Raw genomic sequence first — 237,768 nt, 5'->3', positions numbered from 1 at the left:
AATAAAGTTCTTTAGTTTGGGTCTGGAAGGCTAAATGTCATAAAATGGTGGTTCCGTGGCTCAAATGCAGAATAAATAATGGACCTTGATATGAAAAATCTTGAAAACCACTGATTTAAGGTATATTTAGAACGGATAAAAAATATGCGATTAATTTGCGATTAATCACAGTTAACTATGGACAATCATGCGATTAATCAGATTAAATATTTTAATCGATTGACAGCCCTAATAATAATACATTGTCTAATTTGTCTTGTTTCCTTAAAGGTGCTGTAAGTGTTTTCTTTTGATGTGTTGTTCTGATAGCAATCATTGTTATAAAATATTTAATAACTGGTATCCATGTATCTCCAGCTCATACAGGATAAACTAGAACTGCACTCTGTCGAGTGCATACTTGCTTGTTGCACACTAGTAGGCCATAAATGGCCTACTAGTGCGCAAGCAGAGTGCGCAAGTACTTTCGACCGCTACAAACTGTAAAATCTCAGTAATGACTACTTGTGCCTGATACGGCAGTGGTGCCAGATTACATACATGTATACATAGGAGCATTACCTTTAATCCTCCCAACACTAAAACATATCGTCATTACGTCACCATCGAAAACCAATTACACTCTGGCATTGGATCCTTTAATCCAATCATTGAGAGCTAGTTATACATATACTATGTATATGGATATGTAATTTGTAAGTTGATTAGCGGTATAATGTGGTTACTTTGCGCCGTACACACCGTCTCAGCCGTCCCGCCAATTTTGATGCGTATGCACCGTCCCAGCAAATTGTGCCTGATACGGCAGTGGTGCCAGATTACATACATGTATAACTAGCTCTCAATGATGACGTAATAAAGATGTGGATTAAAGGACCCAATGTTTTCGATGGTTATGTAATGACGATATGTTTTAGTGTTGGGAGGATTAAAGGTAATGCTCCTATGTATACATGTATGTAATCTGGCACCACTGCCGTATCAGGCACAATTTGCTGGGACGGTGCATACGCATCAAAATTGGCGGGACAGCTGGGACGGTGCATACGAGTCCCGGGCGAAACTAGTACTGTACTTGTGCGCTCTGCTTGCGCAAGTAACAAGTGAAATTGGAAGTGATGACACACAAATAAGTGAGCAGACAAAATTGGAACTGGAACAGTGAAACTGAAGCTGATATATGAATAGGTGATTCCCTGAAATTAGCAGCCCACCCAAGAGTGTATTTTCTGTTCATTAAGAGATATTAAGAGTTGGAGAGACAACCTTTGTTAGTGGACAAACACTATAGACCATATTCATACATAGATCTTGTCATTAAGTTAACTAGAGCAGTGCCCGTTGGGCTTTTGTGCTGGTTCTGGACAACAGGCGATCCAACAGACTCGACACGGGCACTGCACTCCCTGTGGTGGTGTGGAACGTGTGTCAAATTTGTAGTCAGTGGGGCGAACGGTTTTCAATTTATGTGGATTACATACGTATGTAGAACCACATGAACCCATAGGGTCCCTGTAAGAATCATACCGGTAACGGTTATAGGTGATCACTTGTCAAAAATAGGCAAACATTCAGCAAAAGCATGTACAGCACCCCAGGAGTGAGAATGGGGAGGGAGGAACCTTTATCACATAGGTGGTGTGAAATAATTAATTGAACATTTAATATGTTAGCACTGAAGAGTAGGCCTACCTACCATAGAATAGGCTACCATATCAGTATTGAAGTACTCAGTTACTAGTGTAGGCATGGGTGTGGTTACGTTTAGGGTAAGGATTTGAGGTGGCGTCAGTAGTATACTCAGGTGAAGTGTCTGGAAGTGTCTGGTGTGTGGTTTTTTAATGTTGTACGGGTCACTGTGTGCCTTTGTTGTCTTGTATTGTGTATTGTATTGTATTGTATTGTATCTGTATGCTGCAGAGCGGGTCCTTGGGGTCCAAGACAAATTTCTTCCTCGGGAGACAAAATAAAGAAACCTTGAACCTTGAACTTGTCTTAAAAAGTGAATTCCATGCTGCACTGGCATCTTTGTGGCCCTTATGACCACACTCAATCAGTGATGTGATGTTACAACAGGTATTTTCCATCAGGTGTCGTTTAATATTTTATTATTCAAGATTGAGGACTTTTATCGTTACATCTTATATACACAGAGTAAAATTATTTGGTTTTTGTTCCTGTTACGACCTTATATGGGGTCTTGGCTCCAAAGGAGTAACATATGTGGCTATCAATGATCACAAACCTGGGTTACAAAAAAGTGTACATTTATTGACGGGGGTACAAAAGGGAAAATAAAATAAATGGCAGCACACCCTTACCAAGCGTCCCTCTTCAGAACACAAGCGAATGGTTTACAAAAGACAGCCTATAGTGGTCTGCACTTCAAACAATCAGTAGATATGGCGCACAGAGCCTACAGCCTACAAACAGGATCAGCACAGGTGATGGATGCCTGCGGTAACAAGACTGACGCGGAGCTTCTCCCAGCCTTTTATGCTGGCTGCTGGCTGATTGAGAATGAGGCCCAGGTGCCACTCCTCCAATCTCCACTCCACCCTCCAATCACCATGCAGCACTGAAAAACACACAAATCAAACCAACAGTACACTAAGGCCACATAGGGCCGTAACAGTTCCTCAACACTGTATAGCAAATAACAACAATAACTAAAGTTATTTAACTGGGATGGGTTGAGCTATGTAATGTATCATCAGTCATCAGGAACCAAGGAAGCTGTGGTGGAAAATAACATCTACAACAAACGGTGCAACCTTTAGCCTTTGTGGCACCTCCTATTCAGCAGAAGTGAACATACTTTTGGAGGTATGCTCTACAGAGGCCCCTCAACATGCATTTTCGGTTGATATCGTATTCTTAGTAAGAAACAGGTCCCTAGTGTCAGTATGGAAGTGTCATTGTCACGTGACATGACACCCGAGATTATTACCACTGAAATTGGTGGGGAAGAAAATGACATGTTCTTCTGCCACAAGCAGTGATATTTGTAACATATGGCACATCCTCTGGTTATAGTCTATCTAAGTGAAATTGCGTTTTGGCTCTGCGCTGTTTAGAGACCCATCAATGTGTGATTCAAATTTGAGGTCGATTAGACCCATTAATGATTTGGGGCATCAAACTACTGTAGATGTTCAGGCCGGAAAATAAATCCTGTTTCAAGTGGCCTACACATAGGCATGTTACAGCCATGTGCATGTTACTCCACAGAGAAGAAGATTGTGTGCGCATCTCTTGCCTGTATTTAGGGCATGCTGGATGTCAAGGCATCAAGGCGAACATCAAAGAGCAGGAAGAAACATTTGCCTAATGAAGACCAGTGGGTTGAAACGTTGCATTTGTTTTGCCATAATAAAGTAAGTCTCTTTGGAGCTCTAGAAACAAGTGTGCAGATATTTCTTCCTCCTCTTTGTACTACTACTGTATAATAGGGGGACGGGAGGGATGGGGGTTCACAGGGGTTATGACTGCCTGTCAAGTAGGTTGTTTTCGTGCAGACTGAGAACCTTGGGTTGTCCTGGACAGTCAGCTCTCATTCAAAGCACACATTACAGCGGTCACCCGAACAGTAGGCTTACACTCTATAACATTTGACGAATCAGACCCTTCGATCCTCACCCAGGAGTCAGCCCAGCTCCTTATCCAGACATCAGTCTTATCAAAACTTCATGATCATTGTAACTCCCTCCTTACTGGCCTACCGGCATGCGCACTTAAGCCAATTGATCCAAAATGCCGCAGCTCGCCTGGTCTTCAACCAGCCAAAGATTTCACATGTCTCCACTTCTCCAATCCCTCCATTGGCTCCCGGTCGCCGCCCGCACAGAGTACAAAAATCTAATGGTAGCCTTCAAAGCAACCAAAGGTATGACACCCCCATATCTTGCAAGTCTGATCGAACCCTACAAACCCTCCCGCAAGCTCAGATCAACCGACGCAGGGAGGCTGGAACTGGGACAACCGACAACGCTCCACACGTCCCAAACTCTTCTCCCTTCTGGCTCCAAAACTATATGGAATTACTTCCCATAGCAATCATAACTGCAGAGTGCAGACTCACTCCCAAACTTCCGCCATAGTCTGAAAATCCACCTCTTCAGACTCCATTTTAGCCCATAGCACTTGCCGTAGCACTTGCCCTAGCCTCGACAACCTACATGCATATGCATAGGCTCAAGTTATGTAACTTAAATAGCATTTTATGTAGACATAGCACTCTGTATACACATATAGTTTCATTATATTGATATTCCAATGTTAGGTTCTTAGTTTACGTATGATTCATGATGATTATTTTTATGTATTTGATGTATTACCATTCTTGTTTACTGTAAATCGCTCTGGATTAAGAGCATATCTTCTAAATGCCTAAATTGTAAAAAAAAATTGTGTTCCTGTTCCTGTTTTTTATTTAATTTTTTATGTAGGCTACCATGTTTAGTTTAGTTTAGTCGTGATTAGTTTAGTCTTTCAGTTTCTGTTTTTCTGGTTTCTGCGGCTGTTAATCTGTCCTGTGACATTTGTATGCTGTTGATGGGCCTTTATGTGAAATGTGAATACAAAAATATCTCTGGATCTTCTGGCAAAAGAGTTTAACGGACAACTTTAGTTTTTTTCAACCAAGGTTCATGTTTTAGGTTGTTATTAGAGAAAGTAAAAGATGATCATTTATTTTCATTTACTGCTTTCTTTAGTTTTAGCGATTTTCGAGATTCTTTGACATTTAATAGATCCCGTGATCTTTTGTGGCCAGATGAAATTTCCTGGGGTCTAGGACTATAGCAAATAATAATAAAGACATCGCCATCAAAGAAAAAAAAAACTTGTTCAAATGCCCCACACCCTGTCAAAACACTCTCTTTCTCTAATAAAGACCTACAATATAAAGAACCTTGGTTGAAGAAAACAATAACAGTCATAAGGGAATTTAAGTGATTCTGGGTGGACACTGATGTATCATAATAATATGATACCCATAAGGTCCCTGCAAGCCTGCAAAGTTTGCACTTGGTTTGAAATAGGCTCTGTTGCAGGAGCCTGGCCTCAGCAGTATAGTGTGCATAGAAAGCCTATCGGTGCAATTATATGTAAAGACGTGAGTCACGTGACTTGGCCTGTTATAGTGCCACCTTGAGGCTGATTTGAAAAAGTGGCATTCTACCTCAGCCTAGTGGGAATATGCATGCACAGTTTCACCGCAATCGGACACTGCGTTGATGAGTTGTGGGATTTTGTACAAAACTGGAAATTTTTCAAGTGGCATTTCTTCCGCGGTCTAGTGGGAATGTGTGTGCAAAAGTTCACGGAAATCACACAATGGGTTCATGATTAACTTTGGAAGCCAATCTTAGCCAATCAGGATGGAGTCTGAAAAATCTGAAAGACCTGTTTCGTTGAATGGCTATAAATGTGTTTTGCAAAAAGCGGCCTCCTGGTGGCGCTATAACAGGCCAATGGGAAAACTTTGGGGCAGAGGTTCAGCTCTGGCATCCAGGGAGTGTGTGTGCAGAGAGGGTGGCTGCGATCAAGGCAACGGTGCCAGAGATTAGCTGTCCACAGACGGACACACGGACAGACGGACGGAGTGCAAAACATACTCTCCCCATGCCTTCGGCTGGTGGAGACAAACATTCATGTTTAGTGTCGGGTTTGTTTTGCTACTACTATGGAATTAATTTAGTCTGCCATAGCATTGTTTTCTGTTTATTAAATAGCTGGAGAGACAGGGAGTTTATAGAAGAGAATATGTGTGGAGTGTTGCCCACAGTGTTTTAGCTGATCTAAGTGGGAAGAGTTTCTGAGAGTCCTAAACTCTAACACTGGCCTCATGAAGGTTAATAATTACCATATGGTTTGCACTACAACAGCCAGTCCAGGTGCTAGTGTTCACATATAGAAAAGTGTAGCCTACTCCTCAGTCAGAAGTTAGAACACAGATCCCCACAGGGCTGGTTGCCTACCCAGAGGCCAGAGCTGTGTTGAACTTGCGACCTGTTATAGTGCTACCATTAGGCAGATATAATAAAATAGGGTGTCAATTTTTCATTGTCTTGGTGGGGATGTGTGTGCAAATTGTTACGGCACTCAGATGCAGCACTCTTTTGTAGCATTTTGTGCAAAACGGGCCACTTCCGCAGCTAATTGTAGCCAATTGGAATGGAATATAAGAAATCTTGATCACATGTGTACCAATGATGTTTGGACAAACCTGCAGGAATAGTAGCAAAAATTTGTTCAAGGCCGATGTGAAGAATTTGGGGTGGAGGTTCTTCCTTGGCCTCCTGGGAATGTCTGTTATGGTAAACCTTTTTGCAATGTTATCCAACATTTTACTGTTTTTATTAGGCATTTTTTGTATATGACAACTTCAGAATATCATTGACAATGATAATGAGTTATTCAGTTATATAAAATGAAAGATAATGACAGGTAATGTAAATTCCACATACAATACATAATAAAAGATATATAAATGTGATAAACATGAAAAAACAAAAAACAGTTAAACAATGACTAATGTGAACAGACAAACAAAACAAAGACAACAGGACAGACACTCTTGCTCTCAAACTTTCCCAACACGTTGTTGTAAATTAACTGAATTACAGACATTTCTTTTTAAATGAGAAAAAAAAAATAAAAAAAAAAAAAAACTCAGTTCCTTTTTTTTCTTTTCTTTTCTTTCCAAATTTCTATTATGTTATCTATTGTGTAGGAGGGGTTAGCGTGCACCTATTGAAATGATCAATGAAGGGTTGCCATGTCTGGTAAAATCTATCTTCACTCCCTCTCAATTCAAACTTTATCTTTTCCAATTGCAAGTAGTGCATAACATCTTTCATAAGTGTAGTGCGAGTGGGAACCTGTGCTCTTTTCCAATTCAACAGTATCAGTCTGCGAGCCAGTAGAGTCACATATTTTACCATGTTATTTTGGAAAGTAGACAGTTTGACCCCGGGCCCCCTGACCCCCAGAACTGCTGTCAGTGGATCCGGGTCAAAAGGTCAATGTTATCCAACATTTACTGTATTCCCAACACCTTCTAATAGCATTATCTTATCCACCTTTTGGCAGCTGATTTATACTATACAGCAAGATATGTTTTTGAGAGCTTCATCCTCAATTTGTGGATAACTTTGTCCTACTTCACGAATATGATTCATTCAAATCTAACAAGAAGAAAGCTACTCCCTTTCCCTTCCTATTTCAGATTACTCCCATTTCAGTCTACCCTAGTAACTTGCAACACATAAATTATAAATGGAAATGAGGAATACATTTCTAACTTGGATTAATAATACAAACACAAACACCATATTCATAAATATGGTCCTGGAGCCTCTTGCAGCATATGTGATAAACCTTTACACACTCTCCTCAAACACTCTCCAAGACATCCCAGCTTTCCAAATAGGCAGATAATGTGTCAACACATACATACTGTACATACGCATGCATGCACGCACCACGGCACGCACACAGAGAACTGCACAAAAACACACTGGCTCTCACAAATACAGATGACTTACATGCATACACAATCACACAGACTTCTACCAAGCCAGGCTCTTGTTGTCTGCCAACTCTCCCACTCTTGTAGCAGTCTGGTTGTGTGTTATTGTTCCCTTGTTATTGTCTCCACCAGGCCGAAGGCATGGGGAGAGAGTATGTTTTGCACTCCGTCCGTCCGTCCGTCCGTCCGTCCGTCCGTCCGTCCGTGTGTGTGTGTGTGTGTGTGTGTGTGTGTGTGTGTGTGTGTCCGTTAGCAGCTAATCTCGGCCACCGTTAACCCGGTCCATGCCAAATTTTGCACACACACTCCCTGGATGCCAACGATGAACCTCTGCCCCAAACCTTCCACAACGGCCTGTTATAGCGCCACCAGGAGGCCGCTTTGTGCAAAACAAGTTTTTGCACAGCACACCTACAGATTTTGTCCAAACATCACGCAAATTGGTACACAGTCTCTCTAGAGCCATTCAACCAAACCGGTCTTTCAGATTTCTCACACTCCATCCTGATTGGTTAAGATTGACTTCCAAAGTTCACAGGAGTGCTCAGTTTCAAACAAAATGCTGCAAATCATGAACACATCGCGTGATTTCCGTGAAATTGTGCACCCACATTCCCACTAGGCCGAGGACAAAATGCCACATGAACAATTTCAACTCAACCTCAAGGTGGCGCTATAACTGGCCGAAAAGTGTTTTTACCTCTAACTGCACGGATCTGTGGATAACCTGGTGGAGACCTGTGCCCAGAAGGGCACTTTTTCTAGTTATCACTTGCTTTCAGCCATGCTCAGACACACACACACACACACACACGCACGCACACCACCACGCACACAAAGACACGCACACAGACACACACACACACACACACACACACACACACACACACACACACACGCCCAGGGTGTCCTGTGTTCTGTGCCGTGAAGCGTTCATACTTTTATATTATTACACAGCTACTCCAGATAATTGTTACCGTGTTCTTTTCAGAGCTTAGGATCTAGAGACAGATTTCCATTAATTTCCCCATAAAAGATTGTGGATTTCTTTTCCCCTCACTCCATTAGTCTCAATTGAGACCCGGAGAAACAGTGGTGCAGATAGTATTGATCTCTCTCTCTCTCTTTCTCTCTCTTTCTCTCTCTCTCTCTCCCTCTCTGTCATTCTCACGCACTCACGCGCACACACACACACACACACACACACACACACACACACACACACACACACACACACACACACACACACACACACACACACACACACACACACACACACACACACACACACACACACACACACACACACACACACACAGTGTCCACACAAGTCCATCATGAACAGAAACTTTAACCTGTTACCGTAACCATAGAAACAGAGGCCATCTGGCCGTGCATCGTTGGAGCTGCTCTTCTATATTGTTAGGATAATCACAGTGTATCACTTTGGAACAGTCAATTCTAATGACGGACACCTCAATCTGTCGGTAAACACTGGCCGCAGGCTTCAAGGGGGTCGATGACTTATTATAGCACAAACTCGTTTTAAACCTTTCTCTTTTGTTTGGGTTCAATATCACATTTAAGCAGTCCAACTGATGCCCTATCTATCTAGAGGAACAAATGCAACTGCAGGCTGTGCTCATATTTATATAATTGGCCTGAATATAAGACAAGATACGTTTTTTTCCAATGGAAATGTCCTAAAAAATCACACCTGTGTGAAGTAAGTGGTGCAACTCTGTGTGGGGGTCCCCGGGGGGTCCCCGGAAGTTCCAGACCCACAGGAACGCACCCAGGGTGCCGGCCCGGTTCTGGCAAGCCGCCTCGCATCCGAAACGGTAGAAAAATGACAAAGTCACCATGTGGGGGTCCCTGTACTGTACTGTACTGTACTGTACTGTACTGTACTGTACTGTACTGTACTGTACTGTACTGTACTGTACTGTACTGTACTGTACTGTACTGGCACACCCAAAATCATCATATATACAGTTAATATGTGCGTGTGTTTCTGTGTGTGTTAGGTTGCGCACAAATGGTGAAAAACAACCATGCTGTTTTCGTGCTCAGACCCAGGCACCCACCCACACATCCACACACATAGCTCCGTAAGGGAGTGGTTGCACCACTCAAAAACGGGGTCGTATTATAATCGGGGACTATTTTGACATTCAATGTTTCCACAAATGAGTCTTGAAAAATCGTCTTATAATCAGAATCGTCTTATATTCATGACAATACAGGTAATATTAAGGTGTCGAAGCTGTGTGGTGGTCGATAATGAATCAATAAAAATAAATACAAATTGTATTCCACTGAGTATTGTATTTGAAAACTTTAATTGCAAGTTACTTTGTAGATTTAGGTTATGATTACAAAACAATTAAGCCCTATTTTATACTTTTGTATATTTAAAAAACTGTAGCCTACTTAAGTATATTTTCATGCCAATACTTTTTCTGAAATCAAAATTTTAATACAGTATACTATTACTTGTAACAGATTATTTCTAAATTGTGGTATGGGCAATGGTGAAAAATCAATTAGGAAAAATCTGAGTACTTCATCCACCTCTGTTCCCGTGATCTCAGATTTCGCACTCCCTCTAGTACCTCTCTTTCTTTCTCCCTCTCTTTCTCTCTCTCTCTTCCATCTCTCACCACCTTCGTGTCTCACATTCACTGTCATTTCAATCATCTATTACTCTCTTTTCCGAGCTTTCCTATCCCCCCTCTCTTTCTCTGCTATTCTGACTCCACACTCGGTTTCCTCCCCTCCTTTACAACCCCTCACCCCCCCTCCACTCTCCCCGCTTCTCCTGTGCTGAGGTCATGTAAAATGTATGAGAGGTACTGTAGTGCGCTATATTATCAGGCGAGGCCATTATGACCCATCACAATCGTATTGCTGAACCAAGCACCCATAATACATCATATCTCACTCTACACTATGGTACACACACACACACACACACACACACACACACACACACACACACACACACACACGTACGCATGCACGCATGCATGCATGCACACACACACACGCATAACAATTCACATAAGAGAGCAGGTGTACACGCAAACACGTGTGTACAAACTGTACATATACTGATACTGTACATACACATGCACACAAACAGATGGTGGATACAGAATATCTATGCAGTCGCTGCAGGTCTTCTACACAATGCTGTGGCCCTTCTTACTTCCTTCAGCTTCCACCAGAGCAGTGTATTCACATTCCTCAAATGGTTCCTATCTGTCTTGGTTTACAGTTCCCCCCTCATCTTGACAACTCCCATAATGAAAATCAGCATTGAGACGGGCCGAAGACACCAGCATTTGAATGATGATGTAGCCTTTATACAGATCAACACTCAACCCTGAGTTATCACTCCAAACACAGAACAACAGGCCACTCAGCACAGCAAGTAAAATAATTGGGTTCATGCTTTTGAAGCACTTCATCAGGTGAGCCGGCTGTTTGACGTTTCTGCTAAGTTCCCTGAGCTAATGCTTTATCTATATGGTGTGGGATCTTATTTCATGAATTTTGTATGCTTTTGTATGATTGTATGTTTTGGATATTAATAATCTGATTTATATTTTATGTGTTTCTTTTGATTTAGTGCTGATCACACACCCAGTGACCCCATGAGAACAAGAGACAGAGAAAAAAAACCGGGGTGACAGAGAGAGAACAGTTTATCTTGTAATTTATTGTCACCCACATTGGAATTAAAATAAAGAGAGAACTAGAAAAATTCTCCAGATCCCCACCATGAGGCCAGCTAAGTTGAAACATTTGCCTACTATAGTGTGCATGCAATGTTTCACATCTATCTATCCAGCGGTGCCTGACATTATAGGTTCAAGGTTCAAGGTTGTTTATTAGTGTCTTTGAAGGGCAAAAGGTTTTACAGCAGGTCATAAGGCTTGAAACACATACATCAATCGAACCAAACGTATTGCTACTGGTCGCAAGCGTGCATCTTCAGAAGAAAAATAAAGAGGTGGGGGGGATAGGGGGTATGGGAGGGGGGTAAGAAGACTTGGGTGGGGGGATTGGGGAGGGAGTGTGGTGTGGGTGACGGGGGCTTGGGGCATTAGCTGTTTACATATGGACAGACAGACAGACAGACTTACATCAGTGAAAACATAATCCCTCGCCTTCGGTTGTTCCACGGCCTGGCAGGGTTAATGATCTGATGGATGGATGGAGAGAGTTATGGAGCATAGATGTAACAGTGGCTAAATGATAAACGTTTGAGAGGTTGTGGCGGCAGCAGCAGCAGCAGCAGCAACTGTATGAAGTATCGAAGCATTAAATTAGCAACAGGCAACCATAGAGTATGAAGCATTGAAACACTAATCTAGCAGAAGCTGCAACTGAAAACAAGCATTGAAGCAGCACAGGTAAACAGTTAGCCCCTTTCGGGACCCTACATAAAGCTTTTCTGAAATTTTGATGAGTTTTATGTTGGGTCCCTGTTCAGAACTATATTTTCGTATGGGAATTCCAGTACGCGGATGTAGAAATTCTCTCTAAAATAGGATCTGCGCCAAGTGACGGCATTATTTTCCTTGAGTTATTCTGAATTCGGTAACTTTAAGTAGCTATACATCCCGCTGCGAATATCTCCTGTGGCGCGGAAGCCGTTAAGTATTTTTAATCTTTGTTTGACCGATTTGGTCGCTTTATTTCTTCTTGTTTGTTTACCGTTTATTGTACCGCCTCCCGGTGTGCGGTTGGCTTGTGCGGCTACGTCCCTGCCTCTGATCTGCTCTGTCATAGCTATAGCGCCACTAGCTAGCCAGATAGGCGGTACAATGAGGTGTCAATAAACAAGGAAGGAAGAGATTAATCCAAGCTTCCAAATCGGGCAAACATAGATTAAAAATACTTAACGGCTTCCGCGCCACAGGAGATATTCGCAGCGGCATGTATGGGTACTTATACTAAACATATTCAGAAAGCCTCACAAGGAAAAACGTCGTCACAGAGCGCGGCCAGGAGCTAAACATGTTGTTTATGTTTAAGAATGGCTGTGTACCAGGTGGCATGGTAGTAGTGCAACAGGACCCCATGGACTGGGTCGAACAAAATGTCAGAAACTTCAGTACCATTGGGTTCTGCTTGGAGGGCTAGTAAACAGTATGAATGATTGCAGCAGGAGCAGTGCGAAGCACTGACACACTGACGTAGCAGCAGCTAGGATCTGTGCATAACTGTACTTATGGTGGAGAATCTGTTTCCTGTTGCGGTTCATTTTCAGTTTTCACATAATAGTATTGTTTGATTGGCCAATTAGCATATTTCAACAGGAAACATATGAAAGTGTAATTTCCAGTTCAGTGCCACACAATACTCCCTACAGGCTACAGCCCTATAGCCTGGCGCAGCCAGACCTCATCCGCCCCTATTGCATATGCATATGCCCCGAGGCAGTGCAGCGCACTGGTATATTAGTATCACAACGCGAGGCTACTACAGCCCTGAACGCCTCCTGGACCACTATAGAACCCTTCGTAAAGGTGCCTGTATATTGGGATTGTATTCCGCTGGGCAGAAGGATGATGTCAAAAGCAGAAAGGGTGCCTGCCACACGTTTTTCCCCTTTTTTACTTTCTTTAACTGTATACTGTATATGATGATTAGCTAATTTCATAGAAGTGTATATTTATATGTCTTTAAATGTTCTGATGAATTGATAATGGAGGACCCTGATGGCTTTTTCTGGTTCTATCCTCGTAGCAGGTCTGATTTGGTGTAACGCGGTGTGTTGTGGACTAGTGGTGTAACACACCCCTCCCCCCCTGGAACACAGGGGGGAGGGGACAGTGTGACAGGCAAGGGTCATGCAAGTCTCAGAAAAACAACAAGAGCAGCCAAACTCAGACAAAGATATGGCCTACAAGTGTAGCAGGCAGAAAGTCCAGTCACAAGTAGCTCCATATCGGACCTCATTCCCTCCGCTCATAGAGTATAAGGTATAGGTGGCGGTGGCTCAGGGGTAGAGTGGCTGGATGGAAACCGCAAGGTTACCAGCTCGAACCCGGGCTCCCCCAGGGTTAGTGTGGAAGTGTCCTTGAGCAAGACACTGAACCCCTAATTGAAGCTTTGTTTGTGTTTTTACTTATTTTACGAGCTTATATGAGTTTATTTGTGATTTCTCTGGTTTATTCTGATTCTTGTACTCTTATTTGTGTCTCTTCAACATTTTCTAATTCTGTAAAGTACTTGTGCTCTATAAATACATTTGGATTGGGTACAGGGAGACAAATCCAAATCCTAAATAGGGCCACAGGCAGAAATCCAAAACAAAGAAACAACCGAAACCAGAAACTGGTAACTGAGATGAGACTCACCAGCACACACAACATGAAATGCAGAATCTGAAATGGGCCTCGATCAGGCAAACAGAAACCGACGGAAGGCTCTCACACTGACATAAGAGTTAGAATTAAATTTAACATGGTATGAATAGCCTCTGTTACGGGTTTCTAGAAGGTGGCTTACCTTACCTGTCTCCTGTTCCAGTTGATTTTCCCATAGCATCGATTTTGATTGATCTTTGATTGGTTCGGCTGCAGGTTTGAACCAGAAAAACATATAACACACTAGAGTTAATTAGTGAACTCCTACATAGTATATATCCACGTTTTTCCCAGCCAACGCTGGGGCTCCTTGTGTGTGTGCTTTACTTCCTTTAGGCCGTGTTGCCATGTCTGCTTATTATAAGCGACCCGACCTTTGACTTGTTTTTTTCTGTAAAGGCACTATTGGTGCCTTTTTTTATTAAAATGTTAAACAAATATTCAAAATACTTCAATTTATTCTCAATGTGTTTTTAAATAACGGATGTACAACCTCACAATGTGTCGCTGTGAGCTTGTAGATCAGCTATATTCATTTCATTTGTGCTTGTTTTCATAGACCTGACCACTTGTTTCTCTTGCAAAACTGGCAACACAGCAAGAGAAAGAGGAACTTATGCACACACAAACGCAAAGACTTATGGGCTATATGAAAAATGTGAATAGGACTCAGGACTGATCTGAGGAGTAAACGTGTGTGATTTATTAGCGCCACCATCTGGTCTATGTGGGTGAATGGTCTTGCTTAGTTGCCAGGGGCCATAGGAACCCAACTGACATGTGGTAGCACTGGGTCCTATAAAAAATGGTAAATTTATATATAGCGCCTTTATCCAAGGCGCTTTACATAGATTGTGCATTACATTCATAAACACATTGCGGCGGAAGCCATGCAAGGTACCAACCAGCACATCGGGAGCAATTTGGGGTTCAGTGTCTTGCCCAAGGAAACTTCGACATGTAGACAGGAGGAGCCGGGATTCGAACTGCCGACCCATGGACCATTGGACGACCTGCTCTACCTCCTGAGCCACAGTCGCCACACGGTCCTATGGTCTATTGGTCTCTGAGCTGCACATAATTGTAGTGGAGAAAAATAGCCAGATACTTCAGCAGAGACAGAAACACAGTCAAGAGAGCTGTATTGGCAAAGAAACACTCAGATCAAAAATGTTTAGTCTCACTCTGCCCTTGACCACCTATTCCATTATTAATTTCCCCTCTGAGCAGAAAGAGTGAGTGTGTGAGAGAGCGAGCAAGAGCTTTTAAATGGAAATATCGACCTCTCAGACGATCAACACCTCATCTTGACTCTTTTTTGCACCATCCCCACTTTTCTACACTCTCCTTCTCCACTGGCTAAATAGAAGTGTATGTTAATAAATATTTCAATCAAACTCTGTTTATGCGTCCTCCGTCTTCTCTGCTTACTCTCGATTCTCATCACGGTGTGTGTGAGATTACCAACTTGGTTCAGTCCCAACTTCTGGATGTAGAAGTGTATAAATGTGTGCCCATCACCAATGGGGATAGTGAGCAGTTGGGATAAAGATAGATAGCTTGTTCCCATGTACCTTTACTCACCATTACTATGGTAACACAGCATACACTCCGCAACACCAACCCACCCATCGGCTATGTGTGTATGTCGAATACTGTATGCTCATGCTCATGCATAGCACACACACACACACACACACACACACACACACACACACACACACACACACACACACACGTAGCCAAGTAAATCTTATCACTCTCCTGCACCATGCAACTCACTACTGCAATCAACTCCCTGGGTTATATAATGTGGGGCATAGCAGAAAAATACTTTTTCTATCAGGGGAAGACTATGTCTCAAGTAAGCTAATTTATGCTGACATTTACAGGCCACAAATAGTCCATTAAAACATTATCCTACTACCTATTTAAATACAGACACATGCTAACAAATATTTATGACCTTATGTTGGCCCACAGTCCTAATTTCTGGACATTATTGACATTGGTAGGTTGACAGGATATTGTCATTTGTTTTACACTCCAGCACCCGACAACTAGAGCCTGAATCATCTTTTATAGTGATGTGTCTATTTGCTCTTATTCAAGGTGACCGGTTCCCTTCGACTGTGAGGTTTTAGAGAGCAACTGTTTCCATCTCAGTTGTAGCAGAAGCTGTTTTTGTTTTTCTCTGTTCCTTTGGTGTCTTCTATTTCTTACATGAACAAGGAATTAAATTCTTGAATCGGAGCACATTTACTTTTTTCTTTTTGAGAAAGCTGATTCAATTCTTTTAAGAGTTTTTTTTGATTAATTTAGATTTTGTGTGTGCTTTTTGCCTTTAGTGATAGACTTTTACAGTATTACGACAGGAATAGGGAGAGAGATGGGGTGAGGACATGCGGCAAAGGTCGTCTGGATCGGGACTCGAACCCGTGACACGTCGTCAGGCTGGATTACCAGCCTATAGGTGCCAGGACCGCTCCACCACATCCCAGACCCAGGATTCAATTCTTGGCTAGCAGGTGTAAATGTGGCATCATAGAAGGTTGTCTTAAACAATAAGGAAATTACCAATTTATTAAACTACAAATGATGAAGCCCAATTGTCACAATGCTGTATGGAAATTAATGCCTTTACTTAATTCCAAAGTTTTAAAAAAGTTTTAAAATACCTGCCATGGCTGAATACGGTATACCAGTTGTATAATTGCAACAGGGCCCTATAGGGGAGCTGTACGTTTCAAGTTCATTAGTGAATTAGCCAAATTTATATTTCCATGAAACATTTAGTTGATTTTCATCAAGTGACATTTTCATGCAATAAAGTAATAATAATAATAATAATAATAAAACTTTATTTGTATAGCACCTTTCATGACATGAAATGCAGCTCAAAGTGCTTTACAGACAATGGAGAATAAAAGAAAAGCAAGGCAACGACATTAAAAAACAAGCAGTAATGCAATACAGTGAGAACATGAATAACAAAACAAAAAAATATATCAATTAAAAGCAATGTTGTAGAAGTGGGTCTTGAGCTGAGCTTTAAAAATGTCTACAGAGGCTGCCTGACGAAGGTACAGTGGGAGCTTGTTCCATGCCGACGGCCCGTAGAAGCAAAAAGCTGCTTCCCCGTATTTTTTAGTTGCCATTTTTTTAGGCAACGCGAGCAGGCCAGCAGTGGAAGACCTTAGGGGGCGGTTTGGGACATATTTAGGCAGTCAGTCATGTAGGTAGGAAGGTGTGAGACCATTGAGAGCTTTATAGACAAGTAAAATAATTTTAAAATCAATCCTAAAAACAACCGGAGGAGTATCCAACCAAGGCCAAACAAATGTTGAAAGCATTGCAAAGACAACATTCCTCCTTGGTAGAGGAATATTGACACATTCACACGCATATGATTTGTGTAACTGCATGCATTACTATTGATAGAAGGATTGGACAGGGAGGCCATTCATTTATTTTAAGATGATTTTATTTGAAGAATTCAAATGAAACAATGCATTCTTTTCACGTGCGCTGAATCGTAAAATAAATGACTGACCAAACCAACACAAATAATGTGTTGAAAGTTAAATGTGAATTTATTCAGGGTAAATGTACAGAGTTGGGTATAGAACTCAAATAAAGCCAAATTACAAACATACATTCTTCCCAGACTGGGGTAAGTCCATGCAAACAGAGTCAAGCAGCGTTCAGTCAAACTCCTAAATTGCCTATTAAAGGAAAAGAAACACAACATTTGTATGTAATCAACAACAATTTCAGTGAAATGGGGAGAGCATACCACCTGAGCATGTTTGTCCAACGAGGAGAGTCATAGTCATAGTCAAAGCCTGATCAGCAGTCAGCACCAACTCAGCACAGCTGTCTACACAGCTAATCAGTCAGAGGTGTTACAGTATCACATCAAGCTGATTGTCTCCACCAGGCCGAAGGCATGTGGGGAGAGTATGTTTTGCACTCCGTCCGTCCGTGTGTCCGTCCGTCCGTCCGTCCGTGTGTGTGTCCGTCCGTCCGTGTGTCCGTGAGCAGCTAATCTCGGCCACCGTTAACCCGGTCGATGCCAAATTTTGCACACACACTCCCTGGATGCCAACGATGAACCTCTGCCCCAAACTTTCCAGAACGGCCTGTTATAGCGCCACCAGGAGGCCGCTTTGTGCAAAACAAGTTTTTGCACAGGACACCTACAGATTTTGTCCAAACATCACGCAAATTGGTACACAGTCTCTCTAGAGCCATTCAACGAAACCGGTCTTTCACATTTCTCACACTCCATCCTGATTGGTTAAGATTGGCTTCCAAAGTTCACAGGAGTGCTCAGTTTCAAACAAAATGCTGCAAATCATGAACACATCGCGTCATTTCCGTGAAATTGTGCACCCACATTCCCACTAGGCCCAGGACAAAATGCCACATCAACAATTTCAACTCAGCCTCAAGGTGGCGCTATAACTGGCCGAAAAGTGTTTTTACCTCTAACTGCACGGATCTGTGGATAACTTTGTATGCCAACTCCCTAGAGGCAAAGGAAAAACCTTTGCCTGGAATTTTTCACATCTGCTCTTTATAGCGCCACCAGGAGGCCGACATATGTAAAACACATTTTCTATTATTACTCCTTCAGATTTTATCCAAATTTCACGCAAATCGGTACACATGATCTCCATAGTCATGTGATCAAGGCAGGTTTGTTTGATTTCTCATATTCCATCCTGATTGGCCACGATTGGCTCCTACAGTTTTCAGGAGTAGCCCGCTTTGTACAAATCGCCACAACTCCTCAACGCAGCGTCCGATTGCGATGAAACTGTGCACGCATATTCCCACTAGGCTGAGGAAGAAATCCTGGTGGAGACCTGTGCGCAGAAGGGCACTTTTTCTAGTTCTCTCTGTGTTACTGTCCAAGGTGCTGAACTCTGTCTCCATAGCTGGCTCATATGCTGGGGTCCAGTGTAATGCGACTCTTGGGATTGTGTTGATGTCCATTCTGAGCACATGGCCAATCCAGGTCCACCTGCGTTTATTGATTATACTGTGCATGTTGTCTTGTTGTGTGATGTTGAGGAGGTTATTGTTTGAGATGGTCTTGGCAAGTTGGGCCAGAATATGTGCAGGATCTTTCGCAGGCATGATGTGTGGAAAGTGGATAGTTTATGAGAGTACGCAGCTTTGGTAAATCCGTAATTTTGTTTTTGTGCTGTATTGCTTTGATTTCCAGATTTGCTTAAGTCTTATGAAGGTTGTGTATGCTTTGTTGATCCGGTTTTGAATGTCCTTACTAGCTCCCCCATCGTGGTGAATGATGCTTCCAAGGTGTGAAGTGATTTGTATTCTCCAATACCTGTTGTATATGTGTGTGTATGTGTCGAGGTCTTCAATGGTGGAATGCAGGGTCCATCGTATCCCTCTTGCCTTGTCTTCTGTCATGACCCATTCTAAAGAGTTCTGCGTTTTGGTAAGTAACGAAGTAAATTTACTTAAGTACTGTACTTAAGTAGCCTACAATTTTGAGGTATTTCCAATTTCCAGTACTTTTACTTCTACTCCACTACATTTTAGAGGCAAATATTGTACTTTACTCAATGCGTTGCGATGCGACGCGTTGTTGTAATTGTTGTAAATGAATGCATCTGTGAGGCATGCAGTGGCGGAGAGTAATAGAAAGAGGGACCTGGTAAAGAGGGGAAGTGAAGGGAGTGGAGGGAGAACAGGAGAGAGAACGGGGCTAAAGCCTGATATACTGTATGGCTTCATTGTATGACAAGCTCACATTACTGTGAGCTTGTAGATCTGCTATTATTTCTGTCATACAACGTAGCATAAATTAAGCATAAGACGATGATGTCTTACTTTATCTGTATACATTAACAATTCATCTTTATGTAAAAACGTAAAGATTCAATAAGAAATGTTATTTAAAAAAAAAAGCATAATATAAGACGATGATAAGAGATGGTGAGAAATGCGTCATTTTACTCCTAGAGCAGACACAATGGGAGAGTGATGATTTGTAGGCGTAGGAACCTTTTTTATGGATTGGGTTTCTTTTACTGGCCATTTATTTCTACCTCACACAGACATAAGAAAGGGATGTTATTGGTTTTATGATGTTTTCAGCATTATGTATATTATCATTGTTTGCACAGAAACATGTAGGGACAGAAGGATTGAGTATTGTTGATGAGAAACAATCTCTGTCTCTCTCTGCATCTCGCACGCACGCACGCACGCACGCACGCACGCACGCACGCGCACACACGCTATAAGTAGTGAACATGTATAGGTAAAAAGTAAAAACATGTACTCCCACCAAGCCTAATCCCTGGATGCTCTCGACTCGACACATCCACATGGGATTCGTGCTATTGTTCTTTTTTTGTCTGAATATGTCTCGTACTTTTCACAGATTTATCGCCAAATCAAGATGCCATTGTCCAGATCTCAGTAAATCACAGTCACTTTCTCTCTCTCTCTTTCTGTGGAATGTGTGCTTGGAGATGCTATACAATGCATGTTTCTGCCAATGCCGAACCAGGGCTCAATTACATTAGAATAACTTCCTCCACATGTATAGTCTTCTAGGCACATTGTACTTACCATGTCCTTTGTGAATTTGAAAGACTTCCTCTTAATGTTCAACTCTCCAGTCTCACTAAGCACCTGCTCCTGTTCCGTAATGAATCTCTAATCACACACAGCAAGGTAGGCCTACTCTATAACTAGCTTAGCATTCCTTTTGTATGTCTTGCCAATGGCCCAAAGTGGGCAACATGCATGGCACTTCAGATCATAGCATGCAGCAGTTGTCGCACCCTGTCAATCTCTATCCAGGCGTAAGAGGTTTTGGTCTGCAGCAGGCTATACCTTGGACACAACAACTTTAGTAAGGTCCTAGGACATAGTAGGACAGCGTTATTGATTACTACCTTATCAACCGCATCTTCAATCCTTCATGGTGGAGTCTGGACCATTATGTTTAGATCAGTGACACTGTGGTATTTATAGGGTGGTCCTTCTCAGTCAAATGTACGATGTGCTCAGCCATGTTTAGTTTAGTTTATTTATTTAGCACATACTGTAGTTATACAAAGAAAATAGACAATACATATCAATGAGTAAAAATATACTGTGCGAGGAAATGAAGAAGCCATGGGCTGGCTTATTTGGAACAGCTGTGCACTAAAAAAATTAAAACACAGACTGTACAAAAAGGGGAATAAACAATACAACAACATAAACACAAAAGAAAAGATAATACATCAAACTAAATCATGTAAACTACAGCGAGCCATGGTGAACTCTCTAATAGGGAGAGAAAAAGTTGGCAATCTGAGTAACAGCAAACAGATGCTTTCCCTGATTAAACTTAGTTGTTTGAAATGAAGGAAGATTAACTGAGCCGCGGTTTCAGGTCTCAGATACTGCAGCATGGCCTATTCCCTCCTGGCCCAATAGATGTCTGAAACATAAGGTGGAAGGAGATGGGGTGCGTGAGGTCATTTCCTGTGGTGGGCGACTTGGCGTTGTATTTCACAAAAAGGTCGGTAACCACTTCTTGAGTAAAGTTATCCATCTCAGTTACGATGTCCTCCATCTCAGCCTTTCCTTGTTCCTTGGAGGTGGGCATTGAGGAGATGGTCCACATGCCCTGGCGTCTTCAGCACAGGCTCTTCAGAACATGAGGAGATGGTCCACATGCCCTGGCGTCTTCAGCACAGGCTCTTCAGAACATGCTAGTGTACCATGAAGTGTTAACATAATAGTCAAAATGGCCATGCACTCAATCCTAAATGAACTCCTAAACGAGGAGATCCTGCACAAAACTCTTTTTTGATCAAGCTTTGTGATCACTTTTAATGCCATTTTTCCCACTGGATCATTCTGATCAAAAAGCTCAGGGACTTACTGAGGTCATCATTAGATCCAAATAGTATGGATTCTGTTTTTCCCAGATGTAGTGCAGTTTGTTATCGGAAAGGAGAGAACACAATTATTACCGAGATCAGTGCTGCAGGACTCAAGGACTCAAGGAACAAATTGCAGTTACAAGTTAATAAACTTGATTTCATGTCATTAACGTATGACTGTACTGTATGCACTATATGCTTATCACATAAAGAGTCCCTCTTCAAATGATCTTGCATCTTGGTTCAGTCATCCTTTGGGCTACATGGACAATGGACTTTAGTCTACATCAGGGGCACCTTCCTCTTTCACTACTTTACACATCATAAACCCCTATTATTTAACTGAAAGCCTGAGCATTGTTAGAACCTCTTCAATACTGCCATATAGGGTTGTAACAATATAGTAACTGTATAGAAATATCGACTTTAATAAAATAAAATAAAAATAGAATATCGATATGTAAATTTAAATTGTAAACAGCAAATATCGTATCTTATCGTTTGACTTTGTATCGTATCGTTTCGCAATGGAAATAATCTGTATCAAATCGTTTTGCAATGTAAACAATTGAATCACTCAATTGTCAATCAATTGTCCATATGTGTTCAAAAACAATGTCCATCTATTTGCCAGATCATCACAGTGATTACTTATTTATATCCATATTTTCCATAATAATAAATCTTTGCTTTAAAAGAACCTGCACTATCCACAAGTTTCACACAAATTTAATGTATTTGCTAAATAGTTACTGTATCGATTTCAAATCATTGAAACGTATCGTATCATCATAATGAACCAATATCGTCCATGTATCGTATCGTCAACCATGTATTGTGATACTTATCTTATCGTTGTTAAAATGTCTCGTTACACACCCCTACATGCTATATCATTCAGAGAGGTCTAAAGACCTTTATACTTCTATCTCTTTAAAAGTCCCTTTCTATATGTGGCGGTGACCTTCAGGCACAAGCCAGCCTATACTCTGGGACCTCACAGCATGTATTCCCAATCCCAACATGCAAGTTGGGGGAATGCATTATGCATGCCCAGAGTGATGAAATATATATAAGGTGGGGGGGGGGGGGGGGGTTCATGCAGGCAGGCACAGGATGCAGGCACACATGTTGAGACATCTGTGTGTGTGTGTGTGTGTGTGTGTGTGTGTGTGTGTGTGTGTGTGTGTGTGTGTGTGTGTGTGTGTGTGTGTGTGTGTGTGTGTGTGTGTGTGTGTGTGTGTGTGTGTGTGTGTACACAAACAGAGGTATATAGATCATCATGGGCACACTAGTATAGGCACTAGGCAGTGATTGATTAGGACGTCATCATGTGTACTGTCACGCATGCTCAGCCTCAAGACAACTATAGTTTCTCATACACCCCCCCCCCCCCCCCCATCGAGCTGAGAGGGAGCTATCCGTATACGTCAGTGCTGATAAAGCCAAAGCGTAAACAAACAGAGTTACGTCTAATTATAATGGCAACATTCGAATATGCACGTCCCACGGTCGAGACGCGCTACTCGTGGAGGCTGTCGAGAGTCTCGAACAACAAGATAACATCTGCCTGCAGTCAAACCGTCTCTCTCTCTCTCTCTCTCTCTCTCTCTCTCTCTCTCTCTCTACCTCGGAGAGCGTCCTGACCTGACTGTCGCATATGAGGAGGATAGACGAATGAGAAATGAGTGGTGAACTGGTGACTGCAACCAGCGTGTCTTTCTGCCCTTTAACAGGCATAGCAGGTGCTCCCTATAATGGCCGAGGCTCGGAGAGAGTCAAGTTGACTGCAGCTGGGCGTGGGAATCTTTAGTTGGGAGAAAGCAGGTGAGCCGGTGGGCCATCTGCATAGCCCGACTTTTTATTTATTTTATATATATATATATATATATATATATATATATAGATATATATATAGATATATATATAGATATGTAAATATGTATATTTGTATTATTAGGCCTATTATATATTTTGCGAATTTAGTGATTTGCGCCTCTCGCCGATCGATCCACGGGCGCAGCATGTGCCATGTGCACGAGTACGCGCTTTTGTTCCATTCATGAAAGCGATAGGCTACTATACAGGTTTCGCGTGTTTGGGTTATTGACTATATGTTATTGCTTGCTTGGTCTGGTGAAATATGCACTGAAATGCGGACGCTGATGTGTCCCCCGTCGCCGATCAATGATCACAGCATTAAGGCTGGTCTTTAAACGTCTTATACTATCTATAGAGCAAACAACATTGCCAGTGTGTGTGTGTGTGTGTGTGTGTGTGTGTGTGTGTGTGTGTGTGTGTGTGTGTGGCGCGCGTCATGGCATGGGGGCGCGTCAGCGAGGGACGAAGATAACCTTGACATGACACACACGGGAGCAATAAAAGGATGACGCAAGCGCCGCACGCGCCACTCACGAAAAAGCTACTTCCCGATCTGTTATAGGCTACCTATTTATGTCACGGACATACACGCACCGTGCGTGACGCACTCACACACAGTCACACACCTATTCACACAACCTCGACCACTGACCACATAAAATGACGCGGTTATTGTCTGCTCCTGAGTCCTGTCAGTCGGACTCTCAAGATGCCACAGGAATATTTGATAAATAGGACACCGACTGCTCATCTGGACAACACAATTACCAACCAAGAGGCACATTATTGCCATCGCATAAAAGGCATTAGGCAACAGGAATTAGGCTACGAGCATATAGGTAATGTATACATCATTAATTACTCCTATGGAACATAGCTAAATACATGCTACGTTTTTTTTTTAAATCTATGTTATCAAAGTGTCATGTTCCATAGAAAACGCATTGATTCACATCACAGCAGCAGCAGCAGCAGATGTGCCTGACTTGGTGTGCTGATTTACGGACGGTGTGTGTGAGCTTATAAGGTGTGAAACAGGCTTTTGTGAGAGCTGCAACAGTGGCAACAGCATTGCAGAGGCAGGCTGCAGCTGTACATTTACAACAATGGACTTTGAGACCAAAAGGGGACAGAGGGGACTTAATCTTACTTCAGCAGGACATGATCAGATTTGTTGGACATGCCAATTATGGGAAGGAAGCATGACAGATTATTTCCACAAATCAGTGTGGCTGTTTGCTTTACTTTTGTCAAATTCTCATCCCATGAGGTCTCCTTCAGTAAATGGCAAATCCATAAACCTTTTTTTAACTTTACATTATATTGACTGATTGATTGATTGATTGAATACTTTATTGGCAGACATGTAATCAGTAGCCCTACAGGGTATAAAACACAAGTCCAATAGGATCGCCGAAAAAAGTTATTGAGGTCTTGTTTCCATTCAGGTCCTGGGTATTCAATTCATAATCATGACATGACAAAAATTCAAATCATCATAAAAGGTAAAAATAACAAACAAAAATCACACCTGTGTGAAGTGAGGGACGCTCTTATGATTAGGTGATGTAATGATGATGCATGTAAAACAAACGGTGTCAAAATAAACATTACATTATCTTTATTATTAATGGGATTTAATGTTTGTGTTAGGGACAAAACAAACGTTAAACCTATAGCGCCCCTCAAAAATGTACAGCTTTTTGTGATTATTCAGGGAAGGGGGTTTGCTGGGTGTGCTTGTTCCATTTCACATTCCCATGGGAACTGCCCAGAGCAGCCCCTTAACCCATTTTAGGCGGGAACCCCTTTTGGTGTTAGCATTACGTTATGCTTTAGCTATTTAAAAATAGCAGATCTACATGCTCATAGCGCGCCACCGAGTGGCGCGCTACGAGCTTGTATAGGTCTGCTATTTTTGAAAAATCTAAGAACGACATTTTTAGAATCTGATCTCAGGTCAGAATGGGTTAAAGTCTTCTGCTGCTGGCCACCGTGCTTATTATCACAAAATAAAATCAATCAAAGCTTATTATCGCAGAATAAAAAAAACAAAGCTTATTATCACCAAACAAAATCAATCAATTGTGGTGCTGGATTACGTGCCTTATGCTCAAAGGCACCTCAACTGTAGTTATACTGAAATAAGAGGAGAGCGTTTTCAAACCGGCAACTTTCCAGCATTAGCCTGCAGCCTAACCGTATCCGTATTCGGGGCATGTCATAATATGCTGAACATTTCACGAGAATAGCAGATCTACAAACTCTTGTATAGATATTGAGCTGATCGATGATGATCGATGGAGTTGTATTTATAGATTATATTGATTGGCTGTATTCAGTAAAGAGATTTAGTGAGATTGGAGGGGGAAAAAGGAGAGGGCCTGGGGAATATGGTCAACAAAGTGTAATATTATAGGATTTAAGAGGTTCAATTCACACTTCTGCACCCACAAGGCTATAGACATATGCTGAAGCTGACCTGTTTATTAAAGGATAAATGGTATAAGTGACAGGTAGTTAAAGGCAGCAGCAGACTCAGACTGCATACACTATACTATACTCATAGTTTGTGACATTGGCACATTTGTGCTGATAAGTGGAAATATTCCCTATGTAGAAAGAAGTCAGTCAGAAGTGACATGACTGCACCACACATACAACAGACTGACTGCACCACACATACAACAGACTGACTGCACCACACATACAACAGAGACTGACTGCACCACACATACAACAGACTGACTGCACCACACATACAACAGACTGTGTGACATGACGGCACCACACATACAACAGACTGACTGCACCACACATACAACAGACTGACTGCACCACACATACAACAGACTGACTGCACCACACATACAACAGACTGACTGCACCACACATACAACAGACTGACTGCACCACACGTACAACAGACTGACTGCACCACACATACAACAGACTGACTGCACCACACATACAACAGACTGACTGCACCACACATACAACAGACTGACTGCACCACACATACAACAGACTGACTGCACCACACATACAACAGACTGACTGCACCACACATACAACAGACTGACTGCACCACACATACAACAGACTGACTGCACCACACATACAACAGACTGACTGCACCACACATACAACAGACTGACTGCACCACACGTACAACAGACTGACTGCACCACACATACAACAGACTGACTGCACCACACATACAACAGAGACTGACTGCACCACACATACAACAGAGACTGACTGCACCACACATACAACAGACTGACTGCACCACACATACAACAGACTGACTGCACCACACATACAACAGACTGACTGCACCACACATACAACAGACTGACTGCACCACACATACAACAGACTGTGTGACATGACTGCACCACACATACAACAGACTGACTGCACCACACATACAACAGACTGACTGCACCACACATACAACAGACTGACTGCACCACACATACAACAGACTGACTGCACCACACATACAACAGACTGACTGCACCACACATACAACAGACTGACTGCACCACACATACAACAGAGACTGACTGCACCACACATACAACAGACTGACTGCACCACACATACAACAGACTGACTGCACCACACATACAACAGACTGACTGCACCACACATACAACAGACTGACTGCACCACACATACAACAGACTGACTGCACCACACATACAACAGACTGACTGCACCACACAACAGACTGACTGCACCACACATACAACAGACTGACTGCACCACACATACAACAGAGACTGACTGCACCACACATACAACAGACTGACTGCACCACACATACAACAGACTGACTGCACCACACATACAACAGAGACTGACTGCACCACACATACAACAGACTGACTGCACCACACATACAACAGACTGACTGCACCACACATACAACAGACTGACTGCACCACACATACAACAGACTGACTGCACCACACATACAACAGACTGACTGCACCACACATACAACAGACTGACTGCACCACACATACAACAGACTGACTGCACCACACATACAACAGACTGACTGCACCACACATACAACAGACTGACTGCACCACACATACAACAGACTGACTGCACCACACATACAACAGACTGACTGCACCACACATACAACAGACTGACTGCACCACACATACAACAGACTGTGTGGGTATTTTGTGCTGAAACCGACTGCCAGTTATTTTCCCTTCCAGACCTAAAAAACTAAAGTGTGATGGGGCCCCAGATCTTTGGGGACATGTTGATGTTCTCATGTCCGTGAAAAATGAAATACATTTATTACAAGATGTATTTATATCAGCAAGTGTTGTCATTTACTGCCCTAAAAAAAACATTAAAGTCCATAAACTTGGCTGGCACGAATTGCATCATAATTTACCCTAAACAAATATTAAAGTACATATACTTGGCATGAATTACATAATTTACCCTAAACAAACACTAAAGTCTATAGACTTTGCTGGGGATGGGGAATTTATAATTAGGCTCTAAACAAACATTAAAAGTCCATAGACTCGGCTGGCCTAATTTAGGAAAACCATGCATTGGAGAAAAAATAATATCAATTACAATTTATTCACCCAATTTTCCCTTTTCCTGCATCATTCGGCTCAGGTTTTTGCTAATTTCTCAAGATATTTCAGTAGACCTACATGAAAAAAAAAAAAAAAAAACGCTAGGCTATATTTATATACACATACTGTACGTACACTGACAAAGAAAAGGAAAACATGGCACTCGATGTCAAAAAGGTTGCCGACCCCATACAGTGTGTGCAAGTCTGTGTGTAGGCTACTGTAACTGTAGGCCTACTGACTGAGCAGTTGATGCTCAGTCTCTGTCTCTGTAAATGTTAATTTTAGCAATTCAGTTGTTAGTTTTTTCTCAATAACAGCGTCTCACATCTTCCCACATATCATAAGTTAGGTTGGAAAGATTTGAAATACAGACTGTGCATGTATTCATGTGTTAGCAACATCATGATTTCTGTGTTACTAGGTGTATATCGCTATATAGTCCAAGTAACATCAGCTCAGTCATTATCAAGCTTTCCATGTCTATGTTAAAATGACCTTCACGCAGGGTTACCGATGGAGGTTGGCAATACCTGTTAAATGCCATGTGGCTTGCTGCCTCATCTCTCTCTCTCTCTGTCTCTATCTCTCTCTCTCTCTCTCTGAACATTTTCAAGTGCCATTTCTTCCTCTGCCTAGTGGGAATGTGTGTGCAACTGTGCAACATTTCACGGAAATCACACAGTGTGCATGATTTGTGGCATTTTGTATGAAATGGAGCACACCTGCAAACTTTGGAAGGAAGCTTAGCCAATCAGGCTGGAGTTTGAAAAATCTGAAAGACCCGTTTTGTTTAATGGCTCTAGAGAGACTATTATGTGTACTAATTTGCGTGATGTTTGGACAAGATCTGTAGGTGTACTGTCAAAAAAATTGTTTTACAAAAAGCGGCCTCCTGGCGCTATAACAGGCCAATGTGAAATATTTGGGGCAGAGGTTTAGCTCTGACATCAAGGGTGTGTGCGCATAAGTGCCAGTGTACTGCGATCAAGCCCATGGTGCCAGAGATTAGCTGTCCACAGATGGACACTCACACACACACACACACACACACACACACACACACACACACACACACACACACACACACACACACACACACACACACACACAGACACATGGATGGATGGACGGACGGAGTGCAAAACATACTCTCCCCATGCCTTCGGCTGGTGGAGACAACAAACATTTCAACAAACAATGGTCACTCACCAATTCAACATCAACAGCTCATCAAGCTCAGTTCAACAGCTCAGTCTGGAGTGGGATATGGAGGTCTAAAACCATGATCAAATGTTGACCAGTGTTAGTCATTTTAATGTATAATCATGAAAAGTAAAATGGTAAAATGTTTGTAGAAGGGTTACTGACTGAGACAAAGTTCTGAGTTTATACTAGGGTGTGGTGGTGGTGCTGATGATTGCCAATTCCAAACTGGTGTGAGTGAGTGAGTGAGTGAGTGAGTGAGTGATTGAGTGATTGGTGTGGATGATGAGCTGCGGATGGATGTAGCTGCGTATAGAATCGTGACCAATACAAACAGTTATTGCGAACGCAGTGATTGCGAACGCAATGAGCACTAACTATGAGACCCTGCAGATCATGTCTGTCTGTCTGTGTGTCTGTGTGTCTGTCCCGCTGTTACACCACCCGCCCGCCACCAGAGGGCGCAGCTGTATCACACAAAACACACACACGCACGCACGCACGCATGCACTCACTCACACACACACACACACACACACACACACACACACACACACACACACACACACACACACACACACACACACACACACACACACACACACACACACACACCCAACTTAACTTAAAAAAAACTTAACTTAAAATGAAATGAAAAAGAAAAAACTTAACTTAAAAAAAAACTTTAAAAACACTTAACTTCAAAAAACTTAACTTAAAAAAAAAATCTTAAAAACTTAAAAAAACACAAAAAAACGTAACTTAAAAAAAACGTTAAAAACACTTAACTTCAAAAAACTTAACTTAAAAATAAAATCTTAAAAAAACACAAAAAAGAGAACTTTAAAAAGAAAACCTTAAAAAAGTAATGTATTCTAATTGTTGTTATTGCCATTTACGAGCTGCGTTCGCTTCCCGCGTTTGCGCGTCTTACTTGTAATCATGGGTTACACAGGACCTTCTAGCTGTGAGGCGACAGCGCTACTGACTGCGCCACCGCCCACCGGTGCCCCCAACTCTGTAGGATTTGATGTTTGGTAGTTTGGCAACAACATGTGGCGACTGGTGGTCACATTGTGTGTGTTTTAATAATACATTCACAAAATGTCTACGTGGGTGAGTGAGTGTGTCACCAGCGTATCTCGAGAATAACCTGACTGATCAACATGATGCCATATAGGCCTTAAGTCATAGAATGGCCTGGCTGCTTTCATTTCCTCTCCACATTTCACATGGCAGGAATGTAGGGGGGCAGACTCTCACAAATAAAAATAGTATTTAATGAAGCAGTCACACAACACATTTATGTGGAATGGTTATTGTGAAAGATATTACACAATATAAAAATAACCTTTTGATTTAAAATCCTACACAGAATGATTTAAATATATGCTGTATTTATGTCACTCAGTGACCTTCTCTCTCTTCCTCCCCCAGGTCTTTGTCTACTATACCATGGAGTCCACCCACCTGCTCAGCGGCTCTAAGAAGAGAGTCAAGATCCACCCTCACACCGTCACAGCCAAGTACGCCACACACACCGCGTACTCCCCCCAGCCCGGCATACACACACATTTCCCCCAGCCCGGGGATGAGGGCTACGATGATGCTCCCTCCTTTGAGGACTTTGGCTCCTTCCTGGAGGAGACCTCGGACCGGAAGCAACTGACAGAGGGCAGGAGGTGGCCGCGGACTCTGTTTGGCTCAAGAGACAAAGGCAAAGACACGCCCCTCAAACCACAGGCCACGGGGGCGGGGGGAGGAGACGGGGGCGACGGGGGTCCGAAAGTACCTGGGAGGGGCGTCGGAGAGCAGCTGGCTAGCTTTGGGGAAGCGTCTGTCTCCGCCTCCCGCCTAACCTGGGTGGGGCTGCTCGGTGCGGCGCTGGCTCACGGCTGTCTCATTGTTCTTACCCGTCTGGCCTCGGAGCGCTTCGGCCTCGGACCCCTGTTCCTGCTGCTGGTGCGCTCCGTTGTCCAGCTGGTCTCTGTGGCCGTACCACTGCAGAGGGGGGAGAACCCCTTTGGCCCAGAGGGCTACCGTCTACGTCTGCTCTGCTATGGCGTCGCTTACTCCGTCTCCCTCTGCTGCTCTTACTCCTCGCTAACCTTCGTCTCCTCGGGAGACGCCACGGCAACCTGGCGCCTGGCGACTACGGCGCTGTCGGCCATTCTGGCCTTCCTGCTCCTGGAGGAGAGGCTGGGATTGGCTGATGGCATCACCATAGCAGCAGGCCTGTGCGGCCTGGGTCTAGTGCTGCTTCCTACGGCAGATGAGAACGAGGCAGGCTTTTCGCCGAGTGACCCAGCAGTGTTCTGGAGGAGCGCGTTTGGGTGGTCCCTGTCAGCCCTGGCTGGGCTGTGGATGGCCCTGGCCCTGGTTGGCTATCGCTCCCTAAAGGAACGCGTTGGGGTCGGTACCGCTCTGTTTACTGTCAGCTGGACTGGTTCTCTGCTGGCCCCAGCCTCCTTGGTCCTGCTCCAAGAGGGCTGGTCCTGGCCCTCCAGTGCCCCCGCCTGGGGACTGGTGCTGGGGCTGGCTGCCTGCTCGGTATCGGCCTTCCTGGGAATGACCCACGCCCTCACTCGGCTCCATCCTGCACTGGTGTCCACTTCTCAGAGTGTGGAGATACCCGTCGCTATGCTGCTGCAGCTGTTCCTGCTCCCATCAGCTCCCTCTGCCCCTGAGGTCGTCGGGAACGTGATGGTGGTACTGAGTGTAGGTTGGCTGGTGGCGATGAAGCTCCTTCCCTCTCGCGGGGGTGGGCGGAAACAAAGAGAGGAGTATGAGGAGATTCTGGACTCACCCATCAAATAGACAATTCTTGTTCGTTGAAGTGCTCTCCCTATCCCTGCCCCCTCTTTGTGAACACGGTTGGTGTGAGACTGTTAACCTCTTATCCACTTATTGACCACAAAAGACAATCCAAAAAGTGGCATTATTGTGTTTGTGTCTGTGACAGTGACCATGTGAAGTGATATTAAAAATCTCCATTGTGTACACAAAGATTTCTGTCTGAGCCGAGGCCTTACACATCTAATCATTGAGACCTCACAACTCCTTCTGTGGGCATGTTTACTGGCAGCATTTCACAGACGTGTAATGACATTAACTTGCCCAGCCAGCTGAAGGTCGGCCAATGATTGGTACTATCAATCTGGCCACTGCCTGCTATATACTGTAGTTCCAGACTAAAATAACGGGAGTACGGAATGGGGTTGATTGAATAGTAAAGGAAGAGGGATGAAGAAAGGAGAAAGAAATAAAAATAGACTGTGGCTGGTGGTAGCTGCTCTGTGCCTGACCAGCTGGTAGGGAGCTGCTCTGATGTAAGTCAGTGTGAGTTCAGTCATTAGGTCTAGTAAATGCCTGTCAAGGCAACAGAAAGTGGCATTCTCCTCTTCTCTGTCCTCTTCCACAAGGCTATGCCTCACTGTCATCCTCTGGGAATTCTTTCTCTCAACCCAACCGCTCATCATTTCTTTGTGTTTAAACTTTTGTTCTCTTCCATTCTGTCTCTTGCAGTTAAGGCCACAATATTGAAAATCAATGAATGTTTTAGTTTTTTCAATTGCTGAAAACTCCTTGCAATAGACAGAATAGATAACCTATAGAAAGCAGCTTTGTGGAGAGCTCTTGTTGTAGACTCAGGAAGACCTGGGGATATGAGATTCTCTGGATGCTCTACAGTACATTGTAACAGTACTCTGTGACATTTCAGAAACAGTCTGAGTGAGAAAACAGGCCACTTCGGATCTGGCCTACAGTCCTCCACCCAGCTGTAGATTTATGTGGAAAAATACACACACGTGCACACACACACACACACACACACACACACATGCATGCACACATAATGAGCAGGCACAGACATACATTCATGCTACGGTCATAAACCGTTACTTGGTGAAAATTACATGAGATGGCAGAGAACCCGCACGCGCGCACACATGCACACATACATACATACATACATATACACACACACACACACACACACACACACACACACACACACACACACACACACACACACACACACACACACACACACACACACACACACACACACACACACACACACACACACACACACACACACACACACACACACACACACACACACACACACACAAACAAACAAACACTCTCTCTCTTTCTCACTCTCTTTCTGTGTGGTTGCATCAACCTATGCCAAATCAAATTATTAAGATAATAAAAATGAATGATGTGAATGATGATTGATTTGGGACCACAGGGTGGTTATTTACATCTTTAAGTGACGCTGGAACTCCATTACACTGCACAGATGGAGAGTACCTGCAGTCAACACTTGCCACCCCATGTGGCTCATAATTGTGTGTGTGTGTGTGTGTGTGTGTGTGTGTGTGTGTGTGTGTGTGTGTGTGTGTGTGTGTTGTGCTCCATTGTGCATCCGGCTCTGCACTCTGATCATTTTGGCATACCTGCCCCTATTCTTATAAAGACTGTGTGAACCTGCTGTGAGAGGATGTGGTGTGTGTGTGTGTGTGTGTGTGTGTGTGTGTGTGTGTGTGTGTGTGTGTGTGTGTGTTTACCTGGTATCCAATTTTCTTTGAAGCATGCGTTCTCCTTGTTGACTAGGGTTCATGGCATTTACTCTCATTTCGCACATGTTAGTCGTTCTGGATGAATTAGAGAATGTCTAAATAAACATAAACAGCTAAATCGTAATTGTAATTGTTGCGTGTGCGACGGTAGGAGTGGCAGACTGCAGAATAATATGTCTGCCAGGGTTTCATAAGTCAGTGTGTAAGTACTTCATAAGTCAGCAAGTGTGAATAATGTGGTTGTTGAGAGGCAGACATTAATAAAATGTGTGGCACACTTTGCTTTCAAATGTCCACACCTATGGTGACTGACCACTACATTTATACATGCATATTGACACTGGTTGTAATTGAGTCACATGCACTTACTTAAACTGTTCTTACCCGTCTGGCCTCGGGGAGCGCGCGCACGCACACACACACACACACACACACACACACACACACACACACACACACACACACACACACACACACAAACACACACACACACACACACACACACACATAGATCACCCTACGATTACACAATACTGATAATGAGTTAATGGCTGTGTGGGAGGAGGGAGGGAGCGCGTCCATGTGACTAACTAGGCTGTTGCTCTTTATTGATATCTTTATTCATTAAGCCGGCATTTATTCTGGTATTCACTTTTTTTATTAAACATACACAAAACCAAACTCCAGAAACAATAATGTATAAAAACAATGAACAGTCCAAAGATGACAGTGAACACACAGTCATTACTCCAGCCTCCATTTCTCTGTCAGCCATCCCTCCTTCTCTTGGCTCTTTCCTCTGTCTCTCTCCTCTTCCTCCCACTGTTCTGTCCCTCCTCCGTCAGTCCACTCAGCTGCACCTGCACTTTCTGAAGCTCAGTTGCCATGGCAACCAGGGCCCTCTCCATTTTGGCCATGTCCAGCGGTGACGTCACTTCCTGTCCCTTCAGGCCAAACGGGGGCAGCTTCAGGCCCGAGCCAACTCCCACCCCTGTCCCCACAGGTCTGGGCGGTCCTGTCACCTCTCCCTTTATCGACAACGCTTCCTCCAGCCTCTTCAGCCTGGCGCTCTGTTCGTGGCTACCGTGCAGGAGCTGGTGGAAGGTAGCGTTCATCCTTCTCTCTCTCTCCTCTCCCTCGGCCCTCAGCTTCTCCAGGCCTCGCTGAAGCCGCAGGCTCGCCTGCTCTGCCTGCCCGCGGCACACCGACGCCAGCGTGGCTACGCACGGCGGGCAGGTCCCCTGGGCCAGCCTGTCCACTTGGGTCCTGAGTGAGGCCGTCTGTCCGCAGCACTGCTCCAGTGACTCCAGCAGCATGTTCTGCCTCATGTGGGAGTCCTCCAAGGCGATGAACAGCTTGTCCCAGCGCGTCAGGTTATCACTCTGGCATTCAGGGTGGGCTTGGGACTCCCCTTGAGGACAGACATTGGAGGAAAATGTCAGTAAAACAGTACAGTGAAAAGAGGAAAAGGTCATCACATGTACGGAGATGAGAGGAATTCTATTTGACATTAGCCATATACTGTACTGTATAACGATAATGTATTCAACGTATTTGATGTGTTACATAGGTTTACATGATCAGCCAGGCAGGCAAGGCAGAACACGCAACAAGATTCCAATACGCTGAGCAAAATCTACCTTCCTAAACTCAATAACCTTTACATAAGCAAGCAAGTCAATTACATACAACTGAAAATAAAACGTTAGGTATGATTTATGTCCTGTATCTGCTGTTAATTATAACTATGTTGGAAATAGAATAAGTAGGAGTTGAGAGAAAAGGAAAAACTCACCCTCTTGTGGTTCTTTGGTTATCTCATTGTTATAGTCATCCAAATAGTTCACGTCATACTCAATGCCATTTGCACAGACTGATGTGCTCACGTAGCAGAACACACTCAGCACACGCCAAACCCTGAACACACACATATTTGATCACTAGTTTATGTGTGCGTGTTGGTTGCACGTGTGTTATCCCTGCAAATGATCTGTGTAAGAATGGAATTGAAAAAGTTATCCCGAGTCATTCAGAACTCTTTCTAATCTAATGTTCCTGTCCTGTGTGCCTTCTCTATGCAGGCTCTTCTTCCTGTCCCTTACTCCTTCTGTCCTTTAGTCACCCCTGGTGCCTACAGTATGTAAAGTTCACAACACTGAGGCAACTGTTGCTGGTGCTGACTTATAAACCCAGCAGCACCGACCAAGGGAGGGCAGGGGGAAGGAGCGACAAATGAGGGAGGGAGGGAGGGACGGAGGGAGGGAGGGAATGAGTTGGGGGTACTGAGACATTTGGGTGACTAATGCTCCAGTGGAGGTGTAGCTTGTCAAATCCAGCCCGACTGTGCCCTACTCTGAACTAGGGTTGGGGTGGAGAGGCTGGTGTCCCTAGGTACAGGAATATGGGGAAAATTAGGGTGAACAGGAGAAGGGGTTGTAGTTTGGTTAATGGCATATGGTAGGAGAATGACAGAGAAAGATAGAGCCAGTGATTGGAAGAAGAGCCTGCCTTAACAGAAAACACTGACATACTGTTTTTGTTAAAATATATATTTTTTAAACACAACACCTACAACTAAAGGCAGCATGGGCTTATAGGATGGTGTCAAACTGTGATCTCCCACCAGAGACATACTGTATAGAACAGGACGTGTCAATCTACATGTCTCATTTATTTCTGTCCATCTACCTGCTCCTCCCTTCTGCTGTACAGTGCTTCTTCAACTGTCAATCATTTTCCTGCTTCGTCAGGAGGATGTGTCAGCAGCGATGCCGTGTATCAAAAAGTTGTATTACAGCATCTGGAACTTTCTTTCTTTCTTTTTTTTTAAATGATTCAGTTATTTTTTTAACCTCTTGGGTCTACATTCGTTACTAAGCAACACTCTGCAAAATTGCTCACTAGCTCATTGTACTTCGTTGCCTGGCAACATTGCAATATGTTGTACATTCTTGAAGAAGGGATTCTGAATAATTGAGTCCTCGTGACTCATACAAATGGCATAAATGTTATGAATAGACAGCTCTGATCTACAGGTGCGGGGTCAACTAGCAGACACAGTACGTGTCAAGGTCCCAGGAAAGAGCTGTGACCCCTCCAAACAGACACTTTGTCTGTCATTATGTCTCTAAAGTCTGTTTGTCAGTCCAAAGGGATAGGGTGTGAAGCTGCCACCACCGGTGGCAGATTTACAGCAGGAAAAGCAGTGGTGGACAGTAACAGAGTACTGTACTTAAAGCTGCTATAAGCAATAATATGTCAAACTTTTAATTATTATTCTTTGTATTCAGACAGATTTGCCTGTGTACTTCCTGATTGGTTAGTCATTTTGACATTTCAATTTTTGAATACAGATTGTGGCCCCTATATGTGTCACAGAGACTACATTTTTTTCAGTGCCAAAAGTCGATATTGTGTGGCCCAATTCCATCAAACTAAGAAACAGGCATCCAATGCTTAAGTTACGGCTTCTGTATCTAAGCAACAATAGCAATTAATATGTATCAAAGAAGACTGCAGTACAGATGTGAAGGTTTGTGTATGAGTGTGCATGCGTGACAAAAACAGGTGGGAGTCTCACAACTTTTCATCTGTGCCCGACCTAGATTTTGTTTTCTCTTTCTTCTCCGTATAGGTCATCTGTCTACAGTATGTAGGTCATCATATGTCTCCACAATAGTCAACTACTTTATCAGCCAGACTGTCTTTACCATGCCCGCCTGCACACCACACCTATGTCTGCTGTATGACAGAGAGAAAGCTATTAAGAGAGAGAGAGAGAGAGAGAGAGAGAGAGAGAGAGAGAGAGAGAGAGAGAGAGAGAGAGAGAGAGAGTTATTTGCTTATGGCAATGTTAGTTGGTCCATCCATCTGTATATGTCCACCACTCCAAACACCATACATATCTCTCACAGTCTAGAATGCCATGGATTTTGCTGTGCACCTTCATGCTCCCTAGAGGATGGCCTCCACTGATTTTGGTGACCCTATGGCCTTTCCTCTAGTCGAGTGCTGCCCATAATAGGTAAACATGTGTCTAGCACACAAAATATAGCAAAATCGAATGGGAAGATTATCACGAAATTTGAAACATCATGCTCCCTGATGGATAAACCATAAACATTTGAGTGACCCCATGACCTTTCCTCTAGTGACAGGCTCCAGCCAAAATGTCCAGTAGGTTGAAAAGAGCAACATGGTCTTAACAGGGCTTTAAGACTCATCTTCCTGTTTCTGTAAGAAAACAGAGATGGAGGAATCTACAGAAATCCAGAAATAATTATTCAACAAGAAATGAAAAGACAGAATGGGTGTTGCCCGTGCTAAAATTAGGATATAAAACATCACGTTTTAAACAGAACTTTACTGGTCAATGAAGTGCATGCCAACAATAACAACAGAGGGTACAGTTGACACCAAGCCACTTAATGAAAGTTGTGTGGGTTTACTGGGGTGTTCCCTATTTTGTCTCTGTAAGAGGAGGAAACCCGGGCAATATAACGTTACTCAAGCACGCCTTGAAGAATTATAACTCTTGTAAAGTTGATTACCATGCATGTGCATGCTGCTTAAAATAATATCTAATAATTATAACAAGATCATGTTAGCTAATGATTTTTTAACTGTTCAAGGTGTTGGTAGAATACCATTGCATACAGTATGAAGCACATTCCAGTATAGACAATCATGAAACTTCTTTCATGCACAAAACAACACTATACCACCATACACTATACCATAGGTTTTCAACAGGTGGTCTGTGGACCACTGGTGGTCCGTGGAGGTATTGCATGTGGTCCCTGACCATGCATTTAGTAATGTAGGATTTGTTGATTTGTTTTAAATGTTCTTTCCACTAGTTGTGTTAGAATCTCAAGAAGGGGGAAGTGCACCGGATTGTCTGGTTGAGTCATTATTATTAGGACATTCTACCAGTAGTAGTCAACGGTTGAGAAACAGTGGGATGTATACACATGGGATGCATAGCAAGTGTTAACTTACAAAAGCACTAATCTTAGCCCATATCCCCACCCAACACAGTGGTCCCCGGGTTGATTCTAAGTCAGAGTGGTGGTCCCTGGTTCACAATCAGTTGAAAACCCCTGCACTATACAATCTATACCTGCAGTGAGAAAAAGGTGTTATAGATTTGTACTCAACAGGTAAAGGAAAATAACTCTAATCATCTATTCAGCAAGGGGTTTAGGTTTAGTTTAGGTCGCACCTACGCTGGCTCACCAAACTGTTGAATGTTGATGTTTCTGAGCCAAACTAATTTAGAAACCAACCCTAGGTGTAGACTAATTTACCTTCACTTTTAAATACTATGCACAATTTTGAAATGGGTGAAGTGGGTGGGTCCTTGGGTAGCATTATGATGTTCAGTGACATCATAGAAGGTATGTTTGTTTGGGTGAATTTCTTACGGGTTTAGTGATATTGGGACCAGTGAAAAAAACCCATACACCGACAATGGGCAGTTCTTTTTTCACTGGACCATTCTCACGTGTCCCAGGAATTGGGACTTCTCCAAAGGACAAGTTCCCAAATCCATTATTATTATTTTTATGTATTGCTGTACTTTAATATATTTTGATGAGAAATATTTTGTATCACACAAAATATACATGGGTTTAGTGATGGTTTGACAAAAGTTGAGTTTAGTGTTCTAGGGTTAGACTGCCTTTCTGTTAGCAGAGGAAACTCTTGAGACCCTGAGCAGAGAATTACCTGGGGCCCTTCAAGCCATCTTGAATGAGCCTTTGGGAGGGAGGGAGGAAGGGAGGGAGGAAATGAGTTGGGGGTACTGAGACATTTGGGTGACTATAATGCTCCAGTGGAGGTGTAGCTTGTCAAATCCAGCCTGACTGTGCCCTACTCTGAACTAGGGTTGGGGTGGAGAGGCTGGTGTCCCTCGGGATAGGTATTAGTTACAGGAATATGGGGCAAATTAGGGTGAACAGGAGATGGGGTGAGGGCCACCTTACTGCTCGGGGCCACAGTCCATTATTATACATAATATTATTATTCATAAAATGAACCTCTGTATTTGAGGTTCCGTTTCAGAAAATCAAGGCTAGGTTCTGGAACAGTGGGTGTGTCAACTGGTCCAATTCCTAGAGGAACGAGGGGTCACATGGAGGCCCGTTCAGAGATCCAGCTCTCTAAATGGGGTGCGATGTCACGTGAGTTGAGCACAGTTTGAGGGTGCTAAACAGACTGTAGCCAGGCTACATTGGATTTTCCTCCCGATCTCATGTCTGTAATGCACTCAACTTGGCAAGACAGCAACTTAACCCACCCTTTGTCTATACACCACTACCAACGGACAATAAAATAAAAGCTTAGTTATCATGCCAGGGACTACTGTGTTGATGGACATAGCACACAATGACATTCCACACATACAGGAAACTGTAAAATAAATGAAAAATGTAGGACCACTTTACATTTGGGGAATATCAGAGGAAGAAACTGTCTGGAGCAGGATATATATGAGATATTCATCCTGTTTGTCTGAGTTATAGATGAAGAGACAGAGCTGTAGGCAGAAAAATATTTATGCAGTAAGTAACAGCTCTTCCTGTGGGCAGTCTGGTACCTATAGCTTGAGCTTAGAAAATGTTGGATTTCTATCATTAAAAGAGATTGAAGTGAAACTAACGAACACAGAATAAACTGCACACAAGTGCATATACATGAAGATAGGATCTCTCTCTCTCTCTCACTCTCTCTCTCACACACACACACACACACACACACACACACACACAACTATCCCTATCCCTTCCCTTCCCAACTAAATATTTTATATTGTTGTAACCCCCAACTCCAAAAATATTCTTAACACATCGCTGTGAGCTTGTAGATCAGCTTTAAATAGTTAATGTAAAATATATGTTTAAAAGTGGTTAAAATGGATTTTGATCGTTTGCTGGAGACCCCCTGTAACAACACTCAAGGACCCCTGGGGGTCCCCGGACTCACTGCTTTATGTGTTGGCTCTAATTGCTTCTTTATGAGAATAGTGATTGGTGAGCTGATTGGCAAATAGCAGTAAGCAGGGTTAAGAAATTAACACACAAACACACATACACATGGTATGCATTTGTTGTGTACAAGGGGCGTATAAAGTATCATATCACTTGCTGATCATGCTGATGATACTGTTAATGATGACAGTAAAAAATAGTGTAATTATAAAACAATCAACAGCCAAATCCAAACCACACAACTCCTTATGTACGTGGTTTGTTGTACTTTGAGAAACACCATCCATGCCATGGCCCAGAAGAACCAACCAACTTCTCAGGCCAGGCTAGCTAAAGCGTTTGTGCCACATGCTTCTTATACTCGATGGCGTTCCAAAGTCATGCACTGAAAATGACAGATCTACATGCTCAGAACGCGTCACAGGTGCACACACAAAACATATAAATGTCATTGCACAGTGGTTGAAGTGATGACATTTTGTGGCATCTTTGGTCTCGGGGGGGGAGGGGTGGGTGGGATTGTTTGTTTTTGTTTTTGTGTTCTTTGCTTTTGCTGTTGTGTGTTGTTTTATGTGTGTTTTGTTTGCTTTAAGTCTTTCATGTTGTTAACGTGTCTTGTGATTTTTGTCTTAAAATAAAAAACATTTGATAACAAAAAACAAAACATATAAATGACCCTTGAGTTTTGCATGACTCTAAAAATGTTGACAATGAAACTGAACTTGCATATCTTTAACACGGGGGGAAAAAAGAGAGGTTCCAAAATGTTTTGTTTCTGAAATTTATTCTGAATTTATTTCCACATATTCACGTGACGTTCATATGTATGAATCACACTCTTACAGTACAACCCGGGCCTTGTACTGGCATCAGCCCAACACACAACATATATGACATATGATTTATATTCACAACTTAAGAACTAGCAGCAACCTAAACATACAGTGCATACGTAGCTATAAAAACACATGCTGGGACAAAAGAATGTAGGTGGTGATTACGTCACCAACTCCGCCCAGTGGTGTTTGTCTGTCTGTGTGTGTGTGTGTGTGTGTGTGTGTGTGTGTGTGTGTGTGTGTGTGTGTGTGTAGTGTACTTGTATTGCTATCACACACACACAAACACACACACTATAAATGTGTTTATACGTTTCCATCCAGGCTCCCTGGAGCAGAGCAGGGTTGCCCTCATGCAGAGAATTAAAAACATATGGGCATGGAAACATCGACAAATTTCAGCAGTTGTTTTGGCAGGGCAAAGTGTAAATGGCAATGGATATATGATTTGAATTAATTGTGGGCACAGTAAAAGTGTGAATTTATTTGTACCACTGAGTTTGCACAAATGTAACAAAATGGACCCGTTTGTGTGTGGTGTGTGTGGGTAGGTGAAGTTGCACCTGTGCAAGTGAACAACACTTGCATGTGTGATCACTTCAGTAATGACTGCCCTGCCTTACAAAGTGCTTGTAATGTGACAGCTCATTTCTGCCATTTACTATCATATAAAGACCCTGTTCAACTTGGTCCCCCTAACGCCTTCCTGCCCCCCCCCCACACACACACACTGACAGCATGTTACATATGGGAAATGACTTCAACTTGTAGAGAGAGCAATGACAGTCTCACTCTCACACACACACACTCTCTCACACCCTCAGCTCCATCTCTGCCTACAGAATCACACACACACACACACACACACACACGCACACACACGCACAGCACAGCACAGCACAGCACAGTACAGCACAGCACAGCACAGCACAGCACAGAGGTTGATTGGTTCTCACATTAAACACCCATTATGTTCATAAACATTTGGTTTTACTGTCACACTGATTCACATCTTATTATAACTACTGCCACTAGAGGATGCAAAAGTCAACATTTGACAGCATGAGGATTATAAATAATACTGACTATAGAGCGTTGCAGTCCCGCCCCCTACCAGGTACCAGGAAATGATTCCCCGTTCATTTTCCTCATAGACATTTCAAAAAGTATTTATTTAAAGACCTTTTAAGCCTCGTACAAAGCCAACTCGAGTTGTGACAAATCATGACAACAAACACAATTATCGGGCCGAACAAATAATTAGAAAGAAGAAGAAAACAGCAGGTGACAACACTTTTTTTCTTTTTTTAATATATTTTTTTATCCCACGATTTTGTAACCCATTTTTCACCCCTGTGTCAATCATCTAATGTGATCCTGGGCTCTACACACCCTCCACCAACCTAGTGGACAAGGGGAGAGCAACGGACTTGAACTCATGCTTCCTTCATGCCTGAGTGTCCAAGTTGCTCCTTTACACCTGACGGGGGGGAGTTTCCCTGGTTGGACGTAGCGCGTGGAAGGAACACGTTATTCCAACCAGTTCCTTTCCCCTCCATCAGGCGCCCCGGCTGGCCAGGGGGAGGCAGTTTAGTGACCAGGATTACTGCATGTTTTTTGTGAGGGTACCTACCCTAGGGGACACAGGGAGAACATGCAAACTCCACACAGAAAGGCCCTTTCGCCAACCCTGCCTTCGGGTATGGGCACTGATGACGCGGAGGAGGAAACACGCCGCCAGCACCCACAGCGTCCCGAGCGGGAATCGAACCCAGGACCAACACTTTACAACACTTTTTTGTGTTTTTGGTCATGATTTGTCACAACTCGAGTTGGCTTTTTCCGTGGCGTAATAGTCTTCAAATAAATACTTTTTGAAATGTCTATGGGAAAAATGAATGAGGAATTAACTTCTGGTCCTAGCGTCGTCATGAAAGGGGGCGGGACTGCGACGCTCTATTAGCACTAGATTGTGTTTAAAAAACGACTACTACCATGGCTTCACATACTTTTCCACATGAAATAAACAACATTATTTCACCTTACTAAATGTACTAATTAAAGTAGTTATTGCCTTCTAAAATGTATCTAAGAACACATGGCAGGGCCCATGGCAGGGCCCATGTGAGGGCAACAATAAATATTGCGGGTCAATCGACCACGACTGGTCGAGAGAATACAATGTGGCTGACATGGAGACTGATCCATTTTCTACTGAAGCTCAAACTCACTGCCTGATAAAGGCGGCTTGATGTTCTCTAGGTTGGTAGCCTGTGATTCACCATTCCTTTCATCACTTAGAAAGGGCTCACTCACTGTGTCATTGGGCTCACGAGCCATTTCTCTGGATGTTGGAGGCTCATCAACCGTTGAGACTGAGCTCACCGTTCGATTAACGATTGATTGCAAGCTCACTGGTCCTTCAGGTGTCAAAGGCTTGCCTGAAATGTCATTATTTGCTTGGGGCTCACTGGCAGTTTCATTTGTCAAAGGAGTTGTAGATACTTGACCAATTGATGTTGAGGGCTCATTAAAAGTCCCCTAGGGCACCAAGAGGGGTGTATCGGTTCCACTGATTGCCAGAGACTCACTAGCTGTTTGACTGGATGGCAAGGGTTTCCCAACCATTTCATTTACTGTTACAGACTGGCCATCTGTGTTAGAGGTTGTCTGGAGATCACTATCCATCTCACTGGTAGCTTGCAGATCAGTAGCCATTACACCGGCAATTGGACAAATCAGTTCACTGGAGGTGAGCTTGATAGTCATATCATTTTGTGCCACAGACTGGCTATAGGTTTCTTTGGTCGTTGGAGATTCATTTGCACTTTCCTCGCTGATCATGTGTGGACTGGCTGTTTCATTAAATGTTGGGCATCGGCCCGTTATCGTTTCTGTTGAATGTTTGGTGGCAGAAGATTGGCTGACTTCTCCACTGGTTAGCAAGGACTCTGGGCACTTAGTTAGCTGTCGGTTACTTGAGGAATTGTTGTTGCCGTTGTTGTCGTTTGCCTTGTCAGGTTGTTGTGTGGGAAGAGATGACTCCGTGCTGCATGGCTTTTCATTTCCAGGCATGATATCAGCTGGCTCATTAAAGCCTGGAGGTTGGTGGATTATTACAGGTACAGGAGTCTTCAGGTTCATCTCTGAGGGCCCATTGGCTACATTTTTGCTGCTGGTTGATGGCTGATTTATTCCATTGCTGGTTGCTGTCTGCCAATTATTGGAGCAGAAGACAGCAGGAATACTGCAAGGCAAGGCAGAAGGGCTATCGTTATGTATATTTATTACACGGCTTGATTGAATGCTTGATTCTCATTGGTCAATCGCTGAAATCAGTGTGTTATTCCTTGATAATGAACGCTCTATAACAGATGGCTCCCTAATCAAAGAGCTAAACATTGCTCTTGAAGAATGTTTTTTGAAAACATTTGAAGCGAATACTTTTTTTGTAACCAAGGAAATACCTTGTTTTGTTGTTACTTTTGGGTCAATTGATAAATGTATTAAAGTAGCCTGGTAATAAGCGGGATAATGTATGACGCGACGGTAGTCGTTTAGAAATAATGCCCCTCAGGATGATTAAACACCTCAACTTCGTCTCAGTGTTTAGACATCCTGGCGGGGTCATTATTTCTCAACAGCTACCGCTGTGTCATACATTATCTCTTGCATATCAATAACGTTTTGTTTAGGGAATCATCTGCAGTGGTGTCACAGACATACCGACCTGGACAGCTGTCTCTGGAGCTCCTGGGCATGTTGGTAACACTGGTCATAGTAACAGGACTGAGCCTCCACAAAGTCAATAAGACTCCCCATATGGTTGGTCTGTCATTCATGCACGCACACGCGCACACACACACACACACACGCACACGCACACGCACACGCACACACACACACAGAAAGCTGTGTTAATTGCGACAGTTAACTATGGACATCACGTGACATCAGCTCTCATATATGGTGCCCAGGTCATCGTTACATCACGTGACATCATCAGGGATGGATATAAAGTAAATGCGACCTGCTGTCGCAGTTAAGCCCATATATGGAGATCCCTGATGTCATCAATATTGGTCAGCAACTCATCTGACCTCAAACCCTTAGATCTCCATATATGGATAATTGGATATGTCAAAACCTGTTCTGACATTCCATATGCTGATCCTTCCCCATCCATCATTCCTCTTCGATGTTTCCCTTTTGACTTATACCTGTGCATTCAAACTCTAGACGGGCCTGCCCCAAAGTTATTATTAGTGCCCCCGGCAGCCAGCGAAAACTAGAGTTCTCAACAGGCCGAAAATTAAGGCCCGGCCCTACCTGGGCCCTCAAAACCTGTACACTCAAGAGAATGTCCCCGCTACCATGCTTAGATCTCCATATACCGTATGGAGCTAACCTGTTCTGACATTCCATATGTTGAACTGACCTCATCAAACCCTGTACACTCAAGACATGCTCCATATATGGGAAGTGCATAATTCATTCCATGTTGATCTGACTACCCATGCCAAAGCGCCAGCGCTCGCCCAGCAGTCTGCCGTCAACGAGGCGGATGCGTGCACGCGACCACGCCCTTTGGGGTGAGGTCAATTCTCGTCCTCAGGCGTCTTACTGGTAAATCTGTGAGGTGTGTGTGTGTGTGTGTGTGTGTGCGCGTGCATGCATGTGCTCTATGAATATGAGTGCCAAAGACCTACAATGTGCTGTAAAAGCAGGACAGCTGTGGTCACAGGGTAACAGACCTGTTGGGCTCTGGTTGCAGGGCAGTCTTTGTGGCCACGAGGCCACTTGTTCATCCTGGGAAACAGATTGACCTGGTGGCTGATAAGACTGTCCATGGTCAAATCACAAAAGGCATAAGCTAAACATGTGAAATGTAACCACTTGAACGTTTCTTTCACTATATTACACGCCTTGGTTGAATGCTTGATTCTGATTGGTCAATCGGTGAATTCAGTGGTGTGTTATTTCTTGATAATGTCCGCTCCGCTAATAAGAGACAGCTGTTTAATCAATGCTTCAGAGCACCTGGCTGCGCTGCTTGGATTTAATGCTGTATCCAACATCCAGACAGCTATGTAAACAAACACGCAATGTCATTTACAGCTAAACATTGCTCTCAAGAATGTTTTTGAAAACATTTGAAGCGAGAAATTGACAATGCAGTAACTACAAAAATATTCTATTTGATCAAAACTCAGTTCCTTGTTTTCTCAGGCGACTGCTGGAGCTGGGCAGACAGCCAGCGCGACACTTATGGAATACTTTCATTACCGCAAGCAAGGACAATTTATTAATGTATTGATAAAGTAGCCGTGTAATAAGCGGGATAAGGATTGATGCGGCGGTAATTGGATGATTAAACACCTCGACTTCGTCTCTGTGTTTAAACATCGTCTGTCATTATTTCTCAACAAGTACCACTAACAACTATCCCTTGTTTAAAACACTTCTGTCATTTTTTATTTTTTTTTGTCAAATATGTTTTTATTGAACAGATTATAAATTATTACAAACATTATGATATGAAATACTTTTTTTATGAAACAAAATGAAAGAAAAAATAAACAAGACAAAAAAGAGAAAGAAATCCCTTAACCCTCCCACCCATACTGCTCAGTGACACTGCATACTATAATAAGATGATAGAAAGCTCATGGAAAACATCTAAAAAGAAAATGGCGTACAGTCAACCATATCAATGGTATCCTGTCTATTAATCGTTTCTACTCAGGTAATGGACAAGGGGCAGCCAAACCTTATCAAACTGTCTCTCCCTGTTTCTCAGGAAATACCTTATTCTCTCAAGATGAAGTGTACTAGTCATTTCATTTAACCAGTGCTTAAATGCAGGAGCCTCCTCCTTCTTCCAGTGTGTCAGAATTAGTTTTTTCGCTGTAATCAGACCATATGAGAAGAGTTGTTTCTGTGCTCTCGTCAACATAGGCATGGATTCTGACAAACCCAGAATTATTAGTACAGGATCGGGTCAATATGAATACTCAAAATATCAGAGAGCGTCTCAAATATCTTAATCCAATATCTTTGTATCCGAGGGCAAAGGGCGAAGCTATGAAGAAGATTTGCATCTATTGTATTACATTTGTCACAATGCGAAGAAATATCTGGGTATATGTTATGTAATTTTAATTTAGAATAATGGAGTCTATGTATGACTCTAAACTGGATAAGGCAATGTCTGGAATTGATAGAGCACGCATTAATTTCTTCAAGGCTGTCTTCCCAGGCCCAGGCCGTAGCGTAACGGTCTGGGCACCGGACTGGTGATCCAGTCGCGGTGTGCCGCGGGTTCGACTCCCGGACCCGACACGGCCTTTACCGCATGTCATCCCCCCATCTCTCTCCCGTTTCCTGTCAGCCTACTTTCTATCCCTTAAAAAATCAATAAAGGCGCAAGCCGCAAAAAAATATCTTTAAAAAAAAAAAAAAAAAAAAAAAAAGGCTGTCTTCCCAGAGCTCGTCTGAAATTGAAGTCCCCAGCTCATTTTCCCATGCCAGCTTAATAGCTGATGTAGTAGGTAGGTTTGCCACTTGAAATGATTAATAAAGATGTGACACCCTCACGTCTGGTACTGTATTATTAAGAAGGAACCTATCTAGGGATGCACTTCTGTCATTTTAACATTTGGACACAGCTTTTGTGTCCAGACAGCAGTTTCTTGATTCAATATTTAGATATTTGATATTTGATCAGACACACCCCCTCCTATATAAGCACATTCACAAATCACAATACAGTAGGAAGTAGGAACACACACGACGATGATGTAATCCTGTCTCTACAACAAGTGATCTATCAAGAAGAAATATACATGCAGCATTGTTAAAGGACCACTTCATCACTTCTCAACCTATATTCATATAATTGGTCCTCACTACTCAGTCTGTCTCATAGGAGGGCTGATATTACAAGATATATATTTCGATTTTTATTATCTTGAGAGCGATGGCTTCCATTTTTGCAATTTTTCAGGAATAAAAAGCCTGCTGTTTCTATTAGGTTGGATTCCCCATCGATGATGTCACTGGTGGACGGGATTCTGAACTGCCCACAGCCCTCCTATGAGACACCGACTGAGTAGGAACAAATTGTGCTATGTTAGCATGATTATTACTAGTGAGGACCAATTATATGAAGGTAGGGGTTGAGATTTGAGATCCCTAATGAAAAGGATAAAGAACCTTATCTTATAAAGAAGAACCTAATCTTTATTTAAAGCATCCTAAATGTTTGGAATGGGATTGGATAAAATGATGCCCTTGCTGTGTAGCAGTGTTTTACTTCACCTGAGGATGAACTGACTGCTCTTGTGTTGGCAGGGTAAAGGAGGGGTTCTCTCAACTGAGACTTGTCCAAAAATGGCTTGTTGTTTAAACATGGAGCCTATGCAGCGATTCGCCGTTAGGTGTGTTCAGTTTAGTAAACTGTGACTATAAAACAGACACTGAATTGCCTAACGGAACCCAACCCTACAATGACACCCACACTGTAAATTAAAGTTGCCATTAAATTAACACTTTTACAGTATGGTGTTGCATGAGTGTGTGTTTTTTATACACACATGAGTGTTACTTATTCCTTCCAAAAGCCGTCTGGTGATCTCCGATTGTCTCTCAAACAGACTCTGACAGATCCTCAGCTCCATCTCTGCCTACAGAAAAGCACACGCACGCACACGCACATACACGCACACATGCGCACACGCGCACTTAATGCTGTGTTCAAACACTTTCTTCTCAGTGTGAACAAACTTCCTTAATTAAGATGAACTCACCTGAGAGATCTCCTGAGCCCACACCTGATGGTATAAAATTGACACACAATTACACAAAATTCATTATCCAATAAGCAAGATTCAATATATATGTGTGTGAGAGGTGAGAAAGAGAGAGAGAAAGAGGGAGAGAGAGAGAGAGAGAGAGAGAGAGAGAGAGAGAGAGAGAGAGAGAGAGAGGGGACGAACCTTGAGCCACTTGACCCGAAGGAAGCTAAACATGTAGGAGACTTGACCCACATAGTCATCTGCTAATGGGTTGCGAGTGGAATTCAGATTCTGACATTCAGAGAGAGAGAGAGAGAGAGAGAGAGAGAGAGAGAGAATAAAACCTAAAAAGATGCTGAAGCATATGGACAACTGAGCACAGTGACCTTCATGCGACTGTGTTATAATGAGTACAATAATACAAGAGTAATATGGTTTTATCCAATAAAGAATGCGTTAATGAAAACATGTTGGGGATGCGGGTCTATTGATACATGGTCATGGTAACTCACTGTGGCCTCTGCCTCCGCCTCGTGGGCTTTCCTGAGCCTGCTCTTCGCTATGTCCAAATCCAAACGCGTATTCACTAGCAGCCTGCGCTCATCCTATGCACGCATACAGACACACAATTTATAACCAAACTACGCACACATATCAGCAGGATACAGGACTTTACTGTGGACGAACAGTATAAGCAAGGTAACATTAAAGATTACCCAAATGACAGAAGTACAGAAAGTGTGAGAGAGCAACAAATGCAGAGTGAGCGGCAGAGAGAGTTGCAAAAGGGAGCCTCCTCGCTGCACTTTGTGGTATAACAGTTTGTGTGATTGATTGATTGAAGTATTTGCTAACAGTATGCTAAATGAGTACATTTCAAACTCAATATATTACATACATAATTACTGTGGACGACACCATAAAGCATTACACTTGTTTACAACAGAGTCCACCATTTTCAATTCATCAGTACAAATATACACTTCTATATAAAAAAAACAGGAAATTCTCATATAAGGAGGTAAACAGGGAAAAAAAAAGTGCCCTTCTGGGCACAGGTCTCCACCAGGATAGGAATGTAGGACATTGCAGCTTGCCTTCATCTGGTGGTTGGATAAAAGGGCAACAAAAGTAAATTATCCACAGATCCGTGCAGTTAGAGGTAAAAACACTTTTCGGCCAGTTATAGCGCCACCTTGAGGCTGAGTTAAAATTGTTCATGTGGCATTTTGTCCTCGGCCTAGTGGGAATGTGGGTGCACAATTTCACGGAAATCACACGATGTGTTCATGATTTGCAGCATTTTGTTTGAAACTGAGCACTCCTGTGAACTTTGGAAGCCAATCTTAACCAATCAGGATGGAGAAATCTGAAAGACCCGTTTCGTTGAATGGCTCTAGAGAGACTGTGTACCAATTTGCGTGATGTTTGGACAAAATCTGTAGGTGTACTGTGCAAAAACTTGTTTTGCACAAAGCGGCCTCCTGGTGGCGCTATAACAGGCCGTTCTGGAAAGTTTGGGGCAGAGGTTCATCGTTGGCATCCAGGGAGTGTGTGTGCAAAATTTGGCAATCGACCGGGTTAACGGTGGCCGAGATTAGCTGCTCACGGACACACACACGGACACACACACGGACGGACGGACACACGGACACACGGACGGACGGACACACGGACGGAAAAACATACTCTCCCCCCATGCCTTCGGCCTGGTGGAGACAAAAACATATACAGTAAGGGGGACTTCGGCTTTTACGGGGGGCAGTTTCGAATTGCAGGCGTCATAGGTGACCTTTGAGAGCGGTTTTGAAGGAGTCAAGGGATTCACATGTCTTAACTGTTAGTCCCCTTAAAATCCCAATTTGATAATAACTTGCTGAGATTTCTATTTGATCCAAAGAGAATGGATTCAGTTTTCCTCAAATAATTAAAAACAGTAAATCAGGGGTCCTCTGTTGGAGTACATTGACAGATGTAATGTAGCCTTCTTCTATGGTCAAATATACACTACACTTCATCTTGTATTGTGTGGCCTGACAGGCTGACAATATTGAACAGACATAGTGTAGTACTGTAGGTCTAGGGGCCAGATTCAGCAAGCAATTTACACTCATACTTTGAGCGTACCGACATTTCCGACCATTTCCACGTTATAGAATTATTTTTTCTTTTTTTGTTGTCCCCAACATTGGTCAACACAAAAAATGATATTATACTGTATATATATATAGCTGAAATCGATGCATGCATATTCTATGGTTCACAAACATGACGGTCTGACAGAGATAGACTAGGGCTAATTATATAAACAAAATAGAAGTCCACATTATTGAATGGCATCGGCGAGTTTTCAAGTCGGTTAGTTAGTTAGGTTTTAAGCCAGCTCTCCAGCGCTCTCCTCATCATGCCTTAATGTCACTGCCGTCGCTGGGCATTTTTTTGTGCTATTAATAGGCTACTATATTGATCTTAATCTAAAAGACAGACTCCCCTCATTAATCAATGGAGCCTCTGCAAAGCTAAAAAGTTAAAAAGAGGCGAATTGTTCAATAGAAAGAAATGTCTTTTAAGTTTTATAATATAATTGCCAAGTATAGCCTTGGAATTGCATTTTAAATGAGAGTAGGCTGAGTAGTTTATAGACCAATTATTTGTTTGGGACTGTGCCCACGTGACTGTTTCATGATGTAATCAATTCCCAACAGATCTCCAAACCTGTTGTTTTGGGGAGCGCTGGTTTCAGTTCATTCAATCTCTCGTGTGTTGGCTAGACGAGGTGCACCCTAGGAGACATTTATACTTCATTGCCCAACAGTATTTTTTTTTTTTAAGATATTTTTTTGCGGCTTACGCCTTTATTGATTTTTTAAGGGATAGAAAGTAGGCTGACAGGAAACGGGAGAGAGATGGGGGGATGACATGCGGTAAAGGCCGTGTCGGGTCCGGGAGTCGAACCCGCGGCACACCGCGACTGGTTCACCAGTCCGGTGCCCAGACCGTTACGCTACGGCCTGGGCCTGCCCAACAGTATTGCGCACAGATATACAAGCTCTCATCTCATCGCGGATGTGACTGTTGTGAGTGTAGAGGTCTGCGTGCGTGACACCATCGCGGGACGGAGTATAAATTATACTTGATGGGCTGCAGGTGAGCGTGCAGCCGTGCACAACAGGCTCTGCTGCCGTGATCATGAGCGCACCTCCCGTTCTTATGACAGCAACTGGATTTTTATTCTTCACACACACAACAGAAACCAAGGATTATAAATTTCAAGGGCGAGAGATCACAATAAAAATCCTAATCATTCTTCCTCCACACTGGGAGAAAAACAGCATCTGAAAGTTTGATGGGGCATTTTTACACGTGAGTTCAGTTAGAACTTTTCCATTGCATCTTATGAGAGGCAGGGTTCTTCTGCAGCCGGCATGCGCGTGCATGCTGGTGCTTATCAGTCATCAGTGTGACGTCGTCTGTTAAGGCGTTAAAGGCGTCTATACTTTGTAACGTTCAGCCAGTTGACATTGTGAGAGATTCGCTTACCAAAATAAGCTGATCTACAAGTTCATGCGGTGCGGTGCATCACGGTTCACGGAGCATATGATGACTTTTTTCACCCAAGGTATTTCCTGTTGCCTTATATGGCGTGAAATGGGTGTGGATGTTCTATTACACCAGGCAACACCAGGCAAAACGCTTGGGAAAGAGGCGAAATGAGCTACACCCGCGATACGCACAAATGAAGCCATTACAGCCCCTTCGGTGAATGACACGTGAGATTGAGCATACGGATTATATATACACTTATTTACGCACTTCATTTACACGTGGTCGTGAATTTCATTTGTAAATCTGGTCCTAGATGTTTTAAGTCAATGTAGTCTTGTCAGGCTGAAACCTTGCCCAAATTTGAATTCATCCATAATAGATATGTCATAGACCAGTGGTTCTCAAAGCGGAACACCCAGAGAGCCTAGAGGGGGTTTCAGAGGGTCCCGGCCCACCCAGTCAAATGATTGATAGATGGGAACCAAATTTAGTTAGGTTAGGTTTTTAAATGAACACTAACCCTAACTCAGAGATACCACCTGGAAAATGGCATCAAATGGGGGTCTATGGCTTCTCCCTTGTGTGAGAGAGAAAGAGAGAGATTCAAGAGGTTCATTTATTACCTGGATGACTCTATATTCGCCCTCAGTGAAACTACGGAGAGGTGTCAGGAAGTGGATGCAGGTGCTTTGGGCAAACTTCCGCTCTGCCTCTCCCATCTGCTTCTGAGCTTCTCCACATCTGAGCAGTGCCGTCCCTAAACACAAGTGTAAAGGTGAAATGAAGAAATTAATAAAGAAATAAAGAAAACATTTTCTGAGGAACAGTTGGAGCCCAGCCTAGGACTGAAACGGTGAACAATAGTTAACGATCCAAACAAAGGAGGCCCACACAGCATCAAACCGATGTGTAAAATAACTTCTATTGACTGTGATCCCAATGAGTGGATCCATAAGGATCAAGCATGAGAAATGTAATAATGAAAAACATTAAAAACTAAACTAAACAAAAACATCACAATGTCTTCATGCATTCATTCTGTTGTTGGATTTACTTTATTTATTTTTTATAAAGCACTATACTCTATATCTGTGGACCACCAGTGTTCCTTGAGGGGGTTCCAGGTGGTCCCCAGCTAAATGATGGAAAGTTGGTAACCAAATGGACCCTTACAGATCTTTAACTTTAATGTTTACATTGCCAAAGCTTGTCAAAATAATAAAAACAGTTGAGTCACAATGGTTTAGAATAGATATGATAAAGAAAATAAAGGGAGGCTCTGCACGATCAAATATGTGCAAAATCTATATTTTTATTTTCTTTGGATAGCAAGCTTTCTGTCTATTGACCTTCTACAGGCATAAATGAAGCAGTGAATAGGACAGAATATACAGTAGGTTCATCACATGATTGGTAAATGTGTCAAACATTTCAGGAAAAAAAGCCTCATGGGAGTTGTAGTCCAACCATTTAGTATACTACTACATAACACCCACAGGACACTTGTGTCCACTGAGACAGGAAACACCAAGGATTTTTCTTTTTAGAATTATTTACAGAGAGCAAAACAAAAAGAAGACTAAAGGCACTACAATGTAGACATCAGACACATCATAAAGCAAGGAGCAAATGGAATATAATTTTGTGTTTGTTTCTGCTGTTTGATATCATCTCCTATTCTGATCTCCTTCCCCCATACCCCCGCTTCTTCCCTCTCTTTATTCCAAACAATAACGACACGATGAGTACGGTGCACAAAAACTAATTTCACCCACTTCTTCACTTCTGTAAACTTGTGATGTGAAAAGTGATTCTGAATCTATTGTTATTTGTTCGTTCCCTTTTTTTTCTCCTCACTGAAATGTTCAACACAGGACACATTTATCAATCAAGTGAATGAAGCTATATATTGTTGTCACGTAGCCAGTGCGGGGACATTCAGACCCAAATGACCCCACCCCCCTATGCATGTAGCCTATATCTATATATACCATAAGGTGTGTTGGACCCCATCTCCATCCCTGCCTGGGTCATGTGGTCTCCAAGCGTCTCAATTTCTCGAGGTCGCAGTGGGATGCTCCAGTCCAGATGCCCGTACACTTTGTCCTCTAACCGTGCTCCTGTGGATCCGCGGTCAAACAGAGGTCATACACTGGCTAATCAAAGGGTCAAATGTACCCACTGTTGTTCGTAGAATGATATTGTGGTCATTGTTGTTCGTCGTCTCATGTTAAAATAAATGTAAATGATGATTATCATAAGAAGAGAATACAAAAGGCAGGCTTACAGACAAATTAATCATGTTTGACTCTCAATCTAGGGCAGCATGTATCAAACCCTCATCTAGCAGACATGCCTCTGGGTGGTTCACCTCATTTAACCTACAGACCACTAAACTCTCATTGATTCATTATATTGGGTCACTTTACTTGCTGGGTAAATAAAATCGTCTGGGTTTCCGAGGCTACTTACTGGGTTGATGTAGGCAACAAAACAACATATTCAGTCATCATCTGATGTCAGCCTATATAATCATTGATTATAAGGGGGGGAAATATCTAGGAAGTAGGATATTAAAGTGAGATGAGATTCCCTCACCGGGTCTGGGCTCTAGTAAAATCTCAGTCTGGGAGATGATCTGGTCCGTCCAGGTCTTGGTGGATTCAGCCCGGGACAGCAGCACCTCCAACCCACTGCCCAACTCGGTTTTCTCCGCCTGGCCCAGCGTCTCACCAGTGTACTGGTTAAAGATGGGAGCATAATATGTTGATTGATTGATTGATTTAAATATTTATTAACAGTTTGCAGAATTACAATACATTTCAAGCACAAACTCAATACAAAGACTGTTAACTGTGAGTGGACGACCCAATTAAGCATTACACTTGTTTACAAGAGGGTCCACCTTGTTCAATTCATCAAATATAGTCAAAGTAGAATATACATAGCCTAGACAGTCTTTGTATTGAGTTTGTGCTTAAAATGTACTGTAAATTCTACAAACTGTTAATAAATATTTCAATCAATCAATCAATAGACTAGCCTATACTACAGCAACCGCTGCCAATATAAACACGTGGAGATCAGTCATCAGTATAAAACAGTGAATGTGCCAGAGAAGCTGTAGAGATAACTAGAATTGTTCACCTGGACTGCGCGGTTGATAAACTGCCCCGCGTCTACAGCCAGACTCGTCAAATCCATGTCTCCAAGGTCGCGGTTGGTCAGACGAGTGTCTGGTCTGGATGCCCTCCAATGACTTCACCACGATTCCGTATACAGCACATTACCAGGGCAGGCCATGATGATGCCACACGTGTTGCTCTTCAAGGCCTACCGTGCGGACGCCAGCGCCATCCTTCGCATCACAAGGACAAGACGTGTCTTTGCCGCAGAGATCTGTCCTCCGTTTCGTTTATAGAGTTACAGATTGCCGGTTGTTTACCTCCCGGTAGATTTGCGCTCGGTCGCGGCTTACACCCGTCCCGTCCCGTGCGTCACGGCGCAGGACCGCGTACAATCGAGTGGCGTCACTCGAGCCGCCGCATTCGAAAGGCGACGGGAAGTCTCTGGCTGTGTTAAATATACTTAGCCTAATAATAACAGCTGGATAAAAAAATAATAATCACCAAATCCTGTGGAAACCGCCCCAAAAGGCGCACAAAACACGTACCGCATTCATCCCCATTCTCTTTCACAAACTAGACCGTTCCCAGTCGCACAAATCTAGCCGAACTTTCACCATCACTACACCCTCGTTTGTTATCCGAATGCCATCATGAACATCAGCCAAACGTTGATAAAAAGAAGCACAGTGACGATCAAAAATACTGAAACTCGTTGAGTATCTGAACTCATGACGAAATGCAACAAAGACGATTCACACAAAACAAACACATCTCCTCTCTCCCCCTATCTTCCACTCACATGATTATCCTCTCCATTATCCTCTTAACGTTCTTACAGGTCTTTTACATAGCAGCAGGCTGACAGTAAGCTGCAGGTCTAGCCTACAGACAGACAGACATTTGCAAAACCATCAACAAAATAAAAATCAGACCAGTCTGCAACAGTTGGTACTCGGAATGACGATAAACATTTCACAGAATATATACCACTTTGAATTAAAACAATCGGTTGTGCTTCCACTCGGCACCAATACAAATGAAATCACCAGTCCGCACTGGACTACCCAGCTAGCAAGTCATGGCGCCGGGCGGAGGACACGATTATTTAGAGAAAGAATAAGGGGTTTCTTTCTATTGCAACGACAAGAGTTGGCTTCGTACGACGCTTAAAAGGTCTTTAAATAAATACGTTTTGAAATGTCTATTTGAAAAATGCATTGGGATTCATTCCCTGGGCCACTCGTCGTTCTGAAAGGGGGTGGGACTGCGACGCTCTATACCGCTGCACCTTGTCAGTGCGGAGAGCGCTCTCCGTGGTGCTGAAACCTTTTTTTAAATGTATTATTTCAGGAATTTCCAGAATTGTAACGTGTGAGAGATGGGATCTGTCACGGGGCAGCCCCTGCCCTTAGACAATATCAAGGACCTTGCAAATAGACCAGTTAAGTCAACTTGATCAATTGACAAACAGCTGGACTGGAAGTAGCCTAAACGGTTTTATATATATTGTACACATGACATTTTTAGTAATTAACACAATGGTTGAAAGAGTTTTAAATGTTTATTTGTATTTATTGACACTGAATGTCATGTTCCATTTCAGAACATAACGAAAGAAGTAAAAGCCCCTTCAACTTTACTCTGCCTCTGACCGTCTCTTCAAGTCAAGTGTTAGCTGTCTGTTTATTTGTGTACCCTCCACACACATTGAGAACAGAACACTGAAGTTGCATTGGTATGTCTGTCACCCGTCTCCCCTCTGCAGTGCTGGCACTCCTCTTTAGATTGGAGGGTGTATAAGGAGTGTTTGTTCCTGTCTGTATTATGTTTGGTCTTGTTTATGTTAGGTTCTCTAAATTAATTGGACCTGTGAAATAGTTGAGTGTTTGTATATCTTGTATTCCTTTAATGTATATAGTAATGTGGAAGAATTACTCATATAGTTAGAGGATGGTTTGCCCATGCCTGTTTAAGAGCAGGATATACAGCGGCGGCGCTGCCTCGACAGCTGCATTCCATGCTGCGAGTTTCAGAGATTCAAATGCATATTCTGTAATGGTATAATATAATCACAAATCCAAGAACTGTAGGCTACTGAACTGATGTTGAACTAAGAAGAGAAACACTGAGGAAACAAGGCAGGTGTTTTGTATGTCTGGTAGGCAGACATGTCGCGCGTAATTGTAGAACGCAGGGCATTCACTGTGAAGAGTGTGGGCGCAGACACCACAAAACAGTTTGCAATCAAGCAGCCAGTCAATATACAGCACATGATAGACGCGCCGACCACGGCAACGACAGACAGGCTGACCACAGTGTTGCAGATGCAGTTAGTGTAGCAAGCAACTCTGACAATAGTATACAGTATTACTGCAGACAGCTACCATTTGGATAGATGCACCAACGCAAAGCCAAGTAGCCAGGTGCCTATTAGATGGGGGTAGCACCCGCAGTTTCATTAAAGAGGATATTTCCAGAGCACTTAACCTGCCAGTTATATAGGTAAAGAAACGTTGAATATGTATTGTTTGGTTCAAAAACACCCCAGAGAATTACCTGCAGGAAAGTGAAGGCTCGTTTGAGAAATATTAAGAACAATCAAAGCATTGATGTCCATTTTGAAACACCCAAGTTGAGCTCTTCTATGATTAAAGCGCCAAACGGAAAGATAAGGAGGGACTTGGAAGCAAAAGGAATGCCCATAGCAGATGTACCCATCATAGGGATGGATGCAGTGGAATTAGGAGTCCTAATTGGCGGAGACCAATATTGGAAAATGGTCACAGGAAAAAATGGAGAGACTGAATGAAGGACTGGTTGCACTGGAAAGTTTGGATGGCTGGTGCAAGGAGAAGTCACCACGCTAAATATCATAACTGAAGTTGTGGACATTGAAGTGATGCACATCAGGTCGGAGAGGAACAGGCACTGTCAGATTAGTTACGCAACTTTTGAGAAATCGAATCCCTTGGAATCCACATGAAAGAAATGCAGTCTGAGAAGGAAGAAATGGCAGTGTATCCCAAGCCGTGCATATCCACGGATATCCCAAACCGTGGATATCCACGGCTTCCCAAGCTGTGCGGCTTCCGTGCATATCCACGGCTTCCCAAGCCGTGCATGCCTATTCCCACTATAGGCTGAGGAAGAAATGCCACTTGACAGTTTTCAAATCAGCCTCATGGTGGCGCTCACAGGCCAAGTTGCGTCTCACACACACACACACACACACCCAAACAAACATGTTTAAATTACTCCTAAACATTTTGCCAAACATCATGCACACACTCTCCTATCCTCCTGGTGGAGACCTAGCCTGGCTAATAAGCCAGACCGAATCAGCCGTTGGCAAAATAAAATTGCCTGCCGGCGGATTACGGTCTGGAGAGGCTCAATTGTACGCCCATTTCCTACACCAGAGAACTGGGGCGGCCAATCGGGACACGGTATGCAATATGGGTGGGCTTTGGTACAGTGACTTTCAATGCTTGAGACCTTTGACTGACAGTAGCTCTGACCAATTGCGTCAAAGAGAAAATGTTTGAACCCCGCCCCCCCCGGGAAACAAGATCCATGCACAGCCTCTCCAGACTCAAATACCACACGACAGTGTGATTTGAGTCTGGCTTATTAGCCAGGCTAGTGGAGACCTGTGCCCAGAAGGGCACTTTTGACCCATGACCATATAATGTATTTGGAGTCTTGAATGAGATGTGCTGTGAGTTTGCATATCTTCTATTTTCCAGCATAGGACCGTTGCACATGAAGTGAAGTATAAACAAGGCTTTAGGATTTATAAGTCGTTTTTAGAATCCTCCTCAGGTCTAAATGTGTTAAAACTTAAATGTGATATTTTTCAGATTGAAATAGTGAAAGGATCAGGAGTCCTCTGCAACAGGGCCTCCAACAGCACCACTCCAACCCAAATGGTGCGATTGCTGCTGATCGGCGTGTTCCCTATTGAGGAACTCCTGGAGATTACCCATAGAGCTATAAAGGAGATCTTACCCCGTTCTCCCCTATTTCATTTCATTCTCTTTCAAAACTAGACCGTTCCCAAATTGACAGACACAGGTTTGCAAAACCATCAAAAAACAGATTTGTTTTAATACAAAAAACAAATCCACAGTAGTGAAACAAATATCTTCCTTCAGGACATGAAACCAGACTGTGGTCAGTCAGTAACAAAACAAGAAAAGCAGCATTACTGTACAGTACAATACAATGAATGTTAAGTTTAACCTTTTGGATAATTTATATCAGCTGGGTGGAGGTTTGATGATCCATCAGAAATATTCAGACCTTGGTTCTGGCACTGGTTAAAAAAACTATACATTTCGATCTGGTGTGCGTGAATGTACACAATGGTTACAAGTAGGGCCCCCAGCCCAGGTACATCTGACAGAGGAGGTTGTCATCTGTGGATTCCTGTATGAGGTAGTGGACGTGTCCCTCTATGGACAGAGGCAAGCCAAGCACTTTGTTCCTGCTCTTTATCACACCCTGGAGACGTTGCTCAATGTCACACACATGAGTCTTTGCCTGGCGGTAACGAGGAAAGAGATAACGAAGTAAATAACATTGCTGGGTACAAAATATAAATTGTTGTAACAGGATAGCTATTTCCTCATTGCCCTTCATTATGGAGAGGTAGCGTTAAGGTCTATTCATACAACATGACGTCACTGAGCTGCGATGAAGAGAAGACCACTGCAGACCTTAGATTTTACGTAAAAACAAACAACAAAGAAAGAGACTAAATAGAATAGGAAAGGAACAGAAAAGGACCAGAAAGGAATAGAATAGAGGCAGATGGGCAGTAACAATGGACAATGGACGAATTTGAGGAATTGTTGGCCATGGAGGTTAGGAGATATGAGCAATGAGCATCGCTACAATCACCGTGATGGACTATGAGCACCACCATCAAAACCACCGTTTTGGGCTACTAAATCTGGAGTAGCCTTTATGTGACTCTTCCCACGTTAGATGAATGTAATGGGTACTGTACGTTATGCACGTTAGATGAATGTAATGGGTACTGTACGTTATGCATGTTAGATGAATGTAATGGGTACTGTACGTTATGCATGTTAGATGAATGTAATGGGTACTGTACGTTATGCATGTTAGATGAATGTAATGGGTACTGTACGTTATGCATGTTAGATGAATGTAATGGGTACTGTACGTTATGCATGTTAGATGAATGTAATGGGTACTGTACGTTATGCATGTTAGATGAATGTAATGGGTACTGTACGTTATGCACGTTAGATGAATGTAATGGGTACTGTACGTTATGCATGTTAGATGAATGTAATGGGTACTGTACATTATGCATGTTAGATGAATGTAATGGGTACTGTACGTTATGCATGTTAGATGAATGTAATGGGTACTGTACGTTATGCATGTTAGATGAATGTAATGGGTACTGTACGTTATGCACGTTAGATGAATGTAATGGGTACTGTACGTTATGCATGTTAGATGAATGTAATGGGTACTGTACGTTATGCACGTTAGATGAATGTAATGGGTACTGTACGTTATGCACGTTAGATGAATGTAATGGTTACTGTACGTTATGCATGTTAGATGAATGTAATGGGTACTGTACGTTATGCATGTTAGATGAATGTAATGGGTACTGTACGTTATGCATGTTAGATGAATGTAATGGGTACTGTACGTTATGCACGTTAGATGAATGTAATGGTTACTGTACGTTATGCATGTTAGATGAATGTAATGGGTACTGTACGTTATGCATGTTAGATGAATGTAATGGGTACTGTACGTTATGCATGTTAGATGAATGTAATGGGTACTGTACGTTATGCATGTTAGATGAATGTAATGGGTACTGTACGTTATGCATGTTAGATGAATGTAATGGGTACTGTACGTTATGCACGTTAGATGAATGTAATGGGTACTGTACGTTATGCATGTTAGATGAATGTAATGGGTACTGTACGTTATGCACGTTAGATGAATGTAATGGTTACTGTACGTTATGCACGTTAGATGAATGTAATGGGTACTGTACGTTATGCATGTTAGATGAATGTAATGGGTACTGTACGTTATGCACGTTAGATGAATGTAATGGGTACTGTACGTTATGCATGTTAGATGAATGTAATGGGTACTGTACGTTATGCATGTTAGATGAATGTAATGGGTACTGTACGTTATGCATGTTAGATGAATGTAATGGGTACTGTACGTTATGCATGTTAGATGAATGTAATGGTTACTGTACGTTATGCATGTTAGATGAATGTAATGGGTACTGTACGTTATGCACGTTAGATGAATGTAATGGTTACTGTACGTTATGCATGTTAGATGAATGTAATGGGTACTGTACGTTATGCATGTTAGATGAATGTAATGGGTACTGTACGTTATGCATGTTAGATGAATGTAATGGGTACTGTACGTTATGCATGTTAGATGAATGTAATGGGTACTGTACGTTATGCATGTTAGATGAATGTAATGGGTACTGTACGTTATGCACGTTAGATGAATGTAATGGGTACTGTACGTTATGCATGTTAGATGAATGTAATGGGTACTGTACGTTATGCATGTTAGATGAATGTAATGGGTACTGTACGTTATGCATGTTAGATGAATGTAATGGGTACTGTACGTTATGCACGTTAGATGAATGTAATGGGTACTGTACGTTATGCACGTTAGATGAATGTAATGGGTACTGTACGTTATGCATGTTAGATGAATGTAATGGGTACTGTACGTTATGCATGTTAGATGAATGTAATGGGTACTGTACATTATGCATGTTAGATGAATGTAATGGGTACTGTACGTTATGCATGTTAGATGAATGTAATGGGTACTGTACGTTATGCACGTTAGATGAATGTAATGGGTACTGTACGTTATGCATGTTAGATGAATGTAATGGGTACTGTACGTTATGCACGTTAGATGAATGTAATGGGTACTGTACGTTATGCATGTTAGATGAATGTAATGGGTACTGTACGTTATGCATGTTAGATGAATGTAATGGGTACTGTACGTTATGCATGTTAGATGAATGTAATGGGTACTGTACATTATGCATGTTAGATGAATGTAATGGGTACTGTACGTTATGCATGTTAGATGAATGTAATGGGTACTGTACGTTATGCATGTTAGATGAATGTAATGGGTACTGTACGTTATGCACGTTAGATGAATGTAATGGTTACTGTACGTTATGCATGTTAGATGAATGTAATGGGTACTGTACGTTATGCATGTTAGATGAATGTAATGGGTACTGTACGTTATGCATGTTAGATGAATGTAATGGGTACTGTACGTTATGCATGTTAGATGAATGTAATGGGTACTGTACGTTATGCACGTTAGATGAATGTAATGGGTACTGTACGTTATGCATGTTAGATGAATGTAATGGGTACTGTACGTTATGCATGTTAGATGAATGTAATGGGTACTGTACGTTATGCACGTTAGATGAATGTAATGGGTACTGTACGTTATGCATGTTAGATGAATGTAATGGGTACTGTACATTATGCACGTTAGATGAATGTAATGGGTACTGTACGTTATGCATGTTAGATGAATGTAATGGGTACTGTACGTTATGCACGTTAGATGAATGTAATGGGTACTGTACGTTATGCACGTTAGATGATGTAATGGGTACTGTACGTATGCATGTTAGATGAATGTAATGGGTACTGTACGTTATGCATGTTAGATGAATGTAATGGGTACTGTACGTTATGCATGTTAGATGAATGTAATGGGTACTGTACGTTATGCATGTTAGATGAATGTAATGGGTACTGTACGTTATGCACGGTTAGATAATGAAAGGTACAGTCGTTATGCACGTTATGAATGTAATGGGTACTGTACTTATGCATGTTTAGATGAATGTAATGGGTACTGGTACGTTATTCACGCATATAGATAATGTAATGGTAACTGGCATGTTAGTATGCTGTAATGGGTACTGTAATTATGCATGTTAGATGAATTGTAATGGGTAACTGTAGTTATGCATGTTAGATGAATGTAAAGGTACTGTACATAGATCGCGTGTGTTAGGATGAAATGTAATGGGTTACTGTACGTTAATGCATGTTAGATGAATGTAATGGGTACTGTACGTTATGCACTGTTAGATGAATGTAATGGGTACTGTACGTTATGCATGTTAGATGAATGTAATGGGTACTGTACGTTATGCATGTTAGATGAATGTAATGGGTACTGAACGTTATGCATGTTAGATGAATGTAATGGGTACTGTACGTTATGCATGTTAGATGAATGTAATGGGTACTGTACGTTATGCATGTTAGATGAATGTAATGGGTACTGTACGTTATGCATGTTAGATGAATGTAATGGGTACTGTACGTTATGCATGTTAGATGAATGTAATGGGTACTGTACGTTATGCATGTTAGATGAATGTAATGGGTACTGTACGTTATGCATGTTAGATGAAGTAATGGGTACTGTACGTATGCATGTTAGATGAATGTAATGGGTACTGTACGTTATGCATGTTAGATGAATGTAATGGGTACTGTACGTTATGCATGTTAGATGAATGTAATGGGTACTGTACGTTATGCACGTTTAGATGAATGTAATGGGTACTGTACGTTATGCATGTTAGATGAATGTAATGGGTACTGTACGTTATGCATGTTAGATGAATGTAATGGGTACTGTACGTTATGCATGTTAGATGAATGTAATGGGGTACTGTACATTATGCATGTTAGATGAATGTAATGGGTACTGTACGTTATGCATGTTAGATGAATGTAATGGGTACTGTACGTTATGCATGTTAGATGAATGTAATGGGTACTGTACGTTATGCATGTTAGATGAATGTAATGGGTACTGTACGTTATGCATGTTAGATGAATGTAATGGGTACTGTACGTTATGCATGTTAGATGAATGTAATGGGTACTGTACGTTATGCATGTTAGATGAATGTAATGGGTACTGTACGTTATGCATGTTAGATGAATGTAATGGGTACTGTACGTTATGCATGTTAGATGAATGTAATGGGTACTGTACGTTATGCATGTTAGATGAATGTAATGGGTACTGTACGTTATGCATGTTAGATGAATGTAATGGGTACTGTACGTTATGCATGTTAGATGAATGTAATGGGTACTGTACGTTATGCATGTTAGATGAATGTAATGGGTACTGTACGTTATGCATGTTAGATGAATGTAATGGTACTGTACGTATGCATGTTAGATGAATGTAATGGGTACTGTACGTTATGCATGTTAGATGAATGTAATGGGTACTGTACGTTATGCATGTTAGATGAATGTAATGGGTACTGTACGTTATGCATGTTAGATGAATGTAATGGGTACTGTACGTTATGCATGTTAGATGAATGTAATGGGTACTGTACGTTATGCATGTTAGATGAATGTAATGGGTACTGTACGTTATGCATGTTAGATGAATGTAATGGGTACTGTACGTTATGCATGTTAGATGAATGTAATGGTACTGTACGTTATGCATGTTAGATGAATGTAATGGGTACTGTACGTTATGCATGTTAGATGAATGTAATGGGTACTGTACGTTATGCATGTTAGATGAATGTAATGGGTACTGTACGTTATGCATGTTAGATGAATGTAATGGGTACTGTACGTTATGCATGTTAGATGAATGTAATGGTACTGTACGTTATGCATGTTAGATGAATGTAATGGGTACTGTACGTTATGCATGTTAGATGAATGTAATGGGTACTGTACGTTATGCATGTTAGATGAATGTAATGGGTACTGTACGTTATGCATGTTAGATGAATGTAATGGGTACTGTACGTTATGCATGTTAGATGAATGTAATGGGTACTGTACGTTATGCATGTTAGATGAATGTAATGGGTACTGTACGTTATGCATGTTAGATGAATGTAATGGGTACTGTACGTTATGCATGTTAGATGAATGTAATGGGTACTGTACGTTATGCATGTTAGATGAATGTAATGGGTACTGTACGTTATGCATGTTAGATGAATGTAATGGGTACTGTACGTTATGCATGTTAGATGAATGTAATGGGTACTGTACGTTATGCATGTTAGATGAATGTAATGGGTACTGTACGTTATGCATGTTAGATGAATGTAATGGGTACTGTACGTTATGCATGTTAGATGAATGTAATGGGTACTGTACGTTATGCATGTTAGATGAATGTAATGGGTACTGTACGTTATGCATGTTAGATGAATGTAATGGGTACTGTACGTTATGCATGTTAGATGAATGTAATGGTTACTGTACTATGCATGTTAGATGAATGTAATGGGTACTGTACGTTATGCATGTTAGATGAATGTAATGGGTACTGTACGTTATGCTGTTAGATGAATGTAATGGGTACTGTACGTTATGCTGTTAGATGAATGTAATGGGTACTGTACGTTATGCATGTTAGATGAATGTAATGGGTACTGTACGTTATGCATGTTAGATGAATGTAATGGGTACTGTACGTTATGCATGTTAGATGAATGTAATGGGTACTGTACGTTATGCATGTTAGATGAATGTAATGGGTACTGTACGTTATGCATGTTAGATGAATGTAATGGGTACTGTACGTTATGCATGTTAGATGAATGTAATGGGTACTGTACGTTATGCATGTTAGATGAATGTAATGGGTACTGTACATTATGCATGTTAGATGAATGTAATGGGTACTGTACGTTATGCATGTAGATGAATGTAATGGGTACTGTACGTTATGCATGTTAGATGAATGTAATGGGTACTGTACGTTATGCATGTTAGATGAATGTAATGGGTACTGTACGTTATGCATGTTAGATGAATGTAATGGGTACTGTACGTTATGCATGTTAGATGAATGTAATGGGTACTGTACGTTATGCATGTTAGATGAATGTAATGGGTACTGTACGTTATGCATGTTAGATGAATGTAATGGGTACTGTACGTTATGCATGTTAGATGAATGTAATGGGTACTGTACGTTATGCATGTTAGATGAATGTAATGGGTACTGTACGTTATGCATGTTAGATGAATGTAATGGGTACTGTACGTTATGCATGTTAGATGAATGTAATGGGTACTGTACATTATGCATGTTAGATGAATGTAATGGGTACTGTACGTTATGCACGTTAGATGAATGTAATGGGTACTGTACGTTATGCATGTTAGATGAATGTAATGGGTACTGTACGTTATGCATGTTAGATGAATGTAATGGGTACTGTACGTTATGCACGTTAGATGAATGTAATGGGTACTGTACGTTATGCATGTTAGATGAATGTAATGGGTACTGTACGTTATGCAAGTTAGATGAATGTAATGGGTACTGTACGTTATGCACGTTAGATGAATGTAATGGGTACTGTACGTTATGCATGTTAGATGAATGTAATGGGTACTGTACGTTATGCATGTTAGATGAATGTAATGGGTACTGTACGTTATGCATGTTAGATGAATGTAATGGGTACTGTACGTTATGCATGTTAGATGAATGTAATGGGTACTGTACGTTATGCATGTTAGATGAATGTAATGGGTACTGTACGTTATGCATGTTAGATGAATGTAATGGGTACTGTACGTTATGCATGTTAGATGAATGTAATGGGTACTGTACGTTATGCACGTTAGATGAATGTAATGGGTACTGTACGTTATGCACGTTAGATGAATGTAATGGGTACTGTACGTTATGCACGTTAGATGAATGTAATGGGTACTGTACGTTATGCATGTTAGATGAATGTAATGGGTACTGTACGTTATGCATGTTAGATGAATGTAATGGGTACTGTACGTTATGCATGTTAGATGAATGTAATGGGTACTGTACGTTATGCATGTTAGATGAATGTAATGGGTACTGTACGTTATGCATGTTAGATGAATGTAATGGGTACTGTACGTTATGCATGTTAGATGAATGTAATGGGTACTGTACGTTATGCATGTTAGATGAATGTAATGGGTACTGTACGTTATGCATGTTAGATGAATGTAATGGGTACTGTACGTTATGCATGTTAGATGAATGTAATGGGTACTGTACGTTATGCACGTTAGATGAATGTAATGGTTACTGTACGTTATGCATGTTAGATGAATGTAATGGGTACTGTACATTATGCATGTTAGATGAATGTAATGGGTACTGTACGTTATGCATGTTAGATGAATGTAATGGGTACTGTACGTTATGCATGTTAGATGAATGTAATGGTTACTGTACGTTATGCATGTTAGATGATGTAATGGGTACTGTACGTTATGCATGTTAGATGAATGTAATGGGTACTGTACGTTATGCATGTTAGATGAATGTAATGGGTACTGTACGTTATGCATGTTAGATGAAGTAATGGGTACTGTACGTTATGCATGTTAGATGAATGTAATGGGTACTGTACGTTATGCATGTTAGATGAATGTAATGGGTACTGTACGTTATGCATGTTAGATGAATGTAATGGGTACTGTACGTTATGCATGTTAGATGAATGTAATGGGTACTGTACGTTATGCATGTTAGATGAATGTAATGGGTACTGTACGTTATGCATGTTAGATGAATGTAATGGGTACTGTACGTTATGCACGTTAGATGAATGTAATGGGTACTGTACGTTATGCATGTTAGATGAATGTAATGGGTACTGTACGTTATGCATGTTAGATGAATGTAATGGGTACTGTACGTTATGCACGTTAGATGAATGTAATGGGTACTGTACGTTATGCACGTTAGATGAATGTAATGGGTACTGTACGTTATGCACGTTAGATGAATGTAATGGTTACTGTACGTTATGCATGTTAGATGAATGTAATGGGTACTGTACGTTATGCATGTTAGATGAATGTAATGGGTACTGTACGTTATGCATGTTAGATGAATGTAATGGGTACTGTACGTTATGCATGTTAGATGAATGTAATGGGTACTGTACGTTATGCATGTTAGATGAATGTAATGGGTACTGTACGTTATGCACGTTAGATGAATGTAATGGGTACTGTACGTTATGCATGTTAGATGAATGTAATGGGTACTGTACGTTATGCATGTTAGATGAATGTAATGGGTACTGTACGTTATGCATGTTAGATGAATGTAATGGGTACTGTACGTTATGCATGTTAGATGAATGTAATGGGTACTGTACGTTATGCATGTTAGATGAATGTAATGGGTACTGTACGTTATGCACGTTAGATGAATGTAATGGGTACTGTACGTTATGCATGTTAGATGAATGTAATGGGTACTGTACGTTATGCACGTTAGATGAATGTAATGGGTACTGTACGTTATGCATGTTAGATGAATGTAATGGGTACTGTACGTTATGCATGTTAGATGAATGTAATGGGTACTGTACGTTATGCATGTTAGATGAATGTAATGGGTACTGTACGTTATGCATGTTAGATGAATGTAATGGGTACTGTACGTTATGCATGTTAGATGAATGTAATGGGTACTGTACATTATGCATGTTAGATGAATGTAATGGGTACTGTACGTTATGCACGTTAGATGAATGTAATGGGTACTGTACGTTATGCATGTTAGATGAATGTAATGGGTACTGTACGTTATGCATGTTAGATGAATGTAATGGGTACTGTACGTTATGCATGTTAGATGAATGTAATGGGTACTGTACGTTATGCATGTTAGATGAATGTAATGGGTACTGTACGTTATGCACGTTAGATGAATGTAATGGGTACTGTACATTATGCATGTTAGATGAATGTAATGGGTACTGTACGTTATGCATGTTAGATGAATGTAATGGGTACTGTACGTTATGCATGTTAGATGAATGTAATGGGTACTGTACGTTATGCATGTTAGATGAATGTAATGGGTACTGTACGTTATGCACGTTAGATGAATGTAATGGGTACTGTACATTATGCATGTTAGATGAATGTAATGGGTACTGTACGTTATGCATGTTAGATGAATGTAATGGTTACTGTACGTTATGCATGTTAGATGAATGTAATGGGTACTGTACATTATGCATGTTAGATGAATGTAATGGGTACTGTACATTATGCATGTTAGATGAATGTAATGGGTACTGTACGTTATGCATGTTAGATGAATGTAATGGGTACTGTACATTATGCATGTTAGATGAATGTAATGGGTACTGTACGTTATGCATGTTAGATGAATGTAATGGGTACTGTACGTTATGCATGTTAGATGAATGTAATGGGTACTGTACGTTATGCATGTTAGATGAATGTAATGGGTACTGTACGTTATGCACGTTAGATGAATGTAATGGGTACTGTACGTTATGCATGTTAGATGAATGTAATGGGTACTGTACGTTATGCATGTTAGATGAATGTAATGGGTACTGTACGTTATGCATGTTAGATGAATGTAATGGGTACTGTACGTTATGCACGTTAGATGAATGTAATGGGTACTGTACATTATGCATGTTAGATGAATGTAATGGGTACTGTACGTTATGCATGTTAGATGAATGTAATGGGTACTGTACATTATGCATGTTAGATGAATGTAATGGGTACTGTACGTTATGCATGTTAGATGAATGTAATGGGTACTGTACGTTATGCATGTTAGATGAATGTAATGGGTACTGTACGTTATGCATGTTAGATGAATGTAATGGGTACTGTACGTTTTCATTCACACTCCAGCTGCGGGAGAACATTGCTGGAAATCAGTCAAGGGATTTGTGAAATGTGGTGGCACAAAATAAAAAAGGAACGACTGAAAGATTACTCACACACAACAGTGAGGGAGAGAGGAATAGGGGAAGAGAGTGAGAATGGGGAGAGAGAGAAATCACCTTCTCATTGAGTATCTCTCCGGTCTCGTTAGCTTGGCTTTTAGACGGGCCTTTTTCCTGTTTGCTCCACTCCACCAGAGGGTCATGAAGAAAGGTCTTTAGGACACTGGTAGAAACACAATAATTTGTCCAAGTGTAAGGCAAAGCAGCTTGCAACATCCTGTTCAATCTCCTCCATTAAAGGCAGTTTCTGTACCCATGATTTTTCTCTGGTGTTGGTAATATGACAGACTGAAGTGTATGACCAATGTTGACTGTGAATAAGTTCATGTGCTTGTACATTTAGGGATTGTTTGGATTCAAGCACAGAGACGCATGTTGTTTCGAGTGTGTACCCTTGGGAATATATTTTAGGGTTATCTCGACATCCGATCACGTGATCAGAAATCAGTCCCGTCAGTGCCTTGAGGGAAGGAGAGACAGAGAGAGCCACTACGGTACTACGGTACTCGAGATTGGGACATCCCTAATATATTTTATAAATGTGGACTCAAATAAAGAAATTGAAATTTGTGTACAGTACAGTGTGACTGTACCTCATTAGTGGCTCTCTCTGGTCCCTCATCAGTCTAATTGTGACCTCACAGGCCTGTCTGAAGAGGCCCTCGGTGCCCATAGGGCCCATGGCATGAACCATGTTCTGTGTCAGACGGAAAGGAACCACCTCGGGGACGTCGAATGTCTCCCCCTGGCGGTGGAGAGAGAAAGAGACAGGATGAAAAGGCAACATAAATAAACAAAAGACTCATCAGTATTAATTTATTCATGTTTGTAACTCCAATACAAATAGTGTACAAATGTAACCATTTGTGAATTAACAGTCTAGATGATATCTTCACACATCATATTTATAACTATTTAAACACATTCTCTCTCTCACACACACACACACACACACACACAGTATGGTAGTGTATTTCATCCAACCTTGTTGAAGAGGCAGTTGAAGTCAACGTGAACACACTCCCCGGTGAAGGAGTCAAACAGGATGTTCTCTCCGTGGCGATCGCCCAGGCCGAGGATGTAGCCCACCATGGACATCACAGCAGTGGACCGACAGTACGCAGAGCGACTGCTGTACCTGTCCGTGTGCGCGTATTGTGTACACACACACACACACACACACACACACACACACACACACACACACACACACACACACACACACACACACACACACACACACACACACACACACACACACACACACACACACACACACACACACACACACACAGTCATCTAAGTCATCTACTGACAACATTAGTTGCCCAATATCATTGCACTTATTCTAACCCCAAACAATATATTTGTCACAATATAGATTACATCTAAATAGTAAATGTACAATTATATGTTCTGAACCTTGATCATGAATTGGTTCAGTTTTCAAAGATTATGAACAAGTCCAGTATACAGTAGTATAACTGCACAAGTGACATGCATTATCATCATAATCAGTCCACCTGGCGGTGGGTCATACCAAGACGTTGGGTCGGGGAAGGTTCGGAGGAACCACTCATGGAAGACAGGGGGGTGTCGAGGACACAGCACCTCCTTGTGGATGCGGAGTTTCTCATCAAAGGGAGCCGTCTTGGGAAGAATCAGCTTCCTCAGCTCCTTACCGGACAGGTTCACGCCTGGTATGCACACACACGAACGCATGCACATGCACGCACGCACAGTCACACACACACAGTAACATCTTCATAACCACTTAACCACTCTTGACTTAGTAAACAGAATATGAATTGTCTCTGTTCTCTTCTATTTTATCATTCTACACAAAGTTTCCCCCAGAATAGGATACTAGGGTTAATTCAAGTGGTTAATTTATGGATAAATTAAGACCCAATTAAATGGGTACTGGTAGTTAGAAATGGTTTGTAATGGGAGTGTCACGTTGCAAAAGTTGATACCAAATGGAGCATTAAGGGTATGGCCGGTGGGGTGCATATGTTGGTTAGACATACTAACGGTCCGACAGGCTTTAGTCCGACAACACCGGTTGTTGCCGGTTACAACTAACCCGTGGCTCCCGACATGCGTGGCAGGTTAAAACTAACTAATGATGAAACAGTAGCATCAGATCATTGCATCATCTATTTACAATTTAAGCATGTAGTAGACACCCGACTTATAGTAAGCAAGGTTAACAGTACCGAAGGTAATACATAAAATTCATAGAAATAGTATCTAGGATCATAGGGAAACCAAGAACCTATCATCAGTCAACCAGGCTAGTAAGATCATTGGAGACAAACAATTGCAACTTCAGGACATATACTACCAAAAAGGCAATTCAGATTTACAATGATTCTACCCACCCACTTCGCCCTGAATTTGACTTGTTACTATCAGGCAGGAGGCTTAGAGTGCCATTAGCAAAAACGAAGGGTTAGAAGACGTTGTTTGTGCCAACTGCAGTGGACATTTTAAATAAGAAAATGTTTAAATAGCTCCTCCACCTAACGATCACTGTTGCTGCGCTAAGGAAATGAATTTGATTCTAGAAACCTGGCATCTGCCTAAGATTAAGATGTGTTTAAAGAATCCTACTTTCATAGCCCTGCCAAAAGCTGCGTAGGCCTGAAATGCTTCATGCATGCATGAACACATGTGTGTGTACCTCTCTCCTTGTACAGCTTGGTGAGGATGTGTCTCAGGCCAGCAGTGTTGTTGACCCATTCAATGATGCCACACTCCTCATTCAGAGGAATCACGGCGTACGTGCGGATGTGGAGCTCCCTCCTCCTCGACTCAGCATCTTTACGCAGGCACTACACACACACACACACACACACACAAATAACTTAACATTTTACAGTCCTCCTCCATTTTGGTTGTACACTCTCCGAGTTACACACGGACAAAGAAACAATGAAGATTTGACTGTGTATATGTGCATACACTATACTATCTCCTACAAGTACACACACACCTTATTTATAAGACAATTAAACTCCATGAGTCGGCAGTCCTTTCTCAGGTCGTCTTTGGGTTTACACATCATGGTGTAGCTTCTTCCATCCGTCCCCTTCAAACTGATCTTTTTAGGTTTCTGTAAGGAGGCCAGGATCTCCACCTTGACACACACACACACACACACACACACACACACACACACACACACACACACACACACACACACACACACACACACACACACACACACACACACACACACACACACACACACACACACACACACACACACACACACACACACACACACACACACACACACACACACACACACACACACGTCTGACTTCTGATTTCACTTTGTTTCATGATGGCGTCAGTAAAATAAAATACCGTAACACACTGAGCACTATAATGATAAATATATTGGTCACCATTGTATTTTTTATATTTGGTGTGAACTCTGCCATGCACTTGACTTGCGATTTTTAAAACTATATTTTTGTAGTTATAGTTTGTGGCGATTAGGGGTGCGTCGCCGCTCTCACCCACTGTTCAGTCACGTGAGTATACCGTTGCCCAGCCACACACTTCTATAAATGACATGACATCACGCTACCTGCTGAATAGGTAGTGTAGTCCTGTTCTGTACTTTAGCTACATAGAAATGTCTATTTGTATGTCTCTAAATGTTTGTACGTCTTTAAATGTTTTGATGAATTGAACAATGTGGACCCTGTTGTAAACAAGTGTAATGCTTAATTGGGTCGTCCACTCACAGTTGACAGTCTTTGTATTGAGTTTGTGCTTAAAATGTACTGTAAATTCTACAAACTGTTAATAAATATTTCAATCAATCAATCAAAGTGTTGGCCTCGCGTCAGAGCTCCAGGCTGTTTTTGTTTAATGCCGCACGTGTTTGTTTTGTTTGTATCCCCGTAAAGTTTGTTTCGTTTGTCGCACGAGGACAAGGCACTGTTGGAGGGTCACACGGAGAGGATACATCTCTCTATGGATCTTTGGGATCGTCATAAGGAAACCTTCGGAGCCGTGGGGATTTAACCACCAACAGTGGTTAAATCCACAGTGATTTAACCACCAACAGTGGTTAAATCCACAGTGATTTAACCACCAACAGTGGTTAAATCAACAGTGGTTAATCCACAGGGATTTAACCACCAACAGTGAGTGGTTAAATCCAGTGAAACAGCCTTATGTAGTGATTAGGCTATTGGCTAACTCAGTGGTTCCTAAAGTGGGGTCCAGAGACCCCCAGGGGTCATTGAGGGAGTTCCAGGGGGTCCCCAGCTAAATGATAGTTTGGAACCAAATTGACTCTTACATGGGTCTGTAACTCTGAGAGTGTAGAAATGGGTACACATGACAAACTGGGGGTCCTTGAAATTAAACGGCTTGAGAATCACTGCTAGAACATAAAAATCTTCTCTTATGGGGGTCCCTGTCATATCTTTTCAAATGGGGGTCTGCGGGCTAATTAGTGTCAATTTGGGGGTCCTTGACATGAACAGGTTTGGGAACCACTGGGCTAACTAACATTTTGTCAGGTGAAACACCTGGTTGGCACCAAGGGGCCAGTGAGGCACTCCAACGTTGAAGCGCTGGGCCCTAGTGGTAAGAGGAAGGACTGCAGGCGGACCCGTGGATTCATGACGAGGAAACCCCGTGCAGCTGGGCTTTAACATTGAGCGCTCGGTTGCACTTCCGCATTTGGGCACCAAAATGTGGTGCCCAAATGCTGAATCGGCGAAAAAAGGCGGAAGTAGACGGTCTTTCCGGGTGCTTCAAAACGCCACTGAGCAACTTCCACTGACATGAATAGCGGAGGGGGCAGAGCTTCGCGCCAGATCAGTCTCTATCCTTTTAATACTCTATGGTTGGCACCCTGGGCCATTTGTCTATTTGGCCAAAACATTACAAGTTATAGTACTATAGTGTGTGAACGGCCCTTAACACAATGCATCTTGATTCCAGACTTGTCACTAAAGGCTTGAGATTTGTCTTAAGACAAAAAAGCAACTCTGATAGTACAGCTTTAACTTGTTGCTTAATACATGCATACATATTAAATGTTTCTAAACATACTTTATATATATATCTAAATAAATATTTGTTGAGAATTTATATAATTTCACAGCGTTTCACTTTCTCGCTCGCCCGTACCGAATCTTCAAAGCCAGCAAGGTAGGCCCAGTGCCCAGGAAAGGCGTCATGCTGAGTGTTGGCTCCCCCAGTAGAGGGCAGTGTAGGAATGAGGACAGACTGCAGTGGGATTAGTATCTGGCTGAAGTTGGGCTCCTCCACCATGCGCTTCAGCTGCTTGAAGTGAACGCTCATACTGAGAGTGGTGGTGTTCCCATCCACCTGCATTGGGGAGATGCTTTTATTGTTAGTAGAAACGCATACATCCATGCTTTTATAGTCACAAATATATTTATACATAAGCATAGAGGCAATAAACACAAATACTTGAAATACATACATGCAGGCTATTATGGTAAGTGGTGTATACAGTATGAGTTAAATTGATATTTACTGTGCAGGTTTTTCCCCATAGAGGTGTTCAAATAGGCCTACTGCTTCTTAGTGAACTGGACCCGAGTTGGCTCTGTACTTTTTTACATCTATACAAAATCTCTTCCGCCCCAGAATATGGATGCTGGGGTTAAAGTGGTTAAATCAGTTATCTATGTATTGTGCAACTAAGTTGTTAAGTTAGGATGTGGCTAAGGATGTGCACCTGCAACTGCTAGACAAAACGAGCTGCTGTTATTCCTACAAGGATGTCAGTATTAAATCCAATAATAAATAATACAAATGGAAAAAAAACTACCTTCTGGCCTTGACAGCCCATACATCCAAACAGAGCAGTCCTATCTGATTGCATTGAATCATAAATGACAATAAACTCAATTTGCCACTAGATTGGCCACTCACTTTATGCATGTGCATACCCTCTATACCTGTATGTATTGCTTCCAGCTTTATATATTTATACATAAGGAATATTATGTATTTGTTTCATGGTTGTTTGTGCAGTATGTTGTGTATCATTCTATGTCACTAGGTGGACCACAATGGAAATAAGCTACGGAATGTTTGTGTATAGTCCACGTTGGCGTTTTCCTAATTCATAACTGTTGTAATTTTTTAAACTGCCAATAAAGTATTCTATCTATCTATGTATCTATCCAACTACCCCAAGGACTCCTGGTAACAAACGAGAGGGTGATATCAGACAGACAACCTGGTGGGGGTTGATGATAACAGATGGCTGATAAAGTGAGAAATGACAAATCGGTGCAAGATAAGTGCCATGACTGCCATCATGGGCTGAACCATCACCACGTGAGACTTACAATATAATATTTAATCTTGATAATAATAAAATATCGACTGTAGTACCACAGGGTACAGATCAGCAGTTTTAAAGTTACAAGCCAAGAGGAACATGCTGGACTCTATGGAATCTAAATGACTGAAAGTTGTGGTGACTGTGTGTGTGTGTGTGCGCGCATCTACCGTCTTGTTGCAGAGTTCCAGCAGCTTGTCAGTCAGCCTGTTGGCATCTCCAATAAACTTCCCCAGAGGTTGTTTAAGACTGACAGCCTTCTTCAAAATCTCATTACAGCGATTCTTACGCATGTGGTAGGATGACTGACACACACACACACACACACACACACACACACACACACACACACACACACACACACACACACACACACACACACACACACACACACACACACACACACACACACACACACACACACACACACACACACACACACACACACACACAGTTCAAATGAATAAATAGATTACATTGATATATTTACAACACAGTTACCGAAGTTATAAAATTATCAAATCAGTGACAGCACTGAAATGCAATTTGTCTCTCACACAGCACTCAACACACCCACCTTGGAAACAGCCGTCATTAGCCAGATGGACTGCTGAGGGTACGCCAGGAAGACCTTGGCCACGATGGCCATGAGAACCTTGAAGACTTCGTCACTGGAGTGACACACCCTGGAGATGAGCTGGGAGAAGGCTGTGAGGAACTGGTAGGGTGCTAGGCTGTCACAGTGCTCACTCATCACTGTGTTGATCTTACTCATGTCCATACGGAGCTGCCTGTCTGCTCGCCCCACTACACCACCACAGAGACACAACCAATGACTTTGTTGGTGTGTATTTAAAAGCAACAAACTCTTAATACGATTATGAAATGAAACGGTGGTGTATGTGTTCTTTTTTGGTTAAAACAAAACATTTTTGCCCTCCTATGCCCAGCTTTGTCCGTTTGTGTGAACACAAACTTTGGCTGACATGGTGATGATTTGATTGGCTGAGCAAAGTACATAGAGGATAAAAGTGAAGACGCCAAAAGTGATTGGCCGGAATAACACGTGTGATGATTTGATTGTCTGAGTACGGAATGTGATGTATGATGATAAGAGCGCCCCTCACTTCACACGGGTGTGATTTTTAATTAAAAAGTTAAAGCTCTATTCTGATACTGTAGCAATCATTGCTATAGTGTTTACTTCGTTCCGTAACGGGGGTCTGTCTCCTCATCTCACCAGCTCTTTAATAAATGAAAAATGCATTTTCAGGTGGGTCACCAGGAGAGACCCCATTTATCAGCTTCAGTTTTATACTATGTCGGTTCCAAATGTATGGATTTCTCCCCCAATTGGATGAAATTGTTATTGTGACATGAAAAAATATTTTCCTTTTACTCTTTATCTTTATACTGATAAAATCAAGGAAATTGTCAGTTACTGTACAGCTACCAAAACTTCCTTTTTGGTTCTAAAAGCGCTTTGAAATGCTTGTCTGAGCTGTCAACAGCGTTAATGAGAAGAATGACCGACTTCGTAACATTTGCTGGCATGAAGAGAGACTGGTAGCTTTTGTTAGTGTTCCCTGAGACTACGTATTTGTATCATGATTTGAAACTAACACGCCCTGTTAAGACATGTGTACCTTCACTGTGCTGTACACTCACTTTTCTCACACTCATAGACCTTAGCTCCAAAGTCCAGCCAGAGGGAAAGCATGCGGGGCATAGCCTGGTAGATATACTGGTTCCCAAATTGCAGAGCTCTGGAAGCAGAAGAGATGTGGTTAGTGGCTCATAAATTAGCAGCTAATTACAAAATAAATTAGTATATGGTACAGTAATGTTAAATGATAGTTTGTTATTACTGTAGCTGTTAACAGCCTATGCCCTTAAACCCTTTTATTTTGTTGAGTGGTGTCCATCAGGAGTCCATTCTTGACCCCTGCTTTATTTTCCTAGTCTATACCAAATGCAAAAATATCCCAACCAGCTCACACACAACTCAACCTATTTTCACAGAATGTGCACCTATTATCGCAAATTGTTTGCTGCTATTTGTTGCTATTGTCCATCATGGTACCACAAAATAATAGAGTAGTACTGGATTTACAACTAGGTGGCAAAAAACAAAATGGTCCTCACTTTCCAAAGAATGTAACGATGTATCGGATGAGGTTTCCTTGCTTCTCTATTTTATTGTCAGTGACCATGGGCATGAGCTTGTCATAGTACTTGGCCAGGTAGAAGTTTCCATCCTCCCACTCTGGTAGCAGGTGGGTCACATCCTAAAAATAAATAAAAAGCATACTATACATAATGCATACTTGATGTATTTCTCTTTAACCAGCCCTTGTTTTTCTGTCTTTTTAATGCACAAAGTCTACTCTTTTAGATAAGTATATGTAAATCAAGAGTATCATTATTATGTACAGTAATACATGGGATGTGTTCTATCTTGGTACCTTATAGGCCTTCATGATGGCATTGGACTCAAAGTTGGCCGTCTCCTCCATGAAGCGTCCCACCAGCAGCATGGCCTTGCCTTTGGTCTGCAGGGTACGAGGGTCCGACAGGGGCTGGTCGTCTGGGAAACACTGTGTCACACCCTTCTGGAGGACAATCAGAGCCTGGTGCACGTCTCCCTGAAGACGGAGAGACATGGCATGAATTGTACAGTGTACACTTCCAATCCATGTTGTTTTGGTGCGTGCGTGCATTGACTCGTATCAGACAATCTGTTCGTGATCCAACCATTCCGATGTCATGTGAAACAGCTATTAAAAGCTTTCTTTCTTTGCTCAATGATTTACTTTAGTCAGTATATATGTGAATTGTACAAATGAAAAATGAAATAAAAAATGAAAGTTCTTTCTTTTCTTTAAAGGAATAGTTCACCCAAAAAAGGGATTATTTTCTATCATTTACACAATTTACAATTTAGGCAATTAGCAGATGCTCTTAATCTAGAGCAATTTACACCAGGTAATACATCAAATGCATAGAAATAGTCATCGTGTCATAACTTGTTCCTTCCACACGCTATGTACAGGTCTTTAAAATGCATTGCACTGCGACACATTTGAGCTTGTAGATCAGCTACCTTTGACTATATGCATTGTTTCCCTCTGGATTGAGTTTGAAATATAGTGGCCCTCGCCATCATCAAAGTTTCCCACCCCTGCCCTATCCAATGTTTTGTTTTGTAGCCTACTGCTGATGTTGGCAAATGGCAATAATAGCACAGTAAAGATGATAATAATCCAATATGATGTGTGCAGTTCTTTATAGATCTAGCCTCTTCATCCTGGCGCCGGGCCTGGCTATGTCCAATCAGGGAAACTCCCCCCTGTCAGGTGTAAAGGAGAAACTTGGACACTCAGGCATGAAGGAAGCATGAGTTCAAGTCTGTTGCTCTCCCCATGTCCGCCATATATGGGGACTAGGTTGGCGGAGGGTGTGTAGCGCCCAGGATCACATTAGATAATTGACACAGGGGTGAAAAATGGGTTAAGAAATCCTTGATCAAGGATGGAAGTAAGTAAACTAAGAACCTAACATCCATCTAACAGTATAATATCTTTACAATTAAGCTTTAAGTATATGCAACCCATGAAGCCTTGAATTCATGGAGATCTTTGTTTTTGAAACATTCCTAAGCCAATAATTTGAAGAGGGGCTGTGTTTCTGGTAGGAGACTCAAAGGCGACTCTTTGAGTCTCCTTATACTGGAAACACAACCGGTCATCCATATTTTGGTCATGTAGGCAAAAATAGGCAAAATGTAGAATAATGGCCATATTTTCGCCAGTGCCTTACCCCTAATCCGTCAACTTAAATTTTAATAGTTCAAATAGCCACGTGTCGATGTAGACTGGCTAATTGAACATTTTTGAGATTTTTTCAAAACAGTAAAAGAAGGCAAACAAGTTTAGGGAAAATAGGGCCCTAAAGAGTCAGACAGTAGATAGGCTATTTTGTCTATTTTTGGATATAGGGCTAAGTGATTAACATCCACGTCAATTTAATGACCATAAAGCAAATAAATCCTGACCCTCAGCTCAAGTGTGTGTAGTCGTGTACCTTGGACCAGAGCCACTTGGCTTTCTCTGTGAGCAGCTCAGCCCGGTGTGTGTTTTCTGCGTTCAGCAGAGCATTGTAGGCTGTCTGGTGGTGTCCTGCCTTCCTGGCCACACGGGCGCTTTGGAGCCAGCACTCCCCCACCTGCTCCTGACATGCTGGCCTGAGGGCCACACAAAGATACGGCCCGAGTTGGATTTATCATTTATGGCTACATTAGTGTGGGCTACTGATCAAAATTGCTTTGAACTGGATGAATACAGTATACTCACCTCTGAATGGTAGTGACCAATGTAAAATGTGGAGGTGCAAGTACTGCCTGGCTTGTTTAGATTGTTCACATATGACCAATTATGAAACTTTGATAACGTAATTCCAGTGAATCATCCCTTCGGGGCAACAGTATGATCATTCCCACCAAGTTTCATGACAATCCCCTCACTTTTTCTTTATCTTGATATGACATTTTTTGTTAATCATCTACATACTGATCATTCCAAGTTGAATGAAAATCCCCCATCCGTTACAAACGTTTTTTGTGCAAAGGCACAGGCGCGCACGCACGCTCACGCACACACACACACACGTGCACATGTAAAGTACTTCCTTACCTTGATCCGAGGCTGAGCAGGGCTCGACGCAGGGCCAGGATTGGTTCCTTGGCCCTGAAGGAATTCTGGGTCATCTCCAGTCGTTCTGACCAATGGAGAGACAGTGGGATGAGGCTGGGTGCAGAGTCATTGCTCTGCTTCAGCAGCTCAGTGAATGCATGCTCCAACTCACTCAGCATGTGAAGCCTGCACATGTACACACACACACACACACAAACATACACACAGACACAGACACAGACACACACACACACACACACACACACACACACACACACACACACACACACACACACACACACACACACACACACACAAGGATATGCTTAACTTAACAGGCAAATAAACAATGGACAATTACTGTACTTTCCATCAGTGCAAAATAACTTAATGCATTATAATGTACAAAATGTTTTATGTAAATAAAATGTGATCTATTCCAATAAAACTCACTTGCGCGCACACACACACACACACACACACACACACACACACACACACACACACACACACACACACACACACACACACACACACACACACACACCTGACAATGTGCTCGTATCCCCTCTGGTAGGTCCCGCACTCATAGCTGGCAGCAGACAGAGGGACCACCTGCTCCTTCCTGACCAGCTTCAGCTTCTCATAGAAGGCCTCGGCAGGCTGCTGTTTAGCAGCCAGCAGCATCTGGCCCAGGCGCACTCCCCACGTACTGGACTGCTCATCTGAACGTGACCATACAACACATGACAATGAGACCTTCAAAGCCCAAATGCTAATTTATACTTCGTTGCACGACCCTTTCAAGAAGAAACGCCTTAACAGGAGCCCTTGTACAAGGTTTCTTTGACTATGCATGCACCTCTTGGTACCACAGCACCTCAAAGGCCCTTAAGACAAGGCTCCAGACCTCCCAAAACAAACTGGTCAGGCTCCTACTTGGCTTCACCCCCGAACCCCTGCCCACTTTGACAGGCTGGAATGGCTTAGGGTCAACGACAGAGTACAGCATCTTGCAATGGGTCTGGTCCACAAGATTCGATACACCACCAAGATACCCATGTACCTGTCTAAATACTTCCTTAATGTTAACGAAGTCCACACCCACAACACCAGAGGGAGTGCAACGAACCATGTACAACCCAGATTCGGCACAAACAAGGGACTAAATTATTTTCATGCTAAGAGAGAGGAATATTATATTATCTGCGCTGAGTAAATAGACTGAATAGATTTCATTTGAGGCTGTAAAGAGTGTAATTACCTGAACCCAAGTAATCTTCCAGCAGGTCCCATTTACTGAGCTTCCAGGCAGCCTCCACTCTGTAGGCATTCAGGTCGGACTTCCACTGGGGCCTAAACACGTACACATGTGATTAAATTCAACTGAGTCTTTTGTAATACACAGTAAAATCCTCAGCCTTAAATTTGAACTCTGAGAGTTTACACACTCAGAGTATGGATACGTTAACACTTTACTGTTTAACATTGAATATTATATTGTTGCATGTACTGTCCATGTAGCCATCCAGGATCGTGGTGATTCACCTTTGATTCTGTATTTGTTTTTTACCAGCTGCTTGGAAAGTAAGATATTTCTATTCTATTTTCTCTCGGGATGGCTTTGACGACCAAAGCCAGTTTGTCTGTGTGTGTGTGTGTGTGTGTGTGTGTGTGTGTGTGTGTGTGTGTGTCACCTGTTGGTTAGTACTCCATTAACCTGGGTGATAACAGTGGATAGCTGTCCCAGACCAAGCATGGAACTCATCACGCCATGATAGTGACCAATCTACATACAAATAGAAAGAGAAGGGTGGGAAAATACAATGTCAGAAAACTACTGTCCATCATTACACTTTGTATTCCACTGATAATTTGTACTGTAAGATGTGGAAATGTTTTTGTTGCCGAGATGGACAGAACTGTGTATGCCTGCTTATATGCACACACGTCCAGACAGTGGTGGAAAGTAACCAAGTGCATTTACTGTACGTAAGTGCTGTACTTTTTTGGTATTTGCACTTTAGATTATTTACAATTTCCATTACTTTTACTTCTACTCCACAAAATGTCAGAGGCAAATATTGTACTTTTACTACATTTATACTGTATTTACTAGTTACTTTACTAGTTTCTTCGATTACTATTACAAAACATACATTAAAGGCAGAGTATCACGCTGGCATCTACGTTGTCTGAGTTTAATTATGACAAAGTTGTGATACTATTCGCAACTACAAAGCTCTATACAGCCTTTCAATGCTGTGTGAAGTCGGGGCGGGCTAGTGGCCACTGCTATGAAAAATCCCTCCCACTGCGTCGGAGAGGGCCGAGCCAAATCGATAGTATCTCCCCTACGTCATCCCATTAGATCCCATATTAAAAGCCCCTTGGGATTGCACTATTTTAGCGTCTTCATAATGAAATAAATAAATAACCTTTTTGATTACCATGACCAATGACATGTCTGCTATACACTCGAGATTTTTTTGTAAATAATGCACCGGCCATTTTCTTCGTATCGATACGGAAACAGAGCTTGTACTGGCTTGGGGGCGTGTCCATCGCAACCAGGCTGTTCCAGCCAGCGGACTCACGGCGGATCAGCTTGCCCACGATGAGTGCTGTTCTCTGGGTATAACTAGTGAAATGACTCTTATGGAGGGTTTTTTTTCTCCGCATCTGACCTCTCTATTCTTGTGTTTGTGTGTGGCTGGAACAACAGTGACACTAGATCGCTTCCGAGACAGAAGCAGACGTGTGTTTGTATGGATGGATGGATTGATTATAGTAGGCTCAGAATTAGATAATTCCGAGCAGAATAATTCATACAAAAATAAAAATGGAGGCCCAGGCCGTAGCGTAACGGTCTGGGCACCGGACTGGTAATCCAGTCGCAGTGTGCCGCGGGTTCGACTCCCGGACCCGACACGGCCTTTACTGCATGTCATCCCCCCATCTCTCTCCCGTTTCCTGTCAGCCTACTGTCTGTCCCTTCAAAAATCAATAAAAGGCGTAAGCCGCAAAAAAAAATCTTAAAAAAAAAAAGAAAAAAAATGGAGAACCCTGATGTAGTCTTAGTGCTTTTACTGGTTTTAACCTTAGAGTAGTTTCTGTGAATAAAAATGTCAATCAATCTTGACTTGAACATTGTCCATAGCAAACGGAGCTTAATATTATCACATAATATTTCTTATGTCATCGACATGGTAAAATGGCGCCATCTACTGGATAACTATACTTTAGAAGACTAAAGGTCATTACACACTGGCGAATTAGCGACGCGATGCGAATAAGCGATCTGAAAATGCGAAATATTGCATGTTGCAGTTCGCCTGCGAATCTCTGCAAAATACGACACCAGAGCGAACAAATAAAAGCGAAAACGGTCGCATTTTCGCACATTCGCACATTCGCCACTGATGTGGAAGCTTGCATGGACTTCAATTGTTTTTTTTAAATGCGAATTATTCGCACGAATATATCGCGTCGCTAATTCGCCAGTGTGTAATGACCTTTACTTTGGACTTCAACTGCAACTGTGCCAAAACATTATTTTTGCATTTGTTTGTTTAACTGTATGTAATGTGTTTTATTTTCGTTTTATTTTTAGTTTTGTCATTATTATTATTTATTTATTTTTGTTCTGTATTTATTGTTGTCAACACATTTCGTTATAAGATTTTGTTTGTATTTGTGCTGCCATGGGGATGTGGGGGGGGAAATATATGTCAATTGTTTTGAAAATACTTCTTTGTACTGTAAAGAAAATCAATAACCATATTATGTTTAAAAATATATATAATTTACTTGCTTCCCACCCTTTAACCACTTCAGCCCTATATACATTTCGGCCATTTGAAAATAGCCAATCTACAAGCCTGCAATGTGTCACGAATCACGATGCAACACATTGTGAGCTTGTAGATCTGCGATTTTCAAAATATTTGTATACATTGGAATACTTGAAACGGGACATTCTGCATACTGCACCTGATCCGACTCCAGCTGAATGGCTCGGTCGTAGCAGGCTGTGGCGTCCCGGAGCAGGCCGATGCTCTCGTGTTCCAGAATCTGTTCCCGTAGCGATGGCTCCTCCCTCCTCAGTGCGTTGACGCCGCGCACTCCGTCAGGTTCGTGCATCGCCGCATACAGCGTCTATCAACATGGTCGTAATCATTCAGCTATGGTCGTAATCATTCAGCTATGGTCGCAATCATTCAGCTATGGTCGCAATCATTCAGCTATGGTCGCAATCATTCAGCTATGGTCGCAATCATTCAGCTATGGTCGTAATCATTCAGCTATGGTCGCAATCATTCAGCTATGGTCGCAATCATTCAGCTATGGTCGTAATCATTCAGCTATGGTCGCAATCATTCAGCTATGGTAGCAATAATTCAGCTATGGTCGCAATCATTCAGCTATGGTCGTAAACATTTAGCTATGGTCGCAATCATTCAGCTATGGTCATAAACATTTAGCTATGGTCGCAATCATTCAGCTATGGTCATAATCATTCAGCTATGGTCGCAATCATTCAGCTATGGTCGTAAACATTTAGCTATGGTCTCAATCATTCAGCTATGGTCGTAATCATTCAGCTATGGTCATAATCATTCAGCTATGGTCGTAATCATTCAGCTATGGTCGTAATCATTTAGCTATGGTCGTAATCATTCAGCTATGGTCGTAATCATTCAGCTATAGTCGTAATCATTCAGCTATGGTCGCAATCATTCAGCTATGGTCATAATCATTCAGCTATGGTCGCAATCATTCAGCTATGGTCGCAATCATTCAGCTATAGTCGTAATCATTCAGCTATGGTCGCAATCATTCAGCTAGTATGGTCGCAATCATTCAGCTATGGTCGCAATCATTCAGCTATGGCAGAGAAGACCAATACAGTTCCCTGAGGCAGTATACAGTATATAGGGTTTAAGTGGTTAATCAACAGCTCCATGTGGTCCGACCTGGAGGAAGGTGAGATGGTCCTGGATGTTCTCTTTGTTCTCCAGGATGTAGGCTTCAAAGTGCATCAGTGCTCTGGTGTAGGCTTTGGAGCGCAGTGAGGCCCTGGCCAGCACGTCTTGAGGAATGCCCTTCAGGAAGGCTACCACTCGCTGATACTCGCCACTCTCTGGAGGCAGAAAGACAAATACGATGGTATTACATGTTTTACTGATAAAACATGTTGCCACCAGGGTTTATTCAACTGCCAGACACAGAAGAGCTGCCTGCAGCAAAGTCTTCTACAATACACTATACTGCTTGTGTGAAATCTGTGAAAGTCAATTGAACAATGTTCAATGAAACTCTGAAAATAACATTTTACAGTTTACACGCATAGGTCTTCAATTACAATCCTATTTTAACACTTTGTGTAGCAGAATCAAATTTTGAAGGGACATTATTTACACAGATACTATATATTATACTATACATACGGGTAAACCCTGTTCTAGACAGTATACTGTACTCTAAAGGCTGATAGCGTAGCTAGCTAGCTAGAATGTCAAGAAAATAAATGTAGATTTCTCTCATCCCGGCCCCTTACATCATTAGTTTTAGTTACAGTATGCTAAAACCGATTGATGACAGCTAACTTAGTTAGTTGACAGAAGATAATATGAACCAACCAGCAGCTGTTCCAAAAATATTGTCTAGTTTAATTAGTCATTAGTGTCTAATTAGCCTTTAAAATATATTTGATGTTGTTAGTGTGTGTGTGTGTCTCACCGCTCTGTTTGGACTTAGAGGACAGGATGTGACGACTCCACTGAGTGAGGTGAGCCAGCATACTGAACACCGTCTGCGTGCTGAGCTGTGATAGGCTGGAGGCTGTCTCCTGGACACGCCCCCCTCCCCGCCCTTCATCTGCAGTTAGCACGGCCAGCATCTCTTCCCTCACCTGGGGGGAGGGGAGGAAGAATGGGATGCAGTACGGAGGAATGGTGTCAAAGGGAAGTAATGAAGGAGGCATGGACAGATAAAGCAAGTTTCAATCTTTTTTTTTTTTTTTTTAAGATATTTTTTTGCGGCTTACGCCTTTTATTGATTTTTTAAGGGATAGAAAGTAGGCTGACAGGAAACGGGAGAGAGATGGGGGGATGACATGCGGTAAAGGCCGTGTCGGGTCCGGGAGTCGAACCCGCGGCACACCGCGACTGGATCACCAGTCCAGTGCCCAGACCGTTACGCTACGGCCTGGGCCAAGTTTCAATCTTTTACTGGTAATCTTTTTTTGCAGGTTTTTTGGGGAAACAAATTACTAATTACTAAAAAGACATCAGACTAATTGAGAATTACAGAAAACCAATACTTGAGCTCCTTATAAATGGTAGGTGTTCTATAACATCACACCCGTGTGAAGTGAGTGGTGCATGCAACTTCCAGACCCACAGGAACGAGCCCAGGATGCCGGGCCGGTTTCCGGCGAGCCGCCCGCGTCCGAAACGGTTGAGAAATGACGGAGTTACCATGTGGGGGTCCCTGTACTGTACTGTCACATGAAATCATCGTACAGTTAATATGTGTGTGTGTGTGTGTGTGTGTGTGTGTGTGTGTGTGTGTGTGTGTGTGTGTGTGTGTGTGTGTGTGTGTGTGTGAGGCTGCGCAAGTGCGCAACAGTGACAGTGAGTGGTTTATTGCCATGGTTTTCACATGTATTTGTCGATTGCTCCTCCCATTAATACTCGATGAAGTGATTATGAAGATAATGGTTAGTTGCGGTTCTAGCATATAATACAGTACATGTATACACTCACCTCCTGTTGCTCGGTGTCAGTGCAGCCCAGCAGCATGTACAGTAGTATATGAGACAGCAGGTAGATGGTGACCTTGTAGTCGTGTTTGATGATGATACTGCAGCATGTGAACACCTTTCTGGCCAGCTCATGCCTCACCTGGAACATCAAAAACAGGCATTTCAGTTTGAGTTTCTGCAAGTTTCACAGAGGTGGAAATGGGGGGGGGGGTTACGTGCTACACCTGGCTTCATCGTCTACGTTTGGACATTTCGTCTCCCTGGAAACCTAGTATGGAGTTTAGGGCTGGGATATACTACACTACAACATTTCAACATTTAGTATAATGTTATGAATAAACAAAAAATCCATTAAAATAAACATGACTACACAGTCAGTACAGTTATTAGGGATGCACCGATCCGATACTCGTATCGGAGATCGGCACCGATCCAGGCTAAAATTCTAGATCGGGTATCGGTGGCAAATGGGCCGATACATTATCCGATCCGATCCGATCCGATAATTATGTGTAATTACAGTATGAAAACAACTCTACCTCCTCTGTGACACAGCAGTGTAGTATTGACAGTATAACATGTGGAATGCAGCCAGGCTAGCCTGCTCACACATTGTTGCACAGTTCTTTAATAAATAATTCAGTGCATTTATATCTGTGTTTGTTACATTTTGTTTTACAAAGTTGGGAAAGTAATGTTTAAGTCAAGCCTTGATGTTGCCTTACACAAAATAATGATTCCAGACTCCACACAGTGAGGCATACAGCTTAATAGGTTATTACGTTTCTTTGTGGGGGGTATCAGATCGGTACTCTGTATCGGCAGATACTGGACCCCCATGTATCGAAATCGGTATCGAATGCCAAAAAGCCGGATCGGTGCATCCCTAGTAGTTATTCCAACCAGTTCCTTCATCAGGCGGACCAGGGGGAGGCAGTTTAGAGTCCAGGATTGGATGTTTTTTGTGAGGGTACCTACTTTAGCCTACATGGGGAGCATGCAGAAAGGCCCTTTACTCACGCAGCACCCACAGCCTCCTCAGGAATTGAACCCGGGACCTTCTAGCTGTGAGGCAACAGTGCTACAGACTACGCCACCGTGCCCCCCAAAATGGTTTAAGCATAAATGGTTGATGTTGAACTATTATAATTACTGACTTTGCTAATGAGATATCCAGCCCATGTAGCCGACCAGTCAGAGAACCTGCTTCCCATGTTGCTCAGGTACACTGGTTTCTTCAGCTTTGACCAGTCCACCTCCTTCTGACAGCTCTTATACCTGCAAGGACACATGAATCAAAGTTGGGTGGGCAAATTAACGGAAAACAAATGTTTTATATTTGAAAATTCATTCTTAATTATTTAGATGCCCGCTAGGTGGTAGCATAAGCACAGCTAAGCCTTGCCAGCATTGACTCCCCATTGTAACGACCTGCCGTTTCATTTCCGGGTTATCAGAGAGGTGGGGGCTAGTGTTGTGAGCAGTGATCGTTAGCATTAGCTCATACCCCTTAGCTCTCATCAGAAACTGGAGCGATGCGAGACAAAGTCACAAATTATTTTCGATCATGAGGATGCACGACGGCTAAGGCTAACCATGGACAGCGCTCGAAGCTTTAGAGATACAGGGCTTTGGAAATTTTGCTTTTTAATAATAATGGATTTAAATGGAGCCTGGATGTAAAAAGTCCCATAGCTGGTGGGGACGGAGGCACACCATAGCAACCGGAGCAATGCTAAAAGGTAAATTGATGGACGCCGCTTTCATATAAGGAGTATACGGGGTAGATGGCTGATGCTGTCTAGGGGGTACGATTATCATCGTAGATAGCACAGAAATAATTACGAACAGTAGATTATTCAAAAGAATACATTTGGTCAGCCATGCACATCCCTAGTGTCATTTAGTGTGTGTTTGCTTTGTTCCGTCAACCTGGTATTGAGGTGAGGCTCCAGGATCTCTTGGATCTGTTCAGGGAACCTCCTCCACAGCCGCCGGCCTGGAGAGTCAGTACGACCCTCACGGCACTCAAAGACTGATAGCAGCTCCTACACACACACACACACACACACACACACACACACACACACACACACACACACACACACTAATAAATTGCAGCTAGATTAATTAATTTTGAATCTTGTTCTGTCGTGTGTGTGTGTGTGTGTGTACCTGCATGGCATAAGCAGCAGAATCTTGCCCTCTTACATCGTCAGCATAAGCCAGAAATGTTCTCGTCAGTTCCGTCAGCAGCTCATAAGCGAAGTTAGGATCATCCACACCACTCTAACACACACACACACACACACACACACACACACACACACACACACACACAGAGAACACATGTAATAAAAACAACACACTTACGTATCATAGGATGGTGATTAATAGGGAACTTGCGCCAATCATCCTCTTACCACGAAGGTGTTGCGGTCGCCATACGTGTGTGTGTGGGACAGGTCCAGACGTCCAGGGTCGACGGCACCCAGCTCTCCCAGACACTCCCCACAGAGGAGCCTGGCCTCCGGGGACGAGTCCTGGCACCCCTTCAGCAGCACCGCCACCAGGCTTGAGATGACCGGCTCTACCGCCTCGCTGGCACACACCTGACGTAGCACCCACTCCTACAATGGATGCACATATGGCAAAATGTCCATACTGTTAATTTAACAAATCGCTGATCGATCCAGTCATTTCCGTGGTTAGCTAGATTAGCTACAGAAAAACAAACAAACGCAAAACTAACATTTTTGCCTTTCACATGGCGGAACCGACTACTTAACGCACCTCCAGTGCAAACAACTCATGTACGTGTGTGTGTGCATACACACCTGCTTGCTGTGCAGCATGTCCCTGAGGCTGGTGAGTGCGTGGATTCTGACATCCACGTTCTCGTGCTGGATGGCCCTCATGGAGAGCTGCAGCGCTGCAGCCAGGTCACTGCTGCCAGACGTCAGCTACACAAACACCACATGACCACTGTTACTGCTGCAGTGTTGCCACGATAACTGTACAAAACATGGCCGTCTAGTATCATACCTACCATTGCAGTCATACATACAGTACGCTGCCAGTAACACAATTAATGGTACTATGTAGCATGTTGATTTTTGAGTTTCATTTCCTAATTTTCCTCTTTCTGTTTTCCTGACAAACTCAATAGTTACAGTATGCTTCTCCATTACCCCACACCCACCAATATGCTTGCATTTCTTATTTTACAGGGTGACTTCATTCAGATCAAGCAATGACCCATAAAGTGACTGGACAGAGAGTTGCCGTGGTTTTATAACAGAACAATAAGAGACAACGCTCTGGAATCCATTCCTTTAGTCCAATTAAGTGACTTTTTTTCGCAATATCAAAACAGTCTTATATTTGATTTATTTTCAAAAGAATGACTCAAACAGATCAGAGATTTCAGTTAATCACGATTAAGAGAGGTACTGTAAGTCAACAAGCTTACAGGGTCCCGTTGAAGTAGGCTTGTCTACTGTAGGTTGTGTTTATTTTAGCTGTGACCACTCAGTCAGCCAAAGAGCACACTAGTCTGTCTGTCGGCCTACATTTGTTAAGTCCTAACCGAGGGCCGGTAACACAAATTACATGACTTAATGCTACATATTTCGCCCAAACATAGGGCACAATCTGCTGAGTCAAATTCCTTGTATGTGTGAGCATACTTGGCCTACTGTATAAACTCAGTCAGACTGTGATTCATTGATGCAGACCTTCTTGTAGTCCTGTAGAACAATGTGGATTTCTTTCAGTTCAGGATTGTCTGGTAAGAAGTAAATCTCATGGAGGAAGTCTTGGACCTCTTCTCTGTGGGAGAGAAGTCAGGTTGTTCATCACATGTCATAAACCATGTTATGTCTGGAACCAAATGCATAAATATTCCTTACAGTTTTGAGATTATACACAAAGAACCATAAACTCTCATTAAAACAAAATCAAAATGCAAACGATGTGTGTTCATTCTATTTTATTGTCTCCACCAGGCCGAAGGCATGGGGGGAGAGTATGTTTTGCACTCCGTCCCTCCGTCCGTGTGTCCGTCCGTGAGCAGCTAATCTCGGCCACCGTTAACCCGGTCGATGCCAAATTTTGCACACACACTCCCTGGATGCCAACGATTAACCTCTGCCCCAAACTTTCCAGAACGGCCTGTTATAGCGCCACCAGGAGGCCGCTTTGTGCAAAACAAGTTTTTGCACAGTATACCTACACATTTTGTCCAAACATCGCGCAAATTGGTACACAGTCTCTCTAGAGCCATTCAACGAAACCGGTCTTTCAGATTTCTCAGACTCCATCCTGATTGGTTAAGATTGGCTTCCAAAGTTCACAGGAGTGCTCAGTTTCAAACAAAATGCTGCAAATCATGAACACATCGCGTGATTTCCGTGAAATTGTGCACGCACATTCCCACTAGGCCGAGGACGAAATGCCACATGAACAATTTCAACTCAGCCTCAAGGTGGCGCTATAACTGGCCGAAAAGTGTTTTTACATCTAACTGCACGGATCTGTGGATAATTTACTTTTGTTGCCCTTTTATCCAACCACCAGATGAAGGCAAGCTGCAATGTCCTACATTCCTATCCTGGTGGAGACCTGTGCCCAGAAGGGCACTTTTTCTAGTTACTATTATTTTTTTGTTACTGTAGAATACTATTTTTGATTACATGATAGCTGAGGTATTTTTAGTAACCCGTCTGTGACTGTGTGTGCGCGCGAATGCATTACCTGTTGTCCAATATGAGGAAGCGTATGATAGCGGCGGTCTCTTTGGGCAGTAGTGGGATGAGAGGGAGGAGTGCTACAATCACATGACTCAGCAGAGGACCCAGGTGGGTGGGCTCCACGCTCCTCACAAAACACTCCCACGTCCTGTCCACACACGAAGTAGGACGTGACAAATGAGGATAACAATCACATGACCAAATGAAACATATTTACACGTGTGTGTGTGTGTGTGTGTGTGTGTGTGTGTGTGTGTGTGTGTGTGTGTGTGTGTGTGTGTGTTACTACTGACTGGCAGCAGAGCAGAGGGAAGTCCTCCCTGTACTGCAGGCCAGTGCGGAGTGTTGTCATCATCTTCACCCGGACAGAACTGATGTGTTTGGAACCCATCAGTTTCATCAGAGCCATCACACTGGTCAGGACCTGCACAGAAAAATACATGAAAACCAACTCCAATACTGTACTTTATGTTGTACAAGCCAGACCACTCCGTTAGGCAGGTTAGAAGGAGCATGGTTCACAGAGTGGCCTTAGGTTAGAAGGAGCATGGTTCACAGAGTGGCCTCAGGTTAGAAGGAGCATGGTTCACAGAGTGGCCTCAGGTTAGAAGGAGCATGGTTCACAGAGTTAGCCTGGTTAATAAACCAGACTAATATCGCACGGATCCGCGGGATATTAGTCTGGGGAGGCTCAGCTTGGATTTCATTTCCAGGGAAACATTTTCTCTTTGACGCAATTGGTCAGAGCTACTGTCAGTCAAAGGTCTCAAGCATTGAACGTCACTGTACCAAAGCCCGCCCATATTGCATACCGTGTCCCTATTGGGCGCACACGTTTTCGTGTGTAGAAAATGGGCGTACAATTGAGCCTCTCCAGACCGAAATCCGCCGGTAGGCAAATTTTTTTTGCCAACGGCTGATTCGGTCTGGTTTATTAACCAGGCTATCACAGAGTGGCCTCAGGTTAGAATGAGCATGGTTCACAGAGTGGCCTTAGGTTAGAAGGAGCATGGTTCACAGAGTGGCCTCAGGTTAGAAGGAGCATGGTTCACAGAGTGGCCTTAGGTTAGAAGGAGCATGGTTCACAGAGTGGCCTTAGGTTAGAAGGAGCATGGTTCACAGAGTGGCCTTAGGTTAGAAGGAGCATGGTTCACAGAGTGGCCTTAGGTTAGAAGGAGCATGGTTCACAGAGTGGCCTCAGGTTAGAAGGAGCATGGTTCACAGAGTGGCCTCAGGTTAGAAGGAGCATGGTTCACAGAGTGGCCTCAGGTTAGAAGGAGCATGGTTCACAGAGTGGCCTCAGGTTAGAAGGAGCATGGTTCACAGAGTGGCCTCAGGTTAGAAGGAGCATGGTTCACAGAGTGGCCTCAGGTTAGAAGGAGCATGGTTCACAGAGTGGCCTCAGGTTAGAAGGAGCATGGTTCACAGAGTGGCCTCAGGTTAGAAGGAGCATGGTTCAGAGTGGCCTACCGTGCCTATAGGAGGCTGGGAGCTAATACCCAATTTAATTTATTGTGTTTCAATAGGTTGTTCAGAGTTCACAAATTCCCGACGACGAAAATGTATGCCAATTAGTCGGTCCAGCCCGGGGCTCGGGTTCCATGATAGAATATAATAGAATAGTGTCATGTCACAGGATCACCCACCTGCTTCTTGCGTTCCTTCTCCCCAGCGCTGGAGCTAAGCAGCTGCAGGTTGAAAAAGGCCAAGATGCCCAACAGTTTGGGCTGCAGATAATCAGCCTAATTCACAGACAAAGAAACAACATGAAATATTATGTAAGTTGAGAAGGAAGGAAAGAAGGAGATCACAATTGATATGACTGATATCTGTTTATCTGATTGAGATTGATATGTACCGGTATATATGATTCGTTTTGTGTGTAACATGTACGTACGTATGTTGTTTCAACAATATTTAAATGATTTTAAAATTAGTTCTAATAATCTTAGATATTAAGTTAGCAAGCATGCAACAAAAAATTCAGACTTTGGTAATAATCAGAGTGAAAGATTAGAAGCTCCTCCCCAGAAATGTATGCATTTGATTACCATTCAGTCTGACACTTACCATGCGTTCTGGAGTAGTGATTTCCCGTGGACCTTGGTATGGGTCATCATTGGAGGCGAGCATAGCTAGGCCATTAAACACCTAAAATAACAACAAACAAACAACATGTATCAGCACTGTGGACAGAAACTACTTCGATTTTAAGCTGAATTCATATACCATGTATCAATATACAGATCTTCAATCAAAAGTGCGTGCGTGCGTCTGTGTGTGTAGACCTGCTGGTAATTCTCTCCCAGGCGTAGAAGCAGCTCATTGTGAAGGCCTTGAAAGTCCTGCCTCAGCAGAGAACCCAGTTCAATCTCTGTCTCACTCTGGGACATAACACAGCATTAGAAAGAGTTATATAAATGTATCAAAAGTCTGGTAAGTGGTGGTAATCACGTCAAAATTCACATGTTATTGTTTTTATAAAACAAAATCAAACACTTATACGAGCTTTGATAATAAATGAAATGTTTCATTCCTCCTGACCGGGGATTTTAACAGGTCGATTTTAATACCAACAAAGTCACTCTGTGACCCGTGTGGCGTAAGCTACCTATAGGTGCGCGCACACAGCAAAGATCATCTTTTATCTTTTCCCCAACAATGCACAGTTGCACACATCAATTAATTGAACATTAGCAATAGCTACGCTGGGAGTCTTGTAAACTACACGGTTGGAGCTAAGTTTTCGTCCTCCAGCGACTGCATAGCCTGTTTTCTACTTGGGGTTTTGCCAAACTGGCATTCACTCTCCCACAGTAATAAGGAAAAAAACAACACATATTGGCCATTTTCACTCTATTAATTTTACACTCTTGTGTTAGGGAACTCAATAGCACATGGAAGATCCATACGCAGTGATGCAAATAGCATGCATCCTTAGACTCATTAAATTGAGAATGGACGCAATCATGTCACCCTCCGGTGGTCCTGGGATGCAATAATGTACTCAGTACTGTACTCTAACGCCGTTAAAGTAGGTCCCTGGGACCCATCTAAAAAGACCAACCCTGGGTCCCGGGATCCATTACATTACTATCTACATCACTGCATACGCAGCCATAACCTTGGCATGGTATGGGGTGGTATCTCTCTCACAGGCAAGACAGAACGTATAGTACTTTTCTGGGTATGGGCCGATTGTTGCTGTTTCGGCGCTGTAGTGCCGAAATGATTTCGGCTCGTCAGAAATTTTCAGTAGCACCGAAGAGCCGACTTTACGACGGTACCCGCCCCCCCGAACCTCAAATGACGTCAAATTGTAGGCTCTACAGCGCCGAACCGACTTTTATTCGGCTCTAAAATAGGAGTATGAATCGGCCCTTACTCAATCCTCTCAATCCTAGCTTCTCTTTTTTTTTTTTACAAACTGTTAATACAAATTTAAATTAAAGAATCAATCAATCCAACCCACTAAGCAATTTTTTTGGCAAACAAAATGCTTACACGCTGTACCTCGTTGTAAAGGTGGATAATAATAATACCTGGAGATAGCGAAAGGCCCGCTCTAACTCGTCCTGATTACAAGAGCAGATCAGATGGCTGAAGATGTACTTGAAGTTGTTGATGAGAATCTCCCTCCTGTTGGCCTTCAGCTCATTGGCTAAGGTGCGGATGAGGGAGGAGGCGGTAGAGCTGGCCTTTGCCGCCAGGTAGGGCAGGAGTACCTGGAGAGTTCTCTACATACACAAACACACAACATACTATAATGACTAACACTAAATGTATAATCTGTTGTACAAAAATAGCTAAACTACAAGAACAGTTTGTAGATCGGCAATTTTGAGCAGTGGTGTAAAGTAATTAAGTACATGTACTCAAGTACTGTACTTGAGTACTGTACTCATTTTCAACATTTTACTATGTCATTAATATACATTAGTAAATGTAACTAGTAACGTAATGTAATTAGGAAATAATAAAAAAAGTCTGAAAAGGGTGGTGAAACACATCTTGATGATGTCATCAAGATGATGACATCATCAAGATGTGAGGTAGAGGTCTTTCTGTGCCTACAGTGAGGTAGAGGTCTTTCTGTGCCTACAGTGAGGTAGAGGTCTTTCTGTGCCTACAGTGAGGTAGAGGTCTTTCTGTGCCTACAGTGAGGTAGAGGTCTTTCTGTGTCTACAGTGAGGTAGAGGTCTTTCTGTGCCTACAGTGAGGTAGAGGTCTTTCTGTGCCTACAGTGAGGTAGAGGTCTTTCTGTGCCTACAGTGAGGTAGAGGTCTTTCTGTGTCTACAGTGAGGTAGTGGTCTTTCTGTGTCTAGTGAGGTAGAGGTCTTTCTGTGTCTACAGTGAGGTAGAGGTCTTTCTGTGCCTACAGTGAGGTAGAGGTCTTTCTGTGTCTACAGTGAGGTAGTGGTCTTTCTGTGTCTACAGTGAGGTAGAGGTCTTTCTGTGTCTACAGTGAGGTAGTGGTCTTTCTGTGCCTACAGTGAGGTAGAGGTCTTTCTGTGTCTACAGTGAGGTAGTGGTCTTTCTGTGTCTACAGTGAGGTAGAGGTCTTTCTGTGTCTACAGTGAGGTAGAGGTCTTTCTGTGCCTACAGTGAGGTAGAGGTCTTTCTGTGCCTACAGTGAGGTAGTGGTCTTTCTGTGTCTACAGTGAGGTAGAGGTCTTTCTGTGTCTACAGTGAGGTAGAGGTCTTTCTGTGTCTACAGTGAGGTAGAGGTCTTTCTGTGTCTAGTGAGGTAGAGGTCTTTCTGTGTCTACAGTGAGGTAGAGGTCTTTCTGTGTCTACAGTGAGGTAGAGGTCTTTCTGTGCCTACAGTGAGGTAGAGGTCTTTCTGTGCCTACAGTGAGGTAGAGGTCTTTCTGTGTCTACAGTGAGGTAGTGGTCTTTCTGTGTCTACAGTGAGGTAGAGGTCTTTCTGTGCCTACAGTGAGGTAGTGGTCTTTCTGTGTCTACAGTGAGGTAGAGGTCTTTCTGTGTCTACAGTGAGGTAGAGGTCTTTCTGTGTCTACAGTGAGGTAGTGGTCTTTCTGTGCCTACAGTGAGGTAGAGGTCTTTCTGTGCCTACAGTGAGGTAGTGGTCTTTCTGTGTCTACAGTGAGGTAGAGGTCTTTCTGTGCCTACAGTGAGGTAGTGGTCTTTCTGTGTCTACAGTGAGGTAGAGGTCTTTCTGTGCCTACAGTGAGGTAGTGGTCTTTCTGTGTCTACAGTGAGGTAGAGGTCTTTCTGTGCCTACAGTGAGGTAGTGGTCTTTCTGTGCCTACAGTGAGGTAGTGGTCTTTCTGTGCCTACAGTGAGGTAGAGGTCTTTCTGTGCCTACAGTGAGGTAGTGGTCTTTCTGTGTCTACAGTGAGGTAGAGGTCTTTCTGTGCCTACAGTGAGAAAGCGGTTGAGGTCTGGGAAGTCGAAGGCGTGCGCGGTCTGAGCCAGGCTATCCAGGGCCAACTCTCTCTGATTGGCTGACTCGCTGCACTGATCAGGCGTGCTCCGCAGGGCAGTCACATGACGTGAGTGCAATGACTCCACCAGGAACTAAACACAACACAAGAGAGAGAAACAGGGCTGCAGCCATCCATTCTTTTCTTAGCCATTATTATATGGGTTACTTTTTTTGATTAATCCGATAATCAAGAGCATTTTTATATAGATATTTCTTTACATATCAATGAGTCAAAGCAAGAAAATAAATGAAATCATCTGATTCACCACTTAAAGATCAATATAAATACAAACATTAACATACAGTATGAAGAAATTAGATATTGAACAAAACAATAAAAGAGGTGTAAATATTGTAACACCAGCAACACGCTTATCTGATTGACAAAAGAAGCTTACATCCCTGCTGTTATATTTGATAAATGACATTAAGATTCTGAATTCAACAATAATTCCTACTCCAACTGCAATTCCAACTAAAACTATTATCTTGTGTTATGTTATGTCACACCTGGCAGATGGGGTTCTTGTACTGGCTGAAGAGGGTCTGCAGGTGCAGGCCTTTGGCCTTGGCCAGGGCTCTGATCTGGGTGTATGCTGCCACAGACACTGGCGAAGACTTGGACAGCAGACAGTGGAGCAACCTCAGGACGGCAAAGGACACCAAGAGATGCATCGGGGATGCTCTGAGAGAAAGACAATTCAAAATTAAATATGTCGCTTAATTGACCTCCATAAGGCGTGTATGCAAAAACAGCACTGGCCTCTTGTGTGTGTGTGTGTGTGTGTGTGTGTGTGTGTGTGTGTGTGTGTGTGTGTGTGTGCGTGCGCGTGCATGTAAACCAAAACCAACAGTTTTCTATAGTTTGTATTGTTTGCCAGGGCAACAAGGGGTTATAAAACATTATGTTCAAAAGTGTGGAAATTATAAGAAGGTGTGTGTTTTTATTGTGTACAGCCTGAAACCATCTACACGCAGGTCGTAGCTGTAACACCACCAAGCAGAAATGAAACCTCAGGTCCCCTGCATAGTGTACGACGGTAATGGTGTGATTCTCCATACCTGCCTATCTCTCCTGTAGTGAGGATGAGAGTATTGCGCAGCTCGTCATCTTGGTTGACTTTAGCATTGGTGAAGGCCTCTGTCAGGCGTGTGACCAGGAGCTGGGGAGACAGATTAAGGAGAAACGTATCCATGTCATCATCACCATCACATCATCAGGATGATTTTTGAGGGGCAATAGCCCCAACTATGTCCATCTTTTGGTGTGTGTGCATGTGTTTAAACACAAACATTGAAGACGAAGGTGAGGACGCAAATTCTGATTGGCCGGAATGAGGTGATGTACGATAATAAGAGCACCCCTTACTACAAGAGTGGGATTTATAAATATAACTAGAAAAGCAGTTCCTGCAGAAACTGCGTGGGCTTGCTGAAAACCTGCAATGAATGTGTGTGTGTGTGTGTATATATATATATATATATATATATATATATATATATGCATTTTTATAGCGCTTTTCCAAGTGCTCAAAGCGCTTTACAATGGTTCATTCATGCCATTCATACATTGAGAGGTGAAGCGGCGAACAGTCGAGTTGACGCCAGCGTCCTCACTTCCCACATTCACACACCAATGGTGGTAAACTCACACTTACCGACCAACTCATTGGAGGCAATGTAGGGTTCAGTGTCTTGCCCAAGGACACTTCGACATGTGGACAGGAGGAGCCGGGATTCGAACCGCCGACCCAGGGATCATTGGACGACCTGCTCTACCTCCTGAGCCACAGCCAATATGTATGCGTGTGCCCCATCTGCTATCTGCTGTGCTGCCTCTGGTCGACTGAAATTCCCCCCACGGGATCAATAAAGGCATCTATTTATTTAGTAGTAATACCTAGTTACTTTTGATTTAGCGCCGTGATGACATCACTCACCTCACTGAGAAAGTCTTGCTCAGGGTTGGGCTCTGCTACCAGGAAGCGCACCGACTGGGCGAAGCTTGTTCTGACTAGTGGATCGGGATCCTCTGTTAGACAAATCAAAGCACCCAGAACGGCCCGGGAGTCACCGTCTCCACCCAGAAGATTCACACATTGGCAGAGGAGAGGAAGAGACTCCACAAAAGCTGGAATAAAGGAAGTTATATTAGACATCACGTGCATTTTGGGGCGCATCCTCTCACCAATAAAGACAAGAATGACATGGTCATGGTGCCAAAATAATAACTCCACAAAGCACACAAATAAAACACACACACACACACACACACACACACACACACACACACTTATCACACATTTATCTTAGCAAAATGCAAGCACACCATTCCCGATGAAGCCGGTCAATTTGACATATGGCTCAAGTGCGTACCGCCAAAACTGTGAGACAAGTAGCCTGACAAACTTTAGGCTTACTCTAGCGTGGTTGCCCTGCTAATGAAAACATGTCACTGCAGACACCTCAGTACCTCGTTTGACAGAGCTGGCAGCCTGCTCTCCCAGCAGAGGCAGGAAGGGTCTGAGGAGGGATGCTCCGAGGACCGTTGCTTTTTCTTTCTTCCCAGCAGTGTGCTTGGCGGCCAGGCTGAAGCGGGAGCAGAGGATACTACTGGGGAGGTGGATGGTGGCATCCGTGTGGCCGACACTAAGCTGAGAGTTCCCCGACAGGATGCAGACCAGCTGACCCACGCTCCTCGCCAGCTCTGTCTTCACTTGCTCTGAGCCATCTTCCAGCCTAGCCCTTTTTATCACACACACACACACACACACACACACACACACACACACACCAATGTGTCTGTTTGATTAATTTCAAGCAGAGCATGTGAGCTGGGGGGGTTTTGAATTGAGCGCTGATCGGGTTAAAATGCATCAGAGCGGCTTCAGAGCGAGGACCGCCCTCTGCTCCAAGCCGGGGTAAATGGTGTTTTATCTGACCCAAACATCATGGAACGTGGAGTTCCGCAAGGAAGCATTCTAGGCCCAGCTCCATTTTCAGTGTACGTGAATGATATGACAGATGCATGTAACTGTGAATTGCCCTGCTAATGTCCCATACGGATCCAGCCACTTAAGAAAGCTCCCCGAGTGAGGAAGTGGCCAATGTTAATTCCTGACTTATAGTTATCTTTACACTCAGGGAAGACCTGATCAGTGGTCCAGGTGCATGCCACATATAGGCTCTGGCCTGACAGTGCACCGCACAGAGATGGACTCAATTTCCGGACACATTTATTGGAGGAACTATTTAATGAGAATCTAATCTTTTGTAATTTTAGACAATGCAAGATGTCTCTTATCCAGTGAATGTGAGAGGAGGGAGTGGGTGCTTTCCAATTGGTCAAAATCCTAGCCAATAGTGTGCACCACATGTTTGAGCAGGCAGGGTTGCACATCAAGTGGTGGAAAGTGTGTGGACCACACACAAAGTAGAAGTAGAAGCAGCTCACTAGTGTGAAGGTTCAGCATTGGTGAACTATCAGCCGGCACTGGCAGTATTGGCACTAACCAATGGGACAGATACATCTACTACACACCTGGCACTTCAAAATCTCTTTGAAGTGGCACTTTGACGGCACTGCCCACCAGCATATCAAAGGAACAGCTGAAGTGCTGCCTGGGCTTGCGTTTTGCTAGCTCAAAAATAATCCACTGTGACACAGAGACACGTGCCGCTGCAGCATGGAGCAGTGCTGTGTGTTTGCTCCGTGTTTAGGAGTTTGGACGTGCAGCAACATGAGTGGACGGATCTGAGCTGATATCGGAGTAACCGGTGCGCAAATGAAGGTGAGCGGTGGGAGTGGATGGGAGCGGTGTGGGGGTAATCAACACGAGCGAATGAGCGAGCGAGACATCAGCCCTCTGGAGTGAAGAGCGTTTTTTCCCCCAATTCCACTCGGCTCACATGCTCTGATTTCAATATAACCTGAAATTGGAAAGTCAGCTTTCATGACACTTACTGGGAATAATCGCTAGGCTGCCACCAAAGAGATAATTAACTTTTTGGGTCAAAAGGGTCAGAGGTCAAGGTCATAATCATGTATAAAGGTGAAAATCGAGAGGCTGGGCATGTTTTTATGAAGCTTGGTGGAAATTATCAGCTCACAGTTTGAGAAGAGAATTTGTTTAAATTGGACATGCAATTTCACAGCTTCATAAAATCCCTCTTGGCACTAAAACGATTATTTAGATAAAATGATAAGTAAATCTTCTTTTTACTAATTGATTAATCATTTCACCCCTAATGCAAACATGGCCAGAGGGGAGTGTGTACTGTGTTTAACTACCGGTACTTACAGTAAAGTACTCTTGATGAGGTTGTGGTGCGTGTTTCCCAGGTGGTGCAACAGCAAAGGAAATGTTCGAACGGCTGCAGCCCTCACCACCTCATCTTGGCTCTGCAGTGCTTTGGAAAACACGCACACGCGCCATGTCTCACATACACCCTGATGGAGCAGGGCCAGTAGTGTTACACACTCTGCCTGAATCTGAGAAGCTGGGGAGAAACAGGTGGTCCTATTTTACCTTTTTTCATGGAACTGGTTCTGGATCGCACCACAAACATCAACAGGCTATAAACCACTTAAAAACTATAATTAGTCGACTGGTCCAAATGGACAATATTTAAGACCTGAACACAAAGAATAAGGGAATGGGGGAATGAGGTACAACAGAAAATATCTAGGAATATGTAAAGTAACATGCAAGATTTGATACGCATTGTCAATTTTTTTTCTTTTTCTTTTTTCTTTTTCATGTTTGTTTGTACTGTGTTTGTCTTTTGCTATTGTTTTTTCACATTTTTGTTCAAAAAATGAAGTGACAAAAATATATATATATATATATATAATTAGTTGACTCGTGTCCTCTATACTATGCGTTGGTTGAAGGCCTAAAAATGTACAATACAACACATTTAGACATTATTACTCTAATAAAGCATTTTTTTTCTTTCAACGCTGGTTGAGAATTTGTGGCAATGGTACTTACAGTAGCAGGCGGAAAGTCTCTGTGCCAGGGTAGGCAGACTGGAAGGGAACCCTGCATTCCTATAGGCTGAGACAGACTTGTGCTCACACACCCAAGGCAGAGACAGCATGGCACACACCCGCCGCTGGAGCCCTTCTTCGCCTTGACAGCTCACTGTATATGTACGCACATAGGTGCACACATTGGAGAGGCTTGCATGGTTTCCACCGCCATCGGTGTATGAATGTGTGTGTGAATGGGTGTGTGAATGGGTGAATGTAATGCACAATCTATATAAAGCGCTTTGGAAAAAAGGTTTTACAGTATATACTGTATAAATGCACCATTTACCATTCAGCTTGAAAAGATTGCATGGAAGAGTGCATGCGTGTGCTCATGTGTGTGGGTGTATGTGACCTTACTTGTCAGGTAGACGAGAGAGTCCAGCACCCTGACAGTGTGTTGGACAGCAGACTGTTTAAGGGCGAGGTCAGTTTCTGGTTTAAGCCCTCCTTCTAATATTGACTGACAGCTCTTCAGGGCCCTGCCCAGAGTCTCAGTGGAAACCCACAGGAGAGAGGATGGCCTGATGTAAAGAAAAAGAAAAATACAAATATTGGCCCAGCAGAGGCAACACCCTGCTACTATTACAAACATTTGCATTTGAAAGTTGGTTAAAGTCTGTTGACAGAGGAGAAAACTATTGTCAATGGAGGTTATGTTTTGCCCCTGTTATTCTGTCTATTAATGTGAGAATGGATGGGTGGGTTTTAATGTACTGTGGCAAGTTTGATCCAAACAATCCAAGATGCTCCTATACAACAGCAATGTCAAGTCAGCAGAACAGATGGTATGGTTCCAAGAGCTGGCGAGTGATCAAAACAGTTTAGCGTCCCACAAAAGATGCCTCCGATATGTCAGATCTTTTGGCCTGGTAACATCTCCAGGTGAGGGCTTATGAAAAGAAATCGTCACCAGGCACACCACCAGGCAAAAGAAAACCTAGTGGCACAAGAGCAGACCTGTGGCACAAGAGCTGGAACAGATGAACCTGTCATGGGGAGAGGCTGCCAGGCCAGGGATGCAAATGGAGAGTGCTCATTGAAGCCTTACAGTATGTGCCACAGGGGAAGAAGAGGAGTAAATAAGTAAGGTTTGATTAACTTTATTAGTCATATTTCAGGTGTAAATAGCATAAATATTTCATACGATACAGACTGAACATCAATTCTTATGAATATTTTCATGTGGTTTCATATGGCCATTAAGTAAATTTTTTTGTGTGTGTGTGTGTATATATATATATATATATATATATATAGTGTAATCAAAGTAAGCTTGCATAACATAATTCTACTGACTGTTTAAGAAAGGTGGAAGGACAAAAGAGGGAAAGACAAAGGCAGAGCAACTGAAGAAAAAAAGCATAATGCAAGTGACCTGGTGGGCGAGGAACAGAGGGCAACCAGGTGCAGGATGAGGGCCAGCCCCTCCAGAGCAGAGAGGGTATGGAGAGACCGGGGGTCACCGCTCTCAGAGTTCAGAGAGGTCAGGAGCTCTTCCAGACGGCTGTTCAGCAAAGTCCAAACCTTGCTCCGCACACGCATGTCCCTGTAGACACAGACATGTTAGAACACTAATCTCTCAGGTCTTTCAAGACTACTGTACCACCTGTTGTTGTTAGTAGGAATAAACACAGTAGCAAGGAACTGGGAGGAAGTGGACTAAGAAAGGGGAGGAGGCTAACCAAGTTCTTGTTTTACACAAAAAGGAAAAAACTAATCGTTGCCAGTTTGGAACAACACAAACAGATTAACAATACAATGACAGAAACACACAAATAAACACAACGGTACACAAATAAAATAAGTCTCAGTCCCTACTTTGCAAACCACAAAGTGACTTGGACAGTTCATTGTGACAGTGGCCATAAGGCCCCATACGATAATTTAATACCTGCACTCTGTTACTGACTGACTGATACAGTATATATACACACACGACAACTATCTGGGAAGACGTTCATGGACATAATATGTAAAAACTTCAGTTTCAATTCAGTTTAAAGTTTGAGAAAAGAGCCAATAAGAACAACACATAACACCTTACTATTCTTTCTGTCCATTTCAACACATACTGTATCATACTGAACTTCCCATTGCAATCAGAACGGCAGACTCACTCCCAATCTTCAGCCATAGTCTCAAAACTCACCTCTTCAGACTCCATCTTAGCCCGTAGCACTTGCACTAACCTCAGTGACCTTACAGGCGTATGCAAAGACTAAACTTATGTATTGCATTTGTATGCATTCATGTAGAGTAGACATCACACTCTATAGTGTATATTCATAGTTTCATTGTACAGACATTCTACTGTTAGACGGATGTTAGGCTCTTAGCTTGCTTATGATCCTTGATGACTATTTCTATGTATTTCATGTGTTGTTCTGGACTTAGTCAGCTAAATGCCTAAATTGTAAAATTGTGAACTCACATTGGTGGTGCCCTTTGTGTTTTGCTGACCATGGGGCTAACTGGTAAGCAAGGTCTTTTAGCAACCGTCTCCCCTTCCTCCAACTCCTTCATCACAACGGCAACCTCGGCTTTGAGAGCAACATGTAGAAACCCCTCTGCACACTGTACAACATAAACATCAAGACCAGGGTGTGTTACAGCAATTCAGGGTTTGTGTAAATGGGGTACACACACACACACAGATAGTAATGCCACATTACCTACGAAAGCGTCTATTAATGTTCAGTACAGTGAAAAGGGAAAGGACACACAGAAAGAGAATACAATGGAACGCTACCTCAGCCTGATTCTCTGTTCCGACAGTGTGCGCCAGCTCCTTGCACACCTCAGTGACTCTCGGCCTCCATAACAATGCAGCGCTCACATAATCCGGAGCAACGGACAAGAGGAAATCAAAGACCAGACAGAGAGATTGGCTGACCTCTGCCCCCAGTCTTTGGCCTGCCCCTCCCAGAGTACACACACATTCTAGCAGCTGCATGGGCTCAAACCCCAGAGTGTGTGCGTGAGTGACACCAAGGCACTGGAATACACTCTGAGTCAGGTTGAGGAGCTCTCCTTCATAAGGCTTTTGGTGCTCTAGCTCTGTCTGCGTGTGCGTGCAGCAGTGTGTTTCCAGCAGATGAAGGTAAGATGCAAAGAATTCCTGGCCCTGCCTTTCAGGAAACCCTTCCAGCTCCACCAATCGCCTCAGCAGCACCATGGAAGACTTCCTGAGCCTCATATTGCCGTTGGCCAGTAAAGAGCACGCCGATTCCCAGGCCACTCCAATGTCACTACGAGACACCCCTCCCCTCAGAGTGTCGGTCAGAACACTGAGCGTAACTGCAACCAGTGACTCCAAGGCAGCAGGTGAGGACAGCACCAGGGGAGAGGGGGTGAGGTAGGTGGACTGGCACGTAGCGGGCGTACAAGTGAAATGCTCAAGTGTTACAGGCCACAGACTCTGCATGTGAGAGTCAAACGTGTGCCTGTATCCCACCAACATGGAAACATGCTTGTAGAGAACGCTACTGAGGTCCTGGATCAATCGGAGCAGCTCCTCAACAAGGCGGTGGTAGATGACAGGTCCCCGGGCTCTGAGCATGTGCAGTAAGGAGCAGATCACGGCGGACACTGACACATGGACGACATCACACTCTGGAGCTGCAGCCACTCTGAGCAACCTCCCCAGCACCCACCTACTGAACTCTACCACAGAGTGAATTGAAAACAAAGCATATCTGATTTTAGCTGAATGTTTCAAGGAATGAGATAAGATAGGTTTAGTAGTTATGATTAAAAGATCACCATAAAACGAATAAACAGACTTTACTGGTCCTTTATTGACATGATATACCATTGGGGAAGTAAGACTCAACAAATTAACAAAAACATATCTAATGTATGGATTACATTTGCAACAAGTTTATAATAGAATAGTTCACACTGTATGACATATAGGATATAGAATAACAATTCTCACCAGTGCAACTCTGAACAGTGTCTGTGTACACAGCAGGTGGGCACGGACAGGCAGGGTTGGCGAACATCAAATAGGACGATTTGATTATGTGCTTGAGAAAATCCAGCAGCATCACACAGGGAGGCTGGGAAGTAGACTTCTTACTCAGGCCGAGTGCCACTGTGAGAAAATGTACATCAGCATATATCAATATTATTTTATACGAACCTGTAGACTTAGGACAATAAAGGCTACTAATATGTGGATCCTTCAATTAACATTAAACACACCCAAAGGACAACAGCATTGTAACATTTTGACGATTTTGTAATTAAAATCAGGGTAAACGAAAACCTTCAGTCAGTGGTGTGACACTGCAGGGTCTCATTTACCCTGATTATATTGTTGTGATATATAACCTGGACTTTATTAACAGGTTTACAATGACTGCTAAGACGATAACACAGAAAGCTTTTTAATTGTTTCCATTGTGGTCCAAGCTGAACGAAGAGGGCATTCCACTGAGTAAGAATTGTGCAGTGTCCTGTCACTCTGTCATGCATGCCACACTCACCGATATCCACATCTGTCAGTATTCCGTCAATAAACTGACAGAGTATCTGTCGAGGTTTCTGTACAACCTGGTTGTAGTCGACATCACTGGCACTGAAAACACCAAAATATACATATATAAATATATAAATTAAAACTATATGTTGTTTCTAAATATATATATATATATATATATATATATATACACACACAGTCACACACACAATAATTGAGTTGCTCATGCTGGACCGATAGCTTATTGGCTAAGCAAGAGCTAACTTTAGCCGGTCGGCTGCAGGTTCACCTCGAAAGTTCCTGGAGAGCAGGTATCATGGCAGACATTTCCAGACCTTCCATTTTTAGGACAGGGGGAGAACGTTTTAGTTTACAAAGCAAACTTCGCTAATGACGAGGCTTTCTCGGGTATAGGAGGCCACCCGGTGCAGACATAATAACATGCCTTCCCAGTGGAGCCTTTCGAATGCTTTCGCTCCAAAGTGACGTGATTTGTGTTTTGATACGGCGGCCTACGAGGTTCATGCTACTACACAGTAATGCTGTGCTCAGTGCGACCCGGCCGCAGCTCTCGTTCAATTAAGTTCAAGTTCACTGTAAGTGCAGCATACGTGAAGTTGCGAATGCGATACTAATATTCCACTGCACTAGGGCAGATGAGGTGAGATCATGAGACAAGATTCCTTTACAGGATCTCCTCACTGGTCACAGTGGTCAACAAAAACACCTTGGAGACCTTTAACAGGAGCCACAAGGTTTGACTATGCATGCACCTCTTGGTACCACAGCACCTCAAAGGCCCTTAAAACAAGGCTCCAGTCTCCAGACCTCCCAAAACTAAACGTCTGGGTTTCCGAGGCTACCCAAAACAAACTGGTCAGGCTCCTTGGCCTCACCCCCCGAACCCACCTCACCCCTCCCCACTTTGACAGGGTCGACGACAGAGTACAGCATCTTGCAATGGGTCTGGTCCACAGACCACAAGATTCGATACACCACCAAGATACCCATGTACCTGTCTAAATACTTCCTTAATGTTAACGAAGTCCTGCACACCCACAACACCAGAGGGAGTGCAACGAACCATGTACAACCCAGATTCGGCACAAACAAGGGACTCAATTATTTTCGCTCCTATGCCATCAAAATGTGGAAGTGGAACGCCCTACCAACAGTCATTAAGACATGTGCCTACGGACGGCTGCAATTCGAAACTGGCCCCTGAATCCTTCCCCACCGCCCCCCCCCCATTTTTCCCCTCACTGTATATGTTTATTTTCCCTTTTTACCTCCTTTATGATAAATTCCTGTTCTGTTCTTTGACTAGTGTCTATTTGTACGACTCTAAATGTTTTGATGAATTGAACATGGTGGACCCTCTTGTAAACAAGTGTAATGCTTAATTGGGTCGTCCACTCACAGTTAACAGTCTTTGTATTGAGTTTGTGCTTGAAATGTACTGTAATTCTGCAAACTGTTAATAAATATTTCAATCAATCAATCAATCAGATATACTGGCTGGCTGCACAAGGCTAAAATGGTAGCCTACTGCCTGATTTTATAAGCTTTTAAGTTTATCATCTATAGCTCGGTTCTGATACCTTTACTTTTGGGAAACGATACTGCGAAAAGGGTATTCGCTACTGTTTTTTGACGACTCAACCCCCGTTCTACCAGTGCAGGTATATCCTGCCACGGAACCTATTCTCTGGGCTAAAGTGAAATAAAGATGAGTGTAACTGTATACAGCTAGAGCTGCTAGACTCTAGTATAGACTACTAGAGGCTATAGTAGCCTATAGATACACACTCGCTTCCAAACGGAGCTACAAATGTCATTGCTGTAGTGTTTGTTCAGTAATAGAGTCCCCCCATCTCTCCACCTCTTTATTAAACAGAAAGTGAGAGAATTCATAGGCTACACTACAGGATAAAGGATAATCAAGTTAAATTGGAAGCTGATAAATTCGTTCTCTCCTGATTGGATGAAATTGGTGACCTGCTATTTTTATTTTCTGTTTAAAGAGATGGAGAAACACTCTAGAAATGATCAGTATTCTATCAAGACCTTTAACTTTTCTTGCGTTAACCAAAATAATATGCTAAAACAGCCAGTCGTAATCACAATTGTGATGATGTCAGCACATTTGGCTATGGCTATGGCCATTTGGCTATGGCAGTTTATAGCCCATGGAGTGTTTTGTTTTTTTCAAAACTAATGCTTGGAATGGATTCAGCATCATGAGAACCCCCTAGACATGTCACATGCTACATAAAGCATGGTGAAATTTGGAATGTTTTGCCTTCTATAGGTTGTTAATGGTATGGTCACATATGCCAATTATGAAAATTGCTCAACATATGCAAGTTAGCATCCGGCAGTTTCTACATGCTGGGGATCCATACTCAACATTTCTAACATAAAACTTTGGTGTACTCAACAGACTAAAAAACAGGCAACTAGACTAAAAGGTTTGGGCACCACTCTGCTCTAGTCTATATTGTCAAATTTGCTCAACGCTAGCTGGGTATTTCAGTCAGTGCTAATTCGAGATGTACACACATTTCACATACTTTTCAGGGAATAATGTTTTACTAATCTGGGGTAGCTTCACTTTCCAAGTATTCAATGAGACAGGAGATATGTGACAAACCATAAATGTAATAGATTCACTTTAATTATTAAATAATAATAACAATACATTAACATTTAAAAGGCATAAAGTGTCACAGAAAGAACGGGTGTGCATGTCATTATTAATATTCTGTATCTCCTTCGCTGCTCAAATTTGGCAGGTCAAAAGCTGAGTTCTCATATATAATGCATATATCAATTAGCCTATCTTATAAAATCACAGACAACAGCAAAAGGACCGGCCAGAAGCAGTAATTTTCTAACTTGACATAAATCATTTGAAATGATTGGATAAAGAAACTGATACATATATGACATCTTTGACCAAAAAAGTGATCAAAGACAGTGAGGGCAGTTGCCAAAAAAACTTTATGTCAAAGAACAGTGATGATGATAAGTGGTAAATGTTGTAGCCTAAATGTTGAAATGCATTAGTCCTTCCAGGCAGTTCAGTCCTGATTGGTTCAACTGTTGGCCCTCTTCATCCCACGGCCCATGAGGCAGGCGAAAACAGTTGGTTCAACTGTTGGCCCTCTTCATCCCACGGCCCATGAGGCAGGCGAAAACAGTCAACACCATCTTGGGTTTCACTTCCACCAAGTCATCAGGCAATGCATAGACACGCGCTCCCATCTTACGGGCCACAGAGATAGCATACCTGAGAGAGAGAGAGAGAGAGAGAGAGAGAGACAGAGACAGAGACAGAGACAGAGACAGAGACAGAGACAGAGACAGAGACAGAGACAGAGACAGAGACAGAGACAGAGACAGAGACAGAGACAGAGACAGAGACAGAGACAGAGAAGGAGTGACAGAGACAGAAGTGATGGCAATATTTTCCCTCTGTTGTCAATGTGCTGTAGAATGGTTTCAGTTGAAAGAAATGATGTGATGTGATCGGTGGTCAGATTATTTACTTGGCATTGTTGAGTTTGTCTGCGTCACTCAGCACTCCTTCCACTCCTCTCTTCACCATCTCCTCTCTAACAGCACTGGGAGCAATGATGTCAATCAGATCAATCACAGGTAGACTGGTGCTGATCAGCTTGTCCTGAAGACAACATAGAAAAAACAGCACATACACACAACCATTACAATTTTTACAATTTACAATTTAGGCATTTAGCAGACGCTCTTAATCCAGAGCGACTTACATTTAAGCAAGAACAAAGCATGGGAATACATCACATAAAAAGCATTTATCATGAAACATGCGTAAGCTAAGAAAGTAACAGTGGAATATTTATATAGTGAAACTATACATACACTATACATATAAACTATACATCTTTACTACTATGCTATATATGTGTACTATGGCGTGCTATGACTACATACAATACAATTACAGTGCTGTCTACATAACATGCTATAAGTCTGTATCAAATGCTATATAATCCAACAGAAATGCTATCTAAGGGTTTAGGGTAAGTGCTAAGGGCCATGATGGAGTCTGAAAAGGTGGGTTTTCAGGCTACGGCGGAAGATTGGGAGTGATGCTGCAGTTCTGACTGCAATGGGAAGTGCATTCCACAGTTTTGGAGCCAGAAGGGAGAAGAGTTTGGGACGTGTGGAGCGTTGTCCCGGCGTTTTTAGTGAGGGTACTTATTACACAGAGACAGAGGCAACAAGGACAGATACAGAGCATGAATGTGTGTATTTGACACACACACACACACACACACACACACACACACACACACACACACACACACACACACACACACACACACACACACACACACCTTGAAGCTGCTGATCTGCGTGTTCTTGTGACCTTCGCTCAGGGTGGAGTTAACCCAGTTAAGGATGATGTGATCGCCTACTTTTTCTCCATCTCCAAGATCTGACAACACCAGCATTGTGTACCTAGTATAACACACACACACACACACACACACACAGGCACGAGCTAAAATTAACCCCAATAAATAAACTGCATACTGTAAAAGGAAGAGCAACATTGTTTATTCAGCAGGTGAGGTAAAGAAAAAGGGAAAGTAATTTGAAACGAGGACAGAAGATCACATTTCAGCTGGGCATGTCAAAGATACGTGTAGGTTCAAATTGACTTCAGGAAGTACATTTAATTAGTAGGATGTTGTCATTTGAGGCTGCTTCTGAGAGCTCCAAGAAGCTCCAGTGCAAGCCAAATGTTTGTCAGTGTTGGGGTTCCCACCTGCTCTGCTGTGCTACGCAATCTTATGTATAAATTCATGTGTAGGGTATCTGAGTCAGTAAATGACATCATTAATGTCATCACTAACACGATACGTAGTTCTGTCAGGTTCTCCTCCAGACTATGGAACCATTGGCGAACTTGTCTGTATGTTCGAAACTGAATATGATGGAACTCTTTTTATTGTATGTTTTTCTATTTTTTTATCTATTGTGTTGTTGTTCTGTACTGTGATATGGATTCCCCTGAGTCTGCAATAAAGAATTAATCAATCAATCATTAAGCTACTACTAGATCGATTGTTGGCATGGTCAAACTTAAAAGCTATTAAACCAATCAAACCAGTAAACAAAGCAAGGATTCTGGATTATGAGGACTCAGGTCATCATAATAATAATATTGACTGGTGGACCCTTAGCAAGGTTCAAGAAATTACAGGAAGAGTGCAAAATAATATTAATTCTGTTGTCTCTTGTATTGTCTACTATGTGTTCTGCCGTGTACCATTGCACCTGCATGAAAGCATTGTATTGTACACATTGTGTGTCTGTGAATATCGTCAGTTGTACTCCTTTTGAACACTGGATTGTTACAATCATATTAAGTGTAACTTAAATAGCCTTTTATGTAGACATAGCACCCTATAGTATAGTGTATATGCAGAGTTAATTGCGACGGTATGTCTACTATGAAAATCTGCAAAACCTGTCCGACGATCCGTCCATCAGTCATGTCTCCATATGTGGTTGTCAGTGCATCACGCATTGTGACATCACGCCTCATGACACGTCACGGCACCATCAATGGCTGTCAGTCCATCAGGCCCATCACGCCTCGTGACACGCTCCGATATATGGCCATCTCCATCACAACACTGACCTTATCAAATGGATGAGCCATCAACTGGATAACCATACATGGCGAAGCATGGATCATCACCTAGATCTCCATATATGGAGCTGACCTGTTCTGACATTCCATTATTGATTCTACCCCACCGTTCCCATACGTCCTTGATCCTCTCCGATGTCTCCCTTTTGACTCATACCTGTCCATTCAAACTCTAGACGGGCCCGCCACAAAGTTATTAGTGCAGCCACGCCCGGCACCCGACGAAAACTAGAGTTCTCAACAGGCCCGAAAATGATCAAACCCTGTACACTCAAGACACTGCCCCCGCTGCCACCCTTAGATCTCCATATATGGAGCTGACCTGTTCTGACATATGTTGATCTGACCTCATCAAACCCTGTACACTCAAGACACGCTCCATATATGGCAAGATCTCATCAATCCCTGTACACTCAAGACACGCTCCATATATGGCCAGATCTCATCAAACCCTATACACTCAAGAAGACACTTCCCCCGCTGCCACCCTTAGATCTCCATATATGGAGCTGAGTCAGCTGACCTGTTCCATATATTGATCTGACTTCATCAAATCCTGTACACTTCTAGACACACTCCATATAATTATGGCCAGTACAGAATTAATTCCATATGTTGATCTGACCCCCCATGCCAAAGCGCCAGCGCTCGCCCAGCAGTCTGCCATCACTCAGGCGGATGCGTGCATGCGACCTCAGGGCGAGGTCAGATATTCCACTGTTATTAGCTTACATGATTCTTTTTTTTTTTTAAGATATTTTTTTGCGGCTTACGCCTTTTATTGATTTTTTTTTTGAAGGGACAGACAGTAGGCTGACAGGAAACGGGAGAGAGATGGGGGGATGACATGCAGTAAAGGCCGTGTCGGGTCCGGGAGTCGAACCCGCGGCACACTGCGACTGGATTACCAGTCCGGTGCCCAGACCGTTACGCTACGGCCTGGGCCAGCTTACATGATTCTTGATGAATTTGATGTATTTGATGTAATACCATGTTTTTTTCTTGCTTACTGTAAATCGCTCTGGATTAAGAGCATCTGCTAAATGCCTAAATTTAATTAAAAGTGTTTGTCATTGTGATTCTAACATGCAAATTAATTACACTTTTCAGCGACTTTTGTCCTGATATGCATGCTACAGTACCTTCTCATCAGTTGCCAGACCAGTGCAAGGGTGTGCATTGGGTTTCCCTCGTTGAGGTTGACTCCTCCAATGCCAACCAGAGAGAAGCGGGCCTCACTCGTCCCCAGCTCCACAGCATAGCTGCAGTTCTCTAGCTAATGAAAATGTAAAAAAAAATGACAATAATCACATTGTATATTTTACATTGTAACGTTTACGTTCCTAATATTTTTTATTTTAGTCCATTCGGTCCTATTCTTTGCAATGTGTGCATTTATGTGTGCATGTCTTTCATCTCTTTCATGCAAAAAATACAGTGTGTCTTCCAAAAAATAATTAAGGTGTATTGATTCATTGTTTGATTTATGTGTATTTACCTTCTTCATGTTAGCGCCCAGGACAGGGTAAGGGGGTCTATTGACTTTCCTCCAGTTCACTGGCACATTCACTTTCTCATAGAGCTGCAGAATCACTAAGGCATCACACAGGTCACTGTAAAAAGGAAGTACGTAAACCAAATGTGTACAAAAACATACAGTAACTGTTAACACGGTACTATAACAAGTGCAATGTACATAAATTGCTAACGAGTAGGCAGTCAATAAGCAAACACTGGTGACTGTATGACTTGTGCCGTTTATCGTATTTGTGCCCTTAAATTCAAGTAAAATTTAATTGTCATGTGTATAATATAATGAGTCAATGACATATTTGTTCTGGCTAACTTTGTCTTAACAAAAGGACACACCATTCCAAAACCAACAGCAAACACAAAGACTGTGTACACAATGCACTCATATCTATACATTATACTGTACATAATTTACAGCACATAAATTGCACATTATATTACAATGATGTGAGCATCCGCTATTCAGCAACCTGACTGGAAATAATAATAACTGTTGAGGTGAATGATTTGATGCTTCGCTAAAAACAGTTGTCCTTAATGATGGCCTTTGTGGTATACAAATGTTATAAAGTTGTGGTAGTTCTGTTTCAGTTTATACCAGTAGAGATGGTTGACATATGGAGAGACGCCCAATGAGTTCATCCAGTTCCGGAAGGTTCTCTCTTCTCTGGACTCACCTAGAAAGGGACCAGATTATAATTAAAGTTAGTTATTTTTCTTGTTTTATCTCTCTCTGTCTCTATCTCTATCTGTTCTGATTTAATGGTCACTTTCTGTAGCTTCTTAATATCAACCTGTGACTGTGAGCCTGTCTTTGGTGAAAGCAGTGACACTGACACAAACACGTTTGAGAAATTGACTACCGACTGTATAACGCCATCCATGTTTCAAAAAGGCAAAGGATCATAGACAAAACAGTAGTATGTATAGAATATACCATAAAATATGCTAGAGGCAGTGAATACGTTGCTAAACTAATCACATATTCACAATGTCCTGGGCTGGCTTTGCTTACTGGTTTGTTTACTGGTTTGATGGCTGCTTTTGTTACACTCCTCTGTCCTCACTTTCTGTCTATTCACTGTACCTCTCTCAATACATCTTAGGCTGAACAGCCAACAACTATTTCTGAATAATATACTAAATTCGCTGAGTCGGATCCAGATAATTATTTTTGGGAGAGCTATGCTTGTTTAGAGCAGGGGCTTATGAATTTAGACAACAGACCATAATTAATAATTAACTAATAACGTCTAAGGAGATTCAATGATTAGGAAAGTAAAGGCAACATAACATAAATACTTTTTTATTATTATTTATGAAGTATTTATGTTTAAATTACAAGATTTGTAGTATTATACAACGATGCAAATAATTCTATGAATGTATAATATGCAGATATCTTGCATAAACATATGTTTTCAGAGTTTAGTTTGTTACTTTGAAGTCAGTCTAAAGAAATCACACATGTGTGTGTGCATGCGTGTGTGTGTGTGTGTGTGTGTGTGTGTGTGTGTGCATGTGTGTGTGTGTGTGTGTGTGTGTGTGTGTGTGTGTGTGTGTGTGTGTGTGTGTGTGTGTGCGTGCGTGCGTGCGTGCGTGCGTGCGTGCGTGCGTGCGTGCGTGCGTGCGTGCGTGCGTGCGTGCGTGCGTGCGTGCGTGCGTGCGTGCGTGCGTGCGTGCGTGCGTGCGTGCGTGCGTGCGTGCGTGCGTGCGTGCGTGCGTGCATACAGTATGTGTTTGTGTGTGCCGGACTCACCCTCTATAACTGTAGTGTCTATGCCATTACTGTTAGACTTCTGCATAGCAGGGTGCATGTTGAAGAGGTTGGCTACGAAGGCCAGGTTCAGCTTGCTGTTTCCAGATGTGACATCATGAGGAGAGACAAACTGCCTGCAGTCCAGTCTGGCTGCCTGACAGAGCATCAACTCAGCTCTGTGCTCCAAATCAGGATGCTACAAAGATACATCAAGCATACATATATACTGAACAAAAACACAAAATATATATTTATATATATATATATATATGCAGACACATCTCTGGTCGAAACTGTTGACACTCTTGCATTTCAAAATAAGACAGAAATGCAGTGGTGTACAATAACTACCGTAAGTACATTAAAAACCCAGTGTAACAAGCTAAGAAACGGTGTAATTGCCATGACCAAATCTGCCAAATGTAACTTTATCAATGATAAAGCCGAGGAAATCAAAAACAATCCTCGGGAACTCTGGAAGTTACTAAACAACCAACTAGGCTGTGGTCAGAAACAAAAAACCAGGTTTACTAACATAAACATCAAATCGAATAACCCCACATGTCACTGGCCATGACAATATCCCCTCCAAATTTCTCAGAGACTCAGCCTTTTCCATAGCTCCAGTCATCACCCACATAGTTAACCTCTCCATCAAACAGGGACAGGTCCCCCAAGATTTTAAACTGGCCAAAGTAACCCCCTTGTACAAAAAAGGGAGTAAATTAGAACCCGGCAACTACCGCCCTATTTCTATTCTAAGCTCCATCTCGAAAGTGATGGAAAAAATAGTCTATGAACAGGTTGAAAAGTATCTTGCCACTAATAAATTGCTGTACGAGTTCCAATCTGGTTTCAGAACATCCCACTCCACTGACACATGCCTCCTCTATTTGAGCGACCACATCAAACACGAGGTGGACGCTGGAAAATACTGCGGCATGGTCATGCTGGACCTCCAAAAGGCTTTTGACACCGTGAACCACTCCATACTGGTTAACAAGCTTAAAGCTATTGGTTTTGATAGCACATCAGTGAGCTGGATGCAATCCTACCTGGAGGGGAGAGAACAGATGGTGGAGGTGAACGGAACACTGTCCCCTCCCCTCCCAGAAGGAAGCATACTAGGGCCTTTACTGTTCAGCTTGTGACTGCAACTTGTTCCTGTTCGCAGATGACTCAGCACTGCTGGTCTCGGACAGGAACAAACTGCAGGTTGAAAAGACCCTCAGCTCTGAACTCGGTAGAATCTGCACCTGGCTCGCTGACAACAAACTATCCTTACACCTGGGAAAAACTGAATCCATCCTCTTCGGATCAAATAGTAATCTCAGCAAGGCAGATGGCTTCTTGGTTAGAGTGGGTGACAATATTATCACACGAAAAGATCAAATTACCTACCTAGGTTCCATCCTGGAGGCCAATCTTTCCGGTGATAAGATGGCCACCAACGTAATCAAAAAAGTCAATCAAAGAACAAGATTCCTTTACAGGATCTCCTCACTGGTCAACAAAAACACCTTGAAGACCTTAACAGGAGCCCTCGTACAAGGTTTCTTTGACTATGCATCCACCTCTTGGTACCACAGCACCTCAAAGGCCCTTAAAACAAGGCTCCAGACCTCCCAAAACAAACTGGTCAGGCTCCTACTTGGCCTCACCCCCCGAACCCACCTCACCCCTGCCCACTTTGACAGGCTGGGATGGCTTAGGGTCGACGACAGAGTACAGCATCTTGCAATGGGTCTGGTCCACAAGATTCGATACACCACCAAGATACCCATGTACCTGTCTAAATACTTCCTTAGTGTAAACGAAGTCCACACCCACAACACCAGAGGGAGTACAACAAACCATGTACAACCCAGATTCGGCACAATTGGTGGCTCCTATGCCACCAAAATGTGGAACGCCCTACCAACAGTCATTAAGACATGTGAATCCCTTGACTCCTTCAAAACCGCTCTCAAAGGGCACCTACGGATGGCTGCAATTCGAAACTGGCCTCTGTAAAATCTGAATCCCCCCCCCCCCCCACCCCATTTCCCCTCACTGTATATGTATCTTTTCCCTTTTTGCTTCCTATATGATGAATTCCTGTTCTGTTCTTTAGCTACATAGAAGTGTCTATTTGTATGTCTCTAAATGTCTTGATGAATTGAACAATGTGGACCCTGTTGTAAACAAGTGTAATGCTTAATTGGGTCGTCCACTCACAGTTAACAGTCTTTGTATTGAGTTTGTGCTTAAAATGTACTGTAAATTCTACAAACTGTTAATAAATATTTCAATCAATCAATCAAAACTCAAGTACTGCAGTACTATTTTTTCCTTTCTTATATATTTTTAATACATTTTTTTTTTTTTCATTTTTAGAAGAAAGGGACAGGTACAGCTACAGAAAATGCAAATAAAACAGATTATTTGCCAGCTACAGTATCAGTAAGTGGCTTGCCCCCTTGCCTCATTTTTAAAATCCTACCTCCAGACCCCAGCACCAACCACCATTGACAAAAAAGGGGGAAATAATAGATTTGTTAAATTAACAACAAATTGTAAATAATAAAAAAAATCCTTTCTTATTTTTTTCTTTTACTTTACTGGAGTATTTCCAATTTTCAATACTTTTACTTCTACTAAAACTGTATAGTTACTAGTTACTTTGTATATTTTGATTATTATATCACAAAACATGCATTAACCACTTGTAGATCTAAAGTTTTCAAAGGATTCTTATTTCTTATACGTTGTATACGTGTATACATTAGAATTGTGGTAGGCCTACTTTAAGTACAATTTCATGCCAATACTTTTGTACTTACTCATACTCACTACATTTTTATTCCGTACATTTACTTATAGATAATGTTTACATTGTGGTATTGATATACTTTTACTTAAGTAAAAATTTAGTCTCAAAACTCAATTTTCCCACCACTGCAGAAGTGTAATAACAGCTTGGCAGGCACAAAAGCCAAAAACAAATCTTTAAAACAAATCTTGTTTAAAATAATAATCTGCCTAATGATGATGCCACTGGAAGACAGGTTTCTAAACTGCCCACAGCCCTCCTATGAGACAAAGATAGTAGAGTAGAAATAAATTGTGCTGTTTTATCATGAGCATTAGCGAGGACCAATTACATGAAGATAGACAACAACACAGACAGAGACATGTATGTCAGAACTATATGTCTGTGCATAATTACACCATTTATTTGTCCGGTTTACATGAAAGGAGAAATTAGTTTGAAGTGCCAACTGGAGAGTGGGGGACAAGGCATTGATAAGAGTCAGTTTACTGTAGTTTTCTATGACTGACATCTTATCTGACAGCATGATAACAGAGCTGGAAGGTCAGGAGATAAGGAAATTAAAATGTCTGTAATAATTTCCTCATTGCCTGTTTAGCCTCAGGTCACCCCTGTAAATAACTCACTGCATCCATGGCACGGTTGAATTACATTGATACTTTACAGCACCTTTGATATTGAATTTGCCATTCGGCCCTACCATACAGTACAGTATGTTCACGAGGAAAACATGAGATAATATCCGTTTCCATTAGGACAGGTCGAAGATTATTTCAAATTATGTTGATGTATGGACCCCAGGGGACCCACCCCAGTGTGGACCCCAGGAAGGTAGTAGCTAATGGGGATCCAAATAAACAATACAAATAAGATGTTCAATCACTCTGGGGGGGAAAAATAGAAGATCTACAATGCGATACAATTTAGATTCGATTTTGTGTAGATCGAAAAATAATGTGAGGCAAAGTGCTATTAAGTATTGCAGATCTATCGTAAGTGGTTAAGCTGAAGTGTAATGGATTAATTCCAAATATTATCAGAAGTATTCTGCGGCATGCACCGCTGGACTTGTGCCACTGCACCCACTTTGAGAAACCTTGGTTTATATAAGACTTACATTGAGGCCAGTCATATCCATGTCCACACTCATCTCAAACTCGTCCTCTCCTTTAGGAGAGATCTGGTCCAGCAGGTGGAAATAGGCCCTGGAGTCCTGCAACATTACATATAGCACATAGTAAGTTTACATTCATTGTGTGTGTGTGTGTGTGTGTGTGTGTGTGTGTGTGTGTGTGTGTGTGTGTGTGTGTGTGTGTGTGTGTGTGTGTGTGTGTGTGTGTGTGTGTGTGTGTGTGTGCGTGCGTGCGTGCGTGCGTGCGTGCGTGCGTGCGTGCGTGCGTGCGTGCGTGCGTGCGTGCGTGCGTGGCGTGCGTGCGTGCGTGCGTGCGTGCGTGCGTGCGTGCGTGCGTGCGTGCGTGCGTGCGTGTGTGTGTGTGTGTGTTTATACTGCATGGTACCTTGATGTCTTCGCTGAAGTTACAGATGAGCTCTGCTCCTGCGTTGCGGAGGTGGTGGTTGACCCAGCGAAGAAGCAACTCCTCAGGAGAGACAGACAGCAGGCGGTCCAGCTCCTCACCCTCTTGCAGCAGACCAATCAGAGCTAGACACAGGCACAGAGAATTTCAACGTTATTATAGCTCTGACTGTTCCTGGCGAGGTGAAAAGGCCTTTCAATGCACAAGCATTATTATTATTATTATTAAAATTAAAGAACAGGAGAGGGTACGACAGGGCACAGAACTGCCAAACAAAAATGTGGAGAGTCGTAGGGTTCCCAAGGCCTATGCAAAAATAATCCAATGCAAAAATAGATGAGTAGGGACTAGGGACTAGGGAGACCACTGTATAATGCAAAATATAGTTTTAATGTAGCCTACTCAAATATGCATTTTTTTAAATGTTTGTTTAGGCAGACAGACACAGAAATGACAAAAGATATTTCACATTTCAAGTACTTCCTCAGGCAGCTATGAATTGCTGCCTGTCTGTATGATTTTTAAACACTTTTTTCTCTTCTGCCTAAACTCCCTAAAGTAAACAAATGTAGCTGTTTATGCATAGGACACAGAACATAAGAAAAGAATAGAATAGAATAGAATAGAATAGAACAGTATGAATTCTTGGTAGTGGAAAAAAACTGAAAAGCAATAAAGTGCTTACTGTAAGCAGTGAGCACTGCTTACCGTAAGAAGCAATAAACATTCTGACATAAATGCTTAAGTTGCAAAAAAGCAGTCAGAAGTGAAAGTAAGCCCAGGCCGTGGCGTAACGGTCTGGGCACCGGACTGGTGATCCAGTCGCGGTGTGCCGCGGGTTCGACTCCCGGACCCGACACGGCCTTTACCGCATGTCATCCCCCCATCTCTCTCCCGTTTCCTGTCAGCCTACTATCTATCCCTTAAAAAATCAATAAAAAGGCGTAAGCCGCAAAAAAATATCTTAAAAAAAAAAAAAGAAGTGAAAGTAAAAAATAAAATATTACCATTGGTCAATAGAAACAAAGCAAGTGTGTAGAGACTGAGTTTGATAGTGTGTGTGCATGTGCTCAGCATACCGTATGTATATTATTGTGTCTTGCCTATGTGTGATCATGTATTTGCATGTGTGTGTGTGTGTGTGTGTGTGTGTGTGTGTGTGTGTGTGTGTGTGTGTGTGTGTGTGTGTGTGTGTGTGTATTGTATATTTGTATATTCTGACCTTCGTTCCTGCTGATTTCAATATCAGCAAACAGGCCAATCTTGATAATCTGCCAGAGCAACCCTAGGACCAAGTGCGGTTTTCCAGCCATGAGATCCTGTGCATCGATGTTTACCACAGTACAGCCTATGGCTGATGCTGAGTTGAGAGCCAACATCAGATTCTCCTACAAAGAAAAAATGATTGAGAATCAACATTAAGAAATGTGTGACCTTTTCATGGCTTCATCCTGTTGATGATACAGCAATTTTACAGATGGTCATACAAATATAACAAAATGGACGGGACCAGTACTGTAAATGAACACTGAGTACAAAAACTGGTAACAAAAACATTTTAGTTCACGCTCACAGAAATAAAATAAAATAGTACAACTTAATGAAATGATAGTGTGTCTTTATAAAACTATAATAACTCAGTTGTACTTGAATGTATGTCTCCCTGAAAACTCTCTGAAAAAGTCTGGTGAAATGAAAAATCACGAAGTGAAGTGAGGGGCGCTGTTATCATCTTCCAACATCAATACCAAAACATCTTTTATGACATAATTATCAGACAAAACAAACATTAAACTCTGTCCATTTCAATGGCGTTTTAAATGCTTGTTTAAAGAAAAACAAACATTAAACATGTAGGGATTAGCGCCCCTCAAAAATATACACTAGCCGATTTGCTCAGACACTATGACGTAATTCTCCATTCATTGTCAATGGGAATTTAATGTTTGTGTAGGACAGAAAACTACACTAATAGCTGAATATAGGAGGGGATACAAAAATACGTTGTTTTTTTTACACTTTTAGAGCATATCCGTGGTCATCATATGGAAATCACACATGTTGAACAAAATCAAGATTCATTTATATTCATAAAAGTTGATCTATGTCATCATGCAGCACGTTTTCATTCACAAAAAGTCATTAAGATTGGCTTTTTATGGACCTTTGATATAAAATACACAAAAATGTTTTGCCATCTATTGTTAGGTATGCCCATATGATGACCACGGATGTGCTCTAAAAGTGTGAAAAGCCTATTTTTCATTTCACCAGACCTTTAACCGTAGCTACTCACAGTCATAGTGAAGGTTGAATGTTTCTTTTCTTTTCTGTTGATGACTCTCTCATCAATAGTGTCGGGCTGAGACAGGTTGATCATCTTACTAAAGGGAGAATAAAACATTGGATGAGTCAGTGAGTAAGTAAATGACTGACTGTATGAGGGCTGAAAAGGAATGAATACATTAGAACGGTAGGATTATTTCATACTATACCTTATTGTGAGCATTACACATTGTTGAATGCTCTTCGGCATGTGTGTTCATTTGCTTATGTGTGTCTGTGTGTGGTGTGCATGCATGCAGTACTTCATGGTTGTGTGAGTGTGTTTTACCAGAGCAGGATTCCATCACGGACAGAGGTGAAGAGATTATCATTCTCAGGGTTCATGGGTAACAGATGACTGCAGTCTGGGTCGCTTGCTAGGGCTTTGTTGATCCAGTTCACAAACGCCACCTTCTCTTCATCTAAAATACAAACACCACATAGATTTTCATATACAAATACACATAAATATTTGGCCATATGGAAATACATGCTTTGATAATCAAGTTAACGAAACTATCTCCTCACATATGCAAATACACATGGAAATGTTGCCATGTGGAAATGAATTTCACACTCACATACAAACCCATACCTGTGCATGGAAATACTACTGTAGGCCTATATAAACCTATGCATGGAACACACATTTGACATCTTTATTTGCCTTCACATTTAACAAGAACTTCTTGAACACAAACAATAGCAGATGCACAAAGTTGGAAAACTCAACAACTGTTTCAGATACAGATTACGGGTACAGGAAGCATCTCCTCCTCCATATATGGCCAATTATCACAGACACTGAACCGAATTTAGGTAAGGAATGCCTCTTCCAGACTGTGGTCAAACACACACGCCCGAACGAACGCAAACACGCACGCACGCACTTACCGGAGTAGGAGTGTTGTGTTCCTTCACTGGAGATTCCTGACGTTCCTCCAAATGATCGGATCCCAGCTCTTCTGCCGATGGTTTTTTTGAACGTCTCACTGAACTCCTTACTCTTCAACTCCTGGTAGATCTGCACATGAACATGCCGTACTGTTACTCTCTCTCTCTGTGTGTGTGTGTGTGTGTGTGTGTGTGTGTGTGTGTGTGTGTGTGTGTGTGTGTGTGTGTGTGTGTGTGTGTGTGTGTGTGTGTGTGTGTGTGTGTGTGTGTGTGTATGTGCGTGCGTGCGTGCATGCGTGTGTTTCATGACCAGGTGAATGCACATGTTTTATGTGATAAGTATGTCATAAGCTCACCTACAAGTGAGTTTACGACATATTTGAGAATGAAAACAACAGAGAACAATTGGACAGAATAAGAGACATGGGAGAGAACACTATCAGACTGGTACATTATTTGGGTCTTACAGACACAAACTCTTCAAAGCTGATCTTCTCATCTTTGTTGGTGTCTCCAGCGATAAAGGTCTCAACGAGCTCTCGTATCCTGTAGCCTGGCAAGGAAAAACTGGCTTCTCTGAAGAGTTCCTGAAGCTCAAAGTCGCTCACGAAGCCACTGTTGTCGATGTCTGAAAACACACATTCATTTCACAAATACTGTACATACTACACAGAATGCTTATAATATTCACTCCACACTCTTGCATTACTAAACGTTGACCATTGACCACTTTCTTAAACCACAAATAGATTAATATTATGATCCATGCTGTTATCACGTGTCTCCCTCTCACCTTTGCATAATTATGACAGGACTATGGGTGGCTGTAAAATCATTCCCATATTTGAAATAATTGTAATTACAAAAGTAAGAGTGATGCAATCATTTGTGTGTGTGTGTGTGTGTGTGTGTGTGTGTGTGTGTGTGTGTGTGTGTGTGTGTGTGTGTGTGTGTGTGTGTGTGTGTGAGGGTGTGTGTGTGTGTGTGTGTGTGTGTGTGTGTGTGTGTGTGGTTGTGTGTGTGTTGTGTGTGTTGTCTTTACACTGACCAATCTTGTTAAAAGCCTCTCTGAGATCATCCAGGTCCTCTCTGGATATCTGTGTGATGTGGTTCGCCATATTTACTTCTCCTTAATGAACACGCACACACGCACGCACAGAGAGAGAGAGAGAGAGAGAGAGAGAGAGAGAGAGAGAGAGAGAGAGAGCTCTGATTCAAACAATTGGCCATATTCAGCCATCTTGCCAGCAAGGTGCTACCTACAGTAGGTGATACTTCCCATATAGGCAGCCCATTCATCCAAACAAAAAAGTCCTATCTAATTATATAAAACAACCTCATTGCAGCTGTAGGGAAAGCTTGAATTATCCTCTTTCAATCTGTAAAGTGTTTGTTTCATATAAATCCAGTTAATCCACCGTAGACATTTTATGAGCTACTTCCTGTCAATAAATTCCTTGCATGTGATTTGGAAGCACTCGTTGAATATCACTCAACGGCCCATGCGTACCACCTGCTTTGAATGTGCACATAATGCAGCAGGCAGCAGGAGGTTGCTTTACTGATAACGAGCGCTTCCATACTCTGATACTTAGAAAATAATCATCTGCAAGGAATTAGCTCATAACATGTCTATTTCTATTAAACAAAAAAAACTTTACAGATTGAAAGAAGTTAATTCAAGATTTCCCTACAGGTGCAATGTTGGTGATTTTGTAGCACCTAGGTATCACCTTGCTGGCAAGATGGCTGCGGTATGAATATGGCCATTAATTAGGAGAGAAGTTGACTTCAATTCAACAAAGTTAAGTGTATTTAAGACGTTCATTTGTTTGTCACTTGAAAGAGACAGAGATACCATGAGAGTTCAGATAACAGCAGAAACACAATAAGGAAGTATTGTATAAGGTTACATAGGTGAGATTACCTTATTGTCTTCGCTCTCCAAATGCATAATACTTGATGCAATAGTTTTAGCACATTTTGTCTGCATTGTAATACTTCAATAAACCTTTACTTATAGTATAGTAAAAGCCTTTTAGTAGGGTAGTTTATCCCCTTGGAGATTATAGCTCTGTTTAGGAATTACCTTGCCACATAATATAAGTAAATAGAACAGACAATAGTCTATTGTACTGCTGAGTCAGGTTTATGGTAAATGAGTCTTTGAATTTCAAAGACATATTCCCTTCATAGTACAAATATAATTTCCAGTGTCTAAACTGACAGTCAATTTCATTAGAGGTAAGCTAACTTTAACTATAAGCACCCTAGTATGCATGCACTTGCTTTAACCTCGTAAACCCTGGCCTCTGCACCAAATCTCTTTCCCGAAAATAGCTGATCTACAAGTCAACAACATGTTGCATTGAGACACATTGTGAGCTAGTACATCTGCGCTGTTTTCTGCAAACGCTACCCTCAGAATAGGGATGCCTGGGTTCAAGTGGTTAAGGAAGTATGGAATGGAAAACTTTACTAAGTAAGTAACTGAACATGCTGCCCGCTCTTAACTAATTGTTCTAGATTATAGGTAGATTAGACACCATGCTGAGTAATACTAAATTTATACTTGCCACTCACTCGCAAAAAAACAGTTATATTTGGCAGGCACACTGTTGTACTTTGGGAGTATACAATGCGGTTTAATTAAGGCTGAGCTGGTGCTCAGTAGTAAATGCCCCAGGAAAGATGACAGTGCACTCCACAGAACCTGACTAACGAGTACCTTCACATGAGCATGCGTGATGTCACTCAGTGTCGTCCTGTCCCTGCCAGTGATACAGGCCTCTCAATGTCCGTTTCTGTCTGCGGCTCCTAGTGCAGGTCTGGGCTGAGTCCAGGCTCCAGCAAGCTCCAGAACGGGGCTGGGAAGGGAAACGGGTCTGCTGGGTCTTCTGTTGTTAAGGAACTGGTTAGCAGTCAGGTGGAGCTAGTGAGGAGAAGCATGAAGTGGACCTTTGACCTGCCTGGACCCTGGGATAGGCGTAGCCAGAGTTAACATTTAACACTTCAGCTGTGTCATGTGTCTTCTAGTCTTCCTTTCTGATGACACCTAATAGTATGCACGCACAGAACAAAGAACAAAATCATACATGGACAGTATAGTACACAGTACACATCATCCACAAACATGCACTCGACACATGAATGCATTTAATAACATGCATTCTGCTCTGTCTATTGAGTGTATTTTGTGTTTCCAGAGCAGACATGTTTAAAATATGAGGCCTCTGTTTTCCTACTCACCTCCCCTCGTTACCTCACAATGCCTTGTAACCTGAAGCATGAGGCCAACAGCATCACTTAAATTAAACAGTTGCCCACTTCACAAAAGTCACACCGCCTTACCACAAATGTAAGAAAGAGATCATTATTGTCATTATGAGCAATTATATTATGTTATTTCACTTTTAAACACTCCTGGAGTCATTATCTCACTTTTAAACACTCCTGGACCTGGAGTCATTTTAATGTCTACTCTAGCTTTTGTCATCTTTTTTAAATTAACTTTTTTTTTAAACAAACAAACAAACAAACAAACAAACAAACAAACAAAAAAATACATACATACATACATACATACATACATACATACATACATACATACATACATACATACATACCCATTTTAACCAAATACATACATACATACATACATACATACATACATACATACATACATACATACAAAAATTACAAACTGTAACACCCACTGGTCTTAATGAAAGAAGTTGATTTTTATCCCCTTCCTGTTCAATTTTATGTAAAATAAATAAATGGTATCCAGGCCTTGCTGTGAACTTTTACTCCTGTTTGGTTTTAGGTTGGTTTATTAATGTCCTTTTTTATATCCATTTTACCATTGGTTTTAGAGTATGGTTTAGGTATGCGGTCTAGCTTAAACTTGGACTCAGGGGGGTGGACGCCTCTGCCTTGCATAGTCCCCAGTGAATAGGCAGTTGGCCCTTCACTGGTAACCCTATTTTGGACTTATTTTTAATATATGAAGGTATTGCGGGCAGGAATTTTACCAAAAAGCCCCCCCTTTTAAAATACATACACACATACATACCTACATACATACATTTCAGAAGTTTTAGCAGTTTTTAAGGACCCACTTTTAGGCCAGTGCACCAGAGCAAACTCTTGCCTTTTTTTAAACCCTACCCATTTTAACCAAATACATACATACATACATACATACATACATACATACATACATACATACATACATACCGTACACATTACAAACACATCAGGTAATCTCGGCACTAAGAAGGAATAGGAACCTGGGTGACCTCCTTGTGCATTCCAAATTTTCCACTTTACCTCCTAAGCCCCCACAGCCACATACACTCCATTTTAAACCCCGCAAATTCATCAACAACCCCCATAGTCACACTTCCTCCCCCATCACGGACCCCCTGTCTCTGACCACCCCCAATATAGTCTACATTATCACCTGCACACAATGTCACAAACACTATATAGGAGAAACCGGACACACACTAGAAACACGCCTCAAACAACACTTATATCACATCCAACGAGCAGACATACACACAACTCTGTACACACACTTTCAATCCCATCCTATCGCTAACCTCATCATTTCAGGTCTGGAATGTGGAGTCCGATGGACCAGTGGACAGCGGAAACTCATGGAACACAGATGGATAAACAAATTACAAACTGTAACACCCACTGGTCTTAATGAAAGAAGTTGATTTTTATCCCCTTTCTGTTCCTTTTTCTGTACAATAAATAAATGGTATCCAGGCCTTGCTGTGAACTTTTACTCCTGTATGGTTTTAGGTTGTTTTATTAATGTCCATTTTTATATCCATTTTATCATTGGGTTTTAGAGTATGGTTTAGGTATGCGGTCTAGCTTAAACTTGGACTCAGGGGGGTGGACGCCTCTGCCTTGCATAGTCCCCAGTGAATAGGCAGTTCGCCCTTCACTGGTAACCCTATTTTGGACTCATTTTAAATATATGAAGGTATTTTAAAATACATACACACATACATACTTACATACATACATTTCAGAAGTTTTAGCAGTTTTTAAGGACCCACTTTTAGGCCAGTGCACCAGAGCAAACTCTTGCCTTTTTTTAAACCCTACCCATTTTAACCAAATACATACATACATACATACATACATACATACATATTAAATGGGCTTACAGTATAGGAGTGGTTCGTCATCGTCTGATCAATTTAATATCAAATATCTAAATATTGAATCGAGCCATTTAAAAACTGTCTTGGATACAAACACCCGAGCAGACGTTAAAATGACCCTAAAGTGAAATAACCATTTTGATTGATTTAATATTTTAGTGGTGGTTTTTACAGGCAGTACGAGTTAGAAACACACCAAATGGATGGAGGTCTCTTAAACAATCAACACTCAAACAACTGGACAAATATAATAGAAAATCTAAAATAGATCGAGTCAGATCCAGATCACCAGGTGACCAAGCTGCAACAACATTCAATGTGAGAACAGTTAAAAATGGTGATGCAGCTGTAAAGTAAGAAGTTTATTTTCACTCACAGGCAGGCTGGATAATTTATACTCCAACACCAGAGCTGGATGGTCCAATGTGAGAAGGTGGCTAACCAGGTGCTGCTAACCAGGTTCAGGCCACTTGGTCCCTTATTCTACCTTTTCTATAACTCCTCTTCCCTCCATTGCTTTTCAGTTAAGCCCTGTTCCTCTTCTATCTCCTTCCTCACCTCACCTTTTGCCTTTCCTTGCCCTCGTTTCACCGTGTCCACTCCTCAGAAGCACAGAGTCCCATAATCGGCCTAAGCCAGAGGAAAAGACTCGCTGAGTGGTACTACTTTGCCTTCAAGGCTCAAGCACATACAGCACATACAGCTTTATTTAGTCTGGTTTAGAACAGCTATGCACCCTCCTGTGCATACCTGAAGCATTCTCTACCAGGTCAACTCTAAGTTTTGTCTCTGAACAAACACTCTCTTATCTCTCCATCGTTCCTTCAGATCTGCTGTTTCCCCGACACCTGATCCAGTGAGTTTCACTCCAAGGCCCTCTGGGGCTCTCTGGTTACCCTCTCTCCCCTCCTCACTGGCCTGAGATCAGGGGCATTACCTCTCTCTGGTTACCCTCTCTCCCCTCCTCACTGGCCTGAGATCAGGGGCTCTACCTCCGGCATCATACGTCATCTCATGTTTGGGCCCTGGGCCAGAAGCTGGGGTTTAAGGGGTTAAGGTTGCAGTCCGTGTGAGAGAAAGCTAGAGACTTTCTCATAAGCCCTCTACAAGTAGAACGGTAGAATACACACATGCGTGCGCGCACGTGCGCGCGCACACACGCACGCACGCACGCACGCACGCACGCACGCACGCACGCACGCACGCACACACACACACACACACACACACACAGACACACACACACACACACACACACACACACACACACACACACACACACACACACACACACACACACACACACACACACACACACACAGTACAATTGTCAATTTGTGGAGCCGAACATACAGTATAGTTTTTTTTCATGTGCGTTGACCTGTTGAATTAGTCTTCTATGTTGGTTTGAAGTTTCTGTATTGTTTCATATCCTCAGGTGAGCCCAGGATTCCGAGAGCAGTCAAATACATAGAGCACCAACAGAGCAGAGATGAGGTCCTTCGGTGTCATTGCTTACATCCAAGGACTGCGGCACATACTGTACTGGATAACCTTAGAGGTGATGTAGGGAAAAGCATGTCATTACATAGGCTACAGAATGTGAAATGTAGACATAAATATACAGTAAATGTAGCCTACTGAAAGCATTTGGCTGTGAAAATAAATGTAAGATTATGTAACGCCAGATGATTTTTTATGGACCTCTGTAGATCATGGATCTACAGTGGGTGAAACACTGGCTGCATCCAACACTGACATCCGGCAAAGACTGGATAACCTTGAAGTTGGCGAACATAGTCCATATGCAACAACAACATTTTTGAGATATTTCGCCTATAATGACATGCCCAAAAATTAACAGCAGGGTTATAATGTGGTTAAATATAGACACTCTGGCAAACCGTACCTGTACGTACTTTGAGAAGTGACTCAAATGGGAGTTGGCCCAAACCTCTACGAACTGTGAGGGATGGCCAACCCATTTATAACACCCATAAAATACAATGATGCGTTTAATAATTGCCATTCAATGTTACATGCCTCCACCTGCCGCCTCTCAAGGCACAGACTAATTACTTACCTTCTAATCTACCAGACAGTGGCCTTGTGGTTAGAGTGTCCTCCCTGAAACTGGGAGGCCGGGGTTCGATCCCCGGCCGGGTCATACCAAAGACTGTAAAAATGGGACCCAATGCCTCCCTGCTTGGCACTCAGCATCAAAGGGTTGGATTGGGCCCAGGCCGTAGCGTAACGGTCTGGGCACCGGACTGGTAATCCAGTCGCAGTGTGCCGCGGGTTCGACTCCCGGACCCGACACGGCCTTTACTGCATGTCATCCCCCCTCTCTCTCCCGTTTCCTGTCAGCCTACTGTCTGTCCCTTCAAAAATCAATAAAAGGCGTAAGCCGCAAAAAAATATCTTAAAAAAAAAAAAAAAAGGGTTGGATTGGGGGGTCAAATCTACTAATCAAATGATTCCCGAGTGCGGCACGGCTGCGGCTCACCACTCCTTGGCTGCAGCTCACTGCTCCAAGAGATGGTTTAAAGGACAACTTTAGTTTTTTTCAACCAAGGTTCATGTTTTAGGTTGTTATTAGAGAAAGTAAAAGGTGAGAGTTCATTTTCTTTCATTTGCTGCTTTCTTTCGTTTTTGGGATTTTAGCAGTTTCTGACAGGGGGGGCAGGGGCATTCGAGCATGGGGCTAAATATGTATTTTTTTACAAAATATTATGGTGATTTATTATTTACTATAGTCCTAATAAACCCCAAGAAATTACATCTGGCCACAAAAGATCACAGGATCTATTGAATGTGACAAACTAACATATTGAGCCTATACACACAGTATAAGCCTTCCCCCAGTAGGCTACCTTCACATTCAGTAGATCCTGTGATCTTCTGTAACCAGATGTAATTTCCTGGGGTTTATTAGGACTATAGTAAATAATACAAAAATAAATCACCATAAAATTTGGTAAGAAAATACATATTTAGCACCATGCTCGAATGCCCCCGCCCCCCCTGTCAAAAAGAGCTAAAACGAAAGAATGCAGCAAATAAAAAAAAAATTACACTCATCTTTTACTTTCTCTAATAACAACCTAAAACATGAACCTTGGTTGAAAAAAACTAAAGTTGTCCTTTAAGGGGCAAGGGCTTTCTTTCATTTCCACCTGCAGGGATCTTTACAGACCCAGTGAAAGGGGTCTACTTCTTTACATGGTCAGGTGATGGCATACAACCATCTTTCAGTTGGGAGACTGTGGACACCCAAGTTACCACAATATACTACTTTTCAACTTACATATACATTACCTGTTACCCAACCAATATTGAAACATATCGTAATTACGTCACCATTGACAGACAGTTATAACCCGACTTTAGTATTTAATTTCAATGTTTTACAGAGAGGCTGAGACTTGAAAATTCGTAGCGGTTAACAGTACTTGCGCGCTCTGCTTGCGCACTAGTAAATGGCCTACTTGTGTGCAACGCAAGTAGGCACTCGACAGAGTGCAGTTCTAGTTTATATTATGTCACCACTTTCTCCTTTAAAAGACAGATTTATACTTTTAACCGCTCCAATGTGTGGCTTTGTGTGCAGGTGTTTTTGTACACTGTGTCGTACGGTAATAAATGTTGTTGACTCAACTTGATCCACGTGATTCAAATAGTCACCCCAAACCAATGACAGATACTGCTTGTTAATGATTTGGCGTTTTCTGTCACTGTGTGTGCAGCAGAGAGTGTGTAGTGTGTGTGTGTGTGTGTGTGTGTGTGTGTGGGGGGGTTATAGCTCAACCTATACAGTATGAAGCTATTGGATTGGATATGGATAATTGGATATGGACAATACCATACTGAAATGTATGATAGTGTTATGATTATACCATATTTGCTGAATCATATTCTAAAACATGACAAATAGCCTACTAACTCAGTCAATCCAGGTGCACCTACCCTATATGAGTGCATTATTAAAATTACATTGTGAAATCTTTACAACTTAACTATTTTGCACTGAAGATTTCTGTTATTTCCCTGCTTTCTTCTGGCACGTGTTCACCACTAGAGGGAGCTGTGTGAACCCAATCTACATGAACAGATAATCTTTCCTTATAATAATGGCCAGCCTATTTACTTTCACTAGCAGGCAGTCCAATAGTCTGGGCTGGGACCAGTCCAGTACAATGTATCAAAGTGGCTTGTTGAAAACAAAAAATAAAAAAATAAAAAACTTGTTAAAAAAAAAAAAGCGTTAATTTTAAATTTAACTTTAAGAGTGCAACTGTCTACATTTGCAAGCCACATGCAAATAAGCTGTAGACAGTACATATTTTTCAACTTGTCGGATTTATTCAATAGTCTTTACTTGTTAGTGTGTGTGTGTGTGTGTGTGTGTGTGTGTGTGTGTGGCCCCCTAAACTTTATTTTAATGTATTAATTATTATAGTTTTATAGATTATAGATTTCTTCTATAATAATTGGGACTGGATCCCCACATTCCATAGTGTGCTGAAACCCAGCCATAATTGTAGCTGCATGGGCATTAATAATGTATTATTGGGAGAAGAAAAAAAAGCATCAAACATTTATCTTGGAGCAATCTGGGGTGCAAGCCGCTAGGCACTTCCAACTCCAATTTCCCCTCTCCTGCTTCTCTGGAAGACATTCACAAAGCGATCCCACCTATGACGCAGCCATGGTTTGCCTTTGTGACCATACCATAGGTCTCCTCCACCATGACTTTCACTCTCAACTGAAGGGGGCAACAGTGGCGACTCCTCCTCCTCCTCCTCCTCCTCAGCTTTAAGTTTCTGCTTTGCAGAGAAGACCTTTTCCTCAGCCTCCATCATATGTTTATTATTCATGGTTGCTTTGGGGGCTAAGTGATGTTCCTGAAGCTTGGTGATGGATTCGGCTGTTGGTTCCCGGTGTGAAACACCTAGGCCTACTGGACACTTACTGTTGTCCTCTACTTTGTCCTCCACTATGGCACTTTCATTCGCAACGGAAGCGGGCATCAATGCAGACTCCCAATAGAACAAATGTGTTTTTACATGTACATCTCTATTTGGCTCTATCTCGATCTCCAGTAGGTCATTGAGGTCAACAATAGAGCTGTCACGGATCAAGGTGATCAGTGTTCGCAGTGACACAAGTTCTTCTTGCTTCATCTGTTCCAAAGTTTTCCACAGTTCTTCCATTTGTTCACTTTGCTTTTTCCAGGCTTTCTCCTTATCATTCAGCTTCCTGTTGTACCTCTCAGTCTGAGTGCAGAGTCTCTCTTGAAGGCCAGTGATCTCCTCCTCCTTCTTCTCCAACGTCTTTTGAAGTTGTAGGATGGTTTCTACCCTTGTCTGCTCTTCCAGAAGGTCCTCTGTAAGAGTATTCATGTTTGCTTTGGGTGTTGGCTGATGTTTCTGAAGCTTGGTGATGAAGACAGCTGTGGTATGGTGTAGAATATCTAGGCCTAAATGACACCTACCTTTGTCCTCTCTTTTTTTCTCCACCACAGCACTGTCATTCTCATCTGAAAGGGGCAACAGTGACAATTCCCCTGATAAAGACTTGTCTCTTCCATGTGCTTGATCTCTATTTAAATCCTCCTCAATCTTGTTCTGGTCATTCAGGTCAACAATAGAGCTGTCACTAAACAAGTTGATCAGTGTTCTTATTGACACAATCTCTTCTTTCTTCATCTGTTCCCAGGTTTTCCACAGCTCTTCCATTTGTTCACTTTGCTTTTTCCAGGCTTTCTCTTTCTCATTCACAATCCTGTTGTACTCCTTTGTCTGAATGCAGAGTTTTTCTTGAAGGTCAGTGATCTCTTCCTCCTTCTTCTCCAAAGTCTGTTGGAGTTTAACAATGGTTTCCTCACTTGGAGCTGGTTGATGCTTGGTGATGATGTAGGTTGTGGTCTCCTGGTGTGAAACACCTAGGCCTAGAGGACGCCTACTGTTGACCGTTCCTTTCTCCAGCGCCATGGCACGTTCATGCTTTACTGATGGGGGTAACAGCGCCAACTCAAGAGCAGAGAAAAACTCCTCATCTCTATATAGCTCTACCTCACTCTCTAGCTGGTTCCTCAGGTCACCCATCAAGGCGTTCAGTGTTCTTCGTGACATGTGTTCTAGCCTCATCTGTTCGCGGGTTTTCATCAGGCCTTCAATTTGCTGGCGTTGCTCTTTACAGGCCTTCTTTTTCTCATTCAGACTCCTGTCATACTCATTTTTCTGAATGTAGAGTTGCTCTTGGTGGCCAACGATCTCTTCAACATCATCCTTCTCCAGCCTCTTTTGGAGGATGGTTTCATTCTTTCCCTGCAACTGTTTTATTGATTTTTTCAGCTCTTCTGTGGCTTTAAGCTTCCGCTGCTCTGCAGCAGAGATTAATTCCTCAGACTCCAGAACAACCCCTTCTTGTTTAAGATCAACTATTGGGGCTAATTGTTGTTCATGAAGTTTGGCTTCTGTTGTCTCTGCTTGCTGTAGATACATGTCCTCATCTGTTGGAGGTTGTACCTGCTCTGAAGTCTGTCTGTTGAATCTGACAGAAAGACTAGACAACGGACGTTTCTTGCCCAACAACCTGTTGAGATACATTTTAAATGAACCTCCTTCAAAATCTAAATTAAACTGTACAAATCACTACTCAAGGCCTAAATAACTTATTTTCTTTTTGCAACGCCTTAAATGGACTGAGGAGAGCTTTGGTCTGACATAACACAAGACAAACTGTTGCCATGCCAGTGGATTTGGCAGTCCCCCTTGCAAGTGTGTCCATGCGTGCCCTGCATTAAAAATGTGGCTCAGTAGGAGGCATGCTGTCAGAGAAGTCTGTATGTGTGTTTGAAGTACCTCCATTTTGAAATATTTAAATATTTATTTTGTTGCTCACTAAGTTATCGTACATTACTAGCAAGGACAAATCTCAAAAGGTTAAATTCATTATTTTAATAAATACTGACAACTATAAAGGCTGTTAATTTCAGTCATACTGAATAGTGATGGGGAACTATTTGTATTATGGAATATGATATAGGAAATAGTGAGTGTAAGGGAGTCAATATCAGACACATATAGCCTATGTGTGCCCTAATTAATAAAAAGTTACTTTTACTTTTTAAATCCTTAACCTGTGATTAAAATCCATTAAACTGTGATTAAAACTTTAAACTGTGATTAATTCATGGATTAAACTTTGTTGTGTGTCCGCCATCTTGGATTTGTGCTGTAAATAAACAGCAGTCTTGAGCCTAAAATCATTAGCGTTACTATTTCATTCACATTTTGAGAATGTGGACAGCAGCTTAGGTTTAAATATTGTGCCTGCAGCAAAAAATATATAATAATAATAAACCCGGCTCGCTCGCTAAATCTGTATACCACCTTTTAAATTCATTATAATCATAAAATGTAACTGCGTTTAGACGGTCCCTTATTTTTCTTTGAGGTGCTCTTTCGTTTACTCTTTTGTTTTCATGAAGCCATCTGATTTATACTGCATTTAAACCACCTCTCCTGCTAGTTTAGATATTTAAATCAAAGTTTAAAATAGTGGTGTAACAGGATTGACATTAATCCAGGTAGGCCTACTGTGGAAATTCAAACCAAGACTAAAAAACTAAACCAAGATTGAAAGGATGGTTTAAAAGTAACTAAACTGATTAGTGAAAACTACAGTAGATGCAAGTTTGGTGCAACTGTATTAATAGATAAACCTTGATTTAAACCAGATTAAGGCTTAATCTTTCTTGGTGCAAACAGCCATATATCTCAAATAACAGCACATCACTCATCTGATGAATTGATCATTCTACTCTTCCATAGAGAGAGAGAGGACCCTACTGAGCTTGTGTAGAAGAAGTCTCATCCCTCTAGCTTGTTTCTGAGAATTATAGTGTTACATTTGCGCCCTGTTGCTTTTGCCCCATGCAGCACGTAATGAAGAGGTGTTGTAATCTTCAATCATAAAGCACAAAAGACAAATATTGTGGGGGTTGTGATGTTTTGGATGTTTGCCCCTCCAAGGCACACCTGGGCAAACATCCCAACAAAGGCGGACACAGCCCGGGACTTTTACTACAGAGTTTGAAGTCCATCAGTCATAATGGTTGTTTCTCGAGATATGCAAGGGAGAGAAATGTCAGCTTAATTAAATGTCAACTTAATAGGAGCTGGCAGATGACAGCTACACAAAAGCATGTTTTTAATTATAATATGAATGATTGGCATTAGCTTTGGATTGTTAACTTACATTGACACATTTATTTTTGTTTTTAAAAGAACATTTTCTATCAAAAATAATGGAGAGACTGGGTTATTTCTCAAGAAGTTGTATAACTCTTCCTCTATGTCAGGCTTTGTCCACTAGAGTGCAGAGGTTTGCTATAATTCAAAGATCTTGCCTGTTGCAATGAATGGCTGGAGCCATTGCTTCAATGATTCTATGTTCAAGCTTCCAGGGTCTTCCTTGGAGAAAGAGCATACACATGACATGAATACTATGGTAATTTCTACTTGTAGACAAAACACTGACTTATATGGAAGACGCTCCTTCATGGATCTAGGATCAAATATTTGAATTTCCAATCAATAGTCTGATCTTCAACTATGACAGGTAGTAGTACTGAAAACAGATCTGATCCTGTATCAATGATAATGTGAAACCTATGCCCAGTGACTTATGGTCATTATCAAGTTATTCACTCACTTGAACTTCTTATTGTGAAGCTGATGAAATAAATCGCCTATAGCCTGAGTGTGATTAATCCTACTGCATGTGTACAAACATCTACTGATGCCTAGTCTGGAGACTCTGGACACATCTTCAGTGATGTTCCTGGAATCATTGGGGTGTTTCAGGTCTTTAAACATCATACGCCCTCTCCTCCAGGTGACCCAGCCGGTGATCAGATTGCAGCTTGTGTCTATGATTTTGTATTTTTGATTGTATTTGCTGCATCTGAAATCACTACATTATTCCAGACATGAAAAATATAAACCCTGTGCCAGGGCTTGACATTAAGGCTTGTCCTGTTGTCCGGGACCGTCAGGACAACTAATAAATCTTTCCGGACAAGTGCATAAAGTATTTACTTGTCCGTTGGACAAGTGACTTTGGTTTCACTTTTTCTGCGACACTAGTCTGGCTTTCCTAATAATCATCTTTCCAATATTTTTGACTGCCATTCCGTTTCAGGAAAACAGAACCTTGTGTTATTCTGTGGCTTGTTTCTTTACTTTCAATGGGGGAAAAAATACACTGTCACTTATTTATTGAGGGGCGCTAAGGTTTAATGTTTGTCTTTAGTTTGTTTTGTAAACGCCATTGACAATGAAGGGAAGCTTTACGTCATAATGTGTCATTTATGTCATATTGTCTCTTTATTGTTAATGGCGTTTAATGTTTGTGTTGGCACCGTTTGTTTTACATCACCATTACATCACCTAATCAACATGAGTTACACTTTAATATATTAGCGCCCCTCACTTCACACGGGTGTGATTTTTTAGTTCAATGTTTGTTTTTAAAACGCCATTGACAATAAAGAGAATTTAATGTTTGTTTTGTAAACGTTTTTTTTACATCACCATTACATCACCTAATCATAGCAACATGAGTTAGACTTTAATATAGGCTATTAGTGCACACAGGTGTGATTTTTTACTTGTATTTCTTTGTGCTAAATGAGTGATCAATGATACTAGCTACTTTAAGACTTTTCCACGAGGAAAAGCAGGACTGAACATATCAATACTTATTTTAGGAAGAATAAATGTATGGGGCACAGTTGGCAGGTGGTGTGATCAATTACCCCACAACAATTGCAACGCACGTTAGTCTACTATTCCCAAAGGAAGTTTTCATATTTTCAGTGGCGATATTTTACCCGCCATTCAGGCGGAGGACACACGTTATCTGCCCGAAGTCTTAGGAATTAATTATTAGTGTTAGTAGCCTACACACGTAGTACTACAAGTTCAGACGAGTTCAGTCTGCTAACCGTGTGTGGATAGGACCGATCTATGGCTGTGTATTTGGAATACATGAACTGAAAATATTCATCGAATATTCAAACATGTATTCACCAAAACCAATTTACTTATTTAAAATGTATTTGTGTGTGCTAGTGCTCCGGACAAGTGACGTTTGTGCCCAGACAGGTCGATGGGAAATGTAGTCTACTTGTCCGAAGGACAAGTGCCTCAAAAAGTGAATGTCAAGGCCTGCACTTTGCTCTCAAATGTTTTATAAGTTATCATCGTAAGCTAAATCTACAGACCAACCCAGGTTCAGCCTTCCCTGAAGTGCTATCTCGCCCTAGGCCTATATTCTTTGCACCTTGGACACTTGAAACATTCAGGGGAGGACTAGCTCTGGTCCATAGCCTTACTGCTCTTGCTGCATTAAGGCATTAGAGCTATGGACCAGAGCTAGGGGAGGACATGCTAATCCAAGAGTTGCACCTATAGGACAGGACTGGTGATGTGTATTGTGTATACTAGACTTGACAGCTACCTTGTGCAGCAAAATAATGTTGTTTAGACAGATGTTTGATGTTTATACCTGGTTTAGAGAACGGGGTAAGATGACCCATTGGGTAAGTTGACCCGCCCTGGCTGTGAAGTGAACACATTCTTTTACTTTTTACTTTTTACTTTTACTTTTACATTTCATTTCAGATCATCCAGAAATGCAATGTGATTTCAAGGATAACTTGGGAACAAACTCAACAGCCCTTAAATGTTTTCTTGTTGACTATAGTTTCCAATCCATTCTTATGTTGCACTTGTGAAATCTGGATAAATTAAACTGGTGGTGTGCTGCTGCTGGTAACAAGAATACTCGCCGAATTTAGCGATTTGGCGAGTTCACTTGAGGATTCGCCGAAACGTTACGAAACCTCGCCGAAACGTGGCGAAAACTCGCCGCGGGGGCGACGCTTCTTCACATTCTGGCGAGTGTTCGTCACGTTTCTGGGCACTTTTAGCAGCTTTCTGTTGCAAGTTTCCGCAGGCTGATCTACAAGCTCACAACGAGCTCACGTTTCGGGGCACTTTCACCAGCTGGAGCTGCAAGTGGCTGATCTACAACGTGTCCGGACGCGACGCGTTGTGAGCTTGTATATAAATAATATAACTCTCGCTATTTTTCGTGGCACAACAACTAGTTCCCTCAGTGTTTGTGTTTTCTTCACTTTCCGGGGCACTTTCAGCAGCTGCAGCCTCTGCTAGCTACTGTGCTAACGATGTGCATCCAAAAACAAAACAAACCAGGGTTGCCCCATATCGTGGATGTGAGAGTGAAACAAGCAACCAGGTCCCCTATATATCGTCCACTAAACAATGTGCTTATTTATATTATGTTGGCTATTTGAGAATAGACGATCTACAAGCTCACAAGCGTTCTACCATTATTTACAAGTATGTATTTTAAGCAATCCAATGCCTTATTTAATGAACCATTTTAATTAAATATTTGAAATTACCCACTTGGAATAAAGAAATCAGATAATTGGCTGATCCTTGAGCTTGTAGCTCAGGCATTTTAAACCTTTTACCTGAATTGTTCACATTTGAGTTAGTCTTTTAAATGATTAAAGTAAATCATTTCGAGAGTGTACAGTACAAACTATCATTTAGCCCATAACCCACTTTGGAAACTACTTTCCATTTGATTTAAGCTGTAGAGAAGGAACGTAAATATAATATTGCTGTGGTTATGATGAAATACATTTTTAATATCATTAAACTCTGAGAGTGTACAGTACAGGGCTAAATGATAGTTTGTGACACTCATGTTTTGCTTTGTTGGCAACTTGGTCATAGAATATTGCCTGATTGCCTAATTTGTTTACTTAGATGAAAGAATTGTAATTTCTCACATGCTAATATCTCATTAGCAGTAGCCATCATCATCATCATCGTTGTTAGCTTTGCTATTCAGATGTAATTCAGTCAGGAAGTTCAGAACGTTACAACAACAACAGGACTTAGGTCCGACTTAGCATACCAAGTGATCAATATTGCATTCGAGGCTACGCCCAGCAGGCTGATCTACCCACAACGTGCCTGAATGCCAGAATGCCTGACCGCTCGCGAACACATTAAGAATAAATCAGGCATCTCGTTAGGCATCGTCAGGCATTCTGTACTGTTGTAGTAGGCTAGCTGAATGAATGAATAGCTAGCCTACTACAACAGCATGAATAGGCTATGACTAACGAGAAATAAAACCACGTATTTTTATACAAATGGAAGTGTACACTACACTACTTGCTTTCCCCTTCATGACAGCAGCAAGACAGTGCTTGCATGCGAGGCGCACGCATGGCTCGCAATCATAGCTGTGTGTGAGGAGATGATCACAGTCACAGATTTTGCCTGTTATTTATATATTGATCGCGTCTGTGTCTGTGACATTGCGCAGCAGTGCACACACACGAGAGAGAAAGAGACGTAGAGAGAGAGAGGTGCTGCGTGTTAAAAAATTAATTGGCTACTCTCATCGTTGTGTTCTGCATGGGTCGCAAACTTCTCTTTACATCGCAGCTGGTCAGCGTGCATGATCATCATGCAGCAGCTAGATGCGCGCTCCAGTGGCGAGATCACTTCCCCTTTCGGCGACTCTTCGTCACTTTCCGGGTCGAGTTCTCAGACAGAACTCGACCCGGAAAGTGACGGTCAGTCGCCGAAAGGGGAAGTGATCTCGCCAAAGATGAAGAAGACTCGGCGAGGCGAGTCTTCCAGTATTCCTGCTGCTGCTGCTGCCAGACAGCCATCCCCCCAGCCAGCCAGACAGGGGGAGAGAGAGAGAGAGAGAGAGAGAGAGAGAGAGAGAGAGAGAGAGAGAGAGAGAGAGAGAGAGAGAGAGAGAGAGAGAGAGAGGGGGGGGCAGGAGAAGCGGAACCACAGCAAGGGGCGTGTTCGTCGCTGCCAGTGGTCACGTGACCCGGAATATGAGGGACTCGATCATTATTCCTGACTGTTTCCATCTGCTGAAGGCTGAACCTCTGGCCTGCACAGCACCAAACGACCCTTCAGGAGCATCACAAATCGGGGCCAAACCAGCTCCAAACTAAGACCATGGCGGGTAAGAAACCGTGGCAGCACTCGATGACAATGGACATGGTGGGAGAGATGATGCTACTACAAACGCGACTAACCGCTTTATCGCACACGTTTATTTCATCACCATTTAACACTACCAAAACACCAGGGCTCTTCGATAGGCTGGCTTTCGCGAGTGTTAAAATGGCAAAGTGGTTTAAATGATGCATGATGATGATAGTGGCCTGGCCTGTTTGAACACTGTGTGCTTTTTAATGACAGTTGCTGCAGCAGGACAGTGCGTACGTGCGCTGTAGAGTGCGCTACCGTGTGGCCTTGCGGAGGAGATTCCCCTCCCTCTCTCCATCGTTTAGAGGCAGATGCGTTTCTCGCCTTGCCTCATAATAGCTCAACTTAGCTGACACACCTTTGCATGTAGATGTAGTCCGTCGTAATATCCGTTAGCGTTAAGTAATATTAAACCTCAAAGACCACAACGAGGCACGTTTGGAAAGTCTTTGTTGTAATGTGGCTTGCTTCACATTTGCTTCACATTTTGTAACAACCCCCTAGCAACCTTACGAGTTACGACACGGCGTGTGTTTGATTAAGTTTCCGGGAGCAACTGCATCACACATCAGCGCGCATTTTACTTTTAGTGGGCCGAGCGCAAGGTAACGCGGTGGAGCCTCGTCTGTTGGCTATATATAGAAAAAAATAATCATTAGACTCACATGGGTGCACACTTCACAATCTGGCTGTGCTGCTGTAGCCTACAATTTAAACATTCAAACTCACAATGATTGATGGGTGATTGTGATTGATTCCAGTTATTGTAGGCAGAATTGTAGCCTTGCTTTCCATCTGAGAATATGGAGTACCTAGACAATTGCAGGAAAGCATGTTCAGCTGTGAAAGGAGCGCGCGCGCGCGCGCACAAACAATCATACAGAGAAAGGTTGCTGATTTAGCCCTGTTTTTGATGTTTTGAACTGAGAATTAATTTAAGGTACATTCATAAGCTGATACAAATAATTAATTCATAGTATACTAAAGATGACCATATTATACCATAAAAGTACAAAAGCTATAATGAGCAAATTGCCCATACAGAAAAGGGCCAGGCTTTGAAAAGTGAGTGACAACATTCACATGATGATGGTGTGTGTGTGTGTTTCAAGCTGACCAAGCATTTGTGACGTTGGCCACCAACGACCGCTATGCCAAGGGAGCGATGGTCCTCGGCCAGTCATTACGCAACCATAAGACAACCAAGAGACTGGTCGTTCTCATTGGACCACATGTTGCAGATCAATGCCGGTAACAACTTTCATTCTCTTCACTAATCTCTCACCTTTTTCCTCTACCTTTCTCTCTGACACACACACACACACACACACACACACACACACACACACTTGAGTCACACATGCACAACACTATACTGTACTAATCTTTCCATGTAAAGTAAATCATGCTGTGTGTGTGTGTGCTTTTTCTGGTATGTCTGTGTGTTTCAGGAGTGTGTTGGATTCCATCTTTGACGAGGTGTGTGTGGTAGATGTGAGGGACTCGGGCGACACAGCACACCTTGCGCTGATGAAGCGTCCAGACCTGGGAGTGACCTTCACCAAGCTGCACTGCTGGACGCTCACACAATACAGCAAGTGTGTGTTCATGGATGCTGACACACTGGTGAGGAACCTACGCTGTAGCATTGCCACTGCCTCTTCTGTCTTACAAGCAGCAGTAAAGGATATGCTGTTTCATAGCAGTGTTAACATAATCAAAGTTAATTATTTTTCTGCCATCTACAAACATATTCGGACCCCCCCACTAGGGTACAGCAGATGCCAACTGCCACTCCGTACATGTTCATACCCATATACTCCATATATGACTTTTTAACGTTGATCCAGTTGCTATGCAATGCCTCCGTGCCCACAAGCTAGTTAAAATTGTTAACATCATGGTTTTCCTATGCAATTGAAAATGCTTTCAGGCAGCTAAATTATTTGGCACTGAAAAACATTAGGCTAATACACTGATTATGTCTTATAGCATGGATGGTGGCAATTTGAATGCTGATCATTATTGGAGCAGACTTTGCATTGCAGTAATGGGAAATCTCCTTCCTTGCTCAAACTCTGGGTTCCTCCTTTGACCTCAGCTTTTATACTGTGCTCAACACACAAGCCACTTCTGTCTATATCCATCTGTATTGACAAGAACACATGGTAGCAGGTTTTGGTGGTCTAGGTCACAGGTCCAGGTCACAGGTCACTAGGTACAAGTTCACATGCGACATCAAGTGCCATTTTTGTGTAGACTCGCGTCTACCGGGCATTTTCCTGCAGTGCTGTGAGCGGCCCTGTACAGCACTACTGATTTGACTATAGCTGCCTCTTGAGTTCATCTTCCATCTCAGATTTCTTTCCACATCCCGTACAATGCATTCTAGGCAAGTGTCCTCCTCCGGACCTTCAGTCCTGTTCCATCAAGGCAGTCTAGGCACTGAGATTACCTCGAGCACCATCCTGCCGGCACTGTCTGTAGAAATGGTTCTCTCCTCTGTGTTGAATGCCATTACTTAAGTTTTCTTAAAACCAAGGTTATTTATTTGCAAAGTGATACACGGAACCAGTGAATTATGTCTAAAATGATGGTCAGTATATTTTCATTACATTTAAGGATATCTATCAATCTTGAACAGGTTCTATCAAACATAGACGAGCTGTTTGAGAGAGAGGAGCTATCTGCAGCACCGGATCCTGGTTGGCCAGACTGTTTCAACTCTGGTGTGTTCGTCTTCAGGCCATCCAATGAGACGTATCAGAAGTTGCTCACATTCAGCAGCGAGAACGGCAGCTTTGACGGTGAGATAACTAGTTTTGTGTGGGTGTCACACACTAAAAATAGCACATCTATTCTACAGTACAAGCTCACAACTTTCACACTGCTTTATTGTTTGCTGGTCTGGTAAAAAAAATTGTGTAGTCTACCTTAAAAAAACGTTTTGTCCCAACACGACCCTTTGGTGTGGTTTGGGCTTAAGGGTATATATACACACTGATGTCAATATGACCCATTTTCATCACATAAGCCCTATGTAAATACTGTTTTCCATTTCTCAGTATTCTAGTAGGCATGATAACAGACAGACATAGGTCAACTGAACTGGACCCCCCCCCCCCCACACACACACACTTGTGTCCTCTCTCTCACCCTGTTGCTTTTATCGTCTGATATGACCCAACCTTGGCCTGCATCTGTCACCACTGGTTCACCCCTACCCATCATATTTCTTTTTTTTTCTCCGATCCGATTTGTTTTTGCTCCCTATCCGAATCCTATCACAGACCTGTGTGAAAAAGAAACACTTGGTACTAGCGATGCATTGTGAGTGTGTAAATATGCTATTTTTGATGCACGACACCAGTGGTAAATGACCCTCGACTCTTATTGCATTTCAGTCTTTGTGTATTATCCAGTTTTTGTGGTTCCTCAAATAAAGGGGAAGAGGGATGTAATATTTGTTTGCCGGTCAGATCACTATCATTGCCAGTAATAATGCATTAGACACACTTGACATTGTTGACACACCTAACCACGTCAGTAATACTGTAATGTACCACAGCGACGGTTACAGCTCACAATACTTAAGAAATGTGTGCATCTTCCAGTTCAGCTGACTTGACTGTATGTGTCTGTCTGTCTGTCTGTCCATCCATATGTGCAGGTGGAGACCAGGGCGTTCTTAACAGTTTCTTCAACACCTGGGCGACGGAAGATATTTCCAAGCACCTCCCCTTCATCTACAACCTCAGCAGTATTGCCATCTACACCTACTTACCAGCCTTCAAACAGTTAGTGCTTGCACGTGCACACAGTTCACAGTTCGCTCGAATAAATTGTAACCAGAAGCGTTGTCGCCCCTAAAACTCTCTGCACGTCCAAAATAAACGCACGCCTCATTGAAAATAAATGCAAGAGCAAGCAGTATGGTGCAGAAGGAGACTCAAATTCAAAATATTTTTGATATCAATGAAAATGCTCTAGGACGTGTGTACACATCCTAGGAATCCGTCTGTTGGATTACTTATGTTTCCACACGTCCTACGGTCTAAATGGGTTAATTGCTGCCCATTGCCGTCAGTTCAGCTCAATGGGTGCTTTATTTGCATGACTCAAAGATTCCAGTACATTGACAGAGTTGAAGGTGACACTTTTTAACACAATACTTTTTTAATTATAATGATAAAATGTATTCCAGTATTTAACTTTTTCTCTGCTTACTACGACGATTATAATCATAGTAAAGGTGCTATCTACGTAAATGTTTGTAGACAACCGTATGCTCCGGTTACTATGGAGAGCCTCCGTCCCCACCAGCTATGGGATTTTTAAATCCAGCTCCATTGAGCCTCCATTATTTTAATTTTTTTAAAGATTTTTTTGCGGCTAACGCCTTTTATTGGTTTTTGAAGGGACAGACAGTAGGCTGACAGGAAACGGGAGAGAGATGGGGGGATGACATGCAGTAAAGGCCGTGTCGGGCTCGGGAGTCGAACCCGCGGCACACTGCGACATTACCAGTCGGGTGCCCAGACGGTTACGCCACCGCCTGGGCCTGAGCCTCCATTATAACAGGATTTTCAAAGCGCTGTATCTCTAAAGCTTTGAGCTCTGTCCGTGGTGAGCCGTTGCGTATCCCGACGATCGTAAATCATTTGTGAGTTTGTATCGCATCGCTGAGCACATGTAACTGTTGGTAAAGAGGACTAAGGGGTCTGAGCTAAAGCTAACGATCACTGTGCTCACAACAGCCCCCACCTCACTGAATAACCCGGAAATGAAACGAGGAGAGTTGGAGTGGACGGATGGCATTCATTAGGTGTGCTTATGCTACCACTTAGCGGCAGTAATAAAGTTAAGATGGGGTGTGCCGGGAGCTGACCAACATCCCTGGCAGTTCAGGCAGGAGAAAGTTATTGAATGTCCTTAGCCCTCTCTGCCTCAAATATACTATTCCTTCTGTCTCTCTCACACTCCTTATCTTCATATTCAACTGCATTTGATATTATTCCCGCAGGTACGGGCATGAGGCCAAGGTGGTGCACTTCTTGGGCAAAGTGAAGCCATGGGACTACTCCTATGACCCACAGACTGGGGAGGTCCGAGGTCACTCCATGCCCCCTGAGCGGCACAGTGACTTCCTGGTCTTGTGGTGGAAGCTCTACTCCACCTCAGTTCTGCCTTCATTACGTTTGGCATATGGAGACACTCCCTTCGACACTGGCTGCACAGAGGTATGAGTGTGTCATTGGGTGATGTGACAATGAAGAGGGTTTCTCTGAGATGGTCCTTGTGTATGTGAACATGTGACATGCATGTCGTGTGGTAAAGACAGAGACTGCATGGTAGCATTTACGTGTTTTCTTGGCACTTGGTCAATTTACTCTGATTTTGCACTCTGGATAATAGCATCTGCTAAATTGTACTTTTGTTAATAGTCGTCATGGACCTGCTATGCTATGTTGAATCCTTGGAATGGCAGGTCATTGATCCTGTCAATTGGCTCATGTTAAGGAAACTTGATAGTCACAGGGATTACAGCGTGTTGGACATGACCAACAGATATTGACATCCTGAGAGCCCTTCTGTTAGTTTTGCTAAAAATTGAACTATCCCTTTAATCTAGCCATGGCCTTTTACACTTACCAGCACTGTCCAACCAACACCTTGGAAAAGAGTGCTGCTAAGTGCTGACCCCTTCAGGTGAAATGCATGCTTGCATGTATCTCGGGGCAATATACAAACTGCAACTTACTAATTTAAACATTCCAGAGGAAGTCGAGGCTCAGTGTGTCTGTAAATGAAGGCACAAAATACTCAATAAAAAAATTAGCACTTTAATACCAGCAGTTAAAGTAATGTGCTTATTCTCCCTTTCCTGTGTCATACAGAATACAGCTAACGCGGGCATGAAGGATGCGTCAGACCCCACGACTCCCCCTGCCCGGCAGATGTCATCAGAGGAGAGGAAAGAGAGGTGGGAGGCCGGTCAGGCAGACTACATGGGTGACGACTCTTTCACTCACATTGAACGCAAACTTGATTCCTTCCTCAAGTAAGGGACCAGGCGTGGGAGACGGAGAGACGGACAGAGAGAGAGGAAACAAATTGTAGGCCACGGTCAGCTTTGTGATGGTGGGGGATCAACTGCCAGTTCAACCAATCAGAAAAGCTTGCTGTGACCAATGGCCGATCGAATGCCTCTGAGCATCTTGAACCTCGCTCTCTGCTTTGTGTCAGAATGTTCAGTGAATGAGTGTAAGAGTGAAAATGGCAACTCCTGCTCTCCCCTCACCTCCAGTGTTTCTTGTCAGTGTCTGAGGGAATCTGATGTCTGTGGTGTACATTCATGGTCCCAAGCAACTAGTCTTACAATAGACAATCCGAGCTGTGTTAAATAAGAGTTTAAAGCAGCTCACCTCATTCCACATTGCAGTGCCGATTATTTTATTCTCCGCAAAACAATCATAGGCCATTTCGCAAAATCGCGATCTCCCAACAGTGTTCACCTCCTCAACCAGAGAGCAGTAACTGCGGCTTAGAGACTTTTGACCAGCTCCCTGTGACTCTAGCCTCGTAAACCTGCCTCAATGTTGTAATGGATGTAGTTTTTTTGCATGGCACACATATAGAAGTGACTACACGGTCAGTAACTCAAGGATTTTAAATCTTACATGAAAGGTGTTCTTTTCCATCAGTGATACTGTAGTTGTGTAAATCCATGGATGTACGAATACATCTAAGAATTCTGTAAAAATGTATTCAGGTTGTGCATGTACATTTCAGTTTGTGAATGTCCAAAGGCATTTTTGCAGCCAGTCCCACACGTTTTTACATTTGTGTGCCATGATCTTTATGTAATCACCTTCTGTCCCAGTCTATAATGCAACCAGCTGCCTTACCGTTCTTCACTGTTTACAAAACCTCACTTCCTGTAACTGCTGTTATAGCACAACTAAAGTATCCTAGCCTGACAGCTCTTCTGTTTTGACATGAACAAAACTCCACAGTACCACTAGCTCTGTACTCCCAACAGTCAGTCCTAATTTGTATCACTCCTAACTGCTCTTAACACACCCCCAGATGCTGGCAACATAGGGGGTCAGGGAAATGTATGTCTTTTTTGTAGTGTGGTCACTACTGAAAACTGAGTAGGCATGAAGTGTTGAAAAGTGGAACATTGTTGATATTCCTGCACTATTGTTCCCCTTTGCTGTATAGTTCTGTTGAAACGCTAATAAAGAACTGGTGAAGCCATTTCATGACTCGATATCATGCTTGATAGTCAAATATCCATCACATACACCGTTGAGCATTTGTACAACGCAAGGCCACTTGTCCTTTGCTGTTGTCTATATTTTGAGGGCACAAATGCCAGGGCAGGAAGTCCCCAGCCAGGGCCACACCAGACTGAGAACCAATCGTCAAAAAATAAGGAAAAACAGGGCCCTCTTTTCCTTGACTTGATGTGAGTCAACAGTCTGTCTTGAGAGACTACCAGACTCGGGGGACCCAATGCCTCCCTGCTTGGATTGGGGGTGACCCTGCGACATACTAGCGTCATCTCCAGGGGGTGTACTTGTACAATATGCTGCCTCACGGCTCGGCAAGGCTTCCTTATGTATACTTATGGTCAGCCCTGCACCGGGGACTGAGTTGTATTCAGAATCTCAAGACTAACAGTAGAAAGTGGTAGTCAGCTGGGGCAAACACCACTGGGGCAACGATGGCTGTGGCGTCCCTGAAATTCCTGCCATGATTGAAGACAACCTATTTTATTTACATTAGTAATACAAAGACACACAACCTATTCATTTTGATTACAACTTTATTTCCACTTGTAAATGGAATGAGTTGCAAAAAATGGAAACAACAGTTTTCAGAATTGGTATACTGTTGGATAACACCCAATGGTGTGCAAAATGTCAAAATGCCTCAAAATTAACTACTGTACAAAAATCTGCCATCCCCTAATTCAGTATAAACACTGCATAACTCAAACACTGGATCACAACTGATCAGAAATAAAATGTTAACGCAAAGGATTGGACACAGCATGTAATTAAATGAAAAGTATAAAACAAATCAGATCTCAAAACAAAATTTGTACTGTACGCAACGCACCACACAACGGTGTTAAAACATTTTTGAATCTCCAACTGACAGGCTGGTCTGTAAATCCTTCAATGTAAAAGTGAATCTGTGTGAATTCAATTAAGTGTGCGCAGCATCCTTTTACAGCTCCATCAAAGCTATGATGTCATCAATGCGTGATGTCTTCTTCTCTGCATTCTTCTTACCGAAGGCCTTCTCCACCAGGTCCTGCTTTTGCCTCTGGATCTGCACCATCTTCTCCTCCACCGAGTCCTTCACAATGAACTGGACACAGAAAATCTAATTAGTCTCCAATCTTTAATATTGGGCATTACAATTATACAGTTTAACCACCTAGTTAACTCTGGCCCAGACAGAAGGAGCAACAGGCCACATGGATTAAAGCAAAATAAAATATCACAAGTGAAAATGACCTGTCCTAAGTCTTAATGTGAGATTTTTGTGAAAGGAGCCCCCTACCCCCACACAAAACCATGTAAAATTATGTTTTACTAATATTGTTCTTGCTGTTCTACATACTGCCAACCAGGTGAAGAAATCACAGATTGGGGCTTTACCCTTTGCTTTTATGAAATATCCCAGACTTAAATAATACCCGAAAATATAGCTCGGGTGGCACAGTGGAAAAGCAGCCACCATGCCACCATGCATTCGGCTTTGTCGAACATGATTGGCCTGTGTTGGGGGAGGGAAGCCGGGCGGTGAGGGGATAATTGGCACTGCCTGTAATCCTACAGGCTGGGGTGGGAGTGGAGACAACAGAAATGTATATTGTGGGGAGAAATTAATTGGCATAGCGAATAAATTGTGGAGCAAAATGGGTAAAATAATTATAATAAAAAAGATGAAAATAGCCCATCTACAATTGAGAGCTTGTAGATAGAGCTTGAGAGCTTGTAGATATTTTCGCTGCGCAACATGCTGGCTTCTATGGAATCCAAATGACTGAAATCAGTCGTGGCAACTGAACAACTTTAATCCATGAGGTCACAGTGCTCAGACAAAAGTTGTAATCTTCATCTACTAGTTTCTGACCTTGGTGACCACCACTTTCCTCTTCTGGCCCAGGCGGTGGCAGCGGTCAATACACTGTTCCTCAGCTGCAGGATTCCATGCCTAGCACGCACGCACGCACGCACACACGCACACGCACACACACATTAAAACAAAAAGGCACAGCAGTGGTATGGCCATTTTATTCCTTCAGTGTTCAAGTCTGAAAACAAAGCGATTACAAGGAGATCAACTTTAATCCTCGGCTACCTGTATGTGATGCAATGCATTGTTAGATTGTAAATCAGTTTTTTTTGCAAGTGACACACATTTATAGGCCCTCATTTATCAACCGTGCGTACGCCAAAATAACCGACATTTTCGGCATTTACCATTTCCGTCAAAGCTTGAAATTGAACTTGACAAAAAGTCACGTCTGGTCGGGAGCTGTCGTACGCTTTGTCCTCACCTGTATTTGTCGTAGAACGGCGGAGCAGCATTGTTTGACCAGCTGAGAGGCTGCCACAGGCATCGAAACATATGTATTCACTCCTAAAATGTTAATATAAAACTGTATGTATATGGGCTACATGTAAAAAAAAAGTGGTGCAACTCCCGTCTATTGGTTCTCTGTATCATTCCAATTTGTATCGTTCCAATTTCTTCTCTGTACTCTGGTGCCCCCTACTGGTATAAATAAGTAACATACTCGTGCTCACTTATACATACATGCAGGTACACATACAGGTACCTACCTACCTAGGTACACGGACATTGCTGGATGTAGGAGTGGTTGCACCACTCAAAAAAGGCCTACATCAACGATGTGTCTTTGTGTCATATGAAATTAGGAGATTTCCAACTTTACAATTAAAATTGCGCTTGATGCTTAAGCCATTTAAACAGTGTTTTGCATGAGCGCATACATGCGAGCATTTGGGCTGTCTGTGCTGGAATATTTCCATGACGGGACGTTGGAAAGTAGCCTATAGTGCAGTCAGTGCTGCAGCTGCGGAGAGTCCCAACATGCATGGGTAGCCTATACTGTAACCTAATCTACAGCAGGCCGATGTCTTTCTGGAGTTACGGTAGGCTATGTGCAATCTCCTCCTCGTTTAATAAACCTGACGCGTCGCTGGAATGCCAAATGTGCCGTGCCAGCGCAAGTGGGAACCACATCGGAGATAGGTATAGCGGCTAACCCAGCCCACCACCACAGTACCACATATGAGGCTACGGTTTTCACTGCACAGCCAAGCCCAGCCACTGCAGCGACTGCGAGGCAATCTAAATAGACTGTCGAACGTGCATGGCCAGTTGGTCACGGACGGACCACAGTGATAGAGAGAGACAGACAGACAGGACAGGAGGAGCACCTATGCAAAACAGCAGTGTGTGTGTGCCTATTTGTTATTTAATTCATGGTTCACAGGTTCAGGTTTTCGTTCACTAATATATCTTGTTGTATATTAAATAAAAAAGACTTTAATAATTTAATATACAACTAACACACAGTGAAAGTTGCTTGCAAATTGTGATATGTGCGTGCGTGCGTGCGTGGGGGGGGTGAGGCGGGCAGCAAGGGAAGCGAAGCGAGAGGAGAAAAAGACAGCTTTATTTAATTCATGCAGGTTTATTTATTTAAGATACAACAAGTTGCGTGTGCGTGCGTGCGCCTGTGTGTATGAGAAAGGGGTTCAGCAAGGCAAGCCAGCGAAACTTTTTTCCTGTAACCATGGTTTCAGGATTGTATTGCAGAACGTTCATGTCGCAATAGAGGGCGAGGCTTGATTTCATAGGGCGTGCCAGATAGATTTCAGCCGTCACATTTATTAACGTCGGAACGAAATTAAGGAAGGATCAGCTGTTTGCGATCACTTTATAAATGCCGTGGCGATGTGGGTGTACTACGAAACCTACACTCGAATCTGTGGCAGATTTTACACTCAATTGATAAATGAGGGCCATACACTGTACAATAGAGTATAGATTTGGTTTCAGGGAGTACCTATCCTACTGAAGGAGTTGGGATTAGTGCCAGTCAAAGAAGTGTTACCTGAGAGGTTCCACTTAGGGGAAAAGGTCACTTCTGAAGCCTTGCAATCTTATAAAATGTTGGCCTCACAGCACAACATGTCTGTACAATTGCAGTGAAGTAAATAGGTTATCAATGTAATGGGTCCCGGCCCCCGGGTGGTCTTTTAGATGGGTCCCAGGAACATTTTATGAGTCCTACATCAATGACGTTAAGAGTACAGTATTGCATCCCAGGACCCCCGGAGGGTGACATGATTGTGTCCTTTCTCAATTTAAGGTTGCATTCACACCTAATACTTTGGTAGACTCGATGCGAATGGGCGTTGGGATTCTTGCATATTTAATTTGCTGCGGTTTGCCTTCACACTGCGCTGTCATCCGCAGCAATTGGAAACTCAGCAGGGAACTTCATCAATGTGTTCCATTCATAAACTACACAGTGAAATCTAATAATCTATGGTGTTAAAATAATACTTTGAGTAATAGTTAGGACGTAAAATTAGGGTAACGTGTGTCGGGGACTAGACGTCTCTCTCTCTCACTCTTGTGTGTGCACGCACTGTTCAGCACAAAATGAATCTCCGTTTACAAGTTTATCGACATGAAGAAAGTTCCCACTCCCTCCCCACACAGTGACAGCAGTGACAACACTCCATGTTTACGCACAGACGGACTGAATATTCTGTACACTCACTACAGTGTTTTTATTTCCTTAAGCAATTGATTAATGTACTCGTCCTCATATTTCAATGAGGGTTCAGTCTCCTACTCTCCTTATTTGCCCACGTCTATCGGTTAAACGGGACATCTTTGCGCTGCGTAAAATTAATATCCCTTCTCCATCTCCAACTGTGCTTAGCTTCATTTCCTTTATTTGCTGCGGATTGCATTCCCACCTGCACCAAATCGAACCAAATGCCAAAATGCGATTGGAAGCGAAGCGAAACCCCCGTTTTTTGGCGGAGTAGAATGTGGTTCATTGATGCGCATTAGGATTCGATTGAGGCTTCACACCTGCCAAAGGAAGCGCACTTTCCGACAATGTGCAGCAGGATTTGTTTTAATCGCAGTAAAGCTTTCTGGTGAGAAGGCGACCTTAGTGAGTCTAAGGATGCAGGCTATTTGCATCACTGATTATCCATAGCTCAACAAATCATTTTAGAATTCACTTGGAACAATTTAATTTGAAACATAAATGCCATTACCACCCATCCAAGTATCCGGCTTCTTCTCAAAGAACTCACCGGATCCATGAGAAAGACGTGAGATGCGGCAGTCAAGTTAAGCCCCACCCCACCGGCTTTGAGAGACAGCAGCATGATGACAGGGCTGTCGGGAGCGGGGTTCTGAAAATCCTGGATGACCTGGGCGCGTTTCTTCTGGGTCATGCTGCCATCCAGACGAACAAAGCTGAAGCCTTGCTCCCTGGGAAAGAGAAAAGAGTCACGTATACAGTCATAGTGTATATAGTGTGTAGGTTAATGTGCTCGCCTCAAACATGCCTCTGGTCTAAGTTTAAGTCATGCCACAAGAGTCAAGACTTTCCAGTCAGATTCCCTTCTATCGCAGAATCCATTGGCAAATACTTGACTTGTTCAATGTTTTTTGCTTCTGGGGGCTAGGGGCACTTCCTCTTCCCATGTCATCATTTACAACTTGAAATGCGAGGTGTATGAAATTAATACTAAGAATGGTGTCACAACAATTTGAGGAAGAGGAAGTGGCAGTAACTATAAACTATCCCACAAAATTGGCCATTACTCCCAGAGACAAATCTGGAAAAGTAAATGATTAGCTGATGGGTTCTGAGATTGGCCTCCTTTCAGTCTGTCTCAAAGAAAAAAGGACCCTTCTTAAAAATAACGTAATTATCTGAAAATTCTAAAACAGAAAATCTAGAAATGATCATTACTATAGTCAAATATAGTCATTACAGTCAGGGATCACTCGCATTATTAACACAATCCATGCCAGTACACTACAATAGAAACGCAGACCAGTGGCCAACGTTTCTATTGTATTGTATTGTAAAAATAATTAAGGCGCAAAATTACGTCCTGGCACAGGGGGACGGGGGTTAAACGTAACCTGTCGTTCCTTGGCTTGGATTGGGTTAATAATTAAAGGGAGAGGAGGCTCCCTTTAATTATTGTTCATTTGGTTTACTTTTTGGCTCCGGCACATCACCCAAGTCTATGGGTAGATTTTCTTCACTATTTAGTCTGAAAAGCCAACGCAAAAATCTAAGATGACACAAATGCTTTCCCGGTTTTAATGAGTTGTTAAATGTGCCTGTGTTACCTGAGTGGGATCTCCAGTATGTTGAGGAAGCGTGTGAACTGAGAGACAACCAGACATTTGATGGTGCAGTCCTCATTCCGCAGACGGAGTAGATTATTCATCAGAGCATCTACCTGTACACACACCCACGGGACAACAAGGAGGAAGGATATATTAACACTTAAACCCTCTAGGCTTAGTAAACTGGACCTGAGTTGGCGCTCAACACATTACAATGCAATGCATTGTGAGCTTGTAGGTCAGCTAAATTAGATTAGATTAGATTCAATTTATTGTCACTGCACATAGTATACAAATACTTTGACAATGAAATGAATAGTGGCGTCCAACCAGAGTGCAATACAGTAATGCAATAATGGGAATAAATACACTTGTTGTTGAATGTACAGAATGTACAGTATGTACAGTAATATATAATAAAGGAAATAAATAGAAAAATAGACAATGAAGTATAAATATAAATGAGGAGTATGCATTATACACACCCACCCACACAAGCCATAAGATGCTAGTGTATGTATGGTGTGAGCATGAGAGTTCAGATGGGAAGGAGGAAGGGGGTATCATTGTTCAGTATCATTGAAGAGGGGCAGAGTTCAGCAGGGAGACAGCAACAGGAAAGAAGCTGTTCCTGAGCCTACTAGTGCGGGAACCAATAGACCTATAGCGCCTCCCGGATGGAAGAAATTATCCACCCAAGAAATGGAATGCATTTCTCTGGCTTGGACTTTTCTTATCTCTTCTTTCTTAGACTTTATTAATGACCAAACTATTGATTAGAATTCAAATCGATTACATTTGAGATCATTTTAATAATTTGAATTAAAATAGGATTTTATTACTCTAGCTCTCACAGAGGTGTGTTTGTGTGTACCTTTGAACTGGTCCTCCACTTCTCAGATTGCATCTCGTCTTTCTCCTCCAACTCCTCTGGTGGCACCTCCACCAGTTGGCTGGTCTTAATGTCACTTCGACAGAGAGGACAACGTGCCCTGTCCTATATCCACATGGACACGCATGACAATAGAAAACAGTGTTACACTTGTCCTATATCCACATGGACACGCATGACAATAGAAAACAGTGTTACACTTGTCCTATATCCACATGGACACGCATGACAATAGAAAACAGTGTTACACTTGTCCTATATCCACATGGACACACATGACAATAGAAAACAGTGTTACACTTGTCCTATATCCACATGCACATGGACACCATGACAATAGAAAACAGTGTTACACTTGTCCTATATCCACATGGACACGCATGACAATAGAAAACAGTGTTACACTTGTCCTATATCCACATGCACATGGACACCATGACAATAGAAAACAGTGTTACACTTGTCCTATATCCACATGGACATGCATGACAATAGAAAACAGTGTTACACTTGTCCTATATCCACATGGACACGCATGACAATAGAAAACAGTGTTACACTTGTCCTATATCCACATGCACATGGACACGCATGACAATAGAAAACAGTGTTACACTTGTCCTATATCCACATGCACATGGACACCATGACAATAGAAAACAGTGTTACACTTGTCCTATATCCACATGCACATGGACACCATGACAATAGAAAACAGTGTTACACTTGTCCTATGCACATGGACATGCATGACAATAGAAAACAAAGAGGGAAATATTCAATTAAAGGAGGCCTGACTACAACCACATGTCACATAGACTGAACTACAAAACAAAAACAAAATACCCTAAAAGCCAATGCATCACAATCAAGTAAAGCACTTTATCCATATTTTATACGTTTTGCTATTCAAAAATAGCAAATCCAAACTCACAGCGCGACACAAATCTCTTCTGGGGGTCCCTGGCACAAAACATTTTCAAATGGGGGTACGTGGCTAATACTTTATGGGGTGCATAGCATGAAAACGTTTGAGAACGACTGGTTTAAGCGTCCTGTGATGACCTCCTCTCCGACGTGCCCATGTACCTGTTCGGCGCTGATGACCCGGGCAATGCAGGCGCGGCAGTAGACGTGGGCGCAGTGTGTGATGACAGGCAGATGCACTGACTCCAGACACACAGAACACTCCTCGTCACAGCCAGTGGCGAGCACCAACCGCAGCTTCTGTATCAGACGCTCTCGTAGCTCAGACGGCGTAGCAGACGAACCTGGAAGGAGGGAGGGAACGTATGGTTCACGTTGAATAACTGAATTATTTACACCACAACTTCCTTTTTAAGTTCCCGCCAGGACACTCTCATCAAAATATAAACTATTCATTACAACAATGTTAAAAAAAAAAACACGACAGCCAATCTGGGCACTCAGGGGAACAGCCATTGTTTAATTAAAAGGCAACTGCAAAAATGTTTTTAGACCTTGGAAGGTCTTTATCAGGACGAAATTAATTCATGCATTCATTTCTCCCTGATAAAGACCTCCCAAGGTCGAAACATCTTGGCAGTTGCCTTTTAATTAAATAAATGTTCCGCTTTTTTTTTTACTCCTGAGTGCGCCTGTTTTTACTCCTGAGTGCGTCTGTTGTTTTTTCAAATGCCTCTGATGTTACAGTTGTTTGTTTTTTGGCAGGGCAGCTCTGCTCGCAGGCCTACGTGCTTTTTACGGCATTGTTTACAAGAAAGCAGGAAGCTATCCAATGATAAAACAAAAAATATATATATCCTTTACTCAGTTCTTTGAGTATTTTGGCCACCAGAGCAGGGTGGCAGCAGTGCTGTCGAAGCCTCATCAGGATGGCCAGCACATCAGCATAGTTCCTCGTCATGGTCCCCTCAGCCACGTATCTGCACAAGCACACACACACCATTAACACACTCTGGAGAAAATAACCATTTTTGCAACGTTGACACACATTCAACACACCCGTAGGTACAACGTACCTGTTAAGGGTGGTCTTTCCCTCATTGCGCGCCATCTCGTACTCGTTTCTCTCTTGAGGGGTCATTTCAACCTGCTCCACGCACACCGTCTTTTCAGGCAGAGACACCAGGGGGTGCCCATTCACCGTGCTGGACTTGGTTCTCCTCAGGGTGATGCACTTCACCAGAGTCTGGAGGTTCCTGCACAGAGCATCCAGGTTAAAGGCATTCATATAATTCAAGATGTCTCTGTATCATCATCTCATTTTCAATATCCTCCAACTTTTGGTTATCTTCTCTTGTACTTGCACAACAGTGCCTTTGTGAAAATGTCTGTGACTGTAGTACTGCAGTATATACTGCACATTTTGTGTGGTAGGGTTGGGTCGTTAAAAAGTATTTATAATGCTGATGGTATTCATATCAGTATAACCGTATAACTGTCATTATAATGCAAAGCAAATATAGAGACAGCAAATCTAGGCTTCTGTGATTTTTTTTTCTTTTTTCTGTGAAAGTTGATGAGTTATGTTTTTCCTCTTAGTAAGTTCTTTACTCTACAAACTGTAGTGGGGTGAGATCAATAAAGTTCTGTCTATCTATTCATATATACGTCAAGGACAGTTGAAAGTACCAAAGTTGGATTGGTATATTAAAAATCACACCTGTGTGAAGTGAGGGGCGCTAATATATTAAAGTCTAACTCATGTTGATTAGGTGATGTAATGCTACTCTGTGTGCAGATGTGCACAGAGTACAGACTCACAGAGTGGGATATCAACAAAGTCATGAAGTAGAATGTAACTGTTATGTAGTGTACTAGTGACATCCACTCACTTGAGGCCAGCCCTGTCTCCCTGAGCAACAGGTCTCTGGATGACCCTGTCCCACCACTCCTTCACGTCAAAGGGCTTCAGACATAGGAAGGCCAGCAGCATCCACAGGTCTTTCACACTGTTCTGGATGGGTGTTCCTAGACGGAGGGACACAAACAGCTATGTTTAAAATGCTGTGTGTGTATATAAAATCCTCAGTGTTAAAGCTGCAATCTGTACATTTGATATCCAACCTGGGATTTGACCCAGGATCTCCTGCGTGAGACCAAATACCTACAGTACCTCAGTCTAGATGGAATCCCACCTTGGTCAGGGGAGATATTGCGCTTAAGAGCTTGAACAACACCAGTGTCTATATATCTCAGTGTTAGAGCAGGGAGACCACATTCAAGTCCAACTACTGCAGGTGTGCTAGTTAAATTGTTGTGACCGTAGGTCGCAGATTACTATGAAAACCTAAAAAGCCCGTCCGTCCGTCTGTCAGTTAGGTCACGCCACCATATATGGATGTCAGTCCATCACGCCTCGTGTCTTTACACGCTCCATATATGGCTGTCTCCATATATGAAGATCACGACGCCTCGTGACACACTCGCTCCATATACTGTACAACTGTCTCCATATGATCTGACATCATCAAACCCTCTACACTCAAGACATGCTATACATGTATATGGCCATGAACCCAAACAAATGGACACCACATTAATGGAAATCCTACCAGTAGGCAAATCGCCCGGTGAAAAATAGAGTATGGCCTGTTTCTACACATGTTACAACCTGCCAGTGCTCCCAGCCACTCATGGGAAGCGATCAAGAAGAAGGAAGTGTTTGTCCACCCAGAGATTTGTCCTTCAGGTCTTATCTTGCTGGACAACTGACAAACTTGTTGCATTGCAGGAATTCATGAGGGCTGGGTAAGGTTTATTTTCATTTCATGTAGGGCAGTGGTTGGGAATTAATTACCATAACTAACGTTGACACTTTCCTTTGATTTAGGCTTAGACCTGACCGGCACTCTGACTTATTATGAGACCACTACAGTGTCTGTGTGTGATTGTACCAGAGAGTATCCAGCGGCGATATGCTTTCAGCGCGAGTACAGCCTTGCTCATCTGTGCATTGGGGTTCCGTATCACATGTCCCTCATCCAACACCACCCTCAGCCAATTGACACCATGGAGGGGACTGTTATTCTAAAAAGGTAGAAAGACATAATAAAATCAATCAAAAAACATATATAATAATACTGGACATCGGTTGCATGAAGGCTAAATCATAACTGAGGTTGGCAGAGGGATAGTAGTGCCCAGGATTACAGTTTAGGCAATTGGCACCGGGTGAAAAGAAATTAGTTACCAAATCGTGGGATAAATAAGATTTGTGTGGTGTATAACCGCTGCAACTGCATACTGATATATAAAAGCTTGTGTAGTCATTATGTATAGGCCACATCCTTGAATGTTGCATTTAGAGGACATTTAGTTAATTAAAAAAAATAACATTTTATCTGGAGACAGAGTTATACTCCCTTTCTGTCAGAGATAAAGAGTTAATTTCATAGAACAAGAGCTCAAGGTCTCTTCTTAGATACAGAGAGAGCATGTGAAACAGCTGCCTGTCATTGCCACTCATATAAAAGCATTATGCTGTGTGCAACTCAATGAATAACAGATCTGTAGTTAGTTACACATAGCTTGGGAGACAGTACAGGAGGAGACGCTACAGGAGGAACCGAAAACATCTGCGGAAAACAAAGTCAGCTCTTCGGTGCTAGTGAAAGTTTCTGACGAGCCGAAATCATTTCGGCACTACAGCGCCGAAACAGTGGTAAAATTATTTTGGCACTACAGCGCCGAAACAGTGGTAAAATAAGAGTATGAATCGGCCCTAAGACTAAATACAAAATACTAAAGACCTCATCTTTTCTGGCAAAATTAACATTGCTTTAAGACTAGTTTGTATAGTCGACTATGATTAAACAATTTCAGAAATCTAAGTAGGACCAAGACTAAATGGTGTGTTATTCAAAAGACTAAACCAAAATATGTGGAACTAGAAAAAGTGCCCTTCTGGGCACAGGTCTCCACCAGGAGGATAGGAATGTTTAGGAGTAATATAAACATGTTTTTTGTTTGTTTGTTCCAATCTTTGCCAATCAGGATGGAATATGGGAAATGGTGCAGATCTGTGTTGATCGCACGCATGCACAATCCACCTGTTGGTGGCGCTATAACAGGCCAATGTGAAATGGGTGGGCTATATTCCTCAGCCTAGTAGGAAAGTGCGTGAAAGATTTCACGTCAAATTGCACGCTGCGTTCATGATTTGAGGCTTTTTGTTCAAAACAGGCCAATCCTGCAAAATTTGAAAGCCAATGTTAGCCAATTAGGATGGAATATGAAATATCAGACACATCCGTCTTGAGCACATGACTATGGAGATACTGTGTAACGATTTGCGGGATTTTTGGACAATATCCAAAAATGTGTTTTACAAAAGTCGGCCTCCTGGTGGCGCTCTAAAAGCCAGATGTGAACTAGAGAGACTGTGTACCAATTTGCGCGATGTTTGGACAAAATCTGTAGGTGTACTGTGCAAAAACTTGTTTTGCACAAAGCGGCCTCCTGGTGGCGCTATAACAGGCCGTTCTGGAAATGGGGCAGAGGTTCATCGTTGGCATCCAGGGAGTGTGTGTGCAAAATTTGGCATCGACCGGGTTAACGGTGCCGGAGATTAGCTGCTCACGGACACACACACGGACGGACACACGGACGGACAGACGGACGGACGGACGGAGTGCAAAACATACTCTCCCCCCATGCCTTCGGCCTGGTGGAGACAAAAATGAACACTGCTACAGCGTCATATTTGTCAAAGGATCATGTGACCAAGGCATACATATCCCATAACATAATGTTCCTATGTACATGTACCCTGGCTTCCACTCACCCCAAAGTCAGCAGAGAGGACATTGTAGGTGGTCAGCACGATGTCCTGAGAGGACAGAAACTTTTTGTTTCTGTTGCGGTCCGACCCGTAATACATATACACATTGAGCTTCACGTCAGGAGCAACATGCTGCTCAAATTGGTCCTGAACAGAAAGAGGGAAGGGGATGAAAAGACCTAGTGATCATTCATCAACAGCTTTTTTTCATGTGACAAAACACACCACAGTACTTGTTCAGTACGTCCAGTGTATTTTGGGCTGCAAAAGGTAATTGCACAACCGCCTAGCCCACTGCCAAATGTCACTGATGTTTCATTTGTTGGCCATTGACCATGATGATGATGTACGTATGAACTTATTTACATTGAACGACCCTCTGTGGGACTCAAAACAAGAATGGGCATTTTCTATTGGCATAGATTCATAGAACATCATCATATCGTACTATACAATATATCAGGACCAAGTTCTGTTTCCGGGAGATCAACTTACTGAATATAGGAAAAAGCTTGCTGGTTTGCTGGCCTATTCAATTCATGTTAATCATGAAGATAACATTTTAAAGCACATCAACATTATATGCCTGATTTAGCTAAATGGGAGGCATGAAACTCTAGGCTGGGACTGAGATAGAAGTGGGTTAGTCAAGCGTGCTTAGCATGAACAATTGTACATTGACCCCCAGGGTCCCCGGACCCCTTGAGGGAGTTCCAGGGGGTCCCCAGCTAAATGATAGTTTGGAACCAAATGGACCCTCATGGGCCTGCAACTCTGAGTGTACAAATGGAACCAAATGGACCCTAATGGTTCCATTTGTACACTCTTAGAGTTAAATTAACATGGATTTTTACAATATAAATTGGGGGTCATTAATGCCATTAAATGGGGATCTGTAGCGTAATGCATGTCACACTGGCGGTCCTTGAAATAAAAATGGTTGAGAATCACTGCTAGAGCCATGCAAATGTTCTCTTATGGGGGTCCTGTCAAATCTTTTCAAATGGGGGTCCGTGGGCTAATAAGTGTCAATTTGGTGGTGCTTGACATGAAAAACCACTGGTCCAGGTGATTTACCGGTAATTAACATTTATATCATCGATAACACTTACAGTAAAACATTAGGGTAAGCATACTTACCAGCCAGTTACTAAGCACAGACAGAGTAACATTAGGGTAAGCATACTTACCAGCCAGTTACTAAGCACCGACAGAGGACAGTAAAACATTAGGGTAAGCATACTTACCAGCCAGTTACTAAGCACCGACAGAGGACAGTAAAACATTAGGGTAAGCATACTTACCAGCCAGTTACTAAGCACCGACAGAGGACAGTAAAACATTAGGGTAAGCATACTTACCAGCCAGTTACTAAGCACCGACAGAGGACAGTAAAACATTAGGGTAAGCATACTTACCAGCCAGTTACTAAGCACAGATCAATAACACTTACAGTAAAACATTAGGGTAAGCAATGGCATACTTACCAGCCAGTTACTAACAGTAAAACATTAGGGTAAGCATACTTACCAGCCAGTTACTAACAGTAAAACATTAGGGTAAGCATACTTACCAGCCAGTTACTAAGCACAGACAGAGGGCAGATGATAAGAGTGGCTCTGGCCGACAGGTCCTCTTCAGTGTCAGTGGTGGAAGGTTGCACACCTACACACGCACAAAGATTTACATTATTAATATTACTCTTTTTCAATTTGAAACAAAGTGCAAATAAACTGACAGAATGTTACAAAGAGAATGTCAGAACCCACCAGAATTTGGAGCAGGCCTCTTAACAGCCGTCTTAGTCTTTGAGCGTCCATCTGATGTTAATCCACTCAACACTTGCAAAAATGCTACATCCTCGTGCAATGCTGGAGCCTCTGCAAGGCAGACATGCAGTGTTCATCAGTAAGACAATGGAAATCAGGCGGATGGTCATATTTTGGCACACTATTAAAAGCTTCAACATACGTAGATAAGTACCACTGCAGCAAAACTGTTATCACAATTATTTTTATTAAAAGCTCTGTAGTATGCTAATTTGAATATCTGGCCTGATGTTTGGGCTACAACAATGTCCAAAATCAATAGATGTATTCCTCTATTCTCTAAGCAAGAATGTGCACAGGCAGTCTTCTACTGTCCAAAGCATGCCGACAGTACTTGGAGACGTGTTCAGACAACAATCCGCTCATTAAATAAACAATCTTCAGTCACAGAATATTTTTTAATGTGCCGCAGCAGTCATTAAAATGTCATGTGGCGGGGGCCCTGTGTCATTTCAATGACGGCTGCTGCCACACATTAAAAGCTGGGGTGTCCTCTTCCTTTGAAGAGTCATTCTACTTTACCTTTCCTGGCCTTTGGCTTGGTGGCTTTACCCTTTTTCTTTTCTAGAACAGGAAAGGACAGGTTAAGTATTCTGACGTAAGAAGCATTCATGGAGCACGAACACAAAATGTATCACTGTCAGACAGTGATAATTCATTGGTTACATGAATCCTTACTTTTCTGTGGCTTGCCGGATTCTTCAACTACCTCTGATGAATCGACGAACACCACATCAGCTACCTCTGAAGAATCGACGAACACCACATCATCCTGGGAACTGGCACTGACACACACATTGGTTTTCATTTAGTTAAGTATAATTTTTTTTTTTTTTTGCAATGGTCAGAAATAACCAAAATGCATAGATTTCTGTAAAATAAGGTACCACAGACTCCTTGCCTTTACTGTTTCACATCATGCATTTACTGTCATACATACAGTAGTAGGGCTGGGGCGGTATGGGATTTTTATTACCGCCGGTTATTGCCGGCCCCCATACCGCCGGTATGGCGGTTATTGAAATGTAGTGTAATTCTGCAAACTGTTAATAAATATTTTAATAAATCAATCAATCCTTGTTTGTGCCGAATCTGGGTTGCACATGGTTTTTTGAACTCCCTCTGGTGTTGTGTTGCTGGCATGATTAGACTGACTGAGAGTCACTGTTTATTATGATATTTATTATGAAGAAAAATGTTTTTATTTTTGTATTTTTTTTTAACCGCGGTAATGAACCCGATACCGCGGTATGCGTTACATACCGGCGGTATGGCGGTATTGCGGTTATTGCACCCAGCCCTAGTCACTCCCAAAGGCCCATCCTGAGCCAGGAAAAACGCTGCCAAGTACTACACATTTGAGTAGCTTAACCAACCTCCACAAGACACACTATTGCTGGTTTCAATTCAACCTCTATAATAATAATGATAATAACTAACGCTAAAAAACCCGAAAAGTGTAACGTAGAAACCTGTGGCCTGTAGAATGAATGAATAGAAAAGGGGTCTGAAATGTGCCTGAATAATGCATTTTATTAACTGTACAATATGTGAAGACATTGAGGGCAGGATAATAAGCCTAGACAGAGGCAAGTAAGAATAGTAGACACCACGTCAAACCCTATTCTGATTCTTGTAAAGGGATGATGATAATAATAACAAAATAGGCAACACCCAATGAATAATCTTCCTGCCATATTAGAAATAACATACAGTACTTACTGGTCTGCACAGACAGAGCCTGCTGCTGCCTCTTTCACTTCAGTGTTGTCCTGTTTATCACTGCCTCCTGCAACAGAAAACATCATTAACCACATCTGTTATTGCTTCTATACAATCACAGACGAACTGACACGTCTGACAGATAAACTCTACAATATGTGACTGCTCACTCACACACACGATCATTTTGAATTATTTGTTCATTACAAATACAATCTTTAAAGCAGTGGATATTTGACATTACTGTTGTCTACAAAGCATATAAATATCGTAGTGATTTTGGTAAATTTATAGGAAATAAAACTTAAATGTATAGGAAAATAAACTTAAACTTGATTTAATGAGGTAATCAATATCACTTTGCAAACAAAAAGTAAAAAAAATTAGCAGTAAAATAAATGTATGTATGTAATAGTATGTGAATAGACAATTGCATTGTTGACAGTATGGTCCTTTAATGTTGCCTACCATCTTGTTTGTGCGCCTTCTGTGGGCTGGAAGATTGTGCCTCCTATATTGAAAAAACAAATCCAAACACTCAGATTAAAATCAATAATGATCTTACATACTGTAGTTTACCACTAGTCCCATGAATGAATCCTGGTGATATCAACGCAGCCATATACAATACTTCTTGAAAAGCATTTATCATCATTCATAAAATCCTACTCAGCATACTTACACACTTCCCTAGAGGCAGGGGCTTTCCCTTGTGGAAGTTAGTGAGGATAAGAGCAATGGTTGTCAGAGTTTTACCCTGAAACACAAAGGTTGTCAGATAGGCTGGTTTGAGGTTGTGTCTGATTAAATGGTGGATGTCCAGACAGTCCAGTAATTTCTCAAGTCGTGGGTATCATCTACTGAAATACATTTAAAAGTTAAAGATGCAGCAATGATCTATACATACAAGTCTCACACATAAATCTCACACATAACTCAAGGAATGTCTGACCAATCGACTTCAAACGTGTTGTGTGTATCACAAAGAGTGTGTATTGAGAAGTCGGTTGGATCATCATTGAAAATCCAAGTGTCTCTGTATCTGTCTGTCCCTTTCATGCCCATATATGGAGATCTCTGTATCTAGCCTCCCAAGTACTATGATATGAATACTGCATACTCTGACAAGGGGTACATGTACAACTGGAATTGCTTAAACAGAGCGGCATGCATTCCCAATGAGCATCGTTCCCAGCAGGCATTGGCCTGGTTATTCAAACATAAAAAACAATTATTAGAGCATCTTGGTGGAAATTGTACAACATATCTATAAGCTATGCTTTTGTGCATGCATATGTTGTTTGTCATACCAGTCCCATGTCATCAGCCAGTATACCCCCGCGGACCCTCTGTGGCCTTTCTTTGGTATTGAAGCATGTGATGCTGTTGTAGTAGAGTTCTCCCTTCATGGACCAGAAGGGTGGCAGACCAGTGTTGTTCTCACATGCACACATCCAGGACAACGCCTGCTTCTGGTGGGCCATCAAGGGAGTGCACACCGACTACAGATAGATAGCAGGGTAGGAAATGGAAGTGACCGACATGCAGAAAGACAGAGGCAAAGGTGGACAGAGACAGATAGTCAGAAAGATGAGGCAGAGAGCACGGCAAATTATAAACAGGAATGAATCAAGTGGGTTTTATTCGTCTCTAACTCCTACAAGTACAAGCAGCAAGTCTGTTGTCGGGTGGAAACCTCCAAAACTGTCATTCTTCTTCACGATTAAAATTAAAAAATAGGACGCTGTAGTATGATTTATCAATAGAGCATTCATTTATGAAAAACAATATGTTAAAATCTGGAGTGTCTGCTCGACAGCAACGATATACAATACAGATCCTAATTAATTAGGATCATGCTTTTGACTGCTGCTTACCACACAGGTTGTACACCTACAGGCTAATTGACTCTCACCTCTGCAGCGTCTTTCTCTCCATCTTTACTCTCCATCAGACCTTCAAATAGATTGTCAAAGGCATTCTTTAACTGTAAAAAGGTAGAGTACATTATGTCAGTGCATTGTCCATGCAATGATAAGGCATGCTAGTCGAGTATCTGAGTTATAAGTCTGTTACAATTACAAACGCAATTGACCCACAAGGACACATTTGTTGCACCAAATAAGTTGCAATGTCAAGCTAAATAAATACTTCAAAGAATAGGCCAAGCTGAGTTAAAGGTCATACTGTTTACACTTGTATACAAAGTCCTGAGATTATTTTTCTCCAAACACATACGGCCACAATCATATTATAGTTCAATCTATCTATACAGATTACACTATTGATTGGGAAAGTATTTTATATCATTAGTTACTCTATAACGGTCCCAGAACTTTCACATAAAACATATTGGAAATTGGTCACTTTTTTGTTCCTGCATTTTTATTACATAGTCATCGATATTGCACTTACTCACATATTTTTAGAGTAAGTAACTTTATTTTTACACTTCACTGACATGGATAAGAAATTAGATCACAATTGAAATACAAACAAGTCTTGAGTAAGACTTTTAGACCTGGTGGAAATTAAAGAAGCATTGAATAAAATGTCTCCGTTTTATCTCTCCGGGACAAACACTTGCCTATAAACTATGGCTCAAGCACATCCAGTGGAAATACCCATCACCTTAAAAGTACAGTACACAACCTCTATTGTGTTTTACAGTACAGTACACAACCTCACTGTGAATGCACAGCACTATAATGTCTAGTCCTAAAATAGCATTTGAATAGTCAGTTGAAACCTGTATTGAAAGGGTTATTCACCCGTATATTTCTGCTACTGTCTTACCTCCTCTGCAGACAGTGGGATGATTACACGCGGGGGGGCAAGCCCACCCCGAGCATCGCGACTAGTCATCATTAACTTATGTCCTAAAAAAAAGAAAAAGAAAAACCATATACAGCCAGTGAGGGATATGTATGTTAAAGCGCAAATAACATACATTTTAATATTTAATATCATCTTGTCTATGTCCCTCAAAGTTATTTTTATCCATGACATTTTCAGGACTTGGAAAGCAGTTTTAGCAGTTTTGTCCTGAGGTGGTGGGGGTGCTGATATGCAGTTTATTTAATATTTGAGTCATTATAATACTGATGCTAGATAAAAAACGAGGCTTGTTTATTTTTTTTTAAATAAAATAATTAATTCACCAAACGAAAAACAGCGTATGCAATACATATTGAATAGACAGATCTGCTAAGGGAGGCTATGTAAAAGTGTGATTGTGTGTGTGTGTGTGTGTGTGTGTGTGTGTGTGTGTGTGTGTGTGAGTGTGTGTGTGTGTGTGTGTGTGTACCAGTTGGTTTAGTTCCAGGTAGGTTTATTCTGAATCCATGCCGTGCCATTTTTTCAATCACAGCATCTTTGTGCTCTTCTTTCCCCCAGAAAGTCAACATCAATGGCATATTGAAAGCATTGGTTTTCCCCATGTGCACCAACCTGGAAGAGCAATCAACACATACGCTCACAGCTCCGAAATACAATGTCCTAATATACTTAGGAAAACTAAAAGGTTTGGGTCCAAAAACAAACCCAAATAGAGACTACAAATACAAGACTCAACTGGCTTACCCCTCTATTTTTGCCAAGTTGTTGTCCATGACGTAAGCCATGGGTGCTGCCAACTCTCGTTTGATATGTCCCACCTGGCTGCCGTACATGTTAGCCACCATCACAGCATTACGGTCATATGGGTTCTGGGGTTCCCGTACAAGAGCAACCATTTCCTCTGGGTTTACCTGTCAGAGTGAGACATGAAGAACAAACTATGAATGCAGAGGTTTTAAAAGGGAACCAAAATTAACTAGGTAAGGTTTACTGCAGACTTAGTGGGCTACAGTCAGCTACTGTACTGTGGAACAACCTATTTGGAGTTCAACTGATTGGTGACATGCTTTGTTTCTGATTATGTTGGGAGTAAAAATGATAACCCCTGGACTGACTGTTGTCTATCAACTGGTTGACCTGAATTCAATTCTGAGCACAGACAAAATGTCCACTCAGTAGTACTCACCACTCCAGTGTAATATCTGATGCCAACCACAGTGCCCTGCATCTGACCAAACTTCACACTGCCATCTGTATCTGGCTCCTCAGACCGTGCAGCAGTTATAGCCTGGGAGAGCGTCTCTGTAACGGTATGCCGGTCGGTGTAGATGTCCACATTATATAAACTGTCCCTGTCAAACTGCCATCTGCTTTGATAAGGCATTATGTCTGGTACACACACAAAGAGAGAGACAAAGACAGAAAGGAAGGCAAAAACAGCAATCAGAGCTGTGTAGTGAAGTAAACAACTGGTATGAAACCATGTAAACTATTAATTGGGGGGGGGGTACTGTAGGCTGTAGCTTTAAAAAAACATGTCACTGAATCACAACTTTCACAAACAGCTTCTTTGTCCATCACAGTGTTTGCTGGGAAAAGGGTACATTGCAGCAGAAGAGCAGTAACCTAACTGACAAAACACAGTCAACTACAGTACTGTACTAGTAATAACTAATAAACTATCAATCTCAAACTTTGTTATTAGTCAGATAACCCAAATATAATAGGTCAACTATGTGCTTTTACGTTCCCTTTTCAAATTACTAAGCTATGTTTAATTCTACCCAAGTATTGCATCACTGTATTGTATTATTAATACATACTCTCTGAAATGGAAATAAGCCCTGGATGTTTTGCAGATCGTTTTGATAATGGTGTGATACTCTATGTAAGTTTACATGTTTGTATTATTGTCAAATCAAATCAAATACCATTTTAACATAGTAGTCGGTCTACTCTATACCTAGCCGCAATTTGCAACTCAGTTGGAAGCACTCGTTTTTGTTAACGGGTCGCGCTGCTGCCTCCTGCATTATGTGCAAATTTGAAACAGGTGGAATGCAGGGCCGTTCAGTGACATACGACGAGTGCTTCCAAACTCCAGCACTTAGAAAAATAATCACTTGCAGAGGATGTCTTGACAGAAAGTAGCTCATAACATGTCTACGGTGGATTTTTATGAAAAACAAGCTCGGCAGATTGAAAGAGGATAATTCAAGCTTGGACTACAGCTGCAATGTTGGCGAGTTTAACGTTGTTTAAGACAAGCAGATCACAAACCAAAAATGATGAATAGGAAGTGGATGGAGCTTGTTGCAACTCTAGATTCATCCCATTATAAAAAAATCTAGAGTTGCAAATTGCGGCTACTCTATACCTGCCTTATGGAAATCTGAAAAGCTTGCCTCGGCTTCCCTGTACAACTGTCAACTGTGTCACTTAATCAAAGCAACTGATCTAGTAATAATAATAATAATACATTATATTTATGAGGCGCCTTTAGGGCACTCAAGGTCGCCATACAACAGGTTAAAAACAGTTAATACAAAAACACAGTAAAAAGCAAAACTAGGGTACAGCTTGCAGCAGAAGACAACAGAGGTCTACACAGGCAGGTTTTGAGGCGAGTTTGGAATATGGTGATAGATAGTCCATGTTATCAGGGGGGAGGGAGTTCCACTGTTCCAGAGAGGTGATGGGCAGAGCGGCTGAAGGCTCTTTCTTGACCCCATGGTGGACAGACTGGCTGGGAGAACTTTCAGAGTGATGGATAGTATTGTAATTTGTACATCAGTTATTTCAGTCAAGCGACATCCTAATGTGATGGAGCAGAGCCTTATATGAAATGGCTTATTACACAGCTGCAGTTATAGTTTGAGTTGAACCATAACTACGTTTTTAGTCAACCACGACGCCCCCTTGGACGCCTCCACGCTAAAACATAGCAAACTTACTTTAGAAAACTCATTTTAATTGCTTGCATTTTATACTTAATTGCTTACCCGATAACAATGTCTGTCTCAGATGCGCCAGGCCAGCAGGTGCTGTTTACTACTACGTTCATTAACCGTTTTATATTAAAAAAATAGTTCATTAGAAAATTCAGTAGAAAACTGTCATAAACGTAAACGTTATGTACCCCTTTATAATTGAGGCAGTACATTTGTTTCTATCACAGTAACGCTATTTCCCTCGGTTTTTAATCTCGTGCGCCCCTCATTGCACAATATATTTTTTTTTTTGTAAATATTAGTTAGTTAGTATAGGCTCACTTACGGTATATTAGTAGCCAGCTATGGTTGTTTTGACTCCGCTGCTCTAATCTACTCCCCACCGTAGGTACCTCCGTCGTCCAGAATACTAGTTAGCTGTTTTGCTATTAGCCAAGTTTACCCGCCCTCTCCACCCAGCTGAGTTCTGACCAATGAATGCAAAGGGCAACTCAGTTTCCTTCACGTTCATTGGTCAGAGATCTTACAATGACTTTTCAACGTTGTCTCTCACAACTAATAATTATGTCCAACAAAAGCAGAGAAGAAACAAAGAAACGAAGCAAAAATAGCATACAGAACCATAGAGGAACTCCTTTGATACAAGACAGTTTAGTATCAACTCAAGTGTGGAATTCTGTGGAATGTGTAGTGAATGAATAGTGATGATGGGCAAAACCAGAGCCTTAGATATTACATGGCAAAACGACTCTCTGAATCCTTGAAAATGAGAATGAGTTCATCACTTGCATGGTATTGACATCTACTGGTGAGATGGAAGTAGTGCAGTCAAATGCTGCAGATGGGAGATTCTCAATCAATGTGAATTTAAGAAACATGCTCTCAGCAGTGTCAAACAGGTGATTTCCCACACTAGACCTCTAGATCTCTTTCATCCACTCCTTCCACTAATTTGATCCACTCCATTATGATTAAAGGTATATTCAGTGATTTCACTTAATTCAAATATCACTTATTTTTTTGTTTTGTTGTGATAATCCTCCCTATTATAGAGTGTGCTGGCCATATAAGGAGTTCCTCCCTGTCCCCAGTTAACCCCTGGGGGTCAAAAAACCTTAGGTTTCGTTTTTGACTCTCTATCCTGATTGGACGAAAGGCTGGGTCCCACAGCCAAAAACGAAACCTAAGGTTTTTTGAGTGAAATCACTGAATATACCTTTAAAATACAAAACAACCCCAAGCGTAATACTAATGCATCGTCAGTGATAGCCAAAGAACTCAGAAGGATACTTGAATCAGTCTCTGACTCAGATTCTTTATATATGAAGATAAAAGTTCTAAATGGGTCAACCAAATGGACATTTTAGAGTTAGAGTAAGTTACCTTGCTGCCTTTGCCTATATTTCTTCTTCTTCCATCTGCTTTTCGCTGCAAGACGGGGTTTTTTCTGACGTGGCATCTACAACAGTAAAAGCAAAGGAGAATAAAACAAAAAATGTCCATTAAGAATGAGGTAATATCACATAAGATGATGGTGCTACCACAGTTCCTTTTCCTATTTCCTGTTTTAGGAGGTATAGTTTTCCTCCTAGGCTCCGCCACTGTTTCTTTCTGGGATTTATTGCAATCGTAGGTCGCACCATCGCATTCACTATGAAAACCTGCATCTCCCACTCGTCCGTCCGTTAGTTAGTCACCCCACGGCTCCATATATGGTGACGCCTGGTGACATCACCTCTCCATATATGGTGATGCCTGGTGACATCACGTCTGCATATATGGTCAAGCCTCGTGACATCACGCCTCCATATGGTCACATTTCGTGACATCACACGTCACACCACCATATATGGCCACCATATATGGTGGTGTGACGAAATGGAAGCCATCGCTCTCACGATAATACAAATCTAAACATTTTTGTAAATAAGTATTGTTTAAAAATAAATCTGCCTAACAATGATGTCACTGGTGGACGGTTTCTGAACTGCCCACAGCCCTCCTATGAGACACAGACCTAGTAGAAACAAATGGTGCCATTTTATCATGATTTTTAGTGAGGATTTATTATATGAAGATGGGTTGAACTTGAAAAGTGGTCCTTTAAGGACAAGGTGAAAAATGTATCTATTTATGTTGCATTTACTGCAGCGATGGTACACAAAGTTCTCGCACTCCATCCTCCATCCACAAAACGACAGACGGGAGTGATCACTCAGTGATGTGTCTAGCTCTCTCTCTCTCTCTGCATCTGTCTCTGAAAACGAGTGCTTCCAAACTTCACCTGCACAGAATTTCTTGACAGAAAAATACTAGCTCATAACATTTTTATGAAACAAACGCTTTGCAGATTGAAAGTGGATAATTCAAGCTTTCCTTACAGCTGCAATGTTGGCGAGTTTACCCTCGTGTAATACAAGCATATGCTGCATATCAGACTTTTCTGATTTGATGAATGGGCTGTCAATGGCTTGTACGTGTTGCAACCGGTTGCTTGCAACTCTATATTCAAGTTCCATCCATTATTTAAAAAAAAGAAAAAAGCTAGGGTTGCAAATTGCGGCTATAGTAGGCTACCCAACCTACTGTTTTCAAACCAGTGTTTGAACTGGTTTATACAGCATTATAGGCCTACAATAGTGTTTATTGATAGCATTGAAATTCTGATCCAATTTCTGCGTTTTGTAAGTTTTGGAGCAGTCTTCCTTGTCGTATTATAATTTGTTCAACGACTTCAAATATTCGCTCACTTGATTGAACTTGAGTTTTGTTTGCACCGCACCATAAAATGGTTTGTTGTACTAGTAGTAATTAGTAAACTAGCTTAGGTTAGCTGGCTCAAGTCACAAATGCTCACCATGCACGCGCTGCAGCCAGCATCCACGTTTGAGTAGCGACGTCCTGACGTAAAACCACGCCCCCTGGTACATGAAGAATTACAAATTAACTGAGGTCCAAGTTGAAGATTTACAAATTAACTGGGGTCCAAGGAGGTCAAGAGATAACTTTTAAATTAACAGATTATAGAGATAAAAAAGGGGTTCATGTCATTTGATTTGATATATGATATGATTTTTGTTTTAAGCCTATTAGTTAAAAATAATTGCCTATAATAACGCATGATCAAACTGGTCATTGGTGTTACAATGATGAGAGAACTGCTTTAAATATTAAATAGTACAGCGCCAAATGTTTAAAGCTCCAACACAGACACAGACACGTGACCAACCGAAGCAGCGTCAAGCAGCGTTGGCTTCAAACGTCATCATTCACCCATGGTTATTTCCGCCATGATTTCCGCAGCTGAGCCAAGGAAGATTAGAGCCAAGCCAAGCTTTAGCACTAGCAGTAGCAGTAGCAGTAGACAACTCTGTGGTAGTAGCACTGCAGACTGTTGAGAATTAGGTGATTAGTGATTTTTCGGCGCATGTGTCGCCGCTTCAGTGTCCGACTGCCTAACTGCTACTAGAAATCTGCACCACCAAACCAGAGGGGTGTTTTTCGACAAGAATCGAGCGTGTGTGGCTGGGGCGGGGTTTCAAAAGTTTGCCTTTTTCCCCCCTTCTATTTTGCATCTGTCAGCAACTGGTGAGTTTTGGCTTTGTGAATCAAATTCAATGAAGAAGGGATAGCTCTCAATAGCAGGGGTTACACATAATGGTGAGTGAGTCATGTTCCTCATTCGTTTTCTATATCAGACTGGCTTAAACTTGATCACCTGAGGTGATTGATCTCTTTGTATAATTTATATCAATATAACTGATCACAGACACATGGCCAAATGTGTTTCCTTGACGTTTTGCTCCGACTGTACATTTTAGTAAAAGCGTGGAAAAAGGGCCCTAAAGGTGGGCCCTATTGTAAACAAGTGTTATGCTTTATGGTGTCGTCCACTCACATTTTTGTATTGAGTTGTACTTGAAATGTACTGTAATTCTGCAAACTGTTAATAAATAAATCAATGCAATCAATAAATCAAAGTTATACAGACTAGAGACAGATACTAACGATCTTACGTACTCCTTGCAGTGTTGTGAGTTCAGAGAGGAGGCATGTTTTCAAAGTTAATGACAGGCAGAGGATGGTGGTAGCCTGTAGCCTATAGTAAGCTATTAATATAGTAATAACAACCCTTCTCTTCTGCAGATTGTATGTCATAGTTGCATGACACTAATGGAGCGACCTGGTTGGTATTCATTGGCATAGAACAAACAAGTACAAGAAACAGGAAAGTGAAATTAGGCCTAGTAATATTTACTACAGAATAACTCTGCTCTGCCTAATGTAGCCTACATAAGGCTATACCTCCTGTAAGAACAAGACCAGTCTGTTGTCTTTACTTGCAAACGAAAATGTATACCGGTATACTATGGTCATTGCTATGTGAAAGTCCATGCCATTCAACCAGCATTGGTTTAGGAAATGTGTATAAAATACATCAATAATATTTATGTGTCCCTTTCATGTGTGAGGAAACTACACGCATTGAATTGGTATACTACTCCAATCCAATCCACTTTATTTATATAGCACGTTTTAAAACTTTAAAAAAGTGCTGTACAGGAGAAAAAATAAAATAAAAACAAGTGCACTAAAGCTACCACACAGAAAAACAACAGCGAGAAAACAAAGTACAAACGGTGACAACAACTGAGACACATTACAGAAAACAACAGAAAAACAACAGCATCACAGTGAGACAAAACATATACAAGGACCAAAGGAACTCAAGCAGGGTTAAAAAGCCAAGGTAAAGAGGTGGGTCTTTAGGCGGGATTTAAAGGTCTCGATGGAGGGGGCCAATTTGACATGTTTAGGGGCTACAACAGAAAAGGCTCGGTCGCCTCTGGACTTTAAGCGGGTCTTCTTTGTGACCCTGAGGTTTAGCTGGCCCTCAGACCGCAGTGATCTAGAAGGAGTATAAACCTCAATAAGGAACTCATTACTTTAAAATGAGCCCACCTGTATGGGTCTGAATCTTGCCAGGCCAGTAGGCAGGTCGCTTTGGTCACCCCAGGTTGGTCATTTTATCAATCAAGATGTTGACATAGGGGAGTGGCAGCTGTTTGAATAACAGGATAAGGTGTTTAGTGTATCTGGCCTGTGCTTTTGTTGCTGCAGGTGTTGCCAGGGCCGTGTGTGTGTGTGTGTGTCTTACGTTTCTGTTAGTGAATGAAGGGGGGGGGGGGGGGGGAATAGAGGGCAGGCCTACATCACTCCTTCCAGGAAGTCCTGTGCAGAATTTCCTTTTATAGAAGCCAAATACAAAAGCCTGCTGTTCAGTTCACTTCCTGTAAACAGCTCGACGTCTGTGTTTGCTCTCGTCTGGTTGGTCAGCATGGCCATGTGACCCTCTGGTGGTCAGGGAGTTCCAGGATGAGGAAGTGGGCTTCCCTTAGAGATCGCCATGCACAGGGAATAGAAAGTGCAGCAAGACAGAGTGAGCAGAGGACTAGAAATCCGAAAGAATATAATTTTAGTATTGGTCAAGGGAAGAAGGTTAGAATGTTGAGGTGTTTTTCCGCAGCATGTTGGTATTATGGCATCAGTACTATGTACTGATCTCCATATTTGGACAAAGTTTTAGCCCAGTAGTCTAACCCAGAGCCATCTAATAGAAGAGTTGCGATATTGAGGGGGCAGAAAACAGCCCGGTCACATACTCGCGCGAGCCCATAGACTCCAATGCATTCCGTAAACTTCACGTTGTCCCCATGTTCAATAGAAGTCTACAGTATGTAGGAGAGCTGCCATTGGACTGGCCCCATGAAGTGAACGCAGTTTGCGTAGCTCTGTCTATATCTAAGGCTCTGGTCTAACCCAGCGTTCCCCAAACCTTTTGGCCGTGCACTCCCTTTTTTTCCCTGACCTAGCTGACTGTATTTGGCAAATAATCGTAGATATCACTGCACTGAGACATGCAGCTGCTGTATACTCCCGCAGCTACTCTATACATCTCCTTAAAACAGTATTTTACCGGATTTAGCCTTTTGTGTTAAATAACACCATAAAATCGCCATTACCCTTTTCATGTCACGCAGTGTGTTGTCGAACTTCAATGTGTCGTCATGGCATCATGTGCAAACAAATCGGTCAGCTCTATATGGGCACAAAAGGGGGCATCCCCATATATACGTATGTAGGCATATACTGATGGCATCAGCAATCTCCATATATGGGCATTAACCGGACAAGGACTTACGGATACAGGGATCTCCATATTATATGGGAATTTTGGTCAGCTTGGCGGTGCAACATAGTTGTGAGGGCTGCATAGTGGCCCGAACCTATAGTTATTATAAAGTTATTGAGGCGTGCTAGCCCCTTTTTTAAAGTAAAAACAGACAGACTTCAAAAGGAAACCTGCAAAAGATGCATGGTGCAACCACGCTGTTCACCTGCTTGCTCACCTGGAGCATGTGCTTCGGCATTCACTAAGCCAAGCTTAAATCAACAGAATCATGAAACACGATCACACTGAACTAAGGCAGCAAGCCCCCCGGCTTCTGAGCCCTTGTAGCAAGTGAATGTGCTTGAGCAGGGGCTTGCCTTGACATACGCATTGATGGCCTGGGAGGACACACCCACCCTTCCCCTGCAGCTATGGAATTCCTCCCGAGACAACAAGTCTCAGCCTGGCCCACCAGCACCCATTAGTCAGTCTAGCACACACGCGCACGCACGCGCACACACACACACACACACACACAGATACACGCGCACACACACAGACACATGCACACGCACACAATTTGAAGATGCACATTAAGGGCTGGGCTTTAATTTTACTCTGCAGGGACAAGACAGTACTTGTTGTCTCCTGGACCACTGAGGAATGAGCCAGCCTGCTATAACCTGCCCTGAGAAGAGGGAGGAAGAGGGATAGAGACCTAGAAGGAAAAGGCAATAGTAAAAGAGATTGCTAGATAAAGGGGCGAATGAGAACCTACACTACATTCGACCAGGGAATACGGAATATAACAAGAGCTGTTATTGTTTTTACTCGTCTTCTGTAAGGCACAGAAGAGGGAACAAAGGGGTGAGTATCCATTAGCTCAACTAATGCCCTTCCTCCTTGAAAAGGATGGTGACCAATAAGTACAGAGCGGTACATTAGGAGAGCATGTATGTAAGTTGACTTGAGTGCTTTCTTTACCATGTCATGGCTTGGTATAATTTTGCTGTTCAAGATTTGACACTGATAATTAATGTAATTTTGCTGTTCAAGATTTGGCACTGACAATTAATGCTACTGTCATGTCATAACGTGTTTCAGATGCAGTCACATACTTTATCCTGATCTGATTCTGAACTGTAGCAAATCACTGTTGGTTGGGTACTAATTAGTCTACCTAGTTTAGGTTTACAGCATCAGTTTATAAGCTTAGCTTACATGAAATAGTGGTTGGTAGACATGTCTTTGAGGAACTTTGCATTCTGCTCATTAAATCAGCCAAAAATTCCAACATGAATCAACTCAAGTGACATTTGCATAAGATTAAACCGTTGGTCACTGTTCGTTTTCAAGGTTATCTTATATCTTTCTTTCCCCCAATGGTCAATTTGTATTTTGTAGTACGTTGTAGTGCAATACATTGTTGAACAATTACAAACATATTAAGCAAGGCCTGTAGCATGGCGATCACCTCCTCAGTGGAATGCCAACATGTTTTCTGCATGCAATGCTTGCTGCTGCTTTCCTAGTACCGGGCCAGCCCACCTGACTCAGAAATGAAGCCACATTTGTTAGCCATGTTAACTCTGACTGTGTCAGCGGGATCAGACACAGGAAGTGAGGAAACCTTTGTTTGCTTCCGTGTGTGTGTGTGTGTGTGTGTGTGTGTGTGTGTGTGTGTGTGTCGTCGCCTGTCTTTTGAACTGGATGCCGGCAGCAACATCCAAATGCACGCATGTACATGCATGTGTATATGGACTATGGAGGTGTGTGTATGTGTTTGAAGGAGGTTATAAAGTTGTCATAAGCTCCTTTTGAACTATTAGCAGTAGCACTCAGAGACTCCACCTTGAGTGCAAGACAACCCTGAGTGTTTTCCTTTTCCCCTCACATTGTATGTTTCATGTAAGACATGACGGACCTTGTGGGCCACGTGGCTCACAAGGAGCACACGGTCCGTGCACTGCACCAACCAGGCGCCCAATAGTCGAGTTAAATCAACATTTGTCTTATGTAGGTCACATGTAAACACAGTCCTTCTCTTCCCCACACTGCTCTGTATTGCATCCCTGTCCTTCCCTCCTTAATCTTTCTATCTTGTACTCCTCTCATAATGTACTCGGTCTCTCACTCAAGAGTTCAGTGATATTCTTTGCTCTGTCTCGCTCTCTTCCTTCCTCATTCATTTGCAAAGCCATGAACGAGACCCAGCACGTCATACCACCCTGTCAGCTTTACTTCCTGCTCACTCTTTCTGTTCCCCTCTTTCAAACGCATACGGTAGTGAGACCAGAGCAGACACCAATGCGGCTGGCAGACATAGTAGGTGTGTGTCTGAGTTTGTCTTGTCTCTGTACGTAAGTGTGGCTGGCTGGTTCAGTTTGTTTTGATAATGGTATAGTGCTGCTGAATTTGATGCTTCACCGGCGTGCTTCACCGTTTTAGTGCTCTTTAGTGCTCTTAGTCTTTGCTTCAAAATTTCGGCGCTCTTGCAGCGATGGTTGAGTCTTTTTTCACTTTCTCCCCACTGTTTGGTGCCACCCAATGTTGGTGCCCTGTGCTGCAATACCCTTCCATTAAGCCGGCCCTGCTTTTAGGAGGCTATGGTTCATGTGGTTAACTTACGTATTTGTATTTGATTGACTAGGCCGATACCGCTGGGAACGATGCCCCTCGTGTACAATGTTGTACACGTTGTCAGGCTAGCTGTTGTACCCGTCAGTGTCCCTTTTTATGCCCAGGGAGATCTCTGATGCCTGCCTTGAGACCCGCCGGTACTGCAGCGACCTTGCTGCTCGCCTCCTGATTCCTCGCGCGTTTAGTGTGTATAAAACTGCCACATCAATATGGAGATACCAAGAGCTGATTCGACCATAGATGCGTATTTGCAGGTTTATCAATATTCTATGGGGATTCGGGAACGACCAAAGACAGACCAACCTCTCGGGGCTCGGCGACCGCAAACCGGTCGGTCGGTTCTTGAGATACCCATAGTGATGTAGAAAGGCAGAGCTTTTGTGCATTTACAGTATCTAGAGATTGACCGTCTCTTTTGCGTGCGTCTATTGACATAATGGGTGGCGTGAGTCTGTGTGATATCATGCATTTACGTGTTACGTGTGTACATTTATGTGTCTGAATCTCTTTATCTCACAGGTGTACATGTGTGTAGATGTGTGACAGCGGAGTGTGTGAGGACAAGCCCCCCGCCCCCCCTGTCAGGATGAGCAGCCAAGGAGGAGGAGCCAAGGACAGCTCACGGCCGCTGCCCTCCGTACCAGAAGAAAAGAAGTCCAGAAACAAGATAATCTCAATCTTTGCCTCAGAGAAGGGTGAGAGAGACTGTAAACGCAGAGACAAGACAAGAACGCAGTATGAGAAGCCAAAGAACCTAGAACCAGATCTTAACCCCTGACCTTTGACCTTTGTCCACAGGAGGCAGAAAGAAAGACCGTGACAAGGACAGACCGGAGATCTCTTCCCCCTCAGACTTTGAACACACCATCCATGTTGGCTTTGATGCTGTCACTGGAGAGTTCACTGTAAGTGGGTGTGTCTGCGCTCGCCAATATATCCATCCGTGTTTTCTGTGTGTACCTGTAGGATTCCTGCTGTCTTTTGTTTCTGTATTTCTTTTAGAACTGGTTAAAGTGGGGTCGAGGTCACAGTTATATCTGGGTTATTCGAAAGTAGCTGATGTAGCTCATAACATGTCCCAATGCGACACGTTGTGAGTTTGTAGATCTGTTATCTGGAACAGTTTAAACACTGTTTAAAACTGTTATGGGGGTCCTCAAAACCTTTTGAAATGGATCCACAGCAGAATAAATTGACATGAAAATGTTGTTGAGAAACAAGAATTATCCACTTAATTTGATGAGGTGTGTGTGTGTCTGTCTGTGTCCAGGGCATGCCAGATCAGTGGGCCCGTCTCCTTCAGACTTCCAACATCAGTAAACAAGAACAGAAGCAGAATCCTCAGGCTGTCCTCGACATTCTCAAGTTCTATGACGCAACAAGCAACAAACAGAAATACCTCAGCTTTTCTGCCTCAGGTCCGTGCCCCTGATGTCTGCCCAATACAAATGTTGTGAGCATGTAGATTGCCAATTTATGGTCCATGCCATGGAACTGTCATACTCTAAAGTATAAATTGGGCTTAAGTGTTTTGTCTTGTTTGCAAATCTTGGGTCTGAACTAGGCTTGACAGAGAAACCTGACCCTTGATATTTCGCCTCTCTCTCTCCCCTACAGATAAAGATGCACAGTTGGTGAGTAATTTCACATCATCCATTCTTGCAAAAATGTATGAAGTTGACTGTACACGGCCTGTCTTTTCAAGTGATTCTGTCTCTATTTAGCACCAATGTATTCTGAGAGACACTGTCACGAAAATGTGGCATACTATTGCGACCTGCATGTACTGTTTCACACTGTCTGTCCTCGCTGTTGCAGCCAGGTATACAGGGTACAGACACCTCGCCGTTGATCGGTAAGGATGGGGTCGATGACGATGACGATGAAGCTCCGCCTCCGGTGGTGGCACCAAGGCCGGAGCATACAAAATCGGTGAGTCTTCATGCTGACCGACAACTGGAGCACTTAGTTTTCATCTGCGTAGTAGTAAAGAAACGTGTCAAAAAGCATATCTTCCCAAATCTAATTAAAATGAGCATTCCAGATTAGCTAGCAGGCAATATACATTATTAGGGTAACGTAAAAATAGAACCATCTTATATGGGTTTTTATAATCGGCTCTCTCTTTATACTGTGTCTTTTTAGTTTGACATAATGTCATATGGCAGCATTTTAGGGCCCATACAGTTTCCGTGCCATAGGCGTAAACTTAAGATGAGCTTAGTGCTTACCTTTACTCTGTCCAGCATGCCATAGCCGTAAAGGCGATCAATTTTAGCATGTTGTAGCATTTAGCTAGCCCCAGGCCGAGATCACGTAAAAACGGCCTTAAATCCACGCGCACAAGCCATCTTCATATGCATTATGGCTCATAATCTGCAAAAAATGCGATATTCGGCACTTGATTAGAGCTTAGATTGACTTAAAAAACGGATCGCTCGGATAGACAGGCCCCATTCCACTACTGTGACCTGGCCGACTTTCACTTCTGGTTCAAACTGATGTAAACATCAGCTACTTTTTGGGACATATTATGCAAATACGGCACGGGCAACAACCCCATCTGCTGGCCATCTGGCAGAATGGCATCTATCCTGTTAAGCCTAACTTTGTGTGGAAACAGACTGAGACGATGTGTAATGATTTCAGTATTTTAGTACATAGAAGCACTGTTATGGTATTATAATTCCAAAATGTTAAAGAGTATGCATGTACCTACCTGTGCTCTCTGGTGTGTCAGGTGTACACGCGGTCAGTGATCGACCCACTCCCAGAGACTGACTCAGCTTCCAAGGCGGCTGACAGGCAGAAGAAGAAGGGAGCTAGCGGCAAGATGACCGATGAGGAGATCATGGACAAACTCAGTATGTTAACCACTTTCAGCCTGGTGTCCCTGTTTTTGGCTTGTCCTTATATTTAAAGAATTTGAAGAGAAAGAAGTGTCACATTGCATTTGAACTCATAAATTGTCTATTTTCACTATTGATGCGATTAAGTAAATACTGTAGGTCTAAAGTGCTTAAACACAGTTTATGTACATACTCAAATGCGCGCGCACACACAGGCGTATTGCCTAACAAACAACATAATACTGTACACACACAGTGACATACAGTACTGCACTGATATGTACACACTTCATGTGTTCTGCCAATGCTGTGTTTTCACCTGCTAGTTCTGATGATTCTTAGGAACCATTGTCAGCATTGGAGATCCTAAGAAGAAGTACACGCGGTACGAGAAGATTGGCCAAGGGTGAGTCTGTGTGCAGCCTTATTTAAATAACGGTATACCGTACTTTACTTGCGCATTACATGTAACCAATCATGAAAATGTGACTCCTGTTCCATTCATTTTGTTGTCGTTGTCCCAACAGGGCATCTGGAACGGTATACACAGCCATAGATGTGTCCACGGGTCAGGAGGTAAGGTTGAAGCACTTGTTGAACTATTCCATGAACATTACTACTGTAACACGCAAAGAGGAAGTGTCCTTTTAAAATCTGTCATGTGTACTGCTAAAATGTAATTTCCAGTTTCACTTTGGCGTGATTCAGTATCTACATACATAGACATGGAGAAACTGGTCTACAAAAACATTACGTTGAGCTAGTATTCAGTTTTCCATTCAAACCAGCTATTCTGTTTTATGTACTGTACATATTCCACAATGATTTTCCATGTTGACCTTTATGATCTTTTCATTGCCAGCCAACAACAGACATTGTTAACACTTACTGCTAGTGTAGTTGGCACCAACTAAATAATAATAAACTGTTTCCAATATCACCTTTCATAAATGTACTATGCTACCAGGTTCACGTGACATGTGTTTTACAGGTTGCCATTAAACAGATAAACCTGCAGAAACAGCCCAAGAAAGAGCTGATTATCAATGAGATTCTGGTGATGAAGGAAATGAAGAACCCCAATATTGTGAACTTCTTAGACAGGTACAGTACTACAGGCACACACATGCATGCACACACACACACATACACACACCATTGAACGATTTTCAGCGCAAGACATCATGTGACACAGTATCGGGCTTAAATAGCCAGCAACTATTGCGTTGCATCATCTGTGTGTGTGTGTGTGTGTGTGTGTGTGTGTGTGTGTCGTGTGTTTAGCTTCCTGGTAGGAGATGAGCTATTTGTGGTGATGGAGTATCTGGCTGGCGGTTCACTAACAGACGTGGTGACAGAGACCTGCATGGACGAGGCTCAGATCGCTGCCGTCTGCAGAGAGGTACACACGACACACACACACACACACATACACACGACACACACACAAACAGTCTTACCAGCATTGACGATTGATTTGACATCGGCAATTCTGCATTGGCAATATTTAATCCACACAGCGTGGAGCGGGCAGCTGTAGGCTACTTTGGGACTGTTCGTGCAAAGTTGTAAACTCTTAAGTGCTATTCAATCAAACAATCATTGCCAGCGGGAGGCGATTATCGGTAGCCTAATTTGCCATGGTCAGGATCGAGTTATTTACTCATACTCAACTCTTCACAGCTAATAAATCAAACTATTTATATTAATCCAACCATTGCGGTTTACATGTTATCATGGAGGAATCCACTGTGGGTGAGTTCAACCGTCCTCCTCTCTTCAGTGGTTCTTCCAGCTGTGCCCCATATGTAACCTCAGTCCTGCAAGCTTGCAACAACAAGCGGTGCTGCTGCTTGCAGACAGTGCGTTGTCACGCTGCACAACCTTAATATATAGGCTACTCTAAGTACACCATGCGTCCTGGTTAACCAGGAAACACACAGAGAGACAGACTAGTCGAATCGTTTTCATTCATATTTACACTTTATTTTCTATATATCAACAGCATGGCCGGCCCGAACCGAAGCCCGACCACCAATTATAGTAATGAGCCCGACCCTAGCCCGCCCTGTCGGGTCCCGGTCGGGTATCCCAGCTCTATCTCTGACACATAAAATTGTACATAAAGTGTCTTAAAACTAAAAGTGCATCCCATGTAGGCACACCAGTCAACACAAACAATTGACTGGCACTATGCCATCTGGGAATGTGGAGCAACAACCTCATAGCATCATTATAGGCCACTCTGAGCCTCTGCATACTACTCCTCACCCTGTACGAATGGCAGAGATGAGCAGTATACAGAGGTGTGACATAGGCTCTGAACAGTGAACACATTACATCAGCAGAACACATAGAACATTTACGGAGCAGCGCATTGGCCTGTGCATACAATTTACGACATTGTCCGTCGACGTCTCTGTCACCCATCCAATCATCAGTGAGATCACATGACCACGGTATTTTATTTCCTTGCCTATTATGAGCGGACTGTCACACAATTGAAAAGCAGGGAAAGATAATGTCCTGTCCTCTCTCCTTCTCACAATCATGATGTTACTTTTTTCTACAGTAGAGGTCAGCATTAGATGGCATAAACATGTTAGTTTATCTCTCTCCCTCTCCGCCCTCCCTGCCTCCCCCCCCCCCCCCCCCCCCCCCCAGTGTATCCAGGCTCTGGAGTTCCTCCATGCAAACCAGGTCATCCACAGAGATATTAAGAGTGACAACGTACTGCTGGGAATGGACGGCTCTGTCAAACTCAGTAAGGGAACACGCACGCCAACACACACACACACAGATGTGAACAAAGTCAAACACACATACAGTCTGTTAGCACAGTTAATTAATTATTCCGCCACTGCCAGTGTTTTTCACTCTCTGAAAATACATTTTGTAACCGCGATCATTGGTTCCTTAGTTATGGACCGTTGAATAAAGCTTGTTTTGACCAAAAACGCAATCTGGGAAAATGATCTGGGATAAATGTATTTTGGTAAATCTGATAATGTGGAGGCGAACAACGGGCGACATTTTCACTTGTGGTTAATTTCAGGTTGTATCAGTTGCTTGGCAACCAGGAACCATTCATACATTAGCGAAGAGAGCCATCTATCATAAACCACTGAAAAGACCAAATGACGGAGATCTCCGTCATCAATGGTAAATGAAGCGTTGGATTAGACTTGACGGAGATCTCCGTCGATGGGAGGGAAACTGAACCCCCACTCACCCTCTCTCTCTCTCCCCCCCCCCCCCCCCCCCCCCTTCCAGCCGACTTTGGCTTCTGTGCCCAAATCACCCCAGAGCAGAGCAAACGCAGCACCATGGTGGGGACTCCATATTGGATGGCCCCTGAGGTGGTGACCAGGAAGGCCTATGGGCCTAAAGTGGACATCTGGTCCCTGGGCATAATGGCCATAGAGATGGTGGAGGGCGAGCCCCCGTATCTCAACGAGAATCCTCTCAGGGTGAGTGTGTTGGCGGACAGTTGGCTATTGTAATTATAATAATCGTACGTTAATTTAATTCTGTAAACAAGGCTGACCGCCTAAAAGCCTAGCTTCTACACCCAACTGGCCACAAGGGTGATGATAGAGGAAAAACCATTGGGTCTCTCAAATAGTTAGAGTTCATCTTCCATGGAGCAATGCATGAATGTACTCCGCAAGTTTCATGGCAATGAATCTGCCCACTTGATTTTAGGAACGTCTGTGCACTGCAGAAGCAACATTTGGCCTATAGGTGGTGCTAGATGAAAGGATTTGGGATCACTTAAATCAGTAGGGCTATCCTTGCTGAACACAATTCATTTTGTGGCAATCTGCCCATTAGATTATGTGATGATATGTTGGCCTATGGGTGGCACCATGGCAATCCAAGCAGTATTTTTCAAGATAATGGTGTTTGCAGTGAACAGGCCGACTAAGCATTGGCACCTGTTCGTGTATAAATCCATGCTTGGAGTTTGTCCTAAATAAATCTCATCTTTTCTGAAATGGAAAACTCACAACTGATCAAGTAATTTCCCCAAATTCAAGGTACCAAAAGTTAACTCTGAACGTGATGGATCTGCTTTTAGCTTATGTGGCCCTAATACATGGAATGACCTGCAAAGGAAATTAAAATTGACCACATTGATACCCTTGTGCGGTTTTAAAACCTTGGTGAGCATACAAGACCCCCACGATATGTATTTAGATCGTTTTGAAATTTGTCTTAGCTTTTTATTTGTAAAACTATGTAATTCACATCAAAGCCATTCACATCTTCCTGATCTGATATTGTAATGTTTTTCTATATGATATTGTATTACTCGACGACACTGATATTTTCAAATATTTGTCCAGAATGTTCATAAAAATGTACATGAGAAGTTCCACTTTTTACAGCGGCCTTTCCATCACAGACTTGCTGTCTTCTTAGCAGACAATAGGACATTTAGCGACGTGAAGTGGAGAATAGGGCGCTTCTACTGTGACTGCTGTACAGTATAGTACACTATGTACGGATGCAAATAAAAAGATTGGCAGTGCATATATTGCATACTGTCACTATCACATGGAAACCTTGGATGTCTAAAACCATTACTTTTCAGGAAATGGAAACAATTACCTGTGTTCCAATGGACCTAATGTAGTTATTATTTCGTTACAATGCAGCTCTTAATACCTTTCATTGGTTACATTTTTCCGGACAAATCCACATTTAACCACTTAAAATCTCTATACTATACAAAAAAACGGAGTTAACTTGTAACTGTACTTGGTATGCCCTTTTTTTATACATCAAATCTCTTCACCAAAAACAAGCTACAAGCTCACAATGTGTCTATTTCTGAGGGGTGCCCCTATACACAGGTTTAATGTTTGTCTTTATTTCAATTTTCTTTGTAAACGTATTGACAATGAAGGGAACATTTACGTCATGTGTCATTTATGTCATATTGTCTCTTTATTGTTAATTGCCTTTAATGTTTGTTTGCACTGTTTGTTTTAGATCACCTAATCAACATGAGTTAGACTTTAATATATTGGCCTCCCTTCACACGGGTGTGATTTGTAGAGAATGTTCCTCTCGGAATAGCAATGCTGGGGTTCAAGTCGAGTAACTACTACACATTTTTATTTTAAATAGCTTAGATCTACAAGCCCATGAGGCGTTGTGAGCTTGTAGATCTGCTACTTTTGCGTGACAAGTAGGGCATTAACACAGAGATGCAATGTTTCCGCACGACAGCGACGATAAAGATTGCTATATCATGGCATCTCATCTTGCTCCGTTTCTCTTACCACACTGATGTGTGTGTTGTCGAGCAGTAGAGGTGGGATCGGGCCGACTTTATACTACCCGAACCGAACCAGTCACCGACAGCTTTGTGTCCAAACCGAAACGAGCCCGACCTTAATTATTAATATATGCGCCTGGCCCGTGCCCGATACCTGACACTTTTTTTTTTGAGGAAGGCACTTTAATAATTCCACTGACAGCATACAGCTTGCCTGGCTGTTACCTTTAGACATATTATGCCACACTATATGTCTTGTAAATTACCATGAAAGGGGTCCGTTTTATATAGCCTAGCGCCCTAGCCTACTACGTTGATTAATAAATAGCTATAGTATAACACGCCGTGCACACTACAAAGCACACTGCACAGCACTGTGCGCAGTCAGTTGCATACACACCGTCATTATTACACACACACACACACACACACACACTCCTGCAGTTTTATACCAGCATTGATGATTGATTTGACATCGGCAACTCTGCATTGGCCGACGGGACCCGTCGGGTTTCGGTCGGGTATCCCAGCTCTATCGTGCAGGCTCTGTATCTGATTGTTTCTCTTACCACACTGATGTGTGTGTTGTCGTGCAGGCTCTGTATCTGATTGTTTCTCTTACCACACTGATGTGTGTGTTGTGGTGCAGGCTCTGTATCTGATTGTTTCTCTTACCACACTGATGTGTGTGTTGTGGTGCAGGCTCTGTATCTGATTGTTTCTCTTACCACACTGATGTGTGCGTTGTGGTGCAGGCTCTGTATCTGATTGTTTCTCTTACCACACTGATGTGTGTGTTGTCGTGCAGGCTCTGTATCTGATTGCCACCAATGGGACTCCTGAGCTGCAGAGTCCCGAGAAGCTGTCCCCCGTCTTCAGGTCCTTCCTGTCCCGCTGTCTGGAGATGGACGTGGAGAAACGAGGAAGTGGCAAAGAGCTGCTGCAGGTAAGAAGACCAGTGGTAGGGAAAAGTACTCAAATGTACCAAAGTACTCTGTTACAAGTAAAGGTCTGGGATTCAATATTTACTTTACTTGAGTATTTCCAATACTTTTGTTAAAGTACAAATGCCTCAAAATAGTACTTAAGTAGAGGTACTTAAGTGCACTTAGTTACTTTACACCACTGGGTAAGACACACTCTTGTCATGTACTAGTCTGTGTCAAGTCAAAGGCATCTTTATGTATAGAGCACATTTGATTTAACTACCGTACATAAGCCTGAATTATCCTTCATTGTATGTTGGTGTCGCAATGTGAGCTTGTGGATCGTCTATTTCCCCGTGTCTTTAACTTTGTTGTATCTAATGTGAACTTTCTCTTTTTCTGCGTGTCCCTGCAGCACCCATTCCTAAAAATGGCCAAGCCTTTGTCCAGCCTCACACCCTTAATCTTGGCAGCTAAGGAGGCAATGAGGAGCAACCGCTAAGCAGCAATGCCAGTGGATACTGTGCTAACTCCCATCCTCTACTGTTATATTTATGATAATGAGGGCAGGAATGTAACTGTATATTTTTCTTTTTCTTTTTCACCAACCGCTTTGACTATTTTACCGACCAGGAGAACCTTCAAATAATGATTGGCTCTTGCATGCCAAAGTGGCTGCTGGAGACGACATACTGTAACACCAGCCAAAGACCACGACTACTTGGTATTTTTTAGCTGAAAATGCCCTGCTCCCGTGCTTGCGGTTAGGGTTAGGTTAAGGTTTGAGGTAGGTTGTCGGTTTAATGGCACTCGGATCAGTAGTATGTCGGAGCTAAAGCCTGCTACCCCGATTTCTGATAATCTTTCTAATCTTCAAATGACTTTGCACAATCTCCAGGGTTTCTCAGCTAATACTAGATTTTGATTTTGATTTGGTGGCCAATATGCCCTTTTTGCCAATGTGCCTTTTTAGCCTGTGTGCCTTTTGTGGCGTGTTCCATAGACTCACGTAGCCACCTCTCTACTCCACATTTTATCTACAATACAGAGGCAGGGATTTGGGGATTATTTTTGGTTTCATTTTTTTCCAGTTTCCCATTTAATTTGTTCCTTCTTACCTGCATATTTGTGTTCATGATCACTTGTTTGCATTTACCTCTCACACACCCTGCAACAATGCTTCCATGTCTTTGTTTTGTTTTTTTACGAAGAGTTGGGGAAAAAATAACTTTTTAGCTCAAATCAACAGACTTCATTCTTTCCTTCTGTCAAACATTCATGAATAGTGTACGGAAACAAATTTGAACACAGCGGTTGTTGTCTTGTGGAAGTTTTGCTCAGCTGTAACTGACTGCCATTGTTGGAGAATCTGCATTTTCCTCCATGTTTGTAAAAGATGTATTTTGTTGTTTCCTCTACATGCCATGCCTTGATGTTAGTTTAAATGCAACACATATATTATGTTGTATATCAGTGTCCCTTTGAATGCAAATATTGTAGTTTTTTTATACAGAACTGGATGACTATTTTGCATTGTTTTGTATATTATGTACTTTCATTGGCTGATGTCCAGTCTTCATCTGAAAAGGTTTTTTAAAAGTTTGTCTATCAATGTGTTATATTTACAACTAATATGATAAATGGCCATTATTATGAACCACATTATTTTTTTCACATTTGTTTTTCACATCAATTCCATCTCACTGTGCATTCATTAACTTACAATGAACTGGATTGAGGCAAGGGTAGAGCAAATACTTTGTGTTTGTATTTGAACCTGCTTAGAGTAACTGGTGGGTGGGATATACCGCAGTGGATAAACACTTTTTATTTTTATGTTGACCAACTATCCCAACTGCCCTGGTGCAGCAAACCCCAGTTACTGTGTCTAGTACCCTACACAGGTCAAGGCCATAGAATCCCTCCAGAAATACCATTTGATTAAGTTTTCACAGCACTCCTCTTAGCCACAACAGTTTTGAAGAACCCACCCGAGGTCATGGAGAGGAATATTACACTATTAAGTAAAGTGACATAGGATTGCAGCTCAGAGCAGAGAGCACACATTCCAGTTACAAAGTTAGCAATACTGTATGTTTTAAATTATAAAGTCAATGACTCCTTGTGAATCAAAGCCTTGTGAAATTCCAGCATGCAAGTTATTATTAAAGATGAACTTGGAATGGACTATTGTCTTTTTTGTTTTTTCAAGGAAAATTCAAAGCTCATTATTGCTGGGAGTTACATTTCTGGACAGTGGACACCATATGGCACTATTGAACTGATACACTAAAAAGACTAATTCAGCTGGATACAGTGAGTCAATCAGACACTGTCTGAAGACTTTCCTCTCATTTGTCATCTAATCTCTATTCTGGTGCTGAACTGGAAGTTATTCCTTTGCTAAATTAAATAAATTACATCTCAACGTGAATTTACTTGCCAACTATGAACTAATGAAGAACCTACTGAGTGTTGCATTGTGTTTCAATATTAATGCCTAGTAAAAGTGCTAAATGCCTAAATTGCAAGTGTTCCTCATTTTGCTGGGGACCCCCTTAGATCCTTAAGGACTCCTGAAAACCACTGCTCTGACAATTACTAAAATCTGTACAATTTAAGAAAACGGATGAACCAATTATTGGTGAATGTAATTATATCTTCGTGAAAACGGCTTAAGTGGGTCTTAAGAAGAAATGGTTGGTGAACGAGTGCAGAGGTCATGTTTTTGGGGGTGTCCATAGCTCTACAGACCAAGAAGAAGAAATGGTACCATTTAATGTTTTCTTAAAGCGAAAATTTAAAGTCCATAGCCAGACAAATCATATCCTCATCTCCTCTCCTTCTATTGAGTATTGAGTTGTGATTTCCATGTACCCATTCTGTAAACTGTTAATACTTCAATCAAAACTCTGACAATAGCTTAATCAAAAACAGGCACTCTCTGAAAAGGTCTTCTCCCTCCATCTTTCAGATCTTTCCTGTCCTTGCATGCATCTCTCCCTCCATCAACCATGCTAATAGTGCTAAGTAAATGGCCTTGTGTGGCCTAGTGTGTGTGTGTGTGTATACACGAGTGCTCAGGGGTCAGGTCCTTGCTTCCTTGCTTCCTCCAACTTAGCAAGAAACCACTTTGCTATCTCTGGAGTTTGGAAATTAATAATCTTGCCAAATCCATCCTCTTTGCGACGGATGACATCCTTATGATATTTGTCTCTCTCTGCAGCCTCGATGCGAAGGCATTGACCCTCGATTAAATGAGGGTCCTTGGTGAACTCATTGAACAGATACTGCCACATACAGGTCATTGGGCCATATGGATGCTTCATCACAAATAAGATACCGCTCATGGTAATGATGAGGAAGTTGTTGTCATTGATCTTGGCATGAGCAAAGTATCTACACTTTGCAAAACGTCCGTTCTCAATTACCTGAAGAATCTGTCTGCCGATAACCTCCATACCCTTATATGGTTGTATGACCCCATTCTCGTGGATGAAGCGAGGAAGGCGCAGAGACTCAAGGTCCTGTGAAGTCTCTACCACCTTCTTGATCCCTTGGACTGCACTTCTGAAAACATCGATAACGCCTACTGTAGGTTTGGCCACCAATCCCACTAGACCCTTCACACAACCCTTACAGAAGCCTGTCACACCACCTTTCTGAGCACCTTCTATGGGTTTGGTGATAACACCTGTGATTCCACCGAGAAGACTTGACATCAGTGCGTCTCCGGTTCTGGATATCTGCTCTGCCCGGCTAATACGCTGTAGATTGTTGATGTTCTATTGTCTCTCCTGCTGGTACTCATCATCCATCGTTATGGCAACAATACTCTTTGCCGCAACATCAGTGATCCTGGAGGCTGGCTTGGTGAAGGCCTCAACCATGTGGCGCAGCAGACCTTTTGTTCCAAGTTCCAAGCCTTTCCCAAGTTCCCCCTGAATGGCTCCCACATAGGACTCATAGAAGAAGGTCTTCACTCCTTCAGCCACCCCCCGGATCAACCCCCAGGGATTTCCCAGCACATCAAGACCGAACACCAACACATATATTTGTTTAATGGCCTGATTGACATAATGATTTGTAACTTCTATCTTGAGCTGTTGAGTTGTGTACAACTGGGAGGTGTCGGTAGCCGAGATGTGGTCAAGTTCTGCCAATGTATAGTGTATGTCATTGTCAAACTGCTGCACCTCCTGTTCTGAGGATGTTATACTGGCGTTCTCGGGTGTGAACAGAACTATGATGGCATTGAGGAACCCCAGCTCCAGCTTCAAACACATCTCCTGAATCAACACCTCGAAGAACTTGAAGCGATGTCCTGCCGCTCTGGTAACAATGTAGATATCTGCGTATTATGCCCTGAGATGGACTTGGGCAGTTTGATGGGATAGAACACATAGGGGAAGATGGCTCCTATCAGCTGATTCTGGATTTGTACACGGTTGATTTGGATGCGGTATGAGCTCTGTTGTGGGGAGGCACTATACTGCACCTTCACCCCAGGCAAGAATTTCCTTCTGAGCTGAGCCTTGAATGGTTTAAGCACCATCATATTGTGGCCATTGGGAGTCAGAGAAACCTTGTATCTCTTCCCCAAAGCAAATATTGTGTTATCTATGGGCTCACACTCTATGTACTCTCTGAAGGTGTTTTCCAGTAACTCTGCTGTTTTGCCAGTCAGTGACTTCCATCTGGGCTTCGTCTTCATCTTGAACTCCCACACCACATCAGAACTTGTAATCCCGATTAAACAGATCTCCTGGCTGGTAGTGTTGTTTACCAGAGACACGCCTACATCTTGGAGGGACATAATTATTTTTGTCTCAGCCAGCTGAGCTTTCTCTGTCTTGCATAGTAACGTGTACTGACGCTCTCCTGTAAAGAGCAACACCCGTTGGAGGCCTTCATAGAAGGAGATCACAAAAAGATTACCCTCATCTTTCATATTCTTACGTAGATCTCCCTCACTCTTCAGAGTGTCATGGTACTGGCCACATATCCAGTGTAGCTCTCTAGATCCAGTGGGCTCTGTCCACGTGTAATACACAGCTTTACCTGGCTCCAACTCTTCCTTCTGCCTCTCCTCCAGTGAGCTCTGGTAGAACTGTAGAACATGGTCCTTGGTATGGTTGATGATGAGGAAGGGAGCAGCACCATCATGGTAGTCAGAGAAACAAATCGTAGTTGAGTGCTCTGATAAGTTCACGTCGACTGTGATCCCACCTAGTGTCTTGTCCAGATGCAGCAATAAGCAGTTCTCTGGCTGTGTGAAGTCAATGGTCCGAGGAGGAGATTCACAACCTTCAACTTTGATCTTAAGGGTCTTGCTGTCTCTCTCAAGCCAGAATGGAATGGCTGACTGTTCAGGTTGTACCTGGGTCCACTTACCCTGTCCCTGCTCACTGATGCAGACAGTGTGTTTGGTTCTGTTGATCAGCAGGTAGTATGGCATGATGGTCACGATGCATGTCAAACTGAAGCTACTGGTGTCAATCTTCACCCCAAGATGGTAATCTTTGTTTGTGCCTTTACATTCTATGTCTCCATAGCTACCGACAGTATCCAGAGAGAATTCCTTTGAATAATCACTGTCTGAGATCATCACACGCACCATTTTGTTTTGCAGGAACATTCGTGGCTTGAAAGAGAAGAGCAGTGGTGTGCCATAGTCCAGTGGGTGTTTTAAAATGATATCGCCAGCCTCGTACTGCAGCAGCTGGCCTGTCTTGTTCTCCATCCAGTAAGGTGAATAGATGGACACTATCGTTTGTTTTGGGTCATATTTGACATGCATCGCTATGTTGAGTTCACTCTTGTCATCCCCCTTGAACACAGTATAGGTGATCTCTTCCTGTTCACTGAGGAGACTGTACTCAGCAGACCAATCCTGAGCCAAGTAGTTGAGGAGGCAGAGATTGAGAATTGACTGGTTGATAACAGCGGTCTGCAGCTGTGCAGAGTGGCCTGGTTTCAGAGTGGCCTCAGGGGTGATATTTCCCCTGTCCTGTAGTTTGTAAGTGATCATGTATGGCAGCAGATTACGCAGCAAGATGGATGGCCACAGGTGGAGGATGTAGGGCTCGTCATAATTATCCTCGATGCTTCCTGTGTGTTTGGATGTTGTCACTGTGTCCTTCAGCGGTATAATATTGACAATCAGCATGCCAGCCTTTTCTCCACAGTGGTAACAGGTCTGCTGAAGACGTGTGTCAGGTTCCTGTCTAATGACTTCCTTGTAGTTGAAACCCTCTGAGCACTCAAACTCCTCTGTCTGACCGCTTTCGCCCGCCTCTATTACTGGCTGCAGACTCAGCTCAGAACTGTAGTAGTCCAGAGGCACACAGAATTCCTCATTGGGGAGAGACATACCCAAACATTGTTGATGTGTTGATCCTTCAAACACGTTGAACGGGATAGAAAAGTGATTGATGATCTGGACAGGTGAGCGGATTTTTATGTACTTGTTGCCCTTCACAGTGTAGATCTGACACACTAGGAAGCGAGTGAGCCCCGAAGCAATATGTTTCACACTGTACATCCCTTGGCCAACCTTGACAAGCGGCATGACATTGGACATGTGGCCCACTGGAGTGGACCTTATGTAGTAATTATTTTCACTTAGGGGGATTATAGTGGAGAATTCATCAGGGTCTGTGGTGGTACTTGAGTAGTCCATATTGAGGCTCTCTCCATCCTGCAACTCCACTGTACAGTTGTCACGCTGTCCATCGGTGGGGCTGAACATCTCACTGTAGAGGACAGACACCAGCAGGCCTAGACAGTTCTTCACTACAAATGGATGCTTTTGGAAGTACTCGTTTGTCTGCTCGCCTTCCTCTGCAAATGTCGTTTGTAATTGACTGAGAATGCCCAGTCCACATTTTGAGAGGGTGATGTTGAGATGGTCTTTGCTGCTTATGCGAATAACTGTCTGATATGGGTTTTTTCCTGTATATTCTGTGTTTGTTCCTGTATATTCCTTCTTCATCTTCAGGTCTAGAGCCCATGGTCTTTCAGCCTGTAATGGTTCCTCTAATGGTTCCAGAAATGGCTCCCACACTTCCATCACCTCATTGTAGTAGTGCATTTCCAGACTAAGCTGACCTTGGAAGTTAGTTAACGTTTTCCAGTTCTTGACATCTACATGGAAGGAGGACTTGGTCAGAAGCATGGGGACAGTGTCATGCCCAATCCCTCCATCCACAGTCAGGCAGATAGAGTTGATGGTTACCTGTAGTGACTCTCCCTGTGGTATCAGTGGGGCCAGTGACTCTGAATTCGCATCCACTTTATCTTCCAGGAACCACAACTTTAGCTCCTTCCAGCTCTGTCGCTCCCATAACTTGGGGGGTATGGAGCTGCCTAGCTCCTGTGGAGCTTCTGCAGCAGCCTTTGGCACAGACTGGATGATGGTGCTCACTGTGTTAATGACTTTGGGAGATACCGTCATTGAGAGAGCGCTGATGCTGAACTCCATAGCTTCAGGGGAGGTGGGCATCTGGGTGCTTTTGAAGGAGACCTCACAGGGCTGTAGCACCATGGTTATGTTTCTCCTATTTCCCCTCAGGAAGGGGCATGCCACAACCTTGAGGTCCTTGATGATTGCAATCTTCAGTGATTCCTCTGCATCATTCTTCATCACCAGGTCACACTGCATGACTTGCATCACCAGGGTGGGAGCATCAGCACGTGTTAAGTCTGCCACAAAGACTATCTCTGGGTTCTTCAACAGAATGTTGTACTTGATTGTACTCGTTGGAGCCGGAGCCGGAGCCTGAGCCGGAGCCGGAGCTGGAGCCGGAGCTGCAGTTGCAGCTGGACCAGGATCATTAACGGCAGATAAGATGTTTGCAACATTGAGCAGGAACTCAACGTTGGCACACAGGTAGAAGTCCATATCTATGTCCATAGTGGTGAAATCACAGCCCTCACAATAGGCCACTTCCCTCATGAGGTTCAGCTCAGCAATCCGCATCATCCTGGGATGACAAGAACTGGGGTTCTTGTCATCCAGCAGGCAGTTAAGTTTAACTAAAGTCTTCATGGAGCAGTCCGAGTACTGGAGGTGAGAGGTGGTGATAGTTCCCAGGGTAAACTCTGCCAGTTTCTGCTCCTCTTCCTGCACTTCATTCCCACTAGGGTTGTACAGGACCAGAGTGAAAGAGTCAAACTTTACATCCAGTTTGAGTGTGTTGGTCACATTTGAGAGGGGAGAGGGGGGTGGCACGACTTCAGCTACCTCCTCAGCTCCGATGTTCAGATTCACCACATCTTCAAATTTAGATTTCTTTGAAGTCTGTCTCTTGGCAATCACAGGTTCCACCTTCTTATTCCTCATGCTATCGTCCTCCTCCTGCCCTCTCTCATTTGACTTAGTAGGAGGAATGAGGTTGTTGAAGAAGTTCATGACATTGAGGAGAGCCTTGGTGTAGAGTTGCATGTCTAGTGATGAGAGGCTCACTTTGATTACCTGTTCTGTATTTTGGTGTTGAGACTTGAACTCAGGACCATACCTATCAGCCGAAATGTACTCCAGAGTGAGAAATACATCACCCTTCTTGTTGTCTAGAGTGGTGATGATATGAACCTCCTTCTCCTCAGAATCAATATACTCTGGGCACTTGAGGCAGATGTTGTGGATTGAAATAGACGATGACATGTCAAATGTGCACAATTTGAGCTTAGTTTTCAGTCCTTTCATTTCCAGTTGAAGGATGGTGACCTCCTGACTCCCTAATTGTACGGACACCTTAATTATTTTAAGGTTTATAAGGAAATCGGTAATGTTCTTTTGATGAGGTTTCTTGGTGGGTTCTGTATTTGTGGGTGTGTGGGTAGCAGTGCTTTGTGGGGCAGGTCTGCTCTTAGGCAGGGGGATGCTGTCTATCAGCTCCAGAATGCCACGAATATTATTGTCAGAGATCCGAAGGGATAGCAAAGATATATACCCAGACATTTTAAACTTGGCCATGCGTGAGTCTGTGGCAAACATGGCCCTGCTGAACTTCACTTTCAGATCCACCGGCTCTAGAATGTGCAGCGCCGACTGTTTCCGTTTATGAGCCTTCTTCCAGTCCCCATCTGGTTTGCTGAAGAGAAACTGCAGTCCGTTGAGCTTTATGTTAAAGATGTCGTACGCTCTGGACATGATGTCCTCAACGGCGCTGCTGCCCACTGACAGCTGGGGAAGGTTCTTCCTGCTCTGACTCGTCACCTTCAAGTCTCCCAGGTCCAGCACCACAATGTTCTGAGAAGATTCATAGAAGCCTGTCTGGGGAATGATGACATAGGACGCCAGCAGGTTCACTTGCAGGTCTAGAGTGGTCTGTGTCTCAATTACATACATCAGACCCGAGGATGTACGGTCCCTGAACTGCTCCAGTTTCATCAGGGTAACATTAGTCAGCTGGTCTAACTGCTGGTTGTCAGGGGGCCTGAAGAACTCTAACATACTGTTCACTGTTACAGCATCATACTGTAGATGATTTCCAGGTGTTGTGACAAAACGTGAAGCTTCTGGTCAGCGGTCTCATCCAGTGGGTTGGTCTCAAACGTAATGCTTAGAAGCAGAGTTCCTTTTTCCATGGCAGCGTCATTGGACACCAGGGTGGGGGCAACCCGGTCACCGGCCAGGCCTGTGACTTCAAACATATTGAGCTTAGCGATACGTTTGATGGCTTTTGCTCTTGGTCTCTGTGTAAGAATGGCTCTGAGCTCTCCAACTGTAATCTTGATAATCTCATTCTGATCTGGGGTGTTGTCTTTGAAGGACACAGAGAGCTTCTCCATGTGGAAATCAACCCTCATATCCTCAAAGGCCTTTGGCATGTTGTCATTGACAGCAACCTCACTGTATCCAATGGCAGTGTACAGCTTGGCTTTCTCAGCAGGGGTCAAAACGTCATTAAAAGCTTCAGTTGGGACATCTTTGTCCTGGCTATCAGGCTCACCTGTGTTGTTAAACACCCATCGAAACCAACCCTTGGACCCTTTTCCCGTCTTCACTCCAGGACGGTTGACATTGCTTGCCTCCATCTCAGCCTGCTGCCGGGCCAATGTGATGTTAAATATATCCAGCATCCTCTCAGTCTCATCGAGTAGTTCCTCAACAGGTTTATTGCCGGTGATCTTATCCTTGTAGAGCTCCCGGTAGCGTTTCACCGTCTCCCGGTGTTGGCGGATGTGTTGCCACGACCACATGTGGACACGGGGCTTCACCTCCACCTCCAGTATGCCCGTGATCACATACCGCCACCATATGGGGGCATTGGTGTGAACGTGGACCTCTGGTCTGTATTTTCTATACGGCAGGTTCAGTGTCATCATAGACACTCACACAGAGTCCATCAGCTCCTGAATGCTGATATACTGTGGTCTATTGAGCTCAATGGCCACCACGGCTGGGAGCTTGACTTTCAGGTTCACTTTAGGAGAGGAGAAGTCCACATCCGACCTTGGATTCATCTGGAGTTTAGCATCCACTGTCATCAGACGAAATAAGTACAAGTTGTTGATCTCCATGTCAGCCTCTAGATATTGCAAAACGTTATCTGGATTGTAATTAGAATAGATCTTGGATTTAACATTCCAGTAGGCAAACAGGTTCTTAATCTGCACAAGTTTAAAGATAAGCTTGGCATTCTCATCCAGAATGCAGGGTTCCCAATTCTCATCAGCAGGGTGGAAGCTAAGGTCTTTCAACGTCACACCAAATGACAAAGGACAGTGGGGATTCGTCACGTCATCCTCATAGCGAACATGGATGTTAGAAATTGTGACCTGTAGGTTCTTGATGATCTGAGTGATCGTCTTCTCCATAAAGGTGTCCTGCTTCTCTATCTCAGGGTTATTTTGTTCAGCGGCCTTCTGCCTGTTCTCCTCCATCCTCTTCAGCTCGCTCTGGCGAGCCTCTTGCAATTGTTCTTCTTCCTTCTCTGCATCATACTTTATACGGGCTGTCGGGACTATGAGCAGACTGACACCGCTCAGTATTACCTCCACTGACTGGGTGGAGAGTTGGGACCATGGGATCCTCAGCTCTAGATGTCCTATCTCTCCCGCTATAACTTTAAAAGGAATGTCAAGTTGACTCAATGCATTTTCCTTGATTTTAAGCTTACGGAAAACAGCATCACCTCCCCATATACCAAGCTGAACTTCTGAGCTGTCGAGCTGAACGACCCCTAAAAATCTATTCAAGAGGTGTACAACCAGCGCTTCTAACACCATGTTGCTGGATATAACATGTCTCTTTCCACTACTGAAAGAGCATAAGCCTCTGGTCTGATGTTGTACACAGGTCATACCTTTGATACTAACAAGGCCAATTTGCGCAGGTGTAAGTTGTAAGTCATTCATGAGTTTCCTGACATTCTTTGCACATGGCTCTATTTTTTATTTAAAATATTTCTATTTATTCTCAATGTGTTTTTGTGTTGTGTACAAACTCACGGGCTGCTGTGAGCTTGTAGATCAGCTATTTTCATTTGTACTCTATACTCTATTGGTATCAACAGAATCACAAACACCAGCTCTGTTTAGTGTCAGTGGAAGCAGCACTGACATAATTTTGACCATCAGTGCGAGTTCAGACTGAAGACCTTGCAGCAGTTTATTACTGTCAGAGTTTTCATTAAATAAACTGTGTCCATATGTTCTGCATAGACACTGAGCTTTCAGCAAGAACCTACTGCAGCTGTTGAAGGGGAAGAGACCACTGAAAACAGTTTCTAAAGGTGTCATTTTGATTCAGTGTTACGGACATGAGTGGTAATATAACACATTTTTGCATGGTTACAGTGATTACACTCTTCTCAGAAGAAACAATCTGTCCTTGTGCTGATAAATTACTCCTCTGGCATACGTATCTGTACAAGTGCAGTTCTTAGCATGCAGCAGATTAACTGACTAGTTAACAGTAGTGCACGCACAAGTGTGTAGTACATGCATGTACTGTAGCTGCATTGATTGACATTGAGTGTCCCAGAAGCACTCTCTCTACCCATTGTCCATGATAGGGATTAAAGGTTATTGGATTGGCTATGGGTGACGTACACAGCCATTGTCTGGCAGGACAGTGAAGCTTTGACCTTTTCCCTGCCTGACATAGATGCTTTGATGTCCGCAAACACACATAAACTACAGAATTAACTTGGATGATAGCAACACTGGTAAATGGTTCTACACATTCTGCAGCTAAACCCATGATAATACCATTATTCCTGCATGAGTAAGCTTCAAAGTCCAATTCACGTCCAGTGTTATAATTTAACTCAAGTGTACAAGTACACCCCCAGGACATGACACTAGTATGTTGCAGGGATTTACCACAATCCAACCCCTTGCTGCTAGAGCGCGAGTAGAGCGCAAAGCAAGGGAGGCACGTACTGGGTCCCATTTCCCAGGCCAGCCGGGGATTGAACCCGACCTCCCAGTCTCTCAGGGCGGACACTCTAACCACAAGGCCACTGAGCTGGTTATGTACCTTGAGAACCAGCTTGCGTGGCTGTCACTGGCTGAAGCTCTGAATATGCCCAGAGTATCTAATCCTGTTAGGGACTGATGTACAGGGGAACGTTTAGTCAACACTTCCTCTCCATCAGACTAGATGAGCTGTTCATTGTGAGAACTTTTGCCTGTTCAGACAATAAAAACCTGTCCACCACTGGGAATACGCACACCTCATTTCACAGATAGACCACTGTCACTGGTCACCTAGATTGTCGTTGGAGTACTGACTGGACCAAGATCACAATGGAAATGTTAAAGACTGCATTTAATAGTGTTGTTCCAGTAAAAGTTCAGGAGTATGTGAAGGACTATTGCAAGAAGAACGGCCTGCTGACGCTCTCAGTCTTTGCCGTGGTTACGGGCTGTGTGCTTGGATTTCTCCTCAGGACATTGAACCTGTCCAACCAGGTACGGATGGATGGAATATGATGCATGGAATGATGGAATAATGGTCAACAATATCAACATATGGGCTGTGGATCTTTATGAGGCTATGAAGAGAAATTGTGCAAAGAGAGTCCCATGTGACAAACAGTATTTTGTGCTCTGGAGTGTTTAATGGTAAAGTGGCATAGATTCAAAATAGAAACTCCCAGCTGGGGTATTTGCTCTTGAGTTTAGGCTTACTACAGGGGAACACTTTGTGTTTGGAGGGGGGAGACAATGCCGTTTTCCCCAGTGGTGTTATGTAATGTCCTGCTTACCAGCCTCTTACTAAGTGCAAGAGGTCTTGTCCTTGCTGTCTGACTCTGACGTCAACTTACATGGTGTTTGGAACTGGTTATAAGGCTCAGCTGATTGATTAGTGGATGGGTAGCTTCAGAGACCACAGGCTTTTCATTTTCACAAGAAAAAGAAAAGCCTGGGAAAACAAGTCACATTTTCTGGTCTGGTCTAGGAGTGGAAGTGAACTACAGTGCAGAGGGGCGTCGCACCACATTTGGTGACGTCAGTGTTCTCCATTGTTTTCTACAGGGGAGGGGCGCTCAGATTGGTGATCCCAGCGGCACCCACGCTGGGCAAGACCTAGAATGCGGAAGTAGCGTGATTTTGGCGGACATATACCGCTCAAGGAAATGATGTTCATACAAATCTATTTACATTTTCCATGTATGAAAGTGTTGTGATTGGTCGAAAAATATCTTATCTGGGGGAAATGCATCTGAATGAGGCTAAACGGCACTCGCCCCTCTAGATTAGAAATCACACTGGCTGGGGGGCCAGGCTAGTGGATGGGCTCCAGCGGCTGGCAGTGATTTTTGGTGGGGGGGCTATAAGACATCCATTATACTACTGTATATGCTACTAGTTCAACCTGCAGCAATAGCATCATATTCCAGATATCAAAGTACAGCAATGACACTACTACAGGCCTATGTACAGATAGCTGCTCTTACTGCCATTAATAATGACAGTACGCATGCACAGTGTGTGTGCATGCGTACTGTCACCGACCAAAATGGAATAAAGATGCAAGCAACTTGCAAGGTACACACACATGCACGCACGCGCGCACACACGTGGCACCGAAACAACACTAGCAACACACACACAAACACAGCCTCTCTCTCTCTTCCCAACTCAATGAGAGCTCGAGTTACTTTCATTGTGATTAAACCAGCGATTATGTTTCTTAACTTTGTGAGATGAATGAAGCATTCCACAATACCTTTCTGTGGGTCCAGTGTGCGGTCAGCTGTCTGCCCCAAGCAAGAATTTCAAACTCACAAAACAAATGTACCTTCCTCTATCACCTCTCCAAGTCTGAGCTTGACTGACAGCTAGTTTCCCCTCATTTGCCACAATATACAGTTATAGCTCCCATTTGCAGATCACTAAGGCTGCCTAACCCCTTATCCAGGCCTATTCAACTCAAGACTTTTTTTGTTTTGTTGTTATTTTATGGTCAGTGAAGAGAGACAGGAAACAGGGAGAGAGCAGGGGAAACAGCCTACTATATAAAATGAGGAAACCTCTATTTATTTTCATCCATTTTTCTCCTCGTGGGTTGACCAAACGATCTGAGCTTGCACACAGGCATTGATCATTGGCATATGAAGAGAGTGACTAATATAATATAATATAATATAATATAATATAAGCAAATATTTAACTTTTCCCAAATTTAAGCTGTTTATTTGTGTTTTTGTGAATTGTCCTCGCAGGCTATAGCATCTGTAGTCTTGGTTGTGGTCCCGCGAGGAGGGAATCGTCCTGGGATTCCGTCGTTCTTCCGGGTTCTTGGAAACGCCCCCAGCCACTGCAGTTTTACTGAGGTTAGGTTTAGGTATAGTTTTACTGAGGTTAAGGTTAGGGTTAGGTTTAGTTTTACTGAGGTTAAGGTTAGGGTTAGGTTTAGTTTTACTGAGGTTAAGGTTAGGGTTAGGTTTAGGTGTAGGCTGTCAATCACAGCGACTGGCTAGTCACAGCGCACCCTCTACGTCACTCTGTACTCAACTCGAGGACGGAACCATGCTCGCTATGTGGTCCCATATATAACCCGGATGAATGGTGGGTGTAAATGCCGAGCATGGACTAGTGTAGCAATTTGTCCGCCTGGCGAGGGAATTGAACAGGGGACTCTTCGTCGGTTTTTATTTATTATCTAACTGCATGTAAAATTAGTTTAAGAAGACTTTCCTATGACCTATGCTCATACTGTACACTTCTCCAATAGGCCAAGATCTACTTCTCTTTCCCTGGAGAGCTGCTGATGAGGATGCTTAAGATGTTGATTCTACCTCTCATCACCTCTAGGTAAAACACTGACAGACTAGAGGGTATATGAGCATGACATCAGCATCATACCCGGAAGTTATATGCGGGAACGCCCACTGAGTGAAGTGTACTTTTTGGCCTTGATAGCATATACATCCAATCAAAAATCTGCAAATCTGATTGCATAAAAAAATGCTAAACTCACTTTGCCACTTTATGCATGCGCATACCCTCTATGTCTATAGCAATGCTAGGCTAATCTTAATGCTAGGCTAATGTTAGAAGATACCGGGCTGAATCATAGGCCAGTTGTGGTTCTCAAGTCTCAACCTCTTCTGGATCAGGCCCTAGGTCCTTGAAAGTGGCAGCGGTCTAAGCGGCACCCGAACTGCCACTGTATGTGTTCATTTTAATGATCAATCAATCGATTGGGTTCTGGCTTGGACCAATGGAAGTATACTTTAAGTTCCTATTTATCGCTTATCTGTATCATAATGAAAACCTTTTTTTAAAGAAAAATACCATGACTTTTATTTATTTTTAAACAATTATTTGGAGGCCGGTTGAGATGCACTGATTCTCCATGTGTGGTCCAGGGATAGTCAGGGGTTCCAGAAGGTAGTCCTGTAGATACGCAAGCACCTGTCCTAACTAACCTGTCCTTTTTTCCCTGCAGTCTTATGTCCGGTCTGTCAGCCATGGACACGAAGGCTAGTGGTCGGCTAGGGGTCCTGACCATCACCTACTACCTGTGGACCACGTTCATAGCGGTCATTGTGGGTATCGTGCTGGTGCTAGTCATTCACCCAGGCACGGGACACGAGAAGGATGGTCACCATGCCGGATCAGAGCCTGTCATGACCTCTGCTGATGCACTTTTAGATCTAATCAGGTACAAATTGTCTCACACGCACGCACACACATAAGCATGCACACACATGGATGCATGTTTGTGTATATAGTGATTTGCACAGAGCTGGGACCGAACCCCAGTCTCCCACCGATGTACAACCTGCCAATAGAGCTGCATGAGTCCGATTCCCAAAGTTGTTGTTTTCCTGCATGCAAATACGCAATCCTCAGTTTCTCAAATACTCAGACATGTTTCATACATGTGTCATGATAACTTTTCAATCTTTCAAAATGTAATTGTAAGACTTTATTTTTAACATTGACGGCCATGGACATAGATGTTACTTCAAATCCAATGCACAGATCGCCATTGACATACGTCATAGTCATAGGGTTCTATTTACCTATTTGAATACTCAGGACCCCAATGGAAACAAGACATGGTGCTTTCTTGGGTTAAATCCTTTTAGCATTGCATTTGTATTAAACTGTACTCTTCTGTGCTTTTTTGGCAAACTGCTAATTATTCAATCAATCAATCAATCACACAAACTGTCACAAACATTGTCTTGACGTCATGTAGATGTCATTTTGAAAAACAGTGGAAAACATTATTATATCCACCTCTCAGACACCACTTGTGAATTGTGAGTGACAAATATAATACTTAGCCAAATAAGGGCCTCAAGATTACTGATCTTAATGAATATTGTAAACAATTTGTATTAGAGTATGTTAATGCAATATAAAATAAATAGATATCAAACTTAGGCATTGCAGCTTAAATACATTAACTACTTTTACTTATGGGGTCTCATGGTCTCATCTATTTTTTAGAAAAGAATGGAACCATGTATTTAATTCATGATAAATCTGGAAGATCACAAGATCATTCAGCAATCTTCATTGATTCTTGGTTTTGCAGCTTATCTTTTTTTTAAGGCATGAGGATTTGCCCTGTAATTCCTTGTAAAACCATTCCAGACCCATTAAAGCCAGTACAGTTCCAACAAACCCCCAGTGTCCTCTCTAGATTACTCCTTTGAGGAAGATGAGCTCCTACTTTAACCACAAACTCTTAAGTGACTTAGATTGTGAGTGCTGAGCCAACCACAGGAATAAATGTATAGAACCGACATTTTCATTCATTGGAATAGGCCTACTGGCTTATTGTTTTTGGATCTATGTTAATATCTTATATAAAAAGGAACATTGGGGCCCTGTGAGGCTGTGTGTGGAGATCACTGGGCCCTTGCATTAATCTGCCTGTGCACAGGGCCATATGGAATGCCCTCCGTAGGCCGTAGCTTCACACAACTAAGCGTTGGCCAGTGGTCTAAGCATTTCATGTTGAAGGAGGAAAAGGTGATGTTCAATAGTTGCAGCAGCACTCCTGCATCGGTGACTGGCCTAAGAATAGACAGCCATTATATAACTCCTGCTTTCACAGATTAAGAGAAGGACCCTGTGTGCTTTTCATGTCACTGCACAGGGCCTGCGACGTGGTAGATGTAAACAGGCTTACAACACCGTACATCCATGTCAGAGATCCAATAAAGCCTATTAGATTATATTTAGAGCTGTGTGGTCAGAGCTTGGTGGTCAAAAGCCAGGTATGTGTTTCAGTGTTTGTGACCTCTCATACGTTTGATGAGCTTAATGTCAGAGGTCAGTGCTTCATAAATCTGCCTTACTATCCTTATGAACCTTAACGACCTTATTCTGGGGTGAATATTCTGTGGTGAGCGTGTTGTGACTTGTGAGCTTGTAGGTGAAAGAGGGGGGGACCAAGTGAACCATGGGAGAGCCTGGTAAACTATTTATATAGGGTTTAGTTGTTAAGATTCATTTATTTAACAAAAAACTAAACATAAAATAGGTGAAATTTGGAGATACAATTAAGTGACTATAATATGCAAGTACAAAATCACCCACGCATTAACTCTCCTGTGACTTCACACCATTGAAGCTGGCTTTTTGATAAATGAGATGTTATACAATACAAATATTATTTATATATATCAGATAAATATCTCTATCTTTTACAGGAACATGATCCCTTCCAATCTGGTTGAAGCCACTTTCCAACAGGTGAGTGGATAAGGACACAAAAATTTAAGTTATCCTTGCAACCTACATGCATGTATGATGTCGATGCTGTTGGGTGGAAACATTGTAAAACTGTTTATTTTACACAATTTTCCTATTGTTTTTAAACATTTAAAAATAGATCAAGCTTGTAGATCTATTCTATTTGGAAACGGCTGATCTACAAGCTCGTAATGTGAGATTTCGTGATGTGTTGTGAGCTAAGTTTGCTCCGCCATTCTCAAGCAACCTGCTTGCCTTTCTCTCTTCTACACCACAGTACAAAACAGAACTGGTGCCCATCGTACAGAATTCAAATATGAAAGAGTCTCAGGCCAACTATGTGTACGTGATGCCCGACTACAACAACCCTGTGCTAGGGCACCCAGTGTTTCTGGAGATCACTCCTGCTCCTGATATTAAGTACAGGGTCATGCCAGGTAGCAGCAAGGGCATGAACGTGCTGGGCATTGTCATCTTCTCCACCACCATGGGTAAGGTGCACAGATGTATATTGTTGTATAATGGTTGTCCAACACAGGAAATGGAAAAAAAAACTGTGTTCCAATAGGATACAATTTAATTATTATTCTATTACTCACAAACTCCTGTTGTACTTTTGAACATTAAAAATGTTTCCAAAATGGCAAAAATAGCAGATTTACATGTTCCCAATGAGCATATAGATCGGTCATTTTTAAGCAGGACATTTTTAAGTACCTGCCCACCATCATGGAGTCTAAGGGTTCAAATCCACCCCCTGTCCGAGTATACGAACACAATTGGCTGCGTTTTAGGGAGGGAAGCTTGACAGCAGGAAATGTTTAATGGGAGGAGTAGGATGGAGACACTACCTGTACATCCTCCTAGTGGGGGCTCCTCTGTCAGCGGAGGCACACTGTCGCGCACGTTTTCGGCTGCGCACAGCAGCTGCGCACAGTTTTTAGACAGCTGGTGGATGGAAAAGAAGCTCCACCTCCGCGCCCGACTGACACGACGGACAGCTTCCCGGACGCACTCTCCTCCGCGTCAGTCTGCCTATGCCCACTGGCAGTGAGGCGAGCCTGTAGGGTACAACAGCAGTGGCAACAACTAACGACTAAATTGTGGAGAAAGGAGAAATAGATGTGTGTTATTCACCATTTACACACGGCAGTCATTTAGTTAAGTTTAATGCCACCCCAGGTCTTTCCAACCCGAAAATGTGCATGCAAAATGGCTGCGGTGTGAATAAAGTGTGTTTATTAAATTAAATAGCTCTATGTGTTAAATTCAGAGCTAAATTTACGCTCTGGATTTCAATACAAACACATGCGCTTATGCATACACCCACACAAGCACAAAAACTAACTGAATATTTGACATTGTTTTATATTGTACTGTGTGTGCAGGCCTGCTGCTGGGGAAGATGGGAGAGCGTGGTGCACCACTGGTCAATGTGTGCCAATGCATCAATGAGTGTGTCATGCAGATTATCAACGCAGCCATGTGGTACGACCCTAGATCTCTGTGTTTCTCAAGTACATCCCTCTGTCTTGTGTACAAACAGAAACACTTGTGCCCGACAGTCCGATTAAAGAGTAGGTGTCTCAAAATAAGCACTATTAACATAAATCTGCCTGGCACACAGCTTAGGTCTTCAGAACAGTCCTTTATATTCTGTGGCAGCAGATGATAGTGACCAGTGGCTTGCTTCACAATTAATCCCCTGAATTGAATCAGAAGAACAAAGGTATACAATGGTCTAAACTAAAGAAAAACAAGACATCTTGACCTTGCAGGCGAGAGAAGGGGAAAAAAACACCTTAAAGAAACGAGAGACTAAGAACAAAGATGAGGTAAACGATAAATGGTAGTGTGAAGTCGTACATTCTATATATATTCTAACAATATAGAATGCATTAAATGGCTAGTGAGTACATTTCCTACATTATAAATGCATTAATTCATGGTGATTATGGGAGAGAATGAGATAAAAACAGAAAGAGAAAAGAAAGGGAGTGGGTCTTCTCTTCCTGTGAGAAAGTAAAAATCTCATCATTTAATCACAGTTCAAGATGTGACATTCAAGCGAATGAAGGGTGAGTCCTAAAGCAGCTTTAGGTCTTACGGTCAAGTGAACACTGAGCACTGAGACAGGCGTAAGACAACTGTGTCGTGTGGGTCACTCTTACACGGCAGCACATTGATGAAAACATGACAACTTAATGTCATGCCATGTGTAGGATAATTTAGCCCCCTGTGAAAGTTCCTTTCACTTTGAACTGCATTGATTGTGCTATAATGTATTTCATTTAATTCTAATCTAGTTAATTGAATTAGCTAGTAGTGTTAAGTCACTCTGTTCCACTCCAAAGGACAGTAAGGAAACAACTCCAAGATTTCCAACTCAAGTCAATTTTTATTTTCCAACTTTTTTTATCCACAGTTGGCTTCATTTGTTGACTGGTTGATTTCTTGAATTAGGTTGAAAACCTTCGAAAACAAAGAAACAAGGTTTAGCAACATTGCCAAACGATCAATTTATAAACATTAAATATATTTTCAACTAATCAAATGGCTTTTAAATAAGTGTTTTAACAATAGTGTTAATTACCTAAATTAAGTTATTTTAAACACAATTTTATTAAGGTCAACACTTCAAATATTCTTAAGTTAAGTAACAATCTTGGAATAAAGAAAGAAAACTAGCTGATGTTCAAACTTGTAGATCATCTTTTTCAACTAGCGTTTTAAACAGAGTAAATCAATTTAGAAGTATTTTAAATTCTTAAAGAAATGTAAATCATTTTAACATTTCACTTTGTATTATTCTTTTAGTATACTTTCAAACACAAATGAAGGCAATTCTGCAATGTGACTTCCTTCACAATTCAAACTAGCAGTATACTAAACACATTAGATCAGATTTTAACACATAAGCAGTATTGCAAACATAATGTGACTGAAAACTGAAAACAAACATCACCGACCTTGGACTTGGAACCCATGAGTAGGTCTTGCTTCTTGTCTCTGGTAATTTGTTTGTGAGAATGCTCCCACCAGCCTTTTCAGGTGTTCCAGCTCAGGTAAACGAGCAGCCATCTTGCTGGTGCACTCTGGGAGATGTAGTTTTACCTGAGCCATCATGCTCAGTCATAAAGAATATTCTAGTTTCTGAGTTTTGACTCAACAAGTGTTATATTCCGATGGATACTTAACAACAAATAACAACCTTCGTCTTTCTCTCTCTCTCTTTCTCCTCCTCCCAAATTTCTGTGCAGGTATTTTCCATTTGGCATTGTGTTCCTGGTGGCAGGGAGGATTCTGGACATGCATGACCCAGCCCACCTCGGAGAGAAACTGGGCATGTACTTCATCACAGTGCTTGCAGGCCTGTTTGTCCACGGCCTCATTCTCCTCCCTCTCTTCTTCTACCTGCTGACAAATAAGAATCCATTCACCTACATCAGAGGCCTGCTGCAGGCCCTGGTCATCGCACTTGCCACCTCCTCCAGGTAACAGGAGACAGGTCTTGTGCAGGGGTCATCAATATGTGAGTACACGGACAGAGGTGTCTGTGGCATATTGTTGATTTTACACACCATTTTAATGTTCTCATTTTTATCACAAGATCTTACTGAATGTCAGTCTGAATGTATGGCACATCAGTGGTTCTCAAACTTTTATTTTCAAGAGCCCCCATAAAATTAGTTCTATTTGTACACTCAGATTTTATGTTTGTCTATACTCATTTTGTATGTCTGTGGCAAAAATATAATTTTGACAAAAAAGTCCACCACAAGCCAGCATGACGATGACCTGACCCCTGGTGTTGTTACCTTTTATAATACTATTATTTTATGTGTATTTTCTCCACCTCTCAGACTTTTTTGTTACAGATTAGTCCTATTTTACAGTAGATTTGGCAATCAACCCTTGCCGACACAATGATATTGTAGAAGAAAAAAACGCTAAACAAAGCATATTTATTAAACGTAGTATATCATATAATTAAATATTCCATTTTTATTTTCATGATAGAATCAAAGGTTTTATGGTCGAATTACCAGGATCCTGAATGGCTTGATTCTATGCTTCAAATAATTTATATAAATAATGTTTGTAAATCTCTATGGGAAAAATGAATGGCCGATTTTTCAGTGGTGCCAGTAAACCACGCTCACTGCTATGCCCTATAGAGAACGGACAGCCTCGCCCAGTGGCGTAATAAGACGACTGTGGACACACCCCGCGGGGTGGTCACCGTGGTCCCTCGTTTAGTAACATGCATGAGTCATGACAGTACTTTTCAAGGGTTTTAGCTTGACATGCAAGCTGGTATAATATAATGTACCGGTATATATTCTTGTTTTTTAGGGATTCAATTATTCCTTTTTTGCCACCCTCTAAATCTTTCTGAAATAACACCTCCGGTTAATATTAAGGATCATGGGAAAGGCAAGTTCCTTTTCAGGATAACTTGTATCACCTATAGCTTATTCCCATTCTTACTGTCTCTGCAGTTCAGCCACTCTGCCTATCACCATGAAGTGTCTTTTGGAGAACTGTGGGGTTGACAGGCAGATTGCTCGCTTTGTTCTGCCAGTGGGAGCTACTATCAACATGGATGGCACAGCCCTGTATGAAGCTGTGGCGGCCATCTTTATTGCTCAGGTCAATGATTATGAGCTGGACTTTGGCCAGTTGGTCACTATCAGGTGAGGATGGACATAACTCTGCTAACTTTTGTTACTTTTACTCCCTGTCTTTTCAGTCTGTCTCTCTCCCCTGAACATGACTAGTTTGTTGTGTGATATATCATAGACATCACATCCCTAATATCCTGATTCTTTCTCATCAGTATCACGGCAACCGCAGCCAGCATAGGGGCAGCTGGAATTCCTCAGGCCGGCCTGGTTACCATGGTGATTGTCCTGACCTCAGTAGGGTTACCCCCTGCCGACATCTCACTGATTGTGGCTATCGATTGGGTCCTGTGAGTATCACTAATGATGTCATGCACCAAAGGTGCCCAGCCCACATGGACTTACAATTACAAGACACAACATAATAAATCAATAAAATAAAAACTAAGTTTTTCAAACTCCATTTCAAACATACAGAACATTCCATCTTCTTTCCCCTGCAAGCCTTACATATGAAATTCACTAAAAAGAAAATACATTTCCTAAAACAACAACAATCTTTCATAATCATCTAACAAAAAAGATAACAAAAATAGATGACATTTTACCTAATAGCAAATGTCTTAATTCATTATAATGGACAAATAAAATATATTTCATTTTCAATTTCTTCCTAATCACATAAAAAACTAATTATATCCTCCTTAGGAGTACCAATGAATATAACCGCTTCCCACCTTCTGAAAATCAATGAAACAGTGTTGATTTGTTTTCTTGAAGTGTTGGTCGAACAATAGTAGTTACTGAGTAAATACCGGTATGGTCAATAAAAGTATGTATTTTTTACGGGGATCACTATTGATATGACAGCTGACAGTCTGATTTTAATAGTAGACGCATGTCGAGGCGCAGCACAGCGTACAAGGTTCACATGCGCAATAATAACAGATGTACAAGTTGTCGACACGTAATGGTATGTACCGTATGGTACACGATGTAAGCTTGTATAGATCTGTTTATTTTAACCATGCGCCGCCATCACACAAAGTTATGACAAAGCATGCGATGCATGAGACTTCATGCGAGAGTTGAATTCTTTCAACTTGATCGTCCCTCTCCTTTTTTCTGTCAGAATCTGTATAAAATATTGTGTGTGTGTGTGTGTGTGTGTGTGTGTGTGTGTGTGTGTGTGTGTGTGTGTGTGTGTGTGTGTGTGTGTGTGTGTGTGTGTGTGGGCGCGCGCGCGCACACGCACATGAGGGGAGAGACCCGATATATGGGAGAGACGCAGATACAGAAATATTTAAAATAATCCATGTCTCGCTCTAGCACACGTATAGAGAAAGAGCCAATGGAGCAAATGTTAAATAATCTACACAGGTGGTCCCAAATGATTAATTGATTACATCACTATAGCAAAAGACGTAAAACTAGGTCAAGCAGCACGCACATTATTGTTCAAACACCTGCTCCGTTCATCTGTTGCTCTTATTTGGCTAATAAAATAATTAATAAGAATGAATGCAATAGCAAGTTGTTGCTGTCATGTTGCTGTTCTCTTCTCTCTCTCTGAAGGTTGCCCCAAAAATTGCAGACAGTAAAATGACGATGTCCTAGGGTGACCAGATGTCCCTCTTTGCGTGGGACAGTCCCTCATTTCCAAGACTTTTCAGGCGTCCCACAAATTGAGACCCTGTCCCACATTGTGACTGGCAGGCAATTGCATTAATGTTCAAATGCCCTAATAGTTAGTCCCATAATAGTTGGCCTTCTGCTCTCTCATTGTCTCTCCCTGCAAGTGTTTTAAGCATGTTAAAATAGCATAAAAATAAAGCATGATTTTTATGATAGCCAATATTGGGCCTATGGTCGAATATGACATCAAGGCTATTAATAGCAACTCATGTAATAAGTTGCTACTCCAGTATGGCTTGTGTGGGATAAGTGGGACGGGGTCCCCGTCCCACTTATCCCACACATGTGATACTTCTGTCCCTCAAATGAACAGTTTGGATCTGGTCACCCTACGATGTCCCAATAAATAATTTCCGTTTTCTCATGCCCCCCATGTAAAGCAATATTGAGAATTCATATAGGCTACCAGTAGTTCTCAACATGTGGGTCCCCACATGATTTGGCGGTGTCACTTCACTGTCAGTGACAATTTAAGGACTTTTAAGACTTTTATAATACCTCAAAGGTTCTAAAAGAAAAAATACCATTACTGCATCAAAACATTCAAAAGTAATCAGCAAACCATGCTATAAAAAACTGGTTGGCCAGATTATTAAATGATAAAGAAAGAGGCAACAATTGTGAAAATAGCCGATCTACAAGTTCACAACGAGCTTGTAGATTGGCTATTTTCACAATATTGCCACAATTCAAATGAAATGGCAAATATGAAAAGTCAATTGAAATGAGAGAAATGCTTTTTAACCTTCAGATAATGAACGCATTTTATTTTTCCATCTACACCAAACAAGTGTGTTATTCACATGGAATACACATGTAATTCCCTTTGACCTCATGGGGTCATTGAGGGAGTCACCAAGCTAGATGTGACTGTAATGCCCCTGACCAATGAGTAGTGGTCAAGGTGGGCTACATGGGGGGGACCCCTTAATTTAGGCGTTTCGCCAATAGCGTCCAGGAGGGATTACCCTCCAATGGCTGGCAGTGATTTTGGGTGGGGGGCCTATAAGACATCCATTATACTATTATGCTACTAGTTCAACCTGCAGCAATAGCATCATATTCCAGATATCAAAGTACAGCAATGACACTACTACAGGCCTATGTACAGATAGCTGCTGTTGACAGTACATGCACACACACACACGCACGCGCGCGCAACTGGCGCAACCAAAATGGAATAAAGATGCAAGCAACTTGCAAGGCACACACACATGCATGCACGCGCGCACACACGCGGCACCGAAACAACACTGACACACGCACACAAACAGCCTCTCTCTCTCTCTCTCTTCCCAACTCAATGAGAGCTCGAGCCACTTTCAATGTGATTAAACCAGCGATTATGTTTCTTAACTTTGTGAGATGAATAAAGCATTCCATTCCACAATACCTTTCTGTGGGTCCGGTGCGGGTGTCCAGTCGGTCAGCTGTCTGCCCCAAGCAAGAATTTCAAACTCGCAAAACAAACGTATTTTGTCTCCTTTCCTTTTGTTATATCCAAAATGGACGATATGCTCCCAGTCTCTTAACTTCATTTTCCCCTCCACGGACACGGGACAAAACGAATTATAAAGTAAATAATAAACTTATTTCATTTAAAATACTTCCACCCAGTCTTTCACATCATAAACAACGACACATGAGCAGGTGCTGTGATTGGCCAATGACCTCACGGTCTGAGGCGGGCATTAGGGCTGAGCACAGCCCTCTATTGGCTCTGGGGCTGAGAGATTTTAGCCCCAATGGCAAGTAAACCAAGCAGGCGTATCTTGGCAGCTGTCAATCATTCAACGCAATGAAAGCCAATGGAAGCCTTTTGGGCTGTAGAAAATCAGCCCATTTTGACCACCTATTTTGTGTTTTTCTTGTAAATATTTGATGCTGTTGCTGCTTTAGATTATACCAGAATATAAAAGTATCTATTCTAAAACATTTTAATCATTTCTCATCTTTACTCCATAGGATAGGGGGGGCTCAGCCCCCCTTGCCCATTTATACCAGCCACCCCTTACCTGCACACATTTCACTTCCATTATTTTCTTTAGACTGCTCACTTCTTTCAAGAAAGCCTCATCAAATAAAGAATGATTACACCGGGAAACAATTTCTGGGGGTTATGAGTTTGTAGTTGCTCAATTATGTAAGCATGTTCCTTGTTTAAACGTACACTTCACTGCACATAACCTCTTATCAAATACAGTCCCATATAGTCCCATAGCCTTTGTAACTGTTGATTCCAATAATTGGGTTAACGTATTCTTCTTGACCATTTGGAGTATTGTTTTTAACACATTTATCCAAGTCTGTATATAAACACTCACAAAATGTGTCATACCAAGCATCCATATGAACTTGATTATTCTTACATATTTAACTTAAACTGATCAGTAAGCTACAATAAGATACATACGAGATTACATACATTTGTTTACAAAAATAGGGAGTCTACTTGCACCTCTTTAAAAGTAGATCTAGTCTGGAACGATACGTCAATCAGGCATTTTACATCTGTCTCCCAATAAAGAGATTCTAACCCTAAACTCTCCAATAACTAATTTGGGGTCCAAACAATACAACAATACAACAAATAATTAACAATAACATGCTATAATAGCCATTCACCAGGGGAATATATTTAATATCATCTTTTACAAGGCAGATGGGGCGGGTAGTACTGCATAGAGAACATGATTTTCTTCTGACTGGTTCACAGGGATCGCTTCCGTACGATGATCAATGTCCTTGGGGATGGCTTTGCTGCTGGGATAATGGCACATGTATGCAAGGAAGACTTTGAGAGGGCAGCTGCTGCTGCCACTCCCACCAATGGCATACGAACTGAACGGGTAAGGAGAAATTACGGTCTCTGACAGTGGCTAACCTGACATGATCCAGCAACAGCATCAACTAATTGCTTCAAGTGTCCCAGCTAAGCATATTGTATATGGCCTCTTTCCCCACAGAGCGACACAGTAATCTCCTTTGGCAATCAGTCTGAGTCTGATTCCCTGATGGCACATCGCTGTGATTATGTGTTCGAGGTGGATGGGGACAATGTCTGCCAGATCTGAGGCAACACAAAATGGACTGGAAATGTTTCACGACCACCTCCCAGGACAACCAAGAAACCACCAGAGTCCAAGAAGTTAAACTTTAAACTTCAGCTGGAGAGCATGGTTCACATACATCTAAAGGTTATGACCTGAATTCAGGTCAAATGTAAGGAGGGGGGGGGGGGGGGCTTGGTTGGCAATGTTTGCCTTGGCAATGATGCCTAAATGTGTGTTATATGATTGAAATTAATCACATCTGTGCCTAAAAGGAAGAAAAACTTTCTTCTAATTTATTTTATTTTATATAACTTTATAGTGAGGCTGCTTTAAAAAAAATCAATTAATATAAGGTTATTTTTCTGGCTTTTCTGGGAATTTATTGATAGTGGCTGTGCAGTGTGGAGACAGGAAACAGGGAGACATGCACCAAATGTTCACTCTGCCCAGGAATTGATCAGGGGACTCGCAATCAGGCATTAGAGCCCATGATGTTGCACCCAACCCAACCACCTGGTCACCAGGTACCAGGTGAAGTGTGAATGTCACATTTTGGAAATGTTATACACATACTCTATTTACTGTACATCGTTTGTATGAAATCATCTGTGGACAATAATGGTGCACTGGTGATTGTTTGATATTTTTTACAACATGTAGTACTGTCTGATATTATTAGACATTAATTCATGTTAACCAGTCACTGGTAACAAAGTAGACACTGAAGGTAGAGTTGCATATCATAATATGCAATTCTATATACATTTATATTTTTACCTTTGAATGAGGTTTTTGAGTTGCCTGAGGCTGTGGAACAGCACTGGACCGTAGCTACCTTAACATATTCCACTTGACACTTAATGAGAATCTCAAAATCTTAGAATACATCTTTCTGTTGACAAAGAAAGAAAATGATTTCTGTGATGTTTTTTTACATTATGTGAATGACTTTGATGTCAATGTCTTAGACATTATGACGTTTTTATAAAAAGGTTTTAATTGGTGTACAATGTTGCTCTTTTCTATTAAATGAATTCATTGTTTTAATTGTTTTGTGTGCGTTTTCAAACTAAAACATTTGCATACATACATTATATTACGTCAAAGCTCAGTAAAAATATATGGGTATGTCTCCCCCATCTGGCCGAGACAGTTACTGGAACCAGCCTACACATATCCATAGTACCATAATATACAGCTACATCTCAATGAATTTGAATATTTTGTAAAAGTTCATTTTCTTCTGTAATATAATTCACTTTATGCACAATTCATTGTGCATAAAGTGAAGTATTTAAAACCTTTTTTTTCTTTTATTCTTGATGATTATGGCGTACAGCTCATGAAAATCAAAAAATCCTATCAATATTTTACGAGACCACAAAAAAAAATGTTTTAAACGAGAAATGTTGACCATCTGAAAAGTATATGAATGTATGCAGTCAATACTTGGTCAGGGCTACTTTTCAAACGAATCATTTCATCAATGGGGCGTGGCATGGAGGTGATCAGCCTGTGGCACTGTTGAGGTGTTATGGAAGTCCAGCTTTGTTTGATAACAGCCGTAAATTAATTTGAATTGTTTATGTCTCAAACCTTCCTCTTGACAATACAACCTAGATTCTCTGTGGGGTTCAGGTCAGGCCAGTTGGCTGGTCAGTTAAGCACAGTAATACCATGGTCAGTGCACCAATTACTAGTAGTTTTGGCTCTGTGGCAGGTGCCAAATCGAGCTGAAGCACAATGTACTCTAAAAAGATGGCTGTGTTGAAACCATTGTTAAGTTTTCACTGTCAGTGGACCAACACCATGCCGATAACATGGCCTAAATCATCACTGTGTAGTTTTGGCTCTGTGAGCAGGTGCCAAGTGCTGCTGGAAAAGGAAAATCAGCATCAACATAAAGCTTGTCAATGTACTTAGGCATACAGTGTTGTAAAATATCATAATAGACGGTTGTGTTGAGACTGGTGTTGATCCACTGACAGTGAAAACTTAACCATGGTTTCAACACAGCCATCTTTTTAGAGTACATTGTGCTTCAGTATGTTGACGTGCTTCATGGATATGCTAATTTTCAGCTCGATTTGGCACCTGTCCAGAGCCAAAACTACTAGTAACTGGTGTACTGACCATGGTATTACTGTGCTTAACTGACCATCCAACTGGCCTAACCTGAACCCCAGAGAATCTACGTTGTATTGTCAAGAGGAACGTGTGAGACATGAGACTGAACAATACAAATGAATTTACGGCTGTTATCAAAGCAAACCTGGGCTTCCATAACACTACAACAGTGCCACAGGCTGATCACCTCCATGCCACAACCCATTGATGAAATCATTTGTTCAAAAGTAGCCCAGACCAAGTATTAACTGCATACATTATTACTTTTCAGATGGTCGACATCTCGTAAAATATTCTAATTCATTGATAGGATTTTTTTATTTTCATGAGCTGTATGCCATAATCAAGATAAAAGCAAGGTTTTAAATACTATATTACGGAAGAAAATGAACTTTTACAAAATATTCGAATTCATTGAGATGGAGCTGTATATGGAGACAGTACTGTCAACATCAAGGGGAATTCTATACTGTACATGAGAATGCAGAAACATGGCACATGGTATAAAAATTCTATATAGCAGGTTCAAGGCAATACAACTCAGAGGTCACCTAAAGTTCCAAACCAATATCCTTCCATTTTCTCTTATTTAGAGAAGAGTACTACAATCCACTCCAATTATTGCTTCCAGTTTTTTATTGTTTGTTTGTTTATCAGGTTACAGGGGACAATAATGTTTACCATTGTTATTAAAAAAGTTTCTCTCCAGTCCACAATTTTGGAACTCATCAGCCGCCAGTAAACTGAAATGAACAGGTATTAATAAATACAAAATGAAATTAGTACATTTAAATGAGTATGAATTAAAGGATAGCACAATAACGGCACACATCAAATACAATTAGGTGACTAGTGAATAGTCACATGAACATATTTCGGTGTATATATAATTAAATAGTCCCATTTTTGGCATGTAGAAAATTTGTAAGCATTATGAAAACCAATAAATAAACCCAGTTTAAATCTCAAAGACCTCATAGAATATGGGGCATTTAGAAGTGCTTGTGTGCACCTTTGGGCTGTCCATCTTGTTTTATAGTGATCCTTCAAAGTTCAAACAAAACTACACTGAATAAAACATTGTTTTTCTCAAATCAGAAACAATTTTAAACTCAATTTTTCAAATGTTAAAAAATGTTGCCTTGAGGTGTCAAAAGTTAAAATCAATAACCCATGTAAAAACTTTCAGAGGAACAAACACTCAAATATAATGTGTACGTGTATATATAAGTATCACAGTAAAAATAAATTATGCTATGCTTGCTGCCGTCAAGTACTCAGAGCCTTTCCAACACTAAGGCAAAATAAAAAAAAGAACTGAAATGTACCTTGGATACCAAGACCCCAACCGGCCTTAAAACAAATGTTGCCTTCTTTTATGATACTAATGAGAAAATTCTAACACGTCATATTAAGAACTGATCTCAGAATAACAAATAAAACAGGTAATGGCCAAGACAAATCGATTTGAACAGATCTTTACCTGCTCTGAGCAAGCTCACATAGTATTGCACAAAGATATGTGGTGTGAAAATGATCCATTATATTAATTTCAAACTAATAGTAATTTGAAATCCTCTGCTTTAAGGTTACCGGTACATTACATGAAGACTAAACTTCAGGGGCTACAGATAGACCACAGCAGAGGGGTCAGAACATGAATTACTATAAGACAGATATTTAAATACCATTAATCTTAAATTGCTTAGGGTTGTCCATTAATGACCACATAGCTCCTCAGTATTTTACCGATAACATGCTTAAAACAAGGGCATACATAAAAGTGCCGATAGTATTCATAGAAATACTGTTGAACTGTGGGTCTAAAGGAAACAAGAGTGAAAATACCTTCAAGCATTTTAACACGGCGCTTCGGAGAAATAACATGAAAGAAACATGTTTTACTACTGTGGCTTATATTTAGCATCAATATGACCTTAGGCTTACCTCAACTCTCCAAAGCCGTTTCCTCCCCCTCTAGTTAAGTATTTCAACATACACTTTTATTCAGATGTCAGGACAGCAAAGTCACTTTGCAGGCTTGGCCGTTGGTTGGAATGGTTAACAGCAGCAACTATTATCCATACTGAAACATAAATTCTCCCCCCTGCTCATTTATGTACCAATTACTACTCACTGGCCTGACCACAAAGGGATGACACTCTCCCCATCTTAACTACAGGGGAGGACACCATCTTTCCCCCGCTTACATCATAAAGTTCTCTAGCCATTCAGTGCCGACAGCATAAAACCTTTCCTTGACTTAGGCTGGGTGTTTTGAAGAGAACAAAGGCGCAACCTATTAGGATACTGATCACCCACTGAATCCAAATCATTGACTCAGAGACCCACTTCGGCAACGACAGCATGGGTAGTGTCCATAAAAATGCATAGTGCATCACTCACTACAGTTAAACAAAAATGCAAATGAACTCTAAGTAAATTTAAAACAAAAAACAAAAAAAACAAACCAAACAAAACTTTCAGCAAAACAAAATAAAATTTAATGGTTGTATTTTCAAAGTGAAACAATCAAAACAGAAGAAAATAAAGCAAACCTAACAGAAAAAAAATAAATGTTAAAGGCCATTAATTCTCCTTGAACTTGAGATGAGCACTCAGTTTTTAACTTAAATGATTAGATTCTACACCTGCAGAAAAAGGTTTAAAAAAAAAATGTTTCAAACTAAAATAGGTATTCAAAAAGTAAGTAAGAAAAAGAGCCAGTCTTCATGTTCTTAGCGGTAAATTTTAGTAACTGTTAAAAGGGGGGGGGGGGGGAGAATCTCAAAAAGGGGTAAATTTAGCTTCTCAAAATGTTCACGGTCTGACACATCCAGGCAGAAAATATTATTTTCCCCATGTCTTTGGTCCATCTTCCGTAATATTTAACTTGGGGTGTGCTTTGTCACAGGACTCATTTTTGAGATACGGTTAATTTATACTGTATTTAAAAAAAAAGACCCCTCCACATTGATTACGAAACAACAAAAACACATTTCCAAATCCTGCGCCACCAGGCGAGGGAGGCAACAACATAAGATAACATTGAAAAAGACCGATATTCTTAATAGCCTAAAACAGATTGGTTAAAAGTGCTTTTGCTAGTTGGATTGACATGAGCCATTGTGAGCAGGGTGGTGGGTTTTTCTGATAAATTAAGGCATCTATTTCTACATAGGGTCCAGAGTCCAGGACACAGCACTGTAATCTCAAATTAAAAGAACAAAAGGAAATATTGACCAATGCCTCCAAGCAAAACACTCGTCTCTTGTGATATTTTTTTTCAATAAACAGACGCATCACAAAGAAACTATGAAATGTCTGGCAAATGGGAAGAGGTGTGCAACGCTTTCCCATCTAGTAACTTATTGTCCACTTCCAGCACACTGGCGAAAGCCTATCTCAGGGCACGTACAGGCCTTCATCCCACATCTGGTCCCTATAATGACTATTTCAAATGCAGCACATAAGGACAATATTCTACAGCTTTACAGGAAAATTCGTTCTCAAAGTATGAAATTGGTCACCCCGCCCCATAATTACAACTATATTCAGAGCATTCCCAAGTATGAGTAGTAAGAAAAAGAAAAGACAAGAAAATAAATGAAAATGAGAAGAAAAAAACTGCACCTACAAACGCACTTTTTAGACAAGTACAAAGATGCAAAGAGTTAATTCCGCTTTGAGTGAGAATACACTAAAAACCAATTTGCTATGCCAAACTTTGCCAACTTATACCTCTATTGTCTGCAATGAAAGTCGGCGCATGGTTGTCATTGTGTCCATCTCTCTCCTGCTCATCCAAAGTTGTCCAACTCTATCTCTCTCTCTATTTGTGACCCTTGGTGGTCTTGAAGGACACTTGCAGGATCTTGTCTCCAAGTCGGTAGCCGTTGAGGCTGGCGATGGCCATGGCCGCCTCTTCGTAGTTCGTCATGGTAACGAAGCCAAAGCCCTTGCACTTGTTGGTGTTGAAGTCTCGGATCACCTTGACATTGGTGACTGCACCAAACGGCCCAAACATCTGCCAGAGTATGCCCTCGTCAGCATCCTGGCCCAGGTTGTAGATGAAGATGCACCAGCCTGAGGTGGAGTTTCCTGGCACACTCACCCCACCCATGCCACCCATGTGATCAACACTCATGGGGGAAAATCTGGAAATAAGGAGACATGGGCAAGATTGCAGATATTATTGCGAACGCAGTGAGCCACTTACTATGACAGCAGGGGCTGAGTGTCTGTGTGTGTGTGTGTCACGCTGTGTGGTGTCACGCTGTTACACCACCGGCCCGCCACCAGAGGGCGCAGCTGTGGCACGCACGCACGCACGCACGCACACACACACACACACACAGGGCGCAGCTGTAGCACACACACACACAACCACACACACATGAGCTGCGTTCGCTTCACGCGTTTGCGCGTCTTACTTGTAGCATCTGAATATTACAAACTTACATGTCTATGTAAATCGGCTAGTTGAACAATTTTAAAATGTTTTTCAAAATGATAAATAAAAAAGGGGGCAAAGCAGTTTAGGGATAAGGCACTGACAAAAATAGGGCTCTTATTCATACTCCTATTTTACCGCTGTTTCGGCGCTGTAGTGCCGAAATGATTTCGGCTCGTCAGAAATTTTCAGTAGCACCGAAGAGCCGACTTTAGGACGGTACCCGCTCCCCCGAACCTCAAATGACGTCAAATTGTAGGCTCTAGTAGCGCCGAACCGACTTTTATTCGGCTCTAAAATAGGAGTATGAATCGGCCCTTAGGCTCTAGTGCAGAAAGGCTGTCTGATCCAAGATGATGTAATCTTATAATGCTCTATGAAGTCTTTGAACACGTGTCGTAATTTTCCTTACCGGAACCTCTGTTGCTGGTGGTGCAAAGGTCCTCCAAAGCGGCGAGACTGGTTGTGGTACAGTTGGGAGATGATTTGAGTGCTCTTTGCCTGGTTTGGGTTAGCGGCAAATTTAACTGTGATAGGCTCAGAGGCTCCAGGAGGCTTCTGACCATTCAGGTCTTTGATGGCATCTTCTGCTTCAGCTCGCTTGTCGAAGCGGATAAATGCCACCCCACGGGACAGACCTGAGTGAGAGGAGGCGATATGTGATGGATGAAAGGGATGCTGCCTATTCAACTACAAGCTCTTTAATGTTTTATCCTTCAAAAAGTTTGGATATGCATAGTGATGACAAAATAAATCTAGCGGTGAACAGTTATACATCTTTTATATTATGGACTAATATTGACAACAGTAATAGTAGCACACAAAGTTTGACTCAAATTGCACAAGGGCAGTATATTTTCTAAATCATGTGAAATCAAATATAAGTTCCTAAACATTCCACAAATAGTCAAACCAGGCAGGCAGACAAAAGTAAGACAGAAGAGACATTTCATAGACGAGCTGGTATCCTAGTGGAACCCTTGTTTCTACATTGAGAAATGATCTGACAGTACGGTGCATATAAGACAGCAATACCTTCTTCATTCTCCGGCCCTGCTGTCTTACCCGAAGCCTGGTCGACAAGCACGCGGGAGTTTATTATACGTCCGTAGCGGGCAAACATGTCTTCAACATCTTTCTGGGTCATGGATTTAGGCAGGCCACTGATATACAGGTTGGCGTCCTTTATTGTGTCCGAGCTGGGCCGTGCATAGGACACCTGGCAACAGGAAGCAACACAAGCCTCAGTACACCACTTAATTACACGCACAATAAGGAAAACAGCTTATTGTTATGACTTACATTTATCACAAGCCCCGAAATCACTTTATTATTTTATTTTTTAATAAAGGGGCAACTGGTCTAAGTTTGTTGTTGCTTAGCATTTATGTTACTATCATGTTACTATCATCCAGTGGATAGTTTTTGTTTACAGCAAGCATTTCTTTAAATACTTTTAAGCCTACATAAATGTGATGATAAAAAGGAGAAAAAAACAAAAGGCAGATCAGTCTGTGAATCCCTGATCGAGCTGGTCTAGATGCCAGGGCATGGTCTGTGCAAAATGAGTATGCTCAAAAGTACATAGGAAAATCATAGCAAACAAATTCATAATGAATAAAATGAATTCTGAAAGAATGAAACAAAGCATCAAAACAAAATTGAAATAAAATGTTAAGTAAAATTCTGTAGACTTTGTTATTGTTAAATAAGGCAGTAGGCGAGCTATCAAAGCAGTACCATTTCCTTGGGTTGACATGTACTAGCTAGGTAGCGCACGGCACAGGAGCCACAGGAGTTACATGACATGACATCGTTGGGTTGACAATAGAACACCTTATTGCACGTTACCTTGATAGTTTTGGACTGTAGCCTTAGTCCATTCAGTGTATTGATAGCTCTGTCTGCATCACTAGGGTTAAGATAGTTAACAAATCCGTACCCTAAACTGTGGCCTAGAGAAAAAAAAGGAAAACAATAAAATAACAAAAAAAAGTTGTATAGTTAAAACAAAAAACAAAAAAACAAAAAACTGCATACTGAATAAATAAATAATTCAAACAAAGCAAATCTACACATTTCATGCTAGTCGGTACAAACAAAACAAAGGAGGACTTCAATTAAAGAAGATCGTATTTGTTGGAATAAATACAACAGCAGCCTGTGGGGGTGGTGAATGCAATAAGAGTTTTGACAAAACAAATAACCCAAAAATGAAAATAAATGTGGCATTTCCAATGAAGACACTATGGCTGCAGGAGCCAGAAAGAGAGCTGGCCTGTATATATCATGAAAATTTAAGCCAACATTGAACATGTGTAGCCAAAACAATTAAGAAAATTACAACTGATGATGCCAAACACAACGTGTCAATATTATTAGGCAACAGTGGACCAGATACAAAGTCCACAAGTAACCGAACGAAGGTTTTCAGAGGTTGGGCACAGTGTTGGACCCCCAACTGTGTTGTAGCCATGGTGTCTGATCTTAAGTCCCCTGACATTCAAAACCTACTGTGATAATGAACACCTGTCTGAGTATGTCTGAGTTCTAAGCTTGAACTGTGCAGCAAAGCATACCATGGGATGTTGAGTTAGCAATACCTGCAACTTTGTCCCGAATGAGCTTGGCCGATTCCACCTCACCAATGCTACTGAAGAGACTCCGCAGCTCATCCTGTGTCATGCTCTGAGGCAAGTAGTTCACTATCAAGTTGGTCTTGGCATCTTTCCCCTCGTCCCCTCCCATGTGGTCTTCGTAACCGTTAGACATGTCATACACCTCCTGCACATGGACGAGTAGGAGCACAGTTAGTGGTAGTCATTGCAACTGTTCACTAGTTGGGTGCAGAATTTGCTCAGTGTTCATGAGAACATTAGAATAATCTAAAATGATTATAATCATCCCAGAAAGTGGCCTCCTAGATTACACACATTTACTACTAGCACCAATGATACAAAAACACTGCAAACTTAACTCAGTCGAAAGGTGTCTGGACTCAAAATCCACTCAGTTTAATACATTACTTGCCAACACTCTCAACCCAGCCAAATTTGAATTGCAGCTGTCTACAGTACACTATGATCAACTTGACCAAGTCAAGAAGAACACATTGCTGCACTTCATAGCCCGTCTGTCAATTACACACGTTGCTGACCTCGTTGTCCCAGTCAGTCACCTCAGCTAACCCTTTAACACTACTTTAAAGGACAGCGCTGAATATGGAAACCAAAGCATAAGTGCATTAACATAGCAGGCATGTCCCTGTGGGCAAACATGAACTACATTCAAAATGTTTTCTTCATTCCACCAATAGTACAAAGTAACATACTTTGCTATTCTCAGAGCAGTGAGAAAGCACATCAGTACAAAAACGACAATCCCCAAGTTATACTATGCATACCATGGGAGTACAAGTGAGAACCTAATTTACAGATTGAAACATACACTAGTTGACTATTTTAGGCTGGATTTCTTTTTGTGATTTGCATAAAGCCAATCTGATACTCAAAGATATGTCATTAGTGTAACACTAACGGCGATGCCAAACAATTATGTCCCATAAATGTCAATAGAGCACAGCCGTTTTAGTCTTAATAAAAACACTGAAATAAATATAATCTAGGTCATATTTCAATGTGCTTATGTACACTAGTCTGAAAGGGCCTCGGATGTATCACTCAGTCTTATGATAGCTTTTTCTTGATTGTTTCCTCTGTTTGTGTGTTCTAGTGGACATAGTTGCCGGTGGCTGAAATGGGATCAGGACTGAATGGGGAACTAGTCGTGTGGTGAACCTGACAGAACTCCATTCATGCAATGGAATGGCTGTGATTGGGTATTCCGGTGGGGTAAGACAGATGGGCCTAAGAGGATGAATGAGTCCTGTATTAAAAACAAGTAAACATGGGCCATGTTGGTGGGAAAAAGTCTGTGGGAGGGGATCTCTGATCACCCTCAATGCCTTCCTTTGAAGAAAATGTATATGAAATCAATTAAAAAAAAATCATTACCGAGAATCAGTCTGTACCCTGAAAAGCTATGATCTGAATAGTCAGTCGATACTCAGTCGATGGAGATTGTTTTATCCGTTGTTCGGTACACCATGTGAGAACTGAAGTGGGTCAACATTAAAATACCAAGTTATACACTGCTGACTGACATGTGCAACATGTCTTGAAAACATAAAAAAGGTATTGCATTGTGGATCTGAGCTGACAGGCCCAGGCTGACAATTTTTTATTATACTTTTTTACGGGCATGTCATGTCGTCTACCTTTTGGGAACCCTTGTTCTACCCACTTAGTTATGGTCACCCTCTTCCTGGAAATAAAAACGTCTGAGGCTTTCCGAGGCAATGGTCACCCTGCCTTGATAAACAAGAATTAAATATTTAGATCATGTATATTAAAGCTTCCTGTAGGTAGTCAAGTAATTCTGTCTCGTCTCTACTCACAACTGCAATTCCTGATTTGCTTTCGCTTTGCGTTTCAATATTTGCGTCGTTTCTCTCAATGTGATTTGCTTAATTACTTATGCTTTTGAAGTGCAATCAATCAAGTCTGAAGAAGACCTTGCTAGTTCTAAACGTTGGTTTCTTCTTTTTAAATATTGTTTTGCATCGTGGCTACAAGGGTGCTGCCTTTTTTAACTTCAATCACAGAACTAAACCTGGATGGATCAAATCTATTCAGTAATCAATATGGACACAAGATAAAGTTCTCGAACTCTGCCCGAACTCGACCAGGCCCAACCCAACGTTTTCGGGCCATGCCGGGCCTAAGATTTATGCTAATCAGTAGGGCCGGGCCTCAGTAGGGCCGGCCTCAGGACCTTGGAGGGAAAAGAATAATAATATATATATATATATATATATATATATATATATATATATATATATATATAGCTTCTTTTTTTATAATAAAAATAATAGTTCTGTCCTTGTATTTATTGCTGACTGGAGTTTCACTTTTACTCCGTGTAGAGTTTTCAAATTCTGCCCAAACCAGACCCAACGCTTTAGGGCCGGGCCGAGCCTAAAATCTATGCTAATTAGTAGGGCCGGCCGGGCCTGATCAGTTAGGGCCCAGTTAGTGCCGGGTGTTAATTTTCAGGCCCGTTGAGAACTCAAATACAAGACACCATATCTTAAAAAGACCATAATATGTAACGTTGTTTTTTGTAACAGGGATCTGATACTCACTTTCAAGTACCTAATGTGTCCTCTCCGAACTGCCATGAAGACACTTCACTGCTCCTGAGGCTGAAGGGCAATAAGCATAATTAAATAAATAAAAATGCAGGGCACTTGTGAACAAATGAGCAAGGTTGCTTCTTCAAGGATTAATAACAATAGACCATTTCACAAGCATTTGACAGAACACTCATGCCATGAACTTTGATTCATGATGTAATGCGAAAAATAAAAACAGCAATCAAAATGGGGCCATTCAATCTAATGGGTTGAAAAAGAGACTCAAGATGATTGTTCTTCCAAGTGTAACAGGAGAAATATCCAATTCATGTACAGAAATGTAATAGAAAATGATAAGGACCTATATTCAGTGTTCAGACTTTTTCACTTTTTTGACATTGTTTTTGTCCTGCTGCAGCTACCCAACATCTATCGCAATGTTCCATTCACGTTCTCTATAGGCGTGTAGCAAATGTCTCCTGGGGGCGTTGACTTCCCTAGACTGTGGTAATTGTATCATTTGTAATTCAGTATGTACACAATAGAATGTAACCAAATGGACGCTTATTTGGTTGCATAAACCAATTAACCCAATCAATGAACCCTGTAATGTACACTGCAGTGCGATAGCTGGCCGGCCATCACTGACTTGTAGAGATATGGGGCCTGCACAACGAGCATTGGCCTATATTACCTGGCAAGTCAATTGCACGATTATTCGACATTCCAACTGCAAACGTCACACACACAACGACGCAGAACAACAAACTTACGGTAAACAATAATTCCCGAAATCTCTAAATCTTAAGTTTAAACCGACTGTCTCTGCGGTGTCTAGTGTCCCAGTCATTCACTGAACGCAAGTAATGCTTCTTTTCGTCTTTTGAAAGTGAACGCACCCCATTTTAGAGAACGGCGCTCTCCGTGCAGTTCCTCCCACGCACGCACCACCGACCACCTACGTTACATTCAAACTGGTGACCTTATCAACTCAAGACAAGAATGCTCCTCTGAACCACTATCGAAATGTCCAAATCGCCGAGAGCGTGACAGTAATTTTCATAACTTTCAATAACCATTAACCACCAGGAGAAAAAAAAACAATTGCATTGGTTTGATCTGTCGTCTTTTTAAATCTACAAGGCGCCAAAGCGGCATACACCCGTGGAACGAACAGCTGTCCGTTTTGGTAGTCACAGGATTCGACGTGCCACACATTACTTTGTAACGCGACGACGGTAATGGCTGTGCTGTTAAGGCCTTAGCGGCTAACATTAGCCAGTTAGCCTGCCTTGGCTGCCTATCCTACCAAGGCCTCAAAAAGCAGCATGGCATGAATGTGGCTCATTCGAACGCAGGTGATTAAAAAAACGACTCATGATGACGCTAATATATGACGTTTGTTTACGTTCCAATGCTTACCAGCTTTAAATGTTGGCGTTTCTTCTCGTCTTGTATTTTCTTCTTCTTGGCGGCGGCTACGACATTCACTACTCTCGTGATAAAAAAAAAAAAAAAAAAACGTAGGGCTGATGAAAGACGCCACGCCTACTTCTATTCTGCACTGCAGCGCCTCTGCAGGGTTGATAATACACGCGCGCGCGCGCGCACACACAGTCACACACACACACACACACACACACACACACACACACACACACACACACACACACACACACACACACACACACACACACACACAGAGACATAGTTACAAGTGACAAGGTAACTACACTAACACAACCCAGACTTATATACGCATAATACGCCTTATATACCAAAGTGTCCGTGTCACTGTGCTATCCTGCTTTGTTGCTTAAAACAGCACTGCTAAACATTAAAACAGTATGTGGCCCTAGGGGACAGAAAAGATCTGCGATAACATTATTATTGTGGGCTCGCCTCAGCGAGCACACAATTGTTACTGCCAGTTTATATTTGTGGGCTCGCCACAGCGAGCACACAATAGTTATTGCCAGTCTATATTTATTCCGCCGCTTCTTCTTCTTTATTCCGCCGTTTGTTTGGCACCTAACTACTTCCGCATACTTTATACTAGAAATTTAGTTCAAACTTCAAACTACTTCCACATACTTTATTCCGCTTTATGCAGTTATTTATGCGTATTCTTTTTACCAATTTTTATACATTCATTTTTAAACTTTTCCTTCAGCTTTAATACATTTTCTACTGTACATTATATACATTGCGTCTTTTGGCGAGCCCACGCAGTTTCTGCAGGGAACTGCTTTCTAGTTCATATTCATTTCATTCATATATATATATCATGCTTAACATGACTATCTCATAAAGGTTTTAACATATTTGATTATCTTTTATTTTCTTGTCTTTTTTTACACTCAAATAAAAACACATGTGTATAGGCCTACAGCAAAACAGCAAAACGTGGACTAAAAGGATAAGGATAAAATGTCCTGGGCACTTGTTAGTGTGGTTGCCCTAACAGGGCAACCAGACTATTGTTATTGTAAATGAGCGATACTTTGCCGCACTACTCCTCCCACAGTTTTTGCCGCACACACTCGAGCCATATGTCAAATTGACCGGCTTCATCGGGAATCGTGTGCTTGTATTTTGCTAAGAGATCCGTTGTATAGTTTAATTGATATTAATTAATTAGTTCTCCATTGACTTATAATGGGGAAATCGAAGACTAGATACCAGATACTAGATACTAGATACCATTGGATACCGTAAGCGCCATATTTACAAGACTTGGGAGGGAGGTTCATAATAATTATGAAAATTAATTGAAAAGGAATTACATCAGTCGGGCTCATGGTGGCGCTATAACAGCCCACTTTACGTTTTTCCCTATAACTCTTGAACCGTAAGTCGTAAAATCAAATTTTCTTTTTCCATGGATTCCTTGGGTCATGATGCATTTCCACATATAGGCCACGCCCATTTTCGTCAAGAAAGAAATTCCTGCGAATTTGAATCTTCTCCAAAACACACTTTTGGCTCCTCCTCCTACAGATTTTGTCCAAATCTCACAAAATCGGCACACATGATCTCCGGACCTATCCGATTAAAACACCAACTGCAGAATTTTGGTAGTGAGTATCGTTCGGCCGTAATTGTCGTCCGAAGATAGTAGGAGGGGCCTATTTTAAAAAAAAATGCCATAAATCACGAACGGAATGTCCGATCCATTCCAAATTTGAATCGCATGTCTCGGTTGGTTCAATCAACCAAGTTCCAAAAGCAATTCCATTTTCATCAATAGGGGGCGCCGCAAATGCGAGAAATGTAACCGTTTGTCGCAAAAACATGATTTTTGGGAGATAAATCTCAACCGAAGTAGTTATGCATGATCACAGGGGTGACGTGACATTGTAATTGGCTGGCAAAATTAGTGGGAGGGGCCTATTGACTACTAGTTTATATTCATATTTGAATAGAAAAGAGAGGTCGCACACAATGCATTGCGATGCATCGTGAGCTTGTAGATCAGCTATTTTCAAATGGTCAAAATGTATATAGGGTTGAAGTGGTTACAGTAATGTATGTTTTTCTAATCAAAATGTAAATCTCCAAAGTAACTAAAGTTTTCAAATAATTGTAGTGGAGTAAAAGTACAAATGTTGGCTCTGAGATGTAGTGGAGTAGATGTAAATGTATTGGAAATTGGAATACAGTCAAGTAAAGTACAAATAACTCAAAATTGTACTTAAGTACAGTATTTGAGTAAATTTACTTTCCACCACTGGGCTAACGGCAGGAGGATGAGTTAACAAAACGTCAACAAAGAGAGAAGTATATGACCAAGCTGTCCGTCTGATGACAAAAAAGATTACAAAAGAAAGGAGAGAGAAGTATGACTAAGATACAGAAGTGGTCAATGTTATCCTCAACTTCATATTGACATATCTCACAGCAGGGCTGCAGGGCTGAATCATTCAGGCCGCAGTAGTCAAGTCAAACACCCAGCCAGGCCACCCTATCCCTATACCCACACACGTGTACGTTTGGATTACAAGCCATAGAGTATAGACAGAGTTGCGACATTGAGGGGCAGAAAACAGCTCGGTCACGTGGTTATGTACTCACGCGAGCCCTATATCAACTACAATACATTCCGTAAACTTCTGTATTTCATATCTCTGTATTTATGCCAAATATTGTGATATCGATACGATATACGATATCACCGTTAAAATTTCATATTCTACATTTTAAGTATTGCAACACTTATACATACACGCACGCACACACACGTGTGGGGATTGAAAAACCATAAAACCTGGGTGATCTATTCTACTGTATGCTATCAAATTGTATGTTTATGCATGCAGCATAGTACTGTACAGTATATTGGTGTTTTAAGAAGTATATTATACTTTAGCTATTGAAAAATAGCAGATCTACAAGCTCCTAACGAGGCACCGAGTGCCACGCAACAAGCTTGTAGGTCTGCTATTTTTGAAAAATCATGAAAATGTGGTGCAAATCTTTGAATATATATTCTGTCAGAGCGATCGTTTTTAACTCAATCTTTGCTTCATGGGGGGTCCCTGGAACAACATATTTTCAGATGGGGGTCGGCGGCCAATTACATATATTTTTGGGGTCCTTGACATGAAAAACTTTAAGAATGACTGACATAATAAAAATGTAAGTTAAAAAAAATAAAAATAATGACTGACATAGAAACAGAAATGTCTTCAGGTCTAAATGGGACCGGACCGCATCTCCATGATATGATCTACTGCACCACGGATATGTCAACATGAAGTCGAAATGAGTCATAGTTCTCTCTTTTTGTATCTTTTTGTCATCAGTTTCCTCCTTTAAGTGAAAGAAAAGTAGTGTCAAAATATCTTTTGTATATTCGGTTTCAAAACAGGCCTTGGCTTGCAATATTACTGGGAGTGGCCTATGTAAGCGACTGTGGCAACCACACTTTGCAATTTTGAAAGATTGCGACCTTTCTAGTTTAAGTTGTTTCCATTGTGGTCCACAATGTAAACAGAGCATAGATTAACAAAGACTTAATATAAATGTCATGTAATGTTACAGTAGTGCAGGGGCTCTGTGACCCTATAGGGGTCCTCTGAGTTACTATAAATCTTTGTGTGATAGGAATGTTTGTTTGTTTTCGTCATGTCTGAAAATACCAGTGGTGGAAGTACATTTACTTGAAGTACTGTACTTAAGTACACGTATTTCCAATTTCCAATAGACTATACTCCTTTACATCTCGGAGCCAAACATTTTACGTTTACTCGACTACAATTATTTGAAAACTTTAGTTACTAGTTACTTTGGAGATTTTAAACCCACCTGTTCAGAATCGCATTTCCAAGCTGATGTGTTTTTAAACTTGTTATATGCACTATATTTTATTGGTTTTATTCCTTTAACAGTTTTTTCTAATAAAGTTGTCCTTTTTTCTTGTCCCACTTTTTGTTGCAGATAGTAGTACATTTTGAATGCACTGCAGTACTGGTACTGCTACTTTTACTTAAAGACACAAAGAAGAATGTGAGTACTTTTTCCACCACTGGAAAATACAACATGAACACATGGTGCATTTATATAGCGCCTTTATCCAAGGCGCTTTACATAGATTACATTCACACATTCATACACCGATTGCGCGGGAGCCATGCAAGCTACCAACCAGCACATCGGGAGCAATTTGGGGTTCAGTGTCTTGCCCAAGGACACTTCGACATGTAGCCAGGAGAAGCCGGGATTCGAACCACCGACCCATGGATCATTGGACGACCTGCTCTACCTCTTGAGCCACAGTCGCCCCATTGAATAATAACATATTAATAGAGATTATGTGTAACAAATACAAAAAAAATGTTGAAAACTCCTGAAGTAGGAAGGTGGAGTTGTGAGGAACACAGAGCCCTCCACTGTATAGTCATGGTCTCATGGACTGCAACTGAGAGAATTCAGAGTAATAAAATAGGCTACAATAATATTGCTTAATTAAAGAACACTAAAATGGCACCACATACAAAATAAACTAAAGAAAAACACCAAACCTGTGTGGCAAGATGTGTGATATAGTTATTTTATATCAAGGTACCTTGTTTAAAAAAAACATGCATGAAACATTTGAGATAAAAGGCTGATCTCTGAAGAAGAGGTTGTCTTAGCGATGTAACTAGGCTTACACAAGAAACATAAGGGAGTCTTTAGGCTATATTTAATTTTAAAGAAAGAAAACATCAGAACCGTCTGAAGTGAGTGGTACTGTACTGTACTGTACTGTACTGTACTGTACTGTACTGTACTGTACTGTACTGTACTGTACTGTACTGTACTGTACTGTACTGTACTGTACTGTACTGTACTGTACTGTACTGTACTGTACAAGCCCGCTCCTCCCTGGCATGTGTGTGTCTGTGTCTGTGTGTTAGGCTGTGCAACAGTGACACTTGGAACACTATTTCCGTGCTCGGACACAGGGACACATGGGGAGTCCAGTCACAGGCAGCCCAGCCACACACTTAGCTAACTATAGGAGTGGTTGTACCACTCAAAAACAGTGGCTATGTGCTCAATAATTGGAACACTATAAAGATTATGCTCATAAATAGCTGATTGGCTGAAATGTTGTCACCTACCTGAAAATTTATTTTTGAGTGGTGCAACCACTCCTACATCCAGCAACGTCCGTGTACCTGTGTGTACCTGTTTGTTTGTTTGTATGTATAAGTGAGCACGAGTATGTTACATATTTATACCAGTAGGGGGCACCAGAGATACAGAGAAGAAATTGGAACGATACAGAGAAGAAATTGGAACGATACAGAGAAGAAATTGGACGATACAAATTGGAATGATACAGAGAACCAATAGACGGGAGTTGCACCACTCGGTTCACACTGGTGTGATTTTTTGTTTATTAAAAAGCTGGAGAGACATGGAGACTTCTGTTATTGAACAAACACTCTATAGCAACGATTACTATCAGAATATAGTGATTTAACCTTCTAACAAAAATCTTTTTGTTTTAGCCAAAAAATATCTCTCTACCTTGAATGTTCTTTAACCCCCCCAAACAACACATGCAACAACGAGGTCAAAATTACAATAAGGGTCAGACTTTATTTGTCAAAATAGTACCGGTATGTAAGACCAATAATATTTGTATTAGGCTACAAAACTGACAAGATATGAAAACGATATCCAAAACGGAAAGTCACTTCCAGAACATTTTCAAAATAAAAAGCATTAGTATTAGTAGTATAGTAGTAGTCACTATAAACAAAATAACATTGTGGATTGTGATGTAGTGGGTTGAGCTTCACTGGTCGCCCCAGCAACGTAACGCCCTCATCACCAGCGCGTAGACCGCTGGTAGTCCTGTCTGGGTACGA

General features: G+C 42.2%; 11 protein-coding genes across 17 annotated transcripts; 4 read left to right on the top strand and 7 right to left on the bottom strand.

Moving 5' to 3' along the window:
• Positions 1 to 23,545: 23,545 nt before the first annotated feature.
• Positions 23,546 to 32,368, top strand: slc35g2a (solute carrier family 35 member G2a; the record flags this gene model as incomplete). Of its 2 annotated transcripts, none has more annotated exons than XM_083791990.1 (2): positions 23,546 to 23,666; positions 30,989 to 32,368. In XM_083791990.1, the coding sequence occupies exon 2, from the start codon at positions 31,007 to 31,009 to the stop codon at positions 32,366 to 32,368; it is 1,362 nt and encodes a 453-aa protein (XP_083648116.1). In that variant the 5' UTR covers positions 23,546 to 23,666; positions 30,989 to 31,006. The 2 variants fall into 2 exon arrangements, with proteins under 2 accessions (XP_083648116.1, XP_083648115.1); XM_083791989.1 differs by lacking the exon at positions 23,546 to 23,666 and adding an exon at positions 24,457 to 24,559.
• A 2,355-nt stretch (positions 32,369 to 34,723) lies between these two features.
• On the bottom strand, positions 34,724 to 36,268 carry LOC310877510 (pentraxin-related protein PTX3-like). The gene is made up of 3 exons (XM_083791388.1): positions 35,936 to 36,268; positions 35,388 to 35,551; positions 34,724 to 35,330 (listed from the first exon to the last, which is right to left on the bottom strand). The coding sequence occupies exons 1-3, from the start codon at positions 36,069 to 36,071 to the stop codon at positions 34,908 to 34,910; spliced, it is 723 nt and encodes a 240-aa protein (XP_083647514.1). The 5' UTR covers positions 36,072 to 36,268; the 3' UTR covers positions 34,724 to 34,907.
• Positions 36,269 to 37,647: 1,379 nt separating this feature from the next.
• LOC310878260 (serine/threonine-protein kinase PAK 2-like) lies at positions 37,648 to 193,268 on the top strand. 3 transcript variants are annotated; one of them, XM_083792487.1, is made up of 16 exons: positions 37,648 to 37,658; positions 180,154 to 180,245; positions 182,538 to 182,713; positions 182,817 to 182,923; positions 183,289 to 183,436; positions 183,636 to 183,652; positions 183,837 to 183,950; positions 184,759 to 184,882; positions 185,210 to 185,273; positions 185,395 to 185,443; positions 185,859 to 185,971; positions 186,152 to 186,269; positions 187,532 to 187,631; positions 188,141 to 188,337; positions 190,963 to 191,100; positions 191,496 to 193,268. In XM_083792487.1, exons 3-16 carry the CDS (start codon positions 182,554 to 182,556, stop codon positions 191,580 to 191,582), a joined length of 1,536 nt encoding a protein of 511 aa, XP_083648613.1. In that variant the 5' UTR covers positions 37,648 to 37,658; positions 180,154 to 180,245; positions 182,538 to 182,553; the 3' UTR covers positions 191,583 to 193,268. The 3 variants fall into 3 exon arrangements, with proteins under 3 accessions (XP_083648613.1, XP_083648614.1, XP_083648612.1); XM_083792486.1 differs by lacking the exon at positions 37,648 to 37,658 and adding an exon at positions 176,672 to 176,794 and having other exon boundaries at positions 180,003 to 180,245; XM_083792488.1 differs by lacking the exons at positions 37,648 to 37,658; positions 180,154 to 180,245 and adding an exon at positions 176,658 to 176,794.
• On the bottom strand, positions 44,389 to 56,559 carry LOC310878537 (endophilin-B1-like). Its single transcript, XM_083792867.1, has 10 exons — positions 56,458 to 56,559; positions 55,909 to 56,050; positions 55,302 to 55,430; positions 53,934 to 54,067; positions 50,277 to 50,369; positions 49,966 to 50,055; positions 49,777 to 49,800; positions 49,564 to 49,653; positions 45,699 to 45,799; positions 44,389 to 45,215 (listed from the first exon to the last, which is right to left on the bottom strand). The coding sequence occupies exons 1-10, from the start codon at positions 56,512 to 56,514 to the stop codon at positions 44,510 to 44,512; spliced, it is 1,566 nt and encodes a 521-aa protein (XP_083648993.1). The 5' UTR covers positions 56,515 to 56,559; the 3' UTR covers positions 44,389 to 44,509.
• On the bottom strand, positions 60,589 to 109,327 carry atr (ATR checkpoint kinase). Its single transcript, XM_083792866.1, has 48 exons — positions 109,164 to 109,327; positions 108,882 to 108,973; positions 108,329 to 108,487; positions 107,141 to 108,054; positions 106,823 to 106,965; positions 105,767 to 105,937; positions 104,749 to 104,912; positions 104,348 to 104,500; positions 103,655 to 103,853; positions 101,827 to 102,098; positions 101,294 to 101,484; positions 100,416 to 100,516; positions 99,864 to 100,038; positions 99,290 to 99,445; positions 97,446 to 97,640; positions 96,192 to 96,287; positions 95,974 to 96,054; positions 95,550 to 95,645; positions 94,197 to 94,327; positions 93,908 to 94,051; positions 92,890 to 92,983; positions 91,990 to 92,115; positions 91,576 to 91,782; positions 91,328 to 91,441; positions 91,085 to 91,200; positions 90,310 to 90,430; positions 89,154 to 89,291; positions 88,126 to 88,297; positions 87,360 to 87,526; positions 86,377 to 86,541; positions 84,081 to 84,172; positions 83,648 to 83,739; positions 82,931 to 83,108; positions 82,384 to 82,569; positions 81,776 to 81,935; positions 80,158 to 80,337; positions 79,838 to 79,980; positions 79,361 to 79,458; positions 78,270 to 78,499; positions 77,863 to 77,997; positions 76,504 to 76,704; positions 74,339 to 74,482; positions 74,027 to 74,177; positions 72,881 to 73,037; positions 72,325 to 72,478; positions 71,934 to 72,085; positions 71,398 to 71,503; positions 60,589 to 60,980 (listed from the first exon to the last, which is right to left on the bottom strand). Exons 1-48 carry the CDS (start codon positions 109,214 to 109,216, stop codon positions 60,807 to 60,809), a joined length of 7,839 nt encoding a protein of 2,612 aa, XP_083648992.1. The 5' UTR covers positions 109,217 to 109,327; the 3' UTR covers positions 60,589 to 60,806.
• On the bottom strand, positions 111,610 to 126,554 carry pls1 (plastin 1 (I isoform); the record flags this gene model as incomplete). The annotated part of the gene is made up of 15 exons (XM_083791222.1): positions 111,610 to 112,166; positions 112,426 to 112,559; positions 113,254 to 113,377; positions 115,721 to 115,854; positions 116,077 to 116,191; positions 116,710 to 116,788; positions 117,871 to 118,066; positions 121,800 to 121,895; positions 122,200 to 122,342; positions 123,440 to 123,605; positions 124,514 to 124,601; positions 124,832 to 124,964; positions 125,437 to 125,566; positions 125,904 to 126,064; positions 126,485 to 126,554. 15 exons carry the CDS (start codon positions 126,552 to 126,554, stop codon positions 112,028 to 112,030), a joined length of 1,908 nt encoding a protein of 635 aa, XP_083647348.1. The 3' UTR covers positions 111,610 to 112,027.
• On the top strand, positions 143,598 to 151,018 carry gyg1a (glycogenin 1a). The gene is made up of 7 exons (XM_083792876.1): positions 143,598 to 143,729; positions 144,868 to 145,006; positions 145,207 to 145,381; positions 146,400 to 146,562; positions 147,426 to 147,552; positions 148,779 to 148,995; positions 149,653 to 151,018. The coding sequence occupies exons 1-7, from the start codon at positions 143,723 to 143,725 to the stop codon at positions 149,818 to 149,820; spliced, it is 996 nt and encodes a 331-aa protein (XP_083649002.1). The 5' UTR covers positions 143,598 to 143,722; the 3' UTR covers positions 149,821 to 151,018.
• Positions 151,702 to 173,607, bottom strand: hltf (helicase-like transcription factor). The gene is made up of 25 exons (XM_083791343.1): positions 173,532 to 173,607; positions 171,442 to 171,644; positions 171,000 to 171,166; positions 170,725 to 170,867; positions 170,214 to 170,296; positions 169,333 to 169,404; positions 168,728 to 168,919; positions 168,100 to 168,174; positions 167,886 to 167,928; positions 167,418 to 167,484; positions 166,374 to 166,480; positions 166,218 to 166,259; positions 165,636 to 165,746; positions 165,440 to 165,531; positions 163,870 to 164,013; positions 161,981 to 162,113; positions 160,919 to 161,054; positions 160,103 to 160,282; positions 159,891 to 160,006; positions 159,189 to 159,370; positions 158,082 to 158,204; positions 157,208 to 157,320; positions 156,151 to 156,331; positions 152,912 to 152,992; positions 151,702 to 152,140 (listed from the first exon to the last, which is right to left on the bottom strand). The coding sequence occupies exons 2-25, from the start codon at positions 171,637 to 171,639 to the stop codon at positions 151,997 to 151,999; spliced, it is 2,925 nt and encodes a 974-aa protein (XP_083647469.1). The 5' UTR covers positions 171,640 to 171,644; positions 173,532 to 173,607; the 3' UTR covers positions 151,702 to 151,996.
• Positions 193,269 to 194,160: 892 nt separating the features above from the next.
• LOC310877710 (intermembrane lipid transfer protein VPS13A-like) lies at positions 194,161 to 202,315 on the bottom strand (the record flags this gene model as incomplete). Its single annotated transcript, XM_083791659.1, is given in 5 exon segments — positions 194,161 to 194,831; positions 194,916 to 195,440; positions 195,443 to 200,564; positions 200,567 to 201,418; positions 201,422 to 202,315. Coding segments are annotated over 5 exon segments (8,064 nt in total).
• A 1,524-nt stretch (positions 202,316 to 203,839) lies between these two features.
• On the top strand, positions 203,840 to 218,651 carry LOC310877709 (excitatory amino acid transporter 5-like; the record flags this gene model as incomplete). The annotated part of the gene is made up of 11 exons (XM_083791658.1): positions 203,840 to 204,004; positions 206,274 to 206,353; positions 206,991 to 207,206; positions 209,215 to 209,257; positions 209,535 to 209,748; positions 210,646 to 210,745; positions 212,518 to 212,751; positions 213,760 to 213,954; positions 214,098 to 214,232; positions 218,294 to 218,426; positions 218,544 to 218,651. The coding sequence occupies 11 exons, from the start codon at positions 203,840 to 203,842 to the stop codon at positions 218,649 to 218,651; spliced, it is 1,623 nt and encodes a 540-aa protein (XP_083647784.1).
• Positions 218,652 to 221,375: 2,724 nt separating this feature from the next.
• elavl1a (ELAV like RNA binding protein 1a) lies at positions 221,376 to 231,925 on the bottom strand. 4 transcript variants are annotated; one of them, XM_083792427.1, is made up of 7 exons: positions 231,827 to 231,925; positions 230,414 to 230,473; positions 227,814 to 227,994; positions 227,062 to 227,165; positions 226,246 to 226,429; positions 225,623 to 225,848; positions 221,376 to 224,914 (listed from the first exon to the last, which is right to left on the bottom strand). In XM_083792427.1, the coding sequence occupies exons 2-7, from the start codon at positions 230,447 to 230,449 to the stop codon at positions 224,590 to 224,592; spliced, it is 1,056 nt and encodes a 351-aa protein (XP_083648553.1). In that variant the 5' UTR covers positions 230,450 to 230,473; positions 231,827 to 231,925; the 3' UTR covers positions 221,376 to 224,589. The 4 variants fall into 4 exon arrangements, with proteins under 4 accessions (XP_083648553.1, XP_083648556.1, XP_083648555.1 ...); XM_083792430.1 differs by having other exon boundaries at positions 226,276 to 226,429; XM_083792429.1 differs by lacking the exon at positions 231,827 to 231,925 and adding an exon at positions 231,304 to 231,376.
• Positions 231,926 to 237,768: the final 5,843 nt, after the last annotated feature.

The sequence above is a fragment of the Protomyctophum parallelum genome (assembly GCF_964188405.1).
Source record: "Protomyctophum parallelum genome assembly, chromosome: 20".
In the NCBI taxonomy this organism is placed as follows: Eukaryota; Metazoa; Chordata; class Actinopteri; order Myctophiformes; family Myctophidae; genus Protomyctophum; species Protomyctophum parallelum.
The sequence above is the reverse complement of the archived record's forward strand: the minus strand, read 5'-3'. Positions and strand labels throughout refer to the sequence as shown.

Coding starts and splice junctions, on each gene's coding strand:
- LOC310877510 (XM_083791388.1), bottom strand. CDS start 36,071: ATGTGTGTGTTCAGGGTTTGGCGTGTGCTGAGTGTGTTCTGCTACGTG. Junction 35,552..35,935: donor AACCAAAGAACCACAAGAGG/GTGAGTTTTTCC, acceptor TCTGTCCTCAAG/GGGAGTCCCAAGCCCACCCT. Junction 35,331..35,387: donor GGACCCAAGTGGACAGGCTG/GCCCAGGGGACC, acceptor TGCCGCGGGCAG/GCAGAGCAGGCGAGCCTGCG.
- hltf (XM_083791343.1), bottom strand. CDS start 171,639: ATGCCTTATCAAAGCAGATGGCAGTTTGACAGGGACAGTTTATATAAT. Junction 161,055..161,980: donor TCGCCGCTGGATACTCTCTG/GTACAATCACAC, acceptor CCCTCCGTCTAG/GAACACCCATCCAGAACAGT. Junction 160,283..160,918: donor GGAGACAGGGCTGGCCTCAA/GTGAGTGGATGT, acceptor TGCTCTGTGCAG/GAACCTCCAGACTCTGGTGA.
- LOC310878537 (XM_083792867.1), bottom strand. CDS start 56,514: ATGGATTTGACGAGTCTGGCTGTAGACGCGGGGCAGTTTATCAACCGC. Junction 54,068..55,301: donor GGGGTCCAACACACCTTATG/GTATATATAGAT, acceptor ACTTGTGTTTAG/GGACGGCACTGCTCAGATGT. Junction 49,801..49,965: donor TTCGGGTCAAGTGGCTCAAG/GTTCGTCCCCTC, acceptor TTATACCATCAG/GTGTGGGCTCAGGAGATCTC.
- gyg1a (XM_083792876.1), top strand. Junction 145,007..145,206: donor CATGTTGCAGATCAATGCCG/GTAACAACTTTC, acceptor TGTGTGTTTCAG/GAGTGTGTTGGATTCCATCT. Junction 147,553..148,778: donor TACTTACCAGCCTTCAAACA/GTTAGTGCTTGC, acceptor TTATTCCCGCAG/GTACGGGCATGAGGCCAAGG.
- LOC310878260 (XM_083792487.1), top strand. CDS start 182,554: ATGTGTGACAGCGGAGTGTGTGAGGACAAGCCCCCCGCCCCCCCTGTC. Junction 183,951..184,758: donor GGCCGGAGCATACAAAATCG/GTGAGTCTTCAT, acceptor CTGGTGTGTCAG/GTGTACACGCGGTCAGTGAT. Junction 184,883..185,209: donor GGAGATCATGGACAAACTCA/GTATGTTAACCA, acceptor GATGATTCTTAG/GAACCATTGTCAGCATTGGA.
- elavl1a (XM_083792427.1), bottom strand. CDS start 230,449: ATGGCAGTTCGGAGAGGACACATTAGGTACTTGAAA. Junction 227,995..230,413: donor GACACATTAGGTACTTGAAA/GTGAGTATCAGA, acceptor GTCCATGTGCAG/GAGGTGTATGACATGTCTAA. Junction 225,849..226,245: donor AGGGCCGGAGAATGAAGAAG/GTATTGCTGTCT, acceptor CCTCTCACTCAG/GTCTGTCCCGTGGGGTGGCA.
- atr (XM_083792866.1), bottom strand. CDS start 109,216: ATGGAAGGTCTGGAAATGTCTGCCATGATACCTGCTCTCCAGGAACTT. Junction 105,938..106,822: donor ACACAAAGGGCACCACCAAT/GTGAGTTCACAA, acceptor CTGTGTCTACAG/GGACATGCGTGTGCGGAGCA. Junction 77,998..78,269: donor TAATGACGGCTGTTTCCAAG/GTGGGTGTGTTG, acceptor TGTGTGTGTCAG/TCATCCTACCACATGCGTAA.